General features: G+C 34.6%; 10 protein-coding genes and 1 long non-coding RNA gene across 18 annotated transcripts in view; 7 read left to right on the top strand and 4 right to left on the bottom strand.

The window, feature by feature from the left end:
- The first annotated feature begins 8,624 nt into the window (after positions 1-8,624).
- On the top strand, positions 8,625-26,869 carry LOC126969825 (protein yellow-like). The gene is made up of 4 exons (XM_050815389.1): positions 8,625-8,742; positions 20,852-21,000; positions 24,407-24,585; positions 25,938-26,869. The coding sequence occupies exons 1-4, from the start codon at positions 8,638-8,640 to the stop codon at positions 26,828-26,830; spliced, it is 1,326 nt and encodes a 441-aa protein (XP_050671346.1). The 5' UTR covers positions 8,625-8,637; the 3' UTR covers positions 26,831-26,869.
- Positions 26,870-27,158: 289 nt separating this feature from the next.
- Positions 27,159-37,328, bottom strand: LOC126969824 (uncharacterized). Of its 2 annotated transcripts, none has more exons than XM_050815386.1 (5): positions 37,132-37,328; positions 34,516-34,662; positions 28,900-29,096; positions 28,090-28,251; positions 27,159-28,011 (listed from the first exon to the last, which is right to left on the bottom strand). In XM_050815386.1, the coding sequence occupies exons 1-5, from the start codon at positions 37,255-37,257 to the stop codon at positions 27,159-27,161; spliced, it is 1,485 nt and encodes a 494-aa protein (XP_050671343.1). In that variant the 5' UTR covers positions 37,258-37,328. The 2 variants fall into 2 exon arrangements, with proteins under 2 accessions (XP_050671343.1, XP_050671344.1); XM_050815387.1 differs by having other exon boundaries at positions 37,213-37,272.
- A 1,895-nt stretch (positions 37,329-39,223) lies between these two features.
- LOC126969836 (uncharacterized) lies at positions 39,224-73,342 on the top strand. Its single transcript, XM_050815407.1, has 5 exons — positions 39,224-39,372; positions 61,337-61,612; positions 62,468-62,544; positions 67,999-68,158; positions 71,018-73,342. Exons 2-5 carry the CDS (start codon positions 61,426-61,428, stop codon positions 71,116-71,118), a joined length of 525 nt encoding a protein of 174 aa, XP_050671364.1. The 5' UTR covers positions 39,224-39,372; positions 61,337-61,425; the 3' UTR covers positions 71,119-73,342.
- Positions 73,343-81,866: 8,524 nt separating this feature from the next.
- LOC126969833 (L-xylulose reductase-like) lies at positions 81,867-88,021 on the top strand. Its single transcript, XM_050815404.1, has 5 exons — positions 81,867-82,031; positions 84,957-85,209; positions 86,115-86,229; positions 86,602-86,804; positions 87,571-88,021. The coding sequence occupies exons 1-5, from the start codon at positions 81,980-81,982 to the stop codon at positions 87,680-87,682; spliced, it is 735 nt and encodes a 244-aa protein (XP_050671361.1). The 5' UTR covers positions 81,867-81,979; the 3' UTR covers positions 87,683-88,021.
- Positions 88,022-90,819: 2,798 nt separating this feature from the next.
- On the top strand, positions 90,820-102,502 carry LOC126969832 (D-erythrulose reductase-like). Its single transcript, XM_050815403.1, has 5 exons — positions 90,820-91,028; positions 91,245-91,497; positions 92,447-92,561; positions 93,608-93,810; positions 102,184-102,502. The coding sequence occupies exons 1-5, from the start codon at positions 90,974-90,976 to the stop codon at positions 102,293-102,295; spliced, it is 738 nt and encodes a 245-aa protein (XP_050671360.1). The 5' UTR covers positions 90,820-90,973; the 3' UTR covers positions 102,296-102,502.
- A 7,406-nt stretch (positions 102,503-109,908) lies between these two features.
- On the top strand, positions 109,909-115,610 carry LOC126969834 (D-erythrulose reductase-like). The gene is made up of 5 exons (XM_050815405.1): positions 109,909-110,084; positions 111,058-111,310; positions 113,453-113,567; positions 114,399-114,601; positions 115,482-115,610. The coding sequence occupies exons 1-5, from the start codon at positions 110,033-110,035 to the stop codon at positions 115,591-115,593; spliced, it is 735 nt and encodes a 244-aa protein (XP_050671362.1). The 5' UTR covers positions 109,909-110,032; the 3' UTR covers positions 115,594-115,610.
- A 4-nt stretch (positions 115,611-115,614) lies between these two features.
- On the bottom strand, positions 115,615-141,379 carry LOC126969826 (casein kinase I). 2 transcript variants are annotated; one of them, XR_007730464.1, is made up of 9 exons: positions 141,031-141,379; positions 140,469-140,579; positions 140,192-140,384; positions 132,469-132,611; positions 130,946-131,148; positions 129,640-129,799; positions 127,146-127,226; positions 125,324-125,436; positions 115,615-120,775 (listed from the first exon to the last, which is right to left on the bottom strand). XR_007730464.1 is itself a non-coding variant. In XM_050815390.1 (8 exons), exons 1-8 carry the CDS (start codon positions 141,131-141,133, stop codon positions 120,690-120,692), a joined length of 1,080 nt encoding a protein of 359 aa, XP_050671347.1. In that variant the 5' UTR covers positions 141,134-141,379; the 3' UTR covers positions 115,615-120,689. The 2 variants fall into 2 exon arrangements, 1 of the variants encoding a protein (XP_050671347.1); XM_050815390.1 differs by lacking the exon at positions 125,324-125,436.
- A 5,351-nt stretch (positions 141,380-146,730) lies between these two features.
- Positions 146,731-194,504, bottom strand: LOC126969835 (class A basic helix-loop-helix protein 15-like). The gene is made up of 5 exons (XM_050815406.1): positions 194,314-194,504; positions 164,938-165,087; positions 155,451-155,680; positions 151,247-151,386; positions 146,731-150,575 (listed from the first exon to the last, which is right to left on the bottom strand). Exons 2-5 carry the CDS (start codon positions 165,077-165,079, stop codon positions 150,455-150,457), a joined length of 633 nt encoding a protein of 210 aa, XP_050671363.1. The 5' UTR covers positions 165,080-165,087; positions 194,314-194,504; the 3' UTR covers positions 146,731-150,454.
- Positions 194,505-213,528: 19,024 nt separating this feature from the next.
- Positions 213,529-221,570, top strand: LOC126969837 (uncharacterized). The gene is made up of 2 exons (XR_007730465.1): positions 213,529-213,873; positions 221,359-221,570. It is a non-coding gene; the product is annotated as an uncharacterized LOC126969837 (long non-coding RNA).
- A 6,842-nt stretch (positions 221,571-228,412) lies between these two features.
- On the bottom strand, positions 228,413-231,745 carry LOC126969829 (uncharacterized). 2 transcript variants are annotated; one of them, XM_050815396.1, is made up of 5 exons: positions 231,417-231,744; positions 231,204-231,322; positions 231,030-231,121; positions 230,733-230,943; positions 228,413-228,927 (listed from the first exon to the last, which is right to left on the bottom strand). In XM_050815396.1, exons 2-5 carry the CDS (start codon positions 231,235-231,237, stop codon positions 228,548-228,550), a joined length of 717 nt encoding a protein of 238 aa, XP_050671353.1. In that variant the 5' UTR covers positions 231,238-231,322; positions 231,417-231,744; the 3' UTR covers positions 228,413-228,547. The 2 variants fall into 2 exon arrangements, with proteins under 2 accessions (XP_050671353.1, XP_050671352.1); XM_050815395.1 differs by having other exon boundaries at positions 231,204-231,745.
- Positions 231,746-238,072: 6,327 nt separating this feature from the next.
- The window catches only part of LOC126969831 (uncharacterized), a 5,676-nt gene continuing 4,645 nt past the window's right edge, over positions 238,073-239,103 (top strand). Inside the window, exons 1-3 of one of the 5 annotated variants that reach the window (XM_050815402.1) lie at positions 238,073-238,097; positions 238,785-238,981; positions 239,095-239,103. The exon at positions 239,095-239,103 is cut by the window's right edge and continues 83 nt beyond it. In XM_050815402.1, coding sequence (XP_050671359.1) covers positions 238,873-238,981; positions 239,095-239,103 — 118 coding nt within the window. In that variant the 5' untranslated portion in view covers positions 238,073-238,097; positions 238,785-238,872. Of the gene's footprint in view, positions 238,098-238,139; positions 238,300-238,329; positions 238,562-238,608; positions 238,716-238,784; positions 238,982-239,094 lie in introns of those variants that run through there. The other 4 variants (XM_050815398.1, XM_050815399.1, XM_050815397.1 and 1 more) reach the window with 4 other exon arrangements.

Below are 239,103 nucleotides of genomic sequence, written 5' to 3'. Positions count from 1 at the left end.
TGGCCAACGCACAAAATAATGATTTCAGCAATATGGATATCGTGTCCGAGATTCTCGAAGGTGCAGAGAATGATTATGGGATCATTTTTGAAATCCAAGATGGCCGCCGCACAAAATTATGATTTTAGCAATATGGATATCGTACCAGAGGTTCTCAAGGGTCCAGAGAACGATTTTGTGATCATATTTGAAATTCAAGATAGCCGCCGCACAATATTATGATTTCAGCAATATGGATATCGTGTCCGAGGTTCTGGAAGGTGCAGAGAACGATTTTGTCATCATTTTTAAAAACAGAGATGGCCGCCGCACAAAACTATGATAACAACAATATGGGTATCGTATCCGAGACTCTCGTGGGTGCAGAGAACGATTCTGTTATCATTTTTGAAATCCAAGATTGCAGCCGCACAAAACTATGATTTCAGCAATATGGACATCGTGTACGAGGTTCTCGAGGGTGCAGAGAACAATTTTGGGATTATTTTTAAATCCAAGAATGCCGCCGCGCAAATTAATGATGACAGCAATATGAATATCGTGTGCGAGGTTCTCGAGGGTGCAGAGAACAATTCTGTGATCATTTTTGAAATCCACGAGGGTTGCCGCATACAATTATGTTTTCAGCAATATGGATATCATGTCCATGGTTCTCGAGGGTGCAGAGAACGATTTGGTGATCATTTTTCAAATCCAAGATGGCCGCCGCACAACATTATAATTTCAGCAATATGGATATCGTGTCCGATGTTCTCAAGGGTGCAGACAACGATTTTGTGATCATTGTTCAAATCCAAGATGGCCGCCTCACAAAATTATGATTTCAGCAATATGGATATCGTGTCCGATACTCTCGAGGGTGCAGATAATGATTTTGGGATCATTTTTGAAAACGAAGATGGCCGCCGCGCAAATTTATGATGACAACATTATGGGTATCGTGTCCGAGGTTCTCGAAGGTGCAGAGAACGATTTGGTGATCATTTTTGAAAACAGAGATGGCCGCCGCGCAAAATTATGATTTCAGCAATGTCGATATCGTACCCGAGATTCTTGAGGGTGCAGAGAACGATTTGGTGATAATTTTTCAAATCCAAGACGGCCGCCGCACAAAATTATGATTTAAGCAATATGGATATCGTGTCCGACGTTCTCGAGGGTGCAGAGAACGATTTTGTCATCATTTTTGAAAACAGAGATGGCCGCCGCGCAAAGCTATGATTTCAGCAATGTGGATATCGTACCCGCGGTTGTCGAGGGTGCAGAGTACGATTTTGTGATAATATTTGAAATTCAAGATGGCCAACGCACAAAATAATGATTTCAGCAATATGGATATCGTGTCCGAGATTCTCGAAGGTGCAGAGAACGATTTTGTGATCATATTTGAAATCCAAGATGGCCTGCGCACAAAATTATGATTTCAGCAATATGGATATCGTACTCGAGGTTCTCGAGGGTGCAGAGAACAATTTGGTGATCATTTTTCAAATCGAAGTTGGCCGCCGCACAAAATTACGATTTAAGCAATATGGATATCGTGTCCGAGGTTCTCGAGGGTGCAGAGAACAATTCTGTGATCATTTTTAAAATCCAAGAGGGCTGCCGCACACGATTAGTTTTTCAGCAATATGGATCTCGTGTCCGAGGTTCTCGAAGGTGCAGAGAATGATTCTGGGATCATTTTTCAAATCGAAGTTGGCCGCCGCACAAAATTATGATTTAAGCAATATGGATATCGTGTCCGAGGTTCTCGAGGGTGCAGAGAACAATTTTGGTATCATTTTTTAAAACGAAGATGGCCGCCGCGCAAAATTATGATTTCAGCATTATGGATATCGTGTCTGGGGTTCTCGAGGGTGCAGAGAACAATTCTGTTATTAATTTTGAAATCCAAGATGGCTGCTGCACACAATTATCTTTTCAGCAATATGAATATCGTGTCCGAGGTTCTCGAGGGTGCAGAGAATGATTTTGGGATCATTTTTGAAATCCTAGATGGCCGCCGCGCAAGTTTATGATGACAACATTATGGGTATCGTAATCGAGGTTCTCGAGGGTGCAGAGAACGATTTTGTGATCATATTTGAAATCCAAGATGGCCGCCGCACAAAATTATGATTTCAGCAAGGTACCCATGTCGTATCGTCCCGGAAACACCGCACAAGGAAGTTCATTCCACAGCTTTGTAGTACGTGGAAGAAAGCTCCTTGTAAACCGCACTGTGGAGGACCGCCACACATCCAGATGGTGAGGATGATATCCTAACTTGTGGCGTGTCGTGCGAAGGTGGAATTCGGTGGCAGGAATTAGGTAAAACAGCTCTTCGGAACACTCCCCGTGATAAATGCGGTAGAAGACACACAATGAAGCGCCGTCTCTACGCAACGCCAAGTGATCCAGCCGTTCACAGAGTACTGGGTCCACGACAATTCGAGCTGCTCTGCGTTCGAGATGACAGCAATACTCCATGTGTGGCCGGACCTGCGCTTTGTACAGCGCTAGAATGTTGGCCGGCTTGAAGTATTGCCGTGCTCTATTAATGACGCCCAGTTTCTTTGAAGCCAATTTGGCTTTGCCCTCCAGATGGCCACGGAATTGGCAATCGCTCGCGATTTCAAGACCCAGTATTCCGATACTAGGCGAGGCTTTTAGGGAAGTGTTGCTGGCCTTTAAGGAAAGTGTACCCGATTTTTTTGAAGGTACCCATGTCGTATCGTTCCGGAAACACCGCACAAGTAAGCTCATTCCACAGCGTTGTAGTACGAGGAAGAAAGCTCCTTGAAAACCGCACTGTGGAGGATCGCCACACATCCAGATGTATTAATTTTGTAATAATATGAAGTTTGCCGTAATTTTGTATTAAAATTATAAGAAAAGCAGATGACTGTAAATTATCAACAAAAATGTATCTGTTTACACCTGACAACCCTTATGTCATTTTTATGAATGATTTATGATTAGATTGTATAAAAATACGCAATTATTTTTATACTTTTTAGTGCATATTATAGCTATTGTTGTAGAATAGTATTTTCGAAGTCGGTTGTTTTTTGTTAAAAATGTTTTGTTGCTTTTTTCTCGAGTTTTTTTAATCTTGCACATTTACTAATAGTCTTTATATTTCTTGGGGTATAAATAAACCTATATTGGTAGAGGTCGCTTGGATTTTAGTTTGATCTGACACCTGCTAAAGGTAGTGAACTAATAATAATGAACTCAAAAAAAAAATAACAAAAAAAACGACTTCAAAAACACTATTTCAAAACAATAGATATACTTAATGTGCACTAAATTAATTGCGTATTTTTATACAATCTTATTAATTAATTTAAATCTAGTCACGATTACTGTCATTTTTGGAATCGGCGTCCTTCCGTCGCGAATCGCTCTCGCCTCCTCACAACTCAAGCACTTCTCACCTATAACTTTGTATGTAGGTAAAACCTATCTTGGATGACACCGACTCCAAAAATTACAATAATCTTAACTAGATTGTATAAAAATACGCAATTATTTTATACTTTTTAGTGCATATTATATCTATTGTTTTGAAATAGTGTTTTTGAAGTTGGTTGTTTTTTGTTAAAATTTTTCTTTTTTCTTTCTTCATTCTTTCGTCAGAATATTAGGTCAGAAAACTTACACAAAATTCAAACTTACATTAAATTTATTACATTATAATTTACTGAACCAATATTTTGAAAGTAATGATTTAATAGTGTAAGGCTTAGAGTTAAATATATCAAACGTGTTGAAGTCAGGAAAGTCAGTTAAATTGTATTGTTTATATTGTTAAATTTCTCATTTACCCAAGTCAATTCTGTATTCTTGATGAGAATACAGTTCTTTAGCCATTATTAAATGATCCATTTATAAATAGAAGTGGGCACTTAGAAAACAGAAGAATTTTATGAATGGAAATATATTTTAATATGAATCTTTTATTGCATCGCGGTAATTTATCTCTCTATATCTGACTTTATTATTAGATATTATAATAATAATAATAAAATAAATAAAAAGCCTTTTATTTCTCGCATTATAAAAAGTAAAAAATTACAGACATACTTTCTTAGATTATTTACATTTAGATTTTTGGTAGTATAGTAATTTGTATAATCTTAGTTAAATTACTTGAAAATATAAATTATATAATATAATATTTACAAAGGTACCTATAATTTAACATGCAGGCATGCAAGAACTCCTCTTATGTGAGGGTGAAGGCCTCCTCCACACTTTTCCATTTGTCTCTATCTTTGGCAACTGTCTTCCAATTTTTACCATCTATTTTTATAATATCGTTATCCCAGCGAGTTACTGGTCTACCATTCTTTCTAACACCAGCAGGCAACCGCTTTCTAACCACAAAGTCAGTCTTGAAGTCCATCCGTCATCGCTCATCCTGGCTACATGGCCAGCCCAACGCCATTTAAACATTTGTGAGAAATTAAGCGCATCTGTGGCTTTAGTCTTTCCCCGTATGATATTGTGTGGGATTTTTTGTATTTTTCTCACATTTGTCATACTTCTCTCCATACTTCGTTGGCAGAATCTGATTTTGTTCTTTACGCGTAGCGTGTATTTCCACGTTTGGCAGCCGGATGTGATAGAGGGGAGCAGGCATGTATCCATTAGATTTTTCTTTAAATGAATAGGCATAGTTCCCTTTAGTACTTCATTTAGACTCCAGAATGTCTTCCATGCGCCTGAAATTCTTCTTTTAATTTCTAAGTCATTGATTTGTTTTCCAAAGGAAACTTGTTTGCCTAGGTATATGTAACTATCTACGTATTCTAATAGTTTCTGGTCGATTATTAGATATTATGATGTCAAAACTGTTTTGCAACAACTTGCGAACCAGTTTTATGATGTCACATATCGGGCATAATGACTTCGATATATTGAATTCTATATATATAAAATCTAATATTTCTACACTACTATGTATGATGCGATAAAAGAGCAGCTAAAATCTTTTGAATAACAAGAAAATCTCGACAATAATGTCAATTTTTTTCAACTCTGCTGGCGTCTTCAATAACCACGGGAATGTCAATATCACTCAAAGTTAGTTGACGAAACAGGTTTGGGAAAATTTATATGTACTTAATTCCGTAAAGAATTTTGGAAGGAACTTGACTTAGTCAGCCAGAATATATTTGCTCCTTGTAAATAAGAATAAGAATAATAATTTATTGTGGTAGTATATTAGTTACATAGTTGTTACAAAATATCTATTACAAAGTATACATTGGTACAAAGTAAGTAACTTTAATTTTACAAGTATTCTGGCCTCACACTAGGATTCCCTGTGTCGTGAGGTCCAGACTCTTTCCCTATATTAGTACAAAATAAAAATATAATAAGGCATAATAATAATAATAACTTTATTTCCCAAACATTACAATAATTAATAATAGTTAGTAGTTACAAGTTACAAATTACAAATAGTTCAAAATTATATTATTAATTATTTACAAACAAACCAGAGAGCAAAGACAGCTAAACTAGTATGAACTGTGTTTCAGCTGTCAGAGACTTCTAGGTACAAGACATCATTACCTATATAGTCAATCAAATTATCAAAATCAGATATACAGGTGCCCCAAAGTTATGGGACATGAAGGGAAAGTACCTTAAATATCGAAGATAGGCTATTTTACTGAAAGAAGACTTTATTTTATTTTTAAAAGTTAGTAATTCTGCATTCAAAGATTTTCTAAAAATTACTTGCCTCGTCTGGGAATCGAACCGACTTAAATGTAAAAAAAAACACCCCTACTCTTATGATGCCAATCGAAAGAATGGCCAAAAACTAATAACTCTTCTTATTATATTATAAAGTAACATAGTATTTTAAAAGAAAGTAGTCAATTAAGTGGATATTTTTTTGTAAATTAATTAATTAAATGCTCAAAATGTGATCCCTCTTGTCTTACGCAAATTGTCAATGTTTTAATGAGTCCGCTGCCTGTTGATTTTCTTATCATTATGGTGAATACTCGATATGATATGGCACAATTCTGTTTGTAACTCGCCCACGTTCTCGTATCGTTTTTTGTATAGCATTTCTTTCACGTATCCCCAAAAGAAGAAATCTAATGGTGTAAGGTCCGGGGATCTGGCCGGCCATCTAATCGGTCCATTCGTACCAATCCAAGTAGGAAAACATTCATTTTACGTTGTTCCTTTCTTTTAAAATACTATGTTACTTAAGAAGAGTTATTAGTTTTTGGCCATTCTTTCGATTGGCATTATAAAAGTAGGGGTGTTTTTTTTTTTACATTTCAGTTGGTTCGATTCCCAGACGAGGCAAGTAATTTTTAGAAAATCTTTGAATGCAGAAGTACTAACTTTTAAAAATAACATAAAGTCTTCTTTCAGTAAAATAGCCTATCTTCGATATTTAAGGTACTTTCCCTTCATGTCCCATAACTTTGGGACATCCTGTATTAGAATTTCGCGTGTGTGTGTGTATGTGTGTGTATCGAAGTATGTGTGTGGATGGATGTGTGTGTATGTGCTAAATTTAGTTTAGTTTGTTTGGACTGTTCGCGCACTTAGCCTTTTGGTTGGTCCATTGTGTGTGTCAGTTAATCTTCTTACTCTAACCAGCACAGGGTCGTCAGACTTTTCAGACTGCTGTATATCCAGGAGTGACGCAAGTTTGGCCACATTTTATGGAGTATTGCTGTCATCTCAGGTCTGGCGCACCCCAGTATCAGCTCGATCAATTTTTATTAACCATTTAACGCAGAGCAGTTTGAATTTTCGGGGACCCAGTGCTCTGTGAACGGCTGGATCACTTCGCGTTGCGTAGTGGCGTCGTTTCATTGTGTGTCTTCTACCGCATTTATCACGGGGTGTTTTCCGAAGAGACATGCTACAAATAAGGATATCATCCCCACCATCTGAATGTGTGGCGGTCCTCCACAGTGTGGTTTTTAAGGAACTTTCTTCCATGTACTACAAAGCTGTGGAATGAGCTTCCTTGTGCGGTGTTTCCAGGACGATACGACATGGGTACCTTCAAAAAAAGCGCGTACACCTTCCTTAAAAGCCGGCAACGCTTCTGATGATTCCTCTGGTGTTGCAAGAGAATGTGGGTGGCGGTGATCACATAAGACCCGTACGCCAATAAAATCCAAGTCCATTTTTCGTTTTATGTTGCCCACGTTGAATGGCTGCCATCATTGTAATCAACCAAGTTTATTACCGCTAGCGTGTTACAATCTTCATCAAAAAGTAGTTTTTGTTGTAAAAAATTTGGATCATTAGTGATTGAGTTGGACGGGAAAAAACGAAAAGTAGCACCAGATCTTTCTGTAATTTGAGTTTCTAAGTGCTTTCAAAAACGTACCTACCTACCTTACCTACAACAATGTTAGGTACTATAGTGCGCGCGGAAGCGCTAGTCACATTTCGGAGGTATGTGGGGGGTGAGACGGGGGAGGACACGATTGACAAGACGCACACAATACATATGGTCGAAGGAAAAATGGGTTTGCTAGACGTTTTTCTACCTCCCCCCGCCCTGCCGCTCACATACCTCAGGCGGTGATACCGCTTCCGCGCACTCTATAACTAAACTTTGATTGTTTTGACATATTAAATCGGGCTGTTATTTTTTACAAGTTACTATAGGGTTTGAACTATCCCACAGGAACTCTTAAATTTTCCGGGGTGAAAACTATCTAATATGTTGACCGGCAATATAAGGCATCAACATGTCAAAATCTTAATAAATTAGATGCATAAGTTGCTGTGAACTAAGCTATAATATTATAAATTACTATAAGATTTCCTGAGATGAGAAGTATCTAAGATTTTGACCGGGAATGTAAGGTACCATGATGCAAAATTTAAATGAAATCGGTCCTACAGTTTCAGAGATTATCCCATACAAACAGACAAACTGACAGAGAAACAAAAAAAAATATTATAATTTAATTATAATTAATTAAAAAATCTGGATTTGTTCTATTTCTCTTCTTAGATTCCTGTGACTCGGTTTTGAGCATTTTTTTGTACACAAATTCGATCTCTACAGGTTATTTAATTATTTAAGCTTACATTTAACATTTTATAATAAGGTTTTTAATAGTTTTTCTTTATTCTGTGTGTGTATTTCACCATTGGGAGGCTCCTTTGCATAGGATGCCATAGATTATGGGTACCACAACGGCGCCTATTTCTGCCGTGAAGCAGTAATGTGTAAGCATTACTGTGTTTCGGTCTGAAGGGCGCCGTAGCTAGTGAAATTACTGGGCTAATTAGACTTAACATCGTATGTCTCAAGGTGACGATCGCAATTGTAGTGCCGCTCAGAATGTTTGAGGATTTTCACGAATCCTGAGCGGCACTACATTGTAATGGGCAGGGCGCATCAATTACCATCAGCTGCACGTCCTGCTTGTCTGGTCCTTTATTTTAATAAAAAAAAATTGTGCCTGCAATAAAAGAAATTTATTTATTTAGGGGCTGGTAAAGGTTTGCCGTCAGCACTGGCTGTCACAAACAGGTTTACGAGTAGCATGCAGATAATCTGTAAACATATCTTAAATTGTAGCGAATTCCTGTTCTAGCCTTCGACCGCTCACGTTAAATTATGTTTATTTACGCAATATTATTATGAATACTCTTTATTTTTTAAGTAGGCGTATTCACCACAACAACTGTTACTCTTGGCGAAGACAGACGTGCTATCAACATACACTTAACACAAACAATATGAAGGTAAGTGATTTTTATTAACTGTTAATTATATTATGTATAAAGTCAAACTTTCTATTTACATGATTATGTTAAATGGATGTTATATTAATATTAAAGTACATTTATGACTTTTAAATTATTCAGGTAACAAATATAGTTATTTTAATATTTATGTAATGTAAATGGTGACAATATATAATATTAGAAAAACAAATTAATTCAATTTTATTGTAAATACTCGTCTAATGAAAATAGCTTTTAAATATTATCTGTGTTGTTACAAAAAAGATAAACATGTGTTAACACATGTTTTAAAAAAGTTCTATTACAAATCTCTGTTTTTGTTTTGTTCTTAATAATCCTTAGACTTTGCTTATATTTAAACACGAGTCGAAGCTTGTCTAAGGTGTGTCTAATGCAGAGATCGTAATCTTTTTTTTTCGCATTTCTTGGCCTGCACGGTTTGAATCATATTCAAATGGAAGATTTACGGCCGTTATCAATAACCTTAATTATCCTTAGTTTAACTTACGGATACATTGCTATCTCCGTTTAATGACAAGATCTTATCTATCCATAGTTAAGTCCAATGCTATCTGTCAATAGGTTATTGAAATGTAAGCAAGCGTATAAGGATAGATTTGTTTATGTCTAGTAAGTTAAACTAAGTATAGATAGGTTATTCAAAACGGCCGTAAAATTATATGACAGATAGATGACAGTTGTCAAAATTGAGTACCGTTCCAATAATTGTTACTGTACACTTCAGTTTATGTTGTGTTTAACGATGTTTTAGTAAAATTCAAGCTGAACACTGTTTTGTAATAGAAAAAGATATACTCCAATTTAGACGTCGTTATTGTTAGGTAACTGATGTAGTTATAGTTGGGTCACTGTTAAATAAAACACGTGCCTAAGCCATGTTAATATTTTTTTTTGTAATCCGACCACACATTGAGTATTGCTGTCATCTCTGGTCTGGCGCACCCCAGTATCAGCTCGATCCATTTGAACGCGTGCAACGCAGAGCAGCTCGAATTGTCGGGGACCCAGTGCACTGTGAACGACTGGATCACTTGGCGTTGCGTAGAGACGTCGCTTCATTGTGTGTCTTCTACCGCATTTATCATTGGGAGTGTTCCGCAGAGCTGTTTAACCCGATTCCTGCCGCCGAATTCCACCTTCGCACGACACGCCACAAGTTAGGATATCATCCCCACCATCTGTATGTGTGGCGGGCCTCCACAGTGCGGTTTTCAAGGAGCTTTCTTCCACGTACCAAAAAGCTGTGGAATGAACTTCCTTGTGCGGTATTTCCGGGACGATACGACATGGGTACCTTCAAAAAAGTGCGTACACCTTCCTTAAAGGCCGGCAACGCTCCTGTGATTCCTGTGGTGTTGCAAGAGATTGTGGGCGGCGGTGATCACTTAACAACAGGAGACCCGTACGCTCGTTTGTCCTTCTATTCCATAAAAAAAATCACACCGGTTGAATTTAAATGTTGTTTGTTGTTTATAAAGGTCTTTATTTACCATAACCTTAAAATCGAATACAATGGATACTGTACATTATAACTTAAAGACAATTATTTTACTTAAACTAATTGCATATTTTTAAATTATTTAAATATAAAACAATATATATTTAATGAACAAGATAATGAATAGGTAGATAGTAATGTACAAAAATATCACGCTGACTTTATGGTCATACAAGATTTATTATTTATTTATTCATAGATACCAGTGGGAGGCTCCTTTGCACAGGATGCCGGCTAGATTATGGGTACCACAACGGCACCTATTTCTGCCGTTAAGCAGTAATGTGTAAGCGTTACTGTGTTTCGGTGTGAAGGGCGCCGTAGCTAGTGAAATTACTGGGCAAATGAGACTTAACATCTTGTCTCAAGGTGACGAGCGCAGTTGTAGTGCCGCTCAGAATTTTGGGGGTTTCAAGAATCCTGAGCGGCACTGCATTGTAATGGGCAGGGCGTATCAATTACCATCAGCTGAACGTCCTGCTCGTCTTGTCCCTTATTTTAATAAATATAAAAAATATATATATATTTAATATATTTAAATATACATATTAAAAAATAAAGTATGTACTTAATTTATTTTTAAGAAGGTATAACAATATTATTTTGTAATATAAGTATTATTGTGACATTTTAACACATTAAACAAAATTAAATTGTTCAATACTAATCATACAGAAAACATTAACATGAATTTTAAATGTGAAATTATTATATAACGAGAGCTGTCTTATGACCGTGATGTTTGTTTATGGTAGCATATTTTATTGTTTTTAACCGACTTCAAAAAAGAAGGAGGTTCTCAATTCGTCGGTATTTTTTTTATATTTGTTACCTCCAAACCTCCGACTGGGTGAACTGATTTTGATAATTCTTTTTATATTTGAAAGCTGGTACTTCCCGAGTGGTCCCATTGTAATTTGGTCCATATCTGACAAAGGAATCCATGAGAAAACCATAAAAGTTTTGCTATACATACGTATAGCAAAGTGAATGATAAATTTACGAATAACTCAATATCGCTCCAACCGATTTCGATGATTCTTTTTTTAATGGAACGCATATACTTCAAAGATAGTTTGGTGAGAGTTTGGTTAGGTTCTGATTACGGAATCCATGACAAAATAACGGAACACCATTCCAAAAATAACAATAATCGTAACTAGAATTGGATTAATTAATTAGATTGTATAAAAATACGCAATTATTTTTATACTTTTTAGTGCACATTATATCTATTGTTTTAGAATAGTGTTTTTGAATGCGGTTGTTTTTTTGTTAATTTTTTTTTATTAAATATCAATTTTTTTTAAATATGTGTGTCAGTATTTGATTACAACTACAAATGAAACGTGATAAGTGTTAATAATACCTCTTAAACTATTAATACTGAATTAAACAATGTATGAATGTAATGTATACCAGACATCCTTGCAAATTCAGATTATTTTAATATGTGAATGTTCGCTTGACCTTTCATTGCCTGCCCTAGTTTTGAGTGATTAATGATGTAAATAGTGCTATATTATTTAGTCTGTCCTAACCATACACTTATACTAGCACATAGACTAACAATAACTTGGCGTATAGACAGACACACCCCGAGAAAAGTCGTAAACAGTAAGCCATTAATGAATTTACTGTATTTTATGGCCATGAATGTATTTTTCTTTGATGGTTTTATGACATTATTGTTATTCCCTTATGGGAAGAGACGAGCAGGACTTTCATCTGATGGTTATTGATACGCCCCGCCCATTATAATATAGTGCCACTCAGGATTCTGGAAAATCCTAATAATTGCGCTCGTCTCCTTGAGTCATAAGATGTTAAGGCTCGTTTGCCCAGTAATTTCACTAGCTGCGGCGCCCTTCATAGAGAAACACAATAATGCTTACACATTACTGCTTCACGGCAGAAATAGGCACCGTATTACTTTGAATGTAATTAATAATAAGTAATTTTGACCATAATAATAATAAATCAAGTTATAAACTTAATGAGATTTCTTCATTGGTACAAGGTCTTTCGTCACACCTCAGGACCGTGCCAGGACCGTGCCCGGCCGTAGCCGGAATTTATTGCCAGGAGTTTGAAACAATTTCAGTGCATATATTGTATATTATGAACTTCATCGCACATTCATGGGCGTGCTGGTAACGTGGCCGTGACGAGCTAAATTTTTCATATTGTCTATGAAGTTTCTTGAATTTTTTATTTGTTAACATAAAATATGATCATTTAATCAATTATTAGAGAGAGTCTCTTATCACTTCAATCAGTTATACCCAAAAACTTCTTACCACTCTCTGTGTTTTTTTCCATTTTTGAAGTTAAATACTTCTTTTAGCGAGTTAGGGAAAATATATCAGAGTGAATGCGCACGAGTTAGAGAAAAAATATCAGAGTGAATGCGAACGCACACCGTCACGCAAATTCGACGCTCGAACTAGACCATTTGTATCTTACTTCAGTTACCAAGCCTCTTGTAACTCATATGTCAACTGAACCATAACCAATGGACGAGAATAAAATAAATTTCAATATATAATTGCAATTTATATAAGAGTTTTAAAATAAAAATAAAATATTTTTTCTCAAGTTGTTATAATATAATTTAATGATATTTAATAACATGTTATTTAACCAAGTTATGGGGCATAATAATATTCTCATTGGTTGTATTTAATACCTTTGTTACAATATTGTTTTTCTACAAACGTAATATTATAGCACGAAGAATAATTTTTTGTTTTTATTACGCCAAAGAAGAATGACATATTCCGTGCATATATAACACACACACTTTTTAATCTTCATCTTGACATTAATTGATATTACTTACAGTTAACGATATATTAAGATTGCTCTTGCTTTTAACGCTTCAAAAATATCTTTAAGCAATCCCGATTCTCTGTGTTAAGGCGACAATAAATGCCAGCGACCTTGAGCGATATGAGTTCACGGCTGCCGGCCCGCCATCTATGTAACAAAGCCAATATTTTCAAAATTCTTGGGTGGAAAACAGTTTATATGCTTACAGTCCTCGTTATTCACTACTAATCTGAATAAATGAACCTAATACCTGTAAGAATAACTTTTCTGAGAGAATTACCAAAAAAATGCGTCACGCCATGCCAAAAAACTTGTTTAACTTTAAAGAAAAGTGGTAGTTCAAAAAGGCTCGGCAGTGTTAACTATAACCCACAGCAAGTATAAGCAACCTACAAATAAGACTTAAGGATATGTGTAACAGGATCAAGTAGTGTTCATAGCTCTAAACGCTAAACTTTCACCACAAAACTTGTCTAAAAACACCATGTTTGCGTGTTTTCTGCTTACTTGCCTTAAATATATGATGTATTTCGGTTTCGAGCTATCTGCTTCACTGTGGTGAAGTGCCTCCACAACAATATTACTCAGACTCTAGTCAGAGACGCAAAAAGAATCGAGTGACATAAGGGCATAGATGTAAGTCCTCTGTCCTTGGCACGGTCACACCACTAATGTGAAAAGTGGTAGTTCAAAAAGGCTCGGCAGTGTTAACTATAACCCACAGCAAGTATTAGCAACCTACAAATAAGACTTAAGGATATGTGTAACAGGATCAAGTAGTGTTCATAGCTCTAAACGCTAAACTTTCACCACAAAACTTGTCTAAAAACACCATGTTTGCGTGTTTTCTGCTTACTTGCCTTAAATATATGATGTATTTCGGTTTCGAGCTATCTGCTTCACTGTGGTGAAGTGCCTCCACAACAATATTACTCAGACTCTAGTCAGAGACGCAAAAAGAATCGAGTGACATAAGGGCATAGATGTAAGTCCTCTGTCCTTGGCACGGTCACACCACTAATGTATGTGAACTACAGACCTTTACTATATACCACTGGATTGGCGACTATCAAAGTGCTTTTGTGCCTGTTTGATATTCGATATTTTGTCGCTGTTGGCCATGTAGCGAGAGTCTGTGGTACTAAACCTAGTGATGACTGATGACAACCTAGTGGGCAACATAGATGGTGGGAGACTATTTACAAAATAAATTGTGTACTTTATTACGTTGATTCTTGAAGTATAAATAACACGGAAAACGAACGAAATTAATTCAAAATGTTAAAGTACTCCAGAGTATTGTACGTTCCTTCGCAGCCATTTGTATTATACGTCAAAATAAGTTCTCTGGACGCTCGCGAGTGGCGCTTCAAATAGGCACAAAAAATTTGCTGTCAAACATATGAAACAGCCTGTCCAGTGGTATTTATACAGGTCAGTGGTTGAACAGAGTGTCACTCACAGGACACAAATTACGCATGCAATCGGTCTCGCCACGGCCACGTTCCTGCCACGTCCCGGACACGGCCCTGGGTCGCTTGCTCCTAAATTTTACTATCTCCAATTTCTCCGACATTGTGACTATTCATTAGACATTGCTCCTATATATAGTTCAAATTCAAATATTTTTATTTAAAATAGGATGTGACATCACTTATTGAAAGTCAAAAAACTACCACCCATTCCAAAATGAATGCCTCAGTGGTTGAAATCTGTAAGTTATTAATATTTTTTTGAGATTTTTTCCATATTTACATTAATTATGTGGTTAACTTCCTTTTACAACCTTTTTGCATCACGTATTGATTACCTCTTGGATAATTTATACATCTAGATAGAGTCTCTAGCAGTTAGACAACCGATAAAAACAGGCCAGGAATAATAATTTAGTGTGCGTGACAAGATACTTTGAGCTAGTGTGCGTGAATTGCTCAAAATAGAGGTTAACTCCAAATTATTATTTTTCTACGTTTTCGCAGCTGTCATGTCTAGATAGACTTATTAACGACCGTTTTCAATAACGTATCTCTAGTTACGGATACATTGCTATCACCGTTTAATGACAAGATCTTATCTATCCATAGTTATGTCCAATATAGTTATAGTCCAATACAATCTGTCGATAGGTTATTGAAATGTAAGTAAGCGTAAAAGGATAGATTTGTCTACCTCTAGTAAGTTAAACTAAGAAAAGATAGGTTATTGAAAACGGTCGCTAGACGTATAAAATATGATCTAAGGATTAACTCTTTATCCATAACGAAGTATTCATGCAGAAAGAGAAAACACAGTAACAATATCTAATTTTACAATGGCACTGCATAATATAATTGCATTTAATGACGTAATGGCCGGGAAATATAGAGTTGCGGAACCGGAGCCACACCTATCGTTAACTGAAGCCGGTACAAGTGTTTCGTTGATTGATTTAATGTGTTATAATTAAAAATATTATTATAATATATTGCTGGGCGTTTTCACCTGTGTGATTAACTCGTGCATTACCATACATGTTGTGGTTTATGTTACGAAATAGACATGTGGTACGCGGTTAAAGATTTTCCCCCTTATTCATAATGGTCCGCTAACTTTAAACAGCCGCTAAGGAGTGTTTTTTTCTCATTCTGACTTCGGTCAATAGAAGAAGACAGAGTGAGAGCAATGCTTTAAGTTATCAGACTATTATGAATAAGGGGGTTAGAAGATAAACTTGTTTTGCCGCGTTAGGTAAAACTTATCAGAGTGAATTTATACGATGCTCGCGCATACCGTCACGTTAATTCGACACCCCGACGTTTGTTCCACCTCTTGTTACTCATATGTCAACTGAACCACAGCCAATAGACGAGAATTAAATAAATTTTAATTTAATACTAGTTCAAAATTAAAAATATAATTTATCTCTATTCGTATAAAAATAATTAAACGATATTAAATTATTAAACATGTTATTCAACTAAATTATGCGGTATAATAATATTTTCATTGGTTGTATTTCAACCTTCTTTATAACAATATTGCTTTTCTATAAACCTAAAAGCATGAAGAATAATTCTTTTTAAGTATTATTATTTTATTACGCCAAAGAAGAATAACTTATACTAATTGATAAATTGATACTTTGAGACCTAGTATTTCGATGCTAGGCGAGGCAGTAATAATAATAATTTCTTTATTTTGACCAACCTAGTGTTAGTACAAGATATCTTAAAATCTAAACCTTCCTAATCTAGGACAGGACCGACTTGTCAGCACATGTATCACACAGCAGTGGTTCAGGTACTGACGATCGAACCTGTGAGAAAATGCCCTCAGAATACCATTGGGGCTAGCTCGGACCTCACTCAACAGGGACGTACACCACTTACGCATAGTCGCGTAAAAACAATCTACGCGTGCCTCAGCAAACATCCCCGACGCGCTGCAGTATCGTGGCAGCCCCAATAACATTCTGAACGCATTATTATACTGAAGGAGTAATGAGAGAGTTATCCAAGAGTCTCCTCTGGCAGCTGTTAGCTTCGCAGTTTTTTTTTGTATGGAATGTAAAGATAGAATATTCCATTATATAAGTATATTATATATATTCTACAAGTTGGACCGACGATCTGATCAAGGTCGCCGGAATACGTTAGATGAGGACAGCGCAGGACCAATCGTCGTGGAGATCTTTGGGGGTGGCCTTTGTCCAGCAGTGGACGTCTTCCGGCTGACGGCGGACCCGGCATCATCAGATGGTGACGGTTTTTGCAGCGCATGCCAGAATAGCTCGTAGATGGCAGATTCATATCCTACTTACTTGACACTTATCGTTATATTTTGGATAATTCACATTATATCTTTCTAATTTATAGCCTATGTGTTATTCTGATGTGTAAGCTGTATTATTGTAAAGTTTCTTCAAAATCTATTTAGTAGTTTAAGCGTGAAAGAGCAACAAACATTCATCCATACATTCTTACAAACTTTTGCGATTATAATTTTAGTAGGATGTCCTCAGCTATACAAACGTATTGGTCCTCCAAAATCCTATCCCTACCGAACGATAACTTTATAAATTTAAACAAAATAGTTATGTAGCTGTTGGATAATTGTAAGATCTGGGTCACTAAACGAGTTTCAGCAAAATAATTAATATTCAAACTCAGGCATGTCTACTTAATTCAGTCGCTTTTAGATATTTATTCTAATAATCCACTTGGCATGGCTATCGTGGAACTTTTAATGCAAATGTAAACAAAAATATAATATTATCATTTGAAAATATAACCATAACTTTATCGCTATCCAATAAGTTTGTATGTTAATCTGAATTAATATTATAAAGACGAAACATATGTGTTTTTTGTATGTATGTTTGAAATGTTTTCACACAAAAACTACTGGACTGATTTCAAAATCCTTTCACCATTATTAAGCGGCATCTTCACTGAGTGACACGGACTATATTACATTCTCAAAAAAAAATAGGGATCCCTAATAAAAATGCAATAATATAACCCAAGGTGTGAAAAAATTAGCCATCAAAAATCTGTAATCGCGAGCGCTGCGGAAACTATTGACCACTTCAACACCTGTAAAATACGTTATTATTATATTAAAATCGGACTTTCCCTTCAAAAGATATAACGACAATAATGCAAAAATAAAAAAAAATACTAAGTGAAATAAAACTTTAATGTTAACATCAACGCAATATCTACGCGAGCGAAACCGCGGGACCTTGCTAGTCTCATTATAAAGAGGTCTTTCATAAGCGTCTTTTATATTATGGATGATATATGTCTTTGATTTCTAATGAGAGTCAGTGACATAAGATGTCTACCGGATGATATATGGCAGCATGCAAACGGCATAGCTCCACCATCTTGTCATTGAACTATGACGAAATTGAAAAACTATTGACCAATCAGTACATCGTATCGTACCCGAACGAGCAGTCTATATACATTTCCGTACACATAGGTTGATAGAACCAAAGTCACTGAAATACACCCAAATGATTGCGAAACTGAAGTGGCAGTGGGCAGGGCACACAGGCTCGACGGACAGATGGCCTTGGCAGTAAGGTCCTCGAATGCCGACGTAGTGTTGGTAGAACCCCCACAAGATGGACCGACGATCTGGATCTGGACGACGATAAAATTCTTCTGACCGAAAGAAAAGAAATTACGAAATCATCAAGAAATCACCGTTCGCGTAACGCTAGAGTTCATTCATAACGTTCTCATCATGCATTCACCAATTTACTCCCCCAGTCAAGAAATCACCGTTCGCGTAACACTAGCGTTCATTCATAACGCTCTCATCACGCATTCACCAATTTACTCCCCCAGTCAAGAAATCACCGTTCGCGTAACACTAGCGTTCATTCATAACGCTCTCATCACGCATTCACCAATTTACTCCCCCAGTCAAGAAATCACCGTTCGCGTAACGCTAGCGTTCATTCATAACGCTCTCATCACGCATTCACCAATTTACTCCCCCAGTCAAGAAATCACCGTTCGCGTAACACTAGCGTTCATTCATAACGCTCTCATCACGCATTCACCAATTTACTCCCCCAGTCAAGAAATCACCGTTCGCGTAACACTAGCGTTCATTCATAACGCTTTCATCACGCATTCACCAATTTACTCCCCCAGTCAAGAAATCACCGTTCGCGTAACACTAGCGTTCATTCATAACGCTCTCATCACGCATTCACTAATTTACTCCCCCAGTCAAGAAATCACCGTTCGCGTAACGCTAGCGTTCATTCATAACGCTCTCATCACGCATTCACTAATTTACTCCCCAAGTCAAGAAATCACCGTTCGCGTAACGCTAGCGTTCATTCATAACGCTCTCATCACGCATTCACCAATTTACTCCCCCAGTCAATAAATCACCGTTCGCGTAACGCTAGCGTTCATTCATAACGCTCTCATCACGCATTCACCAATTTACTCCCCCAGTCAAGAAATCACCGTTCGCGTAACGCTAGCGTTCATTCATAACGCTCTCATCACGCATTCACCAATTTACTCCCCCAGTCAAGAAATCACCGTTCGCGTAACGCTAGCGTTCATTCATAACGCTCTCATCACGCATTCACCAATTTACTCCCCCAGTCAAGAAATCACCGTTCGCGTAACGCTAGCGTTCATTCATAACGCTCTCATCACGCATTCACCAATTTACTCCCCCAGTCAAGAAATCACCGTTCGCGTAACACTAGCGTACATTCATAACGCTCTCATCACGCATTCACCAATTTACTCCCCCAGTCAATAAATCACCGTTCGCGTAACACTAGCGTTCATTCATAACGCTCTCATCAAGCATTCACCAATTTAGTCCCCAAGTCAAGAAATCAACGTTCGCGTAACACTAGCGTTCATTCATAACGCTCTCATCAAGCATTCACCAATTTAGTCCCCAAGTCAAGAAATCAACGTTCGCGTAACGCTAGCTTTCATTCATCACGCATTCACTAGCATACTTTTCCAAGTCAAGAAATCACCGTTATCAAACGTTAAACAAGTAGCTAGTACAATGATATGTCACTTTTTAACTTTAAGCCAAGGATTACAACACAATCCGTAGTCTATGTTAAAGACAGCGTTAAATTTGTCTTAAACCTTAACTATAACAGCTAATATGATGCAATGCAGCCTAAAAACCATCTACACGTCATTATCTACAGTAACAATATGAGGGTACACAAAAGAAATTTGAAAACAAAATACATATTTGCATATTAGGAAATTGACTTGAGATGTCGATCTTCTAAATCTAAACAATTTGTTATGTTTTTAAAGTGATAACCCTCACTTCTGGAATTAATACACAAATAAAATATCATACAAATTTTATTGAATTAATACTCAAATTAATAAGTGAGGGTTATCACTATAAAACACAACAAATTGTTGACATATTTAAACTATTCGTTTATATTCAAATTCAAATATTTTTATTCAAAATAGGATTTAAAATCACTTATTGAACGTCAAAAACGACCACCAATTCAAAAGAGACCTCAGACCTGAGAAGAATGGGCGCAAGAAACTCAGCGGGATTTATTTTAAACTAGCTGACCCGGCAAACGTTGTTTTGCCATATAAAGTATAATTCACGCGATAGTTTTATAAGTTATAAAATACTGCCTATATTATAGCCTGTATATCATTTTGTTCTATTGTCAATAGTTTTTGCAGCGCACGCAAAAATAGGTTTTCGATTTTACACCTTGTGTTACAAAATGGCAATTTTATTACGGATCCCTAATTTTGAAAAACATAGCCTATAGCCTTCCTCGATAAATGGACTACCCAACACTGAAAGAATCATTCAAATCGGACCAGTAGTACCAGAGATTAGCGCGTTCAAACAAACAAACAAACACTGCAGCTTTATAATATTATTAGTATTAGTATAGATATAAAATATGGATTACAATGTGATATCGTACAATAAACATTTAAAATTAAAGAGCCTGAGGGTGTTCGCTTTATTCGCAGTCCGTGGTGTCATTAAGAAAATCGTTTATGCTATAGTAACCTCTCCCACACAAATGTTTTTTTAAAATTCTTTTAAATTTCGTAACACATTTGTTTTGTACATTTTCTGGGATATTTGTATTTTTTCTTGGATTTTTCTAATAGTATACATTTTCTTATAGTAAAAAGTGATAATAAGATGATAATGAACACTAAATGACATTAGGCGAAGCGAATTTTATACTAAATATAACTTGTAAATTTTCAGATAATTCTTTATCTAGCAGTATTGGTCATAATAATAACTGAAGATGCAGAAAGTTCGGCAGGAAGAGCAATAGGAACTTTGTATCGATGGAAACAAATAGATTTCGCTTATCCGTCGCCCGATGAAAGACTCCGAGCCATCGAAAACGGGTAATTCTTGTTATTTTATAATTTATATTTTTATTGTGAAACATCATTCAACTTCCTGCTACGAATCTGCTTTTAATAATACTCATAATTAAAAATGATTCATTAAGTAGGTAGTTATGATGCTCATAAATCATTTTCGTTTATAATAGTCATGTGCTCGATGGTCTCAATACAGCTTCCCAAGGAGTAGGTCTCAAAATGAACATGGACAAGACGAAGATCATGTCAAATGTCCATATCGCACCCACTCCCATAACAATTGGGAACTGTATTCTCGGAATTGTCGATGAGTACGTCTATCTCGGACAAACAATCCAGTTAGGCAGGTCCAATTTCGAGAAAGAGGTCACTCGTCGAATCCAACTCGGATGGGCAACGTTCAGGAAGCTTCGTAAAATCTTCTCGTCGCAAATACCGCAGTGTCTGATAACGAAGGTTTTCAATCAGTTTGTGTTGCCAGTGATGACTTACGGTACGCAGACGTGGTCGCTAACTGTGGGCCTTACAAGAAAGCTCATGGTCGCTTAGAGGGCAATGGTATGCTCGGAGTTTGCCCTGCAAGATCGAATCAGAAATGAGGAGATCCGTAGGAGAACCAAAGTAACCGGCATAGTCCAAACGATTGCGAAACTGAAGTGTCAGTGGGCAGGGCACATAGTTCGACGGAGAGATGGCCGTTGGGGCAGTAAAGTCCTCGAATGGCGACCACGTACCGGAAGTCGCAGTGTTGGTAGGCCCTCCACAATATGGACCGACGATCCGGTCAACATCGCCGGAATACGTTGGATGAGGGCAGCGCAGGACCGATCGTCGTGGAAATCTTTGGGGGAGGCCTTTGTCCAGCAGTCACTGTACAGTGTTTTTTGACGCGGAATTCTAATTTTGCTATCAATTTCTCACAGGCGTTATAATCTTAGCAATATTTACTATCAAAGATTTTTCTTTTTTTTAAATTTTAGTTCCTATGTATTTTGAATATTAAACCATAACATATACATGCATATACATATACTTTGTTTCAATATTTCTAAAAACTTTTGTAATAATTATTTTTTCATTTGTATGGCAGTTATTTTGAAATTCCCATTTCGAATTGGCTTTCTTATTTTTTATGTTGATAATATTTTATCTTGTTAAAATTTTAACTGTCAAACTTTTATGCGGCTTATGAAATATGGTTAGTAATAGACAGACGGACACCGTAGATTGAGTAATACGTTACCGTTGTTTACCAGTTGGGTAAGGAACCCTAAGGGATCTGTCGGTCAGGTTCCTCTCTCAAAAACGCGTGGAGGTGTCAATTTAAAATTAACTTCAAAGTCTAAATGGCACTTAACTTGACCATCGAAATCCATTGCATTAAATAAAAATGAAAAAAAAAAGAAAAATCTTTGATATTAAAAATTGTTAAAATTATAACGCCTGTGAGAAATTGATAGCAAAATTAGAATTCCGCGTCAAAACTACAGTACAGTACAGTGATTAATTACTTTATCTTAAAATATATTATTGTTTAGGTACTTTAAAGTTTTGTTCTTATTAATTTGATAGCACGCAGCTATTGGGACGCAATCTTAAACAAATTATTTATATCTGCCATCAAAGGAAAACCAAGAGGCTACATTTAAGGCAACTGGATATGTATGGCACGTTTTTTCTGGCTGTTTACACTGTTTTTTCACTATTCTAATCTCTTTCGTTATGGATAAGGGTACGGGTCCCCCGATAGTAGGTGATCAACATCTACATTTGAAACACCAGAGGAATAGAGAGAGTTTTGGCATCCGAGATAAAATTATACTTTTAGGTTGGTTTTCCAGGAAGCGTCTTAATACGGAATGTATGCTCAAAATTCATAATTAATGTATCCTCATTAGATGCCTTATGAGAGAGAATTTAGGGTCCTAACAGCCGCTTTCTTTTCCGAACTCTAAATTAAGATTATTTATAATCCGGTTTGTATGTCATACATATTATGTCAAATCGATGCTGAATTTACAAATTGTCAATCGTTATTTCTTAATCTTAGTTTAATCCATTCAGTATAGAAAAGGCAATGACATACAGACAAATCACGTTGACTAAAAACAAAGCCGAAATATGGAACATGCCACAAATTACACTGCACGCTTCGACTGTTATATCTATACATTGCCGAATTTACTTCAGTTGCTTAAAATCTTTTTACTCAATAAGCAGCAATGTAAATTTGTTCAGTACAGATTTGATTTCGACAGTGACAGTTAACACACGACTAAAGAGAAAACTGTGCTTACATTGTCTTTAAGCACACTTTTACCGTTCCGCTATTTGCCTAGTCTTTTTTATGAAGTGAACACTAAAGATCGGTATGTTATACGTTAACATTTACTGTTTAAACTGTATAAATTGAAAATATTTCACTTGTTTTTTTTTCAAATGTTATATGGGCCTTTTGATAAGTTTTTAGATAATTGCGAATTTGGTATCTTCTACGTGGTATTGGGGTGAAAGGGTCATCGTACACGGTACATCTACGTTTAAACGACGCGTTACCATTTGACCGCGTGCAACGCAGAGCAGCTCGAATTGTCGGGGACCCAGTGCTCTATGAACGGCTGGATCACTTGGCGTTACGTAGAGACGTCGTTTCATTGTGTGTCTTCTACCGCATTTATCACGGGGAGTGTTCCGAAGAGCTGTTTAACCTGATTCCTGCCGCCGAATTCCACCTCCGCACGACACGCCACAAGTTAGGATATCATCCCCACCATCTGGATGTGTGGCGGTCCTCCACAGTGCGGTTTTCAAGGAGCTTTCTTCCACGTACTACAAAACTGTGGAATGAGCTTCCTTGTGCGGTGTTTCCGGGACGATACGACATGGGTTCCTTCAAAAAAAGCGCGTACACCTTACTTAAAGGCTGGCAACGCTCCTGTGATTCCTCTGGTGTTGCAAGAGATTGTGGGTGGCGGTGATCACTTACAGGTGACCCGTACGCTCGTTTGTCCTCCTATTCCATATAAAAAAAACGGTTTCAATCTGTTCTGTATGTGTGACCTTAAAATATGAATTGCAGATTTGGCACGTCTTACTCTAAATTTGTACACTCCCCAGTGCTTCAACTTTCAGTAAATTCGATTGACAGAACTTCACTATTTGGACGATATTCATGTTGTTTCAGATCGTATGTATTATTAATAATACAATCAAAGATTACAATGACAACACCTGCCACCGTAATAATAAAATTACAAAAAAGGTCTTTAAATATGCTTTTTTTTCATGTCATTTCGAACTACTCATAATATATTATATCGTTTTATTTCAATTCCCTCTTCAAAACATTATAATAAAGGATGCAATTGTTACTAAGTGACATAAAAGATACATTTTGATCATTAATTTTTGACATTTTAATTTCCAGACAATTTATCCAAGCTAACGTTGTTCCGTTCGGCGTGGAACGATGGAAGGATCGAGTTTTTGTGAGCACTCCTCGTTGGAAAAGTGGAATACCAGCTACGTTGTCTTCATTACCAGTTGAAGCGCTTGAAGAATCACCCCCTCTAGCTCCTTTTCCAAATTGGGGATGGCATAATCAAGGTAACACAGGCATGTTATGTTGTTTATGTTAAGGAGTTACTATGCTAGGATATTCTCACCATTTTTATCGAAGAGGATCAAGGATCACCGTCGCCCATATTCTTTTGCAACACCAGAATCACAGCAGCATTGCTAGACTTTGAGATGAGTGTAGGTGCTTTTTTGAAGGTCATGATATCATCAAGTTGTATAGTCCTGGAAACTGTTACAGTAAAATTCGTTCAATAGCTTAAGGCTGTGTGTGGAAGAAATACCCTTGAAATTCGCACTGTAGCAGAACGCCACACATGCGGATGATTAGGTTATTTAAGTTAATGGTGTGTAGAGCGATGGTATTTGAGAGCAGGAATCAGGTAAAACAGTTCTTCGGAACACTCACTGTGATGAGTGTGGTGAAGATACAAAATGAAGTGATGTGTCTACGAACGCTAAGCGATTTAGCCTATCACAGAATACTGCAAATAAATATCTTATATCTTGGTATTTGGATCGTAGACGATTTCAGCAGCTCTACGTTGCACGCGGTCTAATGGTTCGAACTGCGACTTGTAGTCTCGATGGAAGAGACGATTTTTTTCTGGAACTGGCACACACAGAATGATTTCCCGGGAGGGACCTGTATGGCCGGAGAAGAAATTTCCTCTTCTGTCATGGGCATAGCAATGTTTGTTGGAGACTACCAACATTTGTTTTATGGAAAAGGAGGGCAAACAAGCGTACGGGTAACCTAGTGTTAAGTGATCACACCAACATATCTTTAATATACACAAGTCTTGAGTCACTCTAGCCTTCACGGACTTTGGGTTCTAGCAATAAACAGCCGCACCCATTTTGTTGTGGTTAAGAGAAAACATGACGACGAATAAACATAAGACCAAATTTCAATCGATAAATCAGATTCATCCAATAATAATAAAAGTTTGTACAACGTTATATATAAAGTATAAAAAACATAAGTTTTGTAGTAAGAGAATTTTAATGTTAAATATAGTTAATTTCACCAAACAGCCGAAAAACGTCTTACGCGCAGTATACTGACACATTGAAATGATAAGGATGAATAAAATGAATGAAATACAAAGAAAAAACAAATGATCTTTGTCATTGTCAAACTTTATGACAAAATGCGTCACAATTAGGGTGCTTTAGAGTTACCCGATGCGTGAAATGATAATATATCTTCACCTTTTTTATATATTTCTATAATTTCATTGGGATCACTCTTTTAAGGATAACGCATGTCACCCAGCAGAGCGCATAAATTAAGTTTCATAAACCAATTGAAATGCCCAAACACATGATTTAAAAAGATTCATACACATATTATTTAAATATTTAATATTCAATTCCAGGAAACTGCACGGGATTCACTTCAATATTCAGAATGGTTATAGATCATTGTGGCGTTATGTGGGTCCTGGATGCCGGTCAAGTTGGAGGGTTTGAAACACCAAGTCAAATCTGCCCACCTGCTTTGATCGCTATTGATTTAGCAACTGATACAATTATTGGAAAATTTACCATTCCCGAAGAGTATGTCTTACAAAATTCATTGATTACCAACATTATCGTTGACTCCAGGGACGCACAATGCAGAGATCTACACGTTTACATATCAGATGTGAGGCGATTTGGTATCATTGTATTTAGATGTTCTGACGCATCTTTCTGGAGATTTAATCACTACACGTTTTATCCTGATCCGATTTTATCTAATTACACCTTACATGGCGTAAATTTCCAATGGACTGATGGAGTATTTGGCTTATCTCTTGGAAGCTACTACTTAGGCGACCGTCCGCTATACTATCACTCGATGTCGAGTTCTCTGGAATTTGTGGTTTCTACGGCGGTCATTCGAGACCCTTCACGAGTAGAAAACTCAGTGGATGAATTTAAAATACTTGGAGAAAGCCGTGGGCCTATCGGCCAGGTATCTGCCGCAGCGGTCGACCGCAATGGTATCATGTTCTTTAACCTTGTTTCACAAGACAGTATCGGATGTTGGAACACAAATAGCGAATATAAAATTCAAAACTTAGGTATAGTGGCAAGAAATAATAAAACAATGATATTTCCAAATGACTTGCGATTGGACCATGAGGTTCCACAAATTGGTTGGATAATTACTAATCGATTACCATTTTACCAATTTAATTTATTAAATCCAAACGAATACAATTTCCGTGTAATGTTTTTGGATCCCGAAGTTGCTATTGTTAATACAGTTTGTCAGTTTCAATAAATAAAGGCTACCTATATTAAAGGAACTCAATAAAACAAATATCTGGATATAATAATTTATTTTCGTCGATACTTTTTTTACTGTACTTTGAAGTTTAATACCATTTGATATTTCTGATATGATCATGTTTAGTAAATGTAAAATAAGTAGAAGTTCGTTATATTCAGGAATTTCCAAAGATATAAGACATGAGAAATGTATAAGCATTTCTTAAAACTATGAAAAAGGCTCGAATATGCAAGAAATATACGAAATCCGATGTTATTGTTTTAAAGTTTAACTGGTTTTCTTTTTTGGAATTTTATACAGATTTTTTATAACATTTCTCTTAATCTTTTTTTTCTTTCACTCTTTTTCTAGATTTTATTGAATCTTGTCTATTATTTGTTGTTGAATTATTATGAAGTGCAAGGTGTGAAGTATGTACAGCGTTCACTCGTTTTTTAAACCTGTCTATTACACTTCTTATACTTTCTTGAGAGTTCGATTTAATTTCAATATCTTTCGACTGGTTTGTCAGATTACCGATTCGTAAAACTTCTTTTGTTTTAGTCATCTGTGTGCTTTTTGATTTGATACCAAGATTATCATTACTAATATATTTCGATGATGATACATCTTTTTCCGATGCTCCTAATTGTTTATTTGATTCTTCATCATTTTCTGATTCCTTAATACCATTAATTATTTTTGAATTCAACTGCATATTATGCAATGATTGTAGTGTAGGGTCATCGGAAGATTTTTTCATAAATATATTAGGATAATCTCTTAAATATGATGCCATTCTACATTTACTAACTCCTACCACCGCTGGTGTTTCATCTTCATCGTGTGCTATTGGAGCGCATTGTATCGTACTTTGAATTTGTATTATGTTTACTGAACTGTTCAAGAATTTGTTAATATCAACGTTGTCCTTTTTTAGATATACGCCTATTCGCAGCAGCATAATAATAAATTGTTCAAGAATACGATCTATATCCCGTGGAACGGACACTTCGCTACCAAACCAGTCCTCGTAATATGTCCCTAAATCTGACATCGTGCGGTTGGCTACTATCGATGAGGGATCAAATATATCCAAACGAACATCCTCCTCACTAACGTTTGTGAAACTTTTTCGTGAGTTGTCAATTAATTGGCTGGAATTCACTGCAGATGGTACTCGGTCTGCATAGCTGAAATCATTTGAACGAAGTGTAAAAATCAGTCTATACTTACTTCAGTTCATACGTGGAATATAATGTTGCACCTACAAGTGCGCAATAAGTCTTTTTCGCAGTTGATCTTCACCTTGCAATGATTTTGTACGACGTCTCCTCACAGCCAATTCAAGTCCGTAGTCGGGATCATTGTTTGGTGTAAGCGCGCTTGGAAAAGTTTTAAATGCAGTTGCCATTTTCAGATCATGGTAATAGCTGGAAATTTAGGTTAATTACAATTCTTTAACAGTACCTCTATCTCTAAAATCATCAGCAAAAGAACCGCAATGCAATTATTTTTCTGTTTCAAAACTTTAGTAGACCTAGCTGCATAATAAAGTGTTCACCGGGGCAGTACTACCACCATACCTAATCCTACTGCTAAATACTGCTGCACGTGCTACTATCGTGGTATGATTTAGAAGAGTCCTAGGTCCAGAATACAGGCAAATGAGTTATACATTATGAAGTCTCCGGATGATAGGCGGAGTACAATGTGTCATTAGTCGTTTTGTAATGCGTAACGAATTACAAATCACCTTTTTTTGTATTTTTATAAGAAGGCTATGTCAATTATATTCTACTAAGTACATTAATCTGAATAACTCAATTAGAAGAAGGTTCTGGTACTTCATCCGAATGAATATTTTATAATTGTAGATGCAGCTAATGTTCATTAGACCATAGCCTAGATTGTAACACAGTTTTACTCATATTTTGAGTGGCCGTCTCGCTAATCGCTGTTGATTACTCATTGAGTTCAATTAATGGACCGAGTTTCTTGAAAGGGCATATTGTGTGGATATAGTGTTCTTGTGTGTAAGTTAGTGGTATAAATAAATTATTTAATAATAGTAGGTATACCTGTAGACAAGTGACCACATGTAAACACCAGGTAAAATAGATAGAAGCTTCGCTATGAGAAATCGTACGCAAGGACTCCTTGCTGGTCCAAGAAGGACACATGTTCCGAGACCAAGCGCCAGACTCGTTAACTCACACAACAGTTTCCTTATGGCCGCCAACAAGAGCCAAGGAAGGACTAGGGTTGGACGTTCCTCCTTTGTAAAATAAAGAAAAATAAGTTATAAGTGACAAATGCTTAATTAAATTAAATAAAAACTTTTGACCGGGAAATTGAGCACTGATCAACAACCAATTCAATATTGCCTATTCCTCTGCAGGTCTGAATGTAGAGTTCAAGACAGATTGCTTAAGCAAGAGCAATCTCGAGATTTTTTTTATGAAAATAAGGGACGAGATGTGTAGGACGTTCAGCTGATGGTAATTGATACGCCCTGCCCTTTACAATGCAGTGCCGCTCTTGATTATTGAAGAACATAAAAATTCTGAGCGGCAGTACAACTGCACTCGTCACTTTGAGACGTAAGTTGTCAAGTCTCATTTGCCCAGTAATTTCACTAGCTACGGCGCCCTTCAGACCGCAACACAGTAATGCTTACACATTACTGCTTCACGGGAGAAATAGGCACCGTTGTGGTATCCATCCAACTATGTCTTTCTTCTCGTATCAATCAGCAAAGATGCTGACTGCTCGAAAAGTTATGGCAGAAAATATTGTAGTCGAAGATTGAAACGTTTAGTATTACATGATGCCCAAAATTCCATAATTCCGCGTCTGTCACGAGTTTATAACAAACAGTGCGCTGAGTTTGACGTATTTCACTTATCAAAAATTAAGTTAAAAACAGAAATAATAAAACATCATCGTAAAAAATAATAATAATAGGTAACACTACACTCACACACAAACACACACGCACACACACACCACACACGCACACACACACACACACACACACACACACAAACACGCGCGCGCTATTGTAATCTTTTATTTGTTAGTATATATAGTACATTTTTAAGTCTCTTCTGTTAATAATGATTTCTTTTTATAATTTAAAATTTATGTAATCCTTTGTGGCTTTCTGTAAAACCTAGGTTAATATTGTAAAAATAATTGTTGTGTACGCTGTTGATTACTTTAATAAATAAATAAAATAAAATAAAAATGACTCATGACCGTCATAAAACTCTAATGGTGATCTATAAATATCTGCTGGTAAGAATCGATTCACCAACGCTGGCCACTACTGCGTCCGCAGTAACCTATATTGCTATCACATAAGGCCCAAGCTTGAACTGCTGGCGATCTACCTCAAAATTGTTAGACTACGATCGATCGACTCTAGAGAGGCTTCAAGTATGTGAGATGAAGGATTGTCATCTAGGTAGTGTCACAATGACATAGATATTAGTTTTGCGCACAATAATATGCATTTTTTTGTCATAAGTGTAGGTCTGATCTAAAACGTCAAAGAAAAACTCATAATTATTACAAAAAAAAAATCTTGCAAAACAAACGCGGTCTAGTGTCTAAAGTGCTAAACTTAACTAAAGTGTGACTGTGGATGTTGAATCAGCATGACACTGCATGTCATGAGCATACTTTTCATAAGATTACTACCGATTTTAGTTACCTAAAACAATATCTGTAAATAGTTCTATTTCAGATTTTTTTCTCGAGATCGACTCAAAAAGCACTCGCTCTATCGCCTTTTGATCACCCTTGACTTAAGGGATAATTTTATCTTTTTTTAAAATAACAGAACAGGATAAAGCAGTGTGTGGATCACCTGACCGTGTGTGAAATAAAATGTGAATAAAATTATGTTCACAAATTAAATTTTAAAACAAAATTTTATGAACGATGCGGAGCTCGACCCCAAGACCTCTCGCGTTCTCTACTTACTTTACTTACGTTACTCTTCCAACTGTACTTACCGTTCGAGTGACGTATCGTCATAAAATCTTGTATGCTTTGTTCAACTCTCAGGTTGCGGCTTCATCTACAGATCTACTTTACAGTTGATAACCTGCCCAACCCCAATATTAGCATATTAGGAAATTGACTTGAGATGTCGCTCTTGTAAATCTAAGCATTTTGTTATGTTAAAGTGATAATCCTCACTTTTGGGATTTACTTTGTTTTCAAATTTTATTTGTGTAACAATCCCAGAAGTGAGGGTTATCACTTTAAAAACATAAGAAATTGTGTAAAATGAATAATAATTAATATACCTATGATTGCATAATAAATAAACTGTTCACTATTGATCTGAATTAATTACTTACCAAAATTGGTATTTCATCATTAGTAACAACTAAATTGCTTCCAACAACATCGGTCATTAAACGCCCTACTCGAATGACCCATATTATGATCAGTTTGTAATTGTTGAATCATTTTAACTCATTTAAGTTAATAGTTTTGCGATAAAAATCTACCATCGGTATTTTAATAATGTCTACACAATATTTTTACACTTAAAAATATGTGTGTGTCCATGCAAAAACTTATACTTTTGCGTAAAATGACAAAAATCCAAAAAAAAATTAATTCCTCCTACTATTTGCGTCTGCAGAAAGAACAATACTGTAATACAGAAGGTATTAAATATAACCAATAAATTTTAAGAAAAGAATCAACCGACTTCAAGAAATCTATTCCAAAACAATATAAAATGCAGTACAAAGAAAGACAATAATTGCGTATTCTTGTACAACTTAATAATTAACTTTTTAGAGTTCTAAGTAAAATTAAATTGGAATCTCTCATTTTTATATGATTGTTCATTGAGTTTTCACATTTTGGCGCCAATACATTGTATAATATTTTTGATATTAAAAAGGAGTGGGGTGAAAAAGAGAACCGAATGGCTGTGATTGCATTACACAAAGTAGGTATGGAGCCAAATGCAATTTTTGAAACTCTCCATACGCTTGGTATTAGTAAAATGTTTGTGTACCGAGCTATTAATAGGTACAATGAGACCCCCCTCTGTTTCTGTCGTACGAAAAAGGTGGTCAAAGCAGTAAGGGAAAAAATTCGGTGAAATCCTGTCCGAAAGCAAAAGATTTTATTTCGGGAGATGATTACTAATTTAAAATATGAGTTACGACTCGTAGCCCATAAGAGGTTAAGAGGCATAACGTACTGGACATTTCCTAACTGATAAATTAAAGAGTAGGGTGGTAAAATTGAAACAACTATTGAAGCGGTACGCAAGGTCAAAGAAAAATTTTGTTTACGAATGAGATTTTTTTTACAATTGAGCAACATTTAAAGTACAAAATGACCGTATTTATGATCAAACATATAAGGAATTAGTCGACTTAGTGATGCACTATCCGACTTCAGTGATGGCTTGGTGGGGTATTAGCTATGAAGGACTGACTGAGCCATACTTTTGTGAAAATGGTATCAAAACATCGGCACAAGTGTATCAGATACCATTCTTGAGAAGGTAGTGAAGCCCCTTAACAACACCATGTTCAATAACCAAAAATGGTCCTTCCAGCAAGACTCGGCGCCGGGTCATAAAGCTCGGTCTACGCAGTCTTGGTTGAAAACGAACGTTTCGGACTTCAACAGAGCTGATGACTGGCCGCCGTCTAGTCGCGATTATGGTCAGTTTTAGAGAGTACGAATTGCTCTAAACGCAATGATAATTTAGAGCCCCTAAAACAATCCGTACGATTGGCAATGAAGAATTTTCCCATGGAAATTTAAAGGACTGTATTGCAGCCAATGGAAACCACTTCGAATAAGCTTTTTATATTTTTATCTACACCCATGCTTTAAATTCTCTATTAAAGATAAATAAATAAAAAAAGCAATTGTGTGGTTTTATGGAACCACGATGCATGTGAAACTTTTTTTCACACAATAACATATCAGCATAGAAAAAAAAATATATTTAATATTTTCATAAAATAAAATAAACTTTATGGAGTGTGTGGGGTTCGAACCTACTCTTCCACCCGAACGCAATTGCATCCAATATGCGAACTATAGGCGCCACCCGACCGTCACGCGACATGCAACACACAGAAAAAAAAGTTTGAGACGATGTAATAAAAGTTTCACTTTAATAAAAAAAACATTCTGAAACAGTTAGCTTATTACCAACATTAATATACCCAATGTTCTAATAACGATTACATTATCCAAACGAGTGTTGTAATGTTGCTATGGGGCAACGCTGCCGATATTAATACAATATTTGTGCTGCAGAAGAGGGCTATTCGCGCTATTTATAACCTAGGTCCTAGAGAATCATTGAGAGCAAAATTCAAAGAAATTAACATCTTGACTGTTGCTTCTCAATATATTCTTGATAATGTAATGTATGTTCATAGGCACATAAGTGAATTTGCCAGAAACTGTCATAATCATAATGTTAACACCAGGAACAGACATAAACTGATGATGCCTACTACTCGGCTAAGTCGAGTTAGTAAGTCTTTTGTGGGGAGATGTATATGCTTTTACAACAAGATCCCAGAAAACGTTCAAAACAAAACCATTACGTTATTCAAAAGAATTGTTAAAAAACGTTTGTGTGGTAAAGGTTACTGACAGATGGGAATGGAGCGACCGCCCTCAGGCTATTACATAATAAGTTTAATTGTACAATGTTACTTTGTAAATGTTACTTTAATTGTAAAACATATTTTTGATGAAAAAAAAAGCCCGTCATCAAAAGGCATTCATTTTGGAATGGGTGGTAGTTTTTTTGACTTTCAATAAGTGCTTTTACATCCTATTTTGAATAAAAATATTTGAATTTGAATTTGAAAGTTGTACTGAATTTCATAACAACACTCCTATTTCATTTTTCAATCCCTTCGTACTCAAAGAGTTTCAACAGACAGCCACATTCTTATTGCTCGATGCGTGGTATCTGTATGAATTTCAAAAAAATTAACATTTTCGTTTATATTCGTTCCACACTACCAGAACGTCGTGCGCCGTAAAAAAAAGTAGGTTATTCGAATCCCCACTATTTTTCTTCGATATTTTTATTGTTTTGTTTATGAAAAATGAGCGATTCATTTTTAACGCTGCAAAAGAACATAATATTCAAGTGAATTTTAATTATTGCACTATACAAAATGAAAATTACTACTAAAATAAATAATTCTTTCATTAATAAGTAGTTAGTTTATATTTTGTAGTAATGGATGATATTAGGTTACTACTAGGACTGGCTGTTTTAATGTTAGCAGTAAGCTGTTTCAGAATCTTTTAGAGGATTCATATTCTGGGTGTGGATAAAGTCTTGTATGCAACTGCTGATAATTAGGTATTAAAACACTGATACTATTATCACACTCGGCTACGCCTCGTGAGATAAATCCACATTCGTGTTTTAATACCCCTTATTACACAACAGTTGCATAAATAACTATAAATTGCTTTATGTTTATGTATTAAACTAACACAATGTAAAAGTAATAAATGTTATTAGCAATATATTTTTTTTTGTATCAGTATTTATGACAAGACTGGAATATCTAGTTGTAACTAGATTAATTCATTAATTAATAAATCGGAACGTGGCCAGGCAATCCTGTAATTATAAATAATAAAAAACTGAAAAAATTATTACATACCAGAAAAATAGGGTAAAGCAGTACAATGTAGGACGCCAAGTAAACGTAAACTGTAAAACATTGAACCAGCATGATTCCCGAGATCATCGTGCGCAGTACTCGCTGAACTGGCAGCGACAGCTCTTGAGGCATTGACATCTGCCATACCTGATAAAAACCATGGCTTATAAGGCAAACATTTTTTTACGGAAAAGGAGGACAAACGAGCGTACGGGTCACCCGGTATTAAGTGACCACCGCTGGCCACATTCTCTTGCAACACCAGAGGAATCACAAGAGCGTTGCCGGTAGGTACACGTGCTTTTTTGATGTCGTATCGTCTCGGAAACACCGCACAAGGTGGCTCATTCCACAGCTTTGTAGTACATGGAAGAAAGCTCCTTGAAAACCACACTGTAGATGGCCGCCACACATCCAGATGGTGGGGATGATATCCTACCTAAACATATCAAAACAATCACACAAAAAATAACTAAGCCAATAAAATAATTGATAACTTCCAATGTAATAAAAGATCCAAATTTGATACGTAAATAAAATTATATTATTATAAGCCGATCGAATATCTACTTTGTTACCCTACGGATTTGTGATGTGATAATTCTTCTGGAAATTCAAGTAATTTGTAAAAGTACCGGACAGGTTTTAACAATAAAATAATTACTTTTTCTGGGAACATAGATTAATTTTTCTTTTAAAAAGCTAATGGTGTCCTAAATAATGCAAATATAACCCCAGCTTAGTTGTTTAATTGGGAACTGCGAGGTCGTGCTTCAATCTCAAACAATGGAGGATGCGTAAATGAAGTAAAGCGCCGTATGGCGATAGCAAGACAAATTGAAAAAAAAAATATGGAATAACAGAAACTTTACATTACATTTACCTGTTTTTCTCATATTTTTGTATGTTGCAGAGACGTGGACTATGCGACAAATCGAGAAAAAGATAATTTATGATCTGGAGATGTGGTGCTGTAGGAGAATGCTGGGAGTTTCATGGACCGAGTTTCGCACCAAAGTCTCCAATAACTTGGCATAAAACAACACCGTTCGGTGTCAGTACAGAGTCGCATTCTTAAGTTCTTCGGACACGTCTCCCGGCGCGACAGTGAGTCCATTGAGCGCCTTGTCATGCAGGGCAAAGTGGAGGGCACTAGAGGGCGAGGAAGGTCACCCATGCGATGGACCAACCAAATTAAATCTGCTGTGGGTGGTCCATTGAACGAGTGTACCAGACTGTCGACCAGTAGGGAAAAGTGGCGAATGCTTTTGGGGCGAATCACATCTGCCCCAAAAATGTCACTTCGTGATGACGTTGTGCCAAGAGTTACAGCATTCCATCTGCGTTTGTTTTGAAGTGCAATATCAGTAAACATTAACCCCCTTATGGTCCGCTAACTTTAAACAGCCGCTTAGGAGTGTTTTTTCTCATTCCGACTTAGGTCAATAGAAGAAGACAGAGTGAGAATTAGCAATGCTTTAATTTAGCAGACTATTATGAATAAGAGGGTAAATATCTGCAACGGTACATGTTCGAAAATAATTTCTGACCGCTGAAGGTGCGTGCCTATTCATAGATGATAATAATAATTGAAAAAGCGATAGATCTAAATTAATAATTGTGGTATAGGCTTGGCTTATCCACGTAGTAATCACTTTGATCCCAATACCAAGTAAATGAGAAACAGGTGCACAAAATCACCAAGAAGTAATTTACGTAACTGTCATATAAAGATATTTTCTTGTACAATGTTGGTACAATAAAATAACCAAACCAAACGAATTTTCTTAACTTCAGTTGTTGTGTTGTTAAATATTAAAGCGATACAAAATGGGACAATATTTTAGCGAATTTCTGGTTTTGTAATATTTTCAATTATATATTTCAGTAAAGGGTAAATGACCTTCATCAAGATAAGCATATACGAAATACAACTACTCTCTACTGCTCAGTGCTCACCGAGTGAGTCACACATACAAAAATCATGTTCCTATAAATTTTTTTGTTTTGTTTTATATTTTTTACAGAATTAAACTGTGAACCCAAGATTTTTGGTACTGTTAATAGTATACATATAATTTTTGTAACCAACATTTATGAACGGGACCCGAACCCGCGATCTTCCAAGTTCCATGCGAGCGCTCTTACCAATCGAACGTTGGCTTGGGATTAATAATACAATAATTTGTATTACCTATTAATCCAAAAAGTGAGGGATATAACTTTAAAAATAACAAACTATTGATATTTATTGATATGGAAGAGCGTGGCATTCTGGCATAGGTGTTCCTCACTGAATTCCTATCATCCACCACCATTTTTGTTAGGTACTGAAATATTTTTCAATACGCATATAGTAATGGGCCGATCGTATCCTTTACCACCAAATGAACGCCTTGCTGTGTCGTCACCGTCTCATAAAAAGTATCAACGGAAATAGCTATAAATAATATATGTTACACCTAATTTGTCCCGTTCATTCTCCTAATTAGTGGAGTCTATTAGTGTATCTATTTTAATATCTTATAGGAAGTTCATGTTACGGTTAACAAAAAGTTCCGCAGTAAGTTATTATGGTGTGTAAAATCTTTCATCACTCCAGCAATAATAGGCCACCTGTTTAAGATTAGCGTTCACTTTGAAGAGTGTTGCGTCGAAGATAGTTCGGAGGAGTCCAAGTAGAGTCCACAAACAGACCTCTGACTGCAGATTTATTCCAATATACGACAGAACATTAGACATGATAAAACATTTTCGATTTTTACTTATTAAATTTAGATTTGTTGTTGTGAAAATGTAAATTTAGCAAACTTGTTGTTTTGATTTGAATGTGTCACTTTTTTGACGTTTTTTTTAACATCTCGTCGGTTGTAACCATAGACTAAGAACGTTGAATTCTATTGAGTATGTTTTATACTCTGTGTTATTAACTCTAGTGAACTGATGCCTTTGGAGATTATCCATTCAAATTCAAATGTTCGTATTCGAAACAGGATTTTAAATCAATTATTAAACGTCAAAAACTACCACGCATTCGAAAATGTATTGCTCAGACCCGAAAAAAGCGGGCGGTATAAACTGAGTGGGCTTCTTTTTTTTAATTTCGTTGCAGTCAAACATATTATACAGGCTGGGGGCGGTCGCTCCTTTTCCACTCTATGGTATCATTAAGAAAGTAATTTATGTAATAGTAACTTTACCACACAAATGCTTTTAAATAATTCTTTTGAATTTCATAAGACCAAGTGTCTTTTTAAACATTTTCTGGGATTTCTGTCGTAAAAGTATATACATGTCGTTCAACAAAAGAGTTAATCAACTCAACCGAAATTAACCGAGTAGTAGGAGTAACCAGTTTAATGTTGGTTCCTGGTATTAATATTATGGTTATCACAGTATCTAGAAAATTCGCCAATATGCCTATGAACATATATAAGATTATTGAATATTGAGAGGCAACAGTCAAAGTGTTTATTTCTTTAAATTTTTATCTTAATGATTCCTTAAGAGCTATTCCCGCTATTTATAGCGCGAATAGCCCACTTCTCCAGCACAAAGCTGGTATTGATATCGGCTGCACTGACCCATAACGATATCCAATAAGACATACTGACGACCTGTATAGCCGAGGGATTAGCGATCCTACCTACTAAGCTAGATGTCCCGGGTTCGAATCCCGGTAGGTGCAAGCATTTATATGATGAATATGGATGTTTGTTTCCGAGTCATGGATGTTTAAATGTATTTATGTTTGTTTACATGTATTTATGTATGTTTAAGTAAGTATATTGTATTAAATATATCGTTGTCTTGCAACCCATAACACAGGCTATATATACTTAATTTGGGGCAAGATATTTTGTGTAAAAAGTGTGTCAGTATTTATTTATTATTTATTTATACTTGCGCACTTGGAACTATGACTAGAACTAAAGTGGCTGTCACTACGCATACATATCAGTGAGCATAGTTTAACCCTTAAAATGTCGCCCAGAGCGATGGCTGGTCCGTGCATCATGCTCGTGAATGGGCGCTGCTGTAAGATCCTGACATCGACGACCCTTCCTTTGTTTTTGTAAGGTTTCAATACTTTATAATTTTGGCACAATATCTCAATTTATTTACAGTGTTTGAATTGATGCATCCACTGTTGCATGCACTTAATAGCTCTTGAAGTTATTTTTTTACTTAAGTACTGTAGTAAGTTGAAACTTTTGAGTATTTTGTTGCATTAATTTGCACATATTGTCTTTAAAATAATTTGTAACATTATGTAGCTGTAAAAATACCTATATCATTATAAAGAGAATACAACATTTTTTCTTAACCCTCACTTCTGGGATTAATTACAAAAAAAGGGAAAAATTAAATTGATTTTTTGCTCAGAATCAATTAATTTGTGTAAATTATTTTTCCTTACAAATATTTATATATCGCATACACAATTGTAGTTACTATTGATTGAATTAAAGTTAAAAAACTTTATTATTTTTCGGACAGTTTAAAGTGTTTATTTTTTTAGAGTCTTCAGCATAAGGAGCTTTATAATGTACAAAAAGATTGCATTTCATATCAAAGTTAACAATAAATTGTATTATTTGATATTTAATCAAAACTTTTCTAAAACAAAAACAGCGGTGTAATACTGTACGAAATACGAATGAGTAATCGCGAACAGAGGAAAGGTTGCATGATTTCAGAAGGCGAATCGCCGCGGTAGAGTTCAAACGTGCAAACAGTTATTAGTGCTGGTGTCGTGTTTCGGGAAACAAATAACAGTTAAACTATTTATTCACTTGAAAGTGTTAAATAAGTGAGTGAATCTATCAGTGTTTTGTTTCAAATACTCATATAAAGGTAACTGTTACACATATTATTTCATTACAAAAGTTTTTTACTCTGTGTAAATTTTATAGACACAAATATGTATTATGTACAAATATATAAAATATCGTTATATAGGTATAGGTACTCTTATATATGTAGTTACAAACCTTGATTTTGCGAGCTATATACTGTTTTAATATAGGCCATGCCCTTCCCTTGAACGACGTAAGGCACGGGTTATTTTGATAAATCGGAAGATTAGCTCATCATTTTATTTACACAGACATTTCTTTACGCTGTGTTTATTTAAAAAAAAGTTCTAGAACATTTATTCTGTACTGCCTGTTTACATTATAAAACTCATAAAAAGTACACGTGAGTTTATTAACTACGAAAATAGCTAACAGAGGTAAGCAGCTATAATGAAACCATGACAACCTATTAATATTAATGAATACTATCGTATTATGTATTACGCAGCTTAGAACATACTATTATACTTATTTTTTTTTATATATTTGTTAAGGAAATATAAAAATTGTGTGCTTACAAAGTACACATGTTAGAAGTGAAACCTGCATTGTGCATGAATCTCTAAACTGCATATGAAGTCCTGGTACATGTTACTAGGATGACACATGATTTCAACCGCTATGAAAGACATTACTATGACAATATTAACGTCCTCCTGGTGTATATGTAGTAATACGCATGACGTCACAATATATTAAGCCTTAAGGTATAATCTCTGCTTCAACTATGATCGCCTGGTACCAAATCACTGTATAATGCTTCCCATCTCCTTTTTTTCCACGTTAAATCTTATGATTTTTTTTGTCTCTCTTCTTCGTTTCATCGTCTTTCCAAACACAACGATGCTAAAGAAGTTTCACTTCAAAAAAGCAATTGTAAAGTTTTATGAAGTCACCATGCAAGTGAAACATTTTTCACAAAATAACATATTTGTATCAGAATAATAATGGAAAGAAAACAAACCTATTTCATACATAATATTAATTACGCTTTATTTTTTGATAATATTAAAAATATTATGTGTTCAAAAAACATGTGTGTGTATCGAACCCACGCACCCTCTCCTCAACCAGAGCTTAAATCTGGCGCCTTAGACTACTCGGCCAACCTGACTTAAGAGCAATAGTTAAAATTAGACTATTGATTTTGATTGAACAACTTGACCCCTACTCCGCGGCCGCGGTAATGCGACATGCAATAGATGGATGAAAAAATTTGAGGCGATAAAATAAAATGTTAAATTTAAAAAGATGCTTAACTATTTCGCCACTAGTAAAATAATTTTTATAGCAATCGAAGTATTTTTTATGATTATTCAAATTAAAATATATAATATACTCTTTGATGTAACGTTTTAAGCGTTTGTAAAAACGTCTAGTGGGTAGTGATAATGTTAGAGAACATAATTCCTCCCAGTGTGGGAGTTAGATCAGTCATCTCCCACTCAAATTACGTTCCTATTAAACAATTTACGTAATTTTCAACGCTTTTTATGTCCTATATGTACCTATATGTATTTTAAAACTGAATTAGGCGGTATGATTTAACCCATTTAGCCCAGAGCTTAGTGAAACTGCCTTAGTCTTAACTACTACTACTTAACTTAGAGGTCCCGTGTTCGAATCCTTGTAGGTACAAACATTTATATGATCAATATGGATAATAGTTTCCGAGTCGTGGATGTTTATATGTGTGTATGTATGTCCATATTTAAAACATATCAGTTGTCTAGCAACAATAGTTACATATAGCCTATGCCAGACGAACTAAGGACGATACCAGGCAGGACATGGTCTAGGATAGCTAAAGATAGAAAAGAGTGGAAAAAATTGAAAGAGGCCTTAGTCAATAGACAAACAGATAGAGATAGATACTTAGTTTAGGATAGTGTGTAAGTATATATGTAAATTATAATTACAATTATAGGCTATGCCTAGTTTGGGTCAATATAATTTGTGTAATAATGTGTAAATTTTATTTTATAAAAGAGGAGGACATACGAATGTTAGGGTCACTTGATTGGGCCGCAAACATTCTCTTCCAACATCAAAGGATTCACAGGAGCGTTGCCGGCCTTCTAGAAAAGTTTACGCGCATTTTTTCAAGGTACCCATGTCGTATGGTCCTGAAAAAACAGCCCAAGGAAGCTCATTCAACAGCTTTGTAGTACGTGGAAGAAAGCTCCTTGAAAATCGCATTGTGGAGGACCGCCACACATCCAGATGGTGGGGATGACATTCTAATTTGTGGCGTGACGTGCGAAGGTGGAATTTGATGGAAGAAATCAGGTTTTATTTATTATTAGAGAGTTTGATCATAGATTGAAGATGCCACCGGCTTTATTATACAATAAAAAAATCATATATTATAATTTTATCGCCTCCGCAAGCCTATCTATAATTAATACTCTTAGCTTTTTGCGAAACCGGAATAGTACCGTACTTCTATTTTATACAAATTTATTTGGAGGTTCAAAGAAAAATTTATGCTCTCATTCTCAATTCGAACACTTAAATCACTTATACGTCTACTATGGCAGTTGTGAAATCGTCGAATAAAATTGAGTTTAGAACTAACCTCTCTTTTGAGCAATGCACGCACACTAAAACAAAGTGACATACAAATCGCGAGTGTCAGACGTAGCTTGTCACGCACACTAAAGTATGAAACCTGGCCTGTTTTTATCCGTTGTCTAATAGCAAGAGTATCTAGACGTACAATTTATATAAGTTCGAACACAATCGAACTTAATAATTGATAATAATATAATAATCCTATTTCGTTTTGCACAAAAAGGTTAGATATTATGTAGAATACTTGTTGTACAACTATTTAACCAAAATTATTTTGTAGAGACAATACTTATCATTGAATAATTCATAATTTAAAATGGATAACAATAATATCGTAAAAGAGACTTTAGTAATTCGTATTTTACTTGCCAAGTATTAATATTGAGTTTGTGTGCTCGCCATTTTTTTTATTTCTGTCATCAACAGCAGGGCATGGGCTCTTTTGATGGCAGAACCTCGTGCACTCAACAATAATAATTTATGCATTGTAGATTGATATAACTTCAAGCAGTGCAATTAAATGAGGCCGAAACGTAGTTCACTGTTTTGAATTGTGACCGTGGGATCACAATCCATGACGTACCAATTTACCCGTCGATTTATTTCATCGTTTTAATTTTACCAGTGGGAAGCTCCTTTGCACCGGATGCCGGCTAGATTATGGATACCACAACGGCGCCTATTTCTGCCGTGAAGCAGCGCCTATGTTTCGGTCTGAAGGGCGCCATAGCTAATGAAATTACTGGGTAAATGAGACTTGACAACTTATGTCTCAAGGTGACTTTTTGGATTAGAATTTTTGGGCTTTTCAAGAATCCTGAACGACACTGCATTGTGGGCAGGGCGAATCAATTACTATCAGCTGAACGTCCTGCTCGTCTCGTCCCTTATTTTCATAAAAAAAAACCGCTTTTAAACTTTTTGTTATTGTTGTTTTCATCGTTGGTTTAAAAAATATTTTGTTTTTACTACCTACGTTTAAATCTAAAAGGTAATGCTAATAAAACCAGTTCGGTAACATAATTTACATATTACTTTAACAAATACTTTATCTGAAAAACACCTTCTGTTTTGTTTAGTGTTGATTTAAGCAAGTGTTACATCACCTTTTTTTATGAAAGTAAGGGATGACACGAGCAGGAAGTTCAGCTGATGGTAATTGATACGCCCTACCCATTACAATGCAGTGCCGCTCAGGATTCTTGAAAAACCCCAAAAACTCTGAGCGGCCTTGAGACATAAGATGTTAAGTCTCATTTTCCCAGTAATTTCACTAGTTACGGCGCCATTCAGATCGAAACACAGTCATGCTTACACATTACTGATTCATGGCAGAAATAGGCGCCGTTGTGGTACCCATAATCTAGCCGGAATACTGTGCAATGGAGCCTCCCACTGGTAACTAAATTGTTATTGTAACTGGACAGATATTGGTTAAACTCCGATGTCCGTCCGCGTGTCTGTCAATCGGCAGTGCCTCTATAAACCGCTATAAATAAGAGCTGAAATTTTGAGACAGTGTGTAATTACTAAGGTTGAAGTTAGGCCGTTTTCAATAACCTATCTATCCTTAGTTTAACTTACTAGACGTAGACAAATATATCCTTTAGCGCTTACTTACATTTCAACAACCTACTGACATAAAGCATTGGACTTTAACTATATTGGACAAAACTATGGATAGATAAGATCCATTAAACAGTGACAGCAATGTATCCGTAAGTTAAACTAAGCATAGATAGGTTATTGAAAACGGCGGATAAAGAATGCTATATACTAACCGTCAAGCTGTTGTTAACACTTGGATAATTTATACGTCTAGATAGAGTCTCTTGGTGTTAGACAACAGATAAAAACAGGCCAGGAATATCAGTTTAGTGTGCGTGACAAGCTACGTCTTACACTCGCGATTTGTATGACACTTTGTGTAGGGTGCGAGCATTGCTCAAAATAGGAGTTCTTTCTAAGTTCAATTTTTTTACGTTTTGTCAATATATATATAAATATTAGTTGATGTTGATGACAAGAGCTACCAACGTCATGAACCGCCATAAGATATCCCAATTAATAATAACATTTATTTAACTAACTCATTACTGTGTTAGTAATATTATTTTATATAAATATTACTGATTAGAATTAATTAATACCATAAAATATTCAGATCTTTAGTTAACTTGATTCATGTAAGTTAGTTGGCACTACAGTAGCAAACTAACAGTTTGTTTTTTGGTAGTATCATCACGGTAGACGGTTGTGGCGCTAAGTTCGAGTTGGCATTACTTATTGTGAATTGAAAGGGTAACTCTGTCCTAAATTGTAATTGTCAGTGATTATTGTAATTCTTAGTGGAAACTTAAAAAAAAAACAGATATAACATTTTTGAAGTTATACTTCTTTAGACGCGTTATGAAAAATGATGAGAGTGAAATTTTAAGATGCACGCATAACACAAAAGTAAGAGGTTGAAGTTGGTTTCAAAATTTTTTGACATTTGTGTCATTCGTTATTTTTTTTTTGGTTTCTTAGTCAATTATTAGGACTGGCAAAGGATTTAAGCATACAGCCGTAATCATTATTTAATAATTAATTGTCAAAGCCATCTTTGCAAGATTTAAAAAAAATATTCTTTCTCAAAACGTAGAATAGCACGAGGAATAAATCATTTTAATGATTTTTGCTTCGTTAGGCCAAAGACTATATATATATACTTATCTAAGTAGAGACTAGAGTAGTTTAGAGATATAGATATAACTTATTGCGTGCAGACATAAGTACATACAATTTTTTTTTACATGCGTTTGAATTACTAACCCCTTCTACAGTTTTCACAGTTGTCATAGTCTATCTAGACGTATCGTATGTAAGTATTAACACAACAGAGTTGAGGTTATCCATTACAGTGATAACGAGAATCATCTCGAGTAACAGTCAACAGTACCAAATGTGGACGTGTGGGAGTTGACAGTTCCTCATTGACCATACATGGCGCAGCAGGATCGTGTTGTTGTTTAAACCTTGCGTGGGTCAATAGTAATTCGATGACAACTAATCTATCTATCTATATATATATATATATAAAAATGAATTGCTGTTCGTTAGTCTCGCTAAAACTCGAGAACGGCTGGACCGATTTGGCTAATTTTGGTCTTGAATTATTTGTGGAAGTCCAGAGAAGGTTTAAAAGGTGAATAAACAGGAAAATGCTGCTAAATTAAATAAAAACAACAAATTTGTTTTTCCTTTGATGTGTCCATACATAATTTCTATGAGAGAATTTATTGACGCACGGTTTGACAGTTCTGCTGTGAAAGAATTTCATTACGACAGCAGGGTGCATATTTTACGAAGTAATTTTTGATGTTATGATATATTATTGACAAATTCATATAAAAACATTCTTTTATTTATTATATACAGAACAACGTCTGTCGGGTCAGCTAGTCTATATATATAATGAAAATGGTCTTTGTTTGAGACTCTTTCAAGCCTAAACCACTGATCGTATCGACATGAAACTACCACCATTCGAATTTCGTTGCGAAATTAAGGCTACGAGGTTTGTGGCTACTTATTTTTTTATTGTTTAATTTATTTCCTTTTAAATTTCGCCCAGTGAAGGGCGGGAACGGCTAGTACTTAGATATAATCAAATTGTATTGTTTTTAATAGGCATAAAAGGCATATTTTTTTTTTAATTGATTCCTTTAGAATTAGTTTTGATGTCATTTCTAATACTACTACTACTACCGCTTCGGAACGCGGAGCGCTCTGAGAGAGAAGAAGCGGCGCAAGAAACTCTCCCAGTATTCTTTTTTAGCGCTCTTTTTAATAAAATATATAATGTTGTAATTTATAGTGTATAGGATTTTTTTTGTTTTATTAGAGGTATTATGTACTTAGCTTAAAACAAACCTGTTAAAATCTAAAGGACTATTTTCTAAAAATCTCTGGTCTTATTTGGGTAAATATTCAACAACGAAATAGTGATCTGGATATTCGTGGCATTGTTGCATAAAACGTACCATTTGAGGGACAGACGATACATTATCACTATCCAATACCAAAATGAAAGTAAGATAACGTTAGCACAGAATGATTTAACCGGGTTATATCGTTTATGAGCTCGGGACTCACTAATTACTGTTTCGTGTTTGAGAATTTAAAAGAAGCACTGTTAAGATAACAACAATGGCCATTGAATCGGTCATTCACATCACTGCATTTCCTGATTACGCAATATAAGTAATCATTATATTAAGGGAAATAACTGTTTTGGTTTAAATATAAAAATATTAATACTAATATTTTTTCCTTTCAAAATTTTACTTCAATCAAAAATACGAGGTAAGTTTTTTTAATCAAAAGTCAAGGTTCAGCCAATAAATTTATGTTTAATAACATATTGTTCCATCATCATCTTTTCAGCCGGAAGACGTCCACTGCTGGACAAATGCCTCCCCCAAAGATTGCAATGACGGTCGGTCCTGCGCTCCCTCATCCAACCTACTCCGGCGATCTTGACCCGATCGTCGGTCCAAATTGTGGGGGGCCTACCAACACAACGCCTTTCGGTACGTGGTCACCATTCGAGGACCGTACTGCCCCAACGGCCATCTGTCGGTTGAGATATGTGCTCTGCCCACTGGCACTTCAGTTGCACAACCATCTGAGCTATGTCGATGACTTTGTGCGGTGTAATTGTACCATATGATCAGAAAAATAAGAGCCAGCGGGAGAAAATACAAGAAACTCACTGCCTTTGTAATAAGTCAGTGTATTGTGACTGCGTGTGACTCCTCCCGTTACTCGGGGTCGGCTTTCTTAACCATTTGGTGCTATTCACTTCCGGTAAACATCACCCTCTGAAAGGCCAAGCCCTTGCATGTCCCTCCTGACATTTGTCGTTCAGCTAGCTTGGGGTCTACCTCTCACTCTTCCTCTAGTTTTTATAACCATGGAAAGGCACTTTATCATCGTACCGAACCTGGGGTAAAGCCCTGGGCACTAACTATTTGGATTACAACGTTCTAAAGAAAATTCGACTTCAGGTTCTAAATGGCGAAAGGCGTGGGCATACGATCAGCGTTAGGCGCGCAACTTTAAAAGGCTACACTCCTGTGATTCCCTGTGCGGCGATGATCACTTAACATCAGCTGACCTGCACGCTCGTTTGTTTCTTGTTTCTTTTCTGTCTTTCTTTTCTCCTTTACCATAAAAAAAAACTTATCTTCTTAGCAGCAAATCTAAGTAAACCACAGTTATAAATCGAATGATGTAATAATATTTTCTTTGATTTACGCGAGTGTTAACTATTATTCATGTTGATATGATATTTCGTGACCTTAGCAGATTCACATTTTCAGGGGGTCTGAAAATATATAATGTAATATAATTTTTACGCAAAAACCTAGCATAGAGACGTAAGCTCAAATATATCTACGTTTTAATCCTTTAGAGAGTATTATTTTAATAAATGATTGAAAAATTTATCTCGCTATGTCGAAACAGAATAAAAATATCGTATTCATGAGTGTATGTACAAAATTTTAACATGTACAATTCCTGAACAACTACTATATCAGACCTTAAGGTCATGAGTCATCATTCCCGTATTGGATCACACATCAACATTGATATTACTGTAACTGGTGATGTCATCAGTTTTAACTTTAACTTCTGCACTGACGATTAACATATTATTATACTTTGTGGAAACAAAATGAATAACGCAACTGGTTTTGATTATGTAAGAAGGTGTTAACCTTGAATCTTACACTCACTGTTACTCGGTAACGAGGCCTTTGTCGAGTTTGGACATTCGTAGTCGATTTTGCTTGTATTTCAATGTCATTAACACGTAAGCAAATACGTTTAATTTTGTTTATGTTGACAATTATATGAATTGAATTTTCTTTGATTAACGCGAGTGTAGGATTAAAACGCTTGTAACTATAACTGTGTATATACATTAGATTTTTTTACCCCCTTATTCATAATAGTCTGCTAACTTAAAGCATTGGTAATTCTCACTCTGTATTCTTCTATTGGCCTAAGTCAGAATGAAACATAACACTCTTTAGCAGCTTTTTCTTAAAACTTATCGCTATCTTAAAAGCGGACCATTATGAATAAGGGGGTTATGATTATAAATAGATTAGAAAACGAGATATGGAAAAGTCTTGCAAAGTCAGGTTAGCAAAAATATTAATAAATATGTAACTTTTTCGCAAAAATGTAATGTAAAAACACAGTTACAATTGTACGTGTTTCAATCCTTTATAAGTGTGTTATATATAAATGAATACGTTTCGAATTTATCGTAAAAAAGGTTATAAATAATCGCAGTTATATAGCCATATCGACATTTTTTGACGTAAATGCGTGTTTAAATGTCCATGTCAAAGTCAAAAAAATCTTTATTCACTGTAAAACTTTATAAGTTACTAGCTGACCAGCAAACGCTGTAGGTATTGCCGATATTAAAATCGCGATACAAAAGTAACTGTTGATCGTAGATGGGTGAAAATTTGAAGTTTTATGTATTTTTTTATCTCTCTGTATTTTCTTATACTCATAGTCAAACAAATTTTAAAAAAATGTAAAAAAAATTTGGCGTGGACCACCCTTAACATTTAGGGGGATGAAAAATAGATATCCGATTCTCAGACCTACCCACTATGCACTCAAAATTTCATGAGAATCGGTCAAGCCTTTTCGAAGGAGTTTAACGACAAACACCGCGACATGAGAATTTTATATATTAGATTTAGTGCAAGTCAGGATGAAGTACAAAAGTTACAATAGCATTTAAATGAGTATAACAATATTCATTAACAAAATTTAGTACATTAATTCCAACTATCTTTATCATTCAAATAATCTTTCACATTATAATAGGCCTTAGATGTTATTTTATTTTTTACGATACATTTAAATTTTTTAATAGGTAATGTTTTAATATCATTTGGGAGTTTATTATAAAATATAACACAATCCACTTTAAAAGATTTAGCAATTTTACGGAGCCTAGTAGATGGAATTACGAGTTTATGTTTGTTTCGAGTATTGACACTATGTACATCACTATTCTTTTTAAATTGGCTATTATGTTTATGAGCGTATAGGGGGTTCTCGTATATGTACTGGCAGTGTACTGTCATTATATTTATTTCACTAAACTTTTCTCTCAATGAATCCCTTTAAGGAGTATAGTTTGGTTTTGTAGCGGTATCTATCTTCCATCAACTAGTTTTAATTATAAGTACAACTCGATAGCCAAATCAGTATTTATACGTACAGTATTATATTATAAATTGTTACGTTAATGAGCACTGTGAACTTTTATGCGTCGTGAAGAGGTAAGGGGCCCCCTTGGTTTTTTTTTAATAGGAGAGGGGCTAGTAATATTGTCAAAATGACCTGACACACGTACAAACACAGTTTATTTGTATTTATAAATCATGTCTTAATCTCATTGAGAACTTAATTTGTCGAGGAATCACTGACCACGATTATACAGTTTTCACTAGTTTCTGTGTCAGAGGTCCACCCTTTGATCTCGCTGCAAAAACGTTGCATCATTTTATTAAATCGACAAAAAAAAGACGTGTGTCATTCGGGGACTGCCGCGGTAAAGCTATTGCATAGCATTTTTTATCAACTTATGCAATTATAATTATTTATTTATTTTATTTATGCAGTATTTTTTTAATAAAGTTAATTTAAAAAAAAGCAAACGGGAAGTGAGTAAAATTTAACTTGCAAGATTTGAAAACAGACAGACAACGGGACAGGTGAAACTAAATAAAAATGCTTGTCATAATAATAAAAAAATGTGATAAAAAAAAATAAAGAAATTAAATAAAAATCAAGATGTACCCCAGGCTCGAACCTGGAACCTTCTGCACAAAAAGCATACGTGATAACCGCTGTTCCACGGCAACTGAAATGACCGTGGCGAAATATCTATATACTATATATTATTTTCGTTACTGAATTTGCCTGGATTCGGTCTCCACGCTCAAGGCCCGCGATAGAAGCTATGCAATAGCTTAGAAAACAGTAAAAATTAAACTATGTTACATGCCGTGTGTGTAAAGTAATGAAATAAAGTGTAAAATATTATTAATAATACCGCATATTGCACCTTCCAAGAACTTGTGTTGTAGTTGATAAACAATCCGTTATACATATAGGAAGTAAGTAGATATAGAGTTCCTTAGATGGCTGTGAGCGCAGTTGTTATCAGTAATTCTAAGACTAACATTGTTTACAGTTAACATATTTGTCCGGATCGCAAGTGAATGAGTTTTCTGTTTAGATCTGTGGCTCGATGACGTCAGCGACAAGCTCGTGTGACCTTGGATCTCGGCTGGAGCATTTACAAACACTTCGATGCATTCTTAATTTTACGTTATACTGTATGATGGGACTATGGCACCAACAAGTCCGATGATATTTTGATCACATTACCAACGGTAACAGTTTAATCTAAAGAAAATAGTTGTGGTGGGAAAGATCAAGGGCAAAAGACCATAGGGTCAATCGCTACCCGCTGGTTCATTCAATTAGGGACTTTCGTTAGCCGAAAGAAGTCCACCGCTGGACAAAGCCCTCCTCCAAAGATCTCCACGATCGATCGGTCCATCTTTTGAGGGGCCTACCAACACTGTGTCTTCCGGAACGTTGTCGCCATTCGAGGACTTTACTGCCTCACTGGGCATCATCTTTCTTAGGGACTATAATGGGACTCAATATCCCAAAAGTGGTACTAATCATTCCGAACATATTTTGGTTACATTACCAGAGACACCCATAGAATATAGAGAAAATAGTTATAGCAGGAAAGATCGAAGACAAAAGACCATAGGGTCGATCGCTACCCGCCGGTTCATCCATTTAGGGACTCAGTTTTAACTACCATTGCATATGCTTCACCAGGCATGCATACACGGGCAGGAGCCACTCGAGGTATAGTACTAACAGATGGTAACACTAGTAATATTTTTTTAATGAAAATAAGGGACGAGACGAGCAGGGCGTTCACCTGATGGTAATTGATACACCGTGCCCGTTACAATGGAATGCCGCTCAGGATTTTTGAAAAACCCAAAAATTCTGAGCGGCACTACAATTGCGCAAGTCACCTTCAGACATAAGATGTTAAATCTCATTTGCCCAGTAATTAAAGCTACGGCGCCCTACAGACCGAAACACCATTATGCTTACACATTACTGCTTCACGGCAGAAATAGGCTCCGTTGTGGTACCCATAATCTAGCCGTCATCCTTTGTAAAGGAGCCTCCCACTGGTATACTATGGGTATTGTTGCTAAAAATCACATTGACAAGGCGTTCAGTAGGTAAAGTAAAGTATACATTTATTCATGACAAAACAAAACATATTATTTACATAGTAAAATTAACAAATTAAAAATACGACGCCATGAAAAGGACACCAACTCAGCATTTTTGGAATTGATTTCCAACACTGATTTTCGGTAGGTTACCTACCAGGTAGGGATAGCTAGATATTCATTACTAATTACTTTGTTGTATATTTTGCTCTCATATACAAGTAGTCATTTATAAAGGTTTATAACTTTAAAAAATGTTCACTATACCGAGTTTATGTACCTATCAAATCACTTCTGTGTATATTCTGTACGTACCTACTTATATAAATCGTTATGCGTACTCAGTACCGCGTTGTTTAAGTCGTTTCGTTGGTAGTGACAATGACAAGGTGTGCGTGAGACGTATTCTCAGAAGTGACCTTCAAATGAGTGCCAAGAGCAAGAACTGTGGATCTGAATATAATCTGTTACTTCCACATGCTTATTATTAACCGTAATTTTGTAGAGCTTTTAATCTTGACTTTGCAAAGAACCTTAAAATCTGTGGTTACTTCTAAAAATATTTTATAAGGTTTCATGATACATGATGCCTTTAACGGTGGTAAAATTTAAAAAAAAAACTTATATTCAGTTTTATCAGAGGATGGAGAATAACAAATTAGTAGTAGGTAATGGTTAAGTATGATTTGTATCGTTTTAATAAAAAAAATCATTTGAATAGAACGATTAAGGACGGTTTGTAAGGATTCATTTAATACAAAAATTATTCATTTGAATAGAATGATTTAGGATGATTTGTAACGTCTTAACAATATAATTGTTCATTTGAATAATATGATTTAGGATGATTGGTAACGTTTTAATAAAAAAATTGCTCATTTGAATAGAATGATTTCTAAGATTTTAATAAAAAAGTTGTTGATTTGAACAGAATGAGTTTTGGATGATTTGTAACGTTTTGATATAAAAATTTCATTTGAATAGAATGATTTAGTTTTAATAAAACATCGTTGATTTGAATAGCATGATTTAGGATGATTTGTAACATTTTAGAAAAAAAATTGTTCATTAGAATAGTGTATATTTTGATCTAAATGGAAGACAAATAACCTATCGTCATAGCTTCAAACTATGAAACATAGCACAGGACGTAACACGATATCTATTTGATCCAAGGTGAATTATTAAGTATTGCAGTTATCATGTAAAATGTATAATAATATATGCATTTGCTGATACTGCTAACATAAATAATAAAAAAATCGATCTGTCCTTACACCACAAACAGAAGTGAAATGTTAATAATGCGAAATATAAATATCTTTAACATATAGATAGCTCTATAGTCTTTCAATTTGGAACGCGTTTATTATGTTAGAAACTTTGATCAGCTCCCATAATTTCAAAAGTTTTTTACGAGGATAAAAATAAATCACAATAATGCAATGGTGTGTTAATCAAAAAAGGATTTGTTGTGATTGCCCTGCAAGTTTGTATTGAGCCGTCTGTCATTTCAAGACACTTCAAAAGCGTATGTTCATATTATATCGTGCTAGTTGACCCGACAGACGCTGTTCTGTCCATAGAAAAAAAAATGTGATTTAAGTATATGGGAATATTGTAGTTTAAAGTGTAATGAAGTTCAATTTTGTAAGGTATTAAAATGTACATAGTATGTTATCCTAAATAGATATACATACCCTCGCTTACTTTTTGTAGACCTATATTAAATACACAATTTTTTTTTTTTGGAAATAAGGGACACAAACTCTAATACACCTTTACCTTTAATATTAATGAAATGCTATTATTTATATGTGCTACCTTTTGATAGGTTTTAAGTCAGTGCCGGTCGGTAAGTTAATATTAAAGTAAATTTTTAGTTATTTGATACTTTTCAGTGTTTGAAGTCGGTTTTTTTAAACGTAGTTTTTTTTTTTATTATTTACTTTTTAGTGTCAGTTACTAATTATAATACATAATCAACCTGAATGGAAACTCCTAAAAAAGCCATACACAAAAAAAAAACAATTATATCATCGAGATAAACAAAAAATTTCATAAAAAAATTACGTAAATCGGATCATAAAGCTCAGAGTAAACGGTGTACATACATAAAAAAAATACCGATCGAATTGATAACCTCCTCCTTTTTGAAGTCGGTTATATAATAGAGTTCACTGAGTAACGGACAAACGGACAGCCGAGTGTCAGTAATAGGTAGGATTTCCGTTGGTTACCCTTCGGTTACGCAACTCTAAAAGGTCAATTGGTAGGTTATCCTACTTCAATATTATATATCTACAAAAATAATGTAGTTATTGTTATAATAATTATTCTTCTAATATAATTGTATTAATCTCACTTACTCACATACATACACACACACAATCAAAGTTTTCAGATTTATTATATTTAGATTAAGTATCCGCTAAGGAAGCTGCGAGATATTCAGACTACAATTAGTGTCCTAAGACAACTTACTGGGAAGTCTCAAACACTAAAATGTATAATGCAATCTTTGAAATAAACGAAATTTATTAATATTATTGTTTTCTAAATATATATAAGAGATTTCCACGAATATAGTCATTCATCACGATATCTCTGGAACCATTAGAGCTAAAGACTTGAAATTTGGTATGAATAATCTTTTCACAGAGTAGAGGTCAGCTAAGATTATATTAGATAAGAGAGAATATTTTCCAAAATTCCAGCTGCAAGAGTTTTTTTTTATTATGAACAGAACAACGTCTGTCGGGTCAGCTAGTTGTTTAAATGGAAGATAGGCAAGTAAATTTGACAGCGCGTATTTGGTTAACCCTTGGTTAATCGTATCTGTTACGGTTCAACTTACACAGTTGCTATAAATTAGAACAAAATGTTGTTAATGTGTATTTGTGTGTGTGAATGTGGCATTAAATGATTTGTGGCGAGGAGTGGCATACGGATTACAGTTCCATTGTTTGTTACCATTGCGTAATGTGATTGTTTGTTCTCTACATACTTGTAACGTAATAAGTAGCGCCAATTATCACCTTCAATACATTGTAATATTAAATTTCATACATTTAGTGTGAGTAAGATAGATAATCTTAATATTATCTGAAGTTTGTTTTGCCTAAGATTTGTTAGGTCTCATGTAGAATGCACCTAAAAAGCACCCGCATAGCTTAGCCCCGACTTCAACAATGACACTTCAAACTGAGTTCAATAAAACCCAGTTTTACCTCCTACCAGTGGGAGGCTCCGTTGCACAGGATGCCGGTTTGATTATAGGCACCACAACGGCGCCTATTTCTACCGTAAAGCAGTAATTTGTAAGCATTACTGTGTTTCGGTCTGAAGGGCGCCGTAGCTAGTGAAATTACTGGGCAAATGAGACTTAACATGTTATGTCTCAAGGAGACGAGCGCAAATGTAGTTCCGCTCAGAATTATTGGGATATTCAAGAATCCTGAGCGGCACAGCATTATAATGGGTAGGGCGTGTCAATTACCATTAGCTAAACATCCTACTCATGTCGTCCCTTATTGAAATAAAAAAAAAAACGTTTTACGTAAACGACTTCAAATGCTTGATCTCGATTAAATACAAAGCGATTTTACCGATACCTTGTGAGCGTGTTTACGTAAACTGAATTTACATGTCATAGACAATAGAATGTATCAAATGTTTGCCAAAACTGTCATCGGTAAGTATGACAATAGCAAAATTGTTAAATGTCAATTTTTCTATTACGATAACGACAGTGACAGCTCTTGAATGCGATCAAATATGTTGAATGTAAAAAGATACGGCGATCAGCTAATGCTATTATATAGCGTTATTAATATAACGGGTTTAGATTATAACAGTGTTTCGATTAGATAATTATAAATTTGTGCAAAGTAACGGCTAATTAACTAAACTAAAAATAAACCAGCTGTATCAATTGATCCAAAATCTACATTTCAATAATATGTCAATCTTAATTCCAAATCCTTAGAATATACAAAATACCTACCTACCTATGTGTCATGCTTATACAAATACGTCAAAATATACTCATAGATGGATTGAAATGTTTTGGTTCTTGAAATTCTGAGAACAGAAAACGAATTAATATATTATTCTCAGAACGTCAATTTTGGAATGCAATTATTAATATACAAATCATCTGTAGGAAAAAGCACCAAAATACACCGATTCTCCCTCTTTAAATGTGATAGGTATAACTGTAATCGGGCCTCTACAATACTTGGGAAGACCGAACTGACGAAAGTTGAGTTGAACATCGACTTGCGGCTAATTCGACTTCGCGCTCCCGCACCACACTACACTGCTCGCCTTTTCAGGCACATACCATGAGTATAGGTTTGTAGTTTGGGTACAAAAACCAACAATACACTTAGTACGTAAACCTTGCTTTAAATAGATATTTAGTAAATCAATTCTACTGTACGTGGATGACCTACAAAAATATCGATGTAAAAAATCACCGTCCCTTCCCGTTCGTTTAACGATTAAATATTAAAAAAATCCAGCACTTTATAATTTTCATCAATTTTCAAATATCCAAACAAGACTCAGTAAGAATATCACCGTGAACCGTTTGGTGTCGAAGGAAAATGGAAGAATGATGTAGGTATTCTAAAAATTATTGCCTGCCAAATCAAGGTATACATCAAGACAAGTCATTCAAGCCGTGGCGTGGATAATGTAATCTATTTTCAGTTGACCTTCAACTCCGGTAATGGGTTGTAAAAGCTGGGAGGGACTTGATTGCGATGCCACGGTTGTAAATATATTTGGTGTATGTATATTAGTAGTAAAATATACCAAACTAACGTCAGCTCAATAGTAGGTAACGGTATTCAAAAATTACCAAAATAGACTTGTATTTCATTTACCATTTTTATCACAAAGAAAATCCCAATTTTTATTTTTTCCTATATTCCTATATACATATTTTATTATTGAAGTTATACTTATTTAGGTGCGTTATGAAAACATGATGAGAGTGAAATTTTCACGCTCACATCACTGCAACACAAAAGTAGGTAACAGGTTGAAGTTGGTGCCTAAAATTTTCTGACGTTTGCGTCATTCTTTATTTTTTCTTTGTCTATTATTAGGACTGGCAAAGGGTTCAAGACCATGCAGCCGTATTCATTATTTAATAATTAATTGTCAAAGCCATCTATGCAAGATTTTTACAAAAGTCTTCGTTCTAAAAACGTAGAATAGCACAAGGAATAAATCATTTTCATGATTTTTGCATCGTTAGGCCAAAGAAGTATAACTTCTTGCGTGCATACATAAGTACATACACACTTTTTTTCAATACTTTTCATTAAATATTTGATATATAAATCGCTTTTAAACTTTGAACACGATTCATATATAACAATATATGCTGCAACAATTCTTTTATTGATAGTTTATTATAGCTATTTTAAAATACTCATTGATTTAAGAGAGTGGTTGTTGAGTTTCTTGTATTTTCTTCTAGCGAGTTCTTGTTTTTCCGAACATAATATGGTCAAAAGTGCATAGTTCAAGCTCATTTGACTTTCTTATAAATCACCTGTCAGTTTCATTTACATAATATAACTAGCTGACCTGGCAAACATTGTTTTTCCATATAAATAATTTTTAGAGTTATGCCATTTCTTGGACATTGCAACAATACTTAATTTTTCTTAAATAAATTATTTTTTATTAAATAACCTACCTGCCAATAAAAGTCCCATCAAAATCGGTCCAGCCATTTCAGAGATTAACCGGAACGAACAGACAGACAAAAATGCTAAAAAATGTTATTTTGGTGTATGTACCGTATATATCTATTTATAAACATGTAGTACAAAACGGTTATTTCAATATTACAAACAGACACTCCAATATTATTTATATGTATAGATAATTATTGTTCCACGACTTCTTTACACCAATTATTGTTCTGGTATTGCACCGTTTATTTAAGCACTATATGTACAATACTGTACAATAAATTATTTTAGTCACCGCCGCTGAAGGTTACTTACTCACGCGCCACAAACGAGTGAAAGTGGTTCAAGGTCATTGTCAGTCAGATGGGTCGGGTGCTCCGGAGGACTACCTGATAATATTATGTGTCAACTGTCAACTAGCCAAGCAGGATGTCGACTCATTTAGACATCAAGTACTCTTTGTTGTGGTCTATGATAGTCTATTCTTTTACGTTAACCAGGTTTATGTTAACCAGATTTTTTTTTTGAAGTGAAAACTTCTCTAACGCCGTTGAGCTCTTTTTTTGGTGTGGGTATAAAATCACGTCAGGATACGTGACCTGATCGAAAATACGTAAGGCAGCCTTTGAAATTATGGATGAAAGACTTATACTTCTAATTAATTATAGTTCGGCTATAAAGCGCGTACACCTTCCTAAAGGCCGGCAACGCTCCTGTGACTCCTCTATTGCTGCAAGAGAATGTGGGTGGCGGTGATCACTTAACACCAGGTGACCCGTACGCTCGTTTGTCCTTTCCTCCTCTGTTGTTTCCATGAAAAAAATATACAAAACCAAGGCTGATCTTTATACGTTAACACACACACGCAATCTCAGTGCCCTTCTGGAAAATTGCATAACTTAATTTTGGAAAACTAACTAATAATGTGTGTAAACTTACCAAAATTTGATGGAATCATGCATATGATGATAAAATACATTCAAGCCAATTTTCATTACATAACTTCTTAACATTAATTCATATTTGACAACCCAAGAAACCACAAACTAACTAGAGATGCTAACTCACAAGGAACCAATTCTTGTAAATGTAATTCGCATATATGTAAGACCATTCCTAAACATATACATTCTTATCAAAATGATTTTGACAGACTGAGTCTCGTGCCAGATTTTGGCGAGTCAACACGTCCCGAGGATGCCTCGTGTACAGGCGATACACGTGTCGAATTGTTTAAAGACTAATATTGGCGTAATTAACACTAAAGAAAACTCAAATCATTTTGATAGTTATGGATTTCCGCAAAGTAACGCCTACTTCAATAAATTTTCATATACATTCTTATCAATTAAAGTGATGCTATTTTAGTCGGTAATATATGTACAATATAATATTGTGTACGTTAGTGTCCTTATTTATTAAAAAAATAAGTTATAATGTGAACCTACATATGAAATTTGTGCCATTTTAAAAGGTAATCTAGAAGAATTTTGGTAAATAGGTCAATGGAATCCATTTGGCCTACTTACTATCCCCATTGCTTTCGTTATTTCAATATGAGTACTATTTCGCAAATATGTATTGAGAGTAACACGTGGCCCTTTTAAATAGTTAATACATATAATATTATCTTTGTTAGTACTACAACGGTTGGATCAGCGGTTGAAATAATCGGGAACGCATTAGAATTTCGTAATAGCCATCCCGTAGTACAAACGGGTTTTGCAACATTAATGTACGAAATTAGAACTATTAGTCAATAGTCAATAGGTACTAACAGTTCTGGGGATTGTGACAACAAACTGTGCTATGGATTTCCTTTCATTATAATGTTATTCGGTTTTTTGAAGTTATACTTCTTTAGGCGTGCTATGAAAAAATTATGAGAGTGAAATATTAAGCGCGCGCGTATATAACATTATCAATAATAAATTTAAAGGCAACAGTTAAAATATTTATTTCTTTTTTTCTTAACTATTATTTTGAACCTTACTTATAAATAGCGCTAATAGCAGGGCTATCTGCAGCACAAAGCTGGTATTGATATCGGCTGCACTGACCCATAACGATATTCCATAGGACATTATCCTATGAAAACAACGAAAGTAAACTAGTCGCGCCTTATCTATGTCAGTTAATTGTCAAATCTATAACCCGTGTATGCTGCAGAAATCAATCTATTAGCCAATTCCTTTCGATTCGGGGGCCCCTTTGTAATGTGGAATCAAGACTAATGCCTTATCGATGATAGATAGATTCCACCTTCGCACGACACGCCACAAGTTAGGATATCATCCTCACCATCTGGATGTGTGGCGGTCCTCCACAGTGCGCTTTCCAAGGAGCTTTCTTCCACGTACTACAAAGCTGTAGAATGAGCTTCCTTGTGCGGTGTTTCCGGGACGATACGACATGGGTACCTTCAAAAAAAGCGCGTACACCTTCCTTAAAGTCCGGCAACGCTCCTGTGATTCCTCTGGTGTTGCAAGAAATTGTGGGCGGCGGTGATAACTTAACAACAGGTGACCCGTATGCTCGTTTGTCCTCCTATTCCATAAAAAAAGATGGATAGATGAAGATTTTTTTATGAAAATAAGGGACGAGACGAGCAGGACGTTTATCTGATGGTAACTGATATGCGCTGCCTATTACAATGCAGTGACGCTCAGGATTCTTGAAAACCCCAATAATTCTGAGCAGCACTACAATTGCGCTCGTCACCTTGAGACATAAGATGTTAAGTCTTATTTGCCCAGTAATTTCACTAGTTAGGCGCCCTTCAGACCGAAACACAAAATAATGCTTGCACATAACTGCTTCACGGCAGGTATAGGCGCCGTTGTGGTACCCATAATCTAGCCCGCATCCTGTGCAAAGGAGCCTCCCTAGTGAATGATAATAGATGTCAGATAGAACATTTCTTCCTTCTATAAACCCATTAAATAGTGTTATGTAATGTTACACATGCAATCAAAGATATCCTTAATATGCATAATAGCTTTCACTTGGAAACATTTAACATAGTAGACGGCGATAAGGATGCGATAAACTCTCTCTTTAAATAATGGTATCCGATTCTAATTTACATACATTAATATTAATACCATGAATTGTTGCGGTCCACCGTGGAAGGTATTGGATTACAATTATATACTCAATAAATGTTAAATCAAATGATTTATTATATACACAGGAACCGCAACTTAGTGACTTGAGTCCAAGTCAAATACTTTTAATTTTTCTTTAAATTTCATTCAATATTTAAATCGATAAATAATTATTAAAGTGAGACTATTATTACATCGTCTCAAACTTTTTCGTCTGTGTGTTGCATGTCGCGTGACGGTCGCGCGGCGCCTATAGTTCGCAGCAGCTGACCGTATAGTGTAAAGACTATTACTCATTTGTGCCAGTGCTCCACGCTATTTTGTTTGTTTTTGTCAGTGTTTAATGTAAATGTTTTTGGCATTGTTTCATGTAAATTTTGTTATTTATTAAAGTGAACCTTTTAATTGCTTTTGGTAAACAAGGACACAGCTAGTGGAATATTATTCCAAAAAAAATTAGTTAAATGTCTATAGTGTGAAAAAAAGTTTCACTTTTACCTTGGTTTCATAAAACCACAAAACCCTTTTACACTACCGAGTCGTAAAGTTGCTTATGTTGAGAAGAATAGACAAGAAATGCAACTATTCCTGTTTTAAAAAATCAAACTAGTAATATTATAGAATTCTAATTACATAAGGTACCCAACGGCTGACACTCAAACATGATATTGATATTAATTACAAGAATGCTAATGATATTAATTAACCACCTGATTCGGCGCTACTTGAAGAGTTCAAATTAAATTATTTTTGGAGTCGGTGTCAGCCAAGGTAGGTTTGCATTCATAGCAATAGGTGAGATGTGCTTATGTGGAACGCGCGACGTGTCGAGGCGAGAGACGAGAGTAGAGCCGCGGAGGGATTACACCGATTCCAAAAACTACAATAATTGTAAATACATTATATTTAAAATTTGATTGACTTGTAGATGTTCTAATTTTTCATTTGATTCTACGTAAGAGGACTCTAAAAATATGTTGATAATTATGTTGTAGAAGAATACGCAATTATAAATTGCTCGCGAAAGTCCCGTCAAAATCGGTACGCCCGAGCAGTATTAAACAGTCATGCAAACATTAAAAAAATTGATTTTCAGCTACAAATTGAATTTCCCATGTAAATATTCAATGTATTTAGTAAAAAAAGCTTTAAGTTTGAAAGAACACTTTAACCGTTACTATATAATAAAAAATAAATCTCTGTTACAGAAAGAAACGTCCAAAGAGCAGATTGAAATTGGACCAGCTGTCAAGTCTGAGGCAAAATATATTGATCTCTTTGTACCAAAGAGAACACAATGAAGCGACTTCAGAGATGTTGCTGCTGTGCTTCAACTCGAACTGGGACGATAATAACCGCCACTTTGGGAATCATCCTGTCTATAATCACCATCATCACAATATGGGTGGCGAACAAACACAACGTCTCCTACAGGACGTTCATATTCGCGGAGGACTTCGACAGGAAACTAGCTGATATGGACAGTATGTATATTTTATTTTGAGATGTCTAAACTTCGCTATTTTGATCACAAATCCCCACCTTGATACCTAAACTTTTATGTCAATAAGATACTACTTACGTGATGAGAGTTATGTTCAAAATCTTTAGCAGCGAAAAGTTAAATATGGAATAATTATATTACTCTTCAGTAAAATCATATGACAGTACATCCATATATAAATGATCTCATAATAGGTTTTATGGAAGATTTTGTATTCCCTTCTACACGATTGTACAACTTTCGAAAAAATAATGATTTCAGCAATGAAGTAAGCAGTAACACAAATTTTTATCATTAATATTAATCTACTTTGATTTACGCGCGAAAATGAAATGTCATGGTGGCCGATTAAAATGTCACGCCTCCGATGATACTTATTGAGCCATGACATCATTCAAGTTTCAGTTAACATGTCGGATTGCAGTATTTTGAAGTTTTATTTAATGAATATCATATTAACCTCAATTTATTTATAAAAAATCGAAATATTCTATTAAAAGTTTTTTTAATAATTTACTCTGTTTGATGATGATTCATTAATACAGCGTATTGTATGCCCATTATTCATCGACGTACAATCCACAACAAGGCTCACAATCACCTCAATAATTGTCTGAAGGAAAACTCTGCCTACGCGTCTATTAGGCAGAATTTTCATTCAGTTGTGTTTCGACCGCGCTTTGAATGCAACGCCACGCATATCCAAACATAAGGTTACTTTCAATAAACAAAATTGTGTAACTAACTTGGCTTTTTTAATCATTTTGCAAACAATTAACCAAAATGTATCATCTATGGCAAGTATATTAATACAATTTTTACTATTTTATTTCAGTTCCAAGGATCATATTGACTGTGAACTTGTGTTTCACAATACTGATATGTGGCCTTCTTATTGTGGCTGTTCTGAAGGTAGGTTTATGATTCACACGACTTAAAAAAATAACTAATGGTGTCGGTTCTCTTTTTATGCATAGTAACGAAAGTATAAAGGCTTATAGCAATACCTCCTTAAGTCCAAAACGAAATGATAACAGCTATTTTTTTTTGAGTTACTCGTGTAAGACATTGACTATTTGACGTTTGAGTATGTATGTTGCACCACTTTACATAATATATTGTAATTGAAATTATTTGTAAAACGATGAAAATGTAAATGTTGATTTAAAAGAGTGGCAATGAGTTTCTTGCTTCTCATTCTCATTAACTCAACCCTTCACGAAGTAGCGTTAAATTCAATAAGAAAAATTTTTTTTTGACATTCTTAAGTGTCATTTTCGTGACCTACATGGATAAAGTGATTTTGATTTGATTTGAATGAAATTAGGTATGTTTAAAATAGCTTTCTACTCATTTACACCATCACAAAATAATTATTTCTGATAATGGGCGTAACTACCGCTGTATCTGCACGTCACGGGGGCCCACGACGTGCCTAAGCAAAAATTAATAAAAATTTGCTGTTTGCTGAAAAAAAAGTGTATATTTAATTTGATTTGTTTGTAAAAAATTTAAGAAAGTGACAGATAGAGAATTATGATGAATAAATATTTCTTTTAATTTTATGCAATTTTTTTTTATCTTTTGTGAGATATCTTTAACCATCATAAATCTTTACCAAGCAAATTTTTATATGGGGCCCCGCTAAGGCCCGCTACGCCACTGCCTGAAATTCTAATTAAAAGTTGGTCCAGCTATTTCTGAATCCATAGATATAATAATAGAGTCCATACACAAATTGATTTTATGTAGGTGTATGTCATCAAAGGAGGCCTATGTCAAAAGACAGCCTGCAGCTGATACCAATAAATTCATAGATTAATCCATATCAAGGTCGTAATAACATTTAGACACAGAATAAATTATGGACAATTCATAAGAAGATCAGAGAACGAAAAGGCTATTGTTATTTATTTATTTAAAAACGGCATAAAGTACTATCTACGCATCTCAATAGGGCTAAACTGGCAACCCAAGCGCTGGCACTTGGCATTTATTTCGGCCAACGGATCAGCCTAGCTGCTCCAGCGCAGAAATGTTGCCAGTATTCTTGGTACACTTCCCCGTAGTGATAGTTTTAACTTCATGTAATCATAATCTTTTGTAGATATAGTTATACACTTAGATGAAGGATTGGTCTCCTCTTGCTCCAAATAGATACCGCGCTACATCAGAACAATAGCTTTTTTATAACGGCAACTTTATATTGTAGTGTGTATTGGCTATTTGTAAAGATGCTTGTGTGCGTGTTATCTTGACACTCAATGGTATCATTAAAATTTTGTAGCATACGCTTTGTATTATTTTACATTTAAATTAATAAAATACAAAATACTTATTGATGATATGTGATCCCAGTGTCTTTCTTATTTCTTGTAGTATTATTTTTACATTATTAATTTTACTACGCAACCCGGCATTTTAGTTTCAATTATTAGTATAGTTTAACAGAACATGTGGCACATCAACGTCACAGTTTGTTCGAGACTGGCTCGAGTACGCCCACTTGGGCGTAGATAGTATTAGTTGCCGCACTTTGCTACTACGCCTACATTATTTAGTTGGAGCACAGCGGAGACCAATCCTTAATCTAAGGTTATAAACAATAAAATAATAGTAACTATTGTCAGACTTATTGCCTTTATTCCACGTTTTTTTTGCAAGTGTACCAACAAGTAACTTCAAAGAATACGTTAAATGTTATTTATTTATTTTCATTGGGTCATTTAGGAACTTTAAGGGATCGTACGGGTGTTTTTGGTCATATTGCTATAATAATTAATCATAAATTTATTAATTTATTATAAATGTAATTATTTATTCATGTTGACTAATATATTTTTGTCCTTAATGCAGACGTCATACTCGGTAAGAATTATTCTTTCTCTCAAACTGTAAGCGAAATGTCTAATCTAAACACAGCATGAATAATGAGTATAGTTGCACCATATTATGTTATATATTATAGCACAGATGTAGAAAAAAATGTTGCATGTAATATAGAAATTGATAATAAGATATTAGGTAATCTAGAAATAGTTTTAAAGTTTTATAGCATTTTTAATTACTTACTTACAATCTTAAAGAAGAAAGTGCATGTAGGTACATGTAGTCTGACGTATAAGTCTCGGTATCCACCAAAGTGGAGAGGGGAAGAGACGAGAGGAGATAAGCCGCGAAGCTGTCAGGTTATTTCCACCGGAGGGCAGAGGAGATATGAGCTGTGCTCATAACAACGCTTTCGGGTGTGCGAGGCGCGGGGAGAAGGCAGCGGGGAAATATCTCTCCTCTTGATCCATTTCCACCGAATCTAAGCGGAGAGGAGATGTGGAAACAACGAAATCTGATTGGTTATCAAAATACATCTCCTCTACTCTCCGCTTTGGTGGATACCGGGCGTTAAACATGTTATATCAGAAGAGTTTAAAGCGATATGTGAGAAGAAATAAACTCTCTCTCAAGTCGTTTTCTCATGACTGAGGATCGTGGTCATCAACAAGTGGTCCACATTTGGAGTTAACTATTTGTTTTCATCGGCATCTGTCCATCGCGGCCCTGACGACGGAGCTAAACCTCGGGGACATGAAGTCTTTTATTTGGTCGGTCCATCTGATAGGAGATCGGCCTCGGGCTCGCTTGCCATTTGTGTTCCCAACTACGATAAATTTTCCTGGCTCTCATTACCACTTAGCAATATGTGGCCAAGAATAAAAAAGAAGTCGTTGGTGGCATATCGTGGACAGACCGGGTTTTATCTTGAGCTGTGAGAGGATCGACATATTTGTTCGCTTGGCCGTCCAAGGTATCCTCAACATACGCCTCCAGCATCACACCTCTGCCTCTCTCGAGCCCATATCGTCCACGACTCCAAGCCATTCAGAAGATGGGGAATATCAAGGCACGTACCACCCGGATCTTGGTGTTAATAGTGATTCCCCTCTTTTTCCATGTTTTGTTCAGTCTGGTCATACATTAAAATAAACAACGGATACAAATAAAATACGTTTAGAGTGATAGATTATATATATATAAGATAATAATTGCATTATTGTATGTTATCGTTGCAATTCTATTATTTCTCGGCATCTAGCCCATGACGTTTTATACATATATAAGGATGTATCATTCGCAGGCTGGTAGCGGAACGGTAAAAGTGTGCTTGAAGACAATGTAAGCACACTTTTTTTCATAGTCGTGCGTCAACTGTCACTGTCCGACTCGTCTTCTAAATTCAACATGCATGACCTAAACTGAATAAGTGTTTTACATTGCTCCTTATTGACCAAGAATGTTTTAAACAACTGGAGCATATGCGGCAATGTATAGATGCATACATGTTCCATATTTCGGCTTTGTTTTTATTCGACGTGATTTTTTAATGTATAAAACGTCGTTGTATCTAGCCTTAATACCTACGTTCTTTTTAAAACCATTAAGTACGTGAAAGATCAACAACGATATCGATTGTTCTAGAATGTATGTATTTTCGACGGTCCCAAATGGACTTCGACTGTAACTCTCTGGTAGTAAGGTCCTATGTCATTTATAATCTATCCAAAGCAATGACATTATCCGTTTCGATAAAAAGTTTATTCTAAAGCGCTGTAGCGCTTAAACAGTATCTTGTCGTCTAACCATGCAGTATGAACACGCAGCGCTGGAACGCTTTAAATACGTACAGTATTCTGATACCCAAAAGATTTCGATCTTTGCCGGGTTTTTCTTGACGCTAACAAGTTTTCGATTTAAATGTTGTAGCATTTTATTGAACAAATTTTGTATCTTATATTTTCTATGATATTGTTACTTATATCCCCCAGATTCACGATTTGATTCTAATTCTGGTATTGTTAGAGCCGCTCTTTACGCGCCCGTAGATACCTATTGTTCGGATTGCGGTGCCTACACATGAACATAGTGCATTGTTCGAATCGCAAATTTATAGGTACCTACTATATACCAGCATCATTAGCTGACCAAACTTAAGTACTTATTAACTCTTAAAAATAAAATTAAGGAAATTTTAATGACGAAGAAATATTATTCAATTAATTAAAGAGTATTTAACAGACATGTATCTTAATAATAATAAGTTAATTTAGATATTTAAAGTTGACATTTTTAATTAAACAATTTATACTTTTCACATTCTAATAATATTATAATGGATAGTAGATACACTTTTATGAATGATGTTGTTTTTTGTTGTATATATTTTTCACTATAAACTTAAGAGTAACAATTATTAAAAAATATTTTGCATGCCTACCCGGCACATTGTATGCAACTATAAGTATAATGTAACACCAATGTACTCACGCAATCTATGCATAAAAATTACTAGATTTGATTTGGTTTGATTTGATATATACATAGTCCATAATACCTACTATATATATCGATGGCCTATAGTCTCAACTCAACTCTAAGTATTTTGACAGACGAGAGAAAAATCAAAGGTCTATCGTAACCAAAGTCAAAAACATACTATGACGGTTGCTTAGTTTCTACTTTTGTACCTTAACAGTTATTTATGCAACTATTGTGTAATAAGGGGTATTAAAACACGAATGTGGATTTATCTCACGAGGCGAAGCCGAGTGTGATAATAATATCACATGAGTGTTGTACTATCACATTATCAACAGTTGCATGCAAGACTTTATCTACACCCATAATATGAATCCTCTTAAAGATTCTGAAACAGTTAGCTTACTGCTAACATTTAAACAGCCAGTCCTAGTAGTAACCTAATATCATCCAATACTGATTATATAATACAAATAAACTAAGTATTAATGAAAGAATTATTTATTTTAGTAGTAATTTACATTTTCTGTAGAGCAATAATTAAAATTCACTGTAATATTATGTTCTGTTGCAGCGTTTAAAATGAATCGCTCATTTTTTGTAAACAAAACAATAAAAATATCTAAGAAAAATGGCGGGGATTCGAATAACCTACTTTTTTTTACGGCGCGCGACGTTCTGGCAGTGTGGAAAGCGCGTAAACGAAAATGTTCTTTATTTGAAATTCATACAGATACCACGCATCGAGCAATAAGAATGTGGCTGTCTGTTAAAACTCTTTGAGTACGAAGGGATCGAAAAAAAAACATAGGAGTGTTGTTATGAAATTCAGTACAGCATTACAACACTCGTTTGAGTGATGTAATGGTTATTAGAACATAGGCTGTTTTAATGTTGGCAATAAGCTAACTGTTTCAGAATCTTTAATAGAGGATGTAAAGCATGGGTGTAGATAAAAGTTACAAAACTATCAATGCATGCTTATGCACCTTAGAATGACGCATGTTATTATGAGGGTATTTTGGCCAGGTACCTAATAAGGCTGTACACTTCCAGAAGCGGTCATGGCTGATGCTGCCGTGGGTGGTGCTGGGCATCGTACTGGCGATAGGGCTCCTCATCAGTGTGCTGCATACTTCGATAACTTACTACTTGGATGAGCAGGATCACGCCATCATCGCCACTTGTATCCTTATCGGTGGACTTATTTATTTGGGTAAGATCGGCTTAAAATACACATTTTAATACTACTTTCAAATATAATCAATATATAATAAATAAATATTTATGATAAGTTTAAAAAAAAATTTAGTTACTGATGATTTTACATAATAAATACTACCTAGTATATTATTATGATAAACTGCAAACTAGTTTAAATTGACGAACGGTTTTTTACAACAAATTCAGGGAGTAAAGTGGCACTTTACGGCCCTCTGAATTTGTTGACGTATTGTTATTCGTATGAAGTAATTTAGTAGATTATCTATCAAAATTTTTGATGATTATTTCATCATAAAACAGTATAAAATATAGAACTACGTTGACTTATATAAGTAAAAAAATATATCTCTTGACTGATATATATACACACTATATATATATAGATATATATACATCTTTTATATATATATTTCTTGTGTGCATGTGTATGTCACTGAACTCCTCCTAGACGGCTGGACCGATTTTGATGAAATTTTTTGTGTGAGTTCAAGGGGATTCGAGGATGGTTTAGATTCACAATTAAACTACCTCCTAAACGGCTGTACCGATTTTGATGATTTTTTTGTTTGTTTCAATGAATTTGAGATTGGTTTAGATTCTCAATTCCGTCCATATAATATAGTTCTCCTGCTCATGTTGTTATGTATGTATGTTAGTGAACTCCTCCTAACGGCTGGACAGATTTTAGACGTGTGTACAGGACAACGCCAACGTCTGTTGGGTCCACTAGTATATATATAAAAATTAATTGCTGTTAGTTAGTCTCGCTAAAACTCGAGAACGGCTAGACCGATTTGGCTAATATTGGTCTTGAAATATTTGTGGAAGTCCAGGGAAGGTTTAAAATGTGAATAAATATGAAAGTGTTCGGAATGAAATAAAAACAACAATTTTGTTTTTCCTTGGATGTGACCCCCGTCGTCCGATATTTGTTTTGTATGGACATATTTTCTATGAGAGAATTTATTGACGCACGATTTGACAGTTCTGCTGTAAAACAATTTCATTACAACAACAGGGAGCATATTTTACGAAATAATTCTTGATGTTATAATATATTACTGACAAATTAATAAAAAACATTATTTTATTTATTATATACAGAACAGCGTCTGTCGGGTCAACTAGTATCATATATTTTTTACTATGCCCTGTGCTTCCCCGGGGCATAAAAATTATCCATCATCCTGTTACTTACCATAAAAAAATATCAGTTAAAATAAAAATTGACACAAAACCCTCGGTCTCCTGTAGTAAAAACCAATGTGGAGATATTAAAAATGACAAATAAAAAACCGATCATGCTCGGTATGAATAATGTTATACATGTATCGAAAAATATGAAGGGAGGTTTTTTTTTATTTAGTGGCACGGGATGCAAGTCCATAGGCCGGAGAAGGTTTTTAACCAGTGTGTGTTGCCACTGATGACGTGCGGAACGTGGTCACTCAGAAAACAATGGAGAGGGCAATGCTAGGAGTTTCACTGCGAGATGCAATCAGAAATGAGGAGATCCATAGGAAAACTATATCACTGGCATACCCCAGTTGATTGCGAAACTGAAGTGGCAGTAGGCAGGGCATATAGCTTAAAGGACAGGTGGCCGTTGGGGCAGAAAAGTCCTCAAATGGCGACCACGTAATAGAAGACGCAGACGCAGATCTGGTCAAGATCGCCGGAATAGGTTCGATGAGGGCGGCGCAGAACTGATCGGCGTGGAGATCTCTGCGGGAGGTATTTGTCCAGCAGTTGACGTCTTTCGCCTGAATGATGATGATATTAAGATATAGAAATCATGACAAAGCAATGCGTGGTTTGGGGCAAGTTATGGGATATACAGACTAACAGCAGAAAGCGATTTTGTTTTATACCTATAGGAATAATAATAGATATATTATGTATTGTCGACCCATATAGCCCAGTGGATAGGTACCCTATCCACTGATCGAAAGGTCCCGGGTTCAAATCCCAGTAGTCGCAAACATTTTTATAATGAATATGGATATTTCTTTCCGCGTTTACTGGAAAAGGATTTGGTTTTCAGATAAGTTTTAGCTTGGTATACCTATAATCTTTAATCTCATCTAGATTCTGTTTTCTGAAATATTACTATAAATATTGGTTGTTGTCCGGCCTGCGGTGGGGCTCATATGTATATATGTTCTAACTTAACCTAACCTACCTTTAGTTTCTGGAAAATAATTTGGTATATTATTATTTTATATGAACAGAATCATAAAATATTTCTCATTGCAATCTAACTGTCACTAACTGTCAAAGTCAAACTGCATAAAGAGGTTATCATCAATACACCAATAAAAGTGATTATTTGAAGCTATAGCCGCTAATATTAAACTTATTAAATTGAAATGTATATATGAAAACATATATTTAACTACTTGTACCATGGTACTATTATTCTTATATGTTATACCTACATGTTATGTGAAAACAAAGTTACGCAAAATTAATGTATATAATATTGATTATTATGAATAAAAAGAAATCTAAATAAAATTGATATGACTTTGAATAATAGTATAAACGATTTTTATGTTGAGAAAATATAGGAAAACAAATAAAAGTATAATAGATGTTTATTGCTACTGACATTATGAAGTTGAATGCTTTGGAATTATTAACATTAGAGACAATTAAATTAGGAATTGTGATTGTTAGGATGAAAAATGTTAGGAAGAACAGTTTCGGATTTCCAATTATCGGAGTTGAAATTTTAGGTGAACTTTGGCGCACCCTTGTCTTGCACTATTGTCTACCTAGTTTGGGGCAAGATAATTTGTGTAAAAGTGTGTCAATACTTTATTATAATTATTATTAATGTCATTTCCAGGTGTGTATCTCTACCTATGGGCGGTCGTGTTCAGCCACTATTTGGACGTCCGCGATGAGGAAGAAAGAGGGAGGTACCGCAAGGCCCCGTACAAACGATGAGCTGGATGTCCAATAACTCATTTATATAAAAAGTCTGTGCCCAGTCAATACAATTTAATTTATAAAAATAACAATTTAATGTATTGTAAAGAGATCTGACTTGTTTTGTGTACCCAAAGATATATAAATATATCTTCATATAAACGTTGGCCTGAGATAGATATTTCGATTAATATATTTTGTAATTAAGTATAAGTTTTAAAAATAAGAAAGAAGTTTAAAAAGCTTGTCAAACCTTATTGATGTATATGTATTATTACAGATTAACGGTTACCCTAAATTATCGATTAATAGATCCACACAAATCTGCATTTAAATCTATTCAACTGATCTTAGATTAAGGATTGGTCTCCGCTGCGCTCCAACTAGATACCGCAGGCGTAGTCGCAAAGTGCGGCAACTAATACTACGCCCAAGTTGGTGTACTCAAGCCGGTCCCAAACAATGTGAGACGTTGACGTGCCACATGTTCTGTTAAACTTTGATAATACTTGAACTAAAATGCCGGTTTGCGTAATAAAACTTCTTAAAAATATTACTAAAAGAAATAAGAAAAACTCTGGGATCTCATATCATCAGTAAGTATTTTGTATTTTATTAATTTCAATGAAAAAAAAACGCTGCGTAAGTTAAAAAATTTGAAAGATGCCATTGAGTGTCAAGATGCCACGCACACAAGCACCTAATAGCTGCCGTAATAAAAAAACTATAATTGTTCTTAGGCAGTGCGGTATCTAGTGAGAGCGCAGCGGAGACCAATGCTTAATCTAAGCAATTGACATTATTTATCACTGGTGAGTCGTGTCAAGAAGTTAAAATAGGGTCAAATACGTTTATTGTTGAAGAAAAAAGAAATAAGAACCGAGCTGTTAACATTTTTGGAGACAGTTTATAAAAACCTGCCGATCTAACATTAGAATTTATTAAGAGTTATATTTTCCATACAAACGTTCAATAATGATGATTTAACCTTCTTAAAAAAATGTTTACTAATAGGTATATTGTGCATTGTTTCTAGGTTTCTATCGAAACAGAAGATACAAACTTTATGAAACAAATTCAGTATAAATCTCCAAATATCTGATATTTTGCCCAAATTTTAACTGAACTTTAGCCGTTCATAATGTACCTAACTGCTCATCAATTGTAAAAGTAAAGAAAACATTGCCATAGAAACCTCGCGCATAATCGAGACTTTATAAATGAAAAACATTTATTACACAAATTTGTAAGGATTACTGTAAAACACGTATTTCCTGAAAGAAGTTTTTTGGAACTTCCGCACACAATTTTTCGTTCAATGTCGTTTTCATTTGCTTGTCGTCAACAGACGGTAAGTACCTATGCGTAGGATGAATAACATGCTTTTCGATCATGTTCACTTTGACTATACCCAGGACCCTCTTATTTTAAACAACCTGTTGTACAATGTATGTATTTTAAGCCCACCATATCTACCGTCAAATTAAATTTTAACGATCAATGTCACCAATATGAATGAACTTACCTAATTTGATTCTAGTCCTTCCAAATTCAAAGAAACTTATGTCAAATTCTGTAATACGATGATTATCACGTTTTTATCATATTTTTTAACAGACTAGCGAAGCTTTCTAAGAAATAAGCAATTCAATCTATTGTATGAAACGTGCAGTCATTGACAGATTGACAGATGACGGCTATAATCTTGTAAAAAACTGAGATAGCCGAAATCTACTACGTTGTAAGCAATGGTTCGCATTCAGAAGCCGGATTCCGCCTAGCGCAACTCTCTAGGAAAAATGCGACTCACTCGATTGTGTGAAACGTGCAATGATTGACAGCTCATGACGGCTATAATCTTCTAAAAAACGGAGATAGAAGTAATCCACTACGTTTTATGCAACTGTTCGCCTTAAAACTTAGACGGATTATACTTCGCCGCCAATCAAGATACTGTAAGTACTATTATTTCAAACTTATGTCAAATGACTGCACGTTTCATACTAAACTAAATTTCAATTTTTACTCAGGCAGTCCCGCCCCTTATTACGTAGTATTTACATCCTCTTTGTTTCATAAAAGAAAGCCAACGAAAATTGATTCTGCTATTTTATAAAATATAATTAAGGTTTTAACGGAGTCTAAAAAACAATTATTTTTATGTAACGAACTATTTTGTAAAGTACCTATTTAATGTAGTCATTAATTATAAAGTAAACAAAAAATAAATATTTTTACTAAATATTATCTTTTCTTAATTTGCATCTTTTACAATGCATCCCAAAATATAATATCTATTAATATGATAGTTATATTTACAATACTACGACTACATAAAATTAAAACTATCATTACGTGGAAGCGTACCAAGAATACTGGCAGTATTACCGCGTATGATAGCAAGGCTGATCCGTGGACCGAAATAGTTGCCCGCGCTTGGGTTTCCAGTAGCCTTATTGAGTATTTTGAACATTCTACGCGCCTCTGGGCCCCACGGGCCAAGTGTCTCGACACCAAACGACACAAAGATGATTACTCACTGAGACCAACATATTTGCGACGCTTGCTGTCTTCGGCAGTCGAAGCAGCAGGAGTCGTAGTATTGTAAATATAGTTATAAGATTTGTTTTATATGATAGTTTGTATTAATATCCTAAGTACTTGAAAAATAACAATATCAAAAAAATGTTTCCAAGTATCTTTTTTTTATTGTCATTAGTTTTCAGGATCAACAACACTTCAGTTAATCACTGCTGGAGTTTGCTATTGTCTTTAACTACAGATTACATTTTAAAATAAAAGTAATCCCTTTTTAGTTATTTAAATACTTGTAACACTGTTTCCCGCCAAGATGAATCAAAGAAACAGAGCAATACATATGGCAATACCTCAATTTTCTGGATTAGTTTCATCGTAAAAACACTGATAGTACAGATGGTGCAAGAAAGCTGAAATTTAGAATAATAATTCCTTGGATGTAGACGGAATACTAGTACTTAGTATTAATTGTCTAGCTTGATATGATTTACTCACTTATCAAGTCATCATCATCATCAGCCGGAAGACGTCCACAGCTGGACAAAGGCCTCCCCCAAAGAACGCCATGACGATCGGTCCTGCGCTGAGGGCATCCAACCTATTCCGGCGATCTTGACCAGATCGTCGGTCCATCTTGTGAGGGGCCTACCAACACTACGTCTTCCGGTACGTGATCGCCATTCGAGGACTTTACTGCCCCAACGGCCATCTGTCCGTCGAGCTATGTGCCCTGCCCACTGCCACTTCAGTTATCAAGTACCCTATACTAATAGTTGTAATTAGTACATCTTTCCAGAAATCTGAAATTTTGCTTTTAGAGTGAATTCTAGCTATTAACAACGGCATTTTAACAACGGAAAAATTAAAAACCTCGAGTGAATTTGTGTACAATATGTGAACACATCAAAAATATACCAAAAATAAAATAAAAACTGCAAAAACATTTCGTTTTAACCAGATGTGAGTTGTATTTGCCGTACTATAATATTTGAATATAAGGACATCATCCAGATTAAATATGAAGTAAAACTTGGGTAATCAATAATAAAAACTTGACATTTACTATACGTTACTTACTAATGAGCAAATCGAATTAAGTCGGACATATATCATTCTTTGGGATCACCATACAGAGCACAGTATTTCCTTTTATTTCCGAAACGAGGATTATAACAAACAAAAATATACTTAATTAAAAGAAAACTAAATTAAAAGAATTATGAATGTGAGTTAGTATTTCAGTGACTTAGCGTTTTATTTCTTATTTATATTGTTAACACATCACTTTGGTTAAACTAGCATACATTTTGAGTCCAACTTCTTTACTTTTATCTGCAAGGGCTTGTACCATTATCTAAAGTTTTGCAACATCTTCTTCGAGCAAAATTATATCATCTGCAAATCACAAGTTAATCACCTATTTATAGAAAATAGGTTTAAATGTTTCATTACTTCTATATAAGGAATTTGCACTACTTCCGCCCCACCCGCCTTAGAAAGAGCTAGTTATATTTATGATTCAAAAGCTTTATAATAATCAATAAATGCTATGTAAAGTGGTTTTTGATATTCGTTGTATTTTTCCAAAATTTGTTTGATTGTGTGAATGCGTCCAATCATTTTATATAGTTCTTTCTGAACTATGCCTGTTCATTTATCGATGATTTCTATGATTTTCATCTATCGATTTACCAGTGGGAGGCTCCTTTGCACCGGATGCCGGCTAGATTATGGGTACCACAACGGCGCCTATTTCTGCCGTGAAGCAGTAATGTGTAAGCATTACTGTGTTTCGGTCTGAAGGGCGCCGTAGCTAGTGAAATTACTGGGCAAATGAGACTTAACATCTTAGTCTCAAGGTGACGAGCGCAATTGTGGTGCCGCTCAGAATTATTGAGTTTTTCAAGAATCCTGAGCGGCACTGTATTGTAATGGGCAGGGCGTATCAATTACCATCAGCTGAACGTCCTGCTCATCTCGTCCCTTATAATCATAAAAAAAACACTACTTCTAAAATTATTTTTGTGGGAACCTTGTACAAATTCGATACGCGGCTTATGGGTCTATAGTTGCCAATATAATCTTAAGCTCCCTTGTTATGTAGTCGTTCCGATGTCAGGTCCTCTGCCAAATTATTAAGCTGCTTGGATAAATCTTTGATGATTTATATGATATGACCCATGTACCCAAAGTGTCCACCCCAAATGGAAATAATAGGATGTTTAGTTAGACTTCAAACTTATGATTGTCGGGCGATTTTTGAAAGGTCCAGTAGCACTGCGGAAAACTATTCATGACAGAGGTCTCTTCTCTAAGAGAGAACTCTTCTTGAGCGGTGATGAGAGTCTATTATTCAGTAGAAGATCAAGATGTTTACAGAGCGCCTCGACATTGAATGAATGAAAAGGTATGCATCAATGTAAAAGAAATTATATTATTTTTAGTAAAATTTTTGAAAAACTTTTGCTTCAACAGCTACAAATGCATTTTTGTAAATTAATGAACAAAAATCTGTTTGGTTTCACTAGGGGCTTATCAACAATTAATGCGGGTACTAGACTCATTGAGCACATCTTTGACGCTTGGGAAGAGTCACAGGACGCATTGGGCATTTTTTGTGATTTGTCCAAGGATTTGACTGCGTCCTATTACTCCACTGCTGAATATCTAAATGATCGGACAGCCTGGGACTAGATTGTGATTATTTTATAGCGATAGAAATGACTGTACAATATTGTATATTTTTATTGAAAAGAGCGCTAAAAAGAATGCTGGGAGAGTTTCTTGCGCCGCTTCTTCTCTCTCAGAGCGCCATTTGTCTCCGAAGCGGTAGTAGTATCTAGTAGTATAAGAAATGATATCAAAAAGAATTCTAAAGGAATCAATTTTGAGAAAATGCCTTTTATGCCTTTATAAGATGTACAGAAAGACGTAACATAAGAACTTACCGCCCAATATTTTGTTGTAAATAAATATAATTTATGACCGGGTTTCCGGAGAAAATGCATTCATGTGGAACACATGACAACATCCTGCGCTTTATGGCTTAAACAAAGGTACTAAGAATTAAGTACTAATTTGTAGAATGTAAGATGTTCGAATACTAGGTACGTACTGGCAGCTACTTAGCTTAAAGCCGGATCCACTTCAAATTAGCATCACAACATTTTAAAAGATTCAATTATATTTAATTTAATTAGACTATGACAAACTCTTTCGAATTATTGCACATTTAATTCAAAAATATCCGGACGAACGAGCCATGCTCGGATTTTTAAGAATGTACAAAACTTGAACAAAAAAAAACTAATAGGACATCTGGATTCGAACCGGGGTCTTCTGCTCTCCGGATGACCCAATGTCCCATCTGAGCTAATTATAGTCTTGTATATAGTGGCGAAATATACCTTTATATACAAATGTTTTTTTTTTCAGACCAGAGGAATCACAGGAGCGTTGCCGGCCTTTAAGGAAGGTGTACGCGCTTTTTTTGAAGGTACCCATGTCGTATCGTCCCTGAAACACCGCACAAGGAAGCTCATTCCACAGCTTTGTAGTACGTGGAAGAAAGCTTCTTGAAAACCGCACTGTGGAGGACCGCCACACATCCAGACGGTGAGGATGATATCCTAACTTTAGGCGTGTCGTGCGAAGGTAGAATTCGGTGGCAGGAATCAGGTTAAACAGCATTATTATTATTATTGTAGCTATTTCTCATTAAAACACGGATAAAACTTTATTTTTTTAAATTGACCTAGCTAGATCAATTTATCGTCCCCGAAATGAAAATCGATGGAGCCGTTATGTATATATAGTAGTAGGTATAGAATGGTTCAGATTATATATTATATACTTCTCTTCATGTGACCATTATATATATAGAAGAAGAATATATATATATATTCTTGGATTTCAAAAATGAACCCAAATTCATTCTCTGCACCTTCGACAACCTCGGATTTTATATCCATATTGTTGAATACATAATTTTACACGGCGGACATCTTGGATTTCAAAAATGATCCCAAATTCGTTCTCTGCACCCTCGAGAACCTCGGATTCAATATCAATATTGTTGGAATCATAAAATTGCGCAGCGGCCATCTTGGATTAAAAAAATACAAAAAGGCGCGTAACCGAAAATCGTGACGATTTTCTATAAAATTTCTCTCATACGTGGATAAAGAAGCTTTACTTCAAAAACATACCGGCGTATTGCGAACCTCCTCCTTTTTTGAAGTCGGTTAAAAAGAGTGGCCGTTAATGTTCACACGAGATCAACTTTTTCCAAACATATGGTAAATTCAGTAATTTAAAGAAATATTTATAGTGACTATTCAAAGCGCTTAGTTTAAGCCTAATTGAATTAAGATAATTTGACTTTGACTTTGAATACTTATAACATCTATGATGTTATTCATAATAAGTTCATAATGACTTATGGGAGGTTCATTAAATTTTCAATTCATGTGTTTATATCATTATTGTTCGTCGTAAAAATATTTAATTGAAATAGGTAGTAGTTTGACATCAACGCGGATAACGACCTTCAAAAAGAGAGAGACGCATAAAATAGTAGATCTTACAACGAGTGCACAAAATGAACCATTTTTATCCAAGACTTTCAGCAATGTCGTAGGCTGATAGTAATGTCGAGGATAAAATGTTTTTGTGGACGAGTTATAAACTCTGCTTTTCATTTCGATTGCGAGGAAATAAAACAGTAGTATAACATGGACATATTTAACAATTTTAGCAAATTTGAAGAAATCAATAAACGCACGAAAAAATAAGACCTGTTTCCCGCCGCTTTTTTTTTAAATTTTACGACATTGATATTAGGCTTGGGCTCCAGACCTATACAGCCTACTATTAAATTAATATTGTAATATATATATATAATATAATACCGTACTTTAATTTAAATTTTAATATCTTCGATGTCTTAAAAACACATGAAGCAAATAAATTAATCTATATATATAAACGTAAAAGTCCTGACTGACTGATCTCACTCACTCACTTAAATCAACGCCCAGCCCAAACCGTTGAACCTAGAAAACTGATTTTTTCGCAACAGGTAGTTTACATAACGCAAGTATCCACTAAGAAGGGATTTTTGAAAATTCCACCCTTAAAGGGGTGAAATGGGGGTTGAAAGATTGTATCGTGATGGAGTAAAATTTTAAGTAAGTGACTTGAAACTTTGCGTATGAACTCCTTATTACAATACAAGAAAATTGGTTTCAGCATTTTGAAAAACTTCACCCCTAAAGGGACGAAAAGGGGGTTGAAAGTTTGTATGGGGATGGAGTAAAATTTTAAGTAAGAGACTTGAAACTTTGCGTATGGACTCCTTATTACAATACACGAAAATGTCTTTCAGCGTTTTAAAAAAATTCACCCCTAAAGGGGTTAAAAGGGGTGCAAAGTTTGTATGGGGATGGAGTAAAATTATAAGTAAGAGACTTGAAACTTTGCGTATGGACTCCTTATTACAATATAAGAAAACGAATTTCAGCATTTTGAAAAAATTCACCCCTAAAGGGGCGAAAAGGGGGTTGAAAGTTTGTATGGGGATGGAGTAATATTTTAAGTAAGAGACTTGAAACTTTGCGTATGTACTCCTTATTACAATACAAGAAAATAACTTTCAGGGTTTTGAAAAAATTCACTCCTAAAGGGGTGCAAATTTTGTATGAACAGGTTTAGATGAAATTTGGTATAGAGATAGTTTCAGACCAGGCGAAGGAAATAGTATAGTTTTTATCCCGGAAATCATCCCCTAAAGGGATGAAATGGGGGGTGTGGAGGTTTGTATGGCGCTACAATATTTAAACGAGACCCACGTGGACGGAGTCGCAGGCAGAAGCTAAATAGGGATCCAAAGTGTGTATGGGGAAAGTCTTTTTTTGAGCTTTAAAAATAGGGGGTTAAATAGATTTTTTTGACATTTAGTTACATGTATGGTATGGAGTGCCCACCTCAATTTTTGTTAGCGTTCCGTTCCCAAAGGGCAAAAACGGGACAGTATTACTAAGACTCCGCTGTCCGTCCGTCTGCCTATCTGTCTGTCTGTCTATCTGACTGTCCGTCACCAGACGCATGAACCGTGATAGTTAGAAAGTTGAAATTTTCACAGATCCTTTTGCCGCTATAACAATAAATACTAAAAACAGAATAAAATAAATATTGAAGGTGGCTTCCATAAAACAAACGTGCCTATTTAGCCGTTTTTCTCGGTAGGGTCTATACGATACATCCAAATAACACCGAGTGCTAGCATTGAAAGAGAGATTGGGGACATTTTTTTCTTAGATGCTCCTGGTGGCACTGGAAAAACTTTTCTTATAAATTTAATATTAGCAAAAGTAAGAAATAACCGGGGTATTGCTTTGGCTGTCGCGTCATCAGGAATCGTTGCCACACTACTGGAGGGAGGCAAAACTGCTCACACAGCTTTCAGGCTGCCTCTTGAATTACTTGCTTGCTTACAGTCCTATTAAATCTTAATCATATTGAAACTCCATTGTGCAATATCCCAAAAGAACACAAGTGTTGTGCGATTGCAAAATTATAGTTTGGGACGAAAGCACTATCACACAACTCTTTTTTTGAGCTATAAAAAAAAAGGGGGTTACATAGATTTTTTTGACATTTTGTTACATGTAGGTATGGAGTGCCCCCCTCAATTTTTTTAGGGTGCCGTACCCAAAGGGTAAAAACGGGACACTTTTACTCAGACTTCGCTGTCCGTCCGTCTGCCTATCTGTCTGTCTGTCTGTCTATCTGTCTGTCCGTCACCAGGCTCGGTTAGTTTGCCATAGCAAGCTTCCTCGAAATAAGATTAATATAATATGTTATGAACAGGAGCGAAAACGGTAGCCGGAACTGAAATAGGACATGAGATAATCTTCAATTCCAAAGTTATTATTTCTAAAACTCTTTATCTACGCGGACGAAGTCGCGGGCATAAGCTAGTGTAAATATAAAATAACAAATTCTATCTCTGAACTTTTTATTGTGTTTGGCTGTATGGCTCATTTTCTTTGCCTATATATATATACATTTATGAGTAGATACGTTAGTGCACAAATCGATTTTGTGCAGCCTATATCGTGCACAAATAAGCAGTTTCAGAGCATGAGAAGTGAAAAAGTATTGTTTCTTCTGTATTAACCTTTTTTTATAATTTTATCAGCAATATGAACCTAAATAAAAAAATGTGTTTATGTTTTTAAAATACATTTTATGCCTTGACAATAATATATTTATTGGTCTGATAAATTATCATTGGTATGTAACCTTGGCAACCTTTGGGTCAATTTTGTCGAATATTTCGTTGGCTGCAGTTAAAGCTTGATAGATAAAAGTTAAGAACATAATTGTAGATTTTTTGTGATTCTTTTTATTTTATATTCACAATTGTCCAAATCATTATTAATCTTCCATATTTATATCAAAGTCAAAGGTTTTTATTTGCATAAACATGTTAGATTGATGGTACATAAATAATATTAAATACATGTTTGCCACATTTATGACGTGCAAATTTTACAAAATACATTTCTAAATCATTAGTTACAATAATATTTATTTAACAAAAGATTAGTAGCAGCACTATTTATTAATATTATTTAAAAAGATGTCATGTTTTATTATCTTTGGGATGTGATTATAGATTTTAAAGCACATACAGAAACAGTTTCTCTGAAGTAATGTAGTTCTACAGCAAGGTACTTGTAGTTTGGTGGGGTCCCTGGATGGGAAAAGAGAAGTGTTTTCATGTTTACTTAATTCGCTAAATTTTTTTCGAACAAACATACAGCACTCAAATATGTATAATTCAACTATATTTTTTAAATACGGGTCCTGCAGCTTTCAAGGGGTCCGAATCAGTATTTAATCCTATCGTATTATATCCGTATCTAGCGATATTGTTTAAAACGTATGGTGTTTGCATCTGTCTTTTTATGTATGTCAACCTATATTATATTATATATAATTGGCAAATCTACTAAAAAATAATAATTAAAATAAAGGATTTACAAAATTATGTACATTTAAATAATAATCATATCAATAACGTGTTAAATTGTAGATTATGATGGTAATGTTTAACATAACAATATCTGTAACACGTCGAGATAACAACAATATAAAAACTCTTAACATAAACATTGACACGACGATGTTGGTGAGAATAGAAAGATATTCCGTATGGCTTGTTAAATACTCGAGCTTATCAGTCGACTGAACAATAGTACCTACTTTGTCATTTCTACTGATAAGTTACTGGTGTTAACTTCTACTTTACATTTCTAGTTCATTTTAATTCAAAATGAATATATCGTTTAAAGGAAAGCGAGTACTTGTAACAGGAGCTGGCCAAGGTAAGATTTTTGGTTTAGATTGTTTTTTTATTGTTAAAAATTATTCTGAACCCTAAAACAATTAGGTTTTACTATTAGAGACCAGACGTCATACTTATAAAATAGTAAATTGTACAATCTTATAGAAGCGAGACTGACACAAAATATTCACTTTCTAAATGCCATTAAAATAACTTTCGGTATTAAAATATAATATTATGCATAGAATTGTTTAAATTTTTTATTGACTCTTTTGTTGGGCTTAAGCTTGTGATGTTCCTCACATAATATCTAATATTAATTTATAGACCGGTAAAGGCCAAAGAAGTTGTAACAAAAGGGGCCAATTTTTGTACGTTTCCTTAAAGAGTCGTTAGTTTACGTAGGACTTTATTTATAATTGCTATTTGTATTGTTCTATTTTAAACCGACTTCAAAAGGGAGGTACTCAATTCAATTGGTGTTTTTTTTTTGTATAATATGATTTCGCTGAGATTTATGATCCAATTTACGTGATTCTGATACATAAGTCCAAACTTCTTAGTTTGATGCGGAATAGTTTGGACCAGTAATTTTTGATTTTATGAACATTTTTTTTTACGTGGACGATGTAATTTTAGTTTGTGTACGGCTTTTTTAGGGGTTTTCATTTAGGTTGATTGAATATTATCTACCTATTATTAACCCGTGGCCCGATGAGTGGGTCTAAGGCTATCTGTTATTCAAATCTAACAAATGTTCTTTTAATATTTCAGTGTCTCACAAGAACGTGAAATAGAGTGTCCAACAGCATTTTTTCGTAGTCGATTAATATTTTGCGTTCCCGTTTCTTGGGATCAGCTCGCGGCACCTTTCGTAGGCCTACCCATAGCTACTTAAATTACTATTATGACAATAAAAAGCAACGATATAGTTATGTTATATAACTATGTTGTTGTTACCTGATGTAATCTAAAAAGATTCTACTGTAGTTTACAGACAACATATTACAGACACTAAAAAGTGAAGTGCACAAGAGGTGTAGAAGAGTGATTGATGGTAGTGTGTGTGTGTGTGTTCACAAAAATTATGTGTGTAATACAAATACGTGTTACAAATAATATATTTATTACTGATAGATTCTATTACACTTATAGATCTGACGATAATTAATAAAAATTTTAAAGTGAAACTTTTATTACATCGTCTCAAACTTTTCGTATGTGTGTTGCATGTCGTGTGACGGTTTTTTTTTTTTTGAGAGGAGGAAATACGGTTACGTATTTACGCCCCGGAACGGGGCGTAATATGTCGGACTCAAGTGTCCGCGTAAGCGGACATCCCTATACCGACTAAAACCTCCTCTGTGCTGTTAGCAGCCCTGGCTTTCACAGCGAAGTAGGACGTGGGCCGTGGAGGCCGCAAAGACTACGCAACAACAGTCGCAGGGCGTCTCCTAAGGAGACTCGAACCTCAGACCGGCTGTGTGCTTGTGGGAAGGAGAGAGAATGAAAATGAAGATGAAAAGGTGATAAGAGCACACTCGCCGGCGAGTGTGGTGATGTTTTGTGTAATGTATGTAAGTGGGTATGTATGTGTTTACGATTGTATGTATGTACGTAGTGTAAATGTTTGTGTGCATGTACGTTTGTGTTTGTGTCTGTTTGTGGAGTGTGTTTGTGATTGTGTAAGTGGTGTATGTCAGTCCGTCAGTTAGTCCGTGTGTGAGCGAGTGTAGTGAAGCGATTACAGGACGAGGACTAACGTCTCGTCGGGTATCAAAACAATGTGTGGTGTATCTAGGGTGCGGGCCGCTGGCCATCGTCAGAGCGACGAGTGCCAGTGGTTTGCGGTGGTAGACCGCGCCTACGCCTGCGAAGGCGGTGTGTGCGTGTCTGTGTCGGTGTTTGTGTGGGTGTCGCGTTCGCGATGGTGATGTCGTCATCCGGGTCTACCGTTACGTGTCTGGGACGTCTTATTGGGTTGAGACTATGGTGAAGGGGGGTGTACCCGCATGCCTTCCTAACCAAGATGTTGGGATGGTTAGGCGCCTTGTCAAAGAAGCGTCGCGAGATCTCTTTAAAGTGTTGAGCTATCGTCGGAAGCTGTAGGTCGCGGTGAAGGTCAACGTTTCGGATGAACCACGGGGCTCCGGTTGCCATGCGCGTGAATTTATTTTGAACTACTTGCAAACGACGTAAGTAGCTCGGTCGGGTGTGCGCGAAAACGACGCTTGCGTATGACAGTATGGGCCGTACGATGGTTTTGTACAGCGTCACTTTGTGTTTGAGCGGAAGTTTGCTTCGCCCACACACAAGTGGATAAAGGCGACTGAGGACAAATCGGGCTCTATTGCATACCGTATCAATATGTTTCTTGAAGTTCATATTGCTGTTGAACGTGACTCCTAAGTATTTGTAATCCTTCACCCACGGTATGGGTGTTTCATACAATTTAATGACGTCGGTCGGTCGTTTTTTAGCGTGTGACGGTCGGGCAGCTTATAGTTCGCAGCAGCTGACCGTGTAGTGTATATTACTCATTTGTGCCAGTTCTCCACGGCATTTTATTTATTTTTGTCAGTGTTTAATGTAAATATTATTTCAAAAATTTTTAGTTAAATGTGTATACTTAACGTGAAAAAAAAAAGATTCACTTTTACCGTGGTTTCATAAAACCACACAATCGTTTTATGTTATTCTTTTATTAACACAGGTGTTACATATGTAAATAAAACAATTTTTAAAGGATTAAGACGCGTATAATTTATTAATTATCGGTGAATAAAATTTTACGCGAAAATCTAATGTAAAAACTAAGTAACAATTATACGCGTTTTAATCCTTTAAAAAGTGTTTTATTTAAATAATTAACATATTAAGTCGAAAATTAAGCATGCTTATTTGCTATTTTGTGTCTAATAAAATCCATTGTCTGTATTTATAAGTACGTAATGGTATTTTCTAGGAATTGGGCGAGGCATCGCGATAGAGCTTTGGCGTGCTGGGGCAAAAGTCGTAGCGTTGTCACGAACACGGTCACACTTAGAAAGTCTACAGAGTGAATATCCGACCATAGATATAGTAGACGTGGATGTGGCCGACTGGGATAAGACGCGCCAGGTTGTGGAGAGCCTAGGAGTTTTTGATGGACTTGTAAACAATGCTGCCATGGCTATATGTGAGCCATTCCTTGAATGCAAGCCAGATGTATTAGACATGTATGTTTCATTCAATTTACATAATTGGAATTTATTTTCTCAAAATTGATTCCTTTAGAATTAATTATTTTTGATGTCATTTCTAACGCTACATAACTCCGTTGTGCGTGTGTTTGCCACTTAACTTGTAAACTAATTAATTTCTTTTTTAACATCATGTGTGTGTTTACCAGAATATAATACCTATAACCTCTAGATTTCAGTATTCATATTTAACTAGAATTTCAAATATTTCTAATGTAATTATTATTGTAATAATTATACCAAATATCTACTGGACAATTTATAAAAAATGTGTTTAAGGACACCCGACAGAAGTGATGACTTTACCTAAGTTGAACTATTTAATATTGTAATTTCATAACTTGAGAAAAGCTTAGGTTATAACTTAAATTTTATTTATATAAATATGATAATGTAAGGAAAGGTTATTTATTAATATTTTTTTTTATTGATTATGAAATAAATTTTATTGTTTGTTATCAAAATGATATAAGTTTTCTTTAGTGTTAATTCCGCCAATATTTGTCTTTAAACAATTCGACACGTGTTTCGCCTCTACACGAAGCATCCTCTGAACGTGTTGACAATTATGGATTTCCGCAAAGTAATGCCTACATTAATAAATTTTCTTTATTCTTAGTTACAATTCCTGGATATGGACATTACAATTTTGTGTATGTACATTATTAGTATCATTATTTAATCCTCGAAAACTAACGACTGGTTAGAGTGAGAGAGGAGGAGTCTGCCTACCACAGCCGTATACGTGAGAGAAAGGGAAGACAGACAGACTTTCGCCGTAACGCGTTACGTAACGAAGCGGTTATCACTTCAAAAACACAGCAGACTCCCATTATGACTGAATAGAGTTATTAGTTATCATATAAAAATAATATTTTCAGGTTAACAAACATAAATGTTAAGTCTCTTATTAACATAAGTCAGGTTGTTGCCAAAAATATGATAGCCAATAAGATAAGAGGTGCAATCGTCAACGTGTCATCGCAGGCATCCAAGGTACGTGCATCATCTATAGTACTAATAAATGGAGAGCCTTTTTTTGTTCGATTATACTGCGAAAACTACTGAATTGGTCGAAAGAATACTACTATAAGATGCTGCGAGTTTCGGAGAAGGTTTTGGTTTAAGAGGTTTAGTTTTTTGATTGATTGAATATCTATATTCCGCTATTTCCGCCGTGTGACAGCTGACAACTGTCTACAGTATATCTAGATTTGTAAGTCATCGAAAATGGATACATAGAAAAAATGGGTCGTGTGTACTTTCACTACTTTCCAACACAGATAATTCTGAACCTACACTTATGATTGTTAAAAAATGATATTTATTTTTACTTTTATTTTAAGAATTATTATACTTATTTTTTAGGCAGCTCTTAAGGACCATACAACTTATTCAGCTACAAAGGCTGCCGTTGATGCTGTGACACGTTCGATGGCGTTAGAGCTTGGTCCCTACGGCATCAGAACGAACGCTGTCAATCCAACTGTCATTATGACAGCTATGGGCAAGATTGGCTGGTCTGATCCAGTAAAAGCTGAAGCGATGCTCTCCAAAATACCGCTTGGAAGGTATGAAACACAAAACAACAATTTCACTAAAATTATTAAATTTAATATCAGCGTTATAAAAGTTTATTTCATTAAATATGAAACAACATACCTACTAATTAATCATTGTCATATCTCAGGACGTTTGTAAGACTTTTTCAAATATTTAATCGCAATTTATTATTGCTAAGATTCTATTTAGCATAGCACATTTTATTTAGACGTAATGAGGTAGAAAATAGGAATGATAGTATATTGACTTCACATAGGTACACCTAAACTTTCTATACAACCTAGACAAACAGACCATGGTCATCATTATTTATGATGATGGCCAACCCAGACCAGGGCAATAGTACCTACAATTAATAACCTAACTGCCAAGAAAGAGTTGATGGAAGTGAAAAAACGGTGCATTTACACGAAAAAACTACCACATGAAAGATTTTTAAGGAAGGCGAGGCTAATAAAACCAACTACAAAATATAATTTTTGTTGTTTTATAATTCATAAACTAATATATTATATGATTACAATAATTGTGGATAAATTACAATGGTTATATTTGCTCTTACTGATAGCGCTTCTTTGGTCAACTCGATCCGTACAATTGTGAAATAACCAAACTTGATCTAGTTCCCATTTATTATCCATAAAATAGAGTATTCAGCGCACTAATTAAGTTTTTACTTCAAAAAAGAAATATCAGGACAATAATAGACAAAATAGAAGGAACTCTTGTTCAATTTGTGTTATAAAACATAGTTTATGTGTGTTTTTTTTTCAGGTTTGGTGAAGTATCAGAGGTTGCAGATGTAGTGTTGTATCTCTTAAGTGATAAATCAAGCATGGTGAACGGTGTTGAACTGCCAATCGACGGAGGATTCCTTGCCACATAATAAAAATAAGCGCATAAAATGTATAAAAAAAAGTTGCATTCCATCGAACACATCAAATTATAATATACACATTCAACTAATAAATTACAATGATTCTAAGATAATGATGATGCGAGAACACCTGAATAAACTGTAATAAACACATAGATATATAATTCAAAACTCTGGAAGGAACTTTGATCAGTTACATCCAATACCCAAAAAACAAAGTACTGAGCTCACTTGAATAAGTTTCTACTTAGTTAAAACCTTGCCTGACATCGAGTGAGTCCCATTTTCAGCTGACAAAAAAATATATCATTTTACAATTATATTAATAAAGCTTTTAAATCAAAACTATTACTCATTTTTCTTAATTACTAAGATTACTATTAACATTATAGTAAATATCTTTGTTTGGTGTGCAACTTCACTATCTTCTACAGCTACAAACTACATCAGAATTATTATAACAAAGAGATAGCGAGAGGTAGTGTACCAGCAATAAGCAAAATTGTATTAATGAGTATTAAAAAAGTCTACTATTAAGTAATAATATTATAGACATATACAATAAATACATAGGACGGTTTTTATTGCAAACTAGCTGACGCGACAGACTTTGTTCTGTATATCATAAATAAAATAATGTTTTTTTATGAATTTATCAATAATATATCATAACATCAAGAATTACTTCGTAAAATATGCACCCTGCTGTCGTAATGAAATTGTTTCACAGCAGAACTGTCAAACCGTGCGTCAATAAATTCTCTCATAGAAATTATGCATGGACACATCAAAGGAAAAACAAATTTGATGTTTTTATTTAATTTAGCAGCATTTTCCTATTTATTTACCTTTTAAACCTTCCCTGGACTTCCACAAATAGTTCGAGACCAAAATTAGCCAAATCGGTCCAGCCGTTCTCGAGTTTTAGCGAGACTAACGAACAGCAATTCATTTTTATATATATAGATACATATTTATTTAAGACGTATAATAAAAGAATTACTATCGAAATCAGTAAGCAAGAAATATTAACGATAACAGAAAAATATCTTTATTAACACACTTAAAAACTCAATAAAACAATTTTGTTTAGTTTTTCTTGCGGTCCGTACTTGCTTGAACTCTTTCGAGCCAGGTGCCGAGTTAAGTTGACGGACTTATAACTGAATGAAACTTGTAGTATGATCAGACTCAAAGCGATAGTGGATTAAATTCTTCAGAAAGTGTACGCTTACAAACGTACCATGCCCGCATTATAAATTACCAATTAGAAATCTCTCCTACATTAGCAAATACAAATTATAAAGAAAAAAAGTGTGTGTGTCAGCTCCGACGCACGACTGGGGTTTACTCCTCAAGAACGATCGTTCTTTGAACAGGTACTAAACAAAATCAAGTCCAATGGAGTCGGTTACAAACAGACATATATAGCAGAGGCTTTAGAAATTAAATTTGCTGGAATTTCAAAAGTTGGCCGAAAAATATTCCTGTTAAAAATTCTATAAAAATCAAACAAATCCTTAACGCTCAAAATATGTCAGGAAATGCCCAAAAACAACTCCTGTTAAAAGCGGAACTCAAAATTCCAATTTTAAAATGTCCATCAAGGAAGTTACATTTTGGCACACCCTAATAAGTATGTTATACTACATGCGTAAGTTATCACGCAGTATACTGTGTATGCTGGCTATACACAATATGTGAACACATAACTGTAAAGGGATGAAAGGTGCGTGAGAAATAATGCGCACCAAAAACGTTACTATCCCATTTGATGAGTAGGTTTTACTCTCCATATTTTTCTCATACCGGGTGCCTTATATGAAAATCTATTCTTAAGGAGTAAACTCCAACAATATTCTGTAGACTCAACTATTTCTCCTCTAAACATTGGTGAGAAGAATACAATGTTGGTCAATACCAATGATATTTGTTTTCTGAACTGCCGTCACCTTTAATTTTAACCTTCTATAGTATAGTATTTTTTCAATAGTTAGTGTAGGTATGTATAAGTTGATGAAAATAAAAAAAAAGTGTGTGCGTGTTATCTTTACGCGCGATTGAAGTAAAACTTATTTATAATTATCTTTAGGAATAATTGACAGATACATATATATACTTTTTTGCTTATCTTTCGCTCATGGACAAAATATGTTAATTTCGTTTGCCCTTGTTTGTCACACCTATTCTAGGACATCCTTTATTTTAGACTCCTTCTTTTTAGACATCCTTTTTTTAAGAAGATTTAATTTATATCATTAAATATAAACTTATATTAATTAAAGCCGTGTTATTAATAAATAACTAAACTATTAATATCACACATAACAATATAACGTTGTTATTGAATATTAACGAATATGGCTCTATGGTTTTGTATACTGTAATATTAACGAATGTGGCAAACGTCCTACTGAAAACTTTTATTTATTATTTAACACAAAGTAGTCATAAATGAACAAATACACTTGGAGATTTTCAGAAGTTATTACCGAGCAATTTGAAACAATTTTTTAAACCATTAAATTATAATGGTTAAAAATTGTTTCAATTGACTTTTTTCTGTCGGAAGTACTAACAATACTTCTGAAAATGTTCTGATTTACCCCCATGTCACGCCTAAAGAAGATTTACTTCAATAAATTTTAGGTGTCCTGTGAAGGATAAAATATATGTATATATAAATATATATAATCCTTCCGAATTGCCCTATGCTAAAATTATCCCAGGGTATCCGAAAAAAATCCACATACTCATAAGACCGAGATACAGTCTCCACTTTGAGTTCTGTTTTTAGGCAGGCACATTTTTTCATCTTTTATAAATGACAGGGTGCAAAATTACGAATCATTAATTGTTCATGCACCTGGCCAGGAGGAAATTATCTACAGATCCAATTCAAGATTTCCAGATTGAAATGCGATTCGCTTTCCCAACTTGGAAAACATAATAACACTCCAAAGTTCTAGATATGGAACCAAATTTACCGAAATAGTGAACTTGAAGTCGGCAGATGCACAGAACGTACGAGCCAATAACTCCTAGTTAAGGAGTAAAAAAATCAGTAGATTTTGACTTGACATTGACAATTGACTTAAATACTGTCTCACCTTCACGTCAAATGTCATTTACCTTTCAAGTTTCAATAATAAAATTTAATCGCAAGTATTGCAATTTGCAATTTTGCAAATTGTTAGGTGTATATCTAAACGAGTTTATTTGTATTTTTACCAAACAATATTGTGAATAATTTTACATACTATATACTCCAATCTTAATTACCTATACATATTTACGAAAATGGAGATATATTCATTTAAAGGAAAAAGAATCTTAGTAACCGGTGCTGGACAAGGTTTGTAGTATTTAGCATTCAGAATAATATTATGAACATTGTTCTCACTCGAAAGAAGTAAATTCGATAAGGTACCGGTTTTTAGACTGTAACGGATATTCTGTAAGGCAATTTAGTATTTTAAATATTCACTTAAAATATCCCTAACTGCTTTGATACGAGATATACTAAGACTATTATGAGTCATTAAATTAAATTTGTTTATTATTCACTAAGGTATTGGCCGAGGAATCGCTGTAGAGCTATGGAGAGCTGGAGCTAATATTGTAGCTTTGTCTCGCACTAGATCACATTTAGAAGCCTTACAGAGTGAATATCCCTCAATAGACATTGTGGATGTCGATGTTTCCGATTGGGAGAAAACACGGACCGCTATTGAATCGTTGGGTACTTTTGATGCCCTAGTTAATAATGCTGCGATTGCAATCTGCGAACCATTTCTCACTAGTAGCTCATCAAATTTTGATAGGTTAGTAAAATCATGTATAATACTAAGTTTTAAATAATAATTTAAGTTGATAGGTATAATATATTCCATGAAAGTATTCATAAATAAGTAACATCAAAAAATTTTAATGACAGAGTCTTCGTTTTCTGTTCCTACAAGGTTGGTATTACTTACATGGTATTTAAACTAACAATATCTATATGGTGTACTGCATGTCAGTCTTCAACTGTCAAACTTGGAAATCTGTGGATAGTGTTGACTATTACCCAATAAATACATCACACCAATAATACCTAATAAATATATGAGCAATCTACACTTTATGATGTGATTTTATTGTAAGTTCCAACCACCTAATATTCAAATATCAAATAAAAACAAATGTATACCTTGTGTGTGTGATATTTAATATATAATATTGACACACTTTTTACACAAATTATCTTGCCCCAAATTAAGCATATATAGGCTGTGTTATGGGTTGCAAGACAACAATACATTTAATACAATAAACATACTTAAACATACATAAATACATACACAAATACATTAAAACATGACTTGGAAACAACCATCCATATTCATTATATAAATGTTTGCACCTACCGGGTTTCGAACCCGGGACCTCTAGCTTAGTAGGTAGGATCTCTAACCACTCGGCTATACAGGTTGTCGTTGTAATAGAGTGATATTAACCTTTGAACCAACATGCTTGTCCAGTTCTTAAACATTTATGCCATCAGTTATTTTTGAACAAACACAGAATTGAGTCCCGGGCTCACTAGACATTGAAGCTGAACTATACGATCCACAGTTCACTGTAAAGTTACAGTAATATCTACTCAAAAATATTTTAATACTATCAATGTTCCCAATGATAAGGTTTTAACTGACAATGAATTTTACTTTATTCAATTTTGTATGACAACACATCAATATAATTAGATGCATTATACTATTTTGTTTTCAGAACATTTGATGTAAATGTTAAAGCTGTATTAAATATATCTCAAATTGTGGCGAAGAAGATGATAGAAAATAAAATACACGGATCAATTGTTAATATATCTTCACAGGCATCAAAGGTAACCAAACTCACACCTAACATTCATTTATTATGTTTGTCTGACAGAAACTAGTCATGATTTTAGAGAGTATGCATGGCTGTATACAATTTACAGAGAAAATTTTGATGTTAGTTTTTGTAAAGTTGACTGAAGTGTATTCAGTTCTTGTAGTTGTACAATATGTTATATTCATTCATTGAGTGTACACACACACTGTCACATTTATTTTACCTTTTTTGTCATAACTATTTGTTTGTTTGTTTGTATGAACATAGTATAGTGTGAAGTGATGTCTATACTCAAGATATTTAGAAAGTGACACTATCAATGCAGAAAAACAAGTCACTATGGAAACATGCCAGAGTATTTAAGAGTTTTGTTTCCAAAATGAATGAACTATTTATACTGTGGCCACACAAATCTTCTCAACACATCATACACATAGTGGGTTACTTTTTTTTACCGAAGAGGAGGACAAACAAGTGTATGTGGGTCACCTGATGTTAAGTGATCACCACCACACACATTGTCACCAAAGGAATCACAGGAGTGTTGGCGGCTTGGAAAACTCACAATGAAACACCTAATAGTAAGTTACCACTGCAAACCCTAGGTACCTTACCACTGCAAATCACATCCAGGATATTGTTGATGTCACAATTGTTGACTTGCTGGTAATCACTCATGATTGGATCATTGAAAGAAAACTGCAACAAGTATTTCATCAGCTTTGTATACTCCACTGGTAGTGTAACAACATTCAGGAGAGGTCCGTACCGTACAGCAGCTCGAGCATGAATGCCTCGAGTGTGGCCGTATTTATAGGGCAAGTGCACATGCAAGTGTTTTCGATTAATGTTTTTCAACAATAATTTTACATCACAGTGTAATCAAATGATGATTTATGAACTAATTTTGACTAAAATTGTTAAACTGAATTAATCTCATTTTTATAATAGGTGTGCTGAAGTATTTACCCCGATATATAATATGTATGATAAGAATATGTAAAAGTAATTAAAAATATATTATCTTTTCTTAAGCAATTCTTTATTGACTTTTAGGCAGCGCTCAAAGATCATGCTATATATAGTGCATCAAAAGCAGCACTGGATGCTCTAACTAGGTCAATGGCATTGGAGCTAGGACCACATGGAATAAGAGTTAATTCCATAAATCCGACTGTTATTATGACGGCAATGGCAAAGGTTGGGTGGTCTGATTCAGAACGGTGTAAAGAAATGTTATCAAAGATTCCACTCGGAAGGTATGTAAATAACTAGTAGACATCTTGTAGTATTATAATATATTCATTGCTAGTAGGTTTTTTTTGTTTTATGTATCATCCCAGAATCACCACACAAGGAAGCTCATTCCACAGCCTATTTGAGGGTATCTAAAGTTACTATTTCTTAAAAGGTAAAAAAGAGAAACTTCTTTTACTACAGTAGAACTCCAATTATCCGAACTCCGACTATCCGAATCGCCGATTATCCGAATCACTTTCAGAAAAAAAATTGTCCAAAAAAAGTCTAAGTGCGCTATTATTCTTCCCCCCGCGAAATAAGAAAAATGATTGTAAAAATTCCTGGTTGTACAGAAGTAAGTGCTGAAGATGTAGGAGAGTGGATGGCTTGTGACACGTCTGACCCTGGTTTTCAAATTCTCAATGACGATGAAATTGTTGAAAGTGTGATAGAAGATGTTGAAGTGGAAGTGGAAGAAGAACTTTTATGCTGATGTTGAAGTAGACGCTGGACCATCAGCTAGTGAAACATTTGCCGGCCTCGAGACTGCTTTGAAGTGGATGGAGCGTCAGCCCGAGTGTGACCACTTGCAACTGCTCACCGTCAAGCGAATGCGTGACCTGGCTGCCCGAAAACGGATGAAGACCGCAAAAAAGCTTACATTGACGGAGATGTTTGAAAAACAATGATTTTTATTTCTAAACTTGTACATAAGTACCTTTTATTTATATTTAAAACATGTGAAAATATCATGTTTCTTTCATTTAATTCAATAAAAAAATAGTGCAATATCAAAACGTAGCTTTTTTTCTCTCCAATGGCAATTTTTTAAAAAAAACGATTATCCGAATATTTGATTATCCGAATGGGTCCCGGTCCCCATTAATTCGGATAATTGGAGTTCTACTGTATTAGATACTTACTCTTTATTCTGTGGTGTCTCCTCGGTTGGTGAACAATAAATATTTTGGTTAAGGGACCCTAGCTATAAGCTGAGTGAACTGTAGGGTGTACTAATATTATAAATGTGAATGTAAGTTTGTTTGTTACGCCGGAGCTACTGAACCGATTTTGATGAAATTTGTTAGACTAGAGCGTGAGAAGGGACGTAGGTTACATTTTATCTCCGAAAAATTCATGGCTCCCGTGGTATTTGTGAAAAACTGAAATAGGGTTTAGTTTGCCATAGCAATATTCCTCGAAATTAGATTCATATAGTATTTTGGAAACGAGAGCGAAAACGGTGACCGGAAGAGGAATAAGACATGAGATAATCTTCAATTCCAAAGTTGCTTATTATTTTTAAAATCCCTTTATCGACGCGGACGAGGTCGTGGGTATCAGCTAGTAAGAAGATATAGGAACAACAATATATAATATCTAAACTGTTCCTAACATGATCGGCTTAACCTATTATGTTTACAATACATGTATATATTTACCAGTGGGAGGCTCCTATGCACAGGAAGCCGGCTAGATGATGGGTACCTAACGGCGCCTATTTCTGCCGTGAAGCAGTAATTTCATTCCTTTTAGTAGTAATCTCAAAAATCTAGGCTTACATATAGATTCAAATTTTTCTTGGCAGACGCAACTGAATGAATTAAGTAAAAAAGTTTTGTCCGCACATGGATCTCTGCGCCGGTTTCGTAATCTTCCCCCAGTACCTAGTAAAATATGTCTTGCGCAGACTTGCCTGCCCTCCATTCTTGATTATGCAGACATTTGCTATCCCGACCTTACCGAGGCTCAGCTGGATAAACTCGAACGCCTACAAAATTTATGTATTCGCTTCATTTTTAACCTACGTAAATACGATCATGTCTCCTCCTTCCGAAAAAAACTCAACTGGCTTCCTATACGTCCAAGTCGCAATTCCCACATCCTACACCTTCTTTATTCCATAATTTTTCACCAAAACACTCCTCTTGGTCTCAGCATGAGCTTTCGTTGCGCTCTGCTGTGAAACAAATACTTAATGTTCCTTTCCATAAATCTGATAGCTATCACTCTTCTTTCACCATTAATGCCATCACTCTTTGGAATCAACTGCCGCTTACTATCCGTCAAGCACAATCATTAGCATCCTTTAATAATCAACTAAAAAAACATTATCTGTTCTCTATTTGATAGAATCTATCTGTATGTTTTGTATCCACCAACATAATTCAACAATTCTGAAATGTTAATTATTGTTCCTACTTTTTACTTATTTTACTTTCTTATAAATTTATCTATATTTAAGTATAGTATAATATATTATGTGTGTCTATATTTTTGACACTTTTCTTACCCTTTTAATGTACTGCCTTTCTCTTTTATTGTATTACAAATGGTTGCCTGGAAGAGATCACTATATAGTGATAAGGCCGCCATTTGCACCATATCATGTAATTATGTATGTTAGTAGCTAAGTCAGTTAATGTGGTGTCAAAAAAGTGTAATAAATAAATAATGTGTAAGCATTACTGTTTCGGTCTGAAGGGCACCGTAGCCAGTGAAATAACTGGGCAAATGAGACTTAACATCCTATGTCTCAAGAATCGGAAACGCTCAGAATTTTTGGGGTTTTTCAAGAATCCTGAGCGGCACTGCATTGTAATGGGTAGGGCGTATCAATTACCATCAGTTGAACGTCCTGCTCGTCTCGTTCCTTATTTTCATTAAAAAAAAATGTTACCCGCTCTCTATCATATACAGTATGGTCTGCATACCTATGAAATAAATAAAAATATACGTAATACTAGTCCACAGAACTATCGCAAAATTAATTATTTAATTAAAAACTTTAAATTGAAAAAGTGAAATTTTCAAACCAAATAAATATTCAAATAAATATACTAAGAATTAGCAGTACTGTTTAGGCGACGTACATTGACCTCTGGATCGTCGGCTTCACCTTTAATTTGTTTGATTATTTGCGACGAAATAAAAATTCTCTATGTTCATTATTACGAACAATTTTTTATTTCGGTATAACTGAACTGAACTGTAAATTCAATATTGTGCATCTTGTTTTATATTCAAAAAAACTCACCCGTATTCGCAAACGTCAAAGAAAAAATAAATGTCAAATTCACAGTAAAAACAATAACAATAATTAACAAACTTAAAAACACAATTTACACATGTACACACATACAGTAGTAGAAAGTGTCCATTTCAGCTTGATTCCTTCGAAAGGCAAACACATAATCTATTCGCCCAGAAGACTCGCGATACACTGGTCACTGATGAGTGATGACTGAAGTGGTAAACATTCAAATAACGAAAAAAATAAGTCTTGAATAGGGAATAACCTCACAATTATAGTTTATCGATACTTTTTTACCATTATTTAGCATCCATTACGAAATACCTACCCAAGGATAGGATACAACTATTTATGTGTTATTCGAATGTTATTATAATTTTAACAAATTATAAAGTTAGCAAGTAATTTTTTTACGATTTAACTTACGAAACTACTGTTTTGTGAGTTGTGGGTGGCTAAAAGGGTTTTTTGATGTGACAGAGTCATGCTGTTGTCCTATGACTACAGTACAATCCGACCAGACTCTTTCTGATTAAGTTCCTCACTCGCACAGAATAATGAAAGAATAATAATATGGGTAGGTGTGTTTGTTGGGGAGGATATCTGCTGTCAACTTTTCGGCAATTTCAGGGTAGGGTGTACTCCGGTCCACCGGTCCGGTCATGTCTACGGACGCACCCCAGTATCAGCTAGAACCTATTGCCCGCGTGCAACGCATAGCTGCTCGAATTGTCGGGGATCCAGTGCTCTGTGAATGGCTAGATTATTGGCGTTGCTGGGAGTTTCCGACCAACTGCTTGACCTGATTCCTGCCGCCGAATTCCACTTTCGCACGACTCGCCACAAATTACGATATCATCTCAACCATCAGGATGACAGGCGTTCCCTTACAGTGCCCTTTTCAAAGAACTTTCTTCCTTGACATAGATATCTTTAAAATCAGCCTGTACACTTTTCTAAAAGCCCGGCAATGCTCCTGTGATTCCTTTGGTGTTGTAAGAGAATGTGGGCGGCGGTGATCAATTAACATCAGGTGTCCTGTACGCTCATTTGACCGTTTAATAAATCCTGAGTAGCAACGGGTAAGTTGATACGGTTTTTAAAAATTAGATTGCTTTGTATTACATAACATGTAAGACATTAAAAAACGTTGCTGTTTATTTCTCCTTTGTTTATAATTATTATCTGTTTACTACTTAATAAAAATAATTTAAATAAATTCATTTTCATTTCATTAACTACACTAATTATTTAAGTTTAAGTAATTTAGTAAGCGTAGTGTTTTAAGGTTTTTTACGATATTTCTAGAAACACTGTGCGCTAAGTATTTAAAGTTAAATAGCTTTTTGAATCGGGTATTATTTCCTTTAAAAGAAGCTATTTATCGATAGGTTGCACCCTACCCTAAGCCCGTCCGCGTTCTTTCACTTTAGGACGGTCCGACACGTTTGAAGTCAACGCGAGAAGCGAACAGGCAACATCGCTTGTGTTCTATCGGACAAAAGACCAGCGTCTTTGATCTTGAAGCACGCGGGATGGCAACATCGCATTTTGATGTGCAAAGATTCAAGTTCATTGAATCATTGAGTGTTGACCCAGTGACCTCGTGACCCGATTGTACAATGTACAGCATGTTAATATTCGCTCAAAATTAAAAGCCTACTTTTTGACCTAACTAGTGCACCGATTTTTTTCATGTTTTGTATATCGTCAGCAAATGTTATAACAAGTATGTGGCTACATTTAATTCATAGATTTTTAATTTTATTTTATTTTATTCGGGAAACAAACAGAACAACTTAAACAGAAAAATGCGAGCAAATTAATTACAATTTAAAAGTACCTATTTGTAATGAAAATAATAAATATTAATTAAATATATTGAATTGAAAATAACAAAATATTTATAGAAAATTATAGATGATTTTAGTAATAATATTAATAATAATAGCATACATTTTTAAGTTAATAAAGAGATGCAATATTATTAATTAATTAAAACTAAGACATTTTCTTAATTTGTTCAATCAACTTCTGTATCGACCCTGAAAAGTAATCAATTGAACAGAATTCTTTGTTGTATACTAAACAAGAACGATGAATGAAGGCATTTTGTGCATAGTTAGTAGTGTAGTATGTAAATTAAATAAAGATTTAATTCGCGAAGATTGTCTTGGACATCGGAAATTAGGGCAATTAAGAAGAAGTGGAGAGTCAATCATATTATGAAGAAATTTTAGCCGAAATGTTTGATCCTTTACCTTACGACGTTTTTCCAGAGAGATTAAGTTAGGAACACAGAACACACTTTAAGAATTTCGTTTGAATTTCTCTATTTCTTGAATATGGACTTTGTAATGAGGATTCCAAATTACCGAGCCGAATTCAAGTAAAGAACGAACAAATGCATTAAATAGAAGAATCAGGGTGGTAATATGTTTAAAATTTTTACTGACTCGAAGAACAATACAAGCGATAGGCTTTTGCAGTCACACATCTATAGTGATGAATAAAGGTTAACGAAGAGTCAAGGTGAACGCCCAAATCTCTCACCCATGAAACCCGTTCAATAAGATTTTCATTGAAAGTGTACTAGAATTTAATAGCATTTTTTTTTGCGAGAAAAAGATATTACGTTACATTTTTTAATATTAAGTTGTAAGAGATTATCATTGCAATATTACAATACACAATTCATTCAAATCATCTTGTAATAAGCTACAATCAGAAGGTTTACTTATTGTTTTATATATCTTCATATCATCAGCATAGAGAAGAATTGAAGAATGTTTAAATACTGCAATAATGTCATTTATGTATAGGTTAACATAAAAGGGGTCCAAGATGAGATCCTTGAGGAACATCAGAAGTAACAGGCACGAACGTAGAGCAGTAACCTTTAACTGTAACAGCCTGGCTTCGATCCCTGAGGTATGAAGTAAGCCAACGGAGCAGGTCGCCATGTATACAGAGTTCTTCAATTTTACGAATTAAGATGACAGATTTTATCAAAAGCTTTTGAATAGTCGGTATACACAACATCCACCTGGAAGCCTTGATCCATTGCAGTAGTTGCCTGATGAACAAACTCACATAAGTTGGACTCCACAGATTTATTGCTAACGAAACCATGCTGTTGAGGAATAATAATGGGTCGTAGAATAAGAAAAACACAATCGAATATAATTTTTTCAAAAAGTTTAGCAATAGTTTTTAATTTGGATATGGGTCTGTAATTTTTCACATTTTGCTTGTCATCTTATTTAAAAACTGGTACCAAATAACATTGTTTCCACAGTTGAGGCATAACGCCACTACAAATAGATTTGTGGAATAATAAATAAAGAGGAAGAGATAGAGAGGTACGACACGTCTTCAAAAAAATAGGAGGCAAGCCATCCGGCCCACTTCCCTTATTAATGTTCAGTTTACTGAGGTATATTTTACTATAATAGGAGAAAGTGAAACCGATCCTATGCTAACAGAGCTATACTTACTCGAAGCACTTACACAAATATTATTGTTGGTGACTCATAAACGGATTCAAAATAAATTCGCTTAAATTCATAATATCAGGGATGTTAGTGGAAGAGTTTTTCCCTCGGACAAATGACCAAAGAATTTGCTACAATTTTTAATTTTGTTTTCAGAATTTGAATCTCGCGATCACGCAACAGACTAAACGTATCATAATCAGAAATTCTGTTATAAATTTTCCATTTCCTATGATACTTTAATTTTTCTTTAATAACTTTTATTAAGCATCTAGGGTACCAGCAGGGAAACTTATTAGTACTTCTTAAAATTTTGACTGGAATAAAATCATTTACAATTTTATGTATTATTTCATAAAAAAAATTAACTGCATCCAAGATATCACGGCCATCCAATAATTCAATCCAATTATATTCGGACAGTGCATTATTGATTTCCTCGTAGTTAGCACGGTGAAAAAGTCGAATCATTCTAGCATTTGGCATAATTAATCGTAAATTGTGGATAAAAAATAATATTACCAGAGCTGGGTGATGTGCATTCTCTTTAACAGGCGATTGCAACGGCTAACGGAACAGTGGCAGTCACTAAAAACAAGATCTAAAAATCTACTATTGACATTATGAACTGAATTAAATTGCCTCAGATCAGCAAAATTCATAAAGTTGGCCAAGGCATACACCAGACTATTATCATCACAAAGGTTACTCAGGATCATGACATTGTCATTCCTATCCCACTGCGCAGTCGGAACATTAAAGTCACCCAACACCAAGAAACTATCGTTAGGATAATTTAGCTTCTCATCCGAAACCAATTCAAAGAAATCAATAAGCCTCTCACAATGATGGTTAATATTAGGGAAATAGCAGCAATATATATGAAGTGACCTGGTTATTGCAGTAGACATCAACGATACTGTTACTTTCACTATTTCAGCTGAAAAGTTGCTCAATTGAATGGATGTCGACAAACGAACTGTTATGTTAGACTGTAAGGCGATAAGTACACCGCCGCCCATTTTGTCACCACGTACATTATAATTTCTATCACATCTATGGACAGTGTATCTTGAATCAAAACGTTCGGAATCAAAAATACCATCATACAACCACGTTTCGCTAAGACATATAATATCATACTCCCCATGCAACATTGCCCTGAAGAACTTATTAGTTTTGGTACGCAAGCCTCGTACGTTTTGGTACAAAATGTTTAAATTATATCCCATGATTTAAAAAGTTTAAAGCAATTACACGTACAAAAAAATTCTGTAAAATAATAATAATAACTCCACTATTCCATATTTGCCTGGTATTAAAAGAAAAATTATAATATACATAATAAATATAAAAAATAACTATAATAACAAACATTAAATGGATTCTGCGACTAAAAACCCATTTAAAAGATAACTTATAAACACATATGCCTTCACAAACGTTAAAAATTAAAATTGAGCAAAATGCATTATAAAGATATAAACAACTATAGCAGGAAAACAAAAAGACTCCATAACATGAAGTGCCATAGGCAGATATATAAGTAGTCCTTATACAATTTTGTTTAAATCATTCACATTACATATATTTAGTACAGCACTATTTTCGGAACGTCTTAACATTATACTGCAATTTTTTATCCAAACATATTTATAATTCTTCTCCTTTGCTATTTTTTTTACAGATAGCAGCAAGGTTTTATTTGAACTTGTTAGATGCTCGTTAAAGTAAACATTATTATAGTTGTTTGAAAAACCTAAATCTTTACATCTTTAGTTTTCTTGCTTGTGCAAGGAATTCATCTTTTTTCCATCGACTTGAAAATTAAGTTGTAAAATACATACTGTATATCTTTGTTTCAGATTCGGCGAAGTATCGGAAGTTGTAAATGCTGTTGTTTTCCTATTAAGCGATAGATCCAGTATGATAACAGGAGTTCAGTTGCCTGTGGATGGCGGCTTCCTTGCAACATAATATTAATTATAAGCACCATTGAAAGATCTGCTAACGTTATGTTACCAAAGAAATATAATTCTTATTGAGTCGTTATTTTTTAATGTTGCCATAAATTAAACTTATCATTGTAAATGTTTAAATGCGATTTCGATTTTTTTTTAGAAGCAATATTGATTTACTAATTATGAATGTGCTATATTTTTAAATTAAATTATATTGAGAATGGTTTTGTACCTAATTTAACAATATCATAAGACCAATTTGTAATGTGAAGACAAGAAGTAATTTTTCATTTAAATTGGCTATCGACTTTAGAACCCATAGACTCTTAATAAAGGGTGTACACGTTCACGTACCACATTAGAAAAAGATCTTATATAAGGCAGTAGCGAATATTTACAATATGTAATTATTTGCTCACTTCAGTGGGTTCATTAAATTTACCAGTGGGAGGCTTGTTTGCACAAGATGCCTGCTATATTATGGGTACCGCAACGGCGCCTATTTCTGCCGTGAAACAGTAATTTGTAAGCATTACTGTGTTTCGGTCTGAAGGGCGCCGTAGCTAGTGAAATTACTGGGCAAATGGGACCTAACATCTTATGTCTCAAGGTGACGAGCCCAGTTGTAACGCCACTCAGAACTTTTTGGTTTTTCAAGAATCCTAAGCGGCACTGCATTGTTATTGGGCAAGGCGTATCAATTACCATCAGCTAAACGTCCTGCTCGTCTCGTCCCTAATTTTCATAAAAAAATTGCGAATTAGGTATTATGAGTCTATTCTGTTACAAGGTCAAATCTCAAATAATCCCATTTGACAATATCTTTTAGAATATTATACAATATACTTACTTAAAGATAAACTTTAACGGCCGTACAAATAAAAATGGTATAAAAGCCACGTATTCATTAGTAAACATTTGTTAATAAACACTGTTTAGAAACTGTTTATAAACAATGTTTCATCATCTCTGTAAACAGTTCAGAAACATAGGTGATGAACCATTGTTTATGATAAGTGTTGCCGTGCTACGAGTGGAGACGAAACATCTAGTTTATAAACAAAAGTCAACAGGTGTGGACGTGTTTTGCGCGAGTTTATAAACATGGAGGTAGTGAGGTCCAACAAACAAATTTCGAAGCTTACTGTGCTTTATCACCAACGTAGTATTCTTTGGAACGCCTCAAATAAAGACTATAAAGATAAATTAAAAAAATAATAATGCTTGGACCGACATTTCAGCAGAATTGCATATATCGCAAAAAGAAGTGGAAACAAAGATGTATATTCTACGCTCATAATTTAGTCGTGAAAAGAAAAAAATTAAAACATCAAAAAGGACTGGAAGCGGTTCCGAGGAAGTGATTAAAAGCAAATGGCAGTGGTTTGAATCGCTGCAATTTTTATTGTGTGGTGCAACAACGTCTGGAACATCAGATACAATGGGAACAGTGAGTAGTTTTTATATTATCTGTTATCTGTCAAATCCATACAAAAAGTCTTAAAATGTCTGTCAAGTGTTTTCTAAAAGCTAACGCAGTTTAAGGGGCTCTTGTAGCAACTATTTAGGTATTTTAAGGGGTGAGACAGGCAGGCGAAGTGTGTGCGCTCACCGCGCCCTTCACTTGGAGATCCAAACAAATCCCCTCCACGGCCCCACTGACGAAACAAAACGCGAGCAACGCGCGGGGAGCAAAGAACCACCCCGCGCTGCTCGCTTTTTGTTTTTGATTGCAAGGTATCAATTTATAAAATAAATAAGAGATTAGACCTACAAAATACAAAAACCTCTGAAAATAGTGACTTGTATTATATTTGTAATTATTTTAATCAACTTCCTACTAGGGTCTTGTTAATTTTAAATGAAGCGAAACTGAATATTATAATCTTAACTTTATTTGGCAAAGTATAGATAGGTACATATAGGTTTGTCTCTTACAACCGTAGCAGCGAGTGGTGGGTGTCTTGCAACAGTTTGTAAATCTAACATATTGCTGTGAGTACCATATATCTTCATAATCGAATGTTCCTGATGGAGTATACAAAGCACGAGACAGTTTATTGCGTCTTAAAAAGTTATGCAAATATACACATGACATTGTTACTATTTCACAAGTAGCAGGCTTAAGAGGTATGGCTTTTCTGAAAACGCGAAAGACAGTACTTAATATGCCAAACACATTTTCTACTATCCTTCTTGATCTGGAAAGTCGGTAGTTGTAAATGCGCTTAATTGTTCCTCGATTGTGAATACCAGGATATGGCTTCATAATATTTTCAGATAAGGCAAATGCGCTGTCCCCTATTATTACATAAGGGCAGATTTGGACTATTTGGTGTAATTGGTTGTGGTTGTGGAATATTTAAATTATTTTGAGTCAATGCGTCGTAAAATGGAGTTTCCAGAAATACTCCACTGTCGGAAGATCTGCCTTTAGCACCACAGTTCGCATATATAAAGTTGTAATCTGCATCGACTATTGCGAGTAGTACAACACTGAATTGTTCTTTATAGTTGAAAAAGTCACTGCCAGAGTTACACGGTGCTTCAATAACAATATGTTTTCCATCAATGGATCCAATGCAATGAGGAAAATTCCATTATAATTCGAACTGGCGGGCTTTATTTTTCCATTCTTGTTCAGTATTTGGGACCTGTAATAAATGAAACAATAATAATAATTACAGGATGGGAGTGGCTCAATGGAACCGTCGAATTCATCGCTGTCTGAGCCGCCGTCACCTACAACATTACAACTGCCACCGCCGCTTTCACAGTCAAACAAGAGGAAGTGTGACGATAGTCTAAATGAAGCGTATGAAATTATGAGAAGTGCCAAAAAGAAGATCGAGGAATCAAAAGACGAATTTGAAGTTTATGGCCAGTATGTGGCATCTGAATTAAAAAATGTAAAAAATCAAAGAACAGTATTACAGGCCAAATATTATATAAATAATATCCTGCTTCAAGCGAGAATGGGCAATTTCGAAAATAATTGTTTCAGTAGATATCATGGCTATGGATGGCAAGAGTTTGGCGGCGAACACCGCACCACATCATCTTCATCTACGTGTGCTGATGAATCTACCTTAATGTATACACCAGAACAGGAGTCCATACTGCAACTGGTGACGAGTTGCACTTTAGCAACATTGAAGATATAGTTGACCAGTTAGAAGATGACACACAATAAATAAATTTGATTTAGATATTTGATTATCATACTGATTTGTGATTACACTTTTTTTACTCACCTTTACATAGTCCTTTAAAACATTAGTCAATTCCTTACAAACTTCTGGTATGATCTTGCTGATCAATTGTTTTCATATTTTGAAGGTATATGACAGTGAGCCATATGAGTCACCTGTTGCAAGAAACCTTAAAGTAACAAGTAGTCTTCTCTGAGGCTCAATAGGATGCCAAAATTTCGTTTCTTCTTTTTTTTATTGATGGTCCAATCAATATTAATAACATTTCAAAATCAGTTGGTGACATTCTGGTGAAGTTCTGAAATGATCCATCAAATCCGCAGATATATATCCGCAAATAGTTTCGAATCTACCACCTTTTCTTCTTTTTTTTTAGATTAATACTCTTGTGAATTATTATGTAAGCAGCAGAGAGCATCACTACCTCCTCGGGCGACATCCTGTCAACAACTGACAAGTGTGCACGGCCAAGTTTCAGAAACATGTGTTTATTGTAAACTTGTTTAACGCTAGTCATAAACAGTTTAACAACAAATGTTTACTAGTGAATACGTGGCTAAAGTTATAACTGATGATAAACAAAGAAAATGCAAAATGTTTACAATATCGTTGACAACACTGTCAATACAATGATATTTCTGAAGTTTTCCGAATGACAAGCTGCCTTGCAAATAAACGCGGGAAACGTTATACGTCCGAACAAACCATTCGTAAGCAAAATGTCTATGTGTAAACATTTTACATATTCTTGGTTTATGCTTAGTTATAACTATGTCAATTTTATTTGTAAGGCTGAAAGTGTGTTTCTAATATCATAAATACAACTTTTTACTAAATGCATATTAACTCGGACCCACCAGAAAATCTATTTTGATTAATTTTTCTCTCTTCGGGCTTATATAAACTATAAGGAGAGGCCTTAAATGGAATCTACAGCATTTTTTAACAGTTAAGTGAAGCTACTTTTTAAAATAATTAATAATTTTCGTGTAAAAAAAAACCTGACCAACTAGTTAAAGTTACTACCTACTTAGCTAAATGTAGCGATAAACATATTACTTATATTCATAATTATAAGTAATATGCTGTTTATCAAACAATTATGTATTTTGTATGAATGATGTTCCTTTTAAATACGCAAAATACTACTAACTCAAGATCTTTAAAACTTTATTGACTTCCTTATTGACTGCAAAATTTACCAGTTACTTTATAGATTAAGGATTTGTCTCCGCTGCACTTCAACTAGATATCTATGGACAATTGCTTTTTTATAACGGCAACTATTAGATGCTTGTGTGCGTGGCATCTTGACACTCAATGGCATCTTTCAAATTTTTGAAGTTATACTTCTTTTGGCGCGATGGAGAAAAATGATGAGAGAGTGAATTTTTACGATGCGCGCGCACACCGACACCTGAATTCTGCATCGTGAAGTTAGTTCTAGGTGGCATGAAAATCGATAACTATGTTCAAGTTGTATATTCTAGTATTTTTATATTTAGAACACGTGTTTCGTAACAGTACAATAAAACAGTATGAATAAATAAATATTATTTTGGTGTTTTTATTAAATCAATTTCATATACGACGGTGATAGTAGCTATTTACTAATAATTTATTAGTATATCTACATATATTGAATATTAGTGATAAAACTGATTTGAATAAACTGTTTTGAGTGCATTTATAGATTTGAGGTTAATTGTCGGTATGTATCATTTATTTACATCGTTAATTAATAGTTATTTATGCAACTGTTGTGTAATAAGGGGTATTAAAACACGAATGTGGATTTGTTGTGGATTGTGTTATAATACCTAATTATCAACAGTTGCATACAATACTTTATCTACACCCAGAATATGAATCCTCTAAAAGATTCTGAAACAGCTTACAAAACAATTAGGTATATATTTTAGTGGTAATTTACATTTTGTATAATGCAATAATTAAATTTCACTCGAATATTCACAGTTTAAAATGAATCGCTCATTTTTTGTAAACAAAACAATAAAAAAATCGAAGAAAAATGGCGGGGATTCGAATAACCTACTTTTTTTTTACGGCGCGCGGCGTTCTGGTAGTGAGGAACGCGCGTAAACGGAAATGTTCTTTTTTTGAAATTCATACAGATACCACGCATCGAGCAATAAGAATGTGGCTGTCTGTTGAAACTCTTTGCGCATGAAGGGATCGAAAAAAAAACATAGGAGTGTTGTTATGAAATTCAGTACAACATTACAACACTCGTTTGGATGATGTAATGGTTATTAGAACATTGGGTGTTATAATGTTGGCAATAAGCTAACTGTTTTAGAATCTTTAATAGAGGATTTAAAGCATGGGTGTAGATAAAAATTATTACATTATAATCTACAAAAATATTTTTTTTTCGTTTTGTTTTATTTCTGGTATATTAACAAATTTTATGTATAAATAAAAATAATTAATTAATTTTCTATACTTGTTTATATTAACCTTAAATGCTGAGTGTTTATACTACCTTTGATCTTAACTATTTGTTAAAATTTGATTTTTTCCCTACGCCAAAGAAGTATAACTTCTAACGCGTGTACATAAGTACACACACTCTTTTTTTTTAACATACGCTTCGTGTTATTTTACATTGAAATTAATTAAATATAAAATACTTACTGATGATATGTGATACCGGTGTCTTTCTTATTTCTTGTAGTATTATTTTTACAGTTTACAATCCTTAAACCCCGCACGGGACAGCTCTCCAGCACCAGCGGTCAGAAAAAAATATTAAAAAAAATAGAAGATGTTGAGCGTGTATTAGAGTCGGTGGCAGACAATTTGAACACCTGTTGTGAATAAAGCTCGATTTATGTACACCCGATGTTTTTATTATTATTAAAATTTATTAAGACATCTTATTTACTCTTTTTGCATCTCAATAGCAATAACTTCGTAGTGGCATTAAATAAAATGATGCATTATACCATTTTGTAAACTGTATGAACTGTGCATGTTTTTAAAATAGCTGGCCACTTACGTTTTCATACTTTTTTTTACATGAAACACTCTCAAACTATGCCAAAATTATATTGGTATCAAATTTCAATAACTCAAGTTCTTATTTTGTTTTTGAAAAAAGTATCATAGATTAGTAGTTATTAGTATTATTTAATGTAGTTAGTAGTATAGTCTATCAGGAATAAGAGACCAAAAACGCCACAAATTCATTACTTTGTTAGCGTTGTGCACATGAATGTGAAGTAAATTAAAAAAAAACGTATTTTATTCTAAAAAATCATATTTTGGGTATGACTTGGAATTATTATTTTTAGATATTTTTTTCTGAGCGCTGGAGAACTGTCCCGTGCGGGTTTCAAGGATTATCCATTATTTCTGGGACATCCTGTATATTTCTTTGACTTGTTAGTGATTACTATTTGTACGCCACAGCATGCCGGCAACGAATGGAGAACTTTTATTGTGATTTGTAACATCTATGACTACAAATAAATGATCTTATCGAAGGTATGGATTTCTTAGTACCTACATAAAAATTGAAATTTAAGATGACAAAGATAGCATTTAGTGCTTCGTTGTCTATGCTATAGGTTTTTTTTTATAAGTATGAGAGGGTGCAAACGGGCAAGAGGCTCGCGTAATGGGAGGTTAGTATAAGCCATGTATAAGTTATAACACTAGAAATAAGGGATTGCTTGTAACTAATTCTAGTAGGCTCCATAAGATACATAATAGCTTTAAGGGTAAATGTATACACTTCTACAATAAAGTCCCAGCCACTGTTCAGGCATTATCTATAAATAAATTTAAATGTTTTATAAAAAAATGGCTCTGTCGTAAATCCTATTACTCCACTGCTGAATATCTATTTTATAGCAATAGAAATGACTGTACTATATTGTATATTTTTATTGAAAAGAGCGCAAAAAAAAGAATGCTGGGAGAGTTTCTTGCGCCGCTTCGTCTCTCTCAGAGCGCCATTTGTTTCCGAAGCGGTAGTAGTATCTAATAGTATAAGAAATGACATCAAAAAGAATTCTAAAGGAATCAATTTTGAGAAAATAAATGCCTTTTTAAGCCTCATGGACATCCGCAAAAACCAGGGGCCAAAAGATGAGTTGCCGGCTTTTAGGTGAGAGTAGCTATAAGCTTGAAGGTCCCTGTGAAGGTCATATCAGTTCGGGAAAACAGCAGCCAGTAATTGATTCCACAAAGTGGCTGTGCGAGGCAAGAATCCTCCGAAAAACGCGCAAAAAAAATGTTGGCGTCTTGCTCAACTAGCCTAAAATTTTAAACTTTTATTTAATTAAAGGTAATTCATAAGAACATGATGCTTTAGAAAGGAGATACAATAATGATAAGTGTGGGTACTTAATATTATTGACATTAATACTTTGTAGATTATGTGCTTATAAATTTAGTTATCTTAACTTGTGCGTTCGTTCATTGGATAGATGTTGGTTGTCAAGAGCACGAGATAAGAAATATTTTGTCTAATAAACATTGCCGTAGTGGACAAGACAAAGAGTGAATAAAATATGGAAAAATATTTTGAAAATAGAAGAATTTTAGTGACCGGAGGATGTTCAGGTACCTACACAATTTTACTTTTATATTAAATTTCACAATGAACAGCAGTCAATAACTTTGCTAATCTTTTTATAAACAAGTTCCTGTAAAATATTTTTGTCATAAAGTTGTCTTCTCATTCAAGTTGGTTCAAGCAATAATAGAAAATAAAAATAACCACCCATTAGAAAATAGTATTTACAACCGACTTCGGAAATTAGGAAGTTTTCAATTCGTGTGTCGCTACTTATATGTACCTAAGTATGTATTCGTAAATTCTTATGTATAAAATGCTTTACAATAAATAGAAGGGCCTGGAACATTTATGAACAAGTGAGATTATTTTAATATTGTTTACTAATTAGTTTTTTTTTCATAAATGTGCTAAGTAAGTACCTAATGTTACCAATAAAGTAGTGTTTTGGTAAATTTAAAATAATGGCTTATTATTCGGTATTATAAAAGTGAAGTCCTCGAATCGCGACCACGTACCGCAAGACGTAGTGTTGGTAGGCCCCCTACAAGATGGACCGACGATCTGGTCAAAATTTTTTTTATGAAAATATGGGACAAGACGAGCAGGACGTACAGCTGATGGTGATTGATACGCCCTGTCCATTACAATGCAGTGCCGCTCAGGATTCTTAAAAAACCCCAAAAATTCTGAATAGCACTACAACTGTGCTCGTCACCTTGAGACATAAGATGTTAAGAATAATTTCACTAGCTACAGCGCCCTTCAGACCGAAACATAATAATGCTTACACATTACTGCTTCACGGCACAGGCGCCGTTGTGGTACCCATAGTCTAGCCGGCATCCTGTGCAAAGGAGCCTCCCACTTATATATCACAAGAATAGGTGGATGAGAGGATAGGAAAGAATGAGGCAATCGCAGGACCGATCGTCATGGCGATCTTTGGGGGAGGCCTTTGTCCAGCAGTGGACGTCTTCCGGCTGAAATGATGATGATAAATGATTATATTATTATTAGGTATTGGTCGTGGAGCTGTTGTAGAATTGTGGAGGCGCGGGGCGAGTGTAGTGGCATTGTCCAATCAAGCTGAAGCTCTACAGAAGCTGAAACACGAATACCCTTCAGTTGATATAGTGTCAGTTGATCTCAGGGATTGGGATGAAACGAGAAAAGTGGTGGATGCATTGGGAGTATTTAGCGGTCTCGTGAATTGTGCAGGATTTATTCACAATCAGTCTTTTTTTGATTGTTTGCCTAATGTATTTGACGAGTAAGTAGCATGGTTTTGAAAATTTATAGTATCTACACACAGTACAATCACAGCGTTTTCAAAGTCAAATATAGTTACTTTTTTATGGAAAAGGAGGACAAACGAGCGTACGGGTCACCTAGTGTTAAGTGATCACCGCCGCCCACATTCTCTTGCAACACCAGAGGAATCACAGGAGCGTTGCCGGCCTTTAAGGTGTACGCGCTATTTTTGAAGGTACCCATGACGTATCGTCCCGGAAACACCGCACAAGGAAGCTCTTTCCACGGTGTTGTAGTACGAGGAAGAAAGCTCTTTGAAAACCGCACTGTGGAGGACCGCTACACATCCAGATGGTGTGGATGATATCCTAATTTATGGAGTGTGAAGGTGGAATTCGGCGGCAGGAATCAGAATATTTCTTTTAAATTGCTGTTACTATCATATGTTCGGAAAAAGTAGAGCTCGCGAGAAGATCATAGGTACCTTCAAGAAATTCAACGGCCACTCTTGTCCACCAATAGAGTATTTTACAATGGGTGTACCTAATATAAAAAAAATTAGTTTGTAAGGTGCTGAATCCTATATATGAATCGTGTTCAAAATTAAAAGCGTTTTAAATATCAAAAAGTGCATAGAAAGTACAGTTAAAAATTAATCTGTAGGTATAAATTATCCTAAGTATATTGGATATATCAACCTAAGAGTTTGAATTTATTGTTTGTGTAAGGATGCTTTGTGTACGTACATGATGGTCGTGATTACGGTTATAATTAGTAATCGCATTCAACAAATACAATGCTTTATTAACTATAACAGCCTAACAGGTAGACCTGGCACCACAGTCAACATTCGTTCACGAGTTGACGCATGGCCTTCGTTCCTGTCGCATACCTAATCTTGCCATAAATACAGAAACAAAAAAAAACTATTGCAAATAGCATTTATTACTTTTACAGTGTATTGGTTTAATACATAAATATAAATAGCTTACTCGTGGTGGATTAAAGTGGTCTCCATTGGCTGCAATAGTCTTTTAAACGTTGAGGCCAGTTATCAATAGAAGCACGCACTCTTTCTATGGGAAATTTCTTCACTGCCAATCGTACGGATTATGTACGGGATTCCTAATTATCATGCCGTTTAGAGCAAGCCGTACTCTCTAAAACTGACCATAAATCATTATCCAGACGGCCAGTCTTCAGCTCTGTTGAAGTGCGATACGTTCGTTTCCAACCAAGACTGCGTAGACCGAGCTTTATGACCCGGCGACGAGTCTTGCTGGAAGGACCATTTTTGGTTATTGAACATGGTCTTGTTAAGGGGCTTCACTACCTTCTCAAGAATGGTATCTGATACACTTGTGCCGATGTTTTGATACCTTTTTCACAAAAGTATGGCTCAGTCACTCCTTCATTGCTAATACTTGAATACCTCACCATACCATACCATCACTGAAGTCGGATAGTGTCCACGTTGCACTCTGTCGACTAATTGGGGAGCTTCCCTGAGGAAGAAAACTTTAGAGCTTTGATCATATATACGGTCATTTTTTCATAAAATGTTACTCAATTGTAAAGATTTTCTCATCCGTAAGCAAAATCGAATACCCAAAACCCCACTGCTTTGACCACCTTTTTCATACGAACACTACGTGGACGGCCAGATATTTTTCTATCACAATCAGCGGAGGTCTCATTGTACCTATAATTAGCCCAGTACACAAACATTTTACTAATACCAAGCGTATGGAGAGTTTTAAAAATCTCATTTGGCTCCATACCTACTTTGTGTAATGCAATCACAGCGATTCGGATCTCTTTATCACCCTACTCCGTTTTAATATCGCAAAATATTATACAATGTATTGGCGCCATAATGAGAGAACTCAATGAACAATCATATAAAAATAACAGATTACAGATTCAAATGTAATATTTTGTTCATTTTTTATTGTAACAGTATTTAGGGCCAGACAGTATATTTGAGGTAAGGAGACGCTACCCGGTACAAACGCCGCCGCAAGCAGTTTCAGTTCGGGTATGCAATGAAAAGGCCTCGGTAGTAAAATTGCAGTAACACATTTAATACTCGTAACATATTTTTACATAGTTTCAAATTCTTTTACATTATTCATACTTACATCCCACAATATTTTTTCAGAACAATGCAGGTAAATGTAAAGGCAATTCTCAACATAACCCAAGTTGTCGCGAAGAAAATGGTTGAGAACAAAATTAAAGGTTCAATTGTCAACATTTCATCACAGGCATCTATGGTAGGTAATTATGCTTATTATCTTACTCTTATTATATTGTTATAATTCATATGATCTTTATTGAACTTACCTATAGCAAATTTTGTGCATTTTATACAATTCATAGCAGCAGAACTGTAACATGTGCAGTATATTACTGAGATAAGACCTATTTTTCTATTTCCTGGCAGTAATGTTGAAAGTCTGTTTAGTGTATACGCTCATTAGAAACTCGGGACATCAAGTAACACAATTTTGTTAATTTAAAAGGACACTTACCTGAAGTACGACACTCCATCCTTTTTTAGTACTTATATGCTGTTATTTGGTCAGTTTTTCACTGAACACTTTATCATTGCGTGGCGTTGTATTCAAAGCGCGGACGTAACACAACTGAACGAAAACTCTGCCCAATAGACGCGTAGGCAGAGTTTTACTTCAGAAAAATTTTGAGCGTAATTGTGAGTCTATTTGTTTATTGCAAGTCAATTGAACGACCCTTTGTCGCGCATCATTTGGTGAAGTTCATTCCTGGTTACTTGGTAAATTGTTTGGAGATAGATGGAGCGAATCATGTCTTTTTGTAAGAATGTATGTTAAATAAATTCTTTCATCTTCAATTAGTGTAACTGATCTGTGACCGTACTTTTGAAAAATCTAATTAAACTGTCCTGTTAACTGGTATACCTAGTAGGGGGACTAATAGTAAACTACATCTGAAATTAACAAAGCTGTTTCATTTTTCGTTATCTGTTAATGATCTTGAAGAGCAATAATTAATACATCTAATGACTTCCTTATTTCTGTAGGATGATTCAAGCCTATTTAAATACATTTGTATACATTTTCCAGGCCGCCCTAAAAGATCACATATCATACTGTACGTCTAAAGGAGCTTTAGATGCAATGACTCGCGTCATGGCATTAGAACTTGGACCATTCAATATCCGGGTCAACACGATAAACCCAACGGTTGTTATGACAGAGTTGGGGCGACGTGCATGGGCCGATCCTGAGAAAGCAAATGCGATGCTATCCAAAATACCACTCGGCAGGTAAGCTTCCGGTCCTCCACACTAACCTATGCGAAACATAGCGTCATTAGGCCGCTACTTTACGCCGATATTCTTGCGAGTGTGGTAAGTAACCCGGACGAGTCCGGCCCGATTGTGCTGACTTCATAAGACGACAGCGTGACTCTCCCACTTTTAAAAAGCCCTTTTTCGCCTCTTACGACACTCTTGGGCCGGGACTCCCCTATTCTATTTACGCCCCGGGGAAGCACAGGGCGTATGAATGATCCAAGCTATTTCCTTTAGTCTCTTCTTATAATTTGACTGTTTCCTTCTTCTTAAATAAGCTACTAGAATTACACAACTTTCATTTTGAATGCTCGGGACTTCTGATGGATTGGCCTACATCTCGACATCGAGGCTTCCGCGTTAGGCATTGCGCCCGGTCTACACGTGCCGTCTAATCAAATGTGCCGTTCGCAAACTAACGATTGCCTGCCAACGTTACGTGGCGTTAATATAAAAAGATTCGTCCCCATTTCAACCCGCGGGCAGTTATAAGTGTTTTTTTTAATGAAAATAAGGGACGAGACGAGCAGGACGTCGCGTTGTTGGTAATTGATGACGCCCTGCCCATTACAATGCAGTACCGCCTAGGATTATAGAAAAACCCAAAATTTCTGAGCAGCACTACAATTGCGCTCGTCACCTTGAGACATAAGATGTTAAGTCTCATTTGCTCAGTAATTTCCCTTCACACCGAAATACAGTAATGTTTACATTATACTGCTTCACGGAAGAAATAGGCGCCGTTGTGTGTGTCGACTCACAATCTAGCCGGCTCTCTGTGTAAAGGAGCCTCCCACTGGTATAATTTTACTTTACTGTTACTGTATTATTTTAATACTAACATAAATTGCAGGTTTGGCGAAGTAGAAGACGTGGTCAATGCCATCGTGTTTCTTCTAAGTGACAGCGCAAGTATGATCCATGGTGTCCACCTGCCCGTGGACGGCGGATTTCTGGCAACATAATAAATAAATAAAACCAACACATAGTTTTTCTCATTTTATTGTGCCAAAGGAATCAATACATACTGGACGTTGAAACAATGCAAGCATAATAATAATAATCGAAGCACAATCATATTCGCATATTACCTCTACCATACGCAACACTTTCTTCCGTACAAAATTAGGCTCATCACACACGAAATACTCGTTTGATAACACTGAATGCGTAAAGAAACAAATCAACTTTCAGGACATATTTGAGGGCACGTTGAACAATAACCTCACAGATATGCCGACGCTATTATTTCACTGAGTTTAACATCGAAAATTTATTAATTCTATATAACACTAAAGTTAGAAATTGTACCCCGACATATTGTATATATATTTTACAACACCTTACACAGGCCATACTGATCCAAGATTAAGATATTATTATGCTTAACACATCGCACGGAGACAAATAATTAATGTTGACATTAAATAAAAAATAACTCGGCAACCACTACAACAGTTAAGTATTATTTTTATGTTACCTATTATATATATTGATATTGTAAAAAACTGTGTGATCACTTAACTAGCTTACAGAGTAATATTTACAGAATCATCACGCTAGCAATTCGTTTGTTAGAGCCGAATTTACAACATGACGCGCAGAAAGTTATCAGCTACGAACACGGTCCATATAGCCTACGATTTGACAAACTTACACTACGAATAAGAATATTATCGAAGTAACGCTGGGGCCTAATAGGCCAGTAACGCGAATAACCGTGTTAATCTGTGGTCAAGGGCGTAGCTAGGATTTTGATAGGCGTAGACAAACCAAGAATATACCTATCTGAGGTAAAAAACAAATCAACTTTGTTTTTGTTTATTAATAGGATCCTTTGGTAATATTACTTTACAGTTTGTGAGCAGTCCTGCATTATTTAGGGAAGGGCAGCGATTCCTCGTGCCCGTATATTGCTACGCCCTTGTCTGTGGCCATACAATTGTTTAACTCCGGAATGAATTTCGTTAAAAAAATATACAAATACGCTTAACGCCTTTTAACGCATTCTTTCTATTGTGGGCCCATTATAAGTTATTACGTGTTGGTTTCGCTTAATATAAACGCTAAAATTAAGTTCATTTTGTATTTTAGCACTATTCTATTCTTTCTAGTGTCTTCTGCGGAAGGGCCATCACAATTTCGCCTGTGTCAGTTTAATATAGGCCACCACGCTTAAGGTATTCTAGTTTTTAACAGTACAACTTGAACATTTTGGTGGTGGTAAAAAATGCAGACAACTTCACACTCTATTCCTTAGTTCTATGTATAAGAAAAGTATAACTAAGTGAACTTTGTGTGAGCGCAAATCTTCAACATATACTATATAATATCTATTCTTTAAATTCGCACCAAGGATTTATTATTATTCGTAGCCTTCAGATGACGACACCTCAGTCCATATAATATTTACATCCGGTTACAAAGGACGCATTAACTTACCTCAACTAACGTAAACAAATAGGTACCGTATAAGAGTTAGTAAAACAATATTCACGTTTTTATTTGAATATAAAATAATTTAAAGCTAGATATGTGGTTCGAAGGTATATCTGAAATTCCAACAGTTATATTGGCACATAATATTGAAGTGGATATTATTTTTTTGATCTTAAAAATTATTGAACATTAATCAATAAATACCCACTTCCAACATTACTTACAAACGCATTATGCACCCTACACATAAGTACCTGATATACGAAACGCGACCGTCCGTAGCCTTGGCGGCAATAGGGATTAGAAGTGCCAACACAATACAAGTTATATAACAGAAGCGTAACTCAGCGGTCCCGTTGAAATTTATACCGACGTCTGGGCGGACCGCTAGGGTTGCTACATACAAAAAGTATGACGGCGCGGCGCAGCTAATTCGAGCAGTCTCGGATGCGTACGTCGTGGCACGCAATAGTTTTGTCTTCCCAAGATCGCTTAGCGGCGGTGTAAATCGTGTGTAGGTATGAGGTATGTGTGCGTGCGATTCGATCGCTCTAGTATGAAATTAAGGTACTGTCCTATTACTATTTTATGGTGGCGATATGCCGCGCTCGCTCATGCCTTGGAACTTACAGGATGATGTAATTACGCACGGAGTTTGTGTTGATTTGAAAAAATTTCTAAAAGATGAGGTTTTAAAATTCCCAGACGTCCAAAGCATTACCTAAACGAAACCCTCGGGTCTATCATCAGCCATGGTGAAGAAGACATCACAAGAATAACCACCTGAGGCTTCATTCGACCAGCTAAAACCTATGTGGGAGTTAAAGGTCCACGGACAATGATAAGGATCTGACACATGACACTATGAGAAGAGAAAGAAACATAGCCAAGGTTTTTGAATATATTCTCAGCGGGAGATCGACGTAGCCGAACTGTGAGGAGGTAGGATTCAATCAATCGTGCTCTAAAAAAGAGTATTGTACTATTTCTTTGTAGGTGTAGTTAGTATCTTTTACAATAAAAGTATAGTGACCCTAACTTATCTGGCGCCTATGCTGTTTCAATCCTATGATTTGACACAAGGTATTTAGGGTGTGTTCCGATATGCATTGCGAGCACTGCACATTGCTATCACTGTAGAAAAATTCGTTCCGTTATGAACTGCCATTATACTGCCGCAGTATCCTAGGGAAATATATGACGTCATATATCGCCGCCATATTCTACTGTGAGCACTGGCGTTTTCGAGGTAAGGTACTCGCAGTACTTTGATCACGTGATAAGTCAAAACCACTCGAGTGCCTAACGTTTTATAAACAATACCTACAGTTCAATTTCAAATATTTTTAATATGACAGTACTCCAACAAAAGTTTTTTTTTAATGAACTAGAAAATTTTAATACACTCATTTGAATGCTGCGTCAAAAAATGCGGCTGACGGTATACGGGATTACGTTCCGTTTTAAATAGTAATTAGTAACCAGAATGGCTATAAAGGAACGGCTTCACAGTATACTAAATTGACGTCACACTGTACAGTGGTCGCAGGGCATATGGGAACATACCCTTACTTTTGATTGACATGGTTTGATATTTTAGAGGGTAAACTGGAGGTGTAATAAAAAAATGTGTAACCAGTAAGAGTGTTAATACCAGTATATACTATCAACAAAATAGAATAGTGACCCACCTTAATGTCCTTCCCTCATTATAATCAATGTTATCATTTTATGAGACACTGACAGTCCCACCAATTGTCATACAATCTTTTTCATATACAATATAAATCTATTTATAAAATTTTAAAAGAATTATCATCAAGGTGGATCACGAATCAATTTTGTCGATGCTACAATACAGAAACCATATATGAAAACCAATTTATGTTTGTACCACTAACATAGCCCCTTGACAAATAACATGTATACTACAATATCAGGTTATGCAAGATTTTTTAAGCACAAAATAATAACACCTTCATTAATTAATAAACATTTCGATGTGTTAGATCCAAAACTATCAACTAGACATCAATATTACAAACTAAAAACCTTATGGAATATCGCTGTATAGTTTCAAAATCCTAAAAAGAGGGTAACCCTGCAATAGGCGAATGAAAAGTGGAGCATTTAGTAATGGATGCCATACCAACATGATCTCATAGGACAGCGGGCGGCAGCATCTCTTGAGCCCGCTGAATATCAACTTCTCTAGTCATCTAGTCAAGTAACCCATCCATTCTCATAACATTATCTAATATAGCATAACAATACAATATAACTATCAGTACCTACCTAAGTTATATTTACAATTAAATGGAACCTATTCTCAGTCATATTAGAGATTGATGATAACATTAAAAAAATGAATAATATACATATTGGTATGTATCAAAGCAATAATTCGGGTATCAAATATTACAATATTATAAACAAGACCATGATAGTTAAAAACTGTTTTAATTAGTTTTTCATAGACTTGAGAAAATTCAATATTATTATGTTGTTGTGGTGAGGAGAGATGTAATATCTTTTTGTTATGAGCAATAACAAAATACTTATTTAAAATAATAATTAAAACAGGTTGTTGCAAGTTGTTAAGTGTATTATTTTTAATATGATTATCCAGAATATTTCCTAATAATTATGGTAAAATCGTTACCATTCATCAAAAATGATATAGAAGAAATATTTAAAACTATGACGACCATTTCAACGTAAGTTGAAAATAGCTTATGGCAGTGCCTTAATAAAAAAAAAGAAAGATATAAAATGAATCAGTTTGGCAACAAGAAAGAGCATGTTGCATAGAAAATGGAAGACAAGTTAGAAAAAAACACAATTTTATTGCACATACAATAATCAGTTATCAATAATACATGTTCAAAATTCATGTTACGGGTTATGTTAACCGAGAGTTGAATAACATACAATGAATCCAATCAAACTAATAAAAATCGTCTTAGGTATTATTATCATAAATGCATAAATAAAATAACTAACAAAATTGATAATATTATATAATGTATTCCACATCGAACCTATATTAATATTGTTAACTTAGGAGATGAGACAACCAAACTCACACATTAACTCCATCCAACATGGATTCATTTCATATATTACATCTAAATACAACTGAGCATAAATTGCAATACAAGCTGGTAAATTAAAGGGTGTTCCAATTAGTGATAAGTCACCCTGGTTTAATATCGGCCAGCAAGCGGCAATCAACTGGTACGGACTCACTTAAAATAAATGAGACTTAATGGGGCAACTCAGGTCCAGTTTAAGTCTATAATCATTTACAGTATTGACTGGTGAATGCCAATATTACAATAGATTAACAACGCCACACACATTAGTCGACCATGTCACCCAATCGTTCATGTATCAATGACACTCAATGAAAATAATATGGAAATTGTTCACAAATAACACATTACTTCTGTGGTCCGGTTTACGAGTGATAGCTCACCTCTACTTCTCATTTTGTTTTGATAATATAATTTTAAAATAATAACTTCACTGAATGCTTCCTGTCTCCTAGTTGTGGTCCGGTTGGTGAGGTCAGGAGAGGCGACGCGGGCGCGTGGTGTCGCGGCCTCTTCAGCGAGCGGCCTCACCGCCACTCGGCGGCGGCGGCCACCGTAGTGCTAGGTTGCCCCGGGGCGCACCCCACAGCGCCTGTCGCTGCCGTGGCCGTTACTAGAAACATAATTTAATTAAATTATTGCACTGCATGGCTAAGCAACACTTTAACAAGTATAAACTATCTCTGTTATAGTTTGTAAACAATCTTTAGTACAGTTCACGATAGCCCTGTTTCGCAGCCAATTAGTTATTTTTTCTATGATAATAAGGGACGAGACGTGCGGGACGTTCAGCTGATGGTAATTGATACGCCCTGCCCATTACAAAGCGAGTGTCGCAGGATTGTTGAAAAACCAGAAATTCTTATTGGCACTACAATTGCGCTCGACACCTTGAGACATAAGATGTTAAGTCTCATTAATTTCACCAGATACGGCGCCCTTCAGACCGGAACACAATAATGCTTACACATAATTTTTCACGGCAGAAATAGGCGCTGTTGTGGTACCCATAATTTAGACGGCATCATGCGCAAAGGAGCATTCCACTAGTAAACTATAGCTCAGTACTAATATAGATTCATTTCATGGATCTTAATAGATCTAGTGCAGTGAACTGACGTATCTCAAGTGGATAAAGAATTAGTCTACCCAAACAGCAATCACTGTTAGTATTCAATCCAGAAGCGTGCATTCCAAGCCAATAGGCATAGCCTACCTACCATATTTAGATTCTAAATAATATACCTACACTAGATTCCAAGTTAATTCAGATAAATTTAGTTCTTTTATTCGATAATCAAACTTCTATTGAACACCCAACCAAAATTTATTTGTTAAGGTTATACAACCACAGCAAAAAATATACAATGATTATGTAAATCGTTCTTAAATATGACCATCTATTCTATTCTATTCTTCCTACTGTGGCTTCTGTGGAAGATATACCACAGATTTGCAAGAATCACGTTAGATTAGACTACCAAGCTTTGAGTATGTGTCTTCTAAGTTTAACGGTAATAATCGGTGTTCAGATTACATAAAGTTTAATTTTCTAATAATATCTGAAACAAATAATATACATGCTTGTAAGACTATAAATGACATACACAAATAGAAATACTTAAATAATTAATTAATATAAGTACTAAATAATATTTACAACTTAATCTTATTTATTTTAATATATTTACACAAAATATTTACAAAAGGAGTGTAAATATATGACCATCGCAATTTGACTTCTTTGGCACTTCTCGGGTAGGCAAGCTTATGATAGACAACAGAACTGACAACTATAGCTGTCACGGATTAAACCACCGAAAGAAATTATATCTACATTATGATTTATGAGTAATTATTATGACGTATCTCATTCGCTTACTGTCCGAGTTTCAACCTTATTGCGCTCCCATAAGAGTTTTGACATCGCACATGACGTGATTCATGATTGTGAGATATAAAATATGACATTTCCGGAAATAAAAATACATTGTTTAGTAATCAACAATAACAGCGCCATTTTTTTAGTTGTGTTTTCGTGTACTTTATATCAGGGGCGTGAATTATTAAACTAATTACATTAGTTATTTGTTTTGTGTTGTTTTGTTTATTGTTAATTATAATTAGTAAAAACGAGTTGCGGTGTGTTTTGTGTTTAAAATTGGTAACAAGAAAGGAATTAAAATATAATGGACAAATTCCAGTGTCTCGATTGTGGCGAAAATACGATTTGTTTACAGAAATTAGGTACCCACGCATCCTTTTTAATTTAATTTATTGTTCTACTTGACCTGCTGTTTATTTTCTACAACGAAGACTGTGTGGAATGATATTGGTTACGGTGACTTGAATAATTTGACATACCTTGCTAAAAAACACGATCAATCGGACAGAACGGTAGAAAAAAGTGAATTTATATTTATCCTTATAACAGGAACTAAATTTTTAAATATTAATCGCAACTTTGACTAGTTAGGCTTACACTGCCTACCGCGCTGGAAAACCAATGCACGCCCCTGATTCAATCTGACATGTATTAGATGAAAGGTAAAAAAAAATATGCTCACACGTTTATGACAAGAATTGAAGAGCACAACAATCGCTGACATTACGATGCACGTTAATGTTATTGGCAGATATGATAAGACTGAAAAATAGGGTAAATAGATCCCATGGCCAAGACACTTGCAACAGTATCATCAAATGATAGTAAATACCCCGGTATTAGTTGTGTTAACCCACCCAAAGTAATAATAATAATAATATTGACACACTTTACACAAATTATCTTGCCCCAAGTTAAGCATATATAGCCTGTGTAATGGGTTACAATGCAATGATATATTTAATACAATATACTTACTTAAGCATACATATATTCATATAAACATACTTAATACATTTAAACATCCATTACTCGGAAACAAACATCCATATTCATCATATAAATGCTTGCACCTACCGGGATTCGAACCCGGGACCTCTAGCTTAGTAGGTAGGATCGCTAACCAGTCGGCTAAACAGTTTGTCAAATTGAATTCAAAGTGAACACACTTTCATAATAGTTTAAAAGTTTCATATTAAATGAATGCTACATTTTGTTTAGAATTAATAATCTAAAATTAAACAGTAATAAGATATTTAATGAAGAAATATTTTTATTTTATTTATTAAGGTAAACAAACAGTAAAACATTAGATCTTACGAACTAAAGTACTTTATAAGGTTTAAGATTAACTATAAAAATTGAGAATACAAATAGAAGAGAGTTAAAAAGTGCAACAAACTATAAATTTTAAACAATATAAAAGGTATTAGTTATGTTTTCAATGCTTGAACCATTTGATTTTTAAACATTCCAAATGACGTGCACATAATATCAATATGTCAACTACTTTCAGGTATTCGTCCAAAAGTCTGTAGTTAAATTTACGTTTTAATTTTTTTTTGTAAATGTTATTGCTTTACACTTATTTAAACTAAGAGACAATTTATTTTTTTTGCAGTATTCTCCAAATCGATCCAAGTCTTCTTGAAATTTGATGTGGTCCTCAGATGTTTTAATAGTGTGAAAAATTTTAAGGACATCAGCATAAAGCAAGATATTACAGAAGTGAAAGCATTTGTTAATATCATTAATTAGCAATATAAATAGCAGTGGACCAATTATAGAGCCTTGAGGGACACTAGATGTAACAAAGGTTGAGTGTGATTCGAAGCCATTGATTACAACCCTTTGTGAGCGATTGGATATATACGACTTGAACCATCGCCATAGATTGCCACTAATACCATCAAAGGCAAGTTTTTCGAGATGCATTCTATGCTCAACCCTGTCAAAGGCTTTTCGGAAATCAGTGTACACACTGTCTGTCTGGATAATAGACTCTAAATTTTCAAAAAGATGAGTCACATAGAATAACAGATTTGTTGTAGAGGAACGTCGTTCAAGAAACCCATGTTCAATAATTACATTATACAGCACTGGATGTAAGTGATTGTGAACTAGCCTTTCAAAGACTTTTGGTACGGTAGGTAAAATTTAACATAATTAACAGCCGTAAGATAATTTTTAACATAAAATTTACAGCCTCCTTTATGCACTGGTACAATAACTGCAGAATTCCATAATTTAGGGAAAACTCCGTTTTTAAGACAGAGATTAAACATATAATATAATAGTGATTTAGACGTAGACTTAAGAAATATGGGTGGAATACCATCTAAACCAGCTCCTTTGGATACATCCAGTGAATGTAGTTGTTTCAATACCTCGTCTCTACTTAATTCAACATTATTAATAATTGTTTCTAACGCATTATTTGACATGGGTATAATATTATGTATATCAAGTCTAGTCAAGTATCATATATGCTCCTGTCAGGTATTTGCGAGATTGATTTCAGGTTATTAATAAATCTCCAAAAGTAATTTGTATTTTCACGAATTTTATATCTCAGCTATATTTTGGTTTTTTCTCCCTTATCCAAGCACTTGTTTTATTTTTAAAACTGTGAATTAATCATGGCTTAAACCAAGGAGGAAATTGTGAACCTTTAACTAAACTCATAGGAATACCAATGAAAAAAATTTTTCATGCACATACAGCCTTCCCAGTGGTCTTATTTAAGAATAATTCTTCCTAATTGATTGTAATAAGCTCAGTATTAATTAAACTATAATAAGTATTTTTAAATTTATATAAAATTTGATTTAATGGGAAATATGAGGATGGATGATGTTTATGTTTAGAGACAAGTGAGGTAGGGGCAAAGTTAGGTAAGCAATCATGCACATTTGTATGTCGTATAGGTCGAGAATTCGGTTATTACAGTTTCTGTGTTTATTCATTTGTGTACAATTAAGTAAAGACATAAGATTTAGTAGAATATTAATTGATTCACAATTTAAGCTGCTTAAAGCGGGTTACATATGGGTGTTGCAATCAATCCATTCTAATGTTGGTAAATTAAAGTCGCCGATGATAATCAGTGATGTTAGGGGCTTGAATAATTTGGCTGAGAAAATTCATGATATACATAAGAGCAAATTTCTTGACCAATAGGTGGAATATAACATGCACAAGTTATGCATTTGTAAGTTCATGTACACAATTCCAGCAGTAGATGATCAACAAGAGGTGAGCTAGGAAGTGGAGTACCGGTGACTGAGCCGGAGGCGAGCGGGGGAGAAGAAGTAGGTAAGTCATGTCTCACTGCTGCTAATACTCCACTGCCTTCGAGTCGTCCACTGGCCGCGCGGTCCCTGGCACATCTAAATACCCAATAACGAGCATCAATAAATTCCTCATCAGAAATAATTATTATGCAACCAGGTTTCTGTCAAAATTATTATATCATAATTATGTTGCAAAATGTTCTTATAAAGAGTATGTAAAGAGGATAAGTACAGGTTGATGTTAGAGCGTGTCCAAAACAAATTCGTTAGGCACTTCTTAGGATACTTCAACGTATGTGGAGTGTACCCATTTTACCCACTTATGTACACACTGTTTGTGCTGAGTATGGTAGGTTGAGCGTCCGTAGGGAATTTTTTCTAGCAGCGTATGTGGTGAAGTTGTTGCACGGGAAGGAGCACAGCCCGGGGGTTCTGTGCTGCTGAGTCTCCGTGTGCCGGACTGGTACGTGTGGAGGCGCCGTCATCCGCCACTATTATCCGTTTCGATGGCGAAAACAAATGTGTTGGCAAAGTAGCCCTGGCGAATAGTAAGCAGAAAACACGCAAACAAGGTGTTTTTAGACAGTTTTTTGGTGAAAATATAGCATTCCGAGCTATAAACACTACTTAATCCTGTTACACATATCCTTAAGTCTTATTTGTCGGTTGCTAATGTTTGCTGTTGGTTAAAGTTAACACTCCAGAGCCTTTTTGAACTACCACTTTTCATTGCACTTAAACAAGTTATGACGCGTTATTTTAGTACAACTCTCAGAAAAGTTATTCTTATAGCTTGTACTTTTTTGTGTAGGTATATTTATTCAGATTAGTAGTGAATAACGAGGATCGTAAGCATATAAACTGTTTTCCACGCAAGAATTTGAAAATATTGGCTTTGTTACATAGATGGCGGGCCGGAAGCCGTGAACTCATATCGCTCAAGGTCGCTGGCATTTAGTGTCGCCTTAACTAGAGCCCTTCGCCACATAAATGAACTCCACAGCAAAGTGGACATTTCTGGGTGTACGTGGAGTGAACTCGCAAGGGTATTGTTATATGTAGTATGTATGTCATGGTAAATAGTTGTATGTTAAAATATTTTGTATTTTCTGGTGTGATGTATTATTTCTAATGTAATTTTTGGTTCATTATTTAATGCTATTGGTATGATTTGTTTTAGATTGTTTGTTTGTTGTGTGCATATATTATTTTTTTTTGTTTGTAATTGTCGCATTAGATCTCCTGTAACGACAGTAGCTATGTGTGGTAAATAAAGTAAAAAAATAATTTGGTTCCGAATCCACGACAATTCTGATAGTATAGACACAAATTCAAATATTTTTTTTCAAGAAGATGCCACGGTACCGGATTATGATTGATATGATTGATGTTTTTTTATTTTTTATTTTATGAAAATAAGGGACGAGACGAGCAGGACGTTCAGCTGATGGTAATTGATACGCCCTGCCCATTAGAATGCAGTGTTGCTCAAGATTATTGAAAAGCCCAAAAATTCGTCTCGTCACCTTGAGACATAAGATATTAAGTCTCGTTTGCCCAGTAATTTCACTAGCTACGGCGCCCTTCAAACCGAAATACAGTTATGCTTACATATTACTGCTTCACGGCAGAAATAGGCGCCGTTGTGGTACCCATAACCTAGCTGGCATCCTGTGCAAAGGAGCCTCCCACTGGTAAATTAATGAATTTTGGTTGGAAAAAATATTGACATCTAATGGTGAAAACACTGTTTTATCAAACTTGTAAGAGATTAGAGTTCTTTTTCATAACAAAATTCAACTTACTGTTCTCTGGCTCAGGAATTTGATCATGTCGTCTTTGTGCTCGCTCCTTGGCGCCCGCCGCTACGGACACATGGGGGACACCTTGTAAACAATTTTATTTAGTATAACTAATGACGTTCTGTAGACAATATATAAATAAAAAGGCATAAAAGGCATTTATTTTCTCAAAATTGATTCCTTTGGAATTCTTTTTGATGTCATTTCTAATAACTACTAGATACTACTACCGCTTCGGAAACAAATGGCACTCTGAGAGAGAAGAAGCGGCGCAAGAAACTCTCCTAGCATTCATTTTTTCGCTCTTTTCAATAAAAATATACAATAATGTACAGTCATTTCTATCGCTATAAAATAATCACAATCTAGTCCCAGGCTGTCCGATCATTTAGATATTCAGCAGTGGAGTAATAGGATTTACGACAGAGCCATTTTTTTTATAAAACATTTAAATTTATTTATAGATAATGCCTGAACAGTGGCTGGGACTTTATTATAGAAGTGTATACATTTACCCTTAAAGCTATTATGTATCTTATGAAGCCTGCTAGAATTAGTTACAAGGAATCCCTTATTTCTAGTGTTATAATAATGAAAATCACTATTAAGAGGACATATCATGCGCAGTCTAAGGCCTATCGCAACTATTAGTCTAAAACCTTTAGAATTATATGCAAGTCTGACACAAAATATCCGTAGATCTGACAGACCGCATCGCACCGCGCCGTACAAAAAGTGCGCCAAAAAAAATATTATATAACCTTCGTGTAAAAACGCGCTAACGCAGACGACGCTCACTTTAGTCTGTAGTCTGCACCTGCTAGTGATTGACTTGTATCATGGCGCTAGACATCGATGTATCGATGTTGGTACAAGAATTAGAAAACAGACCAGCACTGTATGATACATCTTTGGTAGAGTATTATGACAGAAATTTAAAAAGAAAATTGTGGGATGAAGTGTGCAAATTTATTTGAATATAGTTTTGGAACTGAATGTTTAATATGAAAGAGTCCCCTTAATATTTATTCTGAAAGAATAGGATGAACCCACAATTCTCTATTTCTTCTTCTTTTTTATATCTCAAGTACGAAATAATACACCGCAATCTCTGTACTTCCATTGCGTGTACATCCCTACAGTTCTGCCGACGAAATGACCGAAAGTGTGCGTTGAGTCTGTGTAATATCTGCCAAAGATATTTTGCGTGCAATTCAGAATATTTGTGCCGCAGACTCGATAGCACAAAAAGTGTGTCATCTGCGATAGGTCTAATAGTGGAACTACAAAAGTGTGCTTAAAGACAATGTAAGCACATTTTTCTCTTAAGTTGTGTGTAAGCTGTCACTGTCAAAATGAAACCTTTTTTTTTATGCCAATACGGAACGAGACGAGCAGGACGCTCAACTGATGGTAATTGATACGCCCTGCCCATTACAATGCAGTGCCTTTCAGGATTCTTGAAAAAACAAAAAACTGAGCGGCACTACAATTGCGCTCGTCACCTTGAGACATAAGATGTTAAGTCTCATTTGCCCAGTAATTACACTAGCTACGGCGCCCTTCATACCGAAACACAGTAATGCTTACATAGTACTGCTTCACGGCAGAAATAGGCGCCGTTGTGGTACCCATAATCTAGCCGGCATCCTGTGCAAAGGAGCCTCCCACCTGAACTGAATAAATGATTTATATAGCTGCTTATCGACCAAGAATATTCTAAGTAACTGGAGTAAATGCGGCAATGTATAGATATAGCAGTCAAAGCTTATTATGGTTTTTATTTTTGACACACATCCAAATATTGTCGCGTAGCAACGCTTCGACGTATATGACGAGAGTTGTCAAACGTCATATCGTGCAGCAACGTACATGACGAGAGTGTCGAACTTCAAGACATTGATAATTTGAAATTAGCGTAAAAGTATTTACTTTAGACACTGTAGACCCGGGTTCGATACACCTACCCGTGTATGGAATTTTTTGGGTTTTGTAAAAGTTAATGGAAATTTCTAGTAAGTTCGGGATCAAATCGAACAGAAAGAAATGGATGGAAAATGTGTAAGCAGGATAAAAATAGTTAAAAGAATTTTCTAGTACAATTTAAATTTAAAGATGGAATGGGAGAATCATTTTGAAAATAGAACAGATCCGGGGGTATATAAGCCGTACTAAGCGTGGCCTACGGCAGTTCTAGTTCTGACTCGAAAGTGTAAAGAAGAAGAAGAAGAAAAGAAGAAATAGTGAAAAGTTGAAGTGTTCCAAGAAGAAGAAGATAGAAGAGACTTAGTGTTCAGTGCGGTGTTACGCGTTGAAGGTGCCGCCGCCCACAAGAGGAACAGCGGCAGACCGGCGAAGTGCAAATTCAGAAAAAGTGAACGCAAATAAAGACTCGTTCCTATAAGCGGAGTATTATTTCCAATCCCTGACCCACTCTCGTGTCAATATCAAAGTAAAATATTAGTAATACAAAGTAATTACTAGTATATATACTTACCGAATTTCAGCATATTCCAGTCAAAAACGTAGTCATATGTGAACCCCTGCCTGTGGAAGAGGGTGCGGAACAGTTGACGCAGGTGACCATAGTCCGGTCTTTCTTCAAAACGAAGTCGTCTGCAGTACTTCAGGTACAACTGGAACTCGATCGGATGATTCTGTTGAAAATTAAAGTACATATTAAAACATTTTATATGCAACAACAAAGTAGAGGTAAGAATACACAGAATAAATCAAATTCAAATATTTTTATTCAAAATAGGATTTAAAATCACTTATTGAACGTCAAAAACTACCACCCATTCAAAAGAGACTGCCTCAGCCCTGAGAAGAATGGGCGCAAGAAACTCAGCGGACTTTTTTTTTAATATAAAATATGGATTACAATGTGTATCACATTGTATCACACGTACAATAAACAGTTATAATTAAAGAGCCTGAGGGTGTTCGCTTTATTCCCAGTCCGTGGTGTCATTAAGAAAATCGTTTATACTATAATAACCTTTGTGTGAGGCTCCTTTGCACAGGATGCCTGCTAGATTATGGGTACCACAACGGCGCCTATTTCTGCCGTGAAGCCACTGCTCACATCACTATGTGTAAGCATTATTGTATTTCAGTCTGAAGGGCGCCGTAGCTAGTGGGAAAATAAGACTTAACATCTTATGTCTCAAGGAGACGAGCGTAATTGTAGTGCCTATCAGAATTTTTGGGTTTTTGAAGAATTCTGAGTGAGAGTCAGACCATCAGATAAACGTCCTGTTCTTCTCGTCTCTTATTGTCATAAAAAAAAACCTCTATTTTGAAAAATGCACGCACACTAATACAAAGTGCCATACAAATCGTGAGTGTAAGACGCACTTTTCTTTCTTTACACTACACTAAGTGACACTATCTAGACGTAAAAATTATCTAAGCTACTGCCAAACTAAACAGAAGTAGGTCACCAAATAGTAACTGGGTAAAAATACTTTTAGTAACAACAGCATTGTTATCGGATTTTTTTTTTAAATTAAAATAAGGGATGAGACGAGCATGACGTTCACCTAATGGTAATGGGATTCTTGAAAAACCCAAAAATTCGAAGCGCCACTTATATTGCGCTCGTCACCTTGAGACATAAGATGTTATTATGTCATTTGCCCAGTAATTTGACATTACTGCTTTACGGCAGAAATAGACGTCAATGTGGTATCGGATTACTTACTATAATGAACCTTTTATTTTGCTAACACTATAAAAATCACCCTGTATACTATAAATACACCTTGCATAGTTTGTCATCCTGCATACTTTATACATACCTTGCATAATTCGTCAAATGGAGTGGAAAGTTTCTTTTCTGATATCCTCTCATACTTCTGTCGTTTGGTCGCCGCTTTGAGGCCTTGCCACGGCAAGCTCCCCCGGTTAAAGTACATGAGAACATATCCTAGCGACTCCAGATCATCTCGTCGAGATTGTTCAATACCTAGGTGAGTATTAATTGACGCGTATCTAGCCGTACCTGCAACATACACAAATATTTATTTAAAATTTTCAATAAGTAATCTATATTAATAATGAATACGGCTGTATGGCTTGAACCCTTTGCCTGTCCTGAATAATGGACGAAGAAACAAAAAAAATAACGAATGACGCAAACGTCATAAAATTTTAGGAACCAACTTCAACCGGTTACTTTTGTGTTACAGTAATGCGCACGCATCTTAAAATTTCACTCTCATCATTTTTAAATACAAATATAAAAGCACTTCAATGAAACTGCATTGGAAAATATAACGACTAATTCAATATTAATGTATATGTTATATGGTTTACTTTTAATTATTATTATTTGGTTGTACATTGTGATGAACATAATTAAATTACTATTATGCCGCAGTCGCTAATCGTACCCCTTCGCTGCGGCATATATTTTAGCGAAGCGAGGTACACTAAATCAGAGTACAAAAACAAAACAAAATAATTCAAACAAGATTTGATCAATCGGCTCAATTTTCAAATAAATATAAATAGCGCGTGCTAATTTTGAATAATTTGTAAATCATGTTCGTTTTTAATTATAATAATTGAATCAAGTCGAAATTCAAACTTCTGTCTACACAATAACCTAGAAAAGTTCAAGAGCTTTCTATGAGTTCATTTTTTTTTTAAATTGGTCCAGAAATGGCCGAAGAACAATTTAAAACTGAAATCAATAGGAGGCTTCGCTTCGCTCAATAATCTTTAGATATGTGAATATATCTTGTAACAAGCGTAATTATTTTCAAATAATACGCATTGGATGTTATTTTTGCAATTTATTTTAGTAATTGTTAGGATATCATCCCCACCATCTGGATGTGTGGCGGTCCTCCCCAGTGCGGTTTTCAAGGAGCTTTCTTCCACGTCCTACAAAGCTGTGGAATGAGCTTCCTTGTGCGGTGTTTCCGGGACGATACGATATGGGTACCTTCAAAAAAAGCGCGTACACCTTTCTTAAAGGCCGGCAACGCTCTTGTAATTCCTCTGGTGTTGCAAGAGAATGTGGGCGGCGGTGAACACTTAACACCCGTACGCTCGTTTGTCCTACTATTCCATAAAAAAAAGCTATACATTGTCTTAACGAGATTTATGTTGTTATGTTTGTTTTAAACTTTAATAGGCCTTCTTTTTCCTAGCCTCAAAGTTGTGTAGCGATTATCAAATGAAAATTTATTAATAAAAAAATTTGAAATGAAAAAATAAATTATTATTATTTAATCTTATTACTTACATAGAAATTGTAAAAAAACATTTCAAATTAAACAAAGAATTATAATTAAAGTACATTTACAATACTTACCGGTCAAATTTTTGTTTTCTCTGTATGGAATATGCTGATTATTGCGAGGGTCCTTATACCTCTTAGCTAGTCCAAAGTCTATTATGTACACAAGGTTCCCCTTTTTGCCTAGACCCATTAAGAAATTGTCTGGTTTGATATCTCTGAAAAGTAAAATATCATGAATCAATAAATTATTATGACCGTAAGTGTAAGTATGTTATCTTTTATGAACTCTGCAATTGTATATAACATATTTGATAACTGCTGCAAATAAATAATGACAACGTTATCAGAGCCAATATATTGTTCGTGATTATGTGCCATATATATTGACCATACTAAATGAAATTTGAATAAATAAAATAAACCCCAATTCATTATCTTAATATATATATATATATACATATATATATATCTCTTTTGTGTGTATGTTGTAACTGAACTCCTCCTAAACGGCTGGACCGATTTTGATGATTTTTTTCAGGTATGTTCCAGTGAATTTGATATTGGTTTAGTTTCTAAATTCCCACCATATAATATAATTCTCCTAGTCATGTGTATGTTAGTGAACTCCAGCTAACGGCTGGACCAATTTTTCAAATTTAAGATGTGTGTATGGGACATCATCTGTCGGGTCCACTAGTATAGTATAAAACAGAGTAGCTCTTATCTGTTTGTCTATATATTCACTGTCTTCACCTAAAGCACTAACTAATTTTAATGTGGTTGCTATAGTTAGATAATTATTCACAAGAGGTTGTATTACTAAACCTTTTTACATATTTATGTGAATAGAACTAATCAATATGTTGCAAATAAATCAACATGACTTAACGATGGCAGAATCAAGATGTTATAGTATATCTATATCGAATATTTGAAAAACAAAATTTTATGAACGATGCGGGACTCGAACCCACGTCCCTCGAAGTTGAGAGTTGAACAAAGCACACAAGATTTCATGACGACACGTCACTCGAACGGTTCGCTCAGTTAGAAGAGTACTCGTACGGAACGCGAGACTCCTAACATTCTTTTATTCCATAACTATTTGAATAATTTTTATTATTATAACTAGCTGACCCGGCAAACGTTGTTTTGCCATATAAAGTATAATTCACGCGATAGTTTTATAAGTAATAAAATATTGCCTATATTATAGCCTGTACATCATTTTGTTCTATTGTCATATAGTTTTTGCAGCGCACGCAAAAACAGGTTTTCGATTGTACACCTTGTGTTACAAAATAGCAATTTTATTACGGATCCCTAATCCCTATAGCCTTCCTCGATAAATGGACTACCCAACACTGAAAGAATCATTCAAATCGGACCAGTAGTACCAGAGATTAGCGCGTTCAAACAAACAAACACTGCAGCTTTATAACATTAGTATAGATTTAAAATAGGTCCAGATGTAACTAGAGAGCATAATATAATATATGTAAAGTTTGATGATAGTGAAAAAAGCTAGATATGAACGAAAAGGGCCTGGCAAATGGAAGTCTGGAGTCCTGTTTACCAATTATTGTTGGTATGTATGTGTCTGTATAATATGATAATGACGTGCATGAGTGCACTGAAATGACCTCTAACAGAGAGAGATGGCGAGAAATTGTGAGGCGCATTACATCTGCCACTATTAAAATTACCAAAATATACAACAGCTACCAGGATAGCATAAAATATCAAAGCCAATTCATTCATTCGAAACTACCACAATTGGACCATAGAAAACATTAAAATCGGTATCACAAAGCCAATGTTGCCTCATACTGCAAACTTAAGGTCAAACGTTTGCGAGATGCCACTTAACCTTGCTGAAATATTAATCTTTTAAGGTAATCAGTAAAGATGCTAGAATAATATCGAAATTATATTGATTAGAGATATCGCCCGCAACCACATTTACGTAGATTTCATTTACGAATTACATTACTGTCTAACCAGTAGTGCACATCGCTCTACTCGAGTAGCCTGTGTGTGTGCTACACTAATAAATCGTACAGAGCCCTGCGAGTCCAGTAGAACAACGCCTTCAGAGCACTGTTGAAGCTGCCACGTGTTTTTTCAGCTGTTTGCACACGCAAAGGTCGATAGCTTTAGCGCTGTCCTATGTAAAAAAGCGGCTTCTCTACTCCACCGAATTAGAGGCAGCAGTAACAGTTATCTGAAGGCGATAGCCGACAGCGATGACTGTCGGTATGTTGGCCATTTAATAAAAAAATATCCCTTCCTACATATAATTACTAACACAATTATATTATAAGTTTACTAACAATGGATTCTAGGTATCTGAAATAAAAGTTTTATTATTATATCCATTGCACCCAAATTTGTTTACTATTTATTTCGTGTAAGCAGGTTAAACATTGTTGACAGTACTTGTATATTGTAAACATGTGATCCCTGGGCACTCCAATGGCTACTCAGATGATAATCACATAGTGTAAACACCTGATCAGCTTACACTTGGATGACTACTCCAGTGGTACTCATATATATAAAAATGAATTGCTGTTCGTTAGTCTCGCTAAAAATCGAGAACGGCTGGACCGATTTGGCTAATTTTCTTGAATTATTTGTGGGAGTCCAGGGAAGGTTTAAAAGGTGAATAAATATGAAAGTGTTCGGAATTATATAAAAGCAACAATTTTGTTTTTCCTTTGATGTGTCCATACATAATTTCTATGAGAGAATTTATTGACGCACGGTTTGACAGTTCTGCTGTGAAACAATTTCATTACGACAGCAGGGTGCATATTTTACGAAGTAATTTTTGATGTTATGATATTATATTATTGACAAATTCATATAAAAACATTATTTTATATATTATATACAGAACAACGTCTGTCGGGTCAGCTAGTATAGTATAAAAACATGATCCAAGTGCACCAATGAATAATCCTTTACTATGTAATGGGTACAATTGCACTCAGATCACTTGTTCACACAATTAGCAAGTATGATCTGAATGTAATCAGACACCTGTTTATTTATTTTACTTTTATTTAAAAACAAGCTGACCCGGCAAACGTTGTTTTGCCATATAAATTATTTTTAGAGTTAGACTTTTTTTTGGACATTGCTTTATTTTTCTAAAATAAACGTAGCCAAAGTTACACCTTATTACATCAGCTACCTGCCCATAAAAGTCGCCGGATTAGCCGGAACAAACAGACAGACAGACAAAAATTGTAAAAAATCTTATTTTGGTGTATATATATTCATAATATACATTAAGTAAAAAACGGTTATTTCAATATTACAAACAGACACTCCAATTTTATTTAAATGTATAGATAATTCACACAATATTTTTATAAATTATAGCCTATATGTTATTCTGGTGTGTAAGCTATATTATTGAAGTTTCATCAAAATCCATTCAGTAGTGTTTGCGTTAAAGAAGTTCAAACATACATCCAGACATACAAACTTTCACATTTATAATATTAATAGGATAAAAGTAAGCTGAGTTGCTCCTTATTGGATGAGCTATCTGCCAGAGAAAGGGCCGGTCCAAATCAGAGATTAGCCAAAACAAACTTATACTTAAAAAACCAAATTGAATTGACATGGAAATACACAAAATACAAACTGACAGACACTTTAAGATAAAACAGTAAGATACAAAAGTTGGCGCTAGATTATTTGTGCATATTAAAAAAAATCAATGTAGATTTGAAATGTTGGAAAATATCAGCATAGATCGATGACATCAGGCAAACTTGAAGTACCTAGAATAAATAATTACTTTGGCGATAGAACTTTAAAGAAAAGAATACCATATCTGCTTAATAGTTTGCCAGACAACATCCGACGGGAACCAAACAAAAATAAATTTAAAAAACAATATTTATTTGTAAAATAGGCTTTAAGATTTATTTTATGAGACTAGCTCGAACCTGTAGACAAACTGTGTAAACAGTTTTACAGGACTTTGTATTATTTTAAGAAGAATCTGTATATTTATAAATAAATAAATAAATAAAAAAAAAAGATGTATTGAAATGAGGCCAGTTCCGATTAAATAAAAAAAATATTGCCACTTTAAAGCAACATGGCACCACACTACAAGGGTAGATAATATATAATGGCCGGCAACTTATGTACAAAGTCAAAACTAAAAGGAATGAACTGTGAACTCTGGTGTTCCTGAACGAATTTGGTAAATTATGTAGGAATTTGTCAAAAGGCATTTTTCAGCCAAAATCCTGGACAAAACCCCTAAGGATCTACATAACGATCAGTCTTGTGCTACCTTCATCCAACCGATTCCGGCGATCATGACTAGATCGTTGGTCCAACTTAGGAGGGCCTACCAACACTTTGTCTCTCAGTATGTGGTCGTCATTGGACGTATTTTCTGCCACAACGACCATCCGTCGACATATGCCCTACCCACTGCCAATTCAGTTTTGCAACCATCTGGGTGACTTTGATAGTCCTACAGATCTCATTTCTGATTCGATCTTACAGGGAAACTCTAAGCACAGCCCTCTCGATTGCCCTCTGAGCGACCGTGAGTATCCTCATAAGGCCCATAGTTAGCGACTACGTCTGCGTTCCGTATCTAATCACTACACACTAGTTAAAAACCTTCATCTTCAGACACTGTGGTATTTGGGACAAGATGATATTACAGAGCTTCCCGTACCCTGCTCAACCTAATTGGATTCTAAGAGTTGGAATTGGACCTGCCCAACTGGATTACCTGTCCAAGGTCGTCAACCAACATCACTTCAACAATTTCGAGCGTACCGTTCCGAACTGTTTCGCGAGTAGGTACGATATGGACATTAGACATGATCTTCTTGACTTGTCCATGTTCATTTTGAGACCTCTCTCTTGGGAAGTTGTACAGAGGCTATCAAGCATATAGCTTAAGTCTTAAATGGTCTCAGCCATGATTACGATATCATCTGAGAAACGAAGGTGAGTGATGTATTTGCCGTTGATATTAATGCCCAGTCCGTCCAACGCAGCGGTGAACAGCTTCGGCTATATGACATCGCCTTGTGACTCCCCGCTGCAGTCGGATAGGCTTCAATATTAGATCCTGGAGACGGACTGACATGGTGGCGCTTCCATACAAACACTTCAACGCTTCGATATATCGACAATCAATAAGACACCTCTAGAGAGACTGGATCACCGCCCAGGTCTCATCGCATCAAAGGCTTTCTCATAGTCCACGAACGCCAAGCATAATGGCTGGTTATACTCCTCCGTCTTTTGTATAACCTGCCACGGCGTATGTATGTGGTCTATGATCTTTTCGGAATCCGGCTTGTTCGAGAGACTGGAAGTCATCGAACCTGCGCACGAGACGATTTGTGATTACCATAGAAAACAGCTTATATACATGACCCAATATTGATACAGATCTAAAGTTCTTCTATGCGTTTTATCACCCTTATTGAAGAACAGCACCACCATTACTGTGCCATGTTTCGGCGTTTTGCCCTCGAGATTGACAGAACTGGAGGCTTTGATAGCTTTTGGAGGATCGTAAGTATTACCACCAGCTCTCAGAATCGCGGCTGTTATTCCATCCGCACCTGGCCGGATATATCAGTAAAGTTACGGGTCTTTTGGCTCTTGGGTCTCCTGCCTTGCTGGTAACGGGCGCCGTCTGTAGAGCTGCTCGACTTCCCTCAAAAGTTTGGTTTTAGACCTTGCCATCACCGGCCTTCAGCTTCGTCAGTTGGATCTGCCCAATAGACAAGTCTCGTGCGAATTCTTTAAAGCCCTTGTTATGATCTATGGCCGTCTTCACACAATCTGTGTTATGGCGGCGTATATCGCGAACCAATCACTTGGACATCTGTCTATTTAGCTGCCTATACTAGGAAGCATCTTCTGGGGACTGAAGAGCCATTTGATGTCTTATACATCCATATATTTCAGCTTAGAATCTGATATATTTCTGGTTCTATTTGAACTTGAAGAATTTACACTGCTTCTACAGTCCTGTTATTATTATATTTGTCTATGTCAACACAGTCACCAAGGCATTCAAAGCGGTTTTACAATTCGAGTTGAAAGGTGTGTTGGATCTGCATGGGTGCAGGTACATAGACTTCACCAGTCAAGGCCGCTCCAGTTTTGGAATGATATTAAATGTGACTCTCACTATGCAGACATCACTCCCAGTTTTCACCGAGTTGGTCACAGAGACATACTTAATTAAATATTTGTATTTTGGTCGACATAATGAAGTCAATCTCTGGGATCTGGGCTTATTCAAGTCCATTTGCATTGTTCATGAAGAAGCTGTTCATCATATAGAGACCTCCTTCTTAATGAAGTCAGCCAACCAAATTGCCCCACTCTCAACTCATCACTGCTACATTTGCCCAGTTTTGAGTTGAATTCTCCCATGACAACATTGAAGTGGGTCTTTGAAGTGTGAATGGCTGTTGAGAAGTCCTCATACATGGCCTCCACCTGTTTGTCTGAGTGTATCGAGGTCGGAGTGTTAACCTGAATGACCTACATTCAGTAAATTTGAGTATTAGGTACATTATCCTAGTCATCGCACTCCGCACCTCAGTTACGTTGCTGACAAGAGACTTGTGAATGTGAGGAGCCGAACACCCTGGGACAGTTGTTCTCCCTCTGGGAAGTAGAACAGGTGTCCAGAATTTAGGATTATTGAGTCCTTACCCTGTCTTTGGACCTCAGATAATCCCACAACATCCCATTGCTGTCTCCTCAAAGCGGTCTTGACATTATATATCGCCTCATACAACACTCACAGGATTTTAGTGGTGATGGTATTCTGGTGTGACAAATATAAAACTTTGTAATTTCTGCCTGCACCTCAGCAAGAAAGGAGTGACTTACTCATGAAAAATATAGCAAACATCAGATTATTGGATCAAATAGTCTAAGCACAGGTGGTTTTAGTCACAATACTAAAAATCATATCATTGGTACTGTATATTTTATTTTTCAAGATTTTTGTGTCCTGAAGCAAACAATGTTCCATATAAGAAAAGTTCAATTGTATATAAAAATACAAAATATTATCAATACTACAACTGTGAAGTTATAGAAAATACCTGGATGACCAAGGGTTTGAAATCAAAATGGGTTAAGCAAAACAGTGGAAGAAATGAAGCATTTGAAGAAAAAGAGAGTGACAACTTGGAAGATGCTTGGTGTGGAATCTCAGTAAAGGCTTACTGAGGTGAGAAGTATTTTCCCCAATCTTCTTATTAATTTCATCCAAAATCTTTTAAACCATTTGCAAGTTACATGAAATATTATATATGTATTTACAAGAATTAATAAGGAATTTACAACATTTAAAGAGAATAATAGTGAAAGGGAAATGGAGGTGAGTCATCTCTGTCTATGACTCTTGGAGGAAGGTCTCCTATGGTGATAATGATGATACAACAGAAAAAACAATGCAGGATGATGAAGCACCCACAGGCATGAGTTCTATTATATGCAAATAGGTCTGGATTTTTTAATTATTGTTAACAAAGTTACAAAGTTAAACACACTTTCATTTTTAACAGCCTAGTATGGGCATTAAATACAAAATTATGTTACATGTAGCTGTATTCACACTCTACCTAAAAATGTTTTAAGACTTATTATTAGATTCTATAGAAAATAGAATCAAAAATTTATTTAACCATTATAGTTCAACAGTACATAAAGGTGAGTTCAAATACTATTATAAATATGAACCTATAGATATGTAATTTTATAATCTTACCTGTGAATAAAATTTCTGTAGTGAATGTCTTCAATGCGGGTAATTAGTTGATCAGCAAGCAGAAGAACTGTCTTAAGAGAAAATCGACGGGAACAAAAATTAAATAGATCCTCTAATGAAGGACCCAATAGTTCCATTACCATGACATTGTAATCTCCTTCAGAACCACACCATTTTATAGTAGGTATTCCAACTGTTGAAAAGTTAGTATTTTAATATTAAACAAAACACTCAATACAACAATAATTTTAATATTTATAAAAAATATAGAACTTACTGCCTCCTCTCATAAGTTTGTAAAATTTGCTTTCTATATGCAGCTGTGGATGTCTTGTTTTTATGCATTCTAGTTTGATAGCAACTTCCTCTCGGGTTACAATATTTGTGCCTGCAAAATGTAAATAATTCATTAAATAAACTCAATCTCATATTAAAACATAATACTATGAGCATGCAGTGTGTGGTGGCAATACAAGGTATGTATTTAAAGCTATATGGTTATGAACATTGTTATTTTGAATCTAAGAAATCGAATCAAATCTTGGATTCATATTAATAATACATGATGAAGTTGTGTCAGATAAATTATTCATTTACAAGGTAAGGAAGTAAAATTGCGACATATATTTATTGAAACTCATGTCCTTTAAAAAACTTCCATATTTTCGTCTAGGCACGTGCTATACTAAAACCATGGATGGAAGATTTCATTATTATTTCTATAATTAAGCATATGTAACACACTTTTATGCTCACTTTAGAGACTTAGGAATACAGGTGGATAAAAAAATTACAGCTGGGAACTATCTTTCTTTGTTTACAAAGTAATATATACTTGCCCAAATAAATGTCTCCAAAAGATCCAGACCCAATTTTACGTCCCAATCTATATTTGTTACCAACACGTAGCTCCATTTTCATGCTTTGCGTACTACGATACATACTAAAATCACTGCCTACCAAATCATTACAGATCGGCCATATTTGCGAGACGCAGATCTTTACATGAAGAAATTTGTAAGTTATTTCTTCTCTGAAAAAAAATACTTGGCACTTTTACTTGATGTAGTTATTAAAAAACGAGGACGTACACCTAATTATATGATGGTATTCATCAATTGTGTTGAATTTTATTCTTTCCCAAAACAGCACACGAAAAAGATGGTAGGTAATGAGGAATTTTGTGTTGCCACCAAAGATTATAGATTTGATAGGTACTTGATAAGTTGATAGGTAGCTCTACAAGTCTATAGGTATGTTTACTTTTTATTTATTTATTGGCATGGGATGCAAGTCTTTATGCTCATAGGTTGCCTTAATAAGCCATTGATACTTTACATTCCTTATTGTTTAAAAACATCAAGTTGTTCATTTCAATCTCATTCAATTTAAATATTTTTAATCGATTTTCGTTGTGTCACGCCAAAGATATAATTGCACAATTACATATTGTTTGGCATAAACTTCTTGCGTGCGTACAAACTTAAAAATTATCACATACACATTATCACAAATTTAAAAAGTATTAAATTTAAAAGTAAATTATTTTGGATAATCTTTAACGCAGTATTGGGGAGAAAAAGATTACCACGCGATAAGGCTAAGCATATTTAGGCCTTTAAAAAAAACTTAAAGTAGCAAGGTCAAACATACCTACGTTAGGTCACGTAACAAAACGAGACAAGGATAGAAAGGATCGAAGCGACCTAATGTCAAAAAGTTAAAATTGACTGTTCAGTTCCGACTGTGATGAAGTTCCGTTTCGCTTAGGGAAATATGGGTATTCCTGTAGCGCGATCGAACGTCAATTGTTGGGAAATGCGTATTAGTATCCTATGCTACCGACTGTTAGTAAGAATTTTGGAACTAGGGAGAACAAACTCACTGCAAGTAACAATTTTCTTTAAAAATAAATATTAAATCATTGATATAAATGTTTCCCTATGATATTGGGTAATTGTAAGGATCTGATGTCAGAACCATACAACATAATATTTGGAATTTGACAGGGTATTTTCTGATAAATAGAACTCATAATCAGAAATTTTATTAATTTAATTTAAGATTAAATTAATTTAATTAGAGACCAAAATATTATAAGAAAATTGTCATTCATTGTATATTTTTATTGTATATTGTCATTCTTTTATAAAAAATTGGGTTGTTGATTTGTCTGGTGCTTACATGAAATCAGCAATGACAGAGAATCTATCGATTAATTCTGAACAAATAGACTTTATATAGAATTGACCAAAATATTTGACGTTATAGATCACCATATTTTATTGAAAAATCATAGCAGCTGCGGTGTCAATGGTAATCTTATTAGATTACCATTGACACCTGAGAAGGGGCTTGAAAATTGCTTGATAAACTTGGGTTATATTGTCACGAACGTTTATTGGACTTCGGGAGTACCACAGGGCTGCACACTTCGCCCGATATTGTTTGGGCTTTTTCTAAATGATGAAGTTGAGTGTTTCAAATATTGTCATGGTCTTAAAATATGTAAAAGAATAGAAGACATCAATGACTTTATAAAAAAAAAACAAGATTTAATTTAATTTAATTAAAAATTAAATCATTTAAAATGTTACATTATCACGTTTAGCAGAAAAGTAAAAAATGTCAACTTTGCATACAGTATAAACGGGAATGTTCTAGAGAAACTCAACTAAATCGGTGACCTCGAGATCATTTTTGATACAAAATTAAAATTTATGCTTACCACATTTAGATAACATAATGAACAAATCACTGAAATAGTTAGGTTTTATTATGCAAGCTTTAAAAGAATTTAAAAGGTCATCAACCAAAATAGCGCTGTTACGCTCGGTCACCCCTGTAAATAGAAAAGTCATTACATACAACTACGTATTTTGAGAAGAGGGTTTTTTTTCTATTTTCCAACAATCGACTTCATCTTTTATGTGACAATTTTTAAAAATGTTCACCACTTAGAAATTGCCTTTTCTAGTTTTAATGTTGTTATGCATGATTATTGTTTTTTTCTTGTTTTATTTTATTCACTACTCACACATTGAAATATTTAAAGGTCATATTGCTTATTAACATTTTTGTTTGTTTACTATTGTTTCGTTGTTTTAATTATTGTGTATTTTATGAATGTGATTTTATAAAATTACTACATGTAAAGAATGTGTTGTATTTCCTTGCAGTTCTCCAATAAACATAATATATTCATAAGCCCTCGTTTACACCAAGAAACATGGTAAACATTAGTTTTATACAAAACTTGTAAAATACTTGACAAAACATAATTATTTGTTCTAAACAATAAATATTGTCTGAAATACTTTCATTCACACTGTGTTGCCAACAAGTCAAAAACATAAAACACATCTGCGTTACTTATCGGTTTAGATGACATGTTTGATCCAGTCTCATACATTGACAGCGTTCAAACCAGTATTACGTACATGTTTTTAACAAGTAGGTGTTGTTAATTTTTTTGAAACTTATTAACTATATTGTATCCATTAATGATGGATAAAATTGTAAACTTTTATCGGAAGGGACCGCATTTTTTTTCACTACTGGAAAAGTAGAAAAAAAGAAGAAACTTCAGTAATGCATTGACTACTCTTTGCCTTTGATATCCAATGAAAATACATTAAAGAAGAATATAAATTACAAGTAGTTAGAAATCTCCTTAACACCTAACAAAAAGAAAGCGCGTACACCTTTCTTAAAAGCGGGCAACGTTCCTGTGATTCCTTTGGTGTTGCAAGATAATGCCTGCTCGTGAGCAGAAGAAAGATGACCCGTACGCTCGTTTGTCCTCCTTTTACAAAAAAAATTGCTGTGCTGGAGTGATGGCATGAAATTTACTAATGCAATCCTAATAAAATTTCTGAATCCAATTCTGTCTTGTTTGAGGGCAGTGCTCCAGTCCATCTTGTGAGGGGCTTACCAACACTGGCCATCTATCCATCGAACTATGTGCCCTGCCCACTGCCACTTCAGCAATCTTTTTTTCTTTCTAATGCAATTCTTTCTTTCGCAATCATTTGGGCTATGTCAGTGACTTTGGCTCTCCTACTAATCTCCGCATTTCTGATTTGACCTCTACATACTGAATATTCATATAAAATTCCATAAATCGGTCAAGCCGTTTCGGAGGAGATTGGTAAAAACACCGCGACACGAGAATTTTATGTATTAGATAATAGGGGTTAAACTAAAAATTGGCGTTTTACTGTAAAAGTTACTTCGAATTAACATAGATCCATCTTGGTTTGAGATTTTTGAGTCAAACTCTTTGATATGGTACCTATATAGTTATTTTTTTTAATGTGCAACATTCGATTATCGCCTTTCAGTTGTTTTTTTTTAATCAGCTTTGAGAAGACAGATGGATACTTCGAAAATTCAAGTGATTTTTGAATACCAGTTCCAACGCGGAACTAACGCAGCAGATACAACTCGCAATATCAATGTTGTGTTTGAAGAGCGCACTGCTAATGAACGCACCGTGCGATTTTGGATTAAACGCTTTCGTGATGAAAACTTTGATTTGAAAAACGCACCTGTTTGCTATTTCTTTCACTACACAAATAAAACCGATACCAAAATTCTATGTTTCGTGCGAGCGCTCTTTCCAACTGAGCCAACCATTCGAGTGACGTATCGTTAATAAAATCTTGTATGCTTTGTTCAACTCTCAGGTTGTGGCGTCATCTACTTAACTATTGATAGCCCCCAATATTTGCATATTTGGAAATTGACTTGAGATGTCGCTCTTGCAAATCTAAACAATATAATCCCAGAAGTGAGGGTTATCACATTAAAATATTACAAATTATCTCTGTTTTTTCTGCATATCAATCAAATTTTGGACGCCTCCCAACATGCAATGCCATACAGATGACAATACTGACGTTGCCATATACACGAGACATGCAGGTATCTTTCGGGAAATCATCTACCTTTCTACCACGGTCGGCTAAGCTGTGGAGTAAGCTTCTTTGAGCGGTGGTTCCGGAACGATACAACATGGGTAAATTCAAAAGAGCGCGTACCTCCTGTGATTCCTCTGATGCTCACGTAACATCAGATGACCTAAACGCTCGTTTGAAATCCTTTTCAATGAATAAAAAGACCGGTTGCTTCATAATACTGATAACACAAAGATTTCTATGATATTCTATGAGTAGTGGCAATACGACGAAATAATTGTTTTTAATAGATTAATAATGATGTTTATGTTTGGTATAACAGCAACTGATAAGCACTTATCGAAAGAAAGAGACTGCTTCTGTTTTATTTTCTACTTCTATGATTACAATGGCTTTTTTCGCATGTATTCATATTTAAGTTTTCATATTTAATGGTTTTAAAAGAGCAAATGTTGAGTTTCTTGCTGAGGCAGTGCAAAAAATATAATTGACGATTCAAATGAGTTTTTATAAGCCTACTTAAGGCCTCTATCCCAAGAAATCGCCAAAATAGCGCATAATTGAAACCATTTCATAACACTTTATATGAAGCTTTTATTTTTACAAAAAATAATTATATGTCTACACAATACGAGAAGAATGTTATTTATTATATATTTTTTTTTTTACATTTCCATCTTTAATAGACATTGCGAAAAAAATGTACCCCTAACTTTTACAGTTGGAGCCATGTTAATTATTCAATCTAGATAAAAAATTGTATTAAAAATTATTAATTGTTTACCAATACTATTTAACATGACATAGTTCTGTTATTTTTGTAAAGAAAACTGTATTATATTTGTAATAAATTAAAAATATTTCTAATTCTGAATTAAAACTATTGCGATCATGTGCCAGAGAGGTAACCTAGCTCCGCTCTATTCCTCAAGGCCGCTGGCTTGGCTCCCAGCCATAAACAAAAATATTTGGCTTTGGTTTTAATGTACTAAAGACAACCCACATGCACGGACGAGTAAAAAAAGAAGGACTCCGCGCTGTGATATTAGCAAGTGAAGCACCGTTATGCTAGTGAGTGTGCGGTTACGGGGGATACTAGTTACACAATTTTTTTCTCCCTTAAATAATCATATCACTCCAACTCATCATGCAAGGGAAAATCCAGGGAAAGCGTCCTCCCGGAAGACGGCGTACTTCGTGGCTTAAAAATCTCCGGACATGGTTCAACCTTAGCACAGGATCCCTGTTCCGAGCTGCTGTGTCAAAAATAAAAATAGCACTAATGATAGCCGACCTCCGGTAGGAGATGGCACCTCAAGAAGAAGAAATAATCATAATGACAAATACTTATATAGTATCGTTATTACACTTTATCACAACGCACGATGGCATTTTTATAATATTTTATTGAGATACAAACTGATCGGTCACAGACGAGGACAAATCTCATAATGGCCGCCTACCTCCGTGATACGGAGTCCTTATTTTTTTACTAGTCCGTGCCCACATGTATATTTGTGTCGCCATTTTGTATGTACGTAGTTGATGATAGAAACTTACGGGAAACGCCAAATTATTAGAGCTGAAGATACCAGCCAATGCCAACAATAAAACTCCAACTTGCTTCACATTATATTTAATTCATTTAAACACTTGTCGGTAGTAGCCGTGTCGTCGTTACAGCTAAAGTACACATATAACACATATTATATTTTTAATATATCACAACAACTAGGTATTCTACAACATTCAACTATCTACTAATAATTTTTTATAACAAAATATTTATACTCAAGTAAACTAATAAAATGCATAGCAAAATAAATATCCAAAAATAGCAACAGGAAATCTTACCTATGGTAACTTTAAATGAGATTACATTTCAATAATTTCCTAAATAATACTTAAGTACAATAATTTAAAGGGATAAGAGTTGTAATAAACGAATACAAAATAATATATTTTGTTAATAAGTAAACAGCTGCTGATTAGACCAATCAAATGCAATAGATTTAAGTAAGACCTATTCCAATTATAGGAATTCATGTAAATAATATTCCAACAATAATAAAATCAATTAAAATACAATTTCAGGATCAACATCCACATTTTTTATGACGATCAGGTATTTTGAAATACTTGTTGATATTTATTTTTACGGGTCCACGCGTTTCATTAAAAATAATTTTGATTAATAGGTATTTGAATTTCAATGTAGAGTAGGTAATTATTTTTGTAGTGGAAAATATTTATTTTTATTTTATAACATTAGTACGTTAAAAAAATACATATAAAAATACATAAATAAGGTTTTTTTTAAATTGACTCTTGAAATATGTTAGATAGGTAATTTTTTATATAATAGGTATATTTGGAAAAAATAAATCTTAAAATTGTTTTTTTTTTATAATTCGTAAGGTTGCATAATATTTTACAGTAAGTTAAACTTGTATCATTTCTGTGTAGATATATATTATATTATATTTTGTTTGTACAGATACGCATAAGGTAACACATCTTTTGGTACATACTTATGTTAATTTATAGGTTAAAATCTATTAAGTACCTATAATTAATTATGATTATTCTAATTGGCACCAAAAGAGAGATCGAATATCTAGCAAATATACCACAAGGTGCATGAAATAGTTTTTTACTAGAACATTGAGATAGGGCCGGGCCATAAAAATAGAAGCATAGAGTAGGGGACTGCGGTCAATACCCGTCATTTTCTTTAGGTATGGCACGAGCACTGACCTGTATAAATACCACTGAACAGGCTGTTCCATATGTTTGACAGCAAATTTTTTGTGCCTACCTATTTGAAGTACTAATCTGAAGTATTTTTGCATTTTGAATTGATCCGTTCGTTTTCCGTGTTATTTATACTTCAAGAATCAACGTAATAAAGTACACATTTTTTTTGTAGTTTCCCACCATCTATCGATGTTTGCTAAGATTGTCATCACTAGTTTTAGTTCCGCAGACTCTCGCTAGACAGCGCCAAAATGGCGAATATCAAACAGGCACAAAAGCAGTTTGACAGCCGCCAGTCCAGTGGTATATAGTAGCGGTACTAGTACTAGTACTCTAGACAGGGTATACCGCTATAGCATAAAGTGATAGCTACTTTCTATGCCGAATTGAAGGTCCACAGTCCATAGAAAGACACTATGATGACATTAGATTAAAACAATTCTTATACAGTAAGCATTAGTTCCCAAACTCACTGACTTGGTGAATATCAAATGGAATTATTTTACTACTGGTTAAATACCCTGTCACGCGTATACGTATATTTATAGAACATACAATTCATAAAAAGTAATACCAGAATTCATCCGATGTTCAATGCGTATGAAATACAGTAATTTGTATCTACTCTAGAAAGAGAAAACTAAGCGCCGCATGTTCTCTATAAGTCACTCCCTCGGCTGCCTAGGTCTATTCTCTACCAATTCTATGGTTCGAACCAAAGAGGATGTAAATACTAGGTAAGAGGCGGGACTGCCTGAGTAAAAATTTCAAAGTCTAGTATGAAACGTGCAGTAAGATTTCACAAAAGTTTGAAATAGTAATAAGTATTTGGCGACGAACTATAATCCGGCTAAGTTTGAATGCGAACAATTACTTAACATGTAGTGGATTCCGGCTATCTTCGTTTTTTACAAGATTATAGCCGTCATCTGCCAATCTATCAATGACTCCACGTTTCATACGATCGCATTTTTCGTAGAGAGCTGGCTGGTTTGAAAGCTTAACGTGTTGAAAAATGAAAATCACAAAACGTTACAGAGTTACATATTTGTTTTTATGCTTGATTTTTACATTAAAACAAAAATATTTGAATAAATTCGGATAGTACCTGATATGAAAACTAACTAAACTAAATCTGATATTAATTAACATTACTTTTTAATGCAAATGTAAATTAAAAAAGATAAGTATACCGGACGAAATTTTTGAATAATTGACCCAGTAGATTTAAATTTTTATTTTCTTTTTAAATATTTTATTTCTTGAGGCGGTTTGGTTATGTAGGGTTGGATAGGAGTGGTGACAAAGGTCAACATTCCACAATGAATGTGGAGATGTGCTGTGGTCTTCTAACAATTAGAGAGCGTCTATGAAAGACTTCATGTGTCATTTAACTGGAATAAGGTAGAGTAAGTTGACAGGATCTGGGCAAATAGAGCTGCTTAACATGTGACCCCACTGAGAGCCAGTGTGAGTAATTAATTTTATTGTGCATACTGCATACTGTAAATATTTTAAATTATGGACCTCATCATATTTTTATAATAGAAGTATCTCACAGTCAGGGCCGGATTAACCACGTAGCAATAGCTACGGGCCCGCGCGAACGTATTTTTTTGAGTGATACTTTTTAAGATAGTATATTTAATTTACTTGATGTCACGAAAACGTGAAACGTCGTGAAGACACTCGGTAACCGACTACTTCCTATAAAGTTCAATGGCTCTTTGAAAGAATTATCCCGGCACTGCTCACAGTTAAATTACAAGACTGAAAGCTGTTACTATAGTTCTGTATACAATCATCTATAATGTTAAGTTTTGCTCTCTAATACTAGCTAGAAACCATTTTTAAATATTTGTATTAACTAGTTCTTTATAGAAGCGCCAGGTCGCTACAAGTAAATTCTTACAAAGTCTACCATTTAATAGTACACTGCGGACAAAGACGCAAAAAGATAAGATTGATGACCAAAGAGGTTTCTGTCTAATAACACTAAAACATGCTTACGTCGCGCTCAAACTCAAATACAATCCATTTCATGGCGACGCGTGTATTCACTATAATAAGGTCAACTAGTTAATATTAATAAAATATAATTAATAAAGACCACCGAGAAAATATAAGATTGACTATTATTTAAAATGCATGCATAGGTACCTCGCAGGGGATATTTTTGTATGGGCAAGACCTTATTTATACAAGGGTTACTATCTAACTAAGCTCCTTTTCAGACTCACAGCGATGACATAGCAATAACAACCTTATATAGAACGGTCTTTTAAGGTATTTTTTATGCAAATGCGTGAAGACGCCGTTGAAATCGCAGCTATGAGAGAAAAATCCGTAGGCTCAAGTTTCGTAATTTATCAGACCATAGATTTAAAGTTAAGCCGTTAAAATATAGACTAGAAGAAATTCAACAATGTTTTGTTCTAGTGTGCGCTACACATTGATAAACACACAACATAGATATCTAAGTTAATGATTATAATATATTTATCAGATTACGGTTACAAATGCGATGAGCATTTGTGGGTCTGTTGGATTCGCTAAGTTTGCGCGTGAATTATCGTTTGTTTCGGCGTCAACGGCACACGTTCGGCGTTAGATCTTCTTCATCACGTTCAATTGGCACATTGTTGTTCTGTTCCTGATCTCGAGGTATCACGAATACTGGCTCCACGTTGTCGTCCTCACTGTTAAATCTGTAATTATAATAAAACAAATCAATAAATAGAAATATTATGTAAATTGGACAGTTAGAATATTTTATTTGTTAATATTTTGGGCTTAGATCATTAATTATTCGTTTCGATAGATAATCGCGAGTGTCAGACGTAGCTTGTCATGCACACTAAAGTAATAAACCTGGCCTGTTTTCATCGGTTGTCTAGCAGCAAGAGACTCTATCTAGACGTATAAATTATAATCTAAGGGTTGAGCGTCCAAGCAAGATCAGATTTTATGACATATTCACATGAAGGTTAACAAACATAAATTGAATGGGCGTAGAAATGAAGAAAGGTGATTATCCTAATTTACAGGTATTTTTAATGAAAATAAGGGACGAGACGAGCAGGACGTTCAGCTGAAGGTAATTGATACGCCCTGCCCATTACAATGCAGTGCAGCTCAGGATTCTTGAAACACCCCAAAAATTCTGAGCTACACTACCCGTCACTGAGACACTGAGACACAAGATGTTAAGTCTCATTATTCATGTTAATAATTTCAGTAGCTACGACACCCTTCAGACCGAAAAACTATAATGCTTACACATTACTGCTTTGCGGCAGAAATAAGCGCCGTTGTGGTCATTATCTATCCGCCATGCTCTGCATAGGAGCCTCGCACTGGTAAGGAATAAAATACTTACTGATAACGGGGCACCTCTCCCCTCATAGTCCAAATAGCATTTGTTAGAGCCTTCACGTAGTTTTTGGCAAGAGTAAGTGTCTCTATCTTTGAAAGACTTCTGTTATCCTTCTTCACATGAGGAATCACACGACGGAGTTCCTACAACAATACAAAACATAGAGTAAATCACCATTATAATTCAATTAATAACTACAATTTAACAATTATTTTCTCCACAAATAAAATTTGAAAAACAAAATTTTATGAACGATGCGGGACTCGAACCCACGACCTCCGGCGCTCCGTGGCGGTGGTCTAACCAACTGAGCCAACCGTTCGAGTAACGTATCGTTATAAAATACTGTTTGCTTTGTTCAACTCTCATTATTTTCTCCTCAAACTAGTTATTACAATGTATGCAATGTAATGAATGTAGCACGTCTTAAAGATAGTTTATGGACAAATATGATCTTAAAGAAAATAATTATCTTGATGGGAAGGGAATGATTTAATAAAAAAATAGCCCAAGAACGAGAGTCATAGAAAGCTTTGGAGGAAGCCGTTACCTAAGAAGGTTTCCAGTAGATTAATAAAACCTACCTAATGAAAATGTAAATATCTTTTAATATTATTTATTTATTACTAGTTGACCCGACAGACGCTGTTCTGTATATCTATACTAATATTATAAAGAGGAAAGATTTGATTGTTTGTTTGTTTGCATTGAATAGGCTCCGCAACTACTGAACCGATTTGAATAATTCATTCACTGTTGGGAAGCTACATTATCCCCGAGGGTTATAGGCTATATGACATTTTCAAAAAAGTTAGGGATCCCTACTAAAAGTCCAGTAATGTAACCCAAGGTGTAAAAATACGTACGCGAACGACGTCGCGGGGTGTCAGCTAGTAATAAATAAAATAATGTTTTTTTATGAATTTGTCAATAATATATCATAACACCAAGAATTATTTCGTAAAATATGCTCCCTGTTGTTGTAATGAAATTGTTTTACAGCAGAACTGTCAAATCGTGCGTCAATAAATTCTTTCATAGAAAATATGACCATACAAAACAAATATCGGACGACGGGGGACACATCAAAGGAAAACAAAATTGTTTTTTTTATTTAATTCCGAACACTTTCAAATTTATTCACCTTTTAAACCTTCCCTGGACTTCCACATATAATTCAAGACCAAAATTAGCCAAATCGGTCCAGCCGTTCTCGAGTTTTAGCGAGACTAACGAACAGCAATTAATTTTTATATATATAGATAGATTTGGAATAGTTCCCTGAATTATTGATGTATTCCATCATCGGTACAGATTTTTTTAGAATGAAGAATTGTGATCAATTAGGGAGTTGTAATCGATAAGCAATAAGGTGTTTTAGTTTATTTTAGAATTGTTCTGTAATGATTATTATAAAAATACTACACCCTAGGTTTATATAGGTATGGTATTTTGTGGGTATAATTTCATAAACATAAAGGGGTTGCCACGATATTGTCTGTCAATGAATAACGTGATTTTTAATAATATTCTGAAGGTAATACCGAAAAATCGCACTTTATTCTATGATGTATTTAGATCTGAATTTTACACAACTTTAGTACCGTTTACCTGCCAAAGCCACGTCTGTCAAAGGGTTGGAACTATCAGAAGTGTCTAGCTAATGGGGAAACATCATCTACTTATTACCTAAGTATTATATATAAAAATCAGCTTTTATACTATGACGTAAGTAAAATTATACTTTCGTGAATATTAAGGGTGTCACACACCTTTAGTACCGTTTACCTACCAAAGCCACTGCAACCCAAACTCCATAATGGACCTTTTTACCTGTGTTGGGAGCATGCGCTGATAAACTTTCAGCTTTTATAAAATGACGAGGTCTGGGGTCCACGGGCTCTTGCTCTATCAGTAAGAACTCAAAACTTTAAAAACTAACCAACCGTAACGAAATTTTGTAAATTAAATGGGAAGGAAATATTCTCCATCTGGACTGTTTTATATTTTATGCTTGTTGAATCTGGTTAAGATCGCCGGAATAGGTTGGATGAGGGCAGCGCAGGACCGATCATCATGGAGATCTTAGGGGGAGGCCTTTGTCGAGCGGTGGACGGCTTCCAGCTGTTGATGATAATGATGATGACTATCGGAACTCGGTTTTGTGTATCGGATATAAAAAAATATTAAAAAAAAGAAAAAAGAGAGACACAGATAGGATATTGATCTTATTGAAGTGAAGACTTCTTTTTTTTTTTTGGCATAGGAGGACAAACGAGCGTACGGGTCACCTGGTGTTAAGTGATCACCGCCGCCCACACTCTCCTGCAACACCAGAGGAATCACAATAGCGTTGCCGGCCTTTAAGGAAGGTGTACGCGCTTTTCTTGAAGGTACCCATGTCGTATCGTCCCGGAAACACCGCACAAGGAAGCTCATTCCACAGCTTCGTGGTACGAGGAAGAAAGCTCCTTAAAAACCGCACTGTGGAGGACCGCCACACACCAGATGGTGGGGATGATATCGTAACTTGTGGCGTGTTGTGCGAAGGTGAAATTCGGCGGCAGGAATCAGGTTGAACAGCTCTTCGGAACACTCCCCGTGATAAATGCGGTACAAGACACACAATAAAGCGACGTCTCTACGCAACGCCAAGTGATCCAGGCGTTCACAGAGTACTGGGTCCCCGACAATTCGAGCTGCTCTGCGTTGCACGCGGTCAAATGGATCGAGCTGATACTGGGGTGCGCCAGACCAGAGATGACAGCAATACTCCATGTGAGGCCGGACCTGCGCTTTGTAGAGCGCTAGAATGTGGGCCGGCTTGAAGTATTGCCGTGCTCTATTTATGACGCCCAGTTTCTTTGAAGCCAGTTTGGCTTTGCCCTCCAGATGGCCACGGAATTGGCAATTGCTCGAGATTTCGAGACCCAGTATTCCGATACTAGGCGAGGCTTTAAGGGAAGTGTTCTCGAAGAGCGGTGATACGGCAAATGGGGTTTTTTTAGCCGCGATGTGCACTTTTAGGTAGGGGAAAATCTTATGGAAACGCGTCACCGACATGTTCATGACTGGCGCACGCGATGAATAATAATTAAAAAAAATAAATATATATAGTTAGATACTTTTTGGAGGAGTGAAATCTCGTGGGTTCGCGTGCATTGTTGAAATAGAGTTTTTATTTGATTAATATATAAATGATAATAAGTTTTAAAATAAATTGAAATTAATAATTCAATTGTTTTTAAACGTTTATGGATATTTTAAACTTGAATACTAAAAAGTTCTAAGTTTTCACTTCTATCAGCAGTCTCTACAACTGCCAATTTTTTGTAAATAATTTTGATCTAGGGTTAAAAACCAAGAAAGATTCGAGAAAGTTTGTATGGAAAAATGGCTGCCAATAATTCCTCTTAAATAGGGAAGTTATAACCCAAACATCTTTCCCACAAGCACACAACCGGTCCGAGGAATTTGTGGCCTTCAGGGCTGACAGCAAAGAGGAGGTTTTTAGTCGGGGGTAGGGGGTGTCCGCGTAAGCAGACACCCCCTACCGACATATGGGCCCCCTTTTGGGGTCTTCAATACGTAAATGTATTTTCCTCCTCTCCAAAAAAAAGTATGTTTGTATTTATGTATACACGAAATAAGTTATACATCTTTGGCCTAACAAAGGCCTAGTTTGTAGAAATAACAAAATTGTAAAAATATTGCAACGATGGCTTTGACAATTAATTATTAAATAACGAATATGGCTGTATGGGCTTGAACCCTTTGCCTATTCTCATAATGGACGAAGAAACCAAAAAAAAAAATAACGAATGTCGCAAACGTCAAAAAAATTTAGGAACCAACTTTACATAGTTTCTTTTGTGTTCAGTGATACGCGCGCATCTTAAAATTTCACTCTCATCATTTTTTCATCACGCGCCTAAAGAAGTATAACTTCACCTAATAATATATTAATATATATATGATAATCTCGCACCTCCTAATAAATACAATTATAAAAGCACTTAAATTTAACTGTATTGGAAAATATAACGACTAATTCAATATTAATGTATATGTTATATGGTTTACTTTTAATTATTATTATTTGGTTGTACATTGTGATGAACATAATTAAATTACTATTATGCCATGTATAGTATGTGTGTTATATAGCTTCAAAAAGAAACTATCGACATAATCGATAATAAATTACTTCGAACGCGCGGTTGAGCGAGTGCATTCGCATTCGTTCACGTTCGTTGCTCTCCAGTCTCCGTAGGTTTCGTTCCCTCGCGGATATCCCACATCGCCTGCGCCTTCCCGGGCCTCCAGCGCCTGCCCCACTCGTGGTACCCGACGACGACGAACTCGCCGCTGTTCGTCGAGGCCGACAAACTCGCCGAGCAACTTGCTCGTCGCTGCCGCTTCCGCTGTCGTAAAAATCTGGAACAATCGAGGTACTTGAAAGTGAAAGTCGCTACAAGTAGAGCGGTTTTTAGTTATGCTTCTAAGTACTTGCGAAATATTTCATCTCGGCTTGTAATTGTTTTCTTAAATAATTTATACGTCTAGATACACGTCTCTTGCTGTTAGACAACCGATAAAAACAGGGCAGGCATATTACTTTAGTGTGCGTAACAAGCTACCTACGTCTTACGGTCTTACACTCGCGATGACACTTTGTGTTAGTGTGTGTGCATTGCTCAAGATTAAGTCTAAACTCAATTTTTTTCGACGTTTTCACAGCTGTCATAGTCTATCTAGACGTATTAATGATCTTAGCTCGTCTTATTTTGGTTATAATTGTTTGTGCGCATAACGTAACGTAACGCATAGATTTGAGAGAGATTCGTACAAACCCCGGAAAGGTTAACAATTCGAAATTGCATACTTACATAACAGCTATTTACTACGGTAGTTCTATAATTTTATCGTGACATTTAACATCATAAAAATAAATTAAGTTATCTAAACAATTCAATCAAATTAAGCAAATTCGCACAAAAATAGTAATAACAAATGAAAATGAATTGAAATAGGGCTTATTTAATGGGGAAATAGCACAAATAGGTATAAATAGGGCATTTATTACTCAATCAAAGTGTATATTATGACGACCTGTATAGCCGAGTGGTTAGCGATCCTACCTACTAAGCTAGAGGTCCCGGGTTCGAATCCCAGTAGGTGCAAGCATTTATAAGATGAATATAGATGTTTGTTTCCGAGTCATGGATGTTTAAATGTATTTATATATGTTTATACGAATTTATGTATGTTTAAGTAAGTATATTGTATTAAATATATCGTTGTCTTGTAACCCATAACACAGGCTATATATACTTAACTTGGGTCAAGATAATTTGTGTAAAAAGTGTGTCAATATTATTATTATATTATTATATGATCAATGTACGGGATGCATCCAGAGCAATCATGTCGACGAACATTTAAAAAACTAGGATTATTACACTTGCCATATTTTTATACTTTTAAGATATCTTACATTTTTGTTGCTTTAAGTTTGCAAAAAAAGCTAATAATTTAAATCCGTGGACCCGGTGGATTAGTATAGTGCTTGCAAAACATAATATTATTATATATATATAATATTATGATTATTTATTCAAACAAAACAAATCTTATAACTATATTTACAATACTATGACTACATAAAATTAAAACTGGCAGCATTACCGCGTTGGATACCTAGGCTGAACCGTTGACCGAAATAGCTGCCAGCTCTTGGGCTTCCAGTAGCCTTATTGAGGCGCGAAAATAGTATTTTGAACATTCTCCGCGCCTCTGGGCCCCACGGGGCAAGTGTCTCTACACCAAAGGGCATAAATAATATTATAAATTCAAAATCTAATTCTAGTTACGACTCTTGTTATTTTCTTAGATCGTTCGTCTAGATAGACATTGCTAAATGACTATGTATATGTGTTGCATTAGGTGATTATTGGCATAAACTTTGCTATATTACGGTAACCGTGTCAGAAGAATCAGAAGTTTTACAATATACTGTTGTATGGACGATATGACAGCCCGATACGATAAGGCTACTAAAATTAACATTAGGCACTTAGATTAAGGATTGGTCGCCGCTGCGCTCAAACTAGATACAGCAGGCGTAGTCGCAAAGTGCGTCAAATAAGTAATGTACAAGTAGTACTCGAGCCAGTATCGAACAATGTGTGACGTTGACGTGCCACATGTTCTGTTAAACTTTTCTAATAATTGAAACTAAAATGCCGACTTACGTAGTCAAACTTTGTAAAAATAATACTAGATAAGTACAAGAAATAAGAAAGACAGTGGGATCACACATATAGTAACAATTTTGTATTTTATTAATTTCAATGTAAGATAACACGTAGCGTATGTTACTATATTTGAAAGACGCCATTGAGTGTCAAGATGCCACGCACACAAGCATCTATTATTTGCCGTAATAAAAGAGCTATTGTTCTTAGGTAGTGCGGTATCTAGTTGGAGCGCAGCAGAGACCAATCCTTAATCTAAAATGAGGCACCTAAGTGATAAGTTAACGACGCGAAGTTTTCAACCGAGTATTGGAAATTAATAATTACATAATAATATTCACGTAGCCTACTACCTATAGTACTTCAGTTATTCTTTTTTGTATTCAAAATATTAATAATTGACCACAAGTTAATAAAAGTAGGACATAACATTATTGTAGGTTCTCGAATCTCGTAATCAATTATAAGAAAAACGCGATAAAATCGTGATTAGCTTAACGTAACCGCTTTTATAACCAAAGAGTATGTAAATACTACGTTATAAGAGGCGGGACTGCCTAAGTAAAAATTTTAAATTTAGTTTAGTATGAAACGTGCAGTTAGATTTGACATAAAATTGAAATAGTAAATACAATTCGGCGACGAAGTTATAATCCAGCTAAGTTTGAAAGCGAAGAGTTGCATAAAACATATTTGATTTCGGCTATCTCCGTTTTTTTACAAGATTATAGCCGTCATCTGTCAATGACTGCATGTTTCATACAAATGAATGAATCGCTTTTTTACAAAATGTATTTATAACATTATAAATGTCCCAATTCCTGCAAGTTTAACAAGACGAGAACTTAAGGTATGCAGCATTGCAGCAGCGATCCAATATCAATGTTCACGCATACCTAATGTCAATAGTTTTCTGTCACTGTCAAAGGACCTAGATACATTTTAGTAACAAGCATCTCTGGAGGGTGAATCAAGCTTGGAACTATGGAGGGTAGAGGTAAAGGTAAGGAGAACCATATTCTGTGCTAAGATTCTATGTATCCGAAAAACTGTCCGTCAAAGTGCCTTAAATAAGGGTTGCGCCACATTAGCATCAGGGTAAATCTTAAAAGAAGCGCCAAATATTATTAGTTGTCATATCGCCGGTGTCTGTGAAATTAGATAAATAAAAAATAAATATCAATTTGACAATTTTTGATTATTTTTAATTAATAAAAATAATAAGTAATAAACTATTTTTAAAAAATTGCACATATAATTAGGTAAGTTATTTTTTTTTTTTTTCAAAAAAAAAAATCTTTTGGTATTTACGCCCACTTGGACAACTTTTCACAACACAAATTTTACCCATAACTGTTCTGTTATTCACTTACTTTTACAAAAAATAAATGTTTATAACTCAATAAACGTACTATTCACAATTTACGAATTAAAAGAACTCTAGGTGCACGTTTCTCTATAATAATTCTTTAAGGTTATACTTACTACATTATTTTGTACAACGTAAGTTGTTGACATTTTCAATAATTAACTACTTTAGTCAACAATGATATTACAATTTTAACTCGACAAACTTCAATTAATCTACAATTGCTACATTCATACCATATCCTGTGCCTACACTAGAGCCATTGTGGAGGTATTTGAACTGTTATTTACAGCATATAGCTGGAGACTTTCAACCCTCAATACTTGGAGAGATAACCTCGTGAGTTCATGATATAATACATCTCGACTTACGCCTCAAACGTGGTTTTGACACCGTCATTTTTGACAGGTGTAATGCATTGTCTTCTGTCAATGTCAAAAAGCGTGACACAATTTACAAGTAAAATGTCACTAAGCAATTGTTATCTGCGGTAGATGATCTCAGCATAAATAAGAGAGGGGACAGTGTTAAATAGATTTTAATTTAAATTATTAACACTATTATAAAATTATTGCTTTTACTCAATAAATGAATATTATCAAACACGTCGTTTCAAACTGGCACCAATACTATTTTTACCAATTATATTATATTTTGTTGTGATTATTTTTACTACATTATCTCTTAGCATTTCATTAATTATTGTAATTGTGTATTGTAGGGTCTTTTAGTAGGCTTTACGTCGATTAAATTAAATGTAGCAGTAATTATTGATTAGGTTAGTTAGATTAGATTAGTAATTAATGTTAGGTTTATAATATTGTGAAGTGAAACCACAAAAATATTTGCATGTCTGTCAAGACAAAACATGTGCCTGCTCTTAAATTTGTAACAACTTTACTTGTGAATGTTTCTGGTAAATAAAGCACTTTGACTTTGACTTTGAAAACAAAGACCGACAGCGGCCGAACTGAAGTTAAATCAGAGAAGTCACCACGAAGTCGCCACGTCACGCGTCGTTAAGTATAACGTACTTATACCTCAGTATATAAAGTAGATACCTTTACTTAGGCATCTCTGGGAGATGTTTAAGGCGACACTAAATGCCGGCTACCTTGAGCGATATGAGTTCACGGCTCCTATGTAACAAAGCCAAAATTTTCAAAATTCTTGGTTCGAAAATGTAACATTTTAACAGGTGCAAATTATAATCCTCATTATTGATTACTAATCTGAATAAATGTACCTACATACAAAAGTAAAATCTATAAGAACAACTTTTATGATAGTAGTATACTTAACAAATGCATGATGCCCACAAAAAACTAGTTTAACTGAAAAGAAAACTGGTAGTTCATAATAGCTCTAGAGTGCTAACTTTAACCAACAATAAGCATTAGCAACCTACAAGTAAGACTTAAGGGTATGTGTAACAGGATAAAGTAGTGTTCATAGCTCCAAATCCTATATATTCACCACAAAACTTGTCTAAAAACACATTGTTTGCATGTTTTCTGTTTACCCTTCGCCTTAAGTTGCCGTCGCAGTTAACAGAAGCCTGCAGCACACAAAGTGTAGTAAGTAGAGTACCTAGATTGCGAGTTGCGACAAGCCCACACGAAACCTGGGCATTACGTGACGCGCCTGCACGCTTGATGAAGTATTTGCGTAAGATCGAATGCAGACTAATCGATTTGAACGCTCGGCTACGGGTGATTTTCGAAATTCTCTTATCGACATCGTCATGTTCGCTAGATTTGCACGCAGTGCCTGTATCTATAATAATATATAACTAGATTGGTTCCGGTTCGTAAATGATTACAAAATATTAAAATCACGTATTTGTCGTTATTGTTGCACACACGCATTATGGTAACCATTCTTTTAGGTTATATTTTATAAGTAGTATATATTATTATTGTTGTATTTTATAGGTTCCATAGACAAGTGTCATACCCTATTAAAAGTAAAAAAAGACGTGTGGCTCTCGGGGGCTGCCGCGGTAAAGCTATTGCATAGCATTTTTTATCAACTTAAGCAATTATAATTATTTATTTATTTTATATAAGCAGTATTTTTTTTGATAAAATTAATTTTAAAAAAAAGCAAACGGGAAGTGTGTAAAATTTTACTTGCAAGATTTGATTACAGACAGACAACGGGACAGGTGAAACTAAATAAAAATGCTTGTCATAACAATAAAAATTAAAAAAACATGATAAAAAAATCAATTAAAAAAAATCAAGATGTACCCCAGGCTCGAACCTGGGACCTTCAGGACAAAAAGCATACGTGATAACCGCTGTTCCACGGCAACTGTAATGAGAGTGCCGAAATATCTATATACATCTAGTAAGTAAGTGTTAGGTTATTTTCGTTACGGAATTTCTGGATTCGGTCTCCACGCTCAAGGCCCGCGATAGAAGCTATGCAATAGCTTAAAAAAAACTTATTTAAGGTGAACTATTAACAGAACAGTACTAACTACTATTTTAGAAGTTGATATATTCCAAATTTCCATAAAAAAGACTGCTAAATTTCGATGTTAGCTTCCTGATTAATTAAAAAAAAAATTGCAACTGGCCCGTAGCAAGATATTGGAGATTTTTATTTTCTTTCATTATAGAGATTTATTAAAGTCAGTATTCGCATTTCTTGGTTCACTAATAAATAACAATTTAATAAGTTATTCAATTTATGCGTGAAAAATATATTTTTACGGTGATACAAATTGGTTGCTTGTGCATGTATTGCATTTGCGAGCATAAAAATGTAACGGGTTGTTCTTACATCACTTCCATATTCTAAATATTCCATATTCTACACAATCTATTTCTCATCTATACGTATATTTTAATCTATACGTCAGTTGGTGGTGGGGCTGCTGCTTCGACTGCTGAAGACGGCAAGCGTCGCAAATATGTTGGTCTCAGTGAGTTATACATCTTTGTGCCCTTTGGTGTCGAGACACTTGGCCCGTGGGGCCTAGAGGCGCAGAGAATGTTCAAACTACTATCTTCGCGCCTCAATAAGGCTACTGGAAACCCAAGCGCTGTTGGCAGCTATCTCGGTCAACAGATCAGCCTAGCTATCCAACACGGAAATGCTGCCAGTATTTTAGGTACGCTTCCACGTAATGATAGTTTTAATTCCATGCAGTCATAGTATTGTAAATATAGTTATAAGATATGTTTTGTTTGAATAAATTAATTGATCTATTTCTTATCACCATATATTTCTTATGGACCTTATAATACATCATAATTAAAAACACCACGAATCTATCAACTAAAACTCCTTTGCGCTATAAGAATGAGAAATAGAATTGGCGTTACTATTTTTGTAACGTTCACTTATGATGTATTAGTATGTCTGTTCTCTTAATAATTGTTCACAACAAAACAATACTTACTTATAAATATATTCACAACACTTAATATGATATCATAAAGTAAGAACTCTTACTAAGAAGTGTACCAAGAATACTGGCATTTCCGCGTTGGATAGCAAAAGAGTTCGTATCATCTATCGATGTAAACTCAATCATGTATTTGGCGACATTCATATGAGTTTTAAAAATGGTCAAGAGAGGGTGATAATAAATTTCTGAAACTCTTTAATTTTCAAACTCCAATAGGTACATCATTGATCGACCACATGGCCAAAGACTATGTAAATACTACGTAGTAAGAAGCGGGACTAGCTAAGTAAAAATTGAAGTATGAAACGTGCAGTCATTTTTCATAATTTTAAAATACTATTTTACTGTACACAGTATGGCAATTAGCGACGAAGTATAATCCGGCTAGGTTTGAAAGCGAACAGTTGCTTACAACATAGTGGATTTCGGCTATCTCCGTTTTTTACAAGATTATAGCCGTCATCTGTCAATCTATCAATAACTGCACGTTTCATACAATCGAGTGAATCGCTTTTTTCTCAGAGAGTTTCGCTAGGCTGCACATTGCAATAATAAAAAGTGAAAATCCATCGATAAACTGGTTATCAGAACGAAGTTGCGGAAAATTTCTTTCCATATTACATAAATTTATAAATCGACATGGTCCTAATCAAACCAAACGTTATCATAAATACCCTGGTTCGCATATAAACATGACTTCGACTATTGAATGAGAAACAAAAGGTTCAAAAACGCTACAAAAAATATAACTACAATGTTTGATGATGAGTATGATCTCATGCATTTATAAATGGTTCTCATTAAAAATATATAGAAAAATTAGAAGATATAAAAACAAGCCCGAAAACGTTCTGGTCATAAAAGTGTCATTTCATCGTTAATGAATTTAAACGATAGTTCATTGAATGATGGCACTGAGATTGCTAATCAATAATGCTTAAATGATACTTCATACAAAATAATAAATTCAGCACAAAATAATGAGCAATGATAATGAGAAGATTTTATAGTAAGGCATTTGACAATTATTATAATTTTATTAATTAGACCATACTCTGCTAATAAAAAAGCTAAGAGACACATACTGTTTCTGCGAGGGTATCTATTACATAATAAGTATAGTAAGAATATTTATTAGTTCATCGATCCAAAGTAGTTAAACTAAGTGGGTATCAATCCAAAGAATTTCAACAAACATCTGGCGTTCCTCAAGGCTCTAATTCAGGACCATTATTGCTTACACTATTTATAAACGATTTTTGCAAAAATATTCAAGAATCAAATTAGGTAGGAGTTATATACCTATTCAGAATGTATTTTTATAAACATTTTAGGAAACGAAACTACACTATTATAAGTTAAAAAACCAGATTAAAATTCTTCAATATTAAATCAAACCTTAAAATTGCGAAGAAATGCATCACATCTTTTATTCTTATATAAATTATTAAACAATCAATTACTTCTATCCAAGATTTGATTATGTGTACCAGGTCATCATTGTTGTATTAGTACATATCTATCTATATATGTATATGTTCAATTTTCCAGAAATAATAATGGCTCAAATTCACCTATCCAACTGGTTACAAAATTATATATTAGTAAATTCAATGGTAATATTTATATAGATATATTTTTTTAATATTTTTGACAAATTTCACGAACTTTTTGTACCCTCATAAAATGGATTTATCTAAACTGCTAAGCTTCCAATAATAATGAAAGGGAACGCTGTGCATACCTATACCTATATGATTATATGTAATAAATATAAGAAATTTAAATTTATAAGTAGTCATTGTATTAATTGTATGTTCTAGTTGGTAAAGCTTTTTAATCTTATATCTTTAAACGAGCAATTCTTGTGTATTTATATCTATAATCTGAATCCCGGAAACGGCTCCAATGATTTTTATAAAATTTACTATACAGGGGAATTCGGGGGCGATAAATCTAGCTAGGTTTTGAAAAAAAGTAGTTCTATCCGTGTTTTAATGAGAAACAGCTACAATAACATTAGAATACAAAGGTAAATTTCGCCACTGACTGTAATAGCTGTAGATTGGGTGATCCGGAGAGCAGAAGACTCCGGTTTGAATCCAGATGTCCTTATTAGTTATTTTTGTTGTTAAAGTTTTGTACATTCTTAAAAATCCGAGCAAGGCTCGGTCGTATATTGTTGTATATTGAATAATTAACGATGTAAGGTACAATTCGCATTCATTTACAGATGTTTATAATTTTGATGAGGACTACTTTATTTGATACCTTTGTATGGATCTGGTCTGGCGTTTTTATATATAAACGTACTAATATACGTCTTACATGCATCTTTTTAATATAGGTGTCACAGACAGCCCCCTATGCAGAGGCTGCCTGAGGACAGAAGAAACAGCCGCTCACGTTCTGCTGGAATGCAGAGAGGTGGCAAACTACAGGGCGAAGCACCTGGGGTCACCAGGCGCTCTTCGGGAAGTCTTCCGAAACGTTAAGAAGTTGGGTAACTTCTTGGAGGAGCTTGGCTGGTTGGAGTAGCCTCTATCACGCTACGCACGCAAAATAGGCGCATATGAAGTCGAGTTGCGGAAACCGCCCGTATGAAGTTAGAAGTTAGTTTTCTAATGTACGTTATGTTCGCAGTTACCTCCAGCTTGTTCAATCTTCGTGTCGGCGTCTTCGGTTTTGTTGTCGTAGTACTCAGAGCCGTCGTCGTCGTAATACAGTATCGTCGTATTCGGCGACATCGCTTCTGATTCCGCAATCTCCCCACTCGCCCATTGGGGCATTTTCAGCTCTGAAATATCATAATTAGAGTTTTATTCACCTATTAGGAAAAATTGACGATTGTTATATAGGTGTAAGAAATCTTGTTTTGGTGTAAGAAGTCTCACTACATGAACTCTTTCTTTATCACTAGTCTCGCTACCCGTACTCTTTCTCTATAACTAGTCTCGCTACACGTACTCTTTCTCTATCACTAGTCTCATTACATGAACTCTTTCTCTATCACTGGTCTCGCTACACGTACTCTTTCTCTATCACTAGTCTCACTATATGAACTCTTTCTTTATCACTAGTCTCGCTACACGTACTCTTTCTCTATCACTATTCTCGCTACACGTACTCTTTTTCTATCATTAGTCTCGCTACACGAACTCTTTCTCTATCACTAGTCTCACTACATGAACTCTTTCTCTATCACTAGTCTCGCTACAAGTACTCTTTCCCTATCACTAGTCTCGCTACACGTACTCTTTCTCTATCACTAGTCTCGCTACACGTACTCTTTCTCTATCACTAGTCTCACTTCACGAGCGCATTCTCTATCACTTTCTTAACTTCACGTACTCTTTCTCTTTAAATAGTCTCGCTACACGTTAGTACGTATATAAGTACATACTCCAAACTTGAAACAATAGGTTTACTGCACCTATGACAAAAAATTATAACTTCTGATGAAAGATTTCCAAAATTCTTAAAAGTAGCTACGTCAATCATTGTTCCATATTTTTTGTGCTTTCATTTGAATCACCCACCCTCAAAAATTAAAACAAGAAGAATAAGCACATATCGTATAACGATTAACGGCTTAAACTACACATACATATTTCTATTAGCATGTTATTCCAATGTTAAAGCTCTCTCGAAAGTGAAAATTGCCTAAAAGAAAATGAAGTCTAAAACATAAAAAGGCATTTATTTTCTCCAAATTTATTCCTTTAGTATTCTTTCTGATGTCATTTATAATATACTAGATACTACTACCGCTTAGGAAACAAATGGCGCTCTGAGAGAGAAGAAGCGGCAAGAAACTCTCCCAGCAAATAATAATATCCAAACATCCAAATACTTATATTATGTTAATAGTTAAATTTTAAAATGTTTAATACCGTTTGCCTTGGATGATAGATAATGTTTTAAATTATACATATAATCTGTACGTAATTCATCACTGTCCAATGTACAAGGTTTATTAGTACAATTTTAATTAGTATCAATTAAAAGTGAGGTAGTTTTGTGATGTGGAGAGGATGTATCGAAGTAGATGGACTGGATCTTATAGAGACACTCATGTATTGGGAAGTCATCATTACAATAACTGAACAGGCCTATAAGGGTCCATAATACCAAGAATCACAGAAGTAGCAATCTTCGTGGGTGCCTGTTATCTCTATACTTAATTCATCTATAGGCTTCTATGAGGCAGAGTTTTCGTTCAGTTGTGTTTCGACTGCGCTTTGAATACAACGCCATGCAAGTGTTCAGTAAAAACTGTCCAAATATCCAAATTTAAAAGATTGAGTGCCGTATTTTAGGTAAGTGTGCTTTTAAATTAACAATATTGTATATGTAACTGACGTTTTTAATCATTTTGCCAAATAATTTCATTTCAATTGCTAAAACGAAATGTTTTAAGGAATCAAATCACCATTGTTCCATGTCAAAATCAACTCACTCTGCGGGAACAGTTGTGTGCATAATTTTTTGTGTTTCAGTCTAAAGGGCGCCGTAGCTAGTGAAATTACTGGGCAAATGAGACATTGATTTATTTTTCAATAATCCTGAGCGGCACTACATTGACAGGACAGGACGTATCACCATCAGATGAACGTTTTCTCATAAAAATGCATGGAATAAGAAATTATTCTGAGGCTGTATTATAACCTAAACGCATGATGTGATGAAATGTAACATTGTCCATCGCACATACAAAAAAATTTAACAAAAAAACAACCGACTTCATAAAACACTATTCCAAAACAATAGATATAATATGCATTAAAAAGTATAAAAACTACGTTACGATTATTGTCATTTTTGGAATCTATTTAACTATTGTATAATAAAATGATAAATAATACACGTGCATTTAATAATATATATATATATATATATATATATATATATATATATATATATATATATACTTACTTAAACGTACATAAATACAGATAAACATCCATGACACGGAAACAAACATCCATATTCATCATATAAATGCTTGCACCTAGCGGGATTCGAACCCGAGACCTCTAGCTCAGTAGGCAGGGTCACTAACCACTGGGCTATGCGGGTCGTCAAGATGAATGAATTATTAAATATTAATTATACGTACAGATAATATATTAAGTAAAAAGTGACAGTAAAAGCGATAATTAAGGGTTGTTCCATTCAACAGCTCGCCATAACAGCGTGCTAACTACTTGCATTCGCCGGGGGATGACGGGGTGAGAGATGTGGGGCGAGAGGGCGGAGGAAAAACGGCGCCCATGAGGCGACAACTACGCAACAAATAACATTTTCCCCTTGGGTGAATTGAGACGAGCGACACCCACTTGTTGCCACAACAAAAATTCTCGATAATGGGATTAATCATCTGTGAAAATTATTACCATAAGCGCGTTCTACGTAGTCGGTAGTAACTTACAATAACTGATTACCACCGCTTATGATCTTGTGACACCAGAGGGATATTGCTTAAACGGGCAATTAATACAACGGGCTCAAATGTGTTTGGACCCAAGGCTGTAAAACAAGTCTATAAAAAAACGCATGTACGTTTGTTCGACGCTTTTACGGCGAAGGAAAGTCGTGAAGAAAAAAATGGCTTGGCTCAAAAAGGCTTGAGCCCAGGAATGAAAAAAAGTGAAAATAAACACGGGTTCATTATCATCACAGGAATACAGCGGTAGAGGGCAAAAATCAGATTAAATAGTGCTTCCGAATGCTAATATTATTATAATAGATAATTATTAGATTAGTGAATGGTGCTTCGGAACTTATTTTAAACACACAACATGCCTGAAAACCTATATAATAATATATAAATAGATAACAACTGCAAGCTAAGGTCGGATATAGATTGTTCCATTCGCTTGGTTACAAATATTATTACAATCATTCTCTTTCGCCGTTCGTTACATGTAGACCTGGCCTAATATTATAAAACCAACACCAGCCTAGCGTATCTCTAAGAAAAAAGCAATTGTATGAAACGTGCTATAATCTTCTTGTAAAAAAACGGAGATAGCCGAAACGTTTTTAACAACTATTCGCTTTTAAATTTAGCCGGATTATACTTCGTCGCCAATCGCCATACCGTAATTACTACTATTTCAAAGTTATGTCAAATCACCGTACGTTTCATAATAAACTTAATTTAATTTTTTACTGGCAGTCCTGCCTCTTATTACGTAGTATTTACATCCTCTTTGGTTCATATCGACAAAGGCGTGTGGTATTATATTTAATCATTTACTAGTCGCCATATTATTGAATTGCTATACGTATACGTAGATCTAGATTTATTTTCTATATCTAGTACTAAATTAAAAATAACTTTAACTAATAAGTTCTTCCAATTTAAATAATTGTATTAATATAGTTTTAAAGCGTAAAATGAAATTATATCAATAGTTTTACATAAATGTGGAAACTTTTAAGTAGCCTTCATTAGTTTTAATTATTTCATAAGTTATAATTGTAAGCTAGCTGTAAGTCTCCCAAATATTAATAAATAAATAAATAAACTATTTCAAAGTTATGTCAAAGCTCACTGCACGTTTCATACTAAACTAAATTTCAATTTTGACTCAGGCAGTTTCACCTCTTATTACGTAGTATTTACATCCTCTTTGCCCCACACCTTGAGTATGGTAAGAAAAAAATCCCTTAACATAAGGCCCAACACTACTAAATATATAAAGTTTTATAGAGGATGTATAAGTCAAAATGTAGGTCAGAATTATGATAATTAATTGGTATTAAGAGGAAATACAAACGCAATCAAACAGGTTATATATTTTAGTAGTAAGAACATTAATTCAATAAAACCAATGTATGCATTCATTAGAGTAATAAAAGATTGTAGAATAATAATTAATATGGGAGCGAAAAGCTAAAAATATTAACAAACAGTAAACTACATAATTTATATCGCTATGGACCGAAAATTTGTGCTTTTAAAATTGCTTTGTTCGAAAAAAAAATATTTGTATATTTTCTCTATTACTTAACATCATCATGACTTACAAATAATCCAAAATAATATATAATATCCAATACATATATTAAGCGTATATTGATAATAATAATAATATTGACACACTTTTGACACAAATTATCTTGCCCCAAATTAGGCATGTATAATATATAACCTGTGTTATAGGTTGCAAGACAACGATATATTTAATACAATATACTCACTTAAATATACAATATCTGGACGACCGAGCCTTGCTCGGATTTTTAAGAATATACAAAACTTGAACAAAAAAAATAACTAATACGAGATCTGGATTCGAACCGGGGTCTTCTGCTTTCCGGATCACCCAATGTCCCATCTGAGCTATAATAGTCTTGTATATAGTGGCGAAATTTACCTTTGTATTCTAATGTTATTGTAGCTGTTTCTCATTCAAACATGGATAAAACAATATTTTTAAATTGAAACCTACCTAGATCGATTTATCACCCCCGAAATATCGTTGGAGCCGTATCCGAGATTCAGATTATATATATATATACAAGAATTGCTCGTTTAAAGATATAAGATAAATACATTTAAACATCTATGACTCGGAAACAAACTTCCATATTCATCATACAAATGCTTGCACCTACCGGGATTCGAACCCGGGGCCTCTAGATTAGAAGGTAGGATCGCTAACCACTCGGCTATACAGATAATATAAAATGACTTGTATTCTGATTCCTACATTTTGAAAAACATACATAACGGCACTCGTTATTATAAATATACAAATTATAGTTGTATTATTAATTCCAGAAGAGAGAATATCACTTTAAAAATAACATATTGTTTAGATTTTAAATATATTTAGATCGTATATATAATTTATAATACCTTAGATTATGTCAATGATTATGATTAGATCAATATTATTTTAGGCTTGAAGTGATGCCAGTTGGCTATTCTGTATACTCCATATTATAGAAGACATTAGTAGGGGAGAGAGGCACCAGCGCTGCCGCCGGTGAGATCCTCGCCTGCCTCCTACCCATAGAGATATAGATTATCTGTGCTCGTATCAATGTGCTTTCCGTTTTCAGAATGTATATGTACGTTAATTGGACACTTACGAGCTCTTTGAGAAAACATTCATCATTAATTTTTTACATGTATATTTCTTTTGGCTGTGAAAAATTATCTGTGTGAATTTTTACGATGCGCGCGCACACCGTCAAGCAAAATTGACACCTACCTCAGCTGTCATTCCTCTTATAACTCATATGTCTACCGAATCACAACCAATGGACGAAAATTAAATAAATTTGAATATATAATTTCAATTTACATTTTTTTTTTTTTTTTTTTTTTTTTTTTTTTTTTTTTAATAAAAAACAAATTTTACATTGCGGTTTCAAAGCAATAAAAACCACTGAGGTTTGTACAATTGCTAAATTAAGTCTACACCAACAGAGTTAAATTAATAAAAGAAAAAATAGTTCACAATCACTTAGCTATACATTATAATTATACAAATAAAAGTAAAAGTACTTGATACAATTAATAGTTAAGCACGATAAGTTGATCGGTGGTCAGTCAAGTCTTAAAAAGTATTTTTTTAAATTCTGTTTTAAATTAGTCTCAGTCAACGAGTCGGTCAAGTCACGTGGCAGTTTATTAATCAGTCTAGGTACTATGTAAGCTGTTGTTCTTTCACCGAACGCATTGGATGCCCGAGGCATGTGCAGCCGGTTTAGACTAACAGCGCGCGTATACACGGGGTGATCTATGGCTGTTTTTAATTTATTATTAAAATAATTTTCTTTTAATATTGCATATTCAATTTGCTTAAATATTGACAACACTTGACAATGCTTAAATAGCCCGCTTTCGTTACCCTGAAATTTACGTTTAATTTGATTTGATACTATTTTTTTAAGAATTTGAATTTGAATTTTATTAATTTTGTCAAGGTACGAATTGTAAGTACGACCGTAACTGCTCAGTCCATACTGAACGTACGATTCGGCTAACGCGTTATAGAGCATTATTTTGACTTTATAGGGTATGCGATTTTTAAGAATTGAGATACTTGCAAGGAATTGTCTAAGTTTGTTGCATACATAGTCCACATGATTACTCCATTTAAATTTATCATCTATTATTAACCCAAGATATGTGTGAGATCTAACTATTTCCAAGGGTGTGCATTTACATGAGTGATAGTTTTTATGTAGGCAGACATGTTCGTGAGCTGTTATGTTTTTGATTGGTAATTTCTTAATAAACGGTGATTTTATTAATAAGAGCTTAGTTTTATTTGGATTAAGAACAAGGCCTACATCATGACACCACCGGGTAAGGTTATTGAGGTCCTGTTGCATAAAATCACAAGCCTTTATTGGATCTTTGTCAGCGATTACGAGACAAGTGTCGTCCGCAAACTGGAAACAAGTGCAGTTTTTTATACAATCTTTGATGTTATTGACGTATGAAAGAAAGTGAAGCGGCCCTAATACTGAACCTTGAGCGGTGCCCTTTCTCACCATGACTGGCTTACTCAACGTGTTGTCTATTTTCACTTTGTATGTCCGATTTTTTAGATAGTCACTGCACCATTCCAGTAATGGACCACGGACTCCACAAAAGTCTAACTCCTGAATAAGTTGATTATGCAACAAAGTATCAAAGGCGCGAGAGAAGTCTATAAATAATACTAAAACGTGTTTTTTAAGATCTAAGTGACTATTCACTTCGTCAGTAAATTTTGATAAAAGGATTGAAGTACTCTTACCAGCCTGGAATCCAAATTGATTTTGTTGTAGTACTTCATGTTTCCTGTAAAAACTATGTATTTGTTCGCATATAAACTTTTCAACAATTTTATCAATCGATGATAGTATTGTTATGGGTCGATAGTTATCATAATCACTATGTTTACCTTTTTTAAATATAGGCCTCACACAGCCTTCTTTTAATTCATTTGGGTAATGACTTTTGCTTACACTGCAATTTATTAAGTTTGCAATAGCCGTGGAGACATCTCTTCCAATTAATTTAATATCTGATACCTTGATACCATCCAGACCAGGTGCCTTACGTGAATTTAAGTTTTGTATAATTTTATAGACCGAATCGCTTGAAGCTTTTTTTAAAAAGATACTGGAATCATTTGGTTGGCGGCAATTATTTTGTTTATAAAGTTTTATGTTGCATGTTGGACTAATATCATTCACTGCATTATCAAAGCTTTTCGCAAAGTTATCTGCAATGATTTCAGTATGCAACCCTTGCGCATTGAATGCCTTAAGAATTGCTAAATCAATAGATGATGACACACGACCTAACATTTGGTTTATTATTTGGTACATTTTTTTTGTATTTCTAAAGTTATTACTAATTTCTTTTAGGTAATATGAATTTTTTTTAGCTTCTAAAACCTTGTGTATCTTGTTACGAACTTTATTATATTCTAATCTTAATTTAGGATCGTAATCATTATTTTTCCATTTGCGAAAAAGTTTCTCACGCTTTTCACAAAGTTCATTGATATTATTATCGATCCAAAATTAACATCTTGTTGCTTCTCAATATATTCTTTATAATGTAATGTATGTTCATAGCCACATAAGTGATTTTGCTAGAAACTGTCATAACCATAATGTTAACACCAAGACCAGACCATAAGCTTATAATGCCTACTACTCGGCTAAGTCGAGTTAGTAAGTCTTTTGTGGGGCGATGTATATGCTTTTACAAAAAGATCCCAGAAAATGTTCAAAACAAAAGTATTACGTTATTCAAAAGAATTGTTAAAAACGTTTGTGTGGTAAAGGTTACTATAATATAAGTGACTTTCTTAATGATACCACAGATTGGGAATGGAGCGACCGCCCTCAGTCTATTAAATAATAAGTATAATTGTACAATATTACTTTGTAAATATATTTTTTGATGAAAAAAAAAGCCCGCTGAGTTTGTTGCGCCCATTCTTCTCAGGCCTGAGGTATTTATTTTGGAATGGGTGGTAGTTTTTTGACCTTCAATAAGTGATGCCACATCCTATTTTGTATAAAAATATTTGAATTTGAATTTGTTGCGGCTCAGTATCGTTCAATGCGAACAAAATAAAGTGCACGGCGTGCCTAAAAAAGTTTTCACTTCGAATAAGAAAAACAATGAAACTTTCTCTAACCAGCCAATACGGTCGTGACTTGGATTATTCATTCGGACAATTACTTACACAATCGCCAAAAACCATCGCCCTGCTCTAAGCTCTATGTAAGTAAATTTCGTATTGAGACGCAATTTACGGTTGATTATGAACGTTATTAACAAGATTGTTAACAATTTGTTATGTTTTAAAGTGATAACCCTGACTTCTGGGATTAATTACACAAATAAAACTGAGCTCAGTTGTAAAGAGCGCTCGTACGGAACGCGAGGTCGCGGGTTCGAGTCCCGCATCGTTCATAATTTTTTTTTTCAGTTTTCTTTTTAATTTGTAATTAATCCCAGAAGTGAGGGTTATCACTTTTTAAACATAACAAATTGTTTAGTTTTGCAATAGCGACATCTTAAGTCAATTTCCTAATATGCAAATATTGGGGTTCAGCAGGTTATTAACAGTTGTAAAGTAGATCTATATAGATGAAGCCACAACCTGAGAGTTAAACAAAATATACAAGATTTTATAAACAATACTTCACTTGAACCGTCGGCTCAGTTGGAAAGAGCGCTCGCACGGAACGAGAGAGGTCGCGGATTCGATTTCCGCATCGTTAATAAAATTTTGTTTTCAGTTTTATTTGTGTAAAAGATTGTACTAAAAACTATTTTATAACCTAAGATCCTACTGCTATATTCTGTAGATACGTTTTTTTATATAAAACTAATTTTAAATGAACGTTTAGGAAGTTTGCAATGTATTACCGATATGTTGCCTATAAAAATTGGCCGCAATTACGAGTATTTAATTTTAGTATAATTAATTTTCTGATGTAAATTGCAACTATATGTTTTTTTTTAATAAATTATGTAAAGAATTGAAAAGAAATATGTTTGCCAGCTCTCAGTCAGCCGCAACATTATGGTTGCCAGTAAACAGGTATATTATTGTGGTTAATTAACAGTCATCTGTTTTTTTTATTTATTTTAAAACAAAATTGAAGTTTTATATTTACTTTTTACGATAAATCATGGTTGCCACTATCAAAAAAACATAAAAAATATTTGCAGATCTCACGGACGAGTAAAAAAAGAAGGACTACGCGCCGTGATATTAGCAAGTGAAGCACCGTTATGTTAGTGTGTGTGCGGTTACGGGGGATACTAGTTACACAATTTTTTCTCCCTTAAATAATCATATATGGGCACAAATACTTATATAGTATCGTTTTTACACTTACCAAACGCGCGACGGGATTTTTAAAATATTTCATTGACAAGCAAACTGATCTGTCAAAGACGATGACAATTCTCAATATAATGGCCGCCTATCGGCCTGTAGTAGTGTAAGTGTGTGCGTGGGGCTATTAATTACACGTTAATTGGCTTGTTTTGGTGCTACACTGTTATGTAAGGTTGTCACCTTACACCTATTTTCTATAAAAATTACATCTTCGGAGTCTTTATTTTTTTACTAGTCAGTGATTGGATCTATTATATTTGACTTTCTATAGTCCGTTTTACTCAAATAAAATAACAACCACAATCTTCCTGTTCAAAATTCAAAATTGTAAATATTTACCGAATGTTACAAAAACTACCTTCAGTGAATGTAACATTTAGCTTTTATATATTACGGTTTCGCATAATTTAAATGTTCCAACGAGAATTATTATTCTCAATGTTGTGTACATTTCTGAGCTGCTTTTAATAATTCCAGCATTCATAAACGTAGTTATTACACAGCTGGCGTTACGATTATTTGCTTAGACACAAAACTATCTAGTTATATAGCGTTTACTCCTTGTCTTATCATAACCTTAATTTAAACTGACTTCTAAATATAAATCCATTTATCAATGTTTTGATGAAAGGTAGTCTAATTTTTTTTTACTTACTCGTCTAACGCCCGTTATCAATATTCAGTCTATCTCTTACTTGAGATAAAAATCGTTGACTTTTCAGTCCCAATAAACTTATCGACGGTAACTCACCTTATTCGTACACGCTGTCTGTCAATGGGACGACGTATAGCTTACCAGCGATAGAAATTTGTATGGAAATTGCAATTCACGCGTCCCTATATAAGGCGATAAGAATGACTCTTGACAGCTAATTACTGACAGCAGAAGGTTGCAATATATCTCTATCTGTAGATAGTATATTGGGAACGGCCGTTAAGAGTGAGGCAATGACTTTCTTGCCAATTCATCTCATTAAAGCTACTTCTTTCCGAAGTAGCGGCAAATATAAAAAGAAAATAAAACTATTGACTTTTATAAGTTTCATTTCCTTGACCTACATGAATAAAGTGATTTTTATTGATTTGATATATTTACTATTATGTAAGTATATATATTTTAAAATATCTGCAACCTTAAGTTCACTGCTACAACCACATACATTCGACCTCGATAATTGACTCAACTTGAAATGTCACTAAAATGTCAACAACTACGTAGCATTATAATTATTATATATTAAAAATGTTTCAGCTTACGATGATGAGGTAAGTTAGATATTTTCGATATAAGAGATAATTTAAAATAATATGGACCAACACTGAGCAGGTAAATCGACAAGAACCTCTTTGCGGTAGAAACAATGAGTACAATTCCATTGAAAGAACTTGGGTTGCAATACTTTATTTTTAGAAATGAATGCAAACTTTTATTTATTTCGTCACCCTGCCAACCGAGCTCACGTGTTAGCGTCGCGGTAGGTTAAAACATTTCTAATGATGAATTTTGATATTTCTTTCAGAGTCATGGATATTTATATGTATGTTTTTTTATGACAATAAGGGATGAGTGCCACTCTTGGATTCTTGAAAACCCCAAAAACTCTGAACGGCACTTCAAATGCACTAGTCACCTTGAGACAACATGTTGTCTCATTTGCCCAGAAATTTCACTAGATACGGCGCCCTTCCGACCGAAACACAGTAATGTTTACACATTACTGCTCCACGGCAGAAATAGGCGCCGTTGTGGTACCCATAGCCTAGCCAACATCCTGTGAAAAGGTGTCTCACACTGGTATATATATATTATGTATGTCTGTGTATACCATAAATACGTCCATATATACATACGCCCATAGTACAGGCTATACCAAGTGATTTGGGCCAAGATTTGTGTAAAAGTGTGTCCTATTATACTGACATATAAAAATTTAAAAACTATACCTACTTGTAATATGTAAACAAATTAATTTAGGTTATTTTTTTTTATATCAGAGGAGGCAAACGGGGAAGAGGCTCACGTAATGGGGAGTGGTGAGACAACCGCTGATAGGCATCCGCTACACCAGTACATTAGTTTTCATTTCTCATACCCGGAAAGTATTGTTGTTTTGATCTGATTATTGGGTGGAAAATGTTGCTTCCCTCCACAGAGAGGGAAAAACTCATACAAATTACTTCCCACCCAAAGGCCTGAACTTTAAAAATAGAACTGCTGTCAGCTGTGTAGAGTTTTATGTAAAAGAAAAACTAATAAAAAAAAATGCTGCGTCCATGTGACTTTCTAAACAGCCGGTGTGAACTTAGCACAAACTTCATTGAGCGGAATAAGCCGCAACAATTACGCGGTGAGTTCCATATTTAAAATTCAAAAAGTCGACATAAATTGTCCTAATTTGACAATTAATTTTAAATAGGTACTACTAATATTATTACATATTATCTATGAACAGTTTAGATAAACAAATAGTTTTATTTTCCTCATATTCGAAATGAAAAGTAGAGTGTTTAACACGGGTAAAAAAAACAATTCCTACTCGTCTAAATACCTCGGGAATTGATTCTTTCGACCCTCGGTTAACAATTTACTATTTCTAGCAAGGCAGGCACTGTATACTTTACTAGTCGTAGTTTAGATTTGGAATATGCAACCTAGAGATTGCTTACCGTAGGTATTTAGTATCCAGCGTAAGTTAAAATCTTTTTAGGTTGTTTAATGTTTGGTTATAAAATAACGGAATCAAATTAACTTAAACACTATTTTTATTTCGGTTGATAACGAGGTAGGCAATGCCTAAGTGCTTGTATGATATTCACCTTCGCACGTCACGCCTCAAGTTAGGATATCATCCCCACCATCTGGATGTGTGGCGGTCCTCCACAGTGCGGTTTTCAAGGAGCTTTCTCCCTCGTACTACAAAGCTGTGGAATGAGCTTCCTTGTGCGGTGTTTCCGGGACGATACGACATGGGTACCTTCAAAAAAAGCGCGTACACCTTCCTTAAAAGCCGGCAACGCTCTTGTGATTCCTCTGGTGTTGCAAGATAATGTGGGCGGCGGTGATCACTTAACACCAGGTGCGCGTACGCTCGTTTGTCCTCCTATTCCATAAAAAAAAATCACGCCCTGCCAGGGTTCAAGAGATGCGTAGCCAGCTTTCAGGTGGGCGTATACTCTACTCTTGAAGAGGAGCAGCCGCTAATTGTTTGCACAAAGTGGCTGTGCGAGGCAAGAAATTTCTTGCAAAACGCGCGGCAGTAGAATGCCAGACGTCAACGTGATGCGGGTGGTAGGTACTTTGCAATTTGACGTTATGTCCGGTTGTGGAATTAATACGCTGGTGTCAACCCGAACAATACCTCTGAGCACTCTCCGCGATAACTGTGGTAGAAGAACGCCAAATAATTTTTCTTAGCTCGATTTCAGACACAAGTTTGTTCCGATTCTCGTCGACGCTATCCCGGGACATGTTGGCACGGCCGGTGTAGGAAGCATATACTGTGCTGTCGTCTGCATAGCAATGAATACTGCTGATTTGCAGCATATCATTGATATGATGTAAAAAGACGAAACAGTGTAGGGGATTATTATTCAGTTTAATTAATCATTATAATCCTCCTTTCTCCCATTTATATTTGCCATTTTTATCTTAGCTGCTGCAAATGGTATCATTTCATTTCGTATCATTATTTTTCGTCGAATTACTCTTGACAGAGCAGTCGTGGTCACGTCGAACGACGAACGATTCTACACCAGTTATCCCTGGCTGTTGCTTCTCTGGCACATGTGTTTAGGGGAGTATTGGTAAGGGCTTTGTCTGGTCTGTCCAGCGCATAGGGGAGCCTCCTCTTGACCTACTGCCGTTGACCCTTCCCTGAACAACAAGTCTCTCTATGGCATGCTCTCCACGTCGCGTGACATGTCCGAAGTATCTGAGGATACGGGCTCTGACTATAGATGAAAGCCTTTCTTTCACCTTAAGCTCTTCAAGTATTGAGACGTTTGTGCGGCGTTGTGTCCAAGATACTTGTAGCATTCGTCGTTTTTCGTATCATAGCTCATTAAAAAAGACTGTTCTGTGAGGAGTTCCTTTGTTAAGAGTCAACGTTGATCCCACTAGCAATATCGCGGTGATGGAATAAAAAAACGTTCAAAGTAAATCTACTGCGGACTGTCATATTGATGAAGCGAATGCTTTCGGAAAGACGAAATCAAGCGAAATTGAAAGGATTGATGGGGTGGAGATGTAAGACTTAAAAGGTATGGATTTTTTCAAAATTCATTTGATTTTTTCATTTCATCCCTCTTTGATAGCAGTCTCGAGAAAATGTCCCACTACGATTTTAGTGCTATTTTTAAATAAGTACAATTTATACAATATTTTACTGTGTAATTCGATATTAAGTACTATAAAATAATCATAATCTAATCTCAGGCTGTCTCTCAGATATTCTGCTGTTGCAGTAAACACTCCTGCCTACTTCAAAGACTCTTTAAGAAAAGCCTTAAAATTTACATTTACGCTCGGTTCACATTATTCCAGTCCAGCGCTGGAATGCTACTGGAGTAATGTGAACCTGCACTAGAATGTACCATTCCATTGCTCAATCTAGTCCAGTTGACTGGATTGACGGTCTATTTTCCGTTCCAACTCGCCCATTCCAACTTTTAAAACATTCATTCAAATTAACACCTTATTTCCTGGCGATAATGTTCAAAATCTATTGTATACGCTCATTGATGGTGGTGGGGTGAACATTTCGTTGGCCATGTAATATGGTTTAGCAATAAAAGGCATAAAGGCATAAAAGGCATTTATTTTCTCAAAATTGATTCCTTTAGAATTCTTTTTGATGTCATTTCTTATAATTGAAATGTTATTATTTACCAAAATAATTTAAAGTCAAGTTGGAAACAAAATTTTGTGACAAACGTGTAAAAAAATTATGCGCCATGCTTTTTAAGTTTGGATATGCTGCTATTTGGTAAGTTTTTCATTGAACCTTGTCATTGCGTGGTGTTGTATTCAAAGCGCGGTCGAAACACAACTGAACTAAAACTCTGCCTAATAGACGCGTAGGCAGAGTTTTAGAATATTTTTGAGAGTGATTGTGAGTCCAGTTGTTTATTGTACGTCAGTGAGAACGCTGACCGCTCAAGGTCCGCGACTAAAACCATACAAGCCACCGATATTCTGTCATGTATCATATTCTTCAGCATAAATAGTGGACGACCTTCGCACCACGCCCGCGAATACTTTCACCGTACTGCGACCGTTAGTTCACTTACGCAGTTACTCTTATCATTAATATAGTTCAAGGATAACGTTTTATTGTTTGGCTGTCGTATAGGACTGCCGAAAGATATTTAATATCAACAAGCTAGTATTAGAGATGGCAAACATTATTTTAAATGAAGTATTCCACACTTTTTTATTTATTTACTAGCTGACCCAGCAAACGTTGTATTGCCGATATTAAAATCGCGATACAAAAGTAACTGTTGATCGTAGATGGTTGAAAATTTGAAGTCGTATGTATTTTTTAATGCTGACTCATAATCAAACAAATTTAAAAAAAATGTCAAAAAAATTATAATTTCGTGTGGACCACCCTTAACATTTAGGGGGATGAAAGATGTTGTCCGATACTTAAACCTACCCAATATACACTCAAAATTTCATGAGAATCGGTCGAGCCGTTTCGAAGGAATTCATAGTTTAACACCATGTCACGAGAATTTTATATATTAGAAGATGATCTGACAGCCAAAAGGGGATTAACATTTTAAAGGCCTGAATCTTAAGCAATCAACACAGTAAAACACAATGATTGTATTCGGACTGAACGTAGTCAGTATATATGTTTACATACACAAATATATATATGTGCATGTGTATGTATGTATGTGTGTGCGTGTGTGTGTGTGTGTGTGTATTCTTTCTAATGTGATAAAAACACAGGATTTAAACTATGAAAAGACGCCGCACTAACATGAAACGATACGTTTAGATGATCAATTATTGTCAACTAAGATAAATTTAATTAATTAATCAACCAGGACAATACGACATGTGTACCCTCAAAAAAGCGCGTACAGTTTTATAAAACACCGGCAACGCTCCTGTGATTCCCCTGGTATTTATTGCAAGCGAATGTGGGCGGCGGGCACTTTTGCCCTCCTCTTCCATAAAAAAATATTTGCTGTGATTCGTAAAACGAAACATTCATGGATAAATACTGATTTTTAAAATTTGATTTAAAAGGTTTGTTTTCTTAACAGAAAAAGAAACACTTCTATCCCGACGCACTCATTCTCTGTGAAAGCCAGAAGACAGACGGTTAGTGTACACTTTCGATTGATTTTGTTACGTTCTCCTAAGTTATTAAGTTATTGGCTTATACTAATGGAACTTTCAGAATTTACTTTTACCAGTGTGAGGCTCCTTTGCACAGGAAGCCGGCTAGATTATGGGTACCACAACGGTGTCTATTTCTGCCGTGAAACAGTTATGTGTAAATATGACTGTGTTTCGGTCTGAAGGGCGCTATAGCTAGTGAAATTACTGGGCTAAAAATGACAGTTAACAATGTCTCAAGGTGACAAGCGCAATTGTTGTGCTACTCAGAATTTTTGGGTTTTTCAAGAATCCTGAGCGGCACTGCATTGTAATGGGTAAGGCGTATCAATGACCACCATCAGCTGAACGTCCTGCTCGTCTCGTCCCTTATTTACATAAAAAAAATACTTACATACAACTTAGCTTAGTGTAAGCTTAGTATAATCTATGATGACGTTTCAAAGTAATTTGACAGTTGTAAATATGGAGAGGTTAAGCTAAGATAGATCCGCAGGAGAACCAAAGTCACCAACATAGCCCAATGTTTGCGAAACTGAAGTGGCAGTGGGCAGGTCACATAGTTCGACGGACAGATGGCTGATGGAGCAGAAAAGTCCTCGAATAGCGACTAGGTACCGGAATACGCAGTGTTGGTAGACCCCCACAAGATGGACCGATGATCTGGTCAAGATCGCCGGAATACTTTGGATGAGGGCAGTGCAGGACCGGTCGTCGTGAAGATTTTTGGGGGAGGTCCGTGGAGATGTTTGTCCAGCAGTGGACGACTTCCGGCTGATGATGATGATGATGAAGCTAAGACAGCCCAATGCAAAAGTCAAATACGCGTATAACGCGTAATAAAAGCGCGTATGATAACGCAGTTAAGTTTTAAGGAAGTAAAGTCTGAGCAAAGTCTAACTATATCTAATTATATTATCGCTCTATAGATTGAGATCTAAGTACAGCATATGAATCGTGGAATTGTAACACATCAAGTTTTCTGCAAATTACTTTATCCAATGCCGTTTAATCGTTTTGAATTTCTAACTGCTTTTATTTCAGGAAAGTTCTAAAGAGATCTCGAATTCTACTGAGTTGTCCTACATCTCACTAATTATCTTCTTACCCCCCTATTCATGATAGTCTGCTAACTTAAAGCATTGCTGATTCTCACTCTGTCTTCTTCTATTGACCTAAGTCAGAATGAGCAAAACCCTCCTAAGCGGCTGTTTAAAGTTAGCGGACCATTATGAATAAGGGGGCTAGTATTTCCTAACAATAATTCAAAGAAATATCCTCTACGCTTAATAAGACTATGTTAACTTGCTATATAAGTATTAGCAGTTTGATACGACTGTATATATTTCTGTCTTCAGAATCGCCGATTTTCGAAGGTTTCTCTTTCATAAATTGTTCAACTGGATGCTTATACACTTTACTTACTTATTTATACATTTCAACCTTGTAAACTATTATGACCCATGTTGGTCGAATAAATAATAATAATTAAAAAATATAAATAAACACGAATATCGCATTAAATAAAACTTGTGGCCATTTTTGTATAACTTTTTTAAGTAAGGTATCATTTATTAGCTGTTGAATGTTTCATCAAGATGTTATAGTTTAATATATTTGTAATTATTTGTAGAAAGTTAAGTATCAGCATATTCCTAAATAATTATTGTTGTTTTTTTTTATGAAAATAAAGTACGAGACCAGTAGGACGTTCAGTTGATGGTTACCGATACGCCTTGCCCATTACAATGCAATGCCACTCAGGATTCTTGAAAAACCCAAAAATTCTGAGCAGCACTACAAATGCGCTAGTCACCTTGAGAAAAGATGTTAAGTCTCATTTGCCCAGTAATTTCACTAGCTATAGCGCCCTTCAGACCGAAAGACAATAACTTTTACATATTACTGCTTCATGGCAGAAATAGGCGTCGTTGTGGTACCCATAACCCAGCTGGCATCCTGTGCAAAGGAGCCTCCCACTGGTTGATGCTGATAAAAAAATAACCAACCAGCCAGAGGGAAAGAATCATTTGTAACATTTGACTGCGTCAAACGATAGTTTTGTTACATTTAACAATATCATCTCGTCCGAAAGTAACATTTCGTCAGCGAGAAACGTGATTATATAACGCGAAATACGTGAGCTAGTAAGGCATGTATTTCGAACGTGTATCAATGTTATAACTTTAATTACTTACACGCAAAACTGACACATTGTTTTTAATAACAACATCTGATTAAATATTCAACAATCGCTGTAATTTATGTGTCGCTGTTGTTTTATTTGAAGGACTGGCTGTGAATAGGTTTGGTAATATATTTATATTTAACTAGAAATAAAATTTGAAAACAAAATTTTATGAACGATGCGGGACTCGAACCAACGACCTCTCGCGTTCTGTGCGAGTGTTCTTCCAACTGAGCTAACCGTTCGAGTGACGTATCGTCATAAAATCTTGTATGCTTTGTTCAACTCTCAGGTTGTGACTTCATCTACAGGATCTACATTTACATTTACAGTTGATAACCTGCTCAACCCCAATATTTGGATATTAGGAAATTGACTTGAAATGTCGCTTTTGCAAATCTAAACAATTTGTTATGCTTTTAAAGTGATCAATTGGAGGATTAATAAATAAAAATAAACACTAATTTTTGTGTATTAATCCTTAAATGAGGGTTATCACTTTTAAAACATAACAAATTATATTTAACTATTCTTTAAGTTTGTAATCATAAAAATAATTATGTTGTAGACTACAACATCTTTTTCTTTTAGACTTATCGTTCCCTCACTACTGAGGAACGTGACATATTCAAACTCGTCTCCATGGTCTCCTGATGGAGTGCGGTGTTGATCTTTAGATTATTGAAAATTTAGTCCGACCACCGTTTCGAACTTCGATCTCTATATCTGTTATTTTCTATATTCTCAATCACCATAAAACGCTCAAAGTATGGAAAAAAATATTTTAACAAAAAAACAACCGACTTCAAAAACACTATTCCAAAACAATAGATACACTAAAAAGTATGAAAATAATTGCGTATTTTTATACAATCTAATTCTAGTTATGATTATTGTTATTTTTGGAATCGGTGTCCTTCCGCCACGACCCGCTCTCGCCTCTCGCCTCCTCACGACTCAAGCACATCTCACCTATAGCTACATAGTTATAGGTAAGATATAGGATATAGTTATAGGAGAGAATTTGAAGTACACTAACTAACAATTTATCTAAACATGTGTAGATATGCAAAAAAAATTCAATGCAGCAATACGTAAGCGCTTTGCAATTTGATTACAGATAGAAGTTCTGCCACAGATCCCACCCTTACTGTAAGTCGTTAAGGAGTCCCATTGATCATCATATTCGACTACGACAGTTACTAGACCATAACTATGTTATGGTAGATGACTTAAATATCCGGATAGCATAAAAAACATTCGGCCGAGAATCGTTAATTTGCTCCTAAGAATTGAAGAGTTCCGCTACTTTGTCATGGATTCCGTAATCAGAACCTAACCAAACTCTCACCAAAGTATCTTTGAAGATATACTTTCCTTTCCAATAAAAAAAGTCATATCGGGACCACACGGGAAGCACCAGCTTTCAAATAAAAAAAGAATTATCAAAATCGGTTCACCCAGTCGAAAGTATTGAGGTAACAACCATAAATAAAAAAACATACCGACGAATTGAGAACCTCCTACTTTGTTGAAGTCGGTTAAAAAGGAGGACAAACGAGCGTACGGGTCACCTGGTGTTAAGTGGTCACCGCCACCCACATTCTCTTGCAACACCACAGGAATAACAGGAGCGTTGCTAGCCTTTAAGGAAGGTGTACGCGCTTAAATCTAAATGATAGCAGCCTTAGATTAGATTATGATTATTTTATAGTACTTAATATCGAATGACACAGTAAAATATTGTATAAATTGTACTTATTTAAAAATAGCACAAAAATGATATTGGGACATTTTGTCGAGACTGACATCAAAGCATGAATTTTGAAAAAATCGATGCATTTTATGTCTTTCATCGCCAACCCGATCACTTCTGTAAATGTTTTTTGATTTTGTCTTTCCGATAGCTTTCGAATCAATGACAGTCTGCAGCAGATTTACTTTGAACAGCCACATTTTTTTCTGTCACCATGACTAGTGGGCTCATGGTTGATTCTTAACGAAGGAATTCCTCACAGCACAGTCTTTTTGTGCCTGTGTGGTATCCTGAGATAAAAAAGCCTAAGGCGCTAAGAAATATGGAAGAAAGGGGGATTATAATGAATAATAATCCCCTACTGTTTGATTGACCGTGTTAAGTGATCACCGCCGCCCACATTCTCTTGCAACACCAGAGGAATAACAGGAGCGTTGCTGGCCTTTAAGAATGGGCTTTTTTTAATGGTACCCATGTCAAATCGTCCCGGAAACACGGAACACAAGGAAGTTCATTCCAAAGCCTGTAGTACGTGGAAGAAAGCTCCTTGAAAACCGCATTGTGGAGGACCGCCACACATCCAGATGGTGGGGATATCCTAACTTGTGGCGTGTCGTGCGAAGGTGGAATACGGCGGCAGAAACGGTTGTCGGTCGCTCTTCTGCGTGCAATATGGCCAAAGTATAGCACTATGCGTTGTCAGCAGTGTACAGACGCTGAACATCCTCTATCTTAAGCTGCTTTTAGATGCAGATGTTTGAGCCGGTCCGAGCCGTCCATTGAATTCAATGCATACGACACTAACACCACATTCCAAGTTGATTCTCTGTCTATCTGCGGCCTTGAAAGTCCATGGCTCAGCGATGGGGAAGAAAAGTATTTGCACTCTAGGTGTCCTATCCAACCCGTCCCAGTGACACATCGACCGAAATTTGTACGCCTTGTTCAACTCTCAGTTGTAAGTTGGCTCAGTTGGTAAGAACTAAGAGCGCTCTGGCGGAACCCAAGAGGTGGCGGGTTCGCGTCCCGTATGGTTCATAAATTTTGGTTACAAATTTAATTTATATATATTTATGTATGTCTTCTAAGTTCATTTATTTAACTAATATGCAAAATGTAAAGAATCACAGTAGAACTAATTATTATAACTTTTTAGGCCCGTATCCCTGATGATCTTATCACGTCATTCCTGTAGGTATATTTCGAGAATTTGAATCCAAGTGGAAATTACCTACTTACAATAACATTGACTGTCATCAAATGAAACAAAGATCTACTCCTCAAACCTTAAAGACCGGTAACTCATAAATACATCAAAACGACAGATTCTTTGCCACATCTCTTTTTCCAACTACTGTTATGATTTAAAATGTTTATGACGACCCATATAGCCCAGTGGTTAGTGACCGTGCCTACAGAGCTGAAGTTCCCGGGTTCAAATCCTGTTAGGTACAAACATTTATATCATGAATATGGATGTTTCTTTCTCACGTATGAATGTTTATACGAGTATGTATTTATGTATGTTGAAGTAAGTATATTGTATTAAATATATCGTTGTCTTGTAGCCATAGTACAGGCTATGCCTAGTTTGGGGCAAGATGTGTGTTTTTACACATTGTCTTTATAATTGTCCCAAGTGTGTAAATATTATTAAAAATTATCTGTTGCAAGATAAGGCTTTTAAATACATATCAAAATACAATAGAAAAAACTAAAGAATAATGCTTTTGAATTAATAATATTTTATTGCATTAAAAAACAGCGTCTCTACATATATTGTAGAGTCTATATTAAAATAGTCTCTACTTATTTCAGCTGTTTACTGCGGGTGCTACAAACTACATAATCACCATTCTTATGCAAATTAAGTGAATATTCAACAGATGAAATTATATGAAATACACAGTCGCTGGGCTTATATTATATTCTTATGAAAATAATAATTATAAGGCTTTTTTAGCTGTGAGGACTATCACAGTTATATATGTGTCTCGTCCCGGATTTTCATAAAAAAAAGAAACGCTTGGGTAATACTAGTTACCTGGGTAAGCCTAAGTTACTTGACCTTCTAGCATAACCCATAACATAACAGTTCAATATCAGTTCAGTTATGCTCAATAAAATGCACCTCTACCAATATGCGCGACTCTATAATTCTAGTCTGTATAATAATTTAAAATTCAAATATATTTAATCAAAATAAGATTTAACATCACTTGAACATTCAATAACACCCATTCGAAAATGTACGCCTCAGGCTTGTGGAGTACGGACGCAAGAAACTAACCGAGCTTCTTTTTTAGGGTTCCGTAGCCAAGTGGCATAAAACGGAACCCTTATGGACTCATCATATCTGGCTTTCTGTCCGTCCGTATGTCACAGCCACCTTTTTCCGAAACTATAAGAATTATACTGTTGAAACTTGGTAAGTAGATGTACTTACTGAACCGCATTAATATTTTACGCAAAAATAGAAAAACAAACTATATATGGTTAGGTCTTCAAAAATGATATTGAGGTTTCTAATAAATTATTTCTAAACTCAATAGTTTACCTAAGAGACACTTCCAAAGTGGTAAAATGTGCCCCCCTCCTGGAAATTCTGAAGTAAGAGAATGATAAAACTAAAAAATAATTATGATTTAGGTACATTACTATAAAAACTTCCACTAAGTGGTCTACTAAGATACTGAAATCTACTAAGTAGATTTTAATAGGTCATAATAAATCAAATAAGTCAAAATAAATCGTAAACCGCAATTCACCTTTCATTCAGTCAACTCAAATATAAAAGAAACATTTCATTTAATAAACATAAGAACTTTTATATTACTGTTACTTGCTGCTACGGAACCCTTCATGGGCGAGTCCGACTCGCACTTGGCCGCTTTCTTTGATTTTATTTATTTATTTATTTATTAGAAAAGGCTTACCAACTAGACACACAATTAATATTATGACTACTTATAATATAAAATTTCTTATATTTATATTTGTATATCTAACATATAGGTATGCACAGCGTTGCCTTCATTTATTATTGTAAGTTAAGTAATACTACTACAATATGTGTTTACTATTACTAAAAACTATAATTTTATACATCCAAATTATAAGGGTTCAAAAGCGTATTTTTTAAAATTCCAAATGTATTAAAATTTATATCTATGCTACTTTTACTATGGAATTTACTGTTATATAATTTTGAGATAAGTTGGATAGGTGAATTTGAGCCATAATTGTTTTCTTTATTTTCGTCACAAAATAATATCGTACAATAAAATATATTATAAAATATCCATTCCCAATCTGAGGTACCTACTATTAAGAAAGTCATTTATGTTATAATAACCTTTACCACATAAACGTTTTTTAACGATTCTTTTTAATTTCTTAACACATTTGGTTTTGTAGATTTTCTGGGATCATGTTGTAAAAGCACATACTTATTATATACGTCACCCAACCAAAGACTTACGGCCGTTCCCAATCGTTGACTTTTCTGTCCCAATAAACTTATCGACGGTAACTCACCTTATCCGTACACACTGTCTGTCAATGGGACGACGTATAGCCTACCAGCGATAGAAGTTTGTATGGAAATTGCAATTCACGCGTCCCAATATAAGACGATAAGAATGATTTATCGGGTATATTGGGACAGCTTCAGATTATTGACAGCTAATTACTGACAGTAGAATGTAATAATTTATCTCTATCTGTAGATAGTATATTAGGAACGGCCGTAAATCGAGTAGTAATAATATATTAATTAGATGTAGTAATCAGTGATAAATAGTAATTACTTATACATAATAAGTAACAGATTTTAATCTCTATAGTAATTAATAAAAGTGTTTTAATTTAAGACACTTAATATCAACAAAGTAACAATTTAATACAACGATAATGTCGCTAATGTACTGAGAAGAAGAAGAAATGAAATCTTGACAAATGGAGTTCATTATTCCAAGCCTACCATTATCGGAGATAATGGCGTATGTATGCTTAAAAACTTAAACCCGTTTGTATTACAAGGGAGTATATATTATTTAAAACTGTTTAATATTTAAACTGGTTCAATAATTTTTCTTTTTATGGAATAGGAGGACAAACGAGCATACGGGTCACCTGGTGTTAAGTGATCACCGCCGCCCACATTCTCTTGCAACACCAGAGGATTCACAAGAGCGTTGCCGGCCTTAAAAATAACAAGAAATTTAAATTTAACACGAGATCAGAAAAAGGCGCGTAATTGTAATGGTAACACAAAGAGGATGTAAATACTACGTAATTAGGGCGGGTCTGCCTAAGTAAAAATTGAAATTTAGTTTAGTATGAAACGTGTAGTCATTTGGCATAAGTTTTAAATATTAGTAATCACAGTATCGCGATTGGACACGAAGTATAATGCGGCTAAGTTCGAAAGCGAACATTTGCTTAAAACGTAGTTAGTGGATTTCGATCTCTTTTTTTACAAGATTATAAAGGTCATCTGTCAATGACTGCACATTTCATACAATCGAGTGATTCGCTTTTTTCTTAGAGAGTTTCGCTAGGCTTAGAGAAGAGAGTATTAAGGAATTAATAAAAGTGAGCAAAAAATCCATAGACAATAGCCTCCGCGCTACTTGCACAGATAAAATATAACACTGTCGCAGAATATAAATTTGTATGTTCACTGTTCATAAAAAAGTTTTAGCTTATGACAACTAGTTACTTCGAAAGGCTTGGCGAACTACTTATTTTACACTAAATGTGAAATATGACCTAAACAGTCGTGTATGAGGCCATAGTTGGCAACACAACTTAGATAGTAAGGTACAAGAGACATTCCTATTGGCTGTTATGAAACAATATATATATATATATATATATATATGTGTGTGTGGCCGTAAGTAGGTAATCAATTGAAAAGTGAAAGAAACCACTTTCGCTCAACAAACAGGTGAATTGCTTGAATGTTAGAATAAACCTCCAATAACGTTCCGTTCCATTTATTAGAGTAGTTTATATCAGAAATATAATTTACATATTCGTTTACAATTATACGTCTAGATAGACTATGACAGCTGTGAAAACGTCAAAAAAATTTACTTTAGAACTAACCTCTATTTTGAGCAATCTACGCACACTAACACAAAGTGACATACAAATCGTGAGTGTAAGACGTAACTTGTCACGCACACTAAACTAATATTCCTCGCCTGTTTTTATTGGTTGCCTAACAGCAAGAGACTCTATCTCATCACTAAAACTTCGTGATGACTTGAGAAATTCAATATCTAATATAAAAAATTCTCGTGTCGCGGTGTTTTTAGTTAAATTCCTCCGAAACGGCTTGACCGATTCTCATGAAATATTGTGTGCATATTGGGTAGGTCTGAGAAATGTAAGTCCACCTAAATTAATTTTTTTGACATTTTTTTTTTAATTTTATTTTATTATGATTCAGCATTAAAAAAAAAGATACAACTTAAAATTTTCGCCCTTCTACGATCTACAACTATTTTTGTACTGCGATTTTTATATTATTCTATTCCATCCACAAATCCGATATAGGGTTGCAAAATGGCAATCGAATACAATAATTGTAGTACGATAAATTTGGTAGGTCTGAGAATCGGTTGCATTTACTTTTTATGCCCCAAATATTTTTTAATTACTTTATATGGCAATACAACGTTCGCTGGGTTGGCTAGTAAATCATATAATTTTGTTTCCCCAATTCGTCTTAATTTTTTATTATCCATAATATTATGACTTGGTGCAACGTAAAATAAATAACATTTAACTTTCCATAACACATAGTAATTTTATCATATTACAATTTATTCCAATGCCTTTCAAATCAATCGAAGATAGTGCTTCTTCACGATATTATAACTGTGATAGTCCTTACTGCTACCAAAGCCTTGTATTCATGTAATATAATATTGACAAACTTTTCACACAAATTATATTGCCCCAAGTTAAGCATATATTATATTAATAGCCTGTTTGATGGGTTACAAGATAATGATATATTTAATACAATATACTTACTTCAACATACAACATACATACATAAATACATTTAAACATCCATGACCCGGAAACAAACATCCACATTCATCATATAAATGCTTGCACCTACCGGGATTCGAACCCGGGACCTCTAGCTTAGTAGGTAGGATCGCTAACCACTTGGCTATACAGGTCGTCTTTCATATAATTTCATCTGTTGAATAATTACTTAATTTACAAAAGAATGGTGATTTATAACTATGTAGTTCGTAGCGCCCGCAGTAAATTACAACTGAAATAAGTAGAGACTCTTTTAATATAATACGTAGAGACGTTCGCGTTGCCTGATGCAAGTAAAGATAATTAATTTTATTCCTGCGCCATCTGTCGTTTTTCAACAAAAGCATTTTCCTCTAGTGTTAATATATATAAAAAAATTCAAGTCACATTGTTTGTTCGCGATGAACTCCTAAACTACAGAACAGTTGTAGATTGATCCAACTATTTGCGAGATATAGTTGTTTTTATTTCGATTTGTAACCCATAATCTTTGTTACAGTTCTGCAGTGACATTTTTTTATTACAAGAACAGGGAAAAACGAAATAATCATTGTAGTCATTGATCTTCTACAAATTTCGTAATTAACAAGAAATAATTTAATTTTTGATTTGAAATTGTGAAGCAAAGTGCACAGGTAACTTGTTACTTACATGATTTTATTATTCTTATCTGAAAGCCTTAACCCCTTATTCATAATAGTCTGCTAACTTAAAGCATTGCTAATTCTCACTCTGTCTTCTTCTATTGACCTAAGTCAGAATGAGTAAAAGCACTCCTAAGCGGCTGTTTAAAGTTAGCGGGCCATTATGAATGAAGGGTTGTATAGGGTGGTACAGCGAGAGATGATAAAAGACGTGGCAAGAGGTTCTAAATTCAAAAGTCAAAATCAAAGTTAAACTATATATTCAATTAGGCTTAAATAAAGCGATTTTAAATCGTCACTATAAATTGTTGTAAATTACTGAATCTACCATATTATGTTCGGAAAAAGTAGAGCTCGTGTGAAGAACATACAAGAAAATCAACGGGCACTTTTTTCAATCATATAGAGTATTTTACAATGGCTGTAATATACATAATAAATTATTTGTAAGGTGCTGCATCTAATAATAATAAATAATTTATAAAAAGTAATAAATAATAAACTGTAATTATCGCATATTGGATGCATCAACATTTAGATTTTGAATTAATTGTTTGTGTAAGGATGCTTCGTGAACATGATGGTCTTGATTGCAGTGAAAGAAAAAAGTCAAAAATGTTTATAAATGTATTAAAATCTAGACCTTTATCATCACCATCATCATTATCATCATCATATTAGCTGAAAGACGTCCACTGCTGGACAAAGACAGAGATCTCCACGATGATCGGTCCTGCGCTGCCCTCATCCAACGTTTTCCGGCGATCTTGACCAGATACTGACATAACTGTGGTGATCTATAATCTATGGTGATATGTAATGATTTAAAAAAGTTCTAAAATAATGTTCTGTTTTAGTTTGAGCTAACTATATGCTTGTGATAAATTTACAGAATTATTGATCATAATAATAAGTAATCTGTAGCTAATAAATACACAACATGCAAATCTATATCGAGACTATTTAACTGTCACATAGACATCAATTAAATCTACTAAAATATTGTTTAGTAGTCATTTTGATAGTCATTGAATTGTTCCTGTTTCGCACCATAAAGTTTCGTAATAAAATAAACCATAAAAATTCTTTTTTCGACCTAGATTTGATTCCTGGTTCGTCTCGAAAATAAGAATTATGAATAATTTATTATTTTGTTCTTGTTTAGTCCCACTTTTTGTTCTTTATTCGCCTCGGGTAGTAGGTAATTTATGTGTTTTACAGCATGTTTTGCACGGACAGCGTACAATATCTTTTAATTAATCTTATTTTTGACAATGAATATTATTAATGAACTCAACAAGTTACTAATAAATACCAGAAATCAATTAATGGAAACAGGAGCGTTTTTAACCGTTAAATGCGTACATTATTATACTTTATATATAGTCACATTTATATTTAGTCACATGATTGATCTAAACCTATTTTAATTTTTTTCAAATAAGATTGAAGTATCTCTCATTGTACTCTAGTCTCAAGTATCTGTCATTAACACAATATTTGTTGATTAGTTCCCATTTCATGATGATTTCTTATCCAAATAAGCATGGGTACATTAATCATAAATACTTTTCTTTTCTACAATGTACTTAATACTGGTAGTTGACTATTAACATATATGCTCAATGTTTGATCTTGTATTTCTTAGGAGTCTCATAAAGACGTAATCATCAAAGATTAAGATAATTTAAGCCCATTAAGTTCTTTGATAAGACAATATCTAATATGAATTTATTCTATACTGTATAGAATAACTAGTAGCCCGCGACTTCATCCGCGTAGATAAAGGGTTTTTAAAAATAATAAGCAAGTTTGGTATTTAAGATTATCTCATGTCCTTTTCCAGTTCCGGTTTTCGTTTTCGCTCCCGTTTCCAACATATTATATGAATCTTATTTCAAGGAAGATTGGTATGGAAAACTAAACCTACTATTGGTATCGTTATAGCTCATCGACGTGAATTTCAGTTTTTCACTAATCCCGCGGGAACAACGGGATTTTTCCGGGATATAATGTAGCCTATGTTCTTTCCCAAGCTCCAGTCTATCGCTGTACCAAATTTCATCCAATTCGGTTCAGTAGCTCCGGCGTAAAAACGTAACAAACTTACATTCACATTTATAATATAAGTAGGGATTATTTTATATTTGGAAATTAACACTTACAGTTTTATTTATGGCCTGCATTAAAAGTTATCAATAACGTCTTCATTATCGTTATCATACAATAATTGGCGACGCATGTTTTGAATTCACTTTATTTATATTTTATAATATAACACAGCGCTATTCATTCGTACCTATATTGACTTAACAATTGTATCGGAAACTCTTGCTTAAATCAATTGGTTATAGTAATTTCTTTGAGTCTAGTTCTACTATATTTAAAACAGGTTTAAGTAATTATAATTCAAGTTTCGTAATAATGTCTTTATTAGAGATATATTTAATTATCCGTATCCTGTTACCCTGGTTAAGTCATCACGATAACGTAACTAACTAACGACTATATAACAACATGAGATATCCTGGTACTCACTGTAATTAGTTACCTTTCACTCTGCATTCAAAATTGACACGTATGTTAATTTCAATAGTTTTTAGATCTTTACAAAATCGAGCTCACCTTGTAAACCCGCCGTGGTTCCGGAAACTGCACTGTTAAATTCACTGTGTTATCATAATTAACATGAGATCGTCGACTGGCGAAAGTATTTCCGATGTCAGGATCGCGTTTAATCAAACGTGTCAAAATCACTGAGCGCAAGCGATCGACGCGGGCATTCGCTAAGGCAGCTCGGCTGGTTCTGTCTCCGAGTGCCGTGTTGGCGAATAGCCGCTCAGTCATCAGTGCTTAGTACTTACACTTGGCACTGGTAGCTTGATACTTGGCGCCTGGGTACAGCGAGCCTCGGAGCTAACCAAGGCTTCTTCTAGCTCATCTCGGCTCTTACAGCTTTGAAAAAAAAATAAGGCCCGCTGATTTTGCGTCCGTTCATTTTAGGTCATTTATTTCATTTTAATTCATTCATATTCATATCTTTACGAATTGGTGGTAGCTTTTGACTAGCAATAAGTGATATTATATCCTATTTTTCAATAAAAATATTCGAATTTGAATTTGAATCACACATTAAGAGGACTCTACAGGACATTAAAAGAAAATTGTCATATTTTTTAAAACTTTAAAAATAATAATTTAGTCCTATTTGAAAAATATATTTTCTTTTTCAAAACTAGATAATGTTTACTATAAACCAAAGCAAGATTGTTATATTTAAAGTCTTTCTTTATGTTGAAAAAAAATCTAAATGTGACTCTATTATTTTATGTAGAGTACAGCACTAGATAATTATTTTAGAATAAACTTTACGTCATGGTTTGGGAAATTTAATGTTCCAGACACTAAAGCAGCATTATTAGAGAAACAGTAATTCATATAATTTTTAAACAATTTTTTGTTAACTAATTATTACAATTTGTCTTGATAAGATTCACCATATTATCATCTCTATGTATTAATAATATAATATATAAAATTCTCATGTCGCGGTGTTTGTAGTTAAACCCCTTCGAAACGGCTTGACCGATTCTCATGAAATTTTGAGTGAATATTGGGTAGGTCTCAGAATCCGACAACATCTATTTTTCATCCCACTAAATGTAAAGGTCCACGCCAAATTTTTTTGTTATTTTTTTTAATTTGTTTGATTATGGGTCAACATTAAAAAATACATACAACTTCAAATTTTCACCCATCTACGATCAACAGTTACTTTTGTATCGCGATTTTAATATCGGCAATACAACGTTTGCTGGGTCAGCTAGTTACTAATATTGATAACATGATGCGAGATAAAGTGGGGAAGTGGTGCAAAAGACTTACAGATTGGTATCCAAGATATGGCAAAAGAAAGCACACAAGGTGGGATGGAATAAAATTGACAGCCGGACCGAGAACTGGAGAAGAGTTGCCCAAAACAGAAAAGAGTGGAAATCGTTGGAGGAGGCCTAATAACCTGATAACGCCACAAGTTAGGATATCATCCCCACCATCTGGATGTGTGACGGTCCTCCACAGTGCGGTTTTCAAGGAGCTTTCTTCCTCGTACTACAACGCTGTGGAATGAGCTTCCTTGTGCGGTGTTTCCGGGACGATACGACATGGGTACCTTCAAAAAAAGCGCGTACACCTTCCTTAAAGGCCGGCGACGCTCTTGTGATTCCTCAGGTGTTGCAAGAGAATGTGGGTGGCGGTGATCATTTAGTATCAGGTGACCCGTACGCTCGTTTGTCCTCCTATTCCATAAAAAAAAAACAATCGGCACGTCGAACTAAGAGACATTTTATAGTTTATACGTTGTAGCTTATGATTATTGGTTTTTCAAATGTTAATTGTTTTTTAGTTCGGAATAAATTGGCTTTATTATTATTGTTACAATATAGATTAATTAATTTATTAATATTATTCTGTAGTCACGTGTATTAGTCACTGGGCTTCTCCTACGTGGCTATTCCGATTCTGATGAAATTATGTACAATCCTGTTTGAGTGAGATCCCACTGATATCCCATCCCATAGATGGCACTGGAATGGATTTTCACTATTGTTTTTTTATGCCAGTAGGGGACAAGACGAGCAAAACGTTCAGCTGATGGTAATTAATATGCCCTGCTCATTACAATGCAGTGCCGCTCAGGATTCTTGAAAATCAAAACTTCTGAATGGCACTACAATTGCGCTCGTCTCCTTGAGACATAAGATGATAAGTCTCATTTGCCCAGTAATTTCACTAGCTACGGCGCCTTTCAGACCGAAACACAGTAATGCTTACACATTACTGCTTCGCGGTAGAAATAGACACCGTTGTGGTACCCATAATCTAGCCGGCCTCCTGTGCAAAGGAGTCCCGCATCGTTAATTTTTTTTTTATTTCTTTTTTTTTGTGTACATTGAAATGCACCAGATTATAATCTATAAGTCATCTGTGAGATGATATGCTTAACGCATGTGTATATCCCTTTTAGGACCTTCTCATTAAGATTCCTACAGTAGGTAAGTTTACCAGTGGGAGGCTCCTTTGCACAGGATGCCGGCTAGGTTATGGGTACCACAACGGCGAGTATTTCTGCCGTGAAGCAGTAATGTGTAAACATTACTGTGTTTCGGTCTGAAGGGCGCCGTAGCTAGTGAAATTACTGGGCAAATGAGACTTAACATCTTATGTCTCAAGGTGACGAGCGCAATTGTTGTGCCGCTCAGAATTTTTGGGTTTTTCAAGAATCCTGAGTGGCACTACATTGTAATGGGCAGGGCGCATCAATTTCCATCAGCTGAACGTCATGCTCATCTCGTCCCTTTTTTCATAAAAAAAAACATTATTATTATTACCGTAGTGAGTACAATGCGAACCAGTTGGTGCGAGGCGCCCACCGAACCATCCAATGGTCCGGCCGTACCATATCCATCCATGGGTTTAGACTATTAGTGTGACAAATTACACCATTCTTTTGGTGTTTTGTTGGTTGGTCATGTAGATTGGATTTAATGCGTACGAAGTGGCGGGTGAAATATTGATGAAATATAAATGCTTTCACCTACCGGGATTCGAACCCGGGACCTCTAGCTTAGTAGGTAAGATCGCTAACCACTCGGCTATACAGATTGTCGAAATAGGTTTAGTAATTTGTCATTTAAAGATACAATCGAGAACTTTCCTGTAGACTTATAATAAAAAGAAACTATCTCACCCTACATTGTTTTATTAAATCTCAAAGTGATCCAATTCGGTTCAGTAGTTTTTGACTTTTTAAAACGAACAGACCGATTGACAGACGCGGCGGGGTTTTTTTTTATAATATTAAATAGCGATAATAAAGATTTAAATCAAATCAAAATCACTTTATTCATGTAGGTCACGGAAATGACACTTATGAATGACAAAAATAATACTTGTCTTATTGAATTTACCGACGCAGCGTAAACGGTTTATGAGAATGAGAAGAAGTAGCAAGAAACTCATCGCCACTCTTTTAATGATAACTCGATTAACATTAATTATATAACTGTATAGCTGAGTGGCTAGCGATCCTACCTACTAAGCTAGAGGTCCCGGGTTCGAATCCCGGTAGGTGCAAGCATTTATATGATGAATATGGATGTTTGTTTCCGAGTCATGAATGTTTAAATGTATTTATGTATATTTATATGTATTTATGTATGTTTAAGTATGTATATTGTATTAAATATATCGTTGTCTTGTTACCCATAACACAGGCTATATATGCTTAACTTGGGGAAAGATAATTTGTGTAAAAAGTGTGTCAATATTATATTATTAATTCCCTCCTAGAACTGGTTATATTATATACTAATAATACATACAGAAACACAAAAAACATTAATCTTCCACTTTCTTAACATTAGGCTTCAGATCAAGTCAGTAAAAAACTTAAAGCATTGTACCTTAGTAAGTACTTACACAAATCTAGACGTAAATTTATAGCGCTACAGAATTATTTAAAGGCTACGTGGGTGCATGCAGTCTGTAAAATCAATAGTTCGTGTAAAGGGCGTGTTGATAACAGGGATGCAAAACTCATTCTAGGACAAACCTAAATGAAAATTGCTGATATTTTCTCACTTATAAATTAACTTATTTACATTTTTAATCCTTATTATTAAAAGGCTTCTTCCAGGTTAAATACATTGATATTTATCATGGGGTAAAATTTGTAAAAAAACCGCAATAATAATATTGACACACTTTTTACACAAATTATCTTTCCCCAAGTTAAGCATATATAGCCTGTGTTATGGGTTACAAGACAACGATATATTTAATACAGTATACTTTCTTAAACATATATAAATTCTTATAAACATACATAAATACATTTAAACATCCATGACTCGGAAACAAACATCCATATTCATCATATACTTTATACTTTTTCAGGATTCCTAAATCGTTTTGCGAAATTTAAAACAATTGTTGGAAATACGTTTGTTTGTTGGGTAGGTACTATAACATATGTGACTTCAAAAATGGTACTCTTGCGTATGGAACTTATTGTTAATGTTGTGATTGCCATTGTTGTATGCGTTATTAAATAAATAAACTTTTAATTAAGTTAATGTGCATTTCTCAAATACCATTAATGTTTACACATTGATAAGTAAACCTACAGTTTTATCGTATGTATGTAATAATCGTTTATATGTATCTATATAATAAAGATTATAAATACGTACTTACCTATATTTAAATCCATACTAACTGTTGCGTTACCAACGTGGAATTAGATTTGCGTATTACGTCATACTTGAATCTACTATGTCTAGGATCTGATATATTTTTGTATAATCTATGATCTGCAACAAGTGAACTGACGTCAGATATTTCCCCCTTCTCCCTTACTGCCTCCCACCTCCACAGTTCTCCTGTCGACCAAACGGGACGGCTATACTGAAACCTTAATTTAATCAATTATATTTCATTTACTATTTTTCCAGGTTGGAAGCGAGGTTGTTTACGTAATAATTATTAATATTTAAAGATAGGAAAATATTGCGGAATTAAAATAGGTAGCGGTGATTACGGACCCATGGTCGGATAAACTAATTAGCCGAACTATGGGACAGTCTTGTTGGCTGCTCGCACCATATGGTCCGGCGTCGTACTAGGTACGATCCGGACGGTAATACTAATAATGTTGTCCATCGATGGTTCGGCTGTACCATCATGTGTTTGGGCTTTTATAATTTAACTGTCATAATGACAAATATCTATACATAATAGAATATATGTATGTTGTGGAGTGTAATAGCCTAAGCACCTAACATCTCTGGTCTGGCGCACCCCAGTATCAGCTCGATCCATTTGACCGCGTGCAACGCAGAGCGCTGTGGAATGAGCTTCCTTGTGCGGTGTTTCCGGGACGATACGACATGGGTACCTTCAAAAAAAGCGCGTACACCTTCCTTAAAGGCCGGCAACGCTCTTGTGATTCCTCTGGTCTCTTGCAATGTGGGCGGCGGTGATCACTTAACACCAGGTGACCCGTACGCTCGTTTGTCCTACTATTCCATAAAAAAAAGCACATGGTCGGATTTGGTACGGTCCAACATCGGACAGTCCGTTGGGCGCCTCGCACCAATCGGTGCGCTATCGTATTCGGTAGGTACGGTCCGAACAGTAATAATAATTATTTTGTGCGATGGACAATGCGACGCACCATCGCATATGGTATCCAGCAAATCACATCATGTGTTTAGGCCATAAGGTTGTGGCAAGATATTGTAACAATATTTATTTCACACCAACCACTGTCTTGTGTGCTAACTTCAATAGCGTACTACACGATGGTCTCATCTCAACGTGAGCAAACAGGAAGTTAAAAGTATAGAGATATATTAGTTTAATTTTTTTTTTTTAATTTTTTAATCAAAATACAAAGTAAACTTTCAAAAATAAACAAGTTTTTACAAAATAATTATTTCATTCAATTAAATATTCTGAAAAATTGGATGTATAAGTAACAAAATAAATTTTCTGAAATATATGGTTAAAAGCAAAACAGAAGGTTCTCTCCAATTTTTTTTTTATTGCTGACAATTATTGGCTACTCTACTGATTTTCCAAGTGTCATAAAATTGACAATTATATAGTTTCAATATTTTTTAATTGCTCCGCTCCTCGCATGAATTTTTTCAGCGAATAGTCTTAAGTATTGTGATAATAAATTACCAGTGGGAGGCCCCTTTGCACAGGATGCCGGCTAGATTATGGGTACCACAACGGCGCCTATTTCTGCAGTGAAGCAGCAATGTGTAAGCATTACTGTGTCTCGGTCTGAAGGGCGCCGTAGCTAGTGAAATTACTGGGCAAATGAGACTTAACTAACATCTTGTGTCTCATGGTGACGAGCCCAGAAGCAGTAATGAGCATTACTATGATTCGGTCTGAAGGGCGCCGTAGCTAGTGAAGTTACTGGGCAAATAAGACTTAACATCTAATGTCTCAAGGTGACGAGCGCAGTTGTAGTGCCGCTCAGAATTTTTGGGGTTTTTCAAGAATCCTGAGCGGCATTGTAATGGGCAGGGCGTTATCAATTACCATCAGCTGAACGTCCTGCTCGTTTCGTCCATTATTTTCATAAAAAAAGGTAAGTTAATTATAAAAGCTAGACTAGAGATTAGAATATAAGATATAAGATTAGAGATAAAATTCGAAGGAATTTTACCAGTGTGTGTTGCCAGTGATGACATTCGGAACGCAGACGTGGTCGCTAACTTGGCCTTATGAGAAAGCTTATGGTCGCTCAGAGGGCAATGGAGAAGGCTATGCTCGGAGACTTCCTGCGAGATCAGATCAAAAATGTGGAGATCCGTAGGAGAACCAAAATTACCAACATAACCCAAATGGTTGCGAAACTGATGTTGCAGTGGGCAGAGCCTAAAGCACGACCGTTGGGGCGGCAAAGTCCTCGAATGGCGACCACGTTGGAAGACGCAGTGTTGGTAGCCCCCCCAAGATGGACCGATGATCTGGTCAAGATCGCCGGAATACGTTGGATGAGGGTAGCCCAGGACCGATCGTCGTGGAGATCTTTGGGGGAGGCCTTTGTCCAGCAGTGGACGTCTTCCGGCTGAAATGATGATGATGATGCGATTAGAGATTAAAATGATTTGGAATTTGGAACATTAAATTCGTATTAAAATAGTCACATATACGAGCATGACAAAGAGATTTTATTAAACAAATCGAAATTGACTTCGAATTCCGAACTGGCCACGTTAACAGAATTTAAATTTTACAAACATTATATTTTCGATAACATAGTCAAAATAGCATTTAGAGTACCTACTCGGATTTATTGTTAGAAATATAAAAAAAATCTATTCGATATAAATACAATTTTGACTTTCAACTCTTTTGTACTTGAGTCCCGTGCCAGATTTTGGTGAGACAACACTTCCTAAGGATGCCTCGTGTAGATGCGAAACACGTCGAATTGTTTAAAGACAAATATTGGCGGAATTAACACTAAAGAAAACTCAAATCATTTACATAATTATGGATTTCCGCAAAGTAACGCCTACTTCAATAAATTTTCTTTTGTACTCTTGTAAATGAGATGTAATCTTATGATGTATATGTATATTGTAAAGGGTATTGAGAGTGCAAAGATGCCTTTATGCATATAATTATGATAATATGTCTTCTATAGACTTTTTTGTGGCCCAGCTCTTAAATTACCAAAAAAGTTAAAACATTACGGTGCGATCCAGCTGGCCGATAGAAGTGCCACTCAAAGAACACACGAAGTTGTAGTATGCCAGACTTCAACACATGATACAGGAGGAATTCGAAATCTATAACAATACATTGGTAAGCTGCGGTTTCACCTGAATTTACTGTTTTTTTGTCATAAAAAACCTATACAAAATAGGTTTGTGTGGAATAAATAATCTATTCTATGCATAACATGAAAGTGTAACAGGTCGATGCCTGTACATTATAGATATTGAAGAAAATGTAATATGGCAGTCGTAATAAGTAGGGCTTTTCACCGAAGTATTGTGATTACTTTTTTTATGGAAAAGGAGGTCAAAAGAGCGTACGGGTCACCTGGTGATAACCGATCACCGCCTTGTTCCTTGAAAACCGCACTGTGGAGGATGCACCGCAACACATCCAGATGGTGGGGATTTAAAGTTCAGGTTTTCTTCCGCTATTTTATTTTTAATTCTCAACTGTCTCTACAAAAATAATTCTTGATTCTACATTTAATGCCTACGAAGTGGTGGGCTACGGAAAAAATGTGTTAGATCTTATAGTTTTCGTAGCGTTATATTATAAATGCAGTAATAAACTTCTATTTCAATGAACTCCTATTCAAATTATTACTATTATTATATAGTGTAATACATGTAAATGATTAATGAACAGGCGTTTATTTAACACTTTCAAATATTTTTAATGTAGCGCTGATATGACCAATCCATGGATAAACGTCTCTGTAGACAGTCGAAACGCGATTCCTGCACTAACGCCCAAACTGACACGTCGACTTATTAGCCTAAATATACATGACATCCGAATCACGGTGGGCACCCTAACGGGTCACACATCACTAAACAAGCACAATCGGCGTAACGGATCTACGAGCAGATTATATGCCAATAGGGGACGAGACATGTAGGACGTTTAACTGATGGTAATTGATACTCTCTGCATATTAAAATGCAGTACCGCCCTGGATTGTTTAAAAACCCTAAAGCTCTGAGCGGCACTTCAATTGTGCTCGTCACCTTGAGACATAACATGTTAAGTCTCATTTGCCCAGTAATTTCACTAGCTACGGCGTCCGTCAGACCGAAACACAGTATTGCTTACACATTACTGCTTCACGGTAGACATAGGTGCCGTTGTGGTACCCATTATCTAGCTGGTATCCTGTGCAAAAGGGCTTCCCACTGGTAAACTTGTCTGGCCGAGGACGAAACGGTGACTTATGTAATCCTGGAATGTGCGGGTGGGTCAAAATAAGACAATTTCCATGCTTATTTACTGTATAATATACCAACACAAAAATATAAAAACTTACAACTATAAAAAAAAAAACTAAATTTTATATAAACTAAATACAGCAACTATTATCAAAAACAAAGACGAATGATATTATTGAATTAAATGATTATTAATTTTGCGCCTGAAAATCCATGAAGAGTTCCAAAATATTATGTCCAAATCTGTTATTTTAAATATATTGTTATAGGACATTACAATTCTGTTAATAGGAGATAGTGATAGAGATTGGAGTTCGGGTCTTAAACTTCAAACGCTTTAGCGATTAGTGGCAGGCCCAGGTTCACTCCTCGCCAGGTCAGTTTCGCTTCAATTGTCTTGGTTTTTGTTACATGTTCTATGTTAGTAGCGATGTTTCGCTTTCTTATGTCCTGATATCAAAATTGTTTATCACCAATTGTTTTCGCATTCAGATTTGCTACAAATTTTTTGACAGGAACTTTATGTTCACTGAAATACGTTGATATAATGAGTCAACACTCATGTAGAGGCAGAAATGTAATAAAGAATTCCACAAGAGCGCTTTCATTGATGCGATAGAAAAAAGCTATATAAGTATGTCAGCAGCGAGGCAAGCGGGGGTCCTTCATCTCTTGTTGCCCCCCTGGGTAATCCTGACTAAGTTTTATTGTAGTAATTTTCTAGCTTTAGCTTCGTAGCCATGAAATCAGGAATCAAGAATTATTTTTGTAGACACAGTTGAGAATTAAAAATAAAATAGCGGAGGAAACCCCGAACTGTAAATTCCAACTATCTGGATGTGTGGCGGTCCTCCACAGTGCAGTTCTCAAGGAGCTTTCTTCCACGTACTGCCAAGCTGGGGAATGAGCTACCTTGTGTGGTGTTTCCGGGACGTACGACAAAAAAGCACCATCCTTAAAGGCCTGCAACGCTTCTGCGATTCCTCTGGTGATGCAAGAGAACGTGCGCGTGCGAACACCAGGTGACCTGTACGCTCGTTTGTCCTCCGTTTCCATTAAAAAGTAATATATTTTCTTTCTGGCGGTAAAATATTTTGCTACATATCTAGCAATAGTTCAGTGAAAATGCCTACTTATTACGACTCCCATATTAGATTTTCTTCAATATATTAATTATGCAGGTCCCAAACTGTTATACTTTTATTTTATGCATAGAATAGATTATTTATTCCACACAAACCTATTTTGTATAGGTTTTTTATGACAAAAAACAGTAAATGCAGGTGAAACCGCAGCTCACCAATGTATTGTTATAGATTTCGAAATTGCTCCTGCATCATGTTGACGTCTGGTATGCTACAACTACGTGTTTTGAGTGGCACTTTGTGGAATCTATGGATGCAGCTAGAACAAATCAGCGATGTCTATCAGCTGCCGTTGTTCCTAACCGATATGACTCAGGGACCTTCAAGAAATGAGCATACTTTCACCTTAAAAGCCTTCAACTCATCTCCTGACTTCTGGTTTGGCGAATCTCTATCCAGGCGGTTGCCTCACCCCAATACGTGCGTCTCTTGACCTTGGTCTGAGAATCGGACAACATCTATTTTTCATCCCCCTTAATGTTAAGGGTGGTCCACGCCAAATTAATTTTTGGTTTTTTGACATTTTTTTTTAAATTTATTTGATTATGAGTCAGCATTAAAAAATACATACAACTTAAAATTTTCACCCATCTATGATCAACAGCTACTTTTGTATCGCGATTTTAATATCGGTAATACAACGTTTGCTGTGTCAGCTAGTATATATTACATAAAAGAGAATGTATGTTTGTATGTTCCTTAATAACTCCTAAACTATTCGACCGATCTTCATGAAATCTTTTGTATTAGATTCGTTGAAGCTCAAGGAAGGTTTACATGTATAATTTAATATAGAAAAACCGACCTCAAAAACACTAATCCAAAACAATAGATTTAATAGGCACTAAAAAGTATAAAAATAATACTTTTTATAAAATCTTATCAATTAATCTAATTTTTGTTACGATTATTGTTGTTTTTGGAATGGGTGTCGTACCGCTGCGGCCCCACTCGCGCCTCTCGCCTCCTCACTTCGCACGTGCGATTCTGGCATATCTCACCTATAACTATCAATGTAGTTACAAACCTATCTTGGCAGAGCTCAAAAAAAAAAGAATTATCAAAATCGGTTCACCCAGTTGAAGGTTCTGAGGTAACACACATAAAAAAACATACCAACGGATTGAGAACCTTCTCCTTTTTTGAAGCCGTTTAAAAAGATACTATAGGTATATCCAGACGTGGAGAAGAATATTACTTGCATTATCCATCGTGACTTGATTCTACTTTTGGTCTACCTTATAATAGTTAAGGGGAGTCCGGGAGTGTATACCCGCCTTCGACTAAAATACTCATAATTCTTTCTTTACTTACAAATCGCTATTTTCCATAAGTTTTATCTTAAGCTGCATTATAAAGCTACATTTTATCTTAATAAAGTTTGACACATCATTAATGGTTTAAGAGTAATTAACGATTTATACCAAAGTGACATTCGGCTAATATCTCCCGCCTGGGTAGTAGCCTTTAATAAGTAATCTACATCACCTCTTATTCTTAATTGGAGCAATTAGGACAAATAAACTGTTCCTTATCATCTTTGGAGACTCCAACGCAAATTTCATAGACATATTTGCCACAAAAAGCACAATTTCTCATGTCCATAACTTTCTCTTCTCCGAACACATGAATCAAAGTCAATTACATCTGGCACTTCATCCAATTTAGTATCAGAGCTATTGTCATTCTTGGGTCTATCACTTGACTGAAAAACTTATCTTTTTCTTTGTTTACCTTTTTATTTTTTTAGTTAAGTATATTAATTTTAGTTCTAGTTTTAGTTTTTTCGAGAGGTCTACCAGGACGAAGATTTTTCTAGTTGCAGCTTTTGGAAATGGACGAATCATTTGTGGTAAAACTACAAACTTTTGTCGTGACTCAGAATCTACCTTTGTCATTTGACTATTCTGGATATCCAGATCTTGAGATTGTAGAAGCTACCTCTGCTGATTGTCTGAATATTACAATTGCTTGCTCCGAATCCTCCTTAGTCAAAATTGGTGGTGATGGAGCATAAAAACCTTCACCTGTAAATATGTCGGCTAAAAGTCTGCGAGGTAATTGTTCTTACAAATGGCTATATTGTAGATCTTAACAGTTCGTACTGGCTTTTTAACCATCCAATTACTAATGGCTGAATTATATCTAGCCTTGCGAGGTGAGTAAATAGCAACATCTTATCTTATGGCTTTAAATTAATTCTGAAGGGGGTTGGCTGCAGCAAAGTTACTCCATTTAAATTTGCGTATTGAACAACTTGAACTTCTTTGAGTTTTCGAAGAAATCAGAAACATTTTTTCTATTAAACCTAGTTGATCTAGATAAGTTGGTTGCTTCTGGTGTTCTTAAACTTAGTTCAAAGTTTCTTGTCTTAAATCCTCTGAACCAATCATTCCGTGCGCAGTTGTTGAAAGTCCAAGAATTATATGAGAATAAATATTATTGCGGGAGATGGGGAGAGATAACCCTGGGTAAAGTCTCCTCCCGACGGCAGGGTAATGTCTCCCACCCCATGCCAAGCTGTACTACCGTAATACCGTAAATGTTACTAGGCTAATTACACTTACGGTGTATATAAATGACATGCTGGAGTCTATTCACAGTAAGCAACAGAAATCAAATTTTGAAAATTGAAAAAAACTACAAACAGCACGAAATTGTCTCGTCACCACTCACTCCTAAATCAAACTGCCGATAGCAACGGCGTCGCGTTAGCGAGATGTGAGGCGTCTAAGGAGTCTAAGAAGTGTTACAACACTTCTTAGACTCCTGTCGCAAAATCCAGTTCCACAAAGATTCTATGAGCAGTGGCTATTGTCTCCCACCTGCTAAACTCTCCCGGACTCCCCCTAAAGCATTATAATTTAAACCTTAGAAATTAAATCAGATAAAATGTTTAACCCTGATCATTATAGATATGTTATTCAGCTGTATCGGCAACAAAGAGCACGTGAAGTTGAAAGTAAAGATAGATCACGTAACAAAAACATATTCGTATAACATATTATGATAAGATATTATAAATGCGAATAAATTCGTAAATCAAAATATAAAACTGAATCACGTGTTTGTGATGGACGAGACAGTGATTCCCACGCAGTGAAAAGAACGTGTGACGTCAGACATATTTATTTATCATATTTAATCCTAATATATGTATTTAATCCTATTCTGTTATAAGCTTTACGAGGATGAAATGAAATGACAAACATCATTGAAAAAAATAATCATAAAATTACACTTATCAATTTTAAAGATAGATATTTTCAACGCACTTCACTCGGAAAAGATAAATACTCTTTAAATCATTATTAATAGCGTCAGCATTTTATATTACGTACAAAATTTGGGATAAAAAGTTTCTTATGTAGGACAAAACTGGACAGTTATAGTAAAAAAATGTCATTTCATTTGTCCTCATTTAATCATAAAATATTTCTTTTGTTTGATAAAATATAAAACGATTTAGAAATGGTATTAGTGATTGTTGTATTTCGTCTATGTCTCCAAATTTAAGCTAAAATATGATATTTTCTAATTAATCTTCCATCACACATCTCCCATACACTATGTTTTCTAAATCTCCTTTCACTATGCAAGAACTACAAGGTATAAATTACTGCGGTCGGCCGCCTCAGGTGAATATGGTATTTCATATTAAAATTTAGCAAAACTTAGCACAGACAGTATTATTTAGATTTAATTAATATAACAATGTTATATTGCAATGTTCCACTATCTTGGAATTCACAAATCATTATCCCTATTGCTAGACAAGGCGACAATTCTAGCGTCATCATATCGCCCAATAGCTTAGTTTCTTGTAACCATATAAGTTGCTGAGTATCGAGGTAAATAATTTTGAATTGGTCATTGAACATTATAGAATACTGCCTGAATCACAGTTTCGATTCAGGAAAGGTACTTTGAATAGTGTGGGTACTTTAATAATAGTTATACGATTGACAATACAAATCTCCATATTTTTAATATGAAATGAGTTGCTGTTTCTGAAATTTTTACTTGCTTCACAATAAACCTTCATTTAGGTAGAACAATAAAACTAGACCAACCACGGGAACGCAGTAGACTGGTGTAGAAAGGAATTCCACAAGGATCTGTACTCGGGCCGCTACATTTAAACTTATATACCTATTAATGAGTAGGAATCTTCACTTCCAAATTCTATTAACATGATTCAATATGCTACAGGTTAAGTACAGTACACCATGTGAAACATTTATTTTATTATGTTGTCAAATATCGAATTCCTTAGATTATGTAAAGGTTTAGGTGAATGAAAATGGTCTCAGCCTTTTACCTGTTAAACGTTCGTAAGTTCACACGTCAACGATTAAATCCTCCGATTTCAATATATTTCTATAATCATCACCTAATAATAATGCAAAGTTTTTGGGTGTGATTTTAGATTTAAAACTAACAGATATGGCTCATTATGAATACATAGTTACTAAATGAGAAATGCTTCTCAATTTAATGCAATGACTCTCTGGTGTTCACATCCGTTTTATTTGAAGCTACTTTACAATGATATACGGAGTATCCTTGATTTCGGGTCCCGTAGCGCGTTCTTGCCAGATCCCTGCGGGTCTCGGAAGACTAGATTCCATCCAATTAAAAGATATGTGAATAATTACTGGAGCCATGAAATCAAGTTCTCTGAATGCATTACAAGTAAAAGTGAAATGAACCTCCGCTTGATTTTAATGGAAACGGAAGGTCATCCAATAAGATAGAGTCATTTGGAATAGAATATAAAAGAGCTATAGAGCTTAGACCATATTCTCTAAAACTGGCTAGTAATCATAATCTACCCAACATCATCGTCAATCATAATCCATAATTAAGTTAAGAACTAGATGTCGTTCTTCTTCTTCTAAGTCTTCAAGCTCTGGTGATATCAGAAACGATTTGTAGGTTGTTGATTAATGTTAACATAACAACATTTTTTTCCAAAACACATTTATTATTTACTTCTACTACTACTTGATTAAGTAGCTAATTTTGATTCACTGAACAGAATTATCGCGCCGCGAATTATACTAGATTGAGCTTAATTGATCTGTCTTATCTTCTTTGTTTATCTGTATATTTTATATATATCTCTGTATTCTCTAATGCTAATATTTTCAAAATTGGCATATATTGCTGATTGGTTATTATTTAGGTGATCAACAACAATTTTAACTTTCAGCAAGAAATATTGCAAAAATAGTACTATGAAACAGATCGTTTCAACAACTGAATCGAGCGTTATGGCCTGGGCTTACAAAGTCTTACAAAATCACATACAAGTTCGAAAAATACGAAATTTAACATTTTGACATAAGATCGCTCGTAACAAAACGAGAATAGGGCTACTGAATGTTTATTTCGGCACGAAAATAAAAAATATATCGTAGGATTTTTGTATTTTCTTATATTATTTTATTCGCCCCACAAAAGATTTACTAACTCGACTTAGACGAGTAGTAGGTTATTATTATAAGTATATAACCGCGTATGCTGCAGGACTAAGTCTCTTAGCAAATCCTTCAATATGAGGACCAGAAACGAATGAAACCAGAGTAATGCCACGAAACATAACAGATTCCATCGGCTGTATCACCTCTCCGTTTAACAAAACACCTGCATCTACATTTTTGACACTCGGTACGGTAAATTTTACCTATATATATCGTTTACTTGCTAAACAACATTAGTTTGTTAGCGCTAAACCAGTACACGATGTCAGATAGAATATCGATTACTTCGTCATACATCACTTGGTTTCAATTCACTTGAATATCAGTGAAGTCACCTGTAAACAATACCACTTTACTTTTTTTTTTGTTTTTTTTTCTTTATAGAAAAAAAACAAAACAAAATCCTTATGGATTAGGAAGATCATTTATATAGATAAGGAAGAAGGTCGGTCCAAGTATACACCCTTGTGGTACCCCCATACTGAGATCTCCGAGTAGATCTCCTGCCATTCACGTCGACCTATTAAATTCTATTGTTAAGATATGAAATTAGACGATCAAGCGCAGTTCCTTTTTACCATAGTGACAAAGCTTACTCACCAACGCGGTTGAATATTGTAGTTGAAGTCGCGTTGAATTTAAAATACCATAAGTAATAAACGCACTAATTCAAAACGCCAAAATCTACCACCAATTGTCTCAAACGGCAGCATGAAACTCAGCGGGTTCGGTTCTTCCTGATGATGTTGTTTTGCTGTCAAAGTCAAATTGCCTTAGTTACTTGGAACTATAAACACATATCTGCAAAATGTGTTACGCCAGTACTTATCTGTCGTCTGATTAGTATCTCATCGATATCTGTGTATTATCTGTTCTCGAAATCAGATCGAAGAACAACAAAGTGTAAAAATAACAGGATTACCAAGATAAACAATCTTAATTATTTTGTATCAGAATAAATAGTAACGGTCAAATTGACTCATGCGGCGAGGGTTTCCTACGTAGATCGTTCCTACTGACAAAATAACGAACATAGAAAGAAATAATAAATAAAAAACAAAAAAACTAAAACTCATAAAAGAGTTATCCAGGCGTCTAACCGATTTAACAGGTGACCCAAGATCTGGTACGTACCTCTGTCAAAGGATAAGTTTGGCTATACAAAGAGGTAACGTTGCCAGCTTCATGGGCATCTTACCTGCCGACAGCGTTCTTAATGATATTTACTATTTGTAATTAATGAATTTTATTAGATTATTTAAGTTTTATCTTATTATTTTTTATATATATAGTGCTATTAATTATTAAGTCATATGTAAATAATTTGAAATAAATGTATAGTTGTTAGATAACGTCAACGAAATCTAATAAATAAAAGAAATGCAATGTAATTGAATATGTAATGTGTTTAATAATCTTGAATAGTAGTTCACAACTGACACCCCAAGTGGGGCCCAGTGGATCGTAATTTATTTAAATAGTAAGTTAAACATATGGTGATGTTAAGAGGTAATTTAATGTTGTATATAGGTTCTTCTTAACAACTTGCTGATATCTTGTACATTAGCCTGCAAAATCAATACCTAAGCATTATCGATTTACCTACAGTTATGATATTCCTTTATTTGTTAAAACATTGATACGATAAGCATATTAATACTTACGTGATAAATAATTCCAAGTCATGCGTAAAAATGTAATTTAATACCATAATCATCCAAATCAATAGAATGTTCGAATTATTCTTTTCTGTATAAAGGCCAAGCTTGACCCCCATGCTCTGTTACTTTCTAATTTATTCGGGTTATAGGATAGCTTGTCACTTTCGGGTGTACGCGCGCATAGTAAATCCAGACACTTTATCCTAGATTTATAGGATATTAAGTAATCATAACAAAAGTAAAATAGTAATATTATTTACATATGAAAAAAATAAAAGATTGAATTACTGTTACTACTATTTTTTCATCACAATAAATGTATTTTTATGATGGAATAATTGAAGTGGTCCCCTAAAGGCTTTTTCTATCAGGGTATTTGTCGTACTTAGTTATATAGTAATTTCTCTTTTCTAATTTTATCATACAGTCTGCGATAATCTCTTTAGTACACGCAACATAAAGTTATGTAACTTTATGTTTCACACAAATAAGAAATTAATTTAAAAATTTATTAGATTTTCTTTTTAGATACCATTCTATAAGTTTCTACCGATAATTCTACCCAATGAGTTTATCACAGATTATTTTATTTACACACATTATTTTAATTATTATTCGAATAATTTTCTGATTTTGTGTGTTTTATTTATTTACCCCCTTACTCATAATGGTCCGCTAACTTTAAACAGCCGCTAAGGAGTGTTTTTTCTCATTCTGACTTAGGTCAATAGAAGAAGACAGAGTGAGAATTAGTAATGCTTTAAGTAAGCAGACTATTATGAATAAGGGGGTTAGATTTTAGATCATTGGTAATAAGAAGCTGAAACCAAAGTAGTATAAAAGAATAATATTATCATTTTTCAATACACTTGCTACAATTGATTACCTATTAAACCCTCGTTAGGTTTAAGGGGGAAAAAATTCTTGGTGTACCTCCATTATTAAACAACTTACAAGAATCGATGTTTCACAATATTAATTGATTTTTTTAATTTAACGCCCAGTATCTACCTCTTGTGAGATCATTTGTAATAGAAATTTCGACGCTTAATAATAATTAATATGAATTGAATGTGCAACTGTAACATTCGAGGCAAATTATACTTTATCGTTGATATCAATAAAACCTAATATCGAATGTTGTAACAACTACTTTTTACACTTGCATACGTAATGTGCACGTTAAAATAGTACTTTTTTTTTATTTTTTGTAGGCCCCTTGAAAGCCTAACTTGAACCACAGTTTCTCTAAATTGCCCACAAAATTTGGGGAAATAAAATGTGCAGTCGTAAGAATCAGAATGCAGAAAGAAAAGATGGCTGTTATTGAGAAGGTAAGGTAATAGTTGGTTGCTTCATTAATTGGAAATGAAATGAAATGAAATTTTAATTGCAAGAAACCATGCAGTACTCGAACCCACGACCTCCGTGCGTTCCGTGCCGGTGCTCTAACCAACTGAGCTAACCGTTCGAGTGAAGTATCGTTATAAAATCTTATGTTTTGTTCAACTCTCAGGTTGTGGCTTCATCTACAGGATCTACTTTACAGTTGCTGCCTGCTCAACCTCAATATTTGCATATTAGGAAATTGACTTGAAATAAAATTTGAAAAACAATTTTTTTTTGTGTATTAATTAATACTAGAAGTACATTCCAGGATGCAAAGGAAAAGTGTATTATGTCTTGTCTATCTAGACTAACAAAAATAAGCTGATACGAACATAAAATTCTCTCTCTCTTCCCCTACTCTTCCAGGATACTGGCCATGCATTTCCGGATAAAATCATAAATTGTATGTTGTTACCCAAGTAAGTATTTTGGTGCATTATAAAATTAAGTACTTAATACGCATTTAAATGTATATTCTAATCGTATAAAGAGAAATTAAATTAGGTACCTAATTGTAATACGCTTAAATTATGTAATTATGGTAGAGATAATTAAATATTATAATTGTGTGTCTACATCAAAACTACTGCATTAATTATTTATTACTTAGAGGTCAGTTAAATTAGTCATCGATTACTTAATTTAACAGAGTACTTAATCATCTTAATCCTTTTATTCCCTATATTATAATCTTTGTCAATATTGCAATTGGAACTACATTGGAACTCAGAATTGGTTATCAACTCGTCCGCGATTACAATTACCACATTTGCTTTCGGTAAAAATATCAACATAACCAGTTACATCGCTGTTCTAAACGGTGAACGGACGCTTTCAACGACGAAAAGTGTTTGTGATTAGTTGCGACTATTCAAGAATTATGACATACGCCTTTATCATAGTTGTTTCTGTGGCTATTACGTTGAAACTTCTGTTTATGAGCCTGTCTCTGTACTTTACACTTAAATATGACAGCCCCGAGAAGTCAGAGGTAAGTTATTTTTACTTTATTTGACGCATCGCTTTTTTGTTTGCAATGTCCGCGAAAAGCGATTGTCCGGAGACAATGAACTGCGTAATGTATTGAAATATTGTTTATATAAACATAGTTATGCATTACTAATACCTAATAAACATTAAAAATGTATTTGTGTTCTTAGTGACAAGCCCAAATGATCTAATCCTATTTAAAAACTTGTTAAAAGTATTAAATAATACCAAGGTCCTATCTATCAAATTTAATATTGTTCATCAAATAGGTACAACCAACAATAAATTATTATAAAACACTTCGAATTCGATACTTTAAAATGGCCTACTTTTTTTATTATTTATTTATTCAATGAACAAAATTATCTTAATATATATAATAATAAAGATATACTCGCAAAACCTCTAAGGTTTATGTGCGAGTGGTAAGTTCGTATTACAATAATTGTTTTAATTACTTAAGACTTAATATAACATATAGTAGTATTATTAAAAATATACATCATAGGTATTCCTGGTTATTAGCTTCTAGATAGTATTTTTTTAGCTTTACTTTGAAATTAAACTTATAACTTGTAACTGAAGAAGTGAGTGAAGATTTATTTGCCAAATAGGTAAGTATTTGCCAAATAAATAATGGCATGAATTTTATTACGACTAGTGGCACTGGAAATATTAAATATTAATATTACTAACTATTTAATCTATGCATCGGGCCTTTGAATACTTTTTGTGTAAGATAAGAATTAAGTATCTAGGTTGTATCTATGGTTGCTTCATTAATTATTGCATTCAGATATCAAAAAGATTCCAGATACCATAATTTATTTATATTTATATAATGACAATCTATCGGCACGTATCCAATTATTAGAATATACCTGCTGGCTGCTGTTGCACCCTGCCCATGACAATTGATTATTGGATGTTGATTTAACCCACCGCTATATATATAGTCGGTAGGTAGGTACTGCAGATGCCGTATGCACGGGCATGCATTATTGAGCCCTTGAACCTTGTTCAATTTTAACCTCCAAGATACTGAAGTTTGCGTATAAACACTAAAAGAACCCGACAACACTCCCCTTAATGCCTCGACTAGTATCGGAATAAGAGTTCTCGAAATCTCTAGCGATTACAAATTCCGCGGTCATCTGGCAGGCTGGATTAGCTTCGAAGAAACTGGAGGTTATAATAAGAGCAAGGCAAATACTACAAGCCGGTGCACATTTCAAATCTCATCAAAGCGCAGGTCCGCTCACATAATATAGAATATTGCTTTTATCTCTGATCTGATGCATCACAGTATAAGGTCAAACCATTCCTACGCAGGCAACGCAGATCTGCTCGAATCCTCGTGGATCCAGTGGTAATAATATAAATAAAATAATTAATGGTAGAAAAACCTCGCCGGCATCCTGTGAAAAAGCCTCCCACTAAACTAGTCATAAAAAACTCATTTAAGGCGAAAACCTGTTACACATACTCTTTAGTCTTATTTGAAACTTGCCAATGTTTGCTGTTGGTTATAGTTAACACTCCAGACCTATTAATAACTACCATTTTTATTTACAGTAAAATACTACGTTTCTCGTTATGATGCATTTGTTTAGTATGAAACTCAGAAGACGTATTCATAAAATATCTTGTATGTACTTTTATTGTAAAAGTACATTTATTATGATCAGTAATCAATACCAAAGATTGTAAGCATACAACTGTTTGTGCCTTTCTTTTTGACAAAAGTAAGAAAGTATTCGCTCGTAAAATATGATCAGGCGTTACATTAATTATTATTTTTGGATATAGTACTTAATAATCAAACATAACAAATCTTATAACTATATTTACAATACTATGACTACATAAAACTATCATTACGTGGAAGCGTACCAAGAATACTGGAGGTCTACTCGCAAAATCGACAACGATACATTCGAAACGATACAACAATACTCCGAATATATCGCAACTATCCCACCCTAACAAATGTTCAAATTCCTTATCGTTTAACGTTACCATAGACGAATATTTTGATTTTTTTACGATGTAACTGTGAATGAAAGATGTTCAAACATAAACATTATCTGTGCTATGTCGCTGTTAAGTGTCAAAAGTCAAAACATAGTTTAGGCGCTAAGGACCATGCCAGACTCTGCACCACCAATTTGGCATCATTAACACTTAATATAAATGTTAAAAAAATATGTAATGAATATAATATGACCATTTAAAACTGAATAAATTAAACAAAACTCGCGGATAATAAAATGTAAAAAAAAGTAACTCAACCCTTCTCGTCGACTTCCTATTTCTCAGGCGGCCATTTGCATTATTACTACGCATAAACGATCAACAAAATGACTTAAATGACTTAGTAGTAAAAAAATCCTGTTGAATAGTAAATCACATATAATTATTTCAATTATATTTATTAAGTATGTATATTGTATGGCAAATATATCTGTACAACTTGAAACGATATTAGCATCGACAGCCTAGAAGGTGTCGTCGAGATTATCGTAAAAGTGACGTTTGATTATTTGTGAAATTCGAATATTCGTCTCTGACATTTTCAACTAAGAGTAGGGTTAGGACCGATAATATCGAATAATGTTTCGTTCGTTCAATCAACGTTTCGACATTGAATACGATGTAACTAAGAGTAGGATTCGACACGACTAATGCCATGATTTATCGAATATCGATTTTAGGAGTAGGCCCCCTGGTAGCATTTCCGCGTTGGTTAGCTAGGCTGATCCGTTGACCGAAATAGCTGCCAGCGCTTGGGCCTCCAGTAGCCTTATTGAGGCGCGAGATAGTATTTTGAACATTCTCCGCGCCTAAGATGATTTAATTTTATTATTTTAAGATTATTTAAGATGTAATGGTGAAAGCCATTAGGTAGGTGCCTATTCTTGCTGCAATATAACGTTAAAAGGAAATTTTGTGGAGTTAGGACAGGTCTTTTTGGCTAATTTGAAAAATGAAAAATACCTAATACTGAACTCTTAATTCTATAAAGCAAAATTTACACATTGAAACGATAAGTATAACTTTATTGAAATATTGATATATTCCGTGATAAATCGATTTGAAAATATATAGTTAGTTGTTACGTCGGCGTATGCAAGCCATTGTTGAGACATGCTTGAAAACATTTGCTGGTGGCCTTCATTTTGTCATTGTTTACAAAAGAGAACCATGAACCAGATAATAATTGAAACCCAGTATCAAACGCGCCCCAAACGATACTATCTGTCTATTTGTAAGGCTATTTTGGTCTAATTGTGTTGAATGGAATGTAAGTAGGTAAGTTTAAGTAAAATACAGTGTTTGGATTATATAAACTAGGTATTTCACAATTTAATTGATAAGTCTGGGCAGAATCACTGGCGAAATATTGTATTTTTTTTATGAAAATAATGGACGAGATGACCAGGACCTTCAGTTGATGGTAATTGATACGCCCTACCCATTAAAATGCATTGCCTCTCAGGATTCTTGAAAAACCCAAAAATTCTGAGTGGCACTTCGATTGCGCTCGTCACCTTGAGACATAAGATGTTAAGTCTCATTTGCCCAGTAATTTCACTAGCTACGGCGCCCTTCAGACCCAAACACAAAAAGTTTACACATTACTGCTTCACGGCAGAAATAGGCACCACCCATAATCTAGCCGGCATCCTGTGCAAAGGAGCCTCCCACTGGTTTAATGTAACCCCTCGAATCCAACGGCGATTTATTGCACTCAAAAAAGTAAATACAAACCTCGGTAAAAATTCTCCAATCGAGCAAAAAATAAAAATAAAATTTAAAACTTAAAATAATATCTTAGGTAATTTATACCTTAATAGAATACCAGACTTGGACATCGGTGCTGATGAGCACGAGACATTTATAAATAAATGGTAGTATGGTAATCTATACTATATAATATTAAAAGCAGTGTTTGTTTGTTTGTTTGAACGCGCTAATCTCTAGTACTACTGGTCCGGTTTGAATGTATCTTTCAGTGTTGGGTAGTCCATTTATCGAGGAAGGCTATAGGCTATGTTTTTTTTATTTTCAAAATTGGGGATCCGTAATAAAATTGCTATTTTGTAACACAAGGTGTAAAATCGAAAACCTATTTTTGCGTGCGCTGCAAAAACTATTGACAATAGAACAAAATGATGTACAGCCTGTACATAATATAGGCAATATTTTATTACTTATAAAACTATCGCGTGAATTATACTTTATATGGCAAAACAACGTTTGCCGGGTCAGCTAGTATGGTACATAAATTGCAAGTCGAAGTTCAAAACAAGTTGCTAAGTAACAAAAGTTTAGTAAAAATCGTATAAAATCATAAAATTATATTTCAACTAATATTCTTAATAACTTATTTAACTATGAGTTTACTGATGTGTAAAATATCAACCGAACTAAACTTATTATTGTAAGTTTTATGTAACCGAGGAGGTAATTATAGAATGTTGTGCATAATTTGACGACACCAGGTGAATAGGAAATAAGCATGTGTGCCTAGAGCGTCTTTTTGAAGCACAAAATTTTAAAGATTACTGTCTAATTCATAATGACTTAGCGGAGATTTAAAGCGTCTCTAATATACGCTTGTTAAATAATGGTATTCATAATCGCATATTAGAGCTAAAACGCTCCTTATCTCTTCGATAAAGCTGACGTGACTGTGCGTGACTTATAGTAGCTAGGACCCTTCTATAAACCTATTTTCAGCAATCGAACGCAAAAAAACATGGCCGACATCGATCAGCTGTTCATTAAATAATGTGTTATATAGCTTCCCGCTCAAAGTTGTTGGATAACCGCCATAGATTGACAACCGACAGACTTCAAAACTTTGATTTTTGAAGTTTGAAATTGTTTTGACATCGACTTATGACAACTGACAAACCAATGACATTGAAAAGATGTCTGTTTCCATTGACAGTTTCTCATTTAGATTAGTTAAAATCATGTTTTTCTGTACGAAATAGCAACATTGAGTACTTTAGAGACGTATTAGTTATGGGAGATATATCTAACGAATATGAGTAAGGAATTTTATCGAACGTTCGATAGGCTTAAAACACGTTTTAACTAATATAGCTTTATACCTTCGAAAAGCGTTTTATTATGAATAAGGCAGTTAGTTCCTGACAGTCTACATAACCGTTATTAATATGTTATGGTTTTACGAATAATTATTGAAATACGACGATGATGGTTGAAGATTTCGGAAAAATCCAAGCCGACTGGAAGCTTTCATTGAAAACAATGCGTAATTAATTTTGAGATACTTATAGCAAAACAATGTATGATAGAACTGTTCCTTTTAAACAATTCTTACGGACCGTACATAAAATATATTTTTTTAATAATACTATAACATGTTTTTGTTCACTTTGTTTTTTTTAGAATAATACTTATACGTAGGTAGGTACATATTTGTGTACTAAGATGTTTTTAAATACTACTTTTATATCGGATGTTATAATATATACTGATGAAGGACAGAAAATATTTTTTTTTAAATAGTTAAACTGCAAGGGCGTGCATTGGTTTTCTAGCGAGGTAAGAACTGTCATGGATCTAACTACTCGTAGTTGAGCATTTATGAGTGGGTGTTCTATAGAAGTATGGTAATAAAATATTAACGGAACAAAATTAAACTAAATTAACTTTAACACTAGTGCTATATTTACTGCTAATTGCCTTACTAATTGCCTATACGATATGCACGCTCCTGAGTTCAAGTAGTGCACAAATAAATTTGAGTTTCATTTGAATCTAATCCACATGCTCTATGCAACATGCTGATACGAGACTGATGTGAAAAGCCGGGGCTGGTCGCTAGTTATACATAAATAATTTATAAGTCTAAATAGAGCCTCTTGCTGTTAAGCACCGCATGAAAATAGGCCACGTTTATTATGTTAGTATGCGTGACAAGCTACGTCCTTTTTATTTGAAAGCTAGTGCTTCCCGTATTCCCATTATAATTTGGTCCAGATCTGACAATGGCATCCATCAGAAAACCATAAAAGTCTTAAATTTGCTATACGTATGTGGATGATAAATTTTCATTTATTTTTACATTTTTCATTGGTAGTGTACTTCAAAATCACTAAAAAGTCGGTGTCAGTCAAGATAGGTTTGTAACTACATACATAGTTATAGGTGAGATGTGCTAGAGTCATGAGGAGGCGAAAGGCGAGAGCGGGTCGCGGCGGAAGAACACCGATTCCAAAAATAACAATAATCGTAACTAGAATTAGATTTATTAATTAGATTGTATAAAAATACGCAATTATTTTTATACTTTTTAGTGCATATTATATCTATTGTTTTGGAATAGTGTTTTTGAAGTCGGTTGTTTTTTTTGACGTGTTCCTAGCTGTTACAGACTATCTAGATGTATTAATTATCTAAAACTAGCTGACCCGACAGACGCCGCGCTGTTCTGTCATTAGAAAAAAAAATGATGTAGTCTATAAGCCAACGGAAATAGGTATGCAATCAAACTTCATGAGTTAAAAATGAAACAAAAACGTATTTCTGAATGTTTTTATGATATATAGTAATAAAATGATAAAGATTAATATTATTATGTAAACAGCTTTCACAGTACCGCTTTATAATTGCCAATTGTTTAAAGTATAAAAATTGATATACTATTATTCTTATGAGATAGACATATGCCCTCGCGGACTTTTCTGTAGACCTACAAACGATACACAATTCCACCATACATTTTTTTTATATCTCTATTATGATATAGCGTTTCCGTTGAAAGCCCCCAGACGGCTTATTTTTTTTCTGACATCTCGAACAAATATTGTTAATGTATAGAAAAATGTAGACAAAATCTTAATAAATTATTAACTTAAACCTTCCCCGCGGACCACGTTATCCATTGATGAAAACAGCATATTATACAACAACAACACGGTTTAGTAGTTTTTGAGTTTATCGCGAATAGACAGACAGACAGAAGCGGCGGAGGACTTTGTTTTATCATTATATGTTTTTTTTATGAAAATAAAGGACGAGACGAGCAGGACGTTCAGTTGATGGTAATTGATACGTCCTACCCATTACAATGCAGTGCCGCTCAGGATTCTTGAAAAACCCCAAAAATTCTGAGCGGAACTTCGATTGCGCTCGTCTCCTTGTGACATAAGATGATAAGTCTCATTTGCCCAGTAATTACACTAGCTACGGCGCCCTTCAGACCGAACCACAGTAATGCTTACACATTACTGCTTCACGGCAGAAATTGGCGCGGTTATGGTACTTATAATCTAGCCGGCATCCTGTGCAAAGGAGCCTCCCACTGGTAGAATGTAGTGATAATATGTATAGCTAGCCGTTTCGCAGTCAGTATTCGGCAAAACAGCAAAATTTTTAATTTTGTTATTTTGTAAGTACTTACATACATTATTGGAAAACAACTATCTAATATTTTTTTTTATTTCAGGCTGGCAACACTAAGCGAAGCGGCAAAGGTATCATGGCAAAGTGTAAGCAAATAACACGGGCATTTATGCCCAAAGTCAGCTGTTATGCCGACGGAAAAGATAAATATGATCTGAATATTTATAACAATTAGGCAAATAGCTGCCTAAGATATACAAAATTAGACACTACTACTTATGTATTACATTTACCTATATACACGATTTTTTTTAATACTAGTTTTAATCTCCCCAACCTATACATTTTTTTAGCCATGAATTTTGACTTCTTTATTCAACCAGTGTAGATAACATTGTTGCACTCTGCGTGAACTCACAAGGCTTGCAATGTGGGCTATATGTTATGACAGTAATAAATATCTAATAATTATAAGATTAGGTTTCTAATGTACCTCTATATTTTTATTTTTTAATTAATGCTCATTTTAAAGGTTACATTATTTTTTTAAGGTGAATGTTACACTAGCATTAGGAATATTCCTGTAAGGCTAGACGTAAGTGTTGTAAATAAATAAATAAACATCATAAGTAGCATATTCAAATTCAAAATCACTTTACTCATGTAGGTCACGGAAATGACACTTATTAATGTCAAAAAAAAGATTTTTTCTAATTGAATCTACCGCTATTTCGTAAAGGGTTGAGCTAATGAGACGAAGTAGCAGGAAACTATAAAATGTAGTTTCTATTAACCTAGTAGACCAATTGAAATACTACTCACTAACGATAGGTATTATTTTGTGATAAATTTTACATTATTAAAACAAGACTAGTAAGACGTTATAACTTATATACATATTTAATTTGTACCCAAATTTATGAACGATGTGGGTCTCGAACCCGCGCCTTTCAGTTCCGTCCGAGCGCTCTTACCAACTGAGCCCACCGTCCGAGTTACGCATAGACCGTAAATCTCGGTATGCCTTATTCAACTCTCAGGTTGTGGAACGATCCCAACCATTGCATATTGCACATGAGTAAATAAAACGATACAGAGACTAAGCTTCATACAACCATGCGAAACGGTTGCAATTTTACAATCATTCATCACACATGCCCCTTTCCTTTCTTGTTTACTGTCGTAAGGCGCAAATGAAGTAAAAATATTATCTACAATGACAATCCTTGTCTCCAAGTATGAATTAGTCACTGCTATACACAGCGCTTTGGAAATCAACCCGACTTTTTTTTTAAATAAGCTATGGGTTACCTGATGGTAAATGATCAATACTGAAGATACCAAGTTGGGTTAGGTAACTACCTAACCCAATATCGAATTTTACGCACCACGTACGTTCATTCGAAATTTTGGTTGTTTGTGAACACAAATTTCCTGATAACCACTCTGTAGAGGGTCGCCACAGATGTAAGTGGTGGATGATGTTTGAGATGGTGGTGTGATGTGCGATGATGAGAATCGTCAGGGAATCAACGCTTTGAGAAACCTGAAGACAATATAGCGGCGTCCCCAAGCAATCGTACCAGAGCTTAGAGTGTACCTCCGAAGATTCGAGCAGCTGTGCGTTGCAGGAATATGCAAATTATTATTATAGACCATTTTATTCTTGAATTACATGTTGGCAATTCAAATTTGGAACATATCTATTGTGTTAGAAACCAAAGGGGTTGTAAACACTACGTAATAAGAGGCGGGACTGCCTAAGTAAAACTTTAAATTTAGATTAGTATGAAACGTGCAGTGAGATTCAACATAAGTTTGATAAAGTAATTACAATTGGGCAACGAAGTATAATCCGGCTAAGTTTTAAAACGAAGAGTTGATTAAAACGTAGTGGATTTCGTGTATCTCCGTTTTTTACAAGATTATAGCCGTCTTCTTCTATTAACTTCCATCGTTTACTGCCATTTCACACATGTTTTTGAGGATCGAGGCTAATTACAATAATGTAATAAAGTCTTAACACTGACATGTATAAACACCACTGGTCAGGCTGTTCCAGATTGTCAGGACAGGAAAATAGTGTTGTTTTTTTTTTCAATTTGAAGCGCCACTCGCTAGTGTCCAGAAAACTAATTTTGACGTATAATTCAAATGGCTGCAAAGGAACATACAATACTCTGAAGAATTTTCGCATTTTGAATTAATTTCGTTCGTTTTCCATGTTATTTATACTTCAAGAATCAACGTTTTAAGGTACACATTTTTTTTGTAAATATTTTCCCACCATTTATCGATATTTCCTGAGGTTGTTTTCAATAGTTTTAGTTTCGCAGACTCTCGCTACATGTCCAACAGCGCCAAAATGGCGAATATCAAACAGGCACAAAAGCACTTAGACAGCAGCCGGTCCAGTGGTATATAGAGGTCAGTGGGTCTTAAAGAAAACAGAATTGCAGTGATTGCCTTGAAAACAGTCGATATGGAGCCGTCAGTCAGTTTTAAGACACTTCAAAATCTAGGTATCAGACGTATAATGTTCTTATATCGTAGATATTATCATTAGATATGTAACAACATATCCTCTATCGATGACCTTATAATAATGCGGCGGCCGCAAGTTATTGCAACTAAATTATTTATTTATTTAAACTTTACAGAATTTCTTTTTTCCAATGGAGAGAGTTTTTTTTTGTTTGGCGATTAGGCAAACCTCGAAATGTGGCGTGTAGTATTGAAACATATATTGATTTATTCCTTATAATCTCTAGATTACAACGGTATATTTAATTTGAAATTGTCTAAACGGCATACTTAGAAATACGATAAAAATGTGAACCTCAAAATAACCTAATCTAATATATAAAAATCTCGTGTCATGGTGTTAAACTTTGAACTCCTCCGAAACAGCTTGACCGATTCTCATGAAATTTTGAGTGCATATTGATAATTGGGTAGGTCTGAGAATCGGACAACATCTATTTTTCATCCCCCAAAATGTTAAGGGTGGTCCACGCCAAATTTCTTTTTTTAATTTTTTTGATATTTTTATTTAAAATTGTTTGATTATGAGTCAGCATTAAAAATAAATACAATTTCAAATTTTCACCCATCTACGATCAACAGTTACTTTTGTATCGCGATTTTAATATCGGCAATACAACGTTTGCTGGGTCAGCTAGTAATCATATAGAAATGTTAATAATAATCTATTACGTAATATCTTGAGAATACAGAAACGGCCATAATTAAGTAGGGGTTGTACTATCTGATATCAAAATAAACAGAGCCTGTGGGAAGAGTAAGGATACAACTGATAAAATATTTTTAAAAGTTTACAATGACGCACAGAACAAAAATGTTAAGTTAAAAAACTTTAAGTAATATTCTTGTACTAGTGAGCCTGACAGACGTTATCTTGTACACACAGAAACGAGACTTATTTTTTAATAAACAGTAAAAATACTAAATATTGTGATTATGTGTACAGTTACTAAAATTCAGTGGGAGGCTCTTGTGCACAGGATGCCGGCTAGATTATAGGTATGGCCACAACGGCGCCTATTTCTGCCGTGAAGCAGTAATGTGTAAGCATTATTGTGTATCATTATGAAGGGCACCGTAGCTAGAGAAATTACTGGGCAAATGAGACTTAACTTATGTCTCATGGTACGAGCGCAATTGTAGCGCAGCTCCGAATTTTTTAGTTTTTAAAAATCCTGAGCGGCACTGAATTTTAACGCCAAGGCGTATCAATTACCATCACCTGAACGTCCTGCTTGTCTCATGCCTTAAGATCATAAAAAAATTCAACCAATCGATAGTGTTTGAGTATGTATATACTTACTATGACGTAAGTTGTATGTAGACAAAGTAAGTATTGAAAATATGAACAAATAAAAACAAAATGTGTTATGAAATCGATGAACTATAACAATAAATTAGTAGTTAGAATGTTTGTTAGTCAACCCGTGAGTAAAGAAAGAAAAACACGGAAAACATTCATCAGAATCGATCCAGCCGTTTAGGAAGAGTTCATTAACATACAAATAGACAGAAGAATTATATATGGACTTAAATATAAACCAATGGAACACACAGAAAAAAATTCATGCAAAACGGTCCAGCCGTTTAGGAGGTAAGTTCAATTGTGAATCTAAACCATTCTCGAATCCATCTGAAGACAAAGAAAATTTCATTAAAATCGGTCCAGCCCTTTAGGAGGAATTCAGTGACAAACACATGCACGGAAGATATATGTAAGTAAGTATAATATAATGTTTGCCCATTACAAAGTTTGACTGATTAAATTATTTTGAAAAATTAACGCAAGTAATAAGTATGTATATAGTGTGTATGAGTAAGTATGTTCTGAGTATATCAGAGTTGCGAGTAGTGTTCAGTCTAGTGTAAATAGGCTGGTATAGCCAGAATTAGCCGAAATCATATAAGAATACAAAGGGGATTGACCACCGAAAAATGGGCTTTGGTTTCACATTGTTTCATGGAGTGCCATCATGAAACTAACCTCATTAGTAGAATATAATATTAAAAAAACATCCTCGAAGTAATTAAATCTGTAGTTCAGCGTATTTGTGAAAAATAGGTTAATAATGTTCATGAATTTAGGTTATATTTTTATGAATTTTTTACTAAAATGAAACATGATATCTGATTGTAGATCGATTCGTATTACCAATAAAAAAAAATATATCGGGTTTTTATCAGAGAATTCTAAGTATTACATTGTAATTACTTCCAAGAAAAATAGAAGACCTTTATCTGACCTTGGTTATATCTACTGTAAGTACTGAACAGAATGGCAAATATACAGGATGTCCCAGAAAGAATGGATAATCCTTGAACCCCGCACGGGACAGCTCTCCAGCAAAAAAATATCTAAAATAAAAAAATTCCAAGTGATACCCAAAATATGTTTTTTTTTTTAGAAAAACATACGTTTTTTTCTTTACTTCACATTCATGTGCACAACGCCCACAAAGTAATGAAATTTGTGACGTTTTTGATGTCATCTTATTCCTGATAGACTATACCTACTACTAGAAATACTTTAAATATTTTTTCAAAAACAAAATAAGAACTTGAGTTTTTGACGTGAAATTTGATACCAAAATAATTTTAGCATAGTTTGAGTGTGTTTCATGTAAAAAAAAGTATGAAAACATAAGTGGCCAGCTATTTTAAAAAATGCGCAGTTCATACAGCTTACAAATTGGTATAATTCATCATTTTATTTATTATCACTACGAAGTTATTGCTATTGAGATGCAAAAAGAGTAAATACGACTAAAAAAGAAAAGATAAGTCTTAATAAATTTTAATAATAATAAAAACATCGGGTGTACATAAATCGAGCTTTATTCACAACAGGTGTTCAAATTGTCCAAAAACGCCACAAATTTCATTACTTTGTGGGCGTTGTGCACATGAATGTGAAGTAAAGTAAAAAAAACGCAACGCCGCCGCAATGTGACTCGAGTCTCGAGTGCGGACATAGATTAACGCTTGAAATGGCGAAATATTGATGCTGTCTGTTTCGGGATGATCGAGGTAGTATATATTAGGAAATGATGTAAAAAAAGCGTTGTTACAGTGAATGTAATACGAAATGTAATAATAAACAAGTGCGTATATAGGTAGCTGAACTGTCAAACTACAAAAACAAGTTTTAGGGTAGGTAGCGGACGTAGACAGTGAGTGCTGTTGGCTTACGTAGGAGTTTTTTTTTCAGTAACACTGTCTCTTTCGGTATATCCCTTGCTAACTGCAGAAGAATCAATGGATCATTTTATTCTTCTCCTATATCTTATAGTAATAAACCCTCAACAAAGAGACATTCATCAATAATATAAGATACAAAAAATAGTAATTGTAAACTTAAAACTTTTTGGGAGCCGTGGTTAAAAAAATTGTAAAACCCTTACTGTAAATAAATTTCGGTTTTGTTTTGTTACTCCTGTATGCTTTTCATTATTTTATGTACAAATAATTTATCATCAATGTGACTATATAAGTACTATAATTAATATTAAATTATTTTTTTATAAAATTAAGACACTTTATTTACTTACCTAATTTCAATGCAGTTTTACTACTTTAAAACTTTTACTGAATTGTTGATTCATGGATGATTCTTTATTTATCTATTAAAATACGAAGCAATTAGCAAATTAGATTTATCGCTTTTTCGCTTGCAATAATTACATTTACTATCCTTCTTTCACGTGTAATCGTAATGTAGTGTGCTATTGCAATGTTAAATTATTCATGTGTGCGTTAGTGTATCATTTATAAACACCGAATGTTGTCTAGGTAACCTATCTATACTTTTAAATATCATTGGTATATTGGAACAGCTTCAGATTATTTACAGCTAATTAGACAGTAGAAGGTAGTGATTTATCTCCAACTGTAGATAGGATATTGAGAACGGCCATTAGAGTATACAGCTTTCGCCTTTATAATATGAGTGTGATTTTTTTTTAAAAACGTAAAAAGCCTCTGAATGGACAAATTTTGATCAGAAAATAGGGACATACTGAGAAACGTAAAACTTATCGCAACCTCCTTTTTCGTTTGGGTTTAAAAAAATACCTTCGCAACCTCCTTTTTCGTTTGGGTTTAAAAAAATACCTAACTCACTGGCCAAATTGGGTTTTAAATTCAAAATACGCAGCAAAAAGTGATTACATTGCTATTGCCTATTGATCAATAATAATTTAAACAACTGGAGTAAAACGCAGAAATGTATAGACATGGCAGTTGAAGCTTATTATGGTGTCATTTGTGGCATGTACCATATTTCGGCTTTATTTTTGTATGACGTGAATTGTCTATATGACTTATATTATTTTTTATATATTAAATTGTCTATATATCTATACATTGTATAGAACGTCATTGGTAGAGGAGCTTATTTTTTACTGAGTCGCAACCACAGACCTATTAGCCCAATGGCTGCAATCAGCTTGTGGATTCCCACAACTGCTTATGGTTTCTTATCTCCCCGATATTATAACCCGACACCATCTCTCTACAGTTGCTGAGCAGGAGTACTTCAGTTAGTGAGGGCTCAGCCCTAAGGCCAGTCCTATAAAATGTTTTATAAGATGTTATGTGAGAAAAATAAATTAAAATAAATTTGATAACAATATATAATATTCAGTAATAACAGAAAAATAATTAAAATATACAATAATTGCATGGTAAAAAGTATTTGTATGTACAAAATATACATTTATACATAATGTACAAGATAGTATCCACTCATATTAATCAGAGTCATAATTAGTGACAACTAAAAAGTTCATCTCCCTTGTTGCAGCTGGCCATGTCACTGTTTTCTTCTGAATGTCCAATTTTAAATTATTGGACTTATACTCAAGTGCTTTATGCACTATTAGCTTATTAAAAGCATGAACATGTGGATGGTTCACATATTCCTCAATATTCATCCATTTACAATCCATCACTTCTCTTTGCGACTGTACAATTTCCTCAGACAATGCCGTCAGCATAAGCAATATGTAAATATCAGAATTTCCATACATCATATCATGTGTATGTCTGAATGTGATTATTGATAAAAATTCAGCATCAATCCCAGTTTCTTCCTTGACTTCTCTAACAGCTGCATCTTTTATATCCTCACCTGTAAAACATAAAATATTTAATTTATTCATGAAAACCAACCAGACACTGTTTTTTAAGCTATTGCATAGCTTCTATCGCGGCCTTGAGCGTAGAGACCGAATCCAGAAATTCCGTCACGAAAAAAACCTAACACTTACTTACTAGATGTATATAGATATTTCGGCACAGTCATTACAGTTGCCATGGAACAGTGGTTATCACATATGCTTTTTGTACAGTTGATAAAAAATGCTATACCGCAATAGCTTTACCGCGGCAGTCCCCGAGTGACACATGTCTTTTTTTTTTTCATTAAAAAAATATCACTTTGTTTTCATATTTATTCCATTTTTATGAGAAAAAGAGTGTCAGATGCAAGTCACTGGCCATTATAATGTGGAGCCACTTAGAATTCTTGATTGAACCTACAAAAATTCTGAGCTTCTACTTCAAGCCTGAAAAAGGTGGTAGGCAGAAAGTTGTAATCCTATGCAAAGAAGTCCCTCAGTGGGGAAAAATTTGGTATTTTAGGAACCATCCATAAATTATGTCACACAAATTTGATAGTTGATCCCTTCCTTGTCACAGGACACACTTGTAAAACCCCCTACCCCTGCTGTAACATCACAATTTTTAAATTATATTTTTACACAAACAAGATTGTATTTAGAGCATCATATCTTCATCAGAGCGCGTACACCTTCCTCAAAGGCTGGCAACACTCCTGTGATTCCTCTGGTGTTGCAAGAGATTGTGCGGTGGTGATCACTTAACACCAGTTGATCAGTACCCCTGTTTGTCCTCCTATTCCATAAAATAAAAAACAAACAAAAAATATGTTTTTAACTAAAGTTTTATTTATGGACGAAAAATAGTAAATTACACTACCATGCTCTTTTGCAACATCAGAAAAATTGCAAGAGTGTAGCCACATTTGAATGTAAGCACCACTGCAGGATTTATAAAAAAAATGAAAGAAAATAATCACAAGCAATTTAGGGTGATGCATCGTATTGTAGCTAATGTCTATACATAATAGGTAATCCTAAAATTAAACAGATAGTTTTGATAGAAAAAAAATCTCTGCAACTTTCAAATGGAAGGTTGGGAAATCCAGCAGCAGGATCCTGATATGATGAATTACTAGAGTGGTTATTTATTACGTTCCAGAGTTGGTGATATACTTTAAAATAACTTTTTTAGTACTAATCCAGTTAAAGCAGTGTTTCCCGATGTGACAAAAAGACTTGACACAACTTTAAACCCTTTTGCTTTGGGTTATTTAAATGCAATGCAATATAGGTGACAAATTTAACAAACAAGGCAAATTCCAAGAATGTGCAAGAAAACTTTTACTACCATTTCCATCTTCATATTTAGCTGAATAGGGATTTAGTTTTGTAAATGATTTACTGATAAAAAAAATGTCTTGATATAACACAATGTGGAGAAAAGCTTAGTAAATTGGAACCTTATATGAAATATGTGTGCAAGCATCAAACGCAAGAATATAGAAAAACCAATATTAAAATTATTTAGAATTTCAGACTTTCATTATGTTTTAAAAATTTACTTACGATATTTTGATAACAATTTAAAAGTGATTTCTTCTGAAAACTTATCATTTATATTTCTTAAGGGAACAAAAAAATTTTTAAAGGTTAAAATTTATGTATGAGGGCCATAAAAATTTAAGAAATGTTAAGGTGGGGCATAGCCTAAAAACGGTTGGTAAACACAGAGTTAAAGTTTAAGGAAAGTAAGGATGGAGAATAATGCTACTACAAGTAAAATTAGATTCTCTAGGAACAAAGTAATACATACCTCTCTCAACATATCCACCAGGCAGCTTCCAATGTGGATAATTATAATTCTTTTCAGATATTGCCAGCATTTGATTCTTGTCATTCAACACTAGAGCTCCTACTCCAAGATTTGTGTGGCAAGGTGGAGGTAGATTGGGTTCAGAGTCCGTAGGTAGCCATTTATACATCATAACAAAATCATCTCTAGCATGATGGAAATTAAAACCTTTCTAAGAATATTATTACACTTTTAAAGTAAAAAATAAGATTATTGTTAAATTTAGCAATATAATATGTATGCATTAGGTTGTCTTACCTTAGCTAGTAATGGAACAAATTCTGCCTTGTCTATCTGTATCTTAAACCAAATACAGCGTTTACCTTCAGATGACCAACAATTCAACGAATCTGAGAAAATAATAGTATGGTGATTAATTATATTAAATATATGTAATGACCTTAAAAGTTAAGAATTATGTATGTTACAAACCTTCCAATTGTTTATGAAAGTCAGCAGAGGTCATTTTTATATTGGCAGAGTCCACTGTTAAACCTTTGAATTTGTCGCTTTTTCCACTAAATGTGCTATAACTCAAATGACGAGGATATCTATATGGAATCACAAAGTGTTCAAACTCAAAGTATTTTACATATTTAGAGGGACATGTAATCCTAGAAATAATATGCGGAATTAAAGCCATACTTAGGATTTCTTCAATTAGACCTCGCGTTACAACAAATATATTCTTCGAGAACTAGCCACTTGCACTTCCACAGTTCCACTTGGTGATACAGGTATCTTTATTCGTTAGAAGTCAGAAATAAGGTCCAACAAAGGTACTCTGCGGTTAGATAAGGTCTACTGACTCTACTCTAGTCAGTGACTATTATAAAAAACAAAAATAATCTTGATCAAAATAAAACTTAAGGTAGGTACATAATAGGAATATAATAATAAACTCGAACTTGAAAGTTGAAACTCTCTAAGAAAAAAGCGATTCTCTCGATTGTATGAAAATTGAAATGTGCAGTCATTGTCCATTGATAGATTGACAGAAGACGGCTATAATCTTGTAAAAAAAGGAGACAGTCGAAATCCACTAGGTACCTACGTTATATACAAATGTTCGCTTTCAAACTAAGCCGGATTATACTTCGTCCCTTTAATAAATATCCCTACCTTTTTAATATCTAGGAGCACGGTAGTGCCCTCGCTAGTCTGTGGCCTCTGCCAAGTCAAGCAAAAACAAGCGGCACCTCCGAACCATCCTTTTCTCGAAGCAGTTCAGGCTATTTTCGACCCGACCAATCGAATTTTTATTAACTGCTAACTAAATATGCTTCTATGTCTTCTAGATGTGCCTTAAACTTTTGATGATCGGTGAGTCAGTCAGTCAGTCAGTGAGTGTCAAGTGACAAAATTAAGAAACTTTGACTTGTTATAATTTTTAAGCTACTGGTTCAAATTGAATGCAATTTTAAATATTCCGTGTTTATATAATGCCTGCTTGGTTGGTCAGACTTGTAGTTACCCACAACGAAGTTGTAGGAGGTCGAAAATAGCCTTAACTGCTTCGAGAAAAGGATGGTGCGGACGTGCTGCTTGTTTTTGCATATTATTAAGCATTTTTATAGACCTAGGGAAAGTGAGTCGTATGGATATCAAACTATTTAAAAAGGATGTTCAGCTAGATGATGGGCAGGAAAAGTTATATGATACAGATCTCCAGTGCACCTTGCAAGGTATCGACAAGATGTGTGTCCAAAACACATTCTTATTCATATGGTGCTAACGATTTAGCAAGTTTAGTGACATAAAAAAAATCTTCTTTAAATAAGATACTTTCTGTCCTGACTTTACCCTCCGTGTCCCTGAGTTTGGACTTGAAAGATTAGCTAAGTCCTGTTTTTAAATGGGAATTAATTGTCATCAAATACGGCAGCGTCATTTGCAATTAGTAATTCAAAAACACTTTATTCATGCAGGTCACAAAAATGACACTTATGAATGTCAAAAAAAAATATATAAATATTGTTTCTTATTGAATTTACCGCTACTTCGTAAAGTGTTGAGCTAATGAGAAGAAGTAGCAAGAAACTCATTGCCACTCTTTTAAGTCAAGATTTATATTTTAGTTGTTTTACAAATCATTTCAATTACAATACATGCAAAGTGACGCAACAAAAATACTCAAAAGTCAAAAACTGAAAGGCTTACATGAGTAAGTCAAAAAAAGAAAAAAAAAGTAAATTGATACTTATAAACACAAGAGTTATTGAGTATAGTAGATGCATCAATCCACACATACCGTAAATAAATAGAGGCATTATGTGAGCATTTCATAAAATAAAATATATAATAACTTTAACTTTAAAGGAAATAATAATAATAATAAAAAACACATCAAGCAGACCTCCCGGTAACAAGATCATCCAGCCCCCACGAGTAGCACCCGTTCACGAGCATGACGCATGGACCAGCCATCGCCTCCCTCGACCATATTTTAGGGAAGGGAACGACCCGCCCACGTCGCCGCCACAAGCAGAGGCATTTAAGCGAGAATGACGATACCTGCCACGAGAAATCTACCGAATAACAAAACAATTCAAGTTCATCTACATATTATGCAATACTTACTAAATGCCTCTACTTACAATTTTGTTTCAAATTACATAACTCATGATAATGATTATCAAAATTGATTAAAAAACAGAAACAATATTAATATTTAAATTATATAACTATAATGACATTTATCAAACTAAGACAGACATGTAACAGCCCAGCAGCTCAGTCCCAAGGGTTCTTTAGATCCAGATATTCAGATATTTTATAGTACCCTTTTGTATACAACCTTTTCTTTAGCACTGATTTATATTCATTTAAAGGTAAGTTCTGAATATCAATAGGGACCTTATTATAAAAACGTATACACAGACCTCTGAATGAAGTTGTGACTTTTGGAGTCGACTTACATGAACAGCAAGCCTATCCCTATTTCTAGTATTGACATTAAGAGTGTCACTAATTTTTTTAAACGTATTTATATTTTTTTTTACATAAACAAGGTTTTCATATATGTATTGCGATGTCAAAGTCAAAACTTTTATTTCCTTAAATTTTTCCCTTAGTGACACTCTTGGTCCTAATTTATAGATGGCACGAATAGCTCGCTTCTGCAGTGTGAAAATGGTGTTAACATCGGCAGCATGTCCCCAAAGTAAAATACCGTATGTCATCAGACTATGAAAATAGCTGAAGTAGACCAACCTCGCGGTATTTTCATCCGTAAGTTGCCGAATTTTTTTAACTGCGTATGCTGCAGAACTAAGCTTTTTCGCCAAATTCATAATATGAGGACCCCACTGAAGTTTGGTATCTAAGGTAATTCCTAAAAATACGGTTGTATCTACAGGTTTCAACTCATCGTCTTTTACTACAATATTTGTGTCAACCTGTCTAACATTAGGCATGGAAAATTTAATACATTTGGTTTTGTTTTCATTAAGAAGGAGATTATTCGTAGTGAACCATTCCACTACTTTGGAGATAGCATTGTTCACGTCATCAAAAGCAGTATGCTTGATACTTCTTTAGTTTAAAAAGTAAAGAAGTATCATCTGCAAACAATACTATCGCATGTTTATTTTGTACAAAGTATGGTAAATCATTTATATATACAAGGAATAGGAATAGCCCAAGAATCGAACCCTGTGGAACGCCCATGGTAATGGGAGATCCAGCTGACCTCTTACTGTTCACTTCAACCATCTGAAACCTGTTGCCCAAATAAGACTTCAGAAGGCCAAGTGCTTCTCCCTTGATACCATAATGATGTAGTTTCCTGATTAAGATTTCATGATGAACACAGTCAAATGCCTTGGATAAATCACAGAAAATACCAACGGCATCCTGACAATTATCCCAGGCTTCAAAAATTTGCTGAATAAGCTCAACACCAGCATCTGTTGTTGACACCCCTTGAAAAACCAAATTGTTTAGTGCTCATTAAATTGTTACCATAAAAATGATTAAGCAATTGTTGTAAAATAAGCTTTTCAAATATTTTACTTAGCGTCGGTAGAATAGATATTGGTCTAAAATTTGTGGGGTCAGAAAACTACCGGCTTTGAATTATGGAATGACTACTCTGTTTCATCAAATCAGGAAATACACCATTGTCAACACATAAGTTAAATATGACAACCAAGTATGGAGCAATACAATCAGCTATGGAGTGAATTATTTTAACGGATAAGCCATCAAGATCAGCAACCTTTTTCAATTCTACTGATTTAAAGGCTTTCATTACATCATTGTAAGTAACATGAGTGAATTTGAACTCTATTTTACATTCATTTATATTAGACATAATTATAGATTCAGCAAGAGTGGCAGATGACTTTAGGGCCTTGGTGGTGGAAACTGGAATATCAGCAAAAAATCTTTCAAAAGCATCCGCAATATCTGGGTCTGTATCCAAGATTTTATCATTTATTTTTAAACTAAAATTTAAGTTGCGAGGATTGTTTCTTCCAGTCTCACTGTTTATTACTTGCCATGTTGATTTTATTTTATCTGAACTATTTTTAATTTTATTACTTATATACATTGATTTTGCTAAGGTACATGAGCGTTTAAATATCTTTGAATAATTTTTTACATAGTTAGCAAATCTTTCTGAGTGATTATACAATTTTTCCTCATAAAGTGAGTATAATTTCCTCCTGCTAATATGAATTCCCACCGTTGCCCAATCACTGAAAGACAATGATTTATTTTTCTGTATATACTTTGGCTTAAATATAACATTATAGTCACCTTTGATAACATCGATAACAGAATCATATAGTTCATTTGGGTCTTCATAATAATTTAAATTAGGTAACTTCATTAAAGTATTTGATATAAAATTATTTAGGCGACTAGTGTTCACAGGTACATATTTAACACTGTACTTAGGTTTACTATAATTAAAATTAAAAGTGGTTAGTAGGCCACAGTGATCTGATTCTAATTTATTTATAATTGACTCTGACTGTGGAACAATATTGGTAAATATATTATCAAGACAGGTTGATGTAGTCACTGTAATTCTAGGTGGCTCTAAAAATAAATTTACTAGATTATAGCATCGAAATAGGGATATTAGCTTAGTGCTCAGGCTGGATTCAACTAATAAATTAACATTAAAATCTCCACAAACAAGAATATTTTTATTACTAATTTTAAATAAAACTTCATCCATAATTTTTTCAAAAATGTCATATGATGCAGCTGGTGGTCTGTATACACTCATTACAACAAGCTGCTCAAGCTCTATACAGGCTATCTCAATAGTTTGTTCAACTGACCGGCTGACAATATCAGAACCTTCTTTATATTTTAAACTGTTATGAATCAGTATTAGAGAGCCTCCGTGTATTGCATTTTGTCTGTTGAACGAACTAGCAACCTGGTGCTTACCAAAATTAAACATAAGCTGATGACTTTTTAACCAATGTTCTGTTAAACAAAGTATATCAATATCATTATTATTTAAAAACAGCTCAATTTCCAGGTGTTTCCCAGACAAGCCCTGAATATTTTGGTGCACCAGGTTAATAAAATTTTTATTATTAAATTTATCTAATACGGGTGTGCTATGCTTTATATTCATGTTATTATTTTTGTTGTATTAGATTTCCAATTTCTGCCGGAATTGTTCTCAGTTGTCTTATAAACTAGTTTAAATGGTTTGGAAAATATTCCACAGTTTTAATACCAAAGGTACTTCTAACCTGCTCAATAGAAGCAGGTGTCTGTCTGTCCACAAAAGGATAAGGTTATAAAATAATAATTTAGCACATGTGCTAATTGTCGAGTACAATATTTAGAAAGATAGGTAATAATTTTCTTTAGTCAAATAAAAATACTTTCCAATAAACTTATTGGTGTCCATAAAATGGAAAAGACCATGACGATATGTCAAAGTATGCATATATAAATTTAACTTATGTCTATGATTATTTTCTCGTTCTGGCAAGCTCTGACTGAATGGTAACCCAAACAAAATTATTTTATTTACATTATCTAAGTTGCTAAGCAATTTGAAATAATTAGCAATATCCTTATTATTAGTTCTTCCTCTTCTACCAATTAGAATTATTATTGTTGTATTTAAATTGAATTTAGAAGTTATAATTCTGTCTAAAATATTGGAATAAGTGGCCCCAGGCATATTTAAAATATTTTGACCAAAGTTAAGATTCAGTTGTAAACCAATTTTTTTTCCAATCTCATCACTGTACATAATAATGTTATGTTTAATATTGGTTTGTATATAATAATATAATATAAGCGCTAATATCACTTATTGGACAAAATAGGACTGGGCATGAAAAACTCAAACTCCTACAAAATATTGAGTTATAATAGAGTATAAATATGATCGACCCTGGCTAGTTTTTTCAACAATATAATTCAAATAGTTATTGGCATAGGTAATAAATCACATCGACATGAATTATTTCTTTCATTTCTAGATAAGTTATATAAGTTATTTTTAGATAATATGTTGATAGAAATTTAACTTATATAATATAGTCTTTAGTAGAGGAGGAGTGAAATCTAAGCCATTACACCCAGAAATAATCCAAATGGCGTTCCTAGGCATAACAATAAACAAAATGGGTGATTAGACTGCATAGAAAGAGTTAAATCGTGTAGATGTTAAAAATAATAATTATAATAAAGATCCCTATGGCTGACTGCTTGCATTAATTGACCAAGAAATTCATAGGATATGAAAATGTAGCTAGGATGATGATTTTTCAAAGATCACGTGATACAGGAATGTGGTGTGAAGCAGAAAAAAGCAGTAGAAGAAAGCATCGTGTTAGAACTTTTGTGACAATCGAGATTTAAAACCACACCTTGCAAGACCAATTAATACTGAAAATGTCACTTGCAATTGTAGCTCAAACGAAGGGACATCGTATTTTTGATGCATAGGTTCATGTGAAATCTGTGATACAAAAAATTCATATGATTCCTCATCCCGTACGCCGCCACGTCTTGATCAGTTAAATAGAAAAAATACAAAAGAAGTTACTGTAAACCTAATAAAAATACAATTCTAGCAATAAATTAATTTAAAGTGAAGTGAAACTTTATAATTTTATGATAACTGGCAACGCTCCTGTGATTCCTCTAATGTTAAATGTTGTCAAGAGAATGTGGGCGGCGGAGCCGTAGGTTCGTTTGTCCTTCTTTTCCATAAAAAAGGAGAAACAATATATTTGACACGCTCTTGTAGCGCTGTCATAAAATATAAAAAGTGTTGTCACTTCAACTCTCAAGTGTCAACTGTCAACCATCAACTTGTTATTTTTAAATTTAAAGGTAATAAATTTTATTACACAAAATTTAAAGATGCTAGTAGCTATATTATTATTTATTTATCACTAATTATAAATAAATGGAAACATTTAATTATTTTTTTATTTTAACAGCAAAAACCCATTATCCAACTAGTCATAAATGATAATAGATAAATACATATAGGTAATGTATATAAAGGAGTATAATAATAATTTATATATAGGTACGTGTAATCAGGTTTGTGTTACGTAAACACGTTCAATTCTATCATGTATATATCTAATACGTAGGTAATGGTTCACCATTTATAGGTAGGAACATTATTTAAAAATATTGAATATTCATTAGCTAACTATTAAGTGCTATTATCAGAACTCAAACACTACCTTGACCTTGTCAAGTTCTCAGTAGATCTTTCTGTGTATAGATTAGACGTGCCTATGATATTTTTATAGCCACCAACATTTGAACTATTTGAGTAACAAGTAAGTAATAAAACTTTTTTATCTGATTAATTTTAGATACCTACTATATGGTAGATGTACAAATTGACAAACCTTGAAGACTTGTGTTTGAGCATATCAGTTTCTGTGTGGACAACTTAATATAAAAATAATCTAATAACATTACATATTTAAGGTTATTTAAAATACCTATTTGGTTACTGAAAAACACTTAACCCTCCATATTAATTTAAATTTGTTTTAGGATACCTACATTCTGTGATACTGTGAGTATAAATAGATGATTAATCAAAATTGAGGAAGAAAAATTATTTTATTCTTATCACCAAATTATGGAGGTTTCATCAACATTTAATGGAGTTGTAGATAGGTACAATGGTATAACAATAAATTCCAAAGATGAGCCCTGTGAAACACATATTTTTAGAGACATGCTTTTGAGTAAGTATTAACTACATTTAATAATAATTTAGTAACTAAATGCTAAATATTCTGTACGCTGGAGTAGTGGAGAGTGCTTGGTTGGTTAATTGTTACTAATTTGTCACTTACAGATTCGTTAA

Source organism: Leptidea sinapis, chromosome 19, assembly GCF_905404315.1.
Source record: "Leptidea sinapis chromosome 19, ilLepSina1.1, whole genome shotgun sequence".
Classification (NCBI taxonomy): Eukaryota; Metazoa; Arthropoda; class Insecta; order Lepidoptera; family Pieridae; genus Leptidea; species Leptidea sinapis.
The sequence above is the reverse complement of the archived record's forward strand: the minus strand, read 5'-3'. Positions and strand labels throughout refer to the sequence as shown.

Bases quoted from the DNA above. Each gene is read 5' to 3' on its own strand.
- LOC126969835 (XM_050815406.1), bottom strand. From the start codon at position 165,079: ATGCCCCAATGGGCGAGTGGGGAGATTGCGGAATCAGAAGCGATGTCG. The intron at 155,681-164,937 runs GTAACTGCGAAC...CGATTGTTCCAG, and splicing joins GAAGATTGAACAAGCTGGAG to ATTTTTACGACAGCGGAAGC. The intron at 151,387-155,450 runs GTAATTTATTAT...GTATTGTTGTAG, and splicing joins CGCTCAACCGCGCGTTCGAA to GAACTCCGTCGTGTGATTCC.
- LOC126969833 (XM_050815404.1), top strand. From the start codon at position 81,980: ATGAATATATCGTTTAAAGGAAAGCGAGTACTTGTAACAGGAGCTGGC. The intron at 86,230-86,601 runs GTACGTGCATCA...CTTATTTTTTAG, and splicing joins TGTCATCGCAGGCATCCAAG to GCAGCTCTTAAGGACCATAC. The intron at 86,805-87,570 runs GTATGAAACACA...TTTTTTTTTCAG, and splicing joins TCCAAAATACCGCTTGGAAG to GTTTGGTGAAGTATCAGAGG.
- LOC126969836 (XM_050815407.1), top strand. From the start codon at position 61,426: ATGAAGCGACTTCAGAGATGTTGCTGCTGTGCTTCAACTCGAACTGGG. The intron at 62,545-67,998 runs GTAGGTTTATGA...GTACACTTCCAG, and splicing joins TTATTGTGGCTGTTCTGAAG to AAGCGGTCATGGCTGATGCT. The intron at 68,159-71,017 runs GTAAGATCGGCT...TGTCATTTCCAG, and splicing joins CGGTGGACTTATTTATTTGG to GTGTGTATCTCTACCTATGG.
- LOC126969824 (XM_050815386.1), bottom strand. From the start codon at position 37,257: ATGTCTAATGTTCTGTCGTATATTGGAATAAATCTGCAGTCAGAGGTC. The intron at 34,663-37,131 runs GTGGCCTATTAT...GGTTTTTATCAG, and splicing joins TGAACGCTAATCTTAAACAG to GTATGGCAGATGTCAATGCC. The intron at 29,097-34,515 runs GTATGTAATAAT...TATTTTACAAAG, and splicing joins TGCTTTACCCTATTTTTCTG to GAGGAACGTCCAACCCTAGT.
- LOC126969829 (XM_050815395.1), bottom strand. From the start codon at position 231,414: ATGGCTTTAATTCCGCATATTATTTCTAGGATTACATGTCCCTCTAAA. The intron at 231,122-231,203 runs GTTTGTAACATA...TTATTTTCTCAG, and splicing joins CTTTCATAAACAATTGGAAG to ATTCGTTGAATTGTTGGTCA. The intron at 230,944-231,029 runs GTAAGACAACCT...TAATATTCTTAG, and splicing joins TTGTTCCATTACTAGCTAAG to AAAGGTTTTAATTTCCATCA.
- LOC126969832 (XM_050815403.1), top strand. From the start codon at position 90,974: ATGGAGATATATTCATTTAAAGGAAAAAGAATCTTAGTAACCGGTGCT. The intron at 92,562-93,607 runs GTAACCAAACTC...ATTGACTTTTAG, and splicing joins TATCTTCACAGGCATCAAAG to GCAGCGCTCAAAGATCATGC. The intron at 93,811-102,183 runs GTATGTAAATAA...TCTTTGTTTCAG, and splicing joins TCAAAGATTCCACTCGGAAG to ATTCGGCGAAGTATCGGAAG.
- LOC126969834 (XM_050815405.1), top strand. From the start codon at position 110,033: ATGGAAAAATATTTTGAAAATAGAAGAATTTTAGTGACCGGAGGATGT. The intron at 110,085-111,057 runs GTACCTACACAA...TATTATTATTAG, and splicing joins AGTGACCGGAGGATGTTCAG to GTATTGGTCGTGGAGCTGTT. The intron at 111,311-113,452 runs GTAAGTAGCATG...ATATTTTTTCAG, and splicing joins TTGCCTAATGTATTTGACGA to AACAATGCAGGTAAATGTAA.
- LOC126969826 (XM_050815390.1), bottom strand. From the start codon at position 141,133: ATGTATCGTAGTACGCAAAGCATGAAAATGGAGCTACGTGTTGGTAAC. The intron at 140,580-141,030 runs GCAAGTATATAT...TACATTTTGCAG, and splicing joins TTTTGGAGACATTTATTTGG to GCACAAATATTGTAACCCGA. The intron at 129,800-130,945 runs GTATGTATAAAG...AATTTTCAACAG, and splicing joins CATTTGACGAATTATGCAAG to AATCATCCGATCGAGTTCCA.
- LOC126969825 (XM_050815389.1), top strand. From the start codon at position 8,638: ATGAATACTCTTTATTTTTTAAGTAGGCGTATTCACCACAACAACTGT. The intron at 21,001-24,406 runs GTAATTCTTGTT...TTTAATTTCCAG, and splicing joins CTCCGAGCCATCGAAAACGG to ACAATTTATCCAAGCTAACG. The intron at 24,586-25,937 runs GTAACACAGGCA...ATTCAATTCCAG, and splicing joins TTGGGGATGGCATAATCAAG to GAAACTGCACGGGATTCACT.